The following is a 288,358-nucleotide window of genomic DNA, read 5'->3' as shown; positions in this document are numbered from 1 at the left end:
CACATTACACTGCACACTTTCCTCTCTTCTTTCTTCTGACCCATACCTGATGGGGACCTAAGCACCTGGCACTTGTCCTGCTCCTCTCTTAGAGGCTAAAAAGCTGGGGATGAGGAGGGAAAACTGTCACACCTAGCAATCTAAACCTAGGTTCCATGGCGATGAGACTGGGCTCTGGGGAATGACAGAGTCACTGAAGCGAGCCTGACCAGCAGATTTGGTCAGAGTTTCGGACCCTGTGGATGGCAACACTGTCTGTGTCTAGTAGCCAATAATCTGGAAGAAGCAGCAGGATTTGTGGAGGCGTTGATGGTTTCCCTGGTCCGGCCCTGACGCCCCAGGCAAGGCACTAGCACCTCTGAGTCTCGGTTTCTTCCTTACAAAACAGGGTGCTAATCCCTACCTCCCACAGAGCGGGTGCATGCTGTGCAGGTCCGATCCAGTGCCAAGCACCACGCCTGAGACATGGTCATGGCGGCTGTGACCACAATTGTCATTAATGTTTTGGAGGCAGGCCATTGAGGCTTCCCGCTTCTCTGAACTTGCTCACTTGTGTGGCTCCTTAAAGAATGGTCTGCAGTAGTTCCTTCCTCAAATGGGAACAGCACTGGGTCTATTAGCCTTCTGTCTCACCAAAATGCTGACTTTCCCAGTCCAGTATACCCTCAACTCTGGGCTGAGGGATGGGAGAGAGGGTGCAGCTAGAGTGGGCAGGGGCTCCCACCTGCCTGTGTTGCTACCCTGGGACCCCAGTGCCCATCTTTACATCTGTCACTTCTGTTCCTTCAGAGGCCCGAGCCCAGGTTTGACTGCTCCAGAAGGAGGCTTCACCCTCAGGTCAGAGAGAAAATCTGGATGATAACCAGCAAGATTTGCTCTTCAATAATGGAGCCAGTAGCCACAGGAGGCTGCTGAGCCTTAGAAATGTGGTTAGTCCTGATGGAGATGTGCTGAAAATGTAAAATCCACACTGGCTTTCAAAGACTTAGCCCCAAAGAAGAGTGTAAAATATCTCACTAGTCATTTTTATATCGCTCTCTGTTAAATGATAATATTTTAGATATATTAGATTAATACATTATATTATTAAAATTAATTTTACTTATTTCTTTTAACTTTTTAAAATGTGGCTACTAGAAAATTTGAAATGAGATGTGTAGCTTGCTTTTGTGGCTCACATTATGTTTTTATTGGATTGTGTCTCTGGACAGAGTATGGCCAATATGATATGGCTTGCTTGAGGGGAACTCCTAGGTGTGAGAGCCCTCCTTCCTCCTAGGTCCTCACCAGTTTAGCCTCCCCTATCTTGGTGCATAGACAGCAAAACCCAGAATCATGAAAGGTCTTCTTTGACCCACGCAGCTTTGGATTCCCACCATCCAGAACCATCTTCGCAGGTCCTCAAGCATAGATAGCACTTTTGTGTAACTTGGAAAAAAGCATCAATTACTCAAGATACTTTATTGTTATCCTCTAGAAAACTGGCACAAGAAACATTTCAATCTATGATATCTACCATGGGAATGGTTCTCCTTGGATAGATAGATCATGCTTGTGCTGTGTGCAACCTTCTTGGCTGTATGTGGCAATTCTGCCAATATCTGTCTGCTCCATATATATTAGCTGGGGGCATTTATGAAGAAAGAGAGAGTAGTGACCATCCCCACGCCTGTCACCTTGATATTTTCAGGTGAAGGTTCCATCTTTTCTGCAACAATTAGCACTGAAAGACTGGTCATATCTCAGAACTATGGGCTCAACCTCACTGTTCTCTGTATGAAAACCATGTCACTGTAGAGCCATGGCCCCAACATTTATCCAGGAATTTCACAGAGCCTTAGACAGAAGGTAAACTCCAATTGATGCTTCAAGACCCAGGTTCAGGGACTTCTCTGTGAAGAAAATCTCCCCTGTGAGCTCTTGATGTCATGAGGTCCCCCAGGTGAGCATAACCTGGAGTTGTTACCATCTTGGTTGTGGGACCGACCATTGTTTCGTTGAGGGATGGGTGCTGGTACAGACTGGTATAGGATTCTGGCATGCTTTTATCAAGGAATGTTGACACACATCTGCTTAAAATCATTTAAGTTTATCATCTCGACTGACTCATAGGGCAGCATACACAGAAAAGCGGGAGGATGAGGTAAGCAGGGAGGGTTAGGAGTATTGCCTCATGACTCTTCACGGTCATCTCTGTTTTCACCCCCAAATGTCCTATTTGCTCTCAGTAAGTTCTACTGGTTGGTTATATAAGCATGTAGATATTTATTTACCTGTGTCGAGGTTAGTTCTAATCCTACACTGCATAAGTTTCTCACAATTGTGAAGTACAGATTTTATTTATAATATATTTTGTTAACAACTAAACATTTATGATTTCTCCTCACTTTTACGCTTCTCTGTTACATGGAAATCTATCTGCGGTCCCCAGAAAAATGTAGAAGAATGTATTTCATTTGTTTGTTTATTCTTTTATTTTAAAAATATTTTATTTTTCCTCCAAATCTGAGTTTGATCGCTTGTGGGGAGCAATAGGAAGTGAGTTAGGGGCCAAACCAAAAGGGCAAAAACAATTAACAGCCCAGTTTTCAAGATCTCCTTGTGGTTCCTTTAACTAAATGGATGTTTTGTGGACAGTTAGGTTATTTTGTACAGTAAACAATTTCTTTTCTTTTGTTTTTAGCTATTTAATGTGGTATCATGAAAGGAAGATCAACTTCTTAATGAAAAAAAGCTGAAATGGGAGAGGGAGGCAAATACAAGAGGAGTACTTCCAGGCTTACATAAGTAACATTCCCACTGCATAAACATCTTGGCAAACCCAGAGACTAAATCCCCATCCCACACTGCTGGCCTGAACCAAACACTGTATAATATTAAAAAAAAAAATCCTGTTGATGGTAACATTTTTCTGTCCAGAAACTAGTCATTAGTTTGGACAAAGGAATCCAAATGCATCTGCCTCATTCCCCAAAGTTCTAGTGGAAAATATTATCTAGAGAAAAAGCAAGTGAGGAATAAGAGTGGAGGATTGTGATTTCTTGGGAGTGAAACTGAGAGAAATGGCACTTAAAATCTTTGAAGTTCCTCTCAACACAAAATTACAAACTGCAAACTAAATTAAACCACCCCAATTTGGCAAATGTCAACTAAGAGTCCAAAACAAGTCATTTTTAGTGAATTATTAATTATGTTGGAAATTTTAACCTAAATTTAACCTTTACATATTTATCTAACTTCTGCATTGACATGAAATTGAAATATGCAATTGGTGGTTTGGGGTCCCCAACTCTACTATGATAAAGACACACAAACATATTCATACAAATTTTTGTCCTAAGGAAAGCAGAAATGTCTTATAGAATGCTACTGGGTTCACAACACATCAGTGACATTCAAACTCCAAAAAGATTTAATGCAAGCTGTGAGGAAGAACTAATTTCTTTCTTCTAAGTGTTTAAATTATAAAAACAAAATCATATGCCAGTAAAACCAGTATCCATGGTCCCTGAGCTACAGAGAATATTTGCCTTTCTTTCTTCAATTCCTGGAGGTCGTAACACACTAGAAATGGCCCCTTTTCTTCTAAAAGTCTGAATAGACCAATTATCATAGAGGTAATAGAAAAAGTAGTTATAGCCTTCCCCCAGCACCTCAAAACAACATTAAGACAAAATCATTTCTCAGGGAAAGTCTAGCAAATCTTTAAAATTCAGTACTCCCAGTGCTACTTAAACTATAGCATAGAAAGAGAGGGAAAAGTTCTAATTATTGTTAAGAATATCATCAATTTGAAGATCTGATTAGATTTCATTTAAAAATTGGCTAAAATTAATAAGTCAGGAAATGACAGATGCCGGTGAGAATGTGGAGAAATCCACATACACTGTTGGTGGGAATGCAACTACTCTGGAAAACAGAGTGCAACTACTTTGGAAAACAGCATGGAGGTTCCTCAAAAAGTTGAAAATAGAGCTACCCTATGACCCATCAATTGCATTACTGGGTATTTACCCTAAAGATACAAACGTAGTGATTCGAAAGGGCACGTGCACCTGTATGTTTATAGCAGCAATGTCCACAATAGCCAAACTATGGAAAGAACCTAGATGTACATCAACAGATGAATGGATAAAGAAGATGTGGCATATACATACAATGGAATACTATGCAGCCATCAAAAGAAATGAAATATCGCTATTTGTGATGACATGGATGGAACTAGAGGGTATTATGCTTAGCGAAATAAGTCAATAAGAGAAAGACAACTATCACATGATCTCCCTGATATGAGAAAATGGAGATGCAACATGGGGGGTTTGGGGGTAGGAAGGGAGGGAGACAAACCATAAGAGACTCTTAATCTCATAAAACAAACTGAGGGTTGCAGGGGGTAGGGGGTAGGGAGAGGGTGGTGGGGTTATGGACATTGGGGAGGGTATGTGCTATGGTGAGTGCTGTGAAGTATGTAAACCTGGCCATTCACAGACCTGTACCCCTGGGGCTAATAATACATTATATGTTTATAAAAAAAATTTTAAAAAGAGAGACAACCCCCCAAAAAAGATTTTATAAAAAATTAAACCTACAGTCTCACTTACTAATATTCATATGAAAATGTTGAAAAATCTAAGCAAATAGAATACAACAGCACATTAAATGTGATACATTATGAGCAGATAGTGTTTATTCCAGGAATGTCATGGTGGTTCAACACAGGAAATCCAGGAATATAATTTATCACATTCATAGAGCTAAGGATAAAAATCATGTGATAGTCTCCAAAGGTGCAGAAAAGACATTTGAGAAATGCAACACTCATTCATACTAAAAATGCTTTCTCACTGAACTCAGAACCAAGACAAAGATATCCACAATCCCCAGTATTATATAAGCTTGTGTAGGAAATATTTGACAAACAATGAAATGAGGAAATAGAAACAAAAGAATTTGAAAGGAAACAATAACAACAAAAAAAGATATCTCTTTATAGATAATGTGATAATACATTGGGAAAGTCCAAAAGAAGCTATGGAAAAACTAACATAAACAATAACAAAATTCAAAAGTAGCAGGCTATAAAATCAATAAGCAAGAGTAATGGCCTACATATCTATTTTAAAAAAAAAGCCATTTGGAAGAAACAATGAAAGAGAAGATTTCATTCGTGATAGGGAGAAGAAAAAGACTGTGGGTATAAAGTTCATGAGAAATGTTCAAATTTACTAAAGAAAAAAAGGTAAAACTTTTGTGAAAGAAACAAAGAAATGGGGAGATAGACCATGTTCATAGATAGACAGGACATCAAAAGATATCAGTTCAGTTCACTCTAAAATAATTTAACACAATCCCAATTTTTTTTCTGGAGCTAGATAAGCTGACTCAAAAGTTCAAGCAGAAATAGCCAGGATAACCTTGAAAAAAATCAATGTGGAGAAATGAGCTTTACCAAATATTAAAACATATTAAAGTCTTTATCACTTATAAAAAAACAGAGTAGAATTAGTAAATGAATAGACAGAGTGATAGAATGGAATAAAAAATCCAATAGTAGCCTCAATTGCTTATAGAAATTTAGTATATACTAAAGGATGCATGTCAAAAGATAGACTTTTAGAATAAGCGGTGTTGAGATAGCTGCACAGCTGTAGGGAAAAAGAGAAAACTGAATCTGTCTCTCACTCTATGCCAAGATACATCTAATAGTTCAGAAATTAAATGGGATATTTAATATGGAATAACAATAGAATAAAACATATAAAAGATAGAAAAAATGGATGAATTCCTGAAAATTCAGAAAGTAGGGAAAAACAACTAAACTATGACTTGAAAACCAAAAGCAATAAGGTAAAGTCTAATAATCTGACAGCAGGTAAGTAAAATTTCTGTATGGAAAAAACAAATCAAATGAAACACCATAAATAACTGGAAAAGGGCAAATGACAAACTATGAAAATCAGATTCTAAAAAGAGAGTAAGAAAAAAAAAGTCCAATAGTCTCATTAAAAAACAGACAAGAGCTATAAACAGGTAGGTCAGAGAATAAATGCAAATTATCCTCATATACATATACAGTGCTCAACCTTCTTTATAATAAGACAAATGTAAATGAAAACTCTACCAACTATCACTTCTTACCTATTATGGGACAAAAATCTGGAAGTTTGATGATAAACTTATTGCTGGTGGGAGTAAAAAAAGTGCTACAACTCTATGGGAAGAAATTTGGAAAAGTTAGAAAAACTACATAAGCATTTGACACAGAAATCTCTTCTGTATAAATCTGTACTAAAAATATAATTCCAAAATATGAAAATATATATATACACACAAGGCTATTTATAGCAAAAGATAGGAAACAACCCAAATATTCATCAATGGAATTATATAAATTAAGTGTATAAACTATGGTACTTACATTCAATGGAGTACTACATAGGTGTTAAGAGAAATTAGGAATATTCTATACAGTGCTACAGGTAATCTCCAGAATATATTATGATATGAAGAAAAAAATATTGAAAAAATTTTACAACTAAAATATAACTAGACTTCTCTGAATGTGCCATTTCCAATATTTGACTTTGCAGCCATGTAAATTTTTTACATAAGCATAAAATTAAATGAAAATAATTTATGAAATAATTGGAACAAAGAAATTGGAAATTTTGGAAAAAATTAGAAAAAATTGGAACAAATAAATCTTTGTATTAAGCTGATGGCCTCTTCATACAAAGGGGGGTATAACTGCAAGTGGTTTTAAAACATAGTAACTTGATCAAACATTTCTTTTGTGATACACTCCAAGGAAAGAGTAACTACAAGGAAACCTTAACTGTTACTAATCATGGTATTATAAATAATTTTGGAACTGATATTCTGAAGCTAATATATATATTTAGGTGAAGTAAATAAGTAATTTTATGCTAATTTTGTTAGGAATCAAGATTTAATGTAAAATTTTTTAATCTTAAATTTGGATTTCAAAATAGAATAAACTAGGATTTTTTTAAAGTATTTCCTAGTTCTGTTCATTAGATGGCCTAGAAACAATGGCCAACTAAGGACAAATGAATACCACCAATGTCCACATTTTGGTCTCTAAATTCCATTTTCCACCAGAAGAAACCAGGCTTCTTGAAGAAATGGCTGAATTCTGGTCTGATACAAGAAATGTATGAGAAGAACTTAGAGCAGCTTATCAAGTTTGAGAACAAGGAAGTGACTGTGGACTACTAGGGTAGGGCTAAAAGGACTCTGGAGCCAATTTGAGAAGGCTCCCATTGGCAAAAGATAGTACAAATTGAACAACAAATAGAATAATGGTTACATACATCAGTGTTACATCAAACATGTTTAATCCATGAGTTCTCCTTGATAAGCCAACAAACAAAACTAGACAAAACTCCAAACTTATTTTACCTTTATAACCTGATAGAATACTGATTCATTATTCTGAAACTGGTAAACAAGAGAAAATAATCAAACAGTTATCCTCTATATTCTACATGAAATGTACATCAAAATAATCAAGTTGTTGATGAAAGGAAACTTCTCTTTGTAGATGTATAACAACTAATAAATGAAGAAGCAATGACAGAAGTAGAAGATCACCGTTTTGCCACCTCTGATGATCATCAATGTCTGATAAAACCACTAGGTGAAAAGCTGATGGGGAACTTTGTGATGGATGGATGGGGCTAACAATATCTGAAACCCCACTGATAAATTCCAATAGTATAGAAAGCGAGAACCAGACAGTATGTACACAGCACCAACCACAAAATATTCTTGCCCCCAAAAGCCAATATGTTTATAATCAAGTCATCAGATCGACGATGTCCCAAGGAAGATGGCAAATGGAAGAGAATGTTAAATGACATCATGTGGATGCAATCAGCAAAATCTAAAATATGACTCACTCTGTAGGGTGAACAATTTAGATATCTTCAACAGATAAATTAAGGGAGAGGAGAAGATATTGATTCAAAGAGGTTTAGGGACTCATCAACCAATACTACATGTGGACATTATTTGGATCCTGGCTCAAACAAACCAGAAGGAATTCTGCCTCTAGACTGCCTTTGGATTTGAGTTGCAACAAAGAATTGTAAGGTACTGGAGAAAATAAAACCACTGACGATAATAATTAGACATTATAGTTAATATTTTTAGGTTTGATAGAAATAGGATGGATATTTTTAAAGTTTTATCTTTTAGATATACATACTGAAGTATTTACAGATTCAAAGACCTGATGTCTGGAATTTGCCTCAAACAAATCCACTTACAGGAAGGAAGGAAGGAGAGATGAAACAAGACTGGTGATGAGCTAATGACTGCTGAGACTCAATGGTGGGGGTTCCTTATACTCCATATGTAAATTTGAGTACAATCGAAATTTTCTTAACAAAATAAAATTGTTCTTGACATCTCAGCAGTGTCCAGTTGGGTGGTGGGAAGCCACAGAATCTCCATCTGCTTATAGCACTTGTTATGGCCTACAGAAAGCACTCATCCATCTGGTCACCTGCCCTCTATCCTCCATGCCAGAACCTCATGGTCAGAACTACCAAAAATAGAAGAAGCATCTATATGGTTCACATGGAATTGAGTATGATAGAGCTGGGGAGGACTCAATTAGCCAAAGGTAGGTAATATGAGGGCTGAAATCTAATAGCATAATGGAAAGTAACAATAATAATACTTCCTTTGAATAATGGGAGGGAAATTTTTATGTAGCTTTCAATCTGAATGTCATTATTTTTCTATCAGAAGTCATAGTACCCATGCAGACCTAAATTCATTACCCTCATCCATAAAGTGCCATGCTGTATCCAAAAGTGAATCCAAAATCATCCACAAGTAGCTATGTCAATCATCATCAGCTTCTCAGACTAGCAACTTAGGTTAAAGCTAGCATTGAATAGATCTTTGCAGTGTTTTATGTACTAGAAGTTAGAGCTACAGAACTAAAATTGAAGGAGACAGAGGGTAAAAAATCCTGGTGCGTAGAGTGAACCCAAAAGGCATTAGATTGCATGTTAGAAGAACAACACTGATATCTACTTTACTCTGCTATACTTAGAGACAAAGACAATGCAAATTAGATGTAAGTCCCTAAAGTAGGCACTTAATGAATGGTAACCATGAAAGACTAGCTGTGGGACAAAAGAGAGAGAGACTCATGACCAAGGACCACTAACCAAAGAGAGGTGAATAGACTCTCGGATAACAGCCTCACTGAAGTCCTAATGAGGAAGAGTGGGAGCTGGATATGCCATTTAAATGTGGACTATGTGTTTCAGGGGTATAATACATTATATGTCAATTTAAAGAAAGAGAGAGAGAAAGTGGGAAAGAAGAAATAGAAGACCAGGAAGCATAGATTCTTTCAGAGAGTTTTGTTATGAAACTGGAGGTGAGATATGGGTGAGCTAGATGAAGGAATGGGTCTAGGTGGTTTTATTTTTATTATTTTTATTTATTTTTATTATTTTTAAACATGCTTGAAATGGGGGGAGCCTGGGTGGCTCAGTAGTTAAGTGTCTGCCTTTGGCTCAGGTCATGATCCCAGGGTAGTGGGATGGAGCCCTGCATCTTGCCCTGCTCAGTGGGGAGTTTCCTTCTTCCTCTCCTACTCCCCCTACTTGTGTTTCCTCTCTTCTTGTCTCTTTCTCTGTCAAATGAATAAATAAAATCTTTTAAAAATGTGGAATATATATTTTTTCATCCAGTTTATTCCATAGGGTGTGATCATTGAATCATTATCTTTATTAAATCCTAAGCAAGAAAGCACATCAAGAATCATTCCAAAGAAGGGCTTGAACTGGAGAACCAATGGAACCTGGAAATCAAAATTCTGGTGCTCAGAGTGACAGCTTGGATGAGTGGTACTGGTACAAAGTAATATCTGATTTACTACTGCTCCTTTTGGTATATATGTTGATATCATATTAAAAATAAAAAACATAATAAAACTGCTGATATTTGGCCATTCTGACTGGGAAAGCAGCAATATCACAAGATTCTAAGTACCTCTGTAACTTCAACATGCCTAGGGTTGGGGAAATAGGTCGAATCTAGGTTTCTCAAAGATGTTGGTTCTTAACACTACCAGATAAACACCTTCTTTTTCTAAAATTTAATTTAATTTTTTTCAGTGTTCCAAAATTCATTGTTTATGCACCACACCAAGTGCTCCATGAAATACGTGCCCTCCATAATGCTTTCTTTATAACTAGTGCTTTGCAATGTTTCCTTCATTTTCCTGAGAGTCAATAACATCACCCAGCCATATGCATTTTTAAAAAATCAATAATATCCTTCAACTTTAGTATAAGGGAGAAATTAGATGAAATTTCTTTCTAATAAGGTAATATTGTGATGATTAATTTTACGTATCAACTTGGCTAAGGCCATGGTATTCAGATATTTGGTTAAACACCAGTCTAGATGTGGCTGTAAAGATATTTTTTGATGAGATTAATATTTAAATCAATAGATTTGTGTAAAGATGACTGCCTTTCATAATGTAGATAGGTCTCAACTAATCAACTGAAGACTTTAAGAGACAGAGACTGAAATCCCTGAAGGAAGAAGGAATTCTGCCTTTGGATTTGAGTTGCAACATTAACTAGGTCTGCAGACTTCTTAGTCTGCCAACATCCTCAACTGTGATGATCACAATCACGTAAACCAATTCCATAAAATCTCTCTCTTTCTCCCTCTCTCTTTCCCTCCCCATCACACACCACACACACATACACACATGCACGTGTGCACAACTGTTCTATTTCTCTGAGAAACCTGACTAATACATTTAAAAAAATAAATTTGGGAGTCCTCTGCTTTTGGGCAGATGGAATACACAAATTTTCCCTACTCTTCGCACTAAGTGCAACTAAAAACTAGACATTATATATAAAACAAGCAAAAGAAAACTTTGAAGGGTTAAAAGAAGACTGGCTCAGTGCCTTGAGACCCAAGGAATGACAGCAAGGTGAGTTCCCTGGAGATTCTTCCTGTCCTCACATATACCAGGCTTGGAGGTGAGGAAGCTGGCAGCCTTGAAATACCAATGGTCATGAATAGAAAACATTAATAAAAAGCCTTCTCTCTCCAACCAAAGAACCAAAAAAGGGCAGCCAAGCAAGACCAAAACCTTTTGCACAGTAACTGCTCTATTCTACTGAAAAACCACAGGAAACATGACCCATGCCAGCAAAGACCTAATGGGGAGCCCAGACTTCTATATTTGTGAAGCTATAATGACATGTCCTGACACCCCCATAAGGGTAGTGTCAGAGAAATCCAAGCAGGAGCCTGGGACTTATATCCCCAGTGACTGGTAATGACACCTGACCCCTCCCACACACTTTGCCATGGTCAGAGTGGTGACCACATGGGAAGCTAAAACTCCCACCTGCATGAAGCAATATTGAGAGGCATCTCACCTCAGCTGTTTATAGAGACTGTGTGGAGATACTGGACTTCCATTTCAATTTGACAATAATGAGGCAACACCTCTTTCCTCCCCCTGCAGAATACTGTCAGAGAAAGCCAGCTGAAATAGGAAATTTAAATAATTTCTTGTTTCATGACATAATACAAAAATGTCCAGTATAAAATTGAAAAACACCCATCATATCAAAACCTGGAAGATTTCAATTTGAATTGGAAAAGACAATGTCATATTATTTCACTCATGTGCAATTTAAAGAACAAAACAAGTGAACAAACAAAGAAGAAAAGAGAAACACAAAAAACAGGTTCTTAAATATGGAGAACAAACTAGTGGTTGTCAGACGGGAGTGAGTGGCAAGTGGATGCAAGAGGACTCAGTATACCCTTATGATGAGCAGAGTAATATGTAAAATTGTTGAATCATTATATTGTACACCTGAAACTAATATGACACTATATGTTAATTAATTATACTTCAATAAAAATTTTTTAAAAAACAATCAATATATGCCAATGTGAAGGTGAAAGAGGTGTTGAAATTATGTGAAAAATATTTTAAAGAAGCCATGATAAAAATGCTTCAGGAAGCAATCATGGTCACATTTGAAACAATTGTGGAAAAAGTGAAAAACCTCAGCAAAGAAATAGAATATGTAAAGAAGAACCAAGTGGGAATTTTAAAAACTGAAAAATACAACAATTGAAGCAAACATCTTGGGGGATGGGTTCAGTGGCAGAATGAAAGATCCAAAGGAGGAATCAATTGAACGTGAAGGCAGACTTAGAAGAAAACAGAAAATATTCCTAATGTGGCAACAGATTCGGCCTATAGATTCTAGAAGCAGAGCAATTTGCAAGGATGATAAACTCAAAGAATTGCATGCCGAGACACAACAAAATAGAACTTCTGAATACTAAAGACATAAAAAAAAATCTTGAAAGCTGCCAGAGGAAACAACATTTGACCTATAGAAGAAAAACAATTTGAATGATAGCAGATTTCTCATGAGAAAGCATGGAGTCCACAAAACATGCACCAAGATAGACCACAATATCAGCCTTAAAAAGTGAAAAAATCAGCACATTGAAAAGAACCAGAGTCATACAGCTGCTCTCTGACCAGAGTAGAATTCAACTAGAGATCAATAGCATAAAAATAACAGGAAATTCTCCAGAAACTAAATAACACACTTGATAATCTAAGGGTCATATATGAAGTCTCAAGGAAATTTTTGAAAATATATTGAATAAAAATCAAAATACAACATATCTAAATTTGGGGGACACAACATGTAGTGATGAGAAGGAATGTTAAAACACTAAATGCCTACATTAGGAAAGAAGAGTCTCACATCATTGATCTAAGCTCCTATGTCAAGAACCTAGGAAAAGGAGAGCACAATAAATCCAAAGCTAGCAGAAGGAAGGAAATAATATAGATAAGAACAGACTTCACTAAAACTGAAAATGGAAAAGAACAATCAAGAAAACATCAACAGGACAAGGAACTAGTTCTTTAAAAAGATCAACAAAATTGAAAAATTTCTAGGAAGGCTGAAAAAAAAATAGAGGAGAATTGAATCACTAGTATCAGGAATGAAACAGAAATATCACTACAGACCCTATGGACATCAAAAGGATGACAAGGGAATATTATGAAGAACTCATATACAATACATTTTACAATTGAAATAACATTGACCACTATCTTAAAATATGTAAACTATCACAATTAACCCAATATGAAATAGATCATTTAACTCTTAAGGAAGCATAATTTATAATTTGAAAATTACAAGAAATTTCCAGGCCCAGATGATTTCACTGGAGAATTCCACCAGGATAAATTTTCTCTTCAGGAAGAATTAATACTAATTATAAAAAAACTATTACATAAAATAGAAGTGGTAAGAACTCTTCCAAACTCATTTTATGAGCCTAGTATTTTGCTGATACCAAACATAGATAAAGATGCCATGTGGGGTTCAGTATGCAAGGCATCCTCTGGAGAGGATGCAAAGAAATTGGATTACTCATGTATTGCTGATGGGAATGTAAAATGGTACAGTTACAATGGAAAACAGTTTGACAGTTTCTTTTAAATTTAAACATGCAAACAGCACTGTACTCCTGGACATTCACCCCAGACCAATGAAGTTTTATGTTCAGACAAAAACAAAAACAACTGTGCATGGATAGTTATAGTGGCTTTATTTGCAACAATGAAAAAACTGGAAGCAAGCCAGATATCCTTTAGTGGGTGAATAATGGAGTGAGCCATGGCACATCCATGCCAAGGAATACTACTGAGCAATAAAAAGGAACAAACTATTGGCACACCTGGGTAGCTCAGTCGGTTAAGCCTGTGACTCCTGATCTCAGCTCAGGTCATGATCTTAGGGTCCTGAGATCAAGCCCTGTATCATGTCCACACTCAGGGTGGAGTCTGCTTAGGATTCTCTCTCTTCCTCTCCCTCTGCCCCTCTTAAAAAGAACAAACTATTGACTTACACAACACCCCAGATGAATCTCCAAAGCATTATGTTGGTGCGAAAAGCAAATACCTAAAGGCTACAATACAGAACAAATCCATTTACATACTGCTTTTTAAATGACAAAATTATAAAAATGGAAAATTAAATGGAATTTTTAAAATTTCAGAAGCCACATAAACAATAGCAGATGAGGTTCTTTAATCTATGGGATAGTCAGGTTGACAGTAACAGACCCATATGCAGGCTGGTTCAGGAGTCTGTGCCAGTAACTCAAATACCACAAACAACATAGCCCTTAATAATGTGTTTGCCCAAAGGATTAACAACTCTTAGTAAAGTTCTGAAGAAAACAACATTCAATCTTCTCTCAATTGATGTAGTAGTTGCATTATTGGCAAATATTGAGTATATCAAAACTATGCAAACATTATTTTGTGTTTATATGTAAAAGGGAGTTAGATTCTCAGCTCAGTTAACAGCACCCTCCAACAATATGACAACCAAAAACATCTCCAAGGAACAGTCCATTTTCCTGACATTCATGCCCATTGCTCATTTTGAGTGGTTCTCAAAATATATCTATTGAGCCCCAGTAGCTCCCAGAGGCTGAGATCTTCCTTCTGTTCTTGGACATCCCATGGTAGCATGGGAAGTGCCCTGCAAAGAGCTCCCCATTCCTAGACCAGAGAGTCGAGGCCCAGCCTGGTCCAGAAACCTGCCCAAGGGAAGAGAAGGAACCAGGCCTTTTGTCTTAAGCACCTCTGTTTTTCCACCATACTTGGCTGTGCTTTCTCCAGCTGGCCATGGGATAGACCCAGAACTTAAAAAAACTGTGACTCCTGAGTTCTTGGATTCTTTCTCCCATAGGACTCCACCTGTGATGGGTAGAAATTTCTGGTGAAAGGGCTGAAAAACTCAGGTTCTTGCCTCTTTCTCAGGAGATAGCCCCTTCCAGGAAAGAAGTCAGCATTGGCCAATCTGGATAGAAAAGCTTCAGCTGGCTTCTACCATCTCTTACACATGGCACGCATGCCCTGGGCCATTGAGAGATTTCCAGGCGCTCCTAATTCAGTCTATAAGGACACCTTCCCACAAGACATAGTCAAAGGTCTTGCTCCTTTGTGTGAGGCAAGGATACACTAGGAGTCATCCCTCCTGCACCCAAATCACCCACCCACTGCTGACTCTGCAAGGTCCAACCCATAGGTAGGGCCAGTCAAACTTCACTGAGGTCCAGGAGTATTTGCCTGGTCAGAGGCTGGGCCACACTGTCTGGACCAGACAGAAGGTAGTTCTCACCATGGTTGTTTGTGAGCAAAGACTGTGACCTTTCCTGTACCCTCATTATACTTACCAAGGAAGTAACAAGCAGCTGTCACTGAAATGTCACTGCTGCCACCACCCAGAGTAGCTTCTCTGTAGGACCAAGCCCATGGGAAAAACGTGCTTTCATTCACCCATGGATCCTCATCAACAACCTAGAGTGGGTCCAAGCAACACTGTGCTAAGTTAAAGAAGACAAAGTATGTGATTTCAGAGGACCTCCGGGGGGTGGGGGGTTGGAAATCCTGGAGGGAGGTGGTGGAGGCCTGAAGCCAAACTGCCATTTTTACCCTCTTGTTACCTCTCCATGCTGGCATGGAGGAATTCCACTTAAGGTCTCTGTGCCCCATCAGTGATGGGCAGCCCAGGTTTCCATTGTGATCGGTGCCCCCTAGAACTGTCCTGCTCTTGACCTTCTCAGCCCCTTCTCAGAGACCCATGCCCAGATGTGAGACTCTTCTTCTCCCCACCCACTGTCCCCCCTCCAGCCCACAAGAGTTTTAACAGTTTGGACGGTGGGAAAAATTGGCCCTGACCCATTCATGTCCTTCACACTGGGCCTTAGCTGGGATGTCCAAAGGATTGACTTTGTTTCTGTTGTTCTCAGTGAGCCTCAGTACCTTCCCTAAGGTGATATAGGCCAAGGAAGGGTGTAAACAGGATCATCAGACAGAAAAAGCAATGAAGGGGAAACCCAAGTAAAACATTGGTTAATGCCACTCAGGAACAATGTGTCACTCAAGAAATTGGGTCCAGAGCACACCGAGTGGACTCAGGCCCAACCCAGGGTGTCAGCAACACAGAGGTCACCTGTGGGGTGGGCGTATGTCTTGAAATGGACAGGACAAGCACTCTGAGCATTTCCATGGCTGCTCTGGCAGGCTTCTAGTCAGCTCTAGGCCTTGGCCACCCTCTCACGGCAAACAGATCTGCTCCTCCCTGATTGTTTCTGCCTCAGAAGGAAGAACTTCACCAGGCCTCCAGGCCATGCAGAAAACCAAGGCCCATGGCCTGGTTTTCCCGGGAGGCCAGGTTATGCCTGCTTGTGTGTTGCCTAGACACTCATGATCAACAAGATGGCTCTGGTCATGGGGCAAAACATGCCACCAAACCTAGGTGTGAGATCTGGCATTACAATTCGAGGGACTGAAATGTCAAGGAATGAGGCCCCTCCCCCTCCTTAAGGACCTCCCAGAGTCTGGCAAGAATTTCCCCTGGCCCAGGACCCCACCTTCTTCACTTACCAGTCTCCTGGAGGGCCCACTCCCCAAGCCTCACCCAGTTCATACCTGTGATGGTAGATTCTACATGTCAACTCAACTAGGCCATGATACCCAGGGATTTGAACAAATATTCTAGATGTTTCTGTGAAGGTATTCTTTAGATGAGATTGACATTTTGATCAGTAGACTTTGAGTAAAAGAGATTTCCCTCTATAAGGTAGGTGGGTCACATCCAACCAGTTGAAGGCCTGGGAAGAAAAAAAATAACTGAGCTGCCCCAAGGAAGAGAAATTCTGCCTTCAGATGATTTTTGGACTCAAGCTGAATTATCATCTCTTCCCTGGGCCTCTAGCCTGCTGGCCCACCCTGCAGATTCCAGACTTTTCCTGCTTCCATGGCCATGCCGGCCAATTCCTAGAGAAACAGAGACAGTGAGAGAGATGCACATCCCGTTGGTCCTGTTCCTCTGGAGAACACTGACTAATTCATTATTCTCTGGTAATACCTGCAAAAATGTGTCCTTTGAAAGGGTCACTGTGACCGTTCTCCATTAGGTTAGCGTGCTGAGCGTGTGTTTTCACCAAGCCTCAAACTCTCTGACTTCAGGGCCATCTGAGAACCACACACCGGACAGGTGCTCTAGTTAAAATCTCAAATGTTGAGACCCCTGAGTGGCTCAGTTGGCTAAGCGTCTGTCTTCCGTTCAGGTCATGATCCCAGAGTCCTGGAATTGAGCCCCACATCAGGCTTCCTGCTCAACGGGGTGTCTGCTTCTCCCTTTTGTCTGCCCATCACTCTCCCTGCTCATGCTCACTTTCTCTCTCTCTGAAACAAATAAATAAAATCTTTTTAAAAGTAAGTAAAAAATCTGAAATGTTCACACAGCTTTGCCATGTTATTAAGGATATATTTGCCTCTAAGACCATCCTTTGTAGTATGAGGGTAAGACAATGTCTAGAATAAATCCATTGTCAATTTCTTGCATCCCTTCTGATGGTACTCGTCCGGGGAGCGCGGGGAGCTGATCTTCTGGACACAGAGCGACCGTGGTACAGGCATGCCACACCCCAACTACAGGCATGTTAACAAATGGAAGTTTCCTTCTGTTTCTTTACATTAATGCAAGCAATAGCAACCTTCCTCTTCAGGCCTAGAAACATTCTACGCTGGATCGACTATTAGGACCCTTCAAAATGAGCTAGAGAAGCACTTCATTCTGAAAATCAAATGAACTGAGGCTAAAAACAAAACAACAACAACAAAAACCCCTAGAATATGGGAGTGTTTTAATTCAGCAGTTTGTAAACTGGTTTAATGCTTGACTTCCGCACAGTCTATGTGCTGGATCTCGAGGTCTATCGAGGTCAAGCAGTACGCTGTCCTAGCCCCGCACTGGCTGGTTGTGTTTATGAAGGGGATGGGGAAGTAAACTATAAGTTGGCCCATTTTGTGTGTTTTCTTTCCTAAGTAATCATCACTCAACAGAAAGTACAGCTCGAAGACCCCCAAAGTCTCCATATGCTAGAGACGCCCAGAGCTATGAATAGTTTTGTCGCTGTTGCTGTTCTGTTGTAGGATAAGAGAAATAGGGAGGGGAATGCCTGAAAGAGGCCGAGCCTGGGCTCAGGAAGGCGCCTGCACAACTGGCCTGGGGCCTATCTTTTGAAGCCAGATGTGCTGTTGAAGGTGGCCTGGGGAGGGAGACACTTTTACTGTGACCCATACTCAGATCACGTTATGTCCTCAGAGCCTGAAAGCTGAGCTGACTGTCACTTTACTGGGGCTATTGTTACCGGAGAGGCCTGTCAGCCTCCCCATTAGCAGAGCACCCCTGACTTCTTGCTAAGCCCAGCCCCACCATGGAATGCCCCTGCCATCAATTATTTGTGGTCTGAGAAGTCTGGGCTAATCCTCTTAGGGTGGGTGGCCTTTCTGTTCAATCTCATGGCCATGGCTCATAAGACAATCCCAGCAGTCTTCGTTGTTCCGTAGGTAGCAGGGACAATGGCAACACAAAGGGCTCAAGGAGCCTTTCAGCTCCCAGCGAGCTCGTGGCGACAGTCAGGAACCAGTGCGCACAAATACCATCAGGAATTGAGGGGTCTCAGAGCACAGATGTGGCCAACACACCAACTGGAAAGCTGGAGATTATTTAATCTCCAGCAGCCCCACTTTTTAAAATAAATTAGTTACGCGTTGTTTTAAAACAGGAAATTTTACATTCAAATCTCACTTCTGGCTTCCTCAGAAAAAATCAGGAGACCGGACGGCATTGGGCTGTAATTCCCAAAGCAGGTGCAGACGGGCCCTGGGGAACCAGCGCCCCCTTCAGGTAGGGCCGTGATCGTCAGAGCGTGGGCCCCAACCGGCAGCCTGGGCTTTAGGCAGCCACTAGCCAGGAAATGGGCTTTTTCAAACCCAGACCTGCTGTGTCAGAAATGCGGGAAGGAGGCCTGGTAGTCTGCGTCCTGATAAGCCTCCAGGGGATTCTGATGCCTGCTAGAGTGAGGACCGCTGAGGTGGAGCCTGGGCTCTCCGCTTCCCACAGTCCCCACCACGCCCCGCTGCCCGTTCCCAGCCCACCTCCCTCTGTGACATTATGTGCTGATTCTGTTGGCTTCTGTGTCACCTCTAGCTTCATGCTGCTTTCATACGTGGCTTCTGGGCACTTCCCGGCAGACTGGCCGAGGGAACGGTTGGCCACAAGGCCAGACGTCCTGTTCTCCACACGCACAGGGGAGGGCATTGGGGAACAGCGAGGGCCTCCGGGCTAGCCTATAAAGCCAAGAGTCACAGAGCAGCCCCTAAGACTCCAAGAACGAAGACCCAAGAGGAGCCGAAGAGATTCATGTGAGGGGAGAGGATCCAGGATCAGTAATACCACCTGGATCTAGTGAACTTAACTTCCTGGGGCTCCTTGCTGTCCTGATGGATGTGGCTCGGCACAGCCGTAAGTGCTTATGTGTGTTTAGATGTTTCTGGAATCTGTTCTGGTTTATGTATTTTTCTGCGTGTTCATCCTGTCTCTGCTTCAGAAGACAGCTTCCCTCCCTACCGCCCAGGGCAGGGAGGGCTCCTTAGTTGCTCCAAGCCCAGGGAGCCTGGCACACTTGGGGTCACCAAGAAGAGAAGGTGGAGCAGTGGGAAAGTAGACAAAGACCATAAAGAACGGCTAATGGCTGTCATGTCCCCTGCCCAGTCCCCAACTGCCCAGAGCTCTGGAGTCCTGGCTGCCTTAGGGGTTCCAGCGGCCCCAGAACTCTTCCTGCTTAGAAGGTCAAGGGCATGTGGGATTTGTCTTAGTGCCCCAACCTGGCACCATGCATTTCACAGAGCGCCCACACACTGGTGTTCGCTAGAAAAAAAGAAATGAAACCATGCTGAGCAGAAGCTGGTTGCGGGGGGCAGGGGGTGGGTCCTCTTCTCACTTGGTCATTCAGTTCTTCATCCATTCATTCACTGTGTGTGGCACAGAGGTTGCAAGCCCCGCTTCAGGCACAGGTGGGGCAGGCGCTCAGTGATGGACCAGTCCAACAGAGGAAAGCAAGGCACGACTGTCAACACTGGCATGCCACAGCAGGGAGAAGGAAGGGCTGGGGGTGTCAAGTGTTCCCAACAAGCTGGCTGTTCCTGCCTCAGAATGGGGGTTCTCTCCTTGCCGACCCCCCTCCATCCCATATGATATGGGCCACCTCTGCCTTAGGAAAGAAAAAGGAAGACAGAGGTATATCTAGTCTGTGCCACTGTGATGCTAAGAGTCTTAGACCCTCACCACCCTCAGGGGAAGGTGTGGCTGTGCTGAAAAGAGGATCATAATTACAGCGGACACAGCAACTTATAATCAATATTATGATGCCAGGAGCAGCAGTAGGAACAGCTACTTCATTTCTCACAATCTCACTGAGACACTGGGTCTGGGTCTGGGTCATATTTTCTGCATTATGGCATTTACTAATCCCAGCCAATGGATGTAGCTAGTTTAGCCTGAATTTAGAGGTGAGGAACCCAACATTTAGGGAATGTAGGTGTCAGACACCTTTTCAAACTCAGTGAGAAACTTAAGAAGGTACCTCAGCAAAGGAGAGACAGCAATGGAAGAAAATGGAATTCGAGGCCAATGTCCTGAGTTTCATCTGGCTCTGTGAATGATTAGCTGTCTGGTCACGGCATACAGTTGCCCAGAGAGTGCACTGCACAACTCCAGGAAGTGCCACATTACAATGTGAATGGATGGTGTGAATACCCCAAGTTGTGCCATGTGGTGGCTCTGCTTAGTTCTGTGACCACCTAACCTCACATAGTTCTGTGAGGGCTCAAGCAGGTGTCTGCACAAAGACTTTGTGAACAGAGCAGGGAAGTGCGAGGCAGGTAACTGTGTCTCTAAGGGTTCCAACTGTGCCTTTCCTCAGGATGTCCGCTTGATGGAGAATCTTCCATGCATCAACGGGATTAGCCAAGACCTGGCTGGCAGAAACAAACACACTCAGAAGGGTAGTTTTCTACCCCTTTTTATATGATGGGACTCATCATTGACCTACAGAGAGCTCGTATGGATGCTGGGCTTGCTCCCCCATCCCCAGACTCTTCCAAGCAGGCTTGGAGGAGGCAAGCCTCTAAGTGTTCTGCATCAGGGTTGGACACGTGGGTAGACAATTTTAGGGGCACTCTGGAGATCCTAGTGCTGCTGTGCTGAGGACAAAGGCCCTGGGAGGGGTGGCTGACACAGCACACCGGGGCTGAGCTGGGACCCTCCTCAAAGCTGATTGGTCTGGGGGTGAAGACCTCCACGCTGGGCCTGGGGACTTGGGGGTGGGATTTGGAGATGTCTAATGATCTCTGTTGCTCACCTGAATTGAAGATAGGTCAGCAAGGCGGCTCAAGGTCAGCTGCCTTCTTCCGTGGGCCTGGCCACAAGTCTGCCCAAAAGGACACAAGCAGTGGGAGACAATGAGAGAAGAGAGCCTGGAAGGAAAGAGGGGGTTCTCTGTGGCTTTCCCATTCCTGGAAAATGGGAATTCCAGGTCTTCCTGAGCCCAGATATTTTGGGGGGATTCCTTGTGTCTTATAATAAATGGCACATTTATACATTTGTACAACTTCCTTCCATTTCTCCCTCATTTAAGTGGGTTTCTGCTAATAGTGACTGTTAGCCGTGACTGACAGAACTGTCATGTTGTCCCACCCCCAACTCCTCACACCTAGTGGTGCAGGAAAGATGTAGAAGCCACGATATTAGACAAAATTCCCCAACCTTACGATTAAAATATGGGGCACAGACATGGAAAATCACAGGACTGCCTAGTAACAGCCAGACATGCCTGCTCTCCATCTCAAGTAATTCTTACAATATCCCTTTGAGGCAGTTCTTGTTCCCAGTTTATAAGTAAAAACATTGAGGCTCAGAGAGGCTCAGCAACTTTCCTGCAGTCACACAGCGCCTGCGGGTTCTGTGCATGTATTCCTCATCCCACTCAATCCGTTCCCTGCTGCTAGAGACCACTGGTCAGAAGAGCTCACAGAATTCAAAACATTCGCCAGAGCAGGACTCTGAGGAGTTTACTGGTCCTATTAAGGCCCTGACACATGTTTTAAATTTCATTTTCCCAAGCCCTGGGGAAGACTTGCTAAAGCGGCCGAGTAGACAGCAGCTGCAGACAGAGATCACTTCCTAGGGGCCCCACTCAGTGACTCTCGTCATCCGCTCAATCCTCTGTGCTGCTATGGCCCTTGCCTGGGGAGGAGGAGACGGCTGTGCTTCTGAGAGCCCCCCTGCTCTGCCCCCCAGGCCCAGTACGGTCCTAGACCCCCAAGTCAGAACCCTCAGGGGCATTTACCGTATGTGCGGTTTTCCGAGATCCACCCCACCACCACCAACAACCCCGCACCGAGCTGCACTGAATCAATCAGTCCTAGGATCTGCATATTTAAAAGCAGATGCAGAGAGTCTTATGCACACTTGAGCCGCAGACTTGGGCACCATTTTTGGAGACATTGAGGACCCCATGTCCTCCGAGTGAGCCAAAGTCCTCCTCGTGGGACCTTCCCAAGTGTTTCGCTTACATTCCTTTCCTTCATTAGTGCTTTTGGTTTCCGTTGGAGCCACTGTCTGCCTCAGCCAGGGAGTGCTTGGGAAAGCAGATGCAGCTTTGCAGTCCCCCCATCCTCCAGGAATGTGGGGAGTCTGTCCCGGGCGGCTCTGGGAAGTTCGCCATCCCGCTGACCGCTGACTGAGAGAGCAAAGACCCCCGGAGGCAACTGGGTGATTTCCAGGGGTTCCAGAGGCCTGGGGCCCGAAAGCAGCTCTCCTGGCTGACTCGTCACTGCAGAGAAACAGAAGTCCCTGCAGAGCGCCCCCCACCCCAGGCAGGGAGCAAGGGGGGGTGCGATGTCCCTCTAGCATCTTCACCAAGGAGGGTCTGGGCAGCAGTCAAGTTGGGCAGGACAGAGGAACTGAGGGGCCGAGATGGTTTAGAACTTCATGCAAGTTGGAGAAAAGCCGAATCGTCCATCTCAGATGTGGGGGGCAGATGTGCAGACGAAGAGGGTCCCTGGTGGTCGGGGTCCAAGCCACCCCTCAGGCCCAACCTTTGTCTAACCCGTGGAGCCACATGAGAAGGCAACATGGGACTGAAAAGAACATCTGATCTTTCCACAGAAACTGGAAACCCCGATTATATGTGGCGTCTCCCAATTTTCAATAAAATGTTTGTGATGAACTTAATTTACAAACAGCTTTCTAGGCCAGGTGGACGAATACAGCTGCTGATGGGACACGGCCCTCGGGTTGGCATTCAGCTTTGTCTGGGAGGCAAGGACCCTGTCAGGGGCGAGAGGAGCTGGGTCAGACGCGTGCCCTCTGGTGGACAGCCTCCTGAGCCGAGGCTGGGGGCCGTTGGAGGCAGAACCGCCAGGGACACAAGCAGGGTTCTCAAGCCCTGGTGTGGGGTTGGAAGGGGGGGGGGTCTTTGGCCTCAGGTGGGCCCAAGCTGGCCTGGGGCGCATCCTTGGCCTTCGTTTATGCTTTCAACAAATATCTGGGGCCTCTTGGCCATGCTCCGTGGTAGTCTATTTACTTTCTGTGGCTGTCATAACAAATCACCACAACCTCGTGACTGAAAGCAGCAGCAATGTCTTCTCACAGTCCTGAAGACCAGAAGTCAGAAACCAGTATCACTCGGTGGGAAGCCAGGTGTGGCCTGGGTTTTGCTCCCTCCAGGGACTCCGAGGAAAGAGTCTGCTCCGTGCCTCTTTTAGGTTCTAGTGACTGCCAACATTCCAGTTTGTGGCCCTGTCCCTCCCCACCCTGACTCTGTGGTCACACAGCCCTTCCTCTCCTGCATGTATCCAAATCACCTTCTGCCTCTCTTGTAGAAGGACACTTGGGATTTGGTGTGGGACCCACCTGGATATTGCAGGATAATTTCCCCATCTCCAGATCTTGAATCATATCTGCAAAGACCCTTTTATCTTATGTCAAGGTCACACTGACAGTTTCCAGGGAATGAGACTTGATAGCATTAGGGGACCAAGATTGTTCCACCTGTCACAGGGGGCTCAAGGGGGAAAGAGTGAGTCTCTGCCCTTGTAGACCCAACTTTCTAGTGGGGAAGGCAGGAAAAAGCCAAGAAGCCAATAACTACATAAAATAATGCCACACTGTGCAAGTGGGAGAGAGAATGATCAAGCTCCTTGAGGTACCCTCAAACCTCAAGGGTGCTCCAGGAGACAGGAAGGGGGCCTTGATCCCCTCGGACCCGCCCTGGCCTCTCTCCAGCCAATCAGGCAGATGCAGCAGATCCCCAAGCTGCACTCCTATGTCTCTTAGCTCACACCTGTTGCAACTGTGTGTCGGGCCCTTGAGACTTGGTGAATGAGAATGTCATCTGGTAGGGACCGAGAGCACAAGAGGGATGGAACTTTCCAGATGTAGGACACAGTCGGCCTGCCTGTTGCCAGGCTCCTACAGGGCTTATCCTGATGGATAAGAAGGGACTTCCTGCAGCACACTTCCTTTCTGAGTTCCAAGCCCCACTGGGGAGACGTTCTGGGCTCCCAGGGGCACTCATCAGGGATTCCAAACCTGCCAATCAGTGGGAAGCTAGGAAGGGAGGCACAGTGGCAGTGCCTTCCACTGAGGGAGGACTCCTCGTGGGAGGGCCTAGCAGCCGCCATGCAAACCGCTCAGCGCCTTTGGGTCTCTGACCTGGTAGCACCATTTAACCGGTGGGCCCAGCCTGGGAAGCACATCTTGGAAGAGCCTGCCGAGAAAGGTCCAGAATGGGCAGAGTCTCTGCTACCTCAAGGTCACATGATACATTTCAACATGTGCTTTCTCCTGTCCCACTCGATCTCCCCTGCCAGGCACATGCCCTGTTTGGCCTCCGAATTTAAATGCAATTCATAGACAAAACCTCATACCACACCCTCTTCCCCTACCCCTACTGCCACCCTCTGTCACCCTGATATCTCCCCTCCCAGACATTGGGAAACTCTGGATGGGGACTAGGGTCTACATCTTCCAGAGCCATGGGACCTGAGCCCTGTTCCTCCTGCCCCCAGGAGCGTGGGCTGCTGGCCAGTCAGGTGCTTCATATCTACCTGGTGAAACAGTCTTCACCCTCTCTCAGAGGCGAGGAATGTTGGGGCAGGTCCAAATGTTCAGCAAGTTCGAAGCCAGGGAAAGCCCAAGATCCCAAGGCACCCTGGGGGACAGGGAATAGGGCTGGGAACATTTAAGACCTGGCCACAGTGCTGGGAAGCTGCTGGGCATGGTGGCTTCAGAAAGAGTGGGGATAGCAGGACCCTGCTGATTCACGTGACCTTGACCAAGGACCCTTGCGGGGACTCTAGAAAAATAAGAATAAGGCCACCTCTCTCACCTGGTTGTTACGAAAATGAGATCTGATTTCAGCATAGCCTCTAAGACATACTAGACACTCATCAAATGGGGGAATATTATTGTTATCGTTCATATGACATGACCTTGAGAAAGTCATTCCATCTCTCCGAACTGCTTTTCTCAGCTGTCAAGCGAGGCATTCCAAGGCTCTTTGGTTTTGTCATCTTTAAAACAGGACTGGTCATAGCTCATTCCCCATAGGTTGTTGTGGGGGTTATGCAAGTCAGTGGGGCAAGAGCCCAGCAGGGGCACGTGTCTAGAACCAGTGCTACTGTGCGTGCCAGGACATGCCATCCCTCCATGTCTTCCCAGGGACGGGAATGGAACCAGGGTTAGAGTCCAGGCAAAGGGGATGGTTTGCAGGAAGTCCAGCCCAGCCCAGCCTGCCTCAGCACCCAGCCTGAAGTCCAAGGTCACAAGGGCTGCAGAGCCTCCACCCCCGGCAGCCCACTCCTCCCCAGGCAGTCCTGCTGTTTGTTAGACTCGGTGTGGGCATAATCAGGTAGGATGCATACACAGTGGTGAGACAGACTGTCATTTCAAAGACAAGCAAACTGATAACTAGGGAGGTTCAAAAACGTGCCTGGGTCCCATAGTAAAGCAGGGATGAGTGGAAAACTGGAACCCTGGGGTCCTGAGACTCCTGTGTCCCACAGGATGGGAGTCCCAGCATCACCTAGGGAGAGGGCACTAGACCGTTACCACCCCTGGACCTGGAATGCTCAGGGAGCTGGTGGGTCTCTTCCCATCATGACCCAAGATGTGGTGGGCACTCAGAGGTCCAGAGGCCCAGGTGTGGGTCCTGGTGATGCACTGACCTGTGGACCATATGGGGTGGAGGGAGCACCCAGACCCCACTGATCCTGCCAGACTTCCCAGGGCTTCCAATATCCAGGAACCTGGAGAAGAGAACCCAGCCTGAGATAGAGTATCTGCAAGGAGCTGCTGTCCCCAAATTGTCACCAGGGATTCATGAAATTGAGCTGTTTCAAGAAATCCATGATCTCTCATCCATCCTGGCTTGGGGAGTTAAGTTCCACCCCCTCTTGAGGTCCATAGTCCCCAAAAAGCTCTGGTCTGAGGTCAACTCTGGTCCCTCCTGCTCTTCCCTTTTCTCTGAGCATCACCTGGAAAAGGCTGGTCAGAGAAATGCTCATTGATTCTATTGGAAGAGTTCACGAGGCACGGAGGCACCAGGGTAGTCTCTGCCCACGACTCCCCCCACCCATGGCCATGAATCACTCCCCCAAGTACTGCTCTGCTTAGCCTGGCCTCGGTGGTAGTGGCTCCCCCACGTGATGGAAGAGGATAGCACTGTGCAGAGCTCACTTCAGCAATGACCTTCTGTGTCCAGGCCCAGGGACAGGCTACAAGTCCCCGGCGTGCAGAGTGCCCAGGGCGGGGGATGAACTCACAGACTCAACTGTTCCAAAGTCTTCCCACAAGCGGACTGGTTTCCAGTCTTAAGCTTTTAAAGCAGTGCTGCAGCGTGGACGCATGCGTGAACTCAGTGTGTTATTTGACTCATGAACACGCGACTCTGTGGTCACCAAGCCCCTGTCCACTTCCCCCTAGCCCTGGAACACAGCTAGCCTGCTTCCCCATCTCTCTTGCCATTTGGAGCGTGCTGACTTGGGACCAGTAGAATGTGGAAAGAGGTAATGTGAGCACCTCCGGGCTGCCCAGGAAAAATGCCTGCAAATCCGCTCTGCCCTCTTTCTCCACCAGCGAGGGAGTAGAGAAGGCTCCAAGGTCTGGAGAGGGCGGAGCCCAGGATGGAAAGATCTCCCCATCCCGGAGAAGCCACTGGCGAAGAGCCGCCCAGCCAGGAACCCTGATGTTGGATCCCCGCCTCAGGGAGAGGAAACTTCCAGAGCTTCAGGCCAGGGCCAGCCAACTGCGGAGTGCAGGCCAAATCCAGCCCACTGCCTCCTTGTCTGTGGCCTGTGAGCACCACATAGTTTCGGCATTTGGCAAAATGGTTTAAAGAATAGAATTTGGTGACCCATGAAAATGACATGAAATTCACATTTCAGTGTCCATAAACGTTGACTAGAGCACAGGCACTCATCATTCACATACTGTCTGAGGCTTCTTCCACAAGGACTAGAGATAAGGAATTGCAGCAGAGGCTGTATGGCTTGCAAAGCCTCAAATATTTACTACCCAGTCTGTAGAGATGGTTATCCAAGCCCTGCTTCCTCTAACCAGGATCTGAGGGCTGTTTGTTGGGAAAGTTAGCTTACTTACCCTGGCTGACCCAGCTAGAGGACTTTTCTAATGAGATAGGATGAATCGTTTGAAGACTGAGGTAAAAGGCAAATTTGGCTTCTGGGGGATTGTGCTAGTCTGTAGTCCCACTCTGACAACCCTGGGTGTGTGTTATGCCCTTACCTGTGAAATCAGGTAGGAAATCCACCCTCCTAAGATTATGGTTGAGCTGATGGGAAATAGTCAATGCACATGACCTGTAATTGATAGAGTTGGTATCTACCTAGGGGTCCTTCTCAAGACTATTACAACACAGTGGATGCTTTTAGTGCCTAAGGCTAGCCCTTGGAGGAAGCGCTCCTTACCACATCAACTTTTACTGCCTGGAGAGTGTCTGAGGAAGATGCTTTCTCCTTCAGACATGTATGCTGTCATGCAGCCCTGTGACAAAGAACCAGAACTCCTGGGTTTTTCTCCATTTGCTAGGTTTGAAGACTCTGTTGTAAATAGAACACAATCAGATGGCATGATACTGGGACTTTCTGATGAGACATATGTATTTGGCCTTCCACCCTCTTTCTGACACAGAGCTCCTAGGACTCTTGAAGTGAGAGCAATAATGTTGTCTCCTCTTATGTTAACGAGGTGACTTTTAGACTCCATCTAAGGCTGGGGGCTGGTTGTCTGAAGAATCAGCCATGTGATTAGAGGGTTGGAATTTTCGGCCCCATTCCCCAGCCTCTGGAGAAGGAAAAGGAACGGGAAGTCCAGTTCACTGCCAATGACCAACAATTCAATCAATCATGGCTGTGAAATGAATCCTCCATCAAAGCCCAAAAGAACGGGATTCAGAGAGCTAGGTTGGTAAACATGTTGAGATTTGGAGAGACTGGAGAGGGCATGGAAGCTCACACCCTTTCCCTTTCCGCATAGCTTACCCTAAGCATTTCTTCCATCTGGCTGTTCCTGAGTTATATCTTTTTTTAAATCTGTCAGTGATTTAGTAAATAAAATGTTCCTCTGAGTTTTGTGAGCTACTCTCAAAAATTAATCAAACCCAAGGAGGGGGTCATGGGAACCTTTGACAGCTGATCAAAGCACTGGTGATAATCTGGGCTTATGACTGGCATCTGAAGTGTATGTGTGTCTGTGTCGGGGACAGTCTCATAGGACTGAACCCTTAACATGCGTGATCTGATGCTATCTCTAAGTAAATAGTGTCAGAATTGTGTTGAGTTTTAGGATACTCAGCTGGTGTCAGAATTACCTGATCATGTGGGACTCCCCACCCTCCAATACACACCCAAGTTGGAATTGGGTCCAGAATCATCAGGGTTTGTGGGGGGAGAGTTCTGAAATGGGGAACACTACGGGTGATAGTCCTCAACACTGGTAGAATGAGGACACCCAACTGCAAATTGACAGATCCCTAGAGAAAACCAAGAGCCATCTGTCTCTTTTGAAAATTCCTACTGACAAGAGGGCTAAGAAATATTCAAAAAGATGGGAGACAATGGTTAGACCACCTGAATTCTATCTAGCACATGAGCTGGTGAGGAACTCAAGGAAGGAAATTATTTTTGGAAACTGGTTAAATGTATTAGTCAGAGTCATAGATGGAAATTCTATCTGGCAACATCCACAGGTCTATCAGGAAAGTACCAAGAAGAAAGGAGAGAGAAGGTGGCAGAGATGGACTGCAGGCAGCTCCTACTATGCATGATGGCCAGTTATTAAATATTGAGGAACTTGGCGAGCCTGTTGATAAAATGTTGGCAACTTAAACTCAGCCATGGTGGAAGAATTATACCACAGAAATTGGCAGAAGCCACAGACCAAAGCTTTGTGATTATTTATCAGAGATCTAATGTACCAACACACCACTGGGTAGAGGGAGTAGAGAAAGGAAGAGTCTGGAATGAAGACAATGTCCCAGCAGGGAAAGAGCCTTCACCTGGAGGAGGAGAAGCAGCAGAAAAGGAATAATTTTAGGAGGTAGATATTTTTCCATTAGGGAAAATTTTCAGCTAAAGCACAATGGTTAAATTTGCCCATAGCTAATAAGTGCCAGAGCTGGAATCTAAAATCAAGTGTTTCTGGCTGTGATCATTTTTTTGTTTTTTTGCTTTTTCCACTCCACCAATAATAGATGAATGAATGGTTAAAATAGAATACCTGTTTTAAGGAGTCTTTGTAGAGCTGGTTCTAGAAGCTATCTAAAAAATTCACAATCTTGGGTGATGGACATTGGAGAGGATATGTGCTATGGTGAGTGCTGTGAAATGTGTAAGCCTGATGATTTATAGACCTGTACCCCTGGGGCAAATAATACATTATATGTTAATAAAAATAATTTTAAAAAATTCACAATCCATGAGTTAGAATCACAACTTGGTTATGGCTTGATTTTCTTTTTTTACTTTTTTTTTTAACATCTTAATTTAATTTTATTTTTTTCAGTGTTCCAAGGTTCACTGTTTATGCATCACGCCCAGCGCTCCATGAAATATGTGCCCTCCTTAATATCCTCCTCTGGGCTCAACCAACTCCCCACCCCTCTCCCCTCCAAAACCCTCAGTTTGTTTCTCAGAGTCCACAGTCTCTCATGGTTTGTTTCTCCCTCTGATTTACCTCAATTCACTTTTCCTTTCCTTCTCCTAATGTCCTCCATGTTATTCCTTATGCTCCACAAGTAAGTGAAACCATATGATAATTGACTCTCCCTGCTTGACTTATTTCACTCAGCATAATCTCCTCATTAATCCTCATGTTGATACAAAGTTGGGTATTTTTCCTTTCTGATGGCTGCATAATATTCCATTGCATATATGGACCATATCTTCTTTATCCATTCATCTGTTGAAGGGCATCTTGGCTTTTTACATAGTTTGGTAATTGTGGCCATTGCTGCTATGAACATTGGGGTACAGATGGCCCTTCTTTTCACTACATCCATATCTTTGGGGTAAATACCCTATAGTGTAATCGCAGGGTCATATTGTTGATGTTCAATGGCTTTATTTTCACAAACCAAATACAACCTCAGTGGATCCAAGTTTGCTATCATTAGAGGTTTTCTGTATGTCTTATTCTTCATGTATAGTCCTAGAAGCTAAGGCCAAGAATGTGCTTTGAGAATTCTTTGGTGTTGTCCTTGGAGTCATGTCTAACCTCTCAAGGAAGACAACTTTAGAGGCAAATGTCTGGATAAGGTCACCACATCCAGGAACAGGGTGGTAACTTTGAAGGGGATGACTGCCATCACACCCCTTGAGGAACTCTCCAATGGGCGCAGGGAGGTGGGGAAGTTGGAAGCTGAACTAGACTTCTGTTTGCATTGCTTTTGGCAGGGATAGCTACGTGTGTGAACAAGAATTATTAGGATGACTTACATGGATTTAACTAGTCAGGATAAATTAAAAATCTTCTTGACTTTCAGAAGTAATTTTGAATTTTATAGTAAAGTCTTGGGGTTTTGTCTGCAATCAGGATTCAAACACCAAAACCCAGTAGTTGGAAGTGATGATTCATTTAAACAGCACATTCATGGATTTTGAAATAGAACATAGATCTCTCTGCTTACATAATATTCATTTTCTTTTCCTTTCAGAAATCACAGTCATCAGGCAACTTAGGAATGAATGTCAGCTCATTCCGACCTGTGCTCAGGGTTTTGTTTATGTCATTGTGAGGAGTGGGACAACCCTTGACATTAGCACTGTTCCTCATTCTCTGCATGCATGGATGCTACAGTCGGCTTGACTCTTGACTGCAAATGGTTCTCCCCATTTAGGCAGGGCCTTTCTTCTGCAAGGTTTATTAGAGCCAATTAGCTCTTCAGAAGACTATTGCAAAAATACCCACAAAGTCGATTCAGGAGACACCTCCTTTTAAATGGACAATGTTTTACCAACAAGCTGTAACACAGCCAGAGCAGTGATGTTAAATTTTCAGTCTTTGGGACGTAGCCTGCAGCCCTCCTTCTTTTCCCTAGCTGCATTTGGAGGCATCCTTGCCACATACATATGCGACAGCCAGGCAAAAGAGCTACAAAGTAGTGGGGTACCATGCCCTATGTGAAGGAGATAACTGATCGGGAATTACCCACTTCTTGTGTCTAATCTAATCTGGACAGTTGTGAGGCTTTCCAGAATACTACTTATATATGGAGACACTCCCAATAATTTGTAGATATCATCTCTTCTGGAAGGCTCATGAGTAATTTGTCTCGGTATCTCTATGTAACTGAGACAGAAGACTTGGCTCTACCCATGAAAGGATTAGTCACCTATATAAATAAGGATAGAAACAGCTTGAGGAAATAGATTCTGTGAAACTCGAAACAAGATCACTGAGCACTGAAGCATACAACACTGAGGCACACACCATCTGTCATTGTATCCGCCCACCATCCCACCCCACCCTACCAGCAATATCAACAATGAACAATGGAGAAGAATGTGCACGGTGTAGTGCCAGCAACAAGGTATCATCGGTGTGCCCTCTTTCCAGCTAACCAGCAGGGCATCACTCATGAATTCATTTATTTGAGATTCATTCATTCCTTAATCTGACCTGATTTCCCATTTCTTCCCCACCCCAAACCCTTTACCGGGTTCTCTGGAAACTTCCATCTCCTCAACTTCTTCTCTAAACTTGTCCTTAATTCTTTGCCTTAACTGGAATGGGGCTTCCCACCCCAGCAGACTCTACTTGACCTGCTGTCCCTTAAGGAGTGGAAGAGGGATGGTGTAAGAGAAAGGCAAGGGCAGGTCAGAAGGCAAGGAGCTGCCACTGCTGCTTCCACACCACAGTCTTTCCCCTCCTGCTCTGCCGGCTTCCTTTCCTTGCTGCTGTCATTCATCAACACACCTGGCCAAACCTCCAACCTTAAATGGACTCAAGAGTTTGCCTCCTTCACACATTTGTCATTGCCACAGAAAATCTGCCAACCCAGTGGACAGATTCCACCTTAGTCCATGAAGACAAGCCTCAGACACACTTAACACTGCTCAGCGCCCAGAGTTCTTCCCTTGGGGTTGATATTTGGGCCATTTGAGATGATTTCTTGCTCTTTCCCACCCCACACTCCATTTTCAGTGGTACTCTTCTCTCAGATTTCCTGTGTGGAAAACTGAAGCCATTAGAGGGGCCACCCATCAACTTTCCCACTGCCCTATAAAGATGTGTACCTGCTTGGTTCCCATCTCCCTGTCCTCTCCCCAGTGCAATGGGCAATATATCCCATTCCCCTCCTTGCCGTTGCATGGTGTTCTGATTCCCCACCCTCTTCCTCACTGCCACCTTCCATCTCACCACTGGATTATTCCCTGCAGCATACAAAAATACCCTGGCACCCTCCGACATGAAAAACCACTGTCTCAGGATTCCAAGGCCCTCTGCGTCATCTCTCTGCCTTCCTCCACAGAAGAACATCTCTAAATGCTGCCTTTACTCTCTGTCTCCTTGTCCATACCCTTGCAATCTACACCTCTTATCTACAACTCTTCAACTCTCTCCAATATGACAGTTGTCCCCTAGCCTCAGGTCACCAATGTCTCCTTATGAAAAAATCTAATACACACTTCTTTCCATCATTGACATCACCCATATTTGGCCATTCCCTGCTAACTGAAACACACCCCTCTTTCAGCCTCTTAGGCCTCTTCCTAACATGGTTTCCTCCTGCTGCATTTCCCACCCATGCTCTCTCGCTCTTCCTTCACTGACCAATACTCAATATGACAGCAACCCAGGCTTGGCCCTGGCGCCTCTTTTTCTCCATCTTCACTCTCTTCCTACATGATCACATCTGGTCAAGGCTTTAAATGCCTTCTATATGCTGAAGACTCCAACAAGACTTCTCTGGCCTTGCCCCTGATTCTCATGTTCTCATATCCAGGAATTCCTAGGAGGCGTCTCAAATGGAATAATGATCTATATGGAGCTGCTAACCTCCTCTTCTCTCTGGGAAAACAAAGCAAAACAAATAAACACACTTATTTCTTCCCTTCTACAATTCCCCTCTCATGACTGAGTGTTCACAGGTGCCTTCAGCCAAGAGGACACCTCTGCATGCTTGGCCCAGCAGCCTAAGTCACACTGTTCTCAAGCCATTATGCCCTTTGATGGGAGGGTTGAGAGGAAAAGCACTGTGGCCCCCTATTGTGCCATGCTCAACTTTATTCTCATCCAAGACTTTAACCTCTCTCTGGTCTGGCCTCCAGCTACCGTCTACAGCCATGCAGAACTGATATCCTTTTCTGTCCTGCAACCGTCCACCTTTCACTGCAGTAGCACCCCCATATCCCCATGGGGAGCTCACTCTCTTCCAAACTGAGTGTGTCTGTCTCAGCTCAGGGTGACTCTACTCCCCAGCTCCCTGACAATGGGCAGGTGACTAAAGTATGGCCAACCAATTTTCCACTTCCTTGGAAATATGACCCAAGTCTGGGCACAAATTCCAGACCTTTGGAGTTATTGGAAAAGTAAAGCTGCCCAGCTAAGGGAATGTCGGTGACATTTGAACCCCTGGATGAAAATAGGTCCCAGGTTATTTCTAAGCCTGTCAGTTATGGAAGCCAATAAATGCTCCGGTTTTGTTTTTTTTATTTAAAAAAAAATAATAAATTAAGCCAATTTGAGTTGGGATGATTTTACTCACAACCCAAAGAGCTCTAATTAATGCATCAATTCCTTCATTTTCCCCCTTACTTACATACATAGTAAGCGCAATGTATTAACCCATCTGTTAGTGACTTGTCTAAATCATGTCACTGAAACCACACTTGCTCCCCTCTTCCTGCCTATGGGATCAAGCTCTGGTGTTTATAATCCATAATTGGGCCCCATCTGTTCTCATTTCTCAAGATTCTCCTTAAATGAGCCCACCACACCAAGGAGGCCTTATAATCCCCTTAAAAATCTGTATTTATTCCACTTCAAACCTTTTTTGGCATAGTCTATATGTAATCTATCTTCAAGACCCATCTCCCAGTCACGGCCCCTGGGAGGAGTTGCCCATATGACTGGGTCAGGCACTGTGAATCCTTCTGCAGTAGCTCCTGGGCCGTATCTCTTGCTGGAGTCTAGTTTCCCAGCCTGTGTGTCCTTTTTTTTTTTTTTTTAAGATTTTATTTATTTATTTGACAGAGAGAAACAGTGAGAGAGGGAACACAAGCAGGGAGAGTGGGAGAGGGAGAAACAGGCTTCCTGCCGAGCAGGGAGCCCTATGCAGGGCTCGATCCCAGGACCCTGGGATCATGACCTGAGCCAAAGGCAGGCATTTAACTGACTGAGCCACCCAGGCACCCCGCAGCCTGTGTGTCTTATTTCCTAAAGAGCAACATGAAGGCCGGTCTGGGTCTCTGTTCCTTTCTGATGCACCTGTTTATGTGTCCTTTTTCCAAGACCAAGCAGTGGTGAACCGAGAAAATGCAAGGCAGTTCATAAAATATCTAAAAGACTGTCAAAGTAGAGTCTGCCTTCTGGTGACTAAGAGGCCTGACACAGAGTACTGGGGAACTGACCAGGAAGCTATCGTGATTGCTCTGGAGGTGGAAAGGAACTTATACAAGCACCTACAAGAGCTGAAGAGCTTGGCTTCCAAGAATCATGAAATTGATCTCTTAGAATTCGTGAAAATGTTCTTGAATAAACAGAAAAAGAACATAAGATATCTGCAATACCAGCATAACTATCAGGAGGGATTAGAAAGGCTGTCTGGGAGGGAAAGCACACCTGAACGGTTTTTGGAAACATGGGGCCAAGAGGCTTCAACATCGGAAGGCCGCACAACAAGTCTTCCATAGCAGTAGCTCTTGAAGGTAGCTACTTAAGAATCTTGATCTGTTTGACAGAAGACTGCTTTCCTTTTAATCTAGCATCCCAATCTTCACTATTATGCATGGAAATAAATTTGGTTTTGCATTACCAAAAAAAAAAAAAATGGATGGTTCTTGAGAGCTCTCTTGAGAGCCTGAGACAGAACCAGATATGCTCACCAATGACAAACACTGACACATGTACAGGGTCTAGTATCTGCCAGACCCAGTTCTATGCTAATTCTGCTCCTGCTCCCAATAACCAACAGCTGAGAAACTGAGGTACTCCAGAGTTCACTTAGTGTTACACAGCCAACAGGTGATGGGGCCAGAATAAGAAGTTAGAACCATCCCAACACACACTGGGATTTCATGGGCAGGAGATTGACACCTCTTCAGTGAGGAGAGGCAGAGGACACTTGCAAGGCACGTGTATTTCTGAAGCTACCTTTTCCCATCCAGCCCTTCTCCCACCATCTATGGTGAAGGGCCAGCTTGAACCCATGTATGTCCTTGTGGTTCACAAAAAGATGAGTCCATGGGTTCTGTGTTTGGTCCTTGCAGCAATGTCAAATTGCTTTAAAAATTTCTTACTCTCTACATCTGTAGCCTCATAGCTTTGCAGAGAGGAACAAACAGCAGACCATGCATTGAGCAGCAAATTGAACCAACTACTTTCCCAGGGAACGTAGTGCCTTTCTCTCCAACGTGTCTTTCTCAACTCTTCTTATCCAATATTGGAGTCCACATGCCTGGAGAAATGAGCTGGGAAGCATGGAGCCAGCCCAGAGGAGACACCAGACTGACCAGAGCTTGGCAGGGGCCCTGCTGAGACAGCAATGGGAAAGCAACATCCCTACTGCTCAGTCTTTTGCTCCCAGAGCCAGTGGCTATTGGCCAGGTCAGCTCAGTCACTGACCAGCAAGAAAACATGGTCCCAGTGCCAAGGACCATTGGCTCTCTTCAGAAGGACTAATTAGACCCTTTGAAGACAGAGGTCAGGCCAATGGACTCGAACCAGGGGTTAATGACCTCTGTCCAGTAAATGCTCCAAGTTTGATTAATTCTTTCAACAAATGTTTATTGATTGCCAGGCCCTGTGCCAGCACTCAAGATAGAACCAGTCCATGTCTCACACGAGCTGGAGTCAGACGCCGGAACAGCAGCTAACAGGGGCTGTAGAGGGTGCGTGAAGAGGGAAGAAGAGGGGAAGCCAAGAGCCTGGTGGCCTCGCTTCCATGCTGTGCCATGAGAAGCTGTGGGAGAATTGCCTTTACCCCGTCTGGCCCAGCCCATTTCTTGGCATCAGGACAGCAGATCCTTCCAGATGCCCTTGTGTTAACAAGCAAAGGAAAGCCTGGGGGTCGAGCACCATGTCCAGCACCTAAGAAATTAGAACTGAACCAAGGGGCAGCACCAGCACATGAGCCCCATCCCCACTAAATCCTCATCCTCTTCCTGCCCCCTCTTCCCCTCCAACCCCCCGCCACTCTTTCTTGCAGCAGGAATCTTGATGCAGTGAGCCGAGACCTGTCACTTCCCCAGCAGACATCGGGAGGCCATTAGGAGAACGGAGTTCCTTCTCAAACCTGAAGAGGCAGCATGACAGGCTAGAGAAGGTGGTCTTTGACCTCAGCAAGATTTGGGTTCCAGTCCTGAGCTGGCCACTTCAGAAGGATGATGTCAAGTGGGTGAAAGCTTAGACTCTGAGCCAGACCACCTGAGGCCAAATACCAGTAATGCCAAGTCCTAACTGGGTCACGTTGTGTCACTTGCCATTTCTGTACCTCAGTTTCCTCCCTCATAAAGTGGGGATCACTGCCGCAGGGATGTCAGGAGAGCCGGATGAGTGAGTTCACATAAACAGAGCTTAACAGTGTTAAACACAAAGCTGAGCTAACTGTAAGCACTTAGTTATTCCTAGTTAGCTATATATTAGTTATTGCTAGCTACTCACAAGGAAACTTAAAAGAATTATATGGACTAATCACTGAAAAATGTTGAGTAGGTGCCTGACAAATACTAGTGTCTTTTCTTCCACATTTTTCTGATAAGATGAAGAACACAAGGGAGGCGGAATGTGCCGACCTCGCCATCTTAACAGGCACAGGCCTGCTAAAGAGGGGACTGTCCTGGGGACTGTTCCTGCTGTCCCTTGGATGAACACCGGGCCCCAGCTCCTCTAAAGGGGTTGTGACATTCTTGAGAAAAGATCCATTTAAGTTCATGTATATGTTTACAGAAAATTTTCTTGAATGAAAGAAGCAGGAAGGCAGAGAAGTAGAAGACTATGGCAGAATCCGGCCCGTCACAGGCCTGGAGGTATGCCAAGGAGGAGCCCCAGCACAGCCCTGCCTTTGCCCTCGGGGTAGATGCCAAAGGTCCCTCTCCCTAGAACAGAACCTTCACCTTTTGCAGGGAAGGAGGCCAAGTACTGCCGGAAAAGGCAAGGTTTAAGAATCTTTATTCCATTTGTGTGTCTTCTTTGGAGAAGTGTCTGTTCATGTCCTCTGTTGAAATGCTTTTTCCTCATAGAACTCAAGGTTTCTTACTGCCTTTTCCTCCTTACAGGGTGGGGTTTCCTCCTTCCAGAAGGAGGAAGACCGTCAAGGGTCCCAGAGCTGAAGTCTCAACGCTAGAGGTGACTGGAAGAATGTGAGAAGGGTAGGGGGAGGACCCCTAACCACTATCTTCCACCCCAGACTCTGACTAAGAGACTCAGAGGGGGGACAGGCTCTGCATGAATTCCCCAAAGCCCTTCTCCTCTCTGTGGCCATGGTGGTGCCCAGCCCCTGCCCATTACTGGGAGGAGGGGGGTCCCACTGAGGACCTTTCTCCACACAGCCCCGGAGACCCTAGAGTCATCCCCAAATGTGTTCCCCAGAGGACAGGGATGGACCTGGTTTTTAAACCCATGTTCCTGAACCCAGGGTGGTATCCACTTGTGCTGACTGGACCTTCCATCCAACTGGTTCATACCAGCCCTCCCCCACACTGCCCCGCCGTGACTTGGGGCTGCTGTTGCCATCCAAATGGTGACCCAGTCCCTGACTTGGGTCTCACAATGGAATTCGGTCTCTCCTCACCCTCTGTCTCTGACCCCCTGGCCTCTGTCTGTCTGCCTCTCTAGCTGGTGGAGTCTTGTCCCTCCTGAGCTGAGGGCACCCACAGGCACTTCTGGGCTGGGCTAGCTGAGGTGAGCCCAGGGGAGCCCAGGGCAGAAGCCAGCGGGCAAGGCAGGAAGCGCGTGATAAGGTCTCGCTGGGATAGCCATGTGGCAACTGAGTCACTCCTGAGGAATCCTCTAGCTTATAAATTGGTCTGGCTAGCAATGATGAGAAGAACAATGAGGGACCATTGTCCTTCCTGATAGGCTGTTATTAAACCATGAATAATCCCTTTGAGGAATTAGATTCTACAGACAGCTCCCGAGCCCCTTCCGTGCCAGACTCCAGGATTGCGAGGGCCCGAGGTGCCCGAGAGCGTGCTGGGTCTGTAAATACACGTCTGCACCAGGACATTCAATGAGTCAGCACACCAACCTGTGAAGGCAGTATGCTTATCCTGATTTAGAGATGGATCAACAGGTTGGAGGGGTTTCCTTCCCAGGCCCACGGCTGAGTCACTTTCCGAAGCTAGGTCTGTCTGCAGTGAGGCCTCTGCTCCTTCAGCCTGACCGTGGGGCTTCCCGGCATGACATAGGGTGGGAGGGCCCTGGGTTACCAAAAGGACCAAGTCCTGTGCTCTAACATAGTCCCATCAACCAGAGAATCCACTGAGACTCAAGTATAAGTCTGCGGGAAATACCCCACAAGGGGAGAAGTGGTTGGAAATCCACTTGAGCAGGAATGGATTTGTTAAAATTTTTCATCTTTATGTCACTTAAAAACATCAAGTCAAGGTGAGAGGCAGGAAAGTCTTCCAAAAGGGGCCAAGCAAAAGTCTGCTCTTAGCTACAAGGTCATCCGGAATCCATCTACCAATGAGGATCAGGTCTCTGTCCCTGTAAGAGTTCTGAAGACCATTCCAGTGCTCCCACCACTGATGCCCACACCACCGCATCCCCACCTGTTTCTCCCATGCCCCCTGGGAGGGATCGAGGCTGGCCTGGCTGGGTGGGCATCAGAGTCCTCAGGAGACCAGGATCAGATCCAGACTCCACCCACTGCCTTGGGCCTGAGGCCCAAGTGGCAGGATTGTGCACATTCCCAAGCTGCCTGGAACCTGGAAAGTGGGGACAAAGGTCACCAGAGCCTTTCTCCCAGCTGGCCATGGACTCCTGGGTCTGCTGGGGACAGAGGCTGGGAAAATTATACCTGCTCTCTCAGGCACGGCGGGAGCCAAGCCCTGTCTGCACCGGCAAGGTTAATAGGGTACATGTTAGCACTCCTAAGGCAAACTAGGAGGGAGGTTGGTTCATTTTTGTTTTTTGGTTTTTTGCCTTTTTTTTTTTTTTGGCGTAAACACCAAGCAACCGTCTTTCTTTCCCTTCCTGAAACCAGCCAGCCACCTCGTGAAACCTTTCAGTCAGGGGTACTTTTCAGGGAAGAGACCAAGTCCGTCTGCATGTCTTCATGTCTGCAGGTCTGGAAAAGAGATTTCTAAACAGGCTGTCTGGGAAGATCCTTCCTCCAGGAGATCCTGCATGGACCAGGCAGCTGCTTGAAAATACAAGCTTTCTCCATTAGACACCACCTGAAGACCTCGCCTTTTCCCCAATACCAGAAGATGACCTAAACCCTAAGCCTGGCCCCAGGGCTGCTTCCTCCACAGATTGTCAAGTCCAGTGGCTTCCTTGAACCCTGGACATTTTACACACAAATGAGAACCAAGGACAACTGCTTTAGGTTAAAACAGGCTTTGATCTCAACATGTAAAACTCAATGAAGTGACTTGATTTCAATGCATATTTCAATATATATTTCAATGAAATGTCTGTGTACTAGATGTCATCGGTGTATTTGTTTGTGCACCAGGGGGCTTGTTTCCTATGATGCCTCCCAGTACGAGCACCCAAACTCACAAGCCAAATGCAAATCCACAACAAAGATACCCCTTACCCCAAGACTTCCCTCCTGACATTGGCAGCCAGGGTTACAATGAAATGTGGGCTCACCTCCAGCTTTCAGCTCCACGAGATTTGTCAAGGCATTTGCTCAACAATCCAAGATGGCGGAGGCCACGGAAACCATGCTGAGGTCAGGGCAGTGTGAAGGGTTTGGAGGAAAGGAATCTATGTGATCTGAGCACACGCCCAGTTGGCATGCAAGCAAGACACCCATCAGCACAGCCACTGTTCACTCCTGTGCCAAGCCCAGTTCCCTTAATCTGCCAGCCAGAGTCTAGCCAAGGAATGGAGCAGTAGGGCTATCACTTCCAAATGGCACACAAATCCTTCCCCACCAATCGACTGCCTCTGAGTAACTGGACCCAAATCATAGACATAGTCCCTTAGGTCCATGACAAACAGGGCAGGGCATGACAGGCCATCCTGGTCCTGATGGAGCTGGGTTTGGCCCTCCTGCCTGTGAGAGTAGGACCTGCACTAAACCCTAGGTCTTATGCTCAGGTCTTTTCTGGTAGAAGTAGCAACCAATAGACATCACTGCCTATTCCCACTGGAGCTTATCTAGGAAAGCATGACCCAAGTCAGTCACCAACAAGTCCCCTTGTCTTCCCTTCTGCTTGCTTTTCCTATGGTTCCATCCACTTCTGCGACTGTTGACCCATATCCATACTTAGAGCCCTGAGTCTTGTCCTGAGTTCCAGCTGGTAAAGCAGCAGTTCCTTGGGAACACCCCGAGTCTGCTTTACAGATGCCTCAAACTCACAATGTCCGTGATGGGCTGACTTTATTCTGTCCCACTCCATCCTCACCCCAAACCTACCCTCCTTGTACATTCTCCATCTTGATAAAATTCACAAGGACATGTATTTCTGCCTCTCCTCACCATCCACTATTTCTACTATGACCATCACCACCACTTCCAGCTCTACCATCATCTCCACACCCACCTCTAACAAACCCCCACCTCCGTTGCGTGTGTGCACACACACACATGCTCACACACTTCCCTCATGGCTCATCCAGTTCCAGCAGTTCTTTCTCCTCAATTTCTTGGAATCTGCCCCTTCAGTGTATCCACCCAAATGCTGCTGAGCCGGGACAAGTTCATGTTAGTCTTGCTATAACCAGTTCTCTTGTTCCTCTCTTCCTCCTCCCATCTGCCTACACATAGCTGTGAAGGGAACCTTTCTAGTGTGCTCAGAGTCCTGCAATGGCTCCCCTGTTAACCTGCTCTCAGACTTCCCCAAATGTACCCTTACTGGGGATAAAAATATATGTTTATAAAAAAAAAATAAACCTTAATTAAAAACTGGAAAAAAAAAAAGAAAGAAAGAAAGAAAGCTTTGACCAAATATATGAAATGCTGGATTAGAGATTTTTTTTTAAAGATTTTATTTATTTATTTACTTGACAGAGAGAGAGAGAGAGTGAGAAAGAGATCACAAATAGGCAGAGAGGTAGGCAGACAGAGAGGGAGAAGCAGTCTCCCCGCTGAGCAGAAAGCCCGATGTGGGGCTCGATCCCAGCACCCCGAGACCATAACCTGAGCCAAAGGCAGAGGTTTAACCCACTGAGCCACCCAGGTGCCCCTGGATTAGAGTTTTAAGTGCATTTCTTAGTTGTGAGATTTGTCAGCAGCACCTTTGAGAAGAATAGCATGGAGACACTTCATGGGTAAGTAAGTAGGTGAAATTTTCTGAATTTCTTTAATCACATGAGTTTTGTTGAAGTTCTTCAAGGCAGGAGAAGCAAAACCAAGGCACCTGTTTTTGGCTCTGGCTCCTCCTTTTCACAAACCCCTCCCTGCTGCTCCGTCTGCACAAAGGTCCTTCCTCTGCTTCACAACCTCCAAAGTCATTGTAACACCACACCCCACACCCCCACCGCACACACACACACATACACACACTCCTATCTTATTCGATGTCTAATATTATGATTATTTTAATTTCTGATATCCTCCCTGTTCTAGAAGTTATGGGTAGGGAATAATGGAGACCTTGTTAGCCAACACAATGCCAGAAAAATGGTGGTGCCCAGGGTCTGCGGCAAACTGTGATATGTTCACTGGTCTGGGCAAGGAAAAGTTGAAGCCCACCAAGTAGTGTCTTGTGCAACTTGCCTTCCCTCTGCATCTCACTCCCTCTCTGTCTCTCACTCCTCAGCCTGCTGCCCCCTGGACTCTGCCTCAGCATCCCCACAGACATAGTTCTTCCTCATTTGTCAATGATGCAAATCCCTAAATTCACCCTGGTGTGTTGCAGTTTTCAATGGACTCAACCTCTGAGCAGGAATCTATACACATCTACCCTTCTATCTTTCCCAAAATCTCTCACACAAAGTCCCATCTGGTTCTCCTCCCAGTAGCTGCTCTGTCCTTGTCTCCTTTCTGGCTCCAGCCTTCTCCACCCTTCCAGTCAGGGCTGGTGTGGTTCCTCCTCTCCTGCACCGGCTCTTCCTCAGTGGGTTCCTTCTGACGCCGCTCCCATGACTTCGGCCACGCCACATCCCCTGCTAATTCCCTCCTTGTGCGCCTCCCTCAGTCCTCCCTTCTGAGCTTCCAGTCTGATTCCACCAAGTGCTCACTTGACAAATCCACTTTGACATCTCCCTGGGGCCTCAGATTCTGGAGAGCCAAAATATTAACTCTTGATCTGCAGACTCAAACCTCATCTGCCTCCAGGATTTTTCCCCATTCACAGATGGCCTCACCATCCACGGCCATCTGCCCACTCCCTCACCCCTCCCCCAGCTTGGCCAGCAGTTAGTCCCCATAAATATGTCTCTTTTTAAAGTCATTAATTTTTTTTTATTTTATTGTGGTAACATTTAACACGACATCCACCCTCTCAATAATTTTTAAGTGCCCAGGGTAGTATTGTTAACTCGAGGCACAATGTTATACGGAAAACTTCCAGAACTTCTTTATCTTGTGTAATTGAGACTTTTTGCCTTTTGAGTCCATTCCTCAGGTCCCCCTCCCTCTAGCCTCCCAGAGCCACCATTCTACTCTCTGTTTCTATGAATGTGACCATTTCAAATACCTTGTATAATGGAATCATATAGTATTTGCCCTCCTGTGACTGGACTGTTCTATTTAAGATAATGTCCTCAAGGTTCATCCATGTTTCCCAGGCTTTCCTTCTTTCTTAAGGCTGAATAATACTCCATTGTGTGCAGAGACCACAACCTCTTTATCCATTCAACCACTGCTGGACACTGAGGTTGTTTCCATAGCTTGGCTACTGCCAATAGTGCTGGAATAAACTTGGGGTGCTACTGTCTCTTTGAGATTCTGATATCAATCCTTTTGGGTGTATACCCAGAAGCAGGGTGGTAGGATCATATGGTACTTCTATTTCTAATTTTGCATGGAACTTCCATACCGTTTTCTAGAATACATCATTTTGCATTCCCCCCACCACTGCACAACAGTTTCCATTTCTTGACATCCTGGCCATCACTTTATTTCTTTTGTTTTTTTGATAATACTCATCCTGACAGTTATGAGGTGACATCTCACTGTGCTTTGGATTTGTATTTCTCTGATGATTTGTAACACTGGGATTTTTTTTTTTTAGTTCCCCCTTTTCTCTTGGTCCCCACTGCTGCCACCCAATCTAGATGCCATCTTCTCTTGCTTAGGTTCTTGCAGGAAACTCCAAACAGGCCTCTGCTTATCCATCTGCACCTCCAACCATGCTCTTCACAAGCAGAAATGTCCTTCCAAATACAAACGTCCTTCCCTCACTGAAACCCTCCAGTGAATTTCCTCCATGAACTCTTGGGATAAAATTAACACCCTAGTGTCGACCCTCCATTCATCAGTGTGTTCCCAGCTGCCTCTCTAGCTTCCCATAAGTTAGCCACACCAGCTTTTGTGGTTTGACTCTTCCCACCCTACCCCTTTTTTGTGTCACTTGGCCACATTCCTCCATCTAACTCCATCATTCCTTTGGAGGTCAGTTCAAATATCTCCTGATGATGGACACCTTCCTCTGACCCTTCCACATACATGTTCTTGTGATATCAGTGGTTCTTTATAAACTCATGGAAGTGATTAAATCCAAAACCGTATTTAAATTCTTGGGTTTCTGTTGCCAGAATGCAAACTGCCAAAGGGCAGGGAACCTATGCATCTTGCTCTCACTGGGTGCCCAGGGCCTAGAAGGAGTCTGGAACACAAGGAGATTCAGCCATACTTCTTGAATTTTAATGTCTGGTGATCTTGGTTTATTCAGAAAAAACTTCTCTAACTATGTTAATAGCAAAGGTTTCAAGAGGTGCATGGGTGACTCAGTTGGTTAAGCATCTAATGGTTTCAGCTCAGGTCATGGTTATGGGATCCTAGGAACAAGCCCCGTATCAGGTTCCACATTCAATGTGGAGTTGGCTTGAGACTCTCTCTCCCTCTACCCCTCCCCACTGTTTGCTTTCTCTCATTCTCAAATAAATAAACCAATAAGTATTCATAAATAAATAAATAAAAGCAGAGGCTTTAGAGTCCAACATGGCTCCCCCTCTCACTAGCTTTGGGACTTTGTGACTCAGTCTCCTCATTGATAAAAGAGGGATAACTGTGCATAGGGCCTGACATGGAGAATGAGCTCAGGCAAAGTCAGCAGACTTTGCTCTCAGCAGAAGAACAAAAATCTCTATTCTTGCCTTCCTGAAGTTTCAGTGCTCATAGACATCTCCTTCACATCACACAGAATGGAGACAGTATTGAGTCATTTCCTAGGGAGGCCATAACAAAGTATCACAGACTAGGGGGTTTGAGCCACAGGAACGTGTTCCTTCGCCATTCTGAAGGCCAGAAGTCTAGATCAGGGTGTTAGGAGGGGTCGGTTCCTCCTGAAGGCCATGAGGGAATATCTGCTCCAGGCAGCTTTCCTAGCTGCTAGTGGTCACAGGCATTCCTTGGATTACAGAAGCATGATCACAATCTCTGCCCTCAATTTCAGGATTCTCTGTGTGTGTGCTTGTGCACACGCACATCAAGATTTCCCCCTTTAAAAAAGATACCAGTTATATAGGATGAAGGGTCCCACCCTATTCCAGTATGATTTCATCTTAACTACTTACATCTGTAACCATCCCATGTCCAAATAAAGTCACATCTTAAGGTACTGGGGTGTTAGGACATCATCTTGAGTTTTGGAAAGATACGATTTAACCTGTAATGGAACCTGGCCATGGGGTCTGAAGAAAAGCCTTGGACAGGCTGACAGGGCTTAGGCAGGGGTCCCTCTGTGTTTGGTGGCATGTGGGCAGCCTAAGTGTCTAGTGTGATGAAGCCCTCAGACTCTGCCTGGCCCAGGAAACTTCTTTTTTTTCTTTTCTTTTCTTTTCTTTTCTTTTCTTTTCTTTTCTATTCCTTTAGAAAGAAAGAGCATGAGTGGGGAGAGGAAGAGGGAGAATCCTCAAGCAAATTTCCCGCTGAGTGTGGAGCTTGATGTGGGGCTCCATCTCAGGACCCTGAGATCATAACCTGACCCTAAATGAAGAGTCGGACCCTTAACCCACTTACTCATCCAGGCGCTCCCCCAGAAAATACTTCTGAAGGAAGGAATATCACTCACCTCCAGAGCAGGCCAGAAGTCCCACTACATCTCTGGTAATGGGGCTGAAAAGGGACCTCTCCAGGTCTTTCCTGAGAACCCTTGTCCCTGCTCCACAAGCCAGCCTAGCTGTGGGCACTTCACTTACCAGCAGGCTCCTGGCTGACCTGACTGGCCACCCACCCAAGGAAGGTCACAGATACCACAACTCACCTTATCTGCTGACAGAGAAAGGCACCCCCTCCTCCCCGCCCTTTCATGCCATTACTGAGAATTGAGATGAGCCAGAGCCTTCCCAGAACTTGCTAGACAAATGGGAGTAAGCAATATTTCTGTGACTTGGTTTGGTTCCTGTGGCTCTGTGGCCCAGTTCAGGGGTTGGGGTCCTCACTCAGGAAAGGCTTCTCCTGCCTCCAAGGAGTATACAAGACTCCACCTATGAAACCACACTGGGTTGTCTAGACTCCACAGACTGCATGACCCCCAGCAGCTAGAAGGCAAGGTTGGCCCTTCCCATAAGGCATTTTGTCTACATCAAACGTGGCAGAGGGATTCTGGCTGAGGCCATCCCTTGAGGTTAGCTTGTCACCATCATGATTCCATCTGTTGGATGGAATCCTGGATCATGTCCAGGATCCTCAGATTTAAACTAGTGCCTACAGCTTATTAGTGGCATGCCAGGCATGTAGCAAGTGCTTGATAAACGTGCTCCAGACTGGCATTTCCAGTTTCCAAATGGAATTATCTCCAGCTGACCTCTCTCTCTCTCCCCTTTGGTGTTCCCTGCCAGGAGTCCAGCTGTCCAGTCACCTTAGCTGGGATCCCTGACCTTTCTCCCAGTCTGTCTGCTGGAGATCTCTAGCATCTGTCTCCCCATTTCCCTCAAGCTCCCCTCACTTTTCCAGACTACACAACCTCCAACCAGGTCTTTACTTGTCTTGCCTCTAAGTTGATGACTCTCTTCATTCTCAATTCTACTCCAGTGGTCTCTTTCCATCCTAACCATCCAACCTCTGCCTCCAGACTCCCAGGATAGCCCAGGACCCCATGTCTGGTCATGCAATGTTTGGGTTTGGATGGACATTATCTGGCTTCCACCTGTCCAGTAATCTTTCCCTGACAGCTTTTCCCAAGTGCTTCGCCCTCTGCTTCAGCTATACCAACCCACTATCTCATCCCAGACCATGCCGTGTAGTTCATACCATGCCCTTCTCCATGCTGTTTCCTTGCTACATGGCCCTCTTTCCCCAGTTCTCCAGCTGGAAACACTCCTATTGATACTGTGAAACCCAATGCCAACTACCCTCTGTGATTACCCCATTCCTTCAATCTCTCCTTCCAGAATAGGTTGAACACATGTCCACTGTTGCATTTGTCACTCTGCATTGTCACATCTATCATTGTGATCGTCTGCCCATTAGTCACTCTCTCATAAGTGTCCCAGAGGCTGCCAAACTCCAGTGTGCACAAATCACCAGGCAGCATCATAAAAAGACAGGTTGCTTGCCTCCATGCCCAAGATTCTGATTTGGGGAACCAGGAATGTGCATCTTAACAAATATACTGGGGGGTCTTGTTGGAGGTGGTCTTTGGGGCCTACAGTGAGAACCACTGCTCCCGTGGGTTCCCAGCTGGGGCTTTTGTCTTATTCAGGGCTGTGTGTCCCCAGCTCCAGCTCAGCCTCATGTCATGTGGAATGGCATGAGAGCTGGAGTGGGGGCCCTTGGCTCATGTAGTGGCTACCCCGTCCACAGCCAAGGAACAAAGGCAAGTCCCTCAGCCCTCCTGAGGCTGGCCCCTAGCTCCATCTGAAAAAGGGAGACTTCCAAGCCTGGCTCACAGAGCTTTGGGGAGAATCACAGAGTAAAAACCTGAGGCTCAGCTTTCGAACCTGATACACTATCAGTGAGCACTGCCAAACCCATGCTTCTCACGACTTTCCAGGACTTCCAAGAGGTCTTCCAACCCATTCATGGGATATCTATTTGCAAACAGTCCTGGGAGGAAAAATACCTTCCCTTCTTTGGAATTGATAGAGTTTAAAACCAGTCCTGAGTTCCCCTAGTTCTCTTGCCAAGCATTAGGAGGGTGGATATTAATGCATAGAGATGAAGGCACCAACAATTCCCGAGAAAACAAAAGGTGGGAGGTGTTACCAGCACACTGTGTACCTCCCTGATGGGGATGGCCCCAGTGACAGGGAACAGCAATGGCCCTGGGCCTTTGAGCACACTGGCCAGCAGAAATGCAGCTAGCTAGCCAAGGGCCAGGGCTGCCCAGAATTCAGCACCCTTGTTTCTGTTTAACTCAACTCTAGTTGGATTTGGCCTTGCATCCACCTGTGGGCTCCATCTCACCCACACACTCTGTCATTCACTCGTTCATTGACACACAAATATCTATTGAGTGCCTGCTATGTGCAGTTGCTGTGCTAGCCCTGTGGATCCAGGGACAAGAGAAGGCACTACACATGAGAATTTACAACATTTGGGGGCTACTGACAAGCAAGCAGAATGAAGGAAGATGATAATTGATGGGATGAAAGCCAATGGAAAGTTCTGGAAGGACTTGAGAGAAAGACTACCAAGCTGGAGTCCTGCCTTTGCCTATGAATTGGGATGCGAGAAGCCAATGCCATGGGAAGCCCTCATTTCAGAGTCAAGGCCCATCTGGGTGCCCCATGTTGTCCCACCTCTCTTGGTGCAGTCCAAGGTGACTGCAATCTCATCCACCGGTCCCTGAGGCCCGGGATCTGCAAGCAGGGGGCTGGCCAGGAGGACTCAGCAGAGAGGGCAGAAGGAGCACAGAGATGCCAATGTGTCAAGAATTAGAGATGGACACCCTGCCAGCGCTGACACACAGACTTAAGGCAGCTACCCCAGCCCATAACTAATTTCCCGGACTAGTCCTTGTAGCGCCAGACTGGCTCAGGGTACCTCTTCTTGGATTCCTTGAGCCCTTTATAGTTTTATTTTAAGAAAGCATTTTACTCGAGCCAGATTTGTTCATTCATTTTTTTTCAGGCATCAGCTAGGTACCAGGCATAAATCTGTGTGCTTGGGATATAAAGACCCCATTTTCACAGAGCATGCATTCTAGAAGGAGGAGACAGACAATACGCAAGAAACTTAACAAATAGGTCAATGATACAGTATGGAGAGAGTTATTGGAACTAAAAGGCAGACAGTAGAATAAAGTGAGGACACTGGGGGACTAGAGTGTGGGAGTAAGTTGCATTATTAAATAGGGTGGTCGGTGCATGAAGGGAATGAAAACAACACTTTCTAAGGGAAGGTGCTTCTGGCAGAAGGCAAAACCGCACATGGCAGCACTTCTGGAATGTCTGACGCACAGCAAAGAGACCAGAGGGCTGGACCAGAGTGAGCAAAGGGCAGAGCTGTGGGGGAAGGAGGCAGGCCAGGAAGGGGACTTGTGGTCCGCAGCAGCACCTGGGGTCACGAGCAGAAGAATGTCACCAGCTAACATTCTGGCCACATTTCGAGACTAAGAGAGAAAGAGGAGACTAGCTGGGGGGGCGGTTGCCATATTCAGGTGGGTTACTGATGCCCAAAGAGGAGAGCAGAAGTAAGTAGGGAGCAGCAGTAATTCTGGATCTATCTATCTATATTGCAGAAAGACTAGTCGGGTTTCCCAATGTTGGACGTGGGACATCCAAGTGGGCTCCCTGAGCCTGACTTGCAACCTGTCCCAGGGCTTTTAAGACACTGCCTTAGAAACAACCCATTGCCCCACGAGGTATTAGGGATGATGACTCAGCCAAGGGATTGAGCACACTAGGCGTATTTATGCGCAGAAGCTAGAGTCAGAAAGAACAAAGGGTGTGGAGGAAAACTCCAGGAAGTAGACCGTGGGCCCAGGAGCTTGTCTGGGGTTCAGCAAACTTTCCCACACACGGTCAGCAGCTGCGAGGCCAGCCCTCTGTGGCTGAAACTTCTCAGTGAAGGTGCGAGAGCACACACATCAGTCCACTGTGACTTTTCTGGTGTCCTTGAGACAGCCAATGCTCACCTACCTACCCTCTATGAGCTTCCCAACATTTCCCAGCCTCTCTTGCTGTGAGGTCCGATCACATGATTAACTCTAGCTAATGATCCGTGAGCTCTAGGGAGGTCTTCCAGGACAAGCACTGCAAGGCAGCGACCAGAGACAAAGGCAGGGAGGTTGGATCCCTGAGTCTCCAGGTGGCAAGAGCTACCACCAGCTCTCAACGGATCATAGGAGCAAGACACAAACTTTTGTTTGTTACAGGGTTAATGTATTGTCACAGCATGGCATAGCCTTCTCTAATGACTGCAACTGGCCAAAGACGTTAAGATCCATTGAAACAATAACAGGAACAAGTTATCATCTCCTACTTCTCTACAGCCTAAAAGAGCTTTTGTGTACTCTCATTCGATCCTCATCTGCTCCATGACCCAGGTAGTTCTGTGTGAACATTTTCAGACAGACACCTTCTGACCTTAGCTGAGAAAAACAATTACAGAGACATCGGTAGCTTTTCTTTGCAGAAAACATAATAGAAAAGAAGAGTGCTTTATCACACTGTCAAAAATTACGGATGTATGGTGACAGGATATTAGTTAGACTTATTGTGGTGATCATGTCCCAAATAAACAAATGTTGAATCATATGGTGATGGGTGTTAAGTCAGCTTACTGTGGTGGTAATTTTTGCAATATATACAACGTAGAATCATGTGATACCCCTGAAACTAACATAATATTATTTGTCAATTATACCTCAATTAAAAAAAAAAAGGCCAGGAAAAAAAAAGGAACATGTAGCATCCACTTCATGTATGAGGTTTTTAAATTTTTCTAAAATCATAAACAAATGCATCCTAACAAAGATTCCTTTTTCCAAATGTCATTTTGTTTTAAATTCCAATGTAGTTAACATACAGTGTTATATTTCTTTCAGGTGTACAATATAGTGATTCAACACATCCATACCATGTTCTGGGCTCATCACAGACAAGTGCCCTCCTTAATCCCCATCACCTATTTAACCCATCTTCCCACTCCCATCCCTCTGGTAACCATCAATGGGTTCTCCATAGTTAAGAGCCTATTTCTTGGTTGGTCTCTCTCTCTCTCTCTCTCTGGTTTTTTTTTCCTTTGCTCATTTTGTTTCTTAAATTCCACATATGAGCAAGATCATATGATATTTGTCTTTCTCTGACTGAATTATATCACTCAACATTGTACTCTCTAGCTCCAACCACATCACTGTAAATGATAAGATTTCAGTCCTTTTTATGGCCGAGTAATAGTTCATTATATATATATATATATATAAAGAGAAATAAAATAAAATTTCAACAAACGGAGAAAGATGCTGAGTTCTTGACTGGAAGGATTTAACATTGTAAAGAGGATATCTCTTTCCAAGTTAATTTACAAGTGTAATGTATTTTCAATCAAACCTCAAGAAGATTTTCTGAATGATTAACAGCATTAATATAAAATGCTTCCTGAAGAAGGTGAAGCTAATAATAATGGAGAAATTTTGAAACTAAAAAAAAATGTTAATACATTGCCAGGTATGAAAACAAAGTCTCTCTTAAAGCAAGCATCATCAAGAAAGTACGGTATTGGTGGAGAAATTAACCTACCAATGAAATGGGATTAAAAAAAAAACTACCAAGAAAACCAAGTGCTTCGTTAATACAAAATAAAATTCAAAGGAGTTAATAAATTATAATAAAACAATAAAAGAACTTAAAGAATTATCAGTAGTACCCATGAAGCACCAGAGTTTGCCAAAAAAAAAAAAAGGTGATGAAGATGATGTCTAAATGCTTTCATAAAAGCAAATGAGGAAATAATGTTTATCAATTCCCTTCGTTTACTAGCACCTCACCCTCCCTACCGTATTGCCACACACAAAGACTTAGACTTCCCATACATCCACAATCACCATTTATAATTGTATTGGGGGAAGTATGCCATTCAAAACAGCAAGTGAACTATTTTAAAACTCCCATAGAAAAAAAAAAGAGTACAAATTCTAGATGAAAAAATATACACCATTTTAGTGAACAACATTTTTAAAAAGCCTGAGTAATCCATGACCCTCACTGGAAATAGTCAATTTTATAAATGGGTAGAGTCTGCCCCCAAATAATGCACAAATTGAATAAAATCCCAGCAAAATCCTAAAGGGTTCCTATGGAATGCACAAAATGGATTTTATTAAAAAATACATATTAGCCAGATGTGTTTGAAAAGTAAGAAAAATGACAGGTTTTTGATATATTCGATATCAAAATATTCTGTAAAGTATAGAGTAATTAAAGTATAGAGTAATTAAAACATTTTGGCATTGGCACACCAGAGTAGACAAATAGGTGGAGGGGAAAGGAGAAGTCTTGGAACAGGCTTGTGATTTTTCAGGAAAATTGGTAATGATAGAAGACCATCACCAACAGAAACTAGAATGTTCAATAATGAAAGTAGGATGACTAGCTACAATTAAAAAATAATATACTTAGTTTCCTAAAACACCATCTTATACAAAAATAAAATCCAACTACATTATAGAATCAAATTCAGAAAAATAAAATTTTAATAGTATTAGAAAAAATATATAGGAACATATCTTCATATTTGATATGTGGAAAGTCTTTTTGAGCAGAATGCCAAATCGAATGGCTATAACAAAAACACTTAGCAGATTTATCTATAATTTTTAAAACTTCTATATATTCATACATCATTTGCAAGGTTTAATGACTAGGGAGACTTAGAGAGAAACTGTTTGTAGTATGCATCCAAGATAAATGGTTGGTAAACCATGACATTCTGTGCACGAAAATGCAAATTCAAACAATGAGATGACATTTCAGAATATATCCGGTTGGCAGAAATTTAAAAAGATTGATCATATCCAGGTGAGTTAGAGTGTGGGAAAAAGGAACTCATCACACACTGTTGGTAGAGGTGTGGCATGGGGACCACGTTGGGCAGGGCATTGAGTGGTGCCCATCAATTGATCACACTCTGACTCAACAATCTCACAGTTAAAAACATAACTGACCCAAATCCTTGCACCATGCATGAGGCCACATGCTTAGGACCATTCCCTACAGCATTAATGGCAATAGCTAAAATTGGAGAAATTTAAATGTCTGTTGGGATCAGACTGTAAAAATAAACAAAAGTGTATTTCTACTGTGAACAGTCATGCAGTCCTTTACAAGAATGATGTGGTTCTCTATGTGCAGGAGAAAGGGACCAAAGATCTATTCTTAAATGCAAACAATATAGCCTCAAAACATTATTATGACCCATCTGTGCATATATACATACATATATGTGTTTTGCATATATATATATATATATATATATATATATATATATATGAACTAGAATCATCCTCACCATTCTATTCCTCTGAAAAGAGAAATGAAATTGGGGGTGAGATGGGGAGATAGGCTCTACAATGAAAAATTTTAATAATCTATGGTTCTGTTGGATTTGACTTTTTAAAAGATTATATTTGAAAAACTGAATTACAGTAAATCCAGGTTTATTCAATTTTAGCTGTTAAAAGGCAAATAACACCTAAACACATATACAGGAGTCCTCATTTTGCATGATAGTGTGGGACCATAAAAACGTGTGATCTGAAATCAGGCAAAGGAATCTTAAGATTCAATGGAGAAGACACACTCCAAACTTTCTCTGGGGACTACCACTGGGTCTTGAGGAAGGACTTAGACGTTTTTCTCAATATACTTCTGGGTTATTGAATACTTGAAAATGATCCTTGGAATTTTAAAAAGAAGAAAAACACATGCAGAAAAATAAAAAGCCATCTGACAAAAATACCATTGTTTTTCTAAAAAGATATGGAAAGTGCATATAAATAGAAAGATTTCATTAGATTGTTTTTAAATTGCCTTATTAGATTTTTTTTAAATTATGAAGTAATACATATCTTTAATAAGTGAAGCAAGCCAAAGACAATAAGGGAAATGTTAATATTTCTGGACTTTATTTTCTTTCATTTGTTTCTGATTTATGTAATTTTTATGCCAACTCTTAAAGCAGTTTTGAAGTAGATTATAATAATCTGGTGAGGCAAAACACTTGCCTCACACCGTTTTTTCTTTAAATAAAATGTGCTGAAGTATTCTTACACTTTATTCTGTCATGTTACTTGTAAAATGTATTTGTTCTATTCCAAGATATATCATTGAAATTCCATTTAGAACTGCATTTTATTTTTGTTCCTATACAATTTTGTGTTTATATCTAGAAGCATGGTGAGTATCTCCAATGTTGTAATACTTTTTAATTCTTTTAACAAAATCATAAAATTTTCTTCGATCAGCATTATATCATTTTTGCTAGATTTCTTCCTATGAACTGTTGAATTTTTCTTACTAACATGAATATGATTTTTCCATTTTAATTTCTAAGTTTATTACAGAGAAAGGCTATGGCTTTTTATAGATTTACTTTGTACCCAGGAAGCTCATTTGATATTCTTATCAATATTAATTTTTAATTAGTCTCTTGGGTTTTCAAAATAGCCAATCCATTACAACTGCCTATAAAGATAATTTTATCTTTATTTCTGATATTTATGTTTTAAAATCAATTTTTATTTTTTATCATAGTGATAAAAGCACATGATTTAAAAGTCAAATAATACCCTAGAAGACTTATAATTAAAAACAGCAGTTCCTTGCCATGCTCACTTTTGATTCTGAATTCTCAGATGCAATTGATTTTATTTCTTTTGGTTATTTCTTCTAACATTTTCATAATATTTATACTTCCAAATTCCATGCTTATATTAGTATCTTTTTATTTTTATTTTTTGGTTTAGATACTATCTATTGACTTCCTATAAAGGAAAATAAGAATTTAGCTGTCTTATACAACCTCTCACCACATTCTCCTAAAACAGTTTTATCACAATAAACTATTTTTTATGTTCATATAGCCATATTATCTATAGTACATATTATCTATAATATCCCTATCTAATAGTAAATATTAGAGCTGAGCTACACACATAGTGGCTGTGACCATCTTTCTTTTACTGTAAGGCTTTTCTTTTCCCTGAAGTTATTAATGGCTTTTGTTTTTATTTGTTTCTTTGTTTTGCATGTGTGTAAATGTGTGCTGTTATTAAATTGTTTTGTTTAGTTATTCACTAGCATTGCTCTGGATACATTCTGTCAATACATTTGAACACATCCAATCATCTATTGATTTTTTTCTTTTTAAGAGATCTCTTTTCTGTAGCCTTCTGCCCTCCTGCTTTGAATGAGACCAGCTGCTACACAGCTATAATTCCAGACTTCCGTTCACATTAGCCTTTCACAAGAGCCCTTTGCCTCTCCACTGTGTTTCCTGTGCTTCATTTATTTCAGGTTTTTCATTGTCTTTCTCTTTCCTGCTGTACTCCCTACAGTATTCCAGATAGAAGATAGATTTTGATAAAGAGGTCATTCCCACATGCTGGAGAAGTATTCCAGTGAAAAGAGAAACATGAACCATTAACCAAAAAAGGGAAGAAGAGAAGGAGTAACCTGAAAAAGAGAAAAATTGTGTCACCTGAGAGGACATAATATGTGAGAGGAAGTTCCCAGAGAGTACACGTGGGTGAGCTGAGTTGAGAGAGGGAAGTCTTCCCACAACCATCAGCAGGAAGAATCAAAAGATGAACACCGTTTCTGGGAATTTGGCAGACTACATTATTTGGGCCAACTCTCCTGCTGAGAAAAATTTAAAATGCTGGATAAAATAAAAGAAGCATTTTTTTAAGCACCAAAAGCCTGGCTAAATATTAGATTTATTATATTTGTTTTTTGATAGTCAAAAGAGGTCCGCTAATAATAATTTCATATGTTTCAAACCTAATAGTAAAGAATTAACTGGACAAAAATCTAAAGGAAAGAGGAAATCCCAGAGAGGTAAGAGCAATACTGGAGTTGCTTTCACTTTGAGAGCATTTGTTGATCCAGGCAAACTTGAACTCTGATTATTCTCTTGGCAGTAAGGAAGCAAACATCAAAAGTGAGCAGTATAATAGGAGAATCTCCTCACATTAAGCTATGAACCTGAAAAGCTAAACTTTCACAATACAGATGAAACCAGGAACTAAATGAGAGCTGCTAAGACACTGAGCAGAGTGTGGAGGGACTTCTCCAAGAAGTTGTAATCTTAGGTGGGCCATTGTGGAGATTTGCATCCCAGGTTCACATTTCTAGGGCAGTCTCGAAGTAATCTCAATTGTGAGTTTAGTTTGAAGTGGTCTTGTTCTCCTTCTCTGATTTCTTCCAGAGAGGGGGACAAGCCATGAGAGACTCTGGACACTGGGAAACAAACTGAAGTTTACTGAGGGGGAGGGGGTGAGGGGATGGGGTTACTGGGCAATGAGTTTTAAGGAGTGCACATGTTGTGATGAGCTCTGGGTGTTATATGCAAATAATGAATCATTGAACACTACATCAAAAACTAATGATGTATTATATGTTGGCTACTTGAACATAATAATTTTTAAAAAGGCTAAAAAATTTAAAAAGTAAATAAAGTGGCTTTGGCTGATAAATGACACCAGGCAACTTGCAAAACCAAATGCAAATCCTAAAGAAAAGTACTTTATCCCACAAATACCTTTTCAAGAACAATGAGCAGGATACAATTTAAAACAAAAAAAAAGCAAGTATATAAGGAAAAAGGCACACAAGTGAGATCCAGTAGAAACAATGGGTAGCAGAAGCAGACCAGGGGGGAAAAGGCAGATATTAGTTTACGAGACACAGGTTACAAAATAACGACACCTAAGATAGTAAAAGGTATTTAAAGCTTAAAACATATCTGCAGAGAATAGGAAACTATAAAAAGTGACTTTGAATATTTGAAATGGAACCCAAGAGAACCTATAAGAATAATTTAAAAGAAATAATCAACATTCAAAACACAAGATTTTTTTTACTTCTATTTTTTATTGTGGTAAAACTACATAACATAGTATTTAAAATTTTAACAAACTTTAAGTATATAATTCAGTGGCATTACTATACATTCATATTAATGTGTAACTGTCACCACCATTCATTTCCAGAACTTTTTCATCTTCCCAAACTAAAATTCTGTGCACTTTAAACATTAACTCCCCCTTCCCTCCTCCTCCAGCCCTGGCAGCTATCTTTCTATTCTTGGTCTCTAGAAACTTGGCAACTCTACCCACCTCATATGGAGGAAATCATACAGCATTTTTCATTTTGTGTATGGGTTATTTCACTTAGCATAATGCTTTCAAGTTTCATCCATGTTATGGTGGGTATCAGCATTTCTTTTCTTTTTTAAAAAAATTACTTTGGTAGATAACACATAGCATAATATTTACCATCTTAACAGTTTTTTAAGTGTTCAGTTTAGAGGTATTAAATAGATTCATGTTCTTGTGGAGCCATGACCCCTATCCATCCCAATATCTCTTTCTATATTGAAGAACTAAGGCTCTGTACCTATTAAACAACTCCCCATTCTCCTGTAACCCTGTCCCTTAGTAACCTCCGTCCTGCCTCTGTCTCCATCAATTTAACTAAGTACATCATACAAGTGGAATCATATGGTATTTGTTGTGACTGGCTTATTTCACTTCTAATACTATCCTCAAGATTCATCCATGTTGTGACATATTGCAAAATGTCCTCCTTTTCTAAGGCTGGATGGCATGTTTTTGGATGTATATACCACATTTTGCTTACTCATCTGTCTACAGACACCTGGATTGCTTCAACATTTTAGCTATTGTGAACAATGCTGGGAACATGGATGTACAAATAGCTCTTTGAGACCTGCTTTCAACTCTTACAGGTATGTACCCAGTCATGGAATTGCTGAATCATATGGTAGTGCCATTTTTATTTTTTAAGGAACTGCTATACTCTTTGCTACAGGAACTGTACCATTTTATGGTCCTACTAAGTGTGCACACGGGGTTCCAATTTCATCCCTTCACCAACACGTGTTTATTTCTGTTCTTTTACTAGTATCCATCCTAATGGGTGATATCTCATAATAGTTTCGATTTCGATGTCCCTAATGATTGGTGGTATTGAGCATATTTTCATATGCTTATTGGCCAGTTGTGTATTTGTTTAAATTTTTATTTAAATCCCGTTAGCATACAGTGTAATATTAATGTCAGATGTACAATATAGTATAATATAGTATAATTCCAACACTTCCGTACAATACCTGTAGCTCATCACAACTACACTCCTTAATTCCTATCCCCATTTTTAATTATTTATTTAAGTTTTCATTTAAATTCCAGTTAGTTAATATAACGTACAATATTAGTCATAAATGGCTAAAGAGGAAGTGATAAATACACACACACACACACACACACAATGGAATATTACCAGATCATAAAAAAGAACGAAATCTTGCCATTTGCGAAGACATGGTTGGAGCTAGCAAGTATTATGCTAAGTGAAATAAGTCAGTCAGAGAAGGACAAATATCATGTGATTTCACTCATATGTGGAACTTAAGAAACAAAAAATGAGCAAAGAGGGAAAGAGAGAGAGCGAGAGAGAGAGAGAGGCAAACCAAGAAACAGACTCTTTACTACAGAGAACATCCTCATGGTTACCAGAGGGGAGGTGGGGAGGGAATAGGTCAAATAGGTGAAGGGATTAAGGAGGGCCCTTGTTGTGATGATCACAGAGTGTTGTATGGAAATGTTGAATCACTATATTGTATATATCAGTGTCTTTGGTATCAGTGTATCCTGGATGAATTGCCCGTTTAACTCTTCTACCCATTTTAGAATCAGGTTGTTCTCTGTTTTGAGTTTTTAGAGTTCTATATATGGGTATCAATCACTAAATACACAGTTTGTATCATTTCTCCCAGTTGTATCACTTTCTCCCAGTTGGTGGGTTGCCTTTTTGCTGTTGTCAGGGTCTTTTGATGCACAAAATTTTAAAATTTTCTCCAAGTCCCATTTATCCCATTTTTGGGTTAACTATAACTTTATTGTTATATCCAAGAAGTCATTGACAAATACAATGCCATGAACCTTTTGTCCTATATTTTTTTCTAAGAGTTTTGTTGCTTTAGACCTTATGGTCAGGTCCTTCATCCATTTTGAGTTAATATTTGTATATGGTGTTATACCAAGGTATAGCTTCATTATTTTACATGTGGATATCCAGTTTTGCCACCCCCATTTGTTAAAAAGACTACCGTTTTACCATTGAATAAGCTTGACAACCTTGTCAAAAATCATATTATGCCTCTATCAGAAAGGATGAATACCCAACTTTTGTAACAACATGGACAGGACTGGAGGAGATTATGCTCAGTGAAATAAGTCAAGCAGCGAGAGTCAATTATCATATGGTTTCACTTACTTGCAGAGCATAAGGAATGACATGGAGGACATTAGGAAAAGGAAAGGATAAGTGAATTGGGGGAATTGGGGGAGGAGGCAAAGCATGAAAGATTGTGGACTCTGAGAAACTAACTGAGGGTTTTGGAGAGGAGGGGCATGGAGGGTTGGGTGAGCCTGGTGGTGGGTATTAAGGAGGACACGTATTGCATGGAGCACTGGGTGTGGTGCATAACCAATGAATCCTGGGACACTGAAAAAATAAAATAAAATCATTTGATCATATGTGCAAGGGTTTCTTTCTGGGTTATCTATTTCATTCTATCAGTCTATGTTTGTCTTTATATCAACACCACACTGCTTTGATTACTAGTGATTTATAGTAATTTCTTAAAATAGAAAATGTGAATCCTTTGGTTTTGTTCTTTTCAAAAGTTGTTTTGGCTATTCAGGGTCCCTTGAGAATCTACATGAATTTTAGGATGAAGGTTTCTGTTTTTGCAAAAAAATCATTGGGATTTTGATAAGGGTAACAGTGAATCTGTAGACTGTAGTATTGACATTTTAACAATATTATTTCTTCTCGTCCATGATGTGTTTCCATTCATTTATGTACTTTTGATTTCTTTCAGCAATGTTTTGTAGTTTTTATCATGCATGTTTTTCAACTTCTGGTAAGTTCCTGAGTATTTTATTCTCTTTGCACAATTGTAAATGGAATTGTTTTTATAATTTCCCTTTCAGATTGTTCACTGTTCATGTGTGGAAATGCAACTAATTTTGTGTATTATTTTGTATCCTTCTATTTTGTTGATTTCATTTGTTATTTCTAACAGTTTTTGTGTTGGTGACATCTTTAGTGTTTTCTACATATAAAATCACATGCAAACAGAGATAATTTTACTTTTACTTTTCCAATTTGGATGACTTTTTTTCTTTTTTCTTGCCTAATTGCTCCTTAAAACTTCCCATACAATGCTGAACTGAAATAGTGACAGCAGGCATCCTTGCTTTGTTTCTGATCTTGGAAAGAAAGTTTTCAGTCTTTCACCATTGAGTATGATGTTTGCTGTGGATTTTTCATAAATGGATTTTATAATGTAGAGGTAGTTTCCTTCTATTCCCAGTTTTGCTGAGTGGTCTTATAATGAAAGCATGGTGAATTCTATCAAATGTTTCCTCTACATCAATTGATATAATTATGTGGGTTTTCTCCTTCATTTTGTTGGTGTCACACATTATATTTATCAATTTTTGTATGTCTAAACATTCTTATATTCTAGGAATATATCCCACTTGGCCATGGTGTATAAGTCTTTTAATATGCTGCTGAATTCTGTTTACTAGTATTTTTTTAAGACTTTATTTATTTTTGACAGTGAGAGAGGGAACAGTGAGAGAGGGAACAAGCAGAGGGAGTGGGAAAGGGAGAAGAAGGCTTCCTGCTGAACAAGGAGTCCGATGCGGGGCTCGATCCCAAGACCCATGGATCATGCCCTGAACCTAAGGCAGATACTTAACAACTGAGTCTCCCAGGGTCCCTTTGTTTACTAGTGTTTTTGTTGTGGATTTTTGCATCATTGTTCATAAGGGAAGTTGGTCTGTAGTTTTCTTGTAATATCTTTGTCTGTCTTTGGTATAGGTAATGATGGCCTCATAGAACTATTATGGAAGTATTCTTTTCTCTTAAATTTTTTTGGAAAGGTTTGGGAGGGTTGATATTGATTTTCTTTGACTGTTCGCTGGAATCCACCAGTGAGGTCACCAGGTCCATGGATTTTCTTTGTTGGGAGACTTTTGATCACTGATTCAACATCCTTAATAGTTATAAATCTATTCAGATTTTCTAGTTCTTCCTGATTGAGTCTTGGAATGTTTTGTGTTTCTAGGAATGTGTCCATTGCATTTAGGTTATCCAATTTGTTGGCATACAGTTATTCTTAGTACTTTCTTGAAATCCTTTTTATTTCTGTGGAATCACTAGTAATGTCCCCATGTTCATTTCTGATTTTAGTAATTTGAGTCTTATCTCTTTTCTTTTTTTTTTAGATTTTTAAATTTATTTATTTGACAGACAGAGATCACAAATAGGCAGAGAGGCAAGCATAAAGAGGAGGGGAAAGCAGGCTCCCCACTGAGCAGAGAGCCCGACACAGGGCTTGATCCCAGGACCCCGGGACCACAACCCAAACTGAAGGCAGAGGCCCCAACCCACTGAGCCACCCAAGCGCTTCTTATCTCTTTTTTTAATTAGACCATCTAGCTAAAGCTTTGTCAGTTGGTTTTGTTGATCTCTTTTTTTTTTTAAAGGTTTTTATTATTTATTTGACAGAGAGAGATCACAAGTAGGCAGAGAGGCAGGCAGAGAGAGAGGAAGGGAAGCAGGCTCCCTCCTGAGTAGAGAGCCCGACGTGGGGCTCGATCCCAGGACCCTAAGATCATGACCTGAGCCGAAGGCAGAGGCCCCAACCCACTGAGCCACCCAGGTGCCCCTTGTTGATCTCTTTTTAAGAACCAACTTTTGGTTTCATTGATTTTTCTCTATTGTTCTATTCTCTGTTTCATTTATTTCTTCTCTAATTTTTATCATTTCCTTCCTTCCACTAGTTTTATCTTTAGTATGTTCTTTTTCTAGCTCCTTAAATTGTAAATGAAGTTGTTGACTTGAGATCGTTCTTGTGTTTAATGTGTTTATAGCTATAAACTTACCTCTTAGCACCATTTTTACATCATCCCATTGGTTTTGATGTGTTGGATTTTCCTTTTAATTTATCTTCAATCCAGTAGTTGCTTAATAGTGTGCTGTTAAATTTCCAAAACTTTGTGAGTTTTCCAGTTGTCATTTTGTTATTAATTTCACATTCTTAAAGAACATCTTTAAGATAGTTGTTTCATCTCATTGTGATCGAAGAAGATACATTGTATAGTTAAAATTAATCTTTAAAAATGTTATTGAGACTTAATTTTTGACCTAACATATGCTCTATCCTGGAAAATGTCCCCTGTACACTTGAGAAAAAGGTCTGTACTGCTGTTATTAGGTAGAGTGTTCTCTCTATATCTCTCTCTATATAGAGAGATACATATATCAGATATAGTTGGGTTAATGTGTTGTTTCAGTTCTCTATTTCTTTACTTATCTTCTGCCTAGGTTTTCTGGTTATTATTGTGAATGCTGTAGTGAGGTCTACAACTACTATGGTAGAACAATCTATTTCTCTCTTGTGTTCTGACAATTTTTGTTTTACCTATTTTGATGATCTGTTATTAGGTGCATTGAAGTTTATAGTTATTAGATCTACTTCTGTATTGAGCTTTTACTAGTGTCCTCCTTTGCATCTTATTAACTTTTTTATTTAAACTCTACTTTTCCTCTTAATGTAGTAAACCCTGCTCTTTTTTGTTTATTATTTGTATGGAATACCTTTTTCTATCTTTTACTTTCAACCTGCTTGTATCTTTGGATCTCAAGTGAGTCTCATAAATAAATAGAATATATTTGGATCATGTGTTCTTATCCATTTTGCAATTTCTGTCTTTTAAATGGAGAGTTTAATCCATCTACATTTAAAGTAATTTCAGATAAGGAGGAAATTACTTCCATCATTGTGTTATTTGGTTCCTGTATGTATTGTAGATTCTTATTTCTCATTTCCTGCTTTATTTTCTTTTTCTGTGTTTAGATTTTTTGTTTTGTTTTGTTTTGGGTTTTTGTTTTGTTTGTTTTTTGTAGTGAAATGTATAAATTCCTTTCTCATTTCCTTTTTTGTATAATCTATAGCTATTTTCTTTGTGGTTACCAAGGAGATTGCATTTAACATTCTAAAGTTATAACACTCCAGTTTTTTTAATATTTTATTTATTTATCTGACAGAGAAAGAGAGAGAGAGAGAGATCTCAAGTGGGCAGAGAGGCAGGCAGAGAGAGAGGAGGAATCAGACTCCTCGCTGAGCAGAGAGCCCGATGCAGAGCTCGATCCCAGGACCCTGAGATCATGACCTGAGCCGAAGGCAGAGGCTTAACCCAATGAGCCACCCAGGTGCCCCATTACACTCTAGTTTGAATTTATATCAGCTTAACTTCAATAACATAAAAGAAAAAAAAATGTCTGTTCCTTTACAGCTCTGTCTGCACTTCTTTTGGTTGTTGATGTCACAAAACTACAACTTTATACATGTGTGTCCTAAAACATAAACTAATAATTTTAAATGCATTAGTCTTTTAAATTATGTAGAAAGTAAGATTTGAAATTACAAACAAAGGTTACAATAGGTTACGGAGGTTACTAACTTTTACACTAATAATTTTTTTCTTTAAATACATTAGACTCTTCAATCATGTAGAAAACAAGTACAGTTACAAACCAATGTTACAATAATATTTGCTTTTATAATTCCCAATACATTTTCCTTTATTGAGATCTTTATTTCTCCATACTGCTTAAGTTACTATCTAGTGCCCTTCCATTTTACCTTGCAAGAATTCCTTGAGCATTTCTTGCAACTCAGCTCTAGTGATCACAAATGCACTTGGCTTTTGTGTATCCAGGAATGTCTTAATTTCTCCCTCACTTTTGAAAGACAGTTTTGCTGGATATAATATTCTTGGTTGACTTTTTTTTTTCTTTTGGCACTTTGAATGTATTAGCATGCTGTGTTCTGTCCTTCAGCATTTCTGATGAGGAATCTGCTGACAATATTATTGAGGATCCCTCATGTATGACAATTCACTTTCTCTCACTACTTCACTTTTAAGATTTTCTGTGTCTTTGACTTTTGAAATACTGATTATAATGTGTCTCTCAGTGTCGGCATTCATTTTATTTAGAGTTTATTAAGTTTCTTGGACGTTTATATTCATGGCTTTGATCAAATTTGGGGAGTTTTCAGTCATCGGTTTTAAAAATATTCTCACTCTTCTCCTTTGGGACTCCTACAATGTATATGTTAGTCCATCTTATAGTGTCCCACAGGTCCCTTAAGCTCTGTTAACCTTTCTTTTTTTAAGATTTTCTTTCTTTATTTTTTATATATAAAGAGAGATTGCGAGTGCACAAGTGGGGAAGAGAGGGAGAAACAGGGTCCCTGCATGAAGCTCAATCCCAGGACCCTGGGATCATGACCTAAACTGAAGGCAGATGCTTAACTGACTAAGCCACCCAGGCATCCCTGTTCATTTTTCTTCAATCTCTTTTCTTCCTATTCCTCAGATTCAATAATTTCCATTATTCTGTGGTCAAGTTTGCAGATTCTTTCTTCTGCCTATTTAAATTTGCCTGTGAATACCTCCAGTGAATTTTTCATTTCAGTTACTATACTTTTCAGCTCCAGAATTTCTTTTTGTTTTTGTTTTATTTTGGTTTTCTATTTCTTGAGCATTTGTATCTCCTTATTGATATTTCCATTTTGTTCACACATTCATTTCTTTTACTTTTCCCCCTACATCTTTCTTTAGCTCTCTCAGAATCATTAAGACATGTTTGTTCTAAAGCCTTTGTCTGGAAGCACGTGGCTGGCTCAATCAGTAGAGCACATGACTCTAGATCTCAGGGTTGTAAGTTCAAGCCCCATGCTGGGTGTAGAGATTACTTAAAAGTAAAATAATTTTTTTAAAGGTAAAAAAACCTTAAAAGAAATAAAGTCTTTGTCTAGTATATCTGTCTTTAAGCCTTTTTTCAGGGACAGAGTCCGTTGAATTACATTTTTCCTTTGAATGGGCCATATTTCTTGTTTCTTTGTATGTCTTGTAATTTTTTGTTGAACACTAGACATTTGAATCTAATAATATAGTACCTTTGGAAAGCAGATTCTCCTCCTTCTACAGGGTTTGCTGGATTGTTGGTGTTTTGTTTTGTTTGGTATTACTGTTTTTGTTTATTGTTTTATATTTTTGTTTTATTGCAGTCGGGTGTCACTGTGTAGAGGATCAGATTGAGTTATAAATTCAAGATCTTCTCCAATCATTTCTGAGTCTCTCCCTGGGCAAGTATGTTCATTTTCTAATTTTCTTCATATATGCAGTTGTTTTTGAATGTCTGGCTCCCAAAAGGGGAAAAAGCAAAAACTGATCGGGAGAAAAGAACAGCAGCTCTTTAAGTCCCTGGATGTCACTTTAGCCAAATGGGGAGGAGCTTCCAATAATGGGGAAAGGTATAACAACAATAGCTGCTTGCCTCTTTGATTTCATATCTGTGATCAGAAGCAACAGTCAGTGATCACATATGGAGAGCAGATTCCTGGTATTTGGAGGACAGGAGGACAAAGTCTTTTTTGCCCCACCTGGTTCCTATAAGCTGTGTGCAATCTGCTCTAGGAACACATGTACAGCTGCCTGCCACATGGCTAGGAATGGGATATGGGTAGTTGCTACTGTTCTAAGAGCTGAAATTGACCAAAATTAACCACATTTTATCATCCAAGTCTTCCCCTAGAAGTTATAAGCCTTCAATAGACTCCAAAGTTCCAAAATAGCTACATCAAACACAGCCAGTACAATGTTTGTTTAGGTAGGGAGACAGATTCTTGGTGCCTCCTACTCTGCCATCTTCCCAGGATCCTCCTCTAAACTTAGACCTTTCAATACACAGTTGGAAAAAAGCTAAAGAGAGAATACAGGGACTGGAAGTTAAGTTAGTAAAAATCATTTATAATGAAGCACGGAGATACATAAAAATGGGAAATATGAAAGAAAGGCTAAGAGACATGAAACAGTGTTAGAAGATAAACATGCATTTAATCAAACAGAGGAAATTGCAGGAAGAATGAGGCAGAGTCAACATTTGTAGAGATAATGGCCAAACACTTCCAGAACTGATGAAAGTTTGGAATGCATTTCTGGGTGGTGTTCCTTGATAAATACATAACAAAATTTGCTCTGCTGTCATATTATTGTGGGTGTTTGAAGGACTTGGAAAATTTTTAAATTTTATTAAACCAGGATCACATCACCCCACCTCCTGAGCTAAAATCCAGTTTCAGTGGGACAACGTACTGCAAAATCAACCTTCACTCTGAATGGGAATGATTTCCAGCCCCCCTAAAATGGAACAGAGGAAGTTCTTCATAACACTGATCTCAGGTTAGGATCCCTTTGAAACCCCTCCAAAGAACCATGACATTTCATTTTTAAAAATCAGTATTATTGGCGAAAAAGCATAACTTCCTCAGAGGAATGAAAAAGAAAATCCCACAAGGTTCTGCATCAACAACCTACGCTATGGCGCCAGAAAAAATTCACATGCCGTCTTGTCATGAATTACAATCATTGTTCTGGGAATTTTCTCAGGGCTTGGCGTTTTTCCTTATAAACAAAACTACATATCACTCTTGAAACTGTCTGATAACTGGAATGCAAGCAATTGCAGCATCTTTTTCAGGCCAAAAGAATGATACCCAGTGGCTCCCATAAACCAGAAGTTTATGTCTCATTCTTCGTTCCCCGACAGAGCTGCTCCCATTTGGGACACATGTAGAGAAAGGCACCCCCCAGATATCTTCAATCTGGCCCCAGGCATCTCACACATGGACCTCAGAGGTCCTTCCTCCTTTACTGAACAGAGCCCATGCTTTTCTCTGCCTGGAGATAAGGGTTAGGTTTTCCAAGGACCTATTCGTGTGGACCTGAGTTCTTTAAGATCTCTGGATCAAGTACTCATGATTGGCATGGCATGTCCCTTGTTTGTAAATTAATTCTGGGATAGAGTTTGATGACTTCTTGGATAAAGGGATGTAGGCTCAGAGAACGTTGAAATAAATCAGGGCAAAACAGAAAAGAAATCATCATTAGCAAGCCTCCTAGTCATCTTTTTTCTAGTTTCATTCACTTTTAATAGCAGGATAGTGTATCTCTTTATTATGTAGTTTTGATCCCTACATTCCCTGAACATAGAGCTCCCTGATTCTTCTGGGGCTGGATAAAGGAGCACCCTCTGCTTCTGTCTTGTTATCACCTCTCCCTGTTGTGATGCTGGACCCTTTCCCATGGGCACACTAGACTGACCACAGTAGAATAGGCAAAGGATGACTCACTGGGATGTTCTTCTCTCCTTTGAGTCTGGGATCTCCCCTTCCCCAACTTCTCCACTCCAGCTCACTTTACTTCCCCACATACTCTTTGCTCATAAACCTTCAGCGATTTCCCACTGTCTTAAGGATTAAGACCAAATTTGTTCCTTTGCTTTTCAAGGCCTTCCTCAGTCTGACCCCAAGTCCCACCCTGATCACCACCCTTGTTTGGTTCTCAATACAAGGTGCCCTGGAGGGTGTTTGGAAATGCATTGAAATATCAAGGTTGCCACAAGGATAGGGGTGGTGACTGGCATTTAGTAGGCAGAGTCCATGCATACAAACTGCCCTCTAATGGGACTCCAACAGTCCCACACAGCAAACAATTATCCCAACCTTATGTGAGTGGTGCCCCTGTTGAGAAATGCTGCTTGATTCTGGCCAAACTTGTTCATTCTTCATCCATCAAACCAGTTATGTGTGTCTGTCCCTGCTGTTTCATCCCACCTGGAATTTCCCTCCTTTCCTCTTGGCTTATCTGAGTTCTATCTGTTTGTAAGGACTGTCTTGCTTGGATACCCTCCTGAAGCCATCACACCTTCTGAACCCTCAAATTGACCACCAAATACCACTCAGAGGCTGACCGGGTCATGTGAGGGATGTAAACTTTGGAGTCACACAGACCTGAGTTTGGTCTCATTCTGCCACTCCACGCATGTGTCCTGGGGAGGGTCATTGGCCCTTGCCAAGTCTAGTTTCCTCATGTTCAGGTGATAACAGCATCTCCCTTAAAAGGTTTTATGGGGATGAGATGCTACATGATAGGGTTGCCCAATGCCACCTGGGATGCAGTAATAAATCCATTGATGCTACACAATTTTTAATTTTTTTCCAACACAATCTATGAATTTGATAAACACATGTGAAGTTGACATTTACCTCTAGGACTGTCTGGGAGTTAGAGCACTAGGTCCCATCATTCTAGACAGAGACTCTCTAGGCAGAGACTCATTTTTCATCAGCTACATAAAGTGACTTAGAACATGAGCCACTGAGAAGTGACAAAGGAAGAAGGACACCGAGGAGGCAGCACCCCCTAAATTCTGACTTTTCACCAATGCTGAGTACAGAGCCAAAACACAAGAAGCTGACTGCCTGAGGTATGTGCACAGCCCAAAGGAGACCTAAGAGTAGAAATAGGGGCCTGTGCATCTCTACGAGAGCAGTTCCTACTCATAAGTCATAGGCACCAGAAAGGGAGCAAGGTGCTCTCTTTCTGACATGGAAGGCAACTGCCGAGCCACTTCCCAGCTTCTCCTGACTCCTTCCTCCTTGCTCTAGGCACTATGAATACCCACAGTTACCTTGGAGTTTTTCCAGCCTGGCTTTACTCATGGCCTGAGAAATGTCATGTCACACCATGATAGACGTGGTGTCAGAGAACAGCTTCACCTGGTTATCCAATGACATGGGCATTGCAGATATCCAGGGGTGTGTGCGAGGATGGAAGTCAGGCTGGCCCAGGCTCTCTGGCCTGATTAGAAGCCCAAGTCCCCGCAAGAGGTGTACTGCCTCTTAGCAAGGGTTTGAGGGGTAGCTGATGAAAGCTGAGAGTATGACTCCCTCAATAACCCTTAAGAAATTTGATGGAATTCCTGGTAAGAGATGACCAAGACAGATAATATAAAGTTGACGGAATTCTTGAGAAGAGATGACCAAGACAGATATTATAAATCAGGGGCTCCTATCCCATTTCTCCTTATGATTTCCTCTTTTTAAAGTTAGCAACACCCCAAAAGTCTAAGAAGACCTATCAAGAGTATTCCAGAGAAATAGTTCAGGTACAAGGCACTGAATTTGCTGTGATTTGAAGACAAAGAAGGTCAATGGACTGATGGAGAATACTTCACTCATCTGTGTGGGGAAAGGAGTGAGGAGGACTGGAACCAAGGCCTGGCTTTGCCACCAAGTGGCCAGAAGGTTCTGGCTCCTCACACAGCTTCTCTGGGGGTCTGTCTCCAAATCTATTCCATCAGAACCTTGGCCTATGAAAATAACTTCTATGATGATGATGATTTAGTTAAACTGACCTTTTCCCCCAAGGGGATGGTAAGGAGTTGAAATGATCACGATGGTGTTGTTTATCTGGCTGCTGACTCTTCTCACAGACTTCCCACCCACCATCCATAAAGGCACCTTGAGGATTCATCTTGAGGGGTCACCCAGATGCACCCAAGGGGCCTCCGTTGGACCAGGTTATATGTTCCTGGCTTCAAGTCCTGACACCTGTCACCCATCATTTAACTCCCCAGGCTGCCCTTTCTTTGTGTGTTCACACTTCTGCCCCCAGGCCAGGGGCAGGGAAAGCTCCACTGGGGTTCCGGGCTGCAGGGGAGGGATCAGAGGGCACCTGGAATCCAAAGGCCAGACTCAAGAAGATGCAGTGACTTCCACTATCCACCAACCACCAGCAGTGGGTGGTGTTCAGCCAGAACACTTAGTTGAGAAGTGACAAGCACCAAATTGGGGTCTGAATCTCAGAGGGATGGTGCGATGAGCAAAGCTGGAACCATGATCATCCAACACATGCTGATAGACACCCTTTTCAAAATAGGGTCCCAGCAGAAGTTATGAATGGAGAACCATGATCATTTGCATTCCTGGGGAAGTCTTCCAAAAGGGCAAGGCTGAGGAGTCTTCCCTGGCCAAGGGCAAGTGCAGCCTCCCTCTCTGAGAGCTGGAGAAGCCTCAGCTTCAAAACCACCTCCAGCAAGCCCATGTCAGGGGCCTCATGCTTCATGGTCTTTAACTCATTTTTCTAGAGGACAAAAACCTTTAGGAACAAGAGCATCATCAGCACAGAATTCATCAGATAACTTTTGTAAGATTTTCCTATACCAGAAAGAGAAATCACACGGTAGAGAAAGAGCATGTCTCTGGGCTCTCTTCCTCTTCTTATGGGGACTGTAGTACTATCTTGAGGGCCTCACCGGGAAGACCTCATCTAAACCTATATGCCTCCCAAAGGCCTGCCTCCGAATGCCCTCACAACCGGGGGTTAGGGCTTTAACATCTGAATTTGGGGGTGAGGTCACAAGTGTTCAGACCATAGCATACAACCAGGTTCTATGACATGTGTTCCTGCTGTCCCAAATCTGCTCTGGCCACAGGATCGTCCCTTGGGCAAGAGCCAGGGAAACAAGCCATGTGTAAGCCCCTTTTCCCGTGGTTTCCTGAGAGGGGTCAGAAGGGTAGGGAGGCCATGAGGGGGTTGGTGAAGGGAGGCTAGACTTGGTTTTGAGATTTGGTGTTTTTGACATAGACCTTGAGCGTCCAACCCAACACTTTGATATGGCTGGGTGGGGAGGTGTGTGTGGTGAGGCCTCCGTCTTCATACTCTGGACCAAAGAATAAAGCAGAGACTATTCCTGGTACAGTGTCCCTGTAGGGACACGTAACATGGCAGCATTGGAGGCCTGTGGCAATGGCGGAGCTAGGGCCCTCAGTGGGAGTCACACTGAGAGGGGTTCGGGGCTGCGTGTCTGCCCAGGCATGGGGCTAGCTGGCTCTCCCTTCTACCTGGGTCAGGGCTTCGCTTGATTCATTCTTTGGGGGCCCTAATCCTCGCCCAACCAGGGACTCTTGTCTATTCCCCTGATAGTCTCTCTCCTGGGCTCCCTCCCTTGCTGTCACCTGACATGGGCCCCTGGGAACCTGGCTGACAGTATCCATCATTCCCGCCAACCCGGCTGGCCTGAGGGAGGAGCTGGAAGCTTCTGTCGGTAATAGGCTACTTCTTCCCTTGCAACAGCATTAAGAGGCTGCACAAGCCACTTTTCCTGTAATTTGCTTTTCTGCTCTTATAATCCTGGGCTGAGTGATGTAATGGGTGCCTCTCTGTCCACCAGTTCCTGTAATGATTTCTTTTACAGGCCACGTTGAAGCTGGAGGCCCACCAGAAGTTTCCACTCGGTTCGTTGCCTTTCTCCCTTTAGATCACCCTTACAGTCCATCCGGAGGCTTTCTGAATAAAGCCAGAGCAGCAAATTCTTGTTTTTGGCTCACACTTTTCTCCAGTTGAAAGCTCACTGTGTTTCCTTACAAACTGAGAAACTTCGTGTTGAGTATCTCTGAGAAAACTCTTACTCAGTTGATTACAACATTGCTGAACTTTTGGCAGAACATATGTTTATCCATTTAATTATCATTATTAAGTTTCTCTCCCACTCAAATTTTTGGCTTTACATATTATATCATTTTTGGCTGAGTGTCTGTGACTCGGGGGAGGGGGTCTATGAAAGGGTAAAAAGATACAATTACTTTTATCGACGATCACGTGGTGTACTCAAACCTTCATTTTATCCCAAGGATAAATAATTAAGAGTTATCCATGCCACGAAGCAAATATTCCTTTCTTTACACTGATTTTTCTTTTTGTTCCTGTTTCCCTTCTATTGTTTCTGCCCTCATCGAGGCTTACTCATGCCTCAATCACTTCCTACTTGGGTTAGAGATAGTTTTTGTTTCACTGCTGGTCTAAGATGATGTCTTTTGAATATTCCAGCAGCCAGCCAGACAGCGGAACGATTGATTCTGGGCTCTGGGAGATAAAATTTTAGTCATCTGCTTTACTCACTTATGAGACACCCCAAAGGACTGACATCCGAATCATTCATTCAGATTTCCAAAGTGTTCATTGTCCCAGTAATTACCATAATTCAAACTTCACCTGTTACGTATGCCTCCCTTTCTTTTTGGAGTATTTGTGGGCGACCATTTCCAAGTCACCAGCAGACAATGAAGGAACTGCAGATGACTCCCTTGTGGGAGCCCCAGGCCTGCCAGCTTTCCCACCCGGATTCAGGGCTCACTTGCCCACGAACCCACCTATTTCCAGGGTAGGATCTGTGCTGTGGTTGCAAGCACTCTGACCCCCTTGGGGTGCCCTGGCCTGAAAGGACCCCACATTTGGCTCTGTTCTAACTCTCATTCCCTAAGAACGAACTCTCTCTTTTGCTCACCGCCATTCCCCACCAAGGCTCCCTGCTCTAAGCCTGCTCCCTGCTCTAAGCCTGCTTCCTCTAAGACAGCTTCCTAGGCTGTCAGAAATAGTCCACATTTCTTGGCGGGGAGGGCAAGCTCTCCCTAAGCCTGGGCCTATAGCCATTGACACGTCTCCCCGGGACTGGGACCCTGAGAGTCTCTTCCCTCTTTCTCCTCCAGTAAGTGGTCCTCAGAGAGCAGCCTTTTCCCACCATTACTCATGTCATCCTGGACCTTGTCCCTGCTGGGGCAGATGTGACTATACACGCTCTAGACCCGGATGCCCCCTGCCCAAGTATGGGATGCTCACTAGGAGACAGGCCCACCAGGACTACAGACCCTACGTCCCTGGCATCCAGGCGAGGCCACGTGTCCAGTTCTTGCCAACAGAATGGAACCAGCCATTCAGTCACTTCTGGGTTGGGATCCTAAGAAACCCAACCTCTTCTCTCCACTTGCTGACTACAGAAACAGCAAGTCAGGGGACTGGAGACAAGGTGGGACGGTCCTACCTGGTGACCAAGAACATCTGCCTTGGACCATTACATGATCCAAGCGACATGAAGGTCTCTTATGCTGAACCACTGAGAAATGGGGAGCGTTTGTTATAGCTATTGGTGTAAACTTGTCTTCTCCCATGGCTGTCTTGGGTCCCTTCTCCTCTGGAGCTGCCACCCACTTTCCCCACAATAGCTGAGAGACCAGCACGCTGCGGTGTCAACCTTCCACCCTCTACCCCCCACCCCATTCCCCACAGAGGAGATTCAGACACAAAACTTCGTGTGGCTGAAAATCACCCAGAAAAGGGAAAACCCCCTAAGAATCCAAGATGGCCAAGCCAGATAGGGCAGGTCACTTCGGGCTGCACACTTCCCGCTGGGGAGTGAGCTCAGCACGCCTTGTAGCATTCCAGGGAAGTGAGCTGTCAGGGCCAGGGGTCCCAAAGGCCTGTGACTTGTTAGGAAGGCCATCCCAGGCCCATTGCAACAACTGTTCATCGAACACCGCCCCCCCCACCCTGCACCACACAGGAGGAGGGAGGCGGGAGGCTGCAGGTGCGCCGCGAGAGCCCACGGGACCCCTTGCCTTCCACCCAGCCCAGCCTCCTGCCAAGAAGGAAGCTATTCAGAGGTCTCTTTAAAACAGCCCCACCACGAAGAAGGAATCCTCATGTGCTGTTGCGGGGAACGCAGACTGGTGCGGCCCCTGCGGAAAACAGCAGGGAGATTTCGCAAAGGGTTAAAAATAGAACCGCCTTAGGATCCATCCAGCAATCCAGCCTCTGGCGCTGCTGTTGGAAACCCACCTCCGTGCTCTGCATCGGAAATGTGAAAGTCAGAAATGGAGTTTGGGGATAAAGAGGAAAGATAGTTTATTACTTTACCAGACAAAGGAGGCTACCGCAGGTTCCTGCCCCCCAGACGGCAAGCCCGCCCAGGATAAAAGGCAGAGGGGGGTTAGAGGAAAACATAGGATCTGGGCGGTTTCCCCAGGAATCTGCTATGTGCCTCTGTTAGGTCTTCAAGGTGGTCTTCTGACGAGAGCTGGGTTGGGATCTCAGTCTCGTCACTAAGTATCAACGATGATCCCCAGTTCCTGGAACAAAGGATTGTACAGACAAACAAGTGAAGGAAAGGCGGAGGCTTCAGGAATGAGGAAGAATTGTATTCCGTCTGAAGTCAAGACTTGCTGAAGGATTCGTGTGTCCATCTTAATTTCCTTCCATTTTACATTTCTCTAGCAATTTCAGGACTACTGGGTAATCGCCCCCAAAATACAAAAATACCATTCAAAGGGGTATCTGCATCTCGATGTTTCTAGCAACATTATCTACTATAGCCAAATTATGAAAGCAGCCCAAGTGTCCAACAGCAGATGAATGGATGGAGAAGAAGGGGCCTGTAATGGAATATTACTCACCCATAAAAAAGAATGGGATCTTGACATTTGCAACAACATGGATGGAGCGAGACGGTATCAGGCTAAGTGAGGTAAGTCAATCAGAAAAACACAAATACCACAGGATTTCACTCATACACAGGATGGCCATCACCCCTCCCTTCCTGGCAGGGGGGGCGGCCGGGGTCGAGGAGTGAGGGGAGATATAAGGCCCTCCATTCTTGCTCTGTGAGGATGCTTCATTTTCCCCAAAAGACTGGCTGGGACTCCCTCTGGGGCCAGGCCCTGAGAAATCCCTGAGGCCAGCTTCTAGAAGAAAAAGGGAGAGGCTAACTTCTTTCTGGAACGATGAGCCCAGATTCTCTTTCAGATCCTCATAGCAAAGTCACGAGTAGCTGTTATATATGGCTAGAGGAAATCCTTCCTGTTTCTTCTTCTCTAGAGGTAGGCACTGTCACTTGAGCCCTATTACCTCCAAAGTGGTCCATATCCTAGTCAGCCCCGCCCCCATTAAAGGGGTAGGTTGTATTTTAAGCAGGGGAAAGGGATAGGAGAGCACATGGGAATTCTACAGGATAAGCGTGGAGACAAAAGCGGCCCCCAGGAATGGAACCAGGAGGCCTGCTCCCCTGGGACCGCGTAGTAAAACAACAACTATAGCAGGGTGCACAGGAATCTGACCTAGCTTGCTCAGCTGGCCCCCCAAGTGAATTATACATTTGCGAAAGACTCTTATTGTATCCACAATAAAAGATTCTCCAAAGAAATAAGATTTGGGGTTTGAAGCTAGTGCCGTTCCTAGTCTGAAAATGTCAATTGCTTCTAAACCCAATCCTTCAATCCAATATCCTACCCCCGCCTGAAAATAAAATGCAAATGGAAAGCACTCTTGATTTGCCCATGCTGCAAAAGCCAACAGATTTCAGAGTTTTTTGACAAAGGCAAAATCCTCAGGTGGTCCCTAGCTAATTCAAGGACACCAATGGCTTCATTATCAAAAAGCAGTGAAAGAGAAAGGACTGAACTTGAGGGAGCAGCGGATTCATTGCTGGGGATTCCCCTAAGCCTCTGGGGCTGCTCCTCCCCCCCCAGGAGGTACATGTCCATCCTTGAAGGCAAGACCTTTGACTGGAAAATGCCTCCGGTTCTAGGTAGGAATTTACACCGAGGACAGCTCTCAGTGTCCCTGTGTGCAACGTCTGGCCTCGTTCCTCAACTTCCTCAGTTTGCAACCAATAGAGAGCTGACGTTAGGAGAGGAAAGGCTGGACATGCTGTGGGAAAGGCAGGGGAAGGATCCCGTGGGCATTCATGCTGTACGAAGCTCAGCAGTGGGAAGGGAAGTGGGCATGATCGTTTGCTCCCGTGACACCATCCTCACCCCGACTTCCTGCGCAGCATCTCTGTCCCCCCTCATGCCGGTAATCTGATGATGGTGTGCGAGGGCTTAAAGAGAATGGATCGCCTTGCTGCCAGCTGCCTTTGCAACATTTTAATCATAACGTACTCAACAAGTGTTGCAACACAATGGTCATTATTCATCCATTCTCTTAAGGACTGCTAGAAAAAGAAATCAACAAGCCCCAAATGGAGTCATTTGCCTCCTTATTACAACAGCAAACGAGACTTAATTACAATTTCGACTGATCCCAGGAATGCCACCTTTTAATAGTCAATCCACTAAGTTTCCTGATCAGCACTAGTGGGTCAAATGCATGATTAAAAAAAAAAAAACCAAAAAGAAACTCCTGCTGTTGCCTTCTCCCCCAGAAGAAGATGATCTGGCTTGAAACAATCCTTTCTTATCTGTTGCTAATAACTCCTTGCCTCTCATTTTGCACGACTCCTGGGAGCATCTCCTTGGTTGCTAGACGGGTTGCGGCTGGATTCACAAATTCCTTAATAAAGCCAATTAGATCTTCTGATTTACTTGGTCGAATTTCTTCTTCTTCTTCTTCTTCTTCTTCTTCTTCTTCTTCTTCTTCTTCTTCTTCTTCTTTTAACAGAACTTGGTGGTGAGCACCAGGTGCTAGCTCATTACCATGAAGTCCACAGTCTGCAGGTGGTAGTCCCGTGAGCAGGGGACAAAAAGGTCCCACCACATCTGTGGGTCAGAGGAGGCTTCAGGCGGGCTGGGAGGTCTTCTCGGAGGCCTGCAGAATGTCCAGCATTGGATGGGGGCAGAGAGTGTGAAGTGGGATGGGCACCCAGGCCACTCTGTGCTGTGGCCACATGGGGCGGGGGGCGGGCACAAGCCAACACAGAGTTGAACTTGATCCCGGGGACAACATCAGGACACAAAGCTGGCATGGGACTGCCAGGTACGTCAACTCTAGGCATCATGGACTCTCAGATGCTATCAATTTTAAACGACAAGCCATTTCAGAAATGTTAGAATATGGGGCACCTGGGTGGCTCAGTGGGTTCAGCATCTGCCTTTTGGCTCAGGTCATGATCCCGGGGTTTTGGGATTGAGCCCCTCGTCAGGTTCCTTGCTCAGTGGGCAGCCTGCTTCTCCCTCTGCCTCTTGCTTATGTGTGCTCCCTCTCCTCCCTCCCTTTGCTTGCGTGTGCTCTCTCACTCTCTCTGTCAAATAAATAAAAATCTTTTAAAAATATTAAATTATGAAAAAATGTACATATTAGAAATAGGAGGAAAGGAAGTTCGGTCCATTGCATGAAGAAAGAGTAATGTCAGTTCAAAGCAACGCAAGTACCTGGGGTGTGGATAGCCCTAGGAAGAGAGCCCGGGGCGGGGGCTGGGGAGAGAAAGGCACATGTAGCAACACTTGGGGGAGGCGACCTTGGCCCCTTCATTCCCTTTCCTCAACCTTTTGTTGAGGCCAAACCAGATCAAAGTAAACCCCGAGAGCAGATATAAAGTGGAAAAAAATAAAAAGAAAAAAAAAATCCAGAGAAGGTTCTCTGAGCGAGGTGTGGAAAAAAAGGGAAGTGTGTTTTCTCTAAGAGGGATATTTATGCCTACGAGGCTTCCGGACTCCCACCATAGAGGAACCTTTCTAACCCACAACTCAATAGTACCCCCAAACCATCCCTGCCCTGTACCCATCCCTCCTTGTCCTCACAGAAGACAGCAGCTGTCCTCAATCCCCTGGGACACTGTGCGTTCACACACCCTATTTCCCTGCTGGCATTTTCACCAAATGTTAATGTCTTCTGAAACCACGATGTCTCTTACAATGGATGTGTATATACATTGTAGGTGATGGTATTTCCCCCCCAGAAAAGTCATTAAACTCATGGGTGCATCTCATAATCCTTTACGATCTAGAACCTTGGACTCTAGACTGTCCAATGTTCCACAGGCCCACAGATCATGCCATAGCAACTGTGTGGTTTATTAAAATAAATAGACCACTTGTGCTTTTTGTTTTTAAATAACTGCTGTCTTCAACAGTCTCCCCCTTTTGCTGCCGTGCACAATGAACCGCTAATAAACAAGCTCCAACCTCTATTGGGTAATTCCTCTTAAGAAGAAAAACAAAATTGGGGCATTATCTGGATGGTTACGGGAATTAGAGACACAGATATTTTCGGGAGAGCCTTTGCACCCACACTTCATGGTGCGGTTTTTGCCGTGCGAGAACTGACCACACAAAGCAAAGTTGGCCATCTGGCTGGTTACGGTTTGCTCACCCGCCGGTGCCTTTGACACACAGCATCTTCATCGTCTTCGTGGTAGTCCTGTGACCGCCGTCCAGACGTGGAAACCAAGCCTTGGGGATGGAGGGGACTACCTGAGGCCACACAGCACGGAGGTGTGTGGTTGGGACTGGAACACAGCTGCCTCTACTTCCGAGTGGAGCCACAGAGACCACCCTCACCCTGCAAAGGGGGCACAGCACTGGGGGCTTTCCTCAGCCCCACCCCAGGAGACAATGGGATGCAAGTGTAGGGGATAAAGAGACTTCCCTCTTCCCTAAAGGATCCTTCCAGCTGGTTTGGGCCTAAATTGACATGAGACAGATCAGCAGGAGAAAAAAACCCAAAGTCTTATTATGGGCACATGGAGGTTCAATAATAAAATTGAGACCCAAAAGAGAGAACCAGTGCAGGTAGGTTTTATACATTTTAGTCAAAGACAATATGTTGGTGAGGAATTGATAGGATAAAGAAAACAGATGTTGGGAGCTTTAATTAGTAAAACAAAACAAAATAAAAACATTTTAAAAAAACATAAAAACCAACAACAAAAAAAAGAAGGTTTTTTTTTTTTTTTTTTTTTTTTTTTTTCTCCAGCTTTCTTGGTTTTGAAGTCCTTGTGTCTGGTTGTAAGGATGTCTTTTTACTTCTTAGTACAAGAAGGGTACTTTTTATATGGGGATTTCTTGCCTGCTTTCAGGGGGGCAGAGGAGGGTCTGAGTGTCCTCGGGCCGGCTGTTTTCCAAGTAGCTTTGATTCAAAAGAATCAATACACCATTGTGGCACAGTTGGGGGCAGTCAGCTCTGGGTCCCCTAGCATGATTCACTTCCCGGCTGCATAGCACTTCTGTGTTAAGAGGGTTCCCTGGGTGGGTGGGGGTCACATCATGAGACTTTTCTTTCTTTCCATCTCTGCCCCGAACCGTGTGCTGGGAATGGCCCTTTGGCCGTGCTCATTCCACTTTCTGGTGCCTTCTGGATGCTAAAAGGGTTGAGGGCCAAGCTGAAACATCAGCCTCCTGCCTGGCTTGCTTCAGTCCAGCCCAACTCATGCTCCTTCCCTTGGGGGTGGAGAGAGCAGGAGCCTTCTTTCCCTCACTCTGCCATCTGTGCCCCATCTCCAGCCCCAGAGGCTGGGACCGGCTGACGATGATCAGGGAAGAGTCAGGACCACACTCTGATTTTCTCTGCTTTTGTCCCATTCAAAGACCTGGAATGGGACAGGGATGGATGGGGTCCACAATCCTGCAAGTCCCCGTACAAATCTCAGGCAGGAACAGGTTCCCATATCTGGGTCAGGTGTTGCTCCATCTGCTTACCGTGCTGTGTGGGCTGGCGGTCAGTACAGCAAGCAGCCAGGTGATCAGACAGGTGCAGGCCCCCTCTCTCGAGCACCCTGGGCTCCAGGAGGAATACCCAATAGCCATCTCCCTTACTTGGCTGGGGTGGGAGAAAGCACAAATGCTAACCCTCCCCAAAGCTGCCAATACAACCGGGACCTTTCCCTCCTACCCTCCGGTCCAATCTTCTTACAGACGGTGTGGGGGAGGATGGTCGTAGTTCCAAGGAGCTGATGGCTCCCTGTGGTTCTGTTTTTAGGAAGATTTTAGGAAGCACTCAGGGGCCCCCCTTTCTGGTATCTTCCATTTGTGGGTGTGGCATTGAGCCAGAGCCCAGACAGAGCCTCTGGGGAAAGCCTTCCGACATGCTGCTAAAAAGGAGGGGATTTGGGGCCTCTGCGTGGCTCAATAAGTTAAGCAACTGCCTTTAGCTCAAGTCATGATGCCAGGGTCCTGGGATCGAGTCCCACATTGGGCTCCTTGCTCAGCGGGGAGTCTCTTTCTCCCTCTGCCTCTGATCCTTCTCCCCACTTGTGCTCTCTCTCTATCTCAGATACATTAAAAAAAAAAAAAATCTTAAAAAAAAAAAAAAGGAGGGAACTCAGTTGCTAGGAAACAGAGCTCTCTCTTCTTGTGCAATGGCTTACTCGTCCCAACCCCAAGCCATAGCTAAGGCCCACTGCCAGTATTTTCTCACAGCCTCCTCCTTTGATAAGCAAATTTTGGAAGGTGAGCCCTCACCTTTCCACCTAAACCCAGTGACCAGAGACATTGTGGAACTGGACCATACCAGGGAGGTCACAGACAGGTGAGGTTAATAGGGTCACTACAGTGGGCTGAACTGTGGCCCCTGATTCCTATGTTGAAGGACTAACCCCTAGGACCCCAGAACGTGATCTTATTTGGAAATAAGGCTTTTGCAGGTTTAACCAAGTCAAGATGAAGTCATCTGAGTGAGCCCTCTTCCAATATGACTGGAGTCCTTATAGGACAGGGAAATCTGGATGCACTAACACACAAACACACACACACACACACACACGGAGAACAGCATGGAAGATGAAGGCAGAGACCAGGGTGATATTTCACCAAGATAAGGAATGCCCAAGATTGCCAGCATACCACTAGAAGCTGGGAGAAAGGCCTGGAAAAATTCTCTCCCTTTTGGGCCCCAGGAGGAACCAACCCTGCTGACCCTTCAATCCCAGACATCCAGCCTCCAGAGCAGAGAGACAATATGCCAGCTGGTTTGTGGTACTTTGTTATGACAGCTCTAGCAAACTACTACAGTGATCAACAGCCCAGATTCTCCAGAAAAGTTACAATTCCAAACATTCTAAACCTCAGGGCTCAAAAGTTGTCAAAATGTGCCAGAAATCCAAATTTCAGTTAGAAAATATTCTTTCCCAAGCTGCTTCCCAGACTCCCACACAGCATAAATACCCATTAAGGGACCATAAGTCTTGATTTAAGGTTCAGAAAATATTTCACCACATGTGTAGTTCCATCCCTCTGAAGCCTGACTCATCAGGACTCACTTTTACTCCAGCAGGGAAGCCACCATGCTTTCTCTTGCTTTCCAAACTCACGTGATTGTATTGGGCCTGGGCGCAACCTGTGGGATGGCCAGGCAAATCCCCGTGGCACCCCGAGATTTGGCAATCTCTTCTGGGACAGAAAGTTTGAGGCCCTGCTGGAGTGAGCCAACATGCCCGTGTGATCCTCCTGGCTTGGGGGGACAATTCCCACTTTCAAACCTTGTCGTCCCCACCAGTGCCTAAGTGCCCACAGGAGGTCAGCCCTGTGGGAAGCTCTGGCCTTCACAGGCCTTCAGACCTGTGGATGGGTTCCTCCTTATCAAATGTCACCGCCTGTCTGTGCATGAACATGTCTCAGCCTTACCAGTTGCAATTTGACCCACCAGAGTGGCACCACTAGGAAGGTTCTAATAAAACCAACAACTAGTTTCCTTTGGGTTGGGGAACATGTTCAGAAAACTGAAATGCTGCTCTGAGGCACCATGAAGTTTCTCAAGGCAGAAGGCCATGGGCTTTTGGTTGGGTGGTGCTGTTTGGTTAAGGTGTGGAAACAGGGATCTCCCACCTGTGCCCGCCCTTCTCTGGACAGGCTGATGAGAAATCCAATATCCCCACGACGTCAACAATACCAAAGAGCACACCGGACGCTTTCGCGGCTCTGGTCTGAGGGGAGAGAATGACTCACAGTGAAATGTGCCAAGATGGCGTCCATCAAAACCAAACCCACAGTGGCCTGGCCTTGGAGGCACATCACCTGCGCTCTGGGTGAACTGTTTCGAAACACCACAGAAACTCCAGTCAAGGGCTTGGTTAGGTCAAACGCAGTGCTATTTGGCCCGGAGAGGAGACTCTGAGAGTGTCTAAGACACACAGACGTGGGCAACGATCCCACCTTCACCACTTCCTCACCGTGTGACTTCGGGCAAGTCACTTAGTCCCTCCATGCCTCAGTTTCTTCATCTTTACCCTGTGGTATTAGCGTACCCATCCAGGAGAGTCATGATGAAGGGCTAAATGAAATAAAAAATATACAGAGACACACATGCATGCACCTATGCACGCGCACGGCAAACAGCTTTTGAGAACCACAGCTTCCGGGCCATCGTCAGCCCCGGGGAGTCATCTAGTGCTGGGGAGGAGATGATAGTCTGAGGGGCAGACTGTACTTCCAGAGCTCAGGGCAAAGCAGTTGCCAGCACTCCGGCCGCCTCCCCCTTACCCAGGAAGCTCTGTGCCCTCAGAAGGAGCCAGGAACAGTATACACACCTTCACGCTTTCTCATCAGTAGACCCCAATCATTCCCAGTGTGAGGAAAGATGGTTTTCTTTAATACACGAGCTTCTTATTTTACAGGAAGGAAACGATTTAAAAATAGCATCTAGAAATGGCCACTTGGGTTAGGTGGGAGCAGAGGCACATAATGGTCCTCCAACTTCCACTTTCCCAGCCATATTTCTGAGAGAGAGTGTGGGTGGGTGCATGCGCGTGTGTGTAAACGCAAAAAAAAAGTCTGAGTCACAGGATTTAAAACCTAAGGAAGGGGGAATTTTCAGGAAAGCCTTCTTAGCTCCAACTCTGTGGGACCAGCCAACTTGGGCCATCTATTTACTTTGTTATTCAGCTCTTGGCCTGAGAGATGAAATATGGGATTAGAGGCAGAGAGGAAAAAAAAAAAAAAGAAAGGAAGAAAGGAAGAACCGCCATGTTGTCGACATAAAGAACAAAATCCTCCACGCAAAAGCCAACAAACAGGGCTGGCCAGAGGTGGCCTCACCTCACTTCGACTGACATAAACAGACAGGCAAAAAATTGTCACGTCGGTTAGAATGCCCTGCCTCACCAAGCATGGGCTAGTTCCTGGAAGGGACGCCAGCGTTTCCCAGCCTCTGCCGAGTGGCCAGATGTTTTCCTCATTAAGGCTTTCCTAGGGCAGAAAGGATTCTTGCCTGTTTAATGCTCAAGTAGATTAGCAGTCTTTCTGCAAGGCCTGGGAACTGTCTACTTTCAACTGCCTTTGCAGATGAAACTTTCTGAATGGATGTTAGTACACAGCATTGTCGATGCAACACATTTCCCAAGAATGTTTACCCTGGTTCCGGCCTCGTCAGGCTGGCTTTCAGCTTACAGGAAATTCCAAAAGTAGATGAACGAGAGAAATGACACCAGCAATAAACAGTCCCGCAAATCCAGATTATGGGATGTTCTCCCCGAAAATTCCTTTAGATTCTTTCATGTCACGAGATTAAAAATAAGTCAGTAAGAAGGTAGGGGGCATGGTTCTAGACCCAAAGAGACCACAGGGACACAACCAAAGACAACGCGTAAACCTCGATTAGATCCTGATTAAAAATAATACCGAAAAAGTTCTAACATTCTTCCGGCGATTGGGAAAATTTGAATACAGACTGGATATTACATTAGATTATGGAATTACCATCGGTTTCTGGGGAATGATACTGGCAGCATGTTTGTATGGAAGAATGTCTGTAATCTTGGATACAGGGTGAAGTATTTAGGGGTGAAATGTCATGATGTCTTCAACTTATTTTTAAACAGCATGAAAAGATATGCATGTGGGTATGTCCACAGAGAGACAAAGCAGTGATGTTCGAATCGTCACAAGTGTTGACTCTATATATATGACTCCTCCTCTATATGGAAGCTTTTCATTATATCATTTCTCACTCTTGTTTGAAAATTTTATATTTAAAGGACAGGGAAAGAAACAAAGTAAGCAAAAGAAACATAAAGAGAAAATGGAGAAAATAAAAATAAAGGAAAAGAGAACTATTTTAAAAACTAGAAAAAAAATTCTTTTTAAGGTCGGGGAAAAATTCATTGTCCTAAGAAGCCATGCATTCCACTGCTTGATCTTCCGAAAAGCACAGTGGAAGACCATTGTCGGCACATACGGATGCACAATACAACTCCCACCAGTGAAGCAAGGAAACGGGAGTGTCATAAAATCTCCCCGCAGGCTGGTGGCACCTGCTCTGAGGGATGGGGGAGCTCAGACGCCAGTGAACGTTCATGTCGCTATTCCAGATCCGAGCTGTGTGGAAGCTTGATGAGTAACATGCTATTAATAAATGAATCGGGAGCAGACCCTGTACAGACTGATGATGACAGCTCAGGCATCAAATGAAACAAAATACTGCCTATTGTATGGGAACAGTAAGAAAATGTTCCCGTGTGGAAAATGTTCCCACACACATATATGTATGTATGTGTGTGTGTGTGTATATAGATATACACATTCATACATATGTGTATGTGTGTGTGTATATATGTATATATATACCATATACCTGGATATATCAGCAAGTGAATGGAAATATGACTTAATGAGTATAATTATTTTGCTTCAGTGTTGGGAGGACCGGAGACTCCACCACGGGAACATTTTGTACGTACATATATATGTATGTGTGTGTGTGTGTGTGTGTGTGTGTGTATGGATAAATAAATATACATAGAGAGAAAAATATATGCATAAATATATATATCTGTATATAGAAATCTATGTGTGTGTACATGTATGCATTGTATATTGTGTGCGTATATAAACACACGATAAGACACATTGAGGATCTGCTATATTCCAGGAATATAGTATTCTGACCCCATGAGAGCGCTCACTCCATAAATGTGTGCATTTATGATATACAAAATATAAAAATATATTTTATGTATTTATAAATATAAAAGTATATATATTTATCATTTATATTATATATAAATATAGTACTGTATATTATATATTTATATATAATTTATTGAGGATTTATTATATTCTGGTATATACGATATGTGTGTATTTATGATATATAAAAATATTTTCATGTATTTATAAATATATGTCTATATATTTATTTATATATGTGTATAGATATTTGTCACATCTAATTTATATATAAACATAGTATTGCACATTATATATTTGTATATAATTTATTGAGGGTCTCCTATATTTTAAGTATATAGTGTAGTATGTACAGATATGATATACACAAATATATGATATATACTTACCACAGGTCTGCTAGCTCAAGGCATATATATGTAGGTCAAATGCTATGAAGTAAAACATAAGACATATAAAGGGATTTGGAGCAAAAAGCTTGACCTTTTTTGGCCAAAGGGCTGGGGGCGAACTCTCTGAGAAGGTCCTTTGGCCAGGACTAGAATGACTGAACTAGTTGCCCTGTGTTCTCAGAGGAGGAGTAATCCAGGCAGAGGAACAGTTAAGCGCAAAAGAAGGTTCTTGGGTGGGAGTATGCTCTGTGTGTCAGGGAACACAAGAAGTCAGAGCAGCTTCAGTGAAGTGATATGGGTCAGAGAAGGTTTGGAAGCCATGATACACTGGAAGCAATCAGTGGGTTTTGAGCAGGGAAGTGATCTCTCTGATATGTGTTTTTAAAGGTGAAAGATGAGTGATTCCCTTGAACAAGTGAACCAAAACAGTATCAAGTCCATGAAGTCAGGGGTGATACTCAAAACCCTGAGCCACTTGCAACTGTGCTGACCAATCAGAACAGACGCTGGTCCCGGCACAAAAGCCAAGTGTCTGAGAGCCCCTGCAGGCCAGGGGGCTAGTCTTGGAGCTCTGGATCTGGGTGAGGTCTCTGAGGTTGTGGAGGAGGGGATTGGAGGACTGAGAGAGTGCCTGTCTGTTCATCTGTATGGAAGTAGTCAATATTTTAACAGAAAAATGGGTAAATACACACTTTATAAAGTGTGTGTACCTTTATAAAGGTACAAAGAATAGCTAGGATTAAGCTGGAAGTTTAAGGAAACCCAATCAAGGTCATTAATGAGCAGATCTACTTCCCTTGATGTAAGGTAAATATAAGAATCATCCATCCATGCAACCATGCATGCATCCATCCATCCATCTATCCATGCATGCATGCATGCATCCATCCATCCATCTATCCATCCATCCACCCATGCATGCATGCATGCATGCATCCATCCATCCATCCATCCATCCGCCCATCCATCTGCCCATCCAGCTAGGCACAGAATCTGTAGTTTTTAAAGTCCTGGTTTATGTCAGATGCTGTTTTCATGCTGGGATCTATCAACGAATAAGACAGGCAATGCCAGCAATCTCATGAAGTCTATATTCTAATGTAGACAGACAATAAACAAATATATGTCAAGCAAATTTCAGCCTGAGAAAATAAAAGCTCTTAATGATGTAGCGGTTGGGAAGCAGGTGGGGTATTTTAGAGTCAAGAAAGAAGTGAATAAAAAGAGACAATGTAAAAGAATTAGCTCCTGCTATTTCCCCAATTCCTAGGGAAGTACTCCGTATGCAGAGGTTGCTTGATAATCATCAGTTGAAAGAAAAAAAAGGAATGTGGAATTTATTTAGCCATTAACAAGCATTAGGCATAACTACACATGGTAACATGAAAGGGTCTCTATTGTAGAGATGAGGAAGCTGCAAAGAGGTTACTTTGTAAAACTAAATGCACACATAGATGCAGAAAGATTTGGAAGAATCCACACAACACGATCCACATTGAGAGGGTAAGAGAAGGGACTTTCACTTTTTACTTAATATGTTGGTTTATTGTTTGCATTTTAAGAGTACTCATTTGGAAATAACAAAGGCTCTTCAAAGCATACACACAATGATTTTGCATATCAGAGAGGTAACCTGCAATGAGGCTTGGATACTGGTGAATACTTGATCCAACAATGAAACTTACATCAGACGTAGCCCCTTTGCAGGTGACGATCCTTCTAATGTGTGGGCAAAGCAGGTTCACTCACCTCTCGGTGCCATCAGCCAGACTCCCTGGTACTCCCCAAGGCCAAACTATGCCCAAGGAAATACAGCATAGACTATGTTACAGTTTCTAACGCACCTGTGTGCTACTGCAGAAACAAGAGGCAGAATGAGTAAGAGGAGAAAACAAAAAAGAAAAGGTTTTGCAAGTTTCAAAGGACAGCATCCTGGTGATTTTGCTGCAATGGACGTCAGGAGATTCCTGGCATTTAAGTGATCCAGACCTTCACCTCAGAGGAAGTTCAGCAATGCTGACCCCATGATTGCTCTCACTCCAGGTGGATTCTGTCGCTGGTTTACAATGAAAAGAAGAAGAGCGAAGTGGAGGCTGTCCTTGCTGCTCAGCCTGGAGATAACCTGCTGCATGTTGGGGATATCAAAACCTTAGAAACGGAGGCACCTCGTGCAGATTTTTGTGGAAGGATTAGAGGACAAACAAGCATGCCCTCCCTCAATTCTCCTGAGCAGCGCCAGCCAGAGAGCCCCACCGCGGACAGCTGCACACAAAACGTTGGGGGGGGCGGGATGCCGGCAGGAGAGCGTCCAGGGGTGAGGGCTCCCTGACCCTAGAGGCTGAGCAGGCAATTCACGTGGCTCCTAAAAGACCCTGTAATTTTCAGTTGACTAATGGGGGGGAGGGGGAGAATCAACATGTGAATCACCTTTCAAGTACTTAATTTAATTAGACAAGGAAAATGAGGCTTCTTTAAAATTCTTACTTGGCATTAACTTCTGTCACAAAGCAGCCTAGCATAATTGGTAAAAGTGAAAAAGTGATTACTGAGGCTTAAGCTTATTTATCACAGCTGCTGCACTTTCACAAAGTGAGTTTTATGGTGCTAAACCCCTCGGTCAGAGCGGTACAGACCCTGGAGCATGGATTCCAGTCTCTTTATAAAGCACCTCTAATAAGCCCCGGTAATAGGATGGGAGGGTGGGGAGGGGAGAATATTAAACAAACAACCCGGCTGGGGCTCACAGCTTGGTCTGCTGCCCTAGGTGCCCACTCTTTCCCCTCCTGTCTTCTCCGTCGCTTTAGAATCGTACACAATGGCAGGTGAGGGAGACCTTAGCTCATCTCCTCTCTTCCTTGGCAAATGACTTGCCCCGAGTCACACTGCCTGTTACCAGCAAAGCCAGATCCACCCAGGCCATGTGAGTCCCAAGGGATCTTTTTGCCTTTAGGAAGCTAATCAGAAAGAAGGGGGAGCTGGATCTCAGGAGAGCTCAAGTTAAGGGTGTTCTGCAGCAGCGGCATATCCGTTGTTCTTCTGGGTCCTTCCGATTTTCCATCGTGTCAGTAATTTCCGTGCACCATGTCTTCTCTCCAGGGGGCTAAACATTCTGGAAGGTAGGCTCCATTCCTCTTGGGTTTACTTACTGGAGGGCTGACTACAGGGCACCCTGTTTAGGAGGTGCTGGATGGAACTGTGGCAAAGAAAGAAACCTCTCCCTGTTTCTAACCACGCTAATGGACGGAGTACAGGAGTGTTTCCTCAACTCCGTGCACTAAATCACGAGTGGATGTTTGCCATGTGTCAAGGTCTTATGTCGGAATCCAAGATCTGAGGAAAAAATGGAGCCAGCCCACAAAGAACTGGCAAGCTGACAAGATGACAATTTTCTTTCTGTTTTTTCGGGGGAAATATTAACGTGAAGACTCAGAGAAAAATAGGATAAACACCCATACAGCTGCGACTCTAAATTTTGTGCTTCTAAATCTTGTTATATTCCGTTGGTCTTTCACCCAAACCAGACAAATAAAACTGCTAGAACAGCAGGCCAGGATTGTCTGTGTTCCTGGACCATAGGCTAGGGATTCAGCTGTACATTCCTTTAGAAAAATAGTTAGGCAAGCAGGAGATACAGGGGTTGGAGAATAGATTGCTGTAATTATTCGAAGACCCTGAATGTTTTATTAAGTATCTCCGGGGGCTTCCAGCCCCCACCCGTCTTACATTTACATGGGCTGCACCATTGGCAGGAGGAGAATATGTAGCTGATGGATGAGTCAGGTCACCTGCAGCCACTGTCCCAAGACCCACTACGGCCAGGCTTTGGGGCAAGGGGTGGGCTGAGGCTCCCTCAGGGAGCTCCCTCAGAACACCACTGTTGTCCTTGCTACCTGTGTCCCAGCCTAATCCCCCACCCCCAAGAACATCTGCCCCTCGAGACTGGTCCCTTGAGAGAGACATCCATTACTTGTCCCAAGTCCTGGGTTGTGGGTAGCAGCCTAATGTACTGTGAGGACCAACTTTGGACACTGCTTTTCCTTCAAGCTGTTTTTCCACTTTCCAATGGGAATCATCAAACATTACCTATGTGCAGCGTTTTGTATAACAATTACAAATTCAACTGAACTGTTCCAAAAACACGGTGGGAAGGGATAAGGAACAGCACAGATTCTTCACGTTAGCGGGTAGATGCCATACAAAGAGGACTATTTTCGTGGCCCTCAGAATGGCTCCTGGACCAGCAGCATCCTACACAGACCTACACTCATCTGAAGATTTTTCTTTTTTTTCTTTTTTTCTTTTTTTTTTGGTCTTAAAGCAGGTACCACCATTTTAGTCCCCAAGAAACCCACATTGCCTCCCAGGGCTAAGAAAGGATTTGCGGCTGTGGTTTCCTTGGGCTACCCCAGGGAGTGCAGTTGACACTGAGCCTCGATGTGGTGTCTGCCATCAGCTCTTAGGGCCACCCTGCCCATGCTTCTTTCTATCTTCAGGACATGACACTGGCCGGCCCCTTGTGGGTAGACATACCCCATGTGGGTAGTGCATGGTGGGTAGTGCCAACGTGCATGGTGGGTAGTGCCAAGGTGCATGGTGGGTAGTGCCAAGGTGCATGGTGGGTAATGTTAAGGTGCATGTGGGTAGCGCTATGGTGCATGACAGGTAGTGCCAAGGTGCATGGTGGGTAGTGCCAAAGTGCATGGTGGGTAGTGCCAAGGGGCATGCTGGCAGAAGCAGCAAGAATCACTGTCTCCCCCACCCCGGAGCAGGCTAGGACTGCCATTATCAGTGTTTGGCAGACATATTATTCACAGGCTGCTGAACTAAGTTGAATAGCAATAGGACCCCAGGAACTCCCGGCTACTGGTTTTGTCTGCACCCAACTTAAATTAAGTAGTTGCAAAAGATCATTGGAGACATAAAGGCCCAGACGCGGAGTCAGCTTGTAATGCCGTGGGGGTGGGGCGGGGTGGGGTGGAGGTGGGATTTGTATTCTTTGTTAGCACAACACCCAGAGAACTATTCAGGCTGGCCCATAAAATAAGGTGATTTGGTGTACGCGTGGTTTCTGAGAATCGCTACAAGTACATCATTCACAACTCATGGACAAATAGGTAGGTGGTTTCTGCAGCAGCTCATGGCGACTGTTGGAGTTTTCTCTCGTCTCTCTCTTGCCATGCAGAAAGCCTGAGTAGCCATCTGCAGGGGATCTCAGTGAGGTCTCTCGACCAGCAGCATCGGCATCTCCTGGGCTCTTGCTGGAAATGGAGATTCTGGGGCAGAAACTCTGGTACTGGGGCTTAGCGGTCTCTTTGTGAGCCCTCCAAGGGATTCTGAGTCTCACTCAAGTCTGAGACCCACTTTGGACAAAGGTATACAGTGGAGTTCCATAATTCCTCACTCTGGGAATGGTGTACCAAGCTAGAATATAAAATATGAAAGTGTTTGGCCTGGCAGAACCCTACCTGATTTCCACACAGTGTGGCCTCCCCACGCCAGCCCTGCTTCTTCCTCTGTACCCTGTTATCTCTCATCCATCACCTGGGCCCCAACACGGCTGGGTCCTGAACGCTTGCACAAGGCTGGCCCCCCTAGCCCAGGCCCTCCAAAAAATATGTACTGGATGAGCAAGTGGTCCTCAGTTGGATCATTTCAAAACTTTCCCAGGACTTTGTGAACAGGATCAGTAAAGACCACGGGGGCGGAGTCTGAACGCTGCAGAAGGGATCTCCCATGCAGAACTCGACTGGGTTCCACTCTTAGAAACACCAAGGAAGTGCTCCTTCCTTTTCAAGGAGGAGCTTTTTTGTATGGTTTCCAGGGGTACGGTCAGGCCACAGGAATATCTCAATTTAGGTATCGTGAGAAGATGAGCTTCTACTAAGCAGACATTTTATTATTATCCACTAAAACGCAAGGTGATTAAAGCACTTTTTAATTTTAAAAATTGTTAAATGGGGAAGGAAGTAAGAGTATCAGTTAATCTCAGGTCAGTTTCTTTCTTTCCTTTTTTTTTTTTTTTAAACCCTCTAATAAGTTCCTAAACATCAAGCATTTCCATGAAGCTAGCCGGTTACTTAATTACAGACTTGGTGAGTAAGTGCTTCTCCAGAATTCTCAAAGGGATTGCCAGGATCCTTGTATAATATAGGGTTTAGATGTTCCACACCAGAGCCTATATACTAGCCCTTTTATCTTAAGGCACAAAGGTGCCCAGGAGAGGCTGCAACTCGGGGTTACACACCTTGGAGAGTCAGCCTGGCTTAAGGGCAAGGCAAGCCACTGAAGGCTGTAAACCGAGGTACCAGCACGCCCGCCCTGCTCGCCACAGGCCACAGCAGGGCCCCTTCTGGCCCCATGGCCCTCCCGGGGCCTCGAAGGGCAGGGGACCCTCTTCAGGGCCATGACCGCATGACTCATTCAGGACAGTTAGTGGTGCTATTGTTTCCCTCCCAGCTCTGAGTTTCTCTCTGGGGTAACAGGAGCCTGCAGATGTCTGGTAGAGGAGGGAAGAACAGTAAGCGGCTGGCGTGAAGGGCCCAGCACCTGGCTGGCAGCATCACCGACTGGGAGGCCATGGGCAAGCCCTCCAGGCTCCTCTAGTGGGGGCGTCCTCTCCTCTCCCCAAATTGCAGTGCAGGGATCCCCCAGGTCCCTTCTCCCTCCAAAACTCCCTGCTCCCTAAGACAGAGGTTCAGGACCTCTGTGGCAATAGTTACGTGAGGAAATGAGAAGAAAGGTAGGGGAGGAAGGGGGATCGAGGCAGCCGGCTCAGACCCCAGCCCGGTAGGGGCCAGGTGGGGCCTCTGAGCCCAGGAGGCTGCTGGAGAAGGGCTCACCTGGCTCAGTGGGGGGGGGGGCACTCAGGACTCAGGAGGCCTGTACGTGGGTGCGGCCCTGGAGCTGCCCTTGGTACTGGGCTGGCAGCGAGACACATTGTTAGTGACCACAGACTCTGTCAGTGTGCTGCTTGACACAAGGGGATGACAGAGCCCTTGGATGATCTGACAGCACTCCAGACCTCTTCCCTGGCAAAGTCACATGTGCACCCATACAATATTTTGCATACCTAGAGGGATTTCATAGGTTCTGCATGAAGAACCTTCAGAACACACAAAGAACAAGATAGCGGGTGATATGTGTGATACGGAGGCATAAAGATGTCTGCGGGAGCCCAGGGAAGGGTAGGGAAGGCTCGTGCAGGGCTTGGTTAGCATCCCTGGTGAGGAGGCACTGAAAGGAAGCGTGGGCAGGTGGGCCAGGGCCAGGCAGAGCCTGACCGGCAAACTGGAAGATAGGGGAAAGACCCAACCTCAGCTTCGTTATCTGAAAATAATCAGAGTACTACCTTGCAGGCCACTGGTGAGAAGTGAATGACCATCAGTGGCAGCTTAGAACGGAGACATGCAACCCAATGGAACGTATTGGTTGCGTTCCCTTCCGGTTTTCTTACCTGGTACCAGAGCTTTTAAGAGGCTGTTACACCCATCCCCTCACTTACCAAACATCTACAAGGCCCGTACCTACAGGGCAGGCACTGTTGCAGCTGTCAGGCCACAAAGCCTGAGGCCAGATCCCTGCCTTCCAGTGGCTTCTCACGTGGTGGGTGGAGACAAAGCTACTGACCAGTTTCCCCCTCAAGAAGAGGGACGACAGGACGATCCCTCCAATGAGGCCTTCCCAAAGGACATGGACACAGCTGAGGGTTGGGAGTGGAGGGCAAGGGCAGCCTCATTCCTGGAACAGGAATGCCTTGGAGAAGCCATCCCAAGAGGCAGCCCCAACTACTGCCCCGGGTTTGGGCCTGGCGCCCGGCAGGTCACCTGTGCCCTGCTCCCTCCACCACCGGACTCCCAGCTACACTCACGCCTGAGCGCCAGCCCCTCCGCCACCTCCTTGCCTCAGTTTCTCATCCCCTTTCAGACCCGGGGAACCTGATCCTCTAAGTCCTCGAACCCCTTACACAAAAGCCCTGTTCACGACTCCCAATCACAGCTGATCTCCCCAAGGCCGCACAGGCCCGCCCTTCTGCCCAGGAGAGGACAGCGTTTCCTGGCCAACCCAGTCCTAAGAGCAAAGCCTCGTCCCTGTTCATCTAAGGTTTTAATACTAACACACACACAGGCATGCCTCACTTACACGTCACAGGACAGACACACCTGAGGGCAGACTGAATACGAATCAGGAGTAAAGTCAAGCGTGAGCGGGTGCGGCCAAGTTGCTGCCTCCCAGAGGCAGAGCCCTTGGCCCACGGCTTCTGCGGCCCTCGGGAGGCCCTCTTTCGCTCTTTAAGGGGCTCTGCCTCAGTTTGGGGCTCCCGGTGCACCTTGAAGCTTGTCATCAGACTGTGGCCGTATAGCCAGGCCCATCCCTCCCAGGGCCCGCTCTCCCCTTGAGGAGAGTCGTAAGGGGAGGGAGGACGTGCCTCTCTCCACCATCCATGTTATCCCAGCGCGCGGAGGCCTTAATGGCCCAGCACCTGAGGCCTTAGAAACATCTGCCAGCGGGTGGGGAGGTCGTGGGCGTGACTTTCAGATCTACCCTAAACTGGGATTGACAGGAAGCTGGAAGACAATGACCGCCTTATCGACATGTCCACTGTGGTTTTAACCGCGGGATCTCCAGATGGTCTATGGATAGTACCGGAGTCATCAGTACTTTCTGGAACGAAGCATCAGTCTCAAGGGTATGAATCTGGGTAAACTAACATGACACATTCCAAGTCAGCAGCGACGCCTGGCCCACCCCATCGAAATCTGCAAGCTTTATTTTTTAATTGCTAGAGGTGATGACCCAAAGCTCGAAAAAAAATTTATCAGCATCTTACATAAAAACATTTTTATTATTTTTTATTATATTTTTTATTTAAAAAAAATTAAAAGTGTACACAATGAGTTGCTATCTGATACAAGGACATTTATTTCAATTCAACCTCGATTCTAAGACAAAATATCCACGTTCCTCCCTCCGCTCCTCGGCAGGGCTCCTTAACTCTCAGTGGCAACGTAGAAGATGAACGTAAGGGATCATACCATGTGATGGAAGAATGGTGGCGCAGCGTTCTCTGAACTGCCTGTATGAAAAGCTCAAAGTGGGAGAAAGACCAGAGTGTGAAGGCCACGGGCATCTCCTTGCAGAGTCATATACCCAGTTATGGAGCCCGTCTTGTCAACCCGCAGTGCTAAACAAACAGGGTGGGCTCAGAATTCCCACTTGCCACCCCTACAAGGCTGGCAATGCACCTCTTCAGGATGTCCCCAGAACCTTCGCTGTTTCTCTTCGATTCAGAGCATCCAAAAGTCGTGGTGGAGGCCAAGACGGAGGTCTCAGAGAGAGCTCTCAGCTTTCAATCTAGGAAGTAGTTGTAGAAGAGCCCCGCCAACTTCTGCCAAAATGTCTCTCACCCCGTTACTGCTCTGGGTCAGTTTCTGTTCATGAGAAAGAGCTGGAGCCAGCGAGAGCAGGGCCAGCTGGGCCGGGGAGAGGCAGGGAATGTCGGGGCTGAACAGAGAAGCCGGGCTTCCGTGCCCTGCCCACCAGCCACTCCATGCGGGGCCACAGCCACCGAATTGCTTCCATTCTCACTGACCAGCTTTCCACCTGCAAAAGGGTCTGGACAAGATTAAGTCCTTGGAAAAATACTGGTGGTGTTGGACAAGGTGAGGCCTTATGCCAGGGAGGCGCTCAGAAGGGGTTAAAGAACGGGATGGGCCAACTATGCCGGTGCTTTCCCGCTACAGAGAAAGTGATTTGATTTGTGCTGTATGAGGAAAAGTGGAGAGCATGTGGGTGGGTGGGGGGGTGATGGGCCAGGGGCTCTGCCTTGGTCCCCATCTAGCTGCCCTGAGAACGGAGAAGAACTCTGTCCAGGAACAGCTCTAGCCCACGGAGACACACAGGGAGTCAGGGCTCCCTGTCCGCAGGCGTGCTCTGAACTGGACATGCATGGAGGGTCTGCTGCCCCAACAGGGACTGCAATCCTTTTGCTCCACGCCAGATCACAGGTAGGCAGTCTCCCGATAGGCAGAATTCCCTACAGAGTCTGGTGGTCTCTCTTTGGAAGCTTGCCATCATAAGGCCACGTATGGGGGATCGTGTGGGTCCACTGGCAGTGCTCATGGTGGAGAGGAGGGCCGGAGGGAGGAGGAGGAGAGGGTTAAGAGGAAGGAGCAGCAAAAGGCAATGGTCGCAGGAATCAAGACTGCACTTACCTGAGATTTGGTGCTGAGAAATGCTGATGCTCTCACCCACTTGGCCCTGGTTTCCTTAGAGGCCTCCGGGAACTATCTGAGATTCAGTAAGTTAAGACCTAAGGTTTGTCCTCCAGGACTTCACTGTACAGTGGACTTACAGCAAATGATTTTTTTTTTTAAGATTTTATTTATTTATTTGACAGACAGAGATCACAAGTAGGCAGAGAGAGAGGAGGAAGCAGGCTCCCCACTGAGCAGAGAGCCTGATGCGGGGCTCGATCCCAGAACCCTGAGATCATGACCTGAGCCGAAGGCAGAGGCTTAACCCACTGAGCCACCCAGGTGCCCCAGCAAATGATTTTTTAAAAAGATATTACTTATTTGTCAGAGAGAGAGAGAGATAACAAGTGGGAGAGCAGCAGGCACAGGGAGAAGCAGGCTCCCCGCTGAGCAAGAAGCCTGACTCGGGACTTGATCCCAGATTGTGACCTGAGCCAAAGGCAGATGCTTGACTAACTGAACCACCCAGGCGCCCCATAGCAAATGATTTCTTAAGAGCATCAGTAATAAACCAGGAGGAAATGCAACCTATTCCTTTCTGGTACTACCAAGATGGTAGATGGATATAGCTCTGACTAGTTTGGCTAGAACATTCTTCCTAAATGATATTCGGCTATCATTCTGCCCAGGTAAGGCAGGAAAAAACCAGCGCTCTGGGAGCTCTAAAAATCAGCACACAAAAGCAACTCAGTGAGGCCAAGGCTATACCCCGTGCACACGTATGTACCTCACTAAAGGGTTAAGTGGCCAGAACTAGGAGAGAAAACCCGGAAGGCCTCTAGAGGAATACAAAGCGGTCATGTACAGTAAGCCTGTGCCCTGCAAATGTTCTTCTTCTTTTTCTTTTTGCTGTTAAGAAAAAGAAAACTGAGCAATGACCTGACCCAAAACTATCAGAGGAAGAAAAGCAACATTAGCTCAAGCCTGAGCAGCAAGAAAAATATGACTCCGTTTGCCAGATAAAATAGGAACTATCTGCAGCTGGATTACCTCCACGTCAGTCACAAAGTGTCAGTCTACTCACCACGTGACCGAGTCTCTCCACTTCAACTAAGTCCCATTGTCCAAACGAAGCCAGCTCTTTTCTGATTCATAAAATGCCATTTCACAGAAAAGTGAATCACTTCATTACTACTTGGTGTAACGTACAAGAAGTTCCACTTAACTAACCTAAGAGCAATTTCCTCATTAAAAGAAAACATAAAGCAATGTACTAAGTGTGATTTTTAAAATGCTGGAACAACCCAAGATTCAGAATGTATTTATAATAACCACAAGCATGATGATACGAACTTTTCTTAAGGTCCTATCCACAGCTGAAGAGAATCACCCCCTTGGATCCGATCCTTTGCCCCTAATGGGTCTTCAGAATTGCTAAATCACTTCTTGTGGATACAAAATAGTAACTCAGCACAAGGCACCATGGGGATCAAGGAATCAATGAAACGAAAAGGGCACATCTCACTACTGAGTGTGGCATTCCTTCGGAAACAGGACAACACTGCAGCCAAAAGCACTAAGGGTTCCAGGCCCACATCGATGAGCTCTCATGGGGCCTTCTGCAAATCACCTCAGTCTTTTTCAATGGAATTCAGAACTTTAACTGTCACTCGGGCATCACGGCGTTCTTCTGGAACATAAAGAGGTAACTATAAAACGCATCATGATCTTCAAGAAATAGAGCACAGGAGTTTGACGCCTGCTCACCGGCAGCATACAAGAATAGTCATGAGATCCTGCTTGACGCTCCCTTTGGGTTCTCAAAGACTCGGGACACCTCACCAGTAATGACAATTCATGACAGCATAAAGACAAAAATGACTTCTCTAGCTTAGGAGTCTGCAGCAGCTCGGGCCTGCAGGCCAGTGTCTGGCAGTGGACATTTAAAATCTTTATTGGTACTGAAGCTCATATAAATTCTAACATCAAAATCTGTAAGACGTTAAGAGAACACAGTTGCATGATGTGACATAAATCCAGGCAGATGATATAAATCCATTTTTTTTCTTCCCTGAAACCCAGCTACAGAGGATGTGGAAATATATTTATTTATATATATATATATGTGTGTGTGTGTATGTATATATATTATATATATATGTATTTATATATGTATATGTACATATATATACACATATGTGTGTATATTATATGATTTTTTTATCAAGGAGATAATCTGTTTTATCTATAGCTAGAAAGCCATTTTTGTAAACTGTCAGCTGAAAAAACAATACACTACTTACATCATATTGGAAAAGGAATGACCTCAAGATTTCCAAGCAACACAGCTATTTTTCACATCTGAACTCTCCTGCTGATCGTTAAGAATCGTTTCAAATGTCCCATTCCTGGCCTTCAATTGTGCCAAACCCTGGAGGAGTCCGCAACAAAGCTGAACTGCAAAATACTGACTTTTTTGCCTGAGGTGCTCCACCTCTGTCGTCTGGCCTCCCTTTTCCTCAGAATACCGTCACTCGCCGTCGCCTGAAGTCTCTCCTGAACCAAGCTGTGTTGAGACTACATAAAGGGAAGGTGGAATCCGAGTTGTCTTGCTTCTATCTCCTGCAGGCTAATAAACCACCTCGGATTCGTTGTTCTCCTGTTCTGTGCTTAGGAACGCTGTGATCCTAACTGTGCTCAGTCGAGGTGTGGCAGGCATGAGGCAGAGTGGCCATCAGCCCCAAAAGGCTCAGGGCTCACTCAGCCCCACTGGAGGATGCCATGGGCTTCTGTTGTGGGTCCATGCAGAACGCAGTGGAAACTGCGATCTGGGGAGGGGGCACGAACTGTCTTCTTTGATCTAGGGCGGTGCTGTTTTCTCTCTCCTGCTCTCAACAATATTCCCGAGGATCTAAAACGCTGATGAAGGAAAAGAGCTCTCCGCTTCTTTTCACCGAACAGCCTGAAGTATTAAAGAGCTAAGGCAGACTAGAAATAAGACACAATTCCAATACCGTTTTTTTAAACCAGATTTAAGTTTTTTTTTTTTAATTCAAATTGACCCAAAGCAAAACTTACATTACAAAGAAAGAACAAAATACATTATGATATAACACACTAGGAGTTACATGAAAGCTAAATTTGTGGGCAAAGGGCCTCATCCCAATCACATTCTGGGCTAATGAGCAACTCTGCGGGAAAAGTTAGAATCTCCGTTTGCATCTGGTCCACTCTGGTAATGAAACTATACGTTCTTGTCTCTGAGGGTACGCATCTGACAAATCACTCTAGATTCCTCATGCTCCAGATGTGTACTCTTGCTACTGCCAGAACACTGAATTCTCTAGCGGAAATGCTGTTCCAAGCATGACGGATAATGAATTAAAAAAACAAAACAGTCAAGTCCTCCAAACTAACAAGCGTGGATTATTTTGTAGTAAATAGTTTAGAAATATGGGCATTAAATAATCTAAAAAACACTCTTAACTCTGCTGTACATTTATAAACACAAATATTTACACACACGAAAAAAAATCTTCTGTTTTCAAAAGATGAGGTTTGCAGTTCATTAATGATCATAATCGTTTATGAGTTGGTTTCTTTGGTGTACTTGCCAAATATATTTTTATACAGGTTTAGGAACAGGCTTAAACAATAAATTTCAAAAGGAACATGGAAGGGTCAGCGACAAATCTGATAATATTCGGAACATTTCAGTGAAGATTCTGGAAAAGCCAATCAGTCGGTTTTCTGAAAATAACTTGTTCTCCCTACTCATTACGTGACCACCCGATGCATCTCTGCCAATTAAACTGAAATGCGGACCTGCACGTTCATCCCTACGTTCTGCCGGTTACCACCTTCGAGACTAAAATTTTAGTTATGGTTAAACAGGATATGTGATTGGGATTTTACTAACAAAAATAAAACATTCTTTTTAAGTTTCCAGGTAAATCAAACCTCCAACAATAAATAATGGAATTATACACTTTCTCATTAAATAGAAATTTCAATTCCAAGGAAGAGCTCTCATAATTTTTTTTTTTCTTCCTGAAGTCGCAGCAGCAGTGCAGAACAAAGAATTTACCTTTATCTGATCTTTTCTACTTGGAATTCCCTGACTCAAACTCAGTGGCTATCTTAGTATGGAAACCTCTGAATGGCTGGGGGAGAGAAGGTCATTTTCATCTACCTGAATAAATGAATACACACGTTTGAGGAAACAAGCCCCGTGCAAAGGTAGTGCTCCTACCGCTGCTCAGAGCAGGGGTCCCGGGTGCCTGGCCTCCCCGCTCCTTGTCTCCCTGGGGTGGGGTCGGAGCAGGGAGAAACACTCAATTCATTTCTGGCCATGCGGTTTCTGACACTGCGAGTATGTCTCAGATCTGACTTGGGCACTGGTGGAAAGGATGAGCTCAGCTGCAGGAGGGACTCTCTTTCAGAAGAGGCCATTCTAGAGACAGGAGACCATCCAATTCTATCCGTCAGGCTCCCGTTAGTTTTGGAATGATTTACCAAATGGGCTGTACTCTGACTCGCTCCCTGCAAGAGAGTCTATGTACCCCATCAGCGATCCCCCCGAATCCTTCTTTGTCCGAAGCTGCCCGTTCTTTAGGAACCTGTGCTCTCTGCCTAGGCACAAGCAAATCACATACACCAATGTCAAAGCCACTCGGCATCCCAGGGAACAGACTCTGTGCTTGAGAGAGGCTCCCTAAAGAAAGGTGAAGCCTGGGAAGATGCTCCATTCTGCTTAGTGATGCTTTTCCCGGTGAAGTAGTTTTGGACTTTATGGCTCAAAACTAGAAATTCAGACAAGAGAAGCCCTTCATCTTGTAAACGTCTGATAACAAATTTATTACTAGTGTGTAAATATTTTGAAATTGCCCAAAGCACAGAGAACAATACTGGGATATCTGGAATGGTTCTTCTGAAACTAGTATGATGACAGATCAAGCACAGAACACATTTCCCAGGGCATCAGAGTAGATCCCTCACGTCTCTGGAACCTTTCCCACTGTTACTGACACTTTATCATAACCGTGTTTACACTGCAAACATATGCCCAATCAACCCAGAAAAGAAAATAACTGTCCCGAAGAGCTTCACTGTGCATAAACTTAAAAAATAGACAGGAAATGTTGAATTAGCGTATTAGGAATTAACCAGGCTTACAGATGTGCACCCATTAGAAACTGTACCCTTTAGAATTTTTTTTTTTTTAAACTGGGAAGAATAAAAAAAAGAAAGGGAAAAAAAAAAAAACACCATGAAACCACCCCTAAGTTATTTAACCGGTAAAGCCTAATGGCTTAAACAATATTTTGGCCTATTTTTAGGGAAGACTCTATCACCAGGCTAGGAAATTTTCTGCTTAAAGTGAAGTAAAAGACAACGCTTACAATGGAAATGGCAACTGATACCCTATGGTCCTACAATTGAAATTGAAGTGGTGGTTCCTGTTCTCACAGGCCTGTCAAAGCCGCTGTGGAATGAGAAACAGCGAGTGAAATAATGGATAAAATACACCAGGAAGAGTATTGCACGGGAGGCACTGTTTTAAAAACAGAATACACTGGCTTTATAAAGTTATTTTTGTGCCCATGAATTATTTTAAAAGCACGATTCGACGAGAGACGGAAGTTGAGATCCAGTGTCTCTGGGCAGGTAGTGTACTACAGTTGTTAAAAAAATAAGTTAAAAACAAGAGCACACCAACAGGAAAGCAGAGGTACTGGACTGATGTCATCCGAGAGCTACGTTAATTAGGAAAAGGAACAGTTTGAAATGGCCAATTTGTACTCATTAAAAATGAATGAGGTGACGGAGTTACTTTAAAAATTTCTTGAGGCATTTTCCAGTAGGACCCAGGACCCCCCTGGGTGAAACCATGCCTCCAACCGGTTAACAAGCACTCTACTGGTTGATAACGTCGTGCATGCCCAAGAAACCATACGTTTGAAAAGGGGAAAATTCTCCACTCCAATGCTACGTGTGTCATTTCGGAAAAACGATTTTCGTAAATGCAGTATCGTATAGAAAGCTTGGACCTCTTAAACTTGGACCAAGAAACCAAATTAAGACCTTCAAGCATGTGCTGTGTGTGTGTGTGTGTGTGTTCATATATATAAAAAAATCCCTCCCCTGACCATGAAAACCAAACAAACGAACAAACAAAATACCTAAAAGTGTATACCTGCTTTCTGACTTCACATCAAATCAGAAATTGCATAGGATATACTTTGTGCAAGGCAAAAAGCCTTTTAAGTATCTGGAATATAACTCCTAATCTTGCTCACAGTTCTGTGTACATCAGATATCATCAAATTTGTGTTTTAAGTAGTCTTTCATGACCTTGGCAATTGGTAGTTCATCAAGTAGCTTTAGGTTTTGAAGGCCTATACACTGTCGAATTTTAATTCGGCACAGGTCCTGCAAGTTTCTGGGCTGTCCTAAAAAGACAGAAAAAAGAAACTGTTACAAAGCTACACAGTACAATATGTAAGGTTTTTTCAGTTCTGAAAAGAACTGTTTGTTTCACCTGGACATGTCTCTCTACGGACTTCACCAAGACCAGTGCAAAGGACCAGATGGGTTCTTAGAGGATGTGCCCTGGGGGCCTTCTTGTGAGGTCTCATCTGATGCTTTTCACAACCCTGGGAGGATGGGTATTTCCACCTCCGTGAAATTATCCTTACAATTAAGGACTCAAGGGATTTGAGCAACTGCTCAATGTCAGATGACCAATTACAGCTTTTTGGACAGAGACTAAAACCAGTTTTTCTGCGTCTAAGGCTGGCATTCTTTTCATTACAAATGAGAATGCCGGTTTTCATCCTGGAATTCCTCTAATAGGCTCAGTGAACCCAGGGGGAGCAAATCATCCCCTCTGGGCTAAAGTTTCTCCATCTAAAGAGGTGGGGAAACCAAATGAGATGATGTCTAATGTGGCCCCTCCTTTCAGCTCCCCATCAAGGACACTGGAGCCTAGACACGAGCGTGATCTCCAGGGAGCTTTCCCAAGCAACATTCGCCCACCTGTTCACCATGAATCTAGACATAGCAGACCCCTGGCTGTGGGCACAAGGGCATAGACGGGGCAGGTACGAGGGCAGAGGGGGCAGGGAGCCAGGTGGAAAAGACACCCCCAGCTATTCTGAATCCACGTGTCTTCAAACCTCACACCCTCACCCTGTGCCGATAAAAACCACTGCTATAGCTCAACTCAGAAGTTACAAAATTCAATTCCGTTCACTTCTGAATATTGTATTTTACCAAAATGACCAGAAACCCAAGCAAGAATTCTAAGCAACCGTGCCTCAGTTGTATGTGGGGTCACATAAATTTTGCCTTCATGTAAATGGTAACAAATAGCAAAAGCTAACATGTTGGAGGCTTATTCTGTGCCATGTATCCTTATAAGCTCTCAACATACACTAACTCGTTTCATCCTTTTATGAGGGAAGCACTTTGATCATCATCCCTATCTTACAGACTCCCTGTGTCTCAGAGAGATTAAAAGTCAAGTAGAAAGCCATACCTCAGCAAATCTCAAACTTCTTGGTCTCAAAACCTCTTTGCATTTTTTAAATATATCAAAGACCTGAAAGAACTCCCATTTATGTGGGTTTCTATCTATCAGTAATGACCATATTAGAAGTTAAAGCAAATCTTAGAAATATTCAATTAAAAAAAAAAGAATAAACCCATTACATTTGGCCATAGACAACACTGGTACAAGAACAACCTTTTGAAAAAGAGTAAGAAGAATGACATTCTTTCACATTTTTACCAAGTTCTTAAGGGCTGGCTTAAGAGAGGACAGCTGAGTTCTCATACATGTTTCTACATTCAATCTGCTGTGATAAAATCATCTCGTCTCTAGACAAGTCCACTTATGCTCATGAAAGAAGGCACGTGAAAAGGGCAGATCATGTCTCAGACTTATGAAAATCGTTTTGACCTCAGGTAGGGGAAAGGGTCTTGTGGAGCTCCAGGAATCCTCAAGTCATTCATGCAGAACCACTGCTATAATTAGTACTTTACCCCTTACTTACACCATCCTTGTTTATAGTGACCGCCATTATTCAAAATTAAGTAATTCTTCACAAATTAAAAAAAGGCTCCTGAGACATCTCTGTCAGGGCCTGTGTGAACATGTGCTTTCCACGAGTTACTTAACTCAAGGTCTTCTCTGAAGAGAACTGCAGAAACTATTGCTTTCCTAGAAACGCCTGTAAACCTAGGGCACATGTACCTACAGATACCTGCACGTGGGTCGGTCTGAGGCTCGTGTCTCTGGCCAACCTATGTCTTCTCCATTTTCCAGATCTCTGCTCAAAAGCACTCCTTTAGGGTGACAAATCAGGTTCCCCATCAGATACTCTAGAGCTCCCTTCTGCTACAGCTCTTAATAAGGTTGTGATTTTATATTTATTTGGTGATTCTCTACTAATGCCCACCTTCTTTACCATCTGACATGTTCCATGACAGCAAGACCACTTCTGGCTGCCAATGGAGCCCAATGCCTGATATCATACTGTAGTAAAAATTAGTTGAATGAATGAATCCTTAACAGGCTCGTCCATAAGGGACAAACCAGTCAACTCATTGCAAAATCCGCCCATGTCAACAACAAATCATTTTCTAACCTGCGTTGAATTATTTTTCACCACCCTTCATGGGCTACCATTAGGAAGGGAATAAATTTATCATTTTGTTATTTTTCGCTAAGTGCTTACCGCATTTGATCTGCAAATGCAAACCACAATATGAATTTGATATGAACCTTCTTTTTTTTTTTTTCGGAAGAAAGAATCTGATTTTCCTGATAGATGGCAGGTTCTTTCCAAATGTAATATTAATGAAAAGAACAAGCACAATGTATTCAGGCTACAAACAGGTGAGGAAAAAGTTGACATGTAGAAGAATATAAGCACACTTAAATGGAAACATATCATCCAACAGAGTAGAAAACCTGTATGATTGGAATTTGCTTAGCTAAGGGGAAAATAAAAAGGACTGAGGCAAACGGTTACATAAGGGGGATCTTCTGAAAATCCTATTTCACGCCAAGCTGTGCTCTCCAAAAAGAACCACAACATCACCTATGCCTCATGCTATGTGACTGTGACAACTGAGTCATAGAGGGGGACATGCTTTCGCCTGGCTCTTGGGACATTAACTCTGCGAACACAGCCACCAGCACGCCATGAAGTCTGAGCAGTCTAGAAGAAGGAAGCGAGGTCCCTGCCCAGCAGTCCTGGCTGACCTCCCAAATGCCAGCACCCCACTACCACCCATCGGAGTGCGCCATCTTGAATGTGGAGAGACCCCAGTTGAGAAAGTCCAGATGACACCATGTGGAGCAGAGGAGCAAAATAATCCACTATTACTGTGTTAAGCCACTAAAAATTTCCAGCATTAGATAACTGAGATTCTGTGACCCTGAAGTAGGGTGTTACCATTAAAAAGAAGAAAAAAAAATCTAAAATATGTGGCTTTATCACTAGGACCAGCTGGTGGGGAAGGGCTCTGAGGAGTCTGTTAGGGCTTAAAAGAGAGTTCTGAAATGTTACTAGAAGCTGAAAAAAAAGTTACTAGAAGCTGCAGGAGTGGGGGGAGGGGTTTATTAGTGGCAGAAAGTTTGGCAACACCGTCCCCTGCTGTAACACAGAAAAGTAGTAAAAATACCCTAATGGTCTAGTTAAGAAGATTCTGTAGGCCAACTCTTACAGGGACCACTGGCTCTCCTCACTGTCTGTGATAAAATACAAGAAGGCAAAGACAAGCTAGCGCCTGGAAACCAAGGGACGTAGCTACAGAAATCCTATTGTCCTCAGAAGGTACTTCCACAGGGGCCTTTCCCAGGGAGAGATGAACTTTCTGTCTAAACATCAGAGTTTTACTCAATTTGCTATTGATTTTTCTCCTCAAGCGGTATGTTGTGGCAATCTTTTACCATTTGGGGAGAATCTGAGCTTTCAAAGAGTTCTTGACCATGTATAATCCCGGTCTGCAAAATGACCTTTAATGGGATCTTAGTGGTTAGAAGCATCAAGTCTGGAGCAAGACGGGCCGGGTTGGATTCCTCACCCCACCATTTACAATCCGTGTGGTCCTGGGCAAGCCCCTTGGCCTCCTGCCTCAGATTCCTCACGTATGAACCAAGGACACCACCACCTCCATCACAGGCTTTACAAGCATCAAAAAAGTTAATTTTGCTCAAGGGTTTATGGTATCGTCCCAGACACGTAGGACTATATGTAAGTATTTGGGGAATGAATGTTAAAATAGTGGTTTTTCAATACTTATAAGGGTAATATTTGCTTCTCCTTCCCAGAAAAGTAGAGGGTGCTTCTTGGAAATTGGGGTCTCCATCTTCCTGGTGTTAAGAGAGGAAGAAAACCAGGTGGCAGCTTAACAGTAAAGGATCTACTGGTAATCTTACGGGGCAACGGTCCAGGGCAAACCGCTGGGAATGACACTATGGAAATCACTGCATGATTTGGGGCAAGCAGAGATGTAAGAACCTTCACTCTACAAAAACCTGTGCGGTGATGAAGTGAGGGATGTCTTTAGGCTACGGTGCCACGCACAGAGATGTGGACTTATCTTGCCATGTAGGAATGAGGGCCGTACAGCAGGCTTAAACAGGAAGGAGTGATAAGGACTACTCATTGCCATCACTGCTATTTCTATGACTGACTGAGGAATTATTTTTATTTTCAGGAATGTCACTTTGGGAACAGAAAATTATGACTGAAAAAGATGTACTTACTTTCTAGTCAACGCATCACTCAAAAAGATTTACCGTGCGCCTCCTAGGTACCCCTAAAATAAACTATGCTGTGGATTGAAGGGGTGAGGGGAGAAGGGGTGGCAGAAGAAAAAAAGGCAGAGAAAGAGAATAAAGAGAATGAAACCAAAAGCACTCAACACACACGTGCGGTTTACTAGGTGTCGCAGAAAATTACTCCTACCCTGTTAAATAACAACCAGCTTGTCCAAGGGATTGTAACAGGAGAGACCGGGGGGGATATCTCACACAAGAGTATAATTTCAGGAATCATAAACACTTTGGGGGATGCAGGAACACTACAAGGTGTTCACACTAACAAACTACAATGGGATTGCATAACAGTTCAAAGGCCTATTAGCCTCTCCATTTGGTAAAGCAGCCCATCATTAGTAATAATTGGGCTGGTATAAAATAGGAAATCAGCTTTTGAAGGGTCTGGTCTAGGATAAATTACAAAACCAGGGCAGTGGCATAATTTAGAAAATTAAATATCCTAAACCACCTCCTTTGGATACCACCATCACCACATTTATGATAGGCTAAACCTATTTATTTGGGTAAAATGTTTGTAAAGGTAGAGAGAGAGGCAAAACATTTTTGTAGAGCCAGAGGAAAGAAGATGAAAGCAAAACAACGTTCTGGGTCTTCTTTGGGGAAGAGGGGAAAGAGACTGGAAGTAGAGAGGAAGATGTAAAGAAACGCAACAAATGATTTAGCCTCCTTTGCTGTCTACAATCTGAATTGTTCCTTTCAGCCACCTCTCCATCGTAGGTCAGCATCTGGAATCGTCTCCCAATACCTCTTTGTTTCATTTCAGCTTCCCAATTTAAAAATCCTACCATAAACACGTTTTATTCCTTTGCTCTTGTCCCTGACCGACACTTAGGATGAAATGTGTTCAACAAATCTTTATAGGACAATGGCAGTTTGTAGCTCACCTTAAAGTAAAAATAGTCATATTGTAAAATACCTTATCTCTTAGCTAGAATCCAGATATATGCAGTATCAACCTTGATGACATCTGTCCATTGCTTCCATTTGTTTCCACAAGCTAATAAGCTTTGACCTATATCCGTCATTTGCACTAAAACTAAACAAAACCATATACTGCTTCCTAACAAATAACAAATCTCTAGAAGCCTATATTGAAAACAGAAAGCAATATAAATATGAAAAAAGTACACAATAAGGCAATGCTTTCTAGATCAAAGGACCTTAAAGTGTAGTCTAATGTGACTTAGAACTATGTACTATTTATTTGTTTCTAAAAGTGGGATTTTAGTATTTGGGACCCAAAGGCCTAACAAGACTATAATGCAAATGTCTGGCAAATCCCTAATTTATTAGAAAAAAAAATCAATCAAAAAATCACCACAGGTAAAACATATTACACAAATTACTTCTCCAAAGAGTTACACTTGGTAACACTGTTTTGATATATAATTCTACCAAGCAACAACAACAACAACAAATCAAAAAAGTGATTAAAGAGCTTTTGAAAGAAATACAGAAATAAGGGCACCTAGGTACAGGCGTTGTTTTATGTGATCATCTGCTCACATGCTTGTCATTGTACTAGATTTAACTGAGAGCCACAAGCTAAAGTTTACCTTCTTAAAATTGAAAAAACAAAAACAAAAACAAAAAACAAACAAACAAAAAAAAAACAAACAAAAAAAGAAGTTGTGACTCGTATTCTTACTTTTTAGAGTTTAAAAGGTTTTTTTGAAGTTTAACTCCTGAAACCAAAACAGTGTGTTTGACTATTTTTAAATAAAAACACATTTCAGGTTACTGTGGTGTTTATAAAACAGTATTTTTAAACACCTGTCATGCTGTTCTAGAAAGCAACAAGCTTAAATACTTGACAGATTAAGTCTCCCCAGATAGTTTACCCAATTCAATTCCCATCTACCTAATGTTTTTTCCTTAGAAATAGGGGCCATTTAATTTCTTAGGCTATACAAATCGAAATACAACCCAGTCCGACCTTTTATACACCCCTGACGCAAACTGACTGGTTGATTCAAGTCTGTAAGCAGCATCTACGAGAAACACAGATCACAACCTGGCCTCCTTATGGATAGTAAACACAAACCCAAATTGCATATTCTCTGCCTTAAGAGTAATCTAGACCAGAGCTTGCCACAGGAATAAAAAATGCCTGTGAAAGTCAACTAGTTGTTTACTTAACAAAAATTAATGGTTAACTTACTCAAGGACTTCTTGGTACCTCGTATATACTATTCCCTGAAACTGAGATCTAGAATCCAGGGTAGCAGTCTTCCAAATTAATCTGAATAATGAACCTGTTTACCTTCAGAGCATCTCATAGAACCACAATTTTATAGACACACTTCAGGAATCACTGGTCTCTATAGATCCTAAGTTGTAAATATGTTGGCACAGGGGAGTAGTAATATAAAGCATTTCATTGTATCCAGACTGTAGCAACTGCAAATAGATATATAGCAGAAATTCACCAAATTTGAAAACTCTAGGCTAACAAGATGTCCTAAAAAAAATGTGCATGTAGAAGCTGTATGGACGGGCATTAGGGTCTCCATTTTTTAGTTTTATGACCTCTTTGCACTCTCAAAATTGGAGGACCTCAAAGAATTTTTGTTTATATGGGTTTTCTCTATCTGTATTTGCCATACTTAGAGATTAAGGTTGGGAAATTTAAAACATATTCATTGATTCATTTAAAAATAACAGTAATATGGGGTGTCTGGCTGGCTTAGTCAGTAGAACATGTGACTCTTAATCTTGGGGTTGTGAGTTCAAGCCCCATGTTGGGTGTAGAGACTACTAAAAAAAAAATAAAATCTTAAAAAAAAAAAGAGGCTGCTTTCTAAAAAAAAAATGGTTTCATAAGAAGAGCAGCTCTGTTCTCCATGTTTGCAGATTATCTCTTAAGGTCTGGCTTCCTTCCAAGACAGCTGGATTCACAGATCTGCTCCTGCATTCTGTTTGAATATGTTGTGATTAAAGTACTTCAAGAAAATCCAGCCTCCTTCACATAGTTGGAACGGGAAAGAATATTTTAATAGCCTTGTTAGATGATTATCATCTTCTCTGATACTTCACCAAAACTCGACAAGTGGTATTTTTTTAAAGGTTAGTTGCAACATGAAATCTGAAACCAAATCAATGAACCTCTTGTGCTCTTTCACATGCAAATCCATTGGTCTACTTTGCCCTTTGAATGGATCTTTTGTCCATGCATGTTTTTGTCAAATTATGCATTAGTCCTTTGGAAAATACTGGCTCCTTAGGTTATGGAGATCTTCCAAATGTTGACTGATTTCATTATGATAGTATCAAAAAATCACTTTTGTTAGTATCACTGCTCATCTCAAAAGAATCTGCATATTGGGAACCCATCAATGTCACAGTAGCAAATACAAGCTTTTCAAAATTCTAATTTTCACTTGAAAGCTCAAGGCTTATGACTTGTCATAAACACTGTCAACTGTTTTCCTTAACGTGACAACAAAGTCTGCCAGATATCCAAGACTAAACAGCTATCCTTTGGCTGTCTGTCACTCTTCCAGGTAAAAAAAAAGCTGCTGGCTCAGCTCAAACAAATCAAAGAAGTGCTTTTTGTCAATTCAGTCCCAGCACTTTGGTATGCAGTAAGAATACCTTCAATTTCCATCCACAGAATATCAAAAAAGCACGTACTCAGGAATGAGATTTAATGGGATTACTTTTGCTGCTCTCTCAAAGATCTCTCTAAATGGAACTGGAATCTTCTTTGGCGGGACTGCCTGGTAGTGAAGGACTCAAGGACGAGGGGCACCCTTTGGGGCCACTGCCTCGATTAACACTGAGGAGCCAGAAGTTTGAGCCACCATTGCTCCTACACCATAAGTCAAATGACAGTGCAGTGAAAAGAGGCGAGTCATACCTCAGCACTGCTACGAAGACCGTTCTGACCTCACGGGCCCCTCAGATGGTCTTGAGGGCCCTGTAAGAGGCCGCACTGTAAAAACCACTGTTCTACATAAATTGTAAAATAAAATCACAATGTTGCAGGAAATCATCCCTTTTAAGTGGTTACTGGCAAGAATTTTAAAAAGTGGGGGGAGTCCCTGGGGACTGTGGCCTCATTCCCCCATGTTTCAGAGGGGGGAACTGAGCAGCAGGGGGAGCCGGAGACTAACCAGCTTGCCCAAGGTTTTTAGGCAAGTCAGACATGGGGTCAAGAGCGCACTAGCTTGCTCTCTCCACCTCTGACACAGAGGCAGAGCTGAGAGGTCTTCAGGATCGTGTATGAGACCGATGTGCCCCTGAATTCCAGGGGGGTTGGGGTCGGAAAACTACTCAGCCCAAATGACGATGGATAGGCTGTGTTTCACTTTTCATGTAAAAACAATAAAACTAATGAACAGCTTTCCAGTTTTAGCTCGTGAACATGTAAGGAGCTTGGAAAGTCATCACTCCTGCTCTTGTAAGAACAAAAAGCTGAACAAACACAAAATCAGTGACCTCTCTTGGACTCACCCACCAGGGAACAGACGTCACAGCGCAAACCGCCGCAACGTCAGGGGAGAGAAAGATCCAGAGAGTCCTGGCGCACAGCTGCGTACCTGCACCAGAAGCTGCAGGTGCCATCAACTGGTAGGAGCACTTCCACGGTAATTGTGACGAGTTAACCTGAGGATGCATGTGGACTGGCCTGACAGTGCACGTCACCATCTCAGGGAGCCCCCTGCCCCGCCTGCCCCCCCCCCACATTCTCTCTATTTTACTTTCAGGAACCCCACCAGGCTGCCATGGTGAATAGCTAATAAAAACGCCCGCTCGTGGTTCTGGCAAGGGAGGAGGGTTGAGAACAACCATGTGACCTATACCCAGAACCTTCTCCCTAACAAAGGCCTGTTCTGGAAGGGTGGAGACTACCAGAGTTATGACCCCTGGAAAAAGAACAGTTCTCTGATTTGGATGCACAGAGTCTTCCTGGGTCACCGAGCTGTGTGAGCGGGGAGGCCACACGGGGAGGGTGGAGGAGCGGGCAAATGGCGAAACTTCCAAAGCACACAGCCCAAGGACGCAGGCCCCGAAAGACAGACTTGATTGGAAGATGCCAGACTGTTGGCCTCCCCCATCCCCTTAGCTGACAGTGACGGGGCTCCAGTGGGACAGCTGTGGTCTTGAGCTGAAAGAGCCACGAGACGCAGACACTTCAGAGGAGGAGTGCTGAGACAAGCCCAGAGTCAAGAGGGGGAGACAAAACCGAGGACGCAGGAGGGTCTGAAGCTCCCGGCTCCTACAGCTCCAGCAGACATGGCACGCGGCCCAGATCCTGGCCAGGTTCACACAGGGCCTGACATTTAAAGGCCTATTTGCCTCCGTTCCTATGACCTGATCCATCCTGTCTGGCTTCCATAAAAAATTATAAGACATGCTAAACGGCAAGAAGAAAACCACATTGGAAGAGACAAAGCAAGCATCGAAGAAGACTCAGCCATGACACAGATGCCGGGATTATCAGACAGGCAATTTAACTGATGATTGCTCTGTTAAAACTGACGAAGACAGTAGACGGTAACAGTAAAATCTTGCGTCTCTAATGCCTTGATGAAAGAGCAGCCCATCAGAGGTAGATTCCCAGTGAGTACAAACGTGCAGGTCCCTGGCAAAGGAAGGAGTGGGTGACACGCCGACCCCTCCAACAGCTTTTGACCCGGCTGTTTGCACAAATCTTGGATCCCACTTTGCCTTCTGAATGTTTCCGTCTCGTGCAGAAAAAAGGGTGATAAGCCTTACAACTGAAGGATTTCCGAGGCAGGCAGCACAACATGGCACCTGTTTCTGGAAACAGGCAGGCCAATCCGAAACGGAAACGGCCTCCTTCCCAGTGGCACTCTGCAGCAGGGAGCCATCTCGTTCTGCGCCCTCTTCACTCTGCCTGGACTGTGTTCTCCACCTCCTCTGATCTTCAGACGCTTGGACACAAGAAGTGCAATCAGCAAAGCTTCTCAGGCCCAAGGCCTTCTCCTGCAGAAGGGGTTGGCTGGGGGAGGTCCGTCCCTGCCACAGGCATAATTCGTGCCTGAGAATTCAGAAGCGGGCTTCCCCCCAACTGAAGTTCTTCGCTCCTTGTCTCTGGACAAAATTCCAGGCATGCAGGTCATTACAATCCCTTTTGTGCCCCCAGTAAGTTTAAAAGTTCCAGTTCTTCGGTGCCCGAGGTTCAGTTTTCTCATGGAATTTCTCTCTTCAAAGATTTTCCGTTCTCAGTAACTCCCTCATCCGTACGGTGAATAGGGGCGTTTGCATTATGGCACAGGGAAAGGATAAGGGGAACAGTCTACCAGCTGGAAAACAGGAAGCTGGGGGAGACTGAGAACCTTCAGGGTTCACTCGACTGGTAGCAAGCCGGGCCCTCCTGTTCATCCACTCTCATTTAATTATTTTATTTTAAAAAACACATGTAGCACTTAAAATGTGCCAGGTGCCGTTTTAAGCACATTATAAACATTAACTCATTGTATCTACACAACAGGCCTACAGGATAGTTATCATTACCCTAATGCTTCCTTGAGGACACTGGGGCCCAGAGCAGTTGGGTAAGCTGCCCAAGGTCACAGGTGACAGGTGGTGGAGCTGGGGCCTGAGCTTCGGCAGCCCAGCTCTAGTTGACGTCCTTAACTGCTGAGCAAAATACTTAACAAGAGGGGCAGTCCCATTAATTTAACCAGGAGTCTCTAGTGAGAGGTTGGAACAAAGACAATAGTAACAACAAAAAGATATTCAGAATGCAGAAAGAATAAGAGATGCTTCACAGGCTTTTTTCGCGACAGAATCCTAACCTCAAGTTCAAGAGTGATAGTCTCTCTCACAGCACCAACACCCCTCCCAGCCTATGGATGAAGACTGCTAGAAAATCTGCTGAGAGAACCAGCGCTTGGAATGTCACGGCAAACTTTTCGTTAGATGTGGCCTGGATCTGAAGAGTCAGAGTAAGCTGGCGAAGAAGCACCACACACGACATCTCCCATCTCAGTCTGTCATGTGCCTCAGAAACTTTCAAGGGATCACCTACCAGTTGGCTCCAAACACTGCTCGCAAGGCAAACAGATCTACGCTGTAGAACATGGGGGCCACCGGGCACTTGCAACCATCTAAATTCCAATTAATACAGTTAAATTAGGAATTCAGTTCTTCAGGCGCCTGGGTGCCTCAGTTGTTAAGCTACTGCCTTCGGCTTAGGTCATGATCCTGGAGTCCCGTGATCGAGTCCCTAATCGGGCTCCCAGATCCGCGGGGAGTCTGCTTCTCCCTCTGACCTTCTCCCCTCTCGTGCTCTCTCTCACTCTCTCTCTCACATAAATAAATAAATTTAAAGCAAAAAGAATTCAGTTCCTCAGTGGCATTAAACACGTAACATGTTTAAAACAGCCACACGGGGCTAGAACTCGTAGCTACCATACTGGATAGAGCTGACCATTTCCATTGCCACAGGCAGGCCAACTGGACAGCATATGTTAGATTCTTATGATCTAACATAGATCTAACTTAGAGTGTTATTTCTTTTTGGGCTTTGGTCTGCAGACACAAAGTGGTAACAATGTCATCTTTTCCTTTTCATAAACGCATAAAATCCAAATTACAATTCACCTGTTCATACGATTTCTACTCCCAAGTTCAGTTCCAAGCAGGAGAGCAGATCGTTTACAAGGTCAAGTGAACTCCTTAGTCGTACCTCAGGACAACTGTACCCACAGTGTCTCTGTTCCTCCATGATAATGACTCAAAGGGAAAGACCAGGTGAGGAAAAGGGAGTTTGTGAAAGAGTGCAGCAGAGGGCAAAATCAAACATTTTGTTGATCGACTTGAGCCTCAGGTTGGATGCTGAGCTCTGAGACACATACATGACTAGCCGTGGCAGAAGAGAGAGAGTGGCTATGTCCACACACAGACCAATATCCCTGCCAGAAAAACAAGGCAAACGTACACCACCACGCAAGGTGGGTCACATATTCCCAGGCTTTCCGAAGAAGTGCCCACACCAAAACTGGTCAGGAGTGGAAGCCATGTGGTCCCGGGACAGTGGCACCAAATCTCCCATTGATGACAAATCTTAAGAGCAACTTCTGGCATCCTCAGCCCTGCATTACTTGGATCCCTCAGTAACACTGCTGTTTGTCTCATGTTGGGTCACACCACAGGAAGCCAGAAAAGCAACACTAAAACATGGGGCAACAGCTTCACGATAAAGCACCAATTCTAGGACACTTCCACAGCTATGGGACCTAAAGGCCAATGCTGTCCTAATTCTTCAATCAGAAGTCCATGAAAGCCCGAATGACTATGTGAGTGACTAGTAGGAACTGCCTTGTTCTGACAGAGATCTTTGAATTTAACAATTTCTCCTCTCTCTGTACCTTCCTACATTTCCACTCTCAGCCTATCCACCCCTATTATTTTCAGTAACGGGCATGAAATCTTGTGATAAAGAGCTTTCTTTTTACTTCCGATGGATGAGGCATGAATCATGTTATTAATAACTTCGTAGTAAGCAGGGCTGACAGGAATTATTAGCATCTGCTCAGTAAGTTGTAAACCCATGAAACCCCCCCAAGAAGATGAAAATTTCTTAAAAATGCAGTGAGAGTAATAATTAAATTACATACTTGTGACTTCTTGTAAGAAATCCAAACACGGTCGACTACTTCCAGAAATACTTATTGAAACAGCCAGTGGGGTCTGTCCTTCATAGTTCCTTGTGTTTGTGTCCGCTCCATAGTTATATAACATCCGTGCACAGAGTACATCATCCCTAAGGGCAGACAAATGTAAAGGAGTCTGTCCATCTTCTAAGCGACCCAAGTTTGTATCTGCTCCTCTCTGAAGGAACATTCGGCAGTAAGAGTGATTGCTTTTGATCACCGCGTATCGCAACAAGAAACCGTTCTGGATGTCGATGTTGGCATTGTGGTCCAGGAGGATCTTCACGCAGCTGGACCTCTCTCGGATGATGGCGAGCTGAAGGGGAGTGGTGCCTTTATCGCTGAGCGGGTCAACCTCAGCCTTGAACTCCAGTAGGAGTCGGACAAATGAGTCCCTACCATAGTGAGCAGCCACATGGAGGGGAGTCCAGCCATCATTGCTTTTGGCATTAATAATGTCGCTCCTGTATTCAGATTCTAACATCAGGCGTGCAATCCGGGCCCGGCCGTGCATGGCTGCGTAGTGAAGAGCAGTGAAGCCTCCGATCAAGTCCTTAACTGTTGGATCGGCTAGGACGAAAACCAAAATGAAAACATTAGTGGACTCGAAGACAAAACAATAAACTCTACACCATGGCACAGAGCACTCAAGACCATTCCCAGGAAAAAAATGTGAAATGATTGAAGATTATAATGAATGTTAAGTACTTCTTTCTCAGTTTAATTGAAGCATAGTTTTCACAGAAAATAAATTTTGGTAGAAAGTCATCAAACCTGGGTTAACAGAATGAAAATGACCTACAGAGTATTTAAAAGATAGACAAAAAGAGAGAGTTCAGATTGCTACAACCCCTCTCTGTCCTAATTTAACCAACTGCTTTCGGCTACTCGGCTCTCTCATTTCTGTATTGTTTCATGTTTCTCTTCGGTTTTGAACTTTCTGCTTTATTTTCTCTTGTGCTTCTTGGTCTTAAAGAGAAGCATGTGTAGCAACATCTGCTGCTCTAAAGGACGGATGTACTGTGGTCTGGCAGGCTGTGTTGTTTTAGGGTATATTAGGTAAAAAAAAAAAAAAAAAAAAAATCTTCTGTGGTCTGCAGAAATTCCAAAGCATGTAAGATATATGTTAAGTGATCGTGATAAATCATTTTTTGTAAGATAAAAGGCTATTCTGTAGATTCTTAGTTTTATAAGAATTTTGGAATTTTTAAGAATTAAGCAGCACTTTTTTTGTGTGAAAAACTGGGAGAAACCTCAGCCCTGTAGGAATTTTTTTCTATAACAGTTCCAAAATGCTCTCCTAAACGGGCTGATTTCTGGAAAGAGAGAGAGAGAAAGAAAGAAAGAAAGGGAAGCCACAATTGACAATCTGCTGTGTGACTCGAGTAACAGACTTTTGTCACCTGCCCGGATCTTCCCTGAAGCCAAGGGTCAGTTTTGTGTAGCTCTCATTCCACTGGCCTTCTTGGGCAGTGGGGAAAAAAGGGATAAAAAGTGCTCCCTCCTATTAGGTAGGTCACATCCTAGGGACCAGTAATCTTAGGTGAAAATAAATTGGTCAGATCTATCCATCTAGTATTAAAATGCTCTCTTCTTAAAGTCACCCTTAATTTCTGGTTTGTTCAAGAGAAATTCGTGAGTGTTTTCCAAACACAAAAAGCCTCCACAGTTATAGGACTAAAACACTCCTGTGTTGTTTACTAAAATGTTACTTAGTTCTCAACTATATGATGACAGCTGGGTCCCTTAGAAAAATATATGAGGCAGAAAACTACATATATAATATTAATACTACTGAAAAGAATAAAAAATATCATTAAGAAGTAGTTGCTAACAAAACCTATAAAAAGTTAACGTTTTTAGGAAAGCTGCATCAGTTGAATTTCTAAAATCATTTAGTATAAACTGACACTACCCAGTGATCATTACCATTTAAAGAAAATAAGAGTATTTTATCTACCTTAAAATAAACAAGCAAGCAAGCAAGCATGTTTAAACAAAGCATTTTGCTGCCATCTACTGGTAAGGCACAAACTTGAGTAACAAATATTTTCATTTTGGCAGCTTATGCTGAGCCCTCAAGTCTTGGACACCTACCTCCCTTAAAATATGGAAACTAAGACAGGCATGAAATCTAAAAGACCCCTTCTATTCAAATGAAACCATGAATCTTGCCAAGACTTCCATTTCTAATCTATACCTGACCAATCAGGTGCTTCTTTCTTAATCTGTCAGATTGAAAAATACCTTCTTGCATTTCTCCCACATTTAGGGGTGTCTTTAAAGGTGCCAGCAGTCTTACGTGCATCCTATACTCGCTCCATTGGACAGTAAGATTGAAATTATGTTACATGAAATTGTACCAGCATCTTTGATTTTCCACTTTAGGTCTTGCATTTTGGTGCTATACTGAGCTAGGAAAAACAAAGATTAACAGATACAAGGATCTGCTTAGTCTCAGTAAAAACCATGAAAATGCATTACAGCACACGCGGAAAACACAGCTGAGAAGAAAGAGCTAGAAATTAACAATGCATAAAATCTGTATACTTACTGTCCTCAAGGCATTAATAGGAGACAGAAGACAAATGAAGATGCGAACAGAGATTAATTTAAGGATTATTACAGCTAATGCAACAGATAAGGAAAAGATCTCATTTGTAATTAAAAACAGGAATTGCACAATGCCTAGATAAAAATTGAGTAAGAGATGTGCAAGGCACATGTAAAGACACTTCTTTGATTGAACTGAATTCCCTTCATCTGTATCTGCTCAACTGTCCCTTCATCAGAAAAGCTTTCTCTAAACACTAACCGAAGCCCCAGCCACCTTATTACTTTGTCCCCTTAGTACGCTTCTGCCTTCTTGCAAGTGCAGAGATAAAATAAAATTTTATCACAGATGCAGAGATAAAATTTTTAAAAAAGTTTATTTTAAACAGGCTTTAGTAGTTTCAAGAAATCCATTTAAGTCTACTGAAAAATTTTTAAAGTGTATATGAATAAAAAATATCTCCCACCAATATGACTTTTTACCCCAACTACTGAGGTACAACTTTACTTAGGTACAATAAAATTCACCCACTTTGAGTGTAGAGGTTGATGAACTCTGTCAAACTGTAGACAGCCATGTGGCCATCACCACAAAATATTCCCATCATCTCAGAAAGTTCCTTCCTGGCTCTTTACAGTCAATTCCTTGCACAGACTGTGGGTCCCAGGCAACCACCATAGGCTTGCCCTTCTAGAATGGTGTATAAGTGAAATCATACAGCATGTAGACTTTTGTGTTTGACTGATTTCACTTAGCATGACGTTTCTGAAATACATGCACGTTGTTGGTGTGTATGTATCAAAAGCTTATCCTTTGTATTGCTGAAGAGTATTGTATAATATGGATATACATTTATTGAGGAATTTGCCAGCAGATGGGCAATTGCATTATTTCCAGTTTGAGGCTATAATGAATGAAGTTACTGTGAACATTCACACACCAGTCTGTTGTTTTTCATTTCCATTGGGTAAATACCTAGGAAAGAACTACTGGGCCACCTGTTAAATGTACATTTAACCTCCCAAGAAATTGCCACAATTTTTCTAAGTGTAATATTACACTGTGTAATATCACAATTCTCTCAGCAATACTGTATGAGAGTTATGGTTCTACATCTTCACTAATACTGGCATCATCAATAATTTTAATTTTACTCCTCCAGAGCGTATAAAATAGCAAACTGCTGAGATTTTAATTTATGTGACCTTGATGACTAGTGACACTGGGCTTATTCAGATATTTTCTTCTGTCAGCGTCTGTTGAAATTACTCATTTTTACTAAATTGTTTTTCTCATTTTTGAGTTTACAATTCCATTGCATATATATTCTGATACAAGTCTTTGTCAGCTATGGTTTGCAAATGTTGTCTCCTAGTATCCTGATTGCTTTTTCATTTTCCTTTTTTTTTGAAGAGCAAAATGTTTCAATGTTGAGGAAGTCAACTGATTTGTCTTTTACGGCTTGTGCTTTTTGCATCCCGTTTAAGAAACCACATTGAGATACCACCTTGCACTAGTTAGACTGGCCAAAATTAACAAGACAGTAAACAAGTGTTGGAGAGGATGTGGAGAAAGGGGGACCCTCTTACACTGTTGGTGGGAATGCAAGTTGGTGCAGCCACTTTGGAGAACAGCGTGGAGATTCCTTAAGAAATTAAAAATAGAGCTTCCCTATGACCCTGCAATTGCACTACTGGGTATTTACCCCAAAGATACAGATGCCGTGAAAAGAAGGTCCATCTGTACTCCAGTGTTCATAGCAGCAGTGGCCACAGTCGCCAAACTGTGGGAAGAACCGAGATGCCCTTCAACGGACAAATGGGTAAGGAAGATGTGGTCCATATACACTACGGAGTATTATGCCTCCATCAGAAAGGATGAATACCCAACTTTTGTAGCAACATGGACGGGACTGGAAGAGATTATGCTGAGTGAAGTAAGTCAAGAAGAGAGAGTCAATTATCATATGGTTTCACTTATTTGTGGAGCATAAGAAATAACACGGAGGACATGGGGAGATGGAGAGAAGGGAGTTGGGGGAAATTGGAGAGGGAGACGAACCATGAGAGACTGTGGACTCTGAGAAACAAACTGAGGGTTTTAGAGGGGAGGAGGCTTGGAGGGTTGGATGAGCCTGGTGGTGGGTATTAAGGAGGGCACATATTGCATGGAGCACTGGGTATGATGGATAAACAACGAATCTTAGAACACTGAAAAAAATAAAATAAAATAATCAAAAAAAAAATCTTTGCCCAACACAGTGTCACCTAGAATTTGTGTCTTCTCCTAAAAGTTTTGCATTTTTAACTCTTACATTTAGGATAATGACTTACTGATAGCTGACTTCTGTGTAAAGTGAGATCAGATCAAGGTTTATTATTCCATACAGATATTTAGTTGCCCAGGGCAATCCGTTATAAAGACCACTTTTTCCCCAGTGATTTATCTTTGTGCCACGGACAAAAACCAATTTACTATACAAAGGGTGGGTCTTTTCCTAAACTCTGTTCTGTTCTACTGACCAAAAAGTATATTCATACACCCATACTGGAGTATCCTGATTACTATAGTTAACAGAAGTTGCGATAGTAGCAGGTAGTACACATCCCCAAACCTTTTTAAAAACTGTTTTGCTCAATAAATATTTTTTATGCATTTTTTAAGGATTTTATTTTTTATTTATTTGACAGAGAGAGACACAGTGAGAGGGGGGAACACAAGCAGGAAGAGTGGGAGAGAGAGAAGTAGGCTTCCCTCCAAGCAGGGAGCCTCGATGTAGGGCTCAATCCCAGGACCCTGGGATCATGACCCGAGCCAAAGGCAGATGCTTAACTGACTGAGCCACCCAGGCACCCCTAGCCAATAAATTTTAGAATCAACTCATCAATTTCTTCAAACAAGCCTGTGAGATTTTGACTAGAACTCCACTGACTCAAAAAATGGAAACCATCCCCAAATACTCGAGGTAATATTGATTCTTCCAAACATGAAAAAAACAATATCTATTTATTTAGGTCTTCTTTAATTTCTCTCGACAATGTTTTGTACTTTTTAGTATATAGGTCTTGCACATCTTTCATTACGTTACTAAATACTTTAAGTTTGGTTGTTATAATAATGAATTTTTAAAAAATTTCATTTTCCAATTATTAACTGCTGATAGAGAGAAATTTGATTACATACTGAGCTGTGTAAATTCACTAGCTAAATTCACATTTTAGTAGATTTCTTATGCTAGTCTACATACCCAATTACGTTCTCTGCAAACAAAGACAGAGTCACTTCTCCCTTTCCAATCCATAGGATTCTTATTTAAACGAGTATTAAATACAAATGGTAAAAGCACACTCTTGTCTTGTTTCTGATCTCAGAGGGAAAGCATTCAGCAGTTCACCATATACTATGATGCACATTATAGTTTTTCCTAGGTGCTTTTCCTTAGGTTTTGGAAGTTATTTTCTGCTTCTGGATTGCTCAGTCTTTATGATGAATGGGTATTTTATAGGGTCATATGCCTTTTCTGCACCTATTGAAATGATCACTTGGTATCTGTACTTTTATTCCATTAATAATGTAAATTACCATGTTGAGTTTCAAATCTTAAACCCTGCATTCTTGGGGTAAACAGTACTTGGCCATGATATAATATTCTTTTTTTGTACACCGATGGCTTAGATTTGCTGGTGTTTTGTCAGGGATTTTTGTATCTATCATCACGAAGGATACTGGTATGTAGTTTTCATTTCTTTCAATGTCTATTTGGTCTTGTATTAGGGCACCACAGTTTGGAAGTATTTCCTCAAAGAGTCTGGGAAGTAATGTTATTGTTTAGTCTTTCAACATTTTAAAATAATGCGACAGAGAAAGCAGCTGGGCCTGAAGTTTTCTTAGTGAAAAGTTTTATTTATGAAGTAAGTTTCTTTGATATAGGACTGTTCAATTGTTTCATTCCTCCTTGGATCAGTTTTGGCAATTTATGTCTTTCCAGGAATTGTTCCATTTCTTCTAAATGGCAAAAAGGTGTTTGTTATATTCCTATCACCCTCTCAATGTCTGCAGGATCTATAAACAATTTTCCCATGCTTAGTTCTGATTATGTGTTTTCTCTCTTGCTTCTTCATCAGTCTGGCTGGAGATTTATCAATTTCGTTGATCTCTTCAAAGAGCCAATTTTTGCTTTTTTTGTTTCACCAATTTTCTCCATCATTTGTCCTTTATTTAAGATTTTATTTATTTATTTGACAGAAATCACAAGTAGGCAGAGAGGCAGGCAGAGAGAGAAGGAGAAGCAGGCTCCCTGCTGTGGGGCTCAATCCCAGGACCCCGAGACCATGACCCAAGCCAAAGGCAGAGGACTAACCCACTGAGCCACCCAGGTGCCCCCATCTGCTCATTTTTAATCCCACTGATTTCTCATCATTCACTCCTATTCTCTCCTATTCTTACTTTGGGTTTAATTCCAACAGGACATGGACGCTGTTCCAATACAGCCCTCTTTACTCTCCCCTTCTTTGTGCCACTGCTGTCATATATATTACATATTTATACAGATGGATTTTTTTTAAGACTTTATTTTATTTATTTATTTTTTAAGAGAGAAAAAAAGAGAGGGAGAGAGAGAGAAGTGAGGTGAGGGACAGAGAGAGAAGCAGACTCCCCGCTGAGCAGGGAGCCCGACATGGGGCTCAATCCCAGGACTCTGGGATCACCACCTCAGCTGAAAGCATGTGCTTAACCAACTGAGCCGCCCAGGTGCCCCCTAACAGCAGTCTAATGCTTGTTGTATGCTGTTGTCTTAAAGAGATGAAAATTGGGGCGTGATTCTAAGGTGGGCTCTCCCATAATCCCTGCCTCTTCAGGTCCATGCCTTTGTGTACCTCTCCCCTGGAGCTTTAAGCAGGACCTGTGACTTCCTTCTAACCCAACAGAATTTGGCAAAGGTAATGAACTGTCACTACTGTGATTGTGCTATGTTATATGAGGTTCCATCTTGCTGGCAGACTTGCTACAGTGACTCTCATTGCTGACTTGATAAAGTAAGGACTGCTAGTGGGAAAGCCCATGGGACAAGAAGCAGCAGGTAATCTCTAGAAAAAGGTCCACAAAAAGTTGTGGCCCCTAGTCCTACAAGCACAAGAAAACTAACCTGGTAATAACCTGAGTAAGCTTGGAAGCAAATTTTCCTCCAGCCTATAGTTGAGAACATTCTGGATAACACCTTAAAAGTACAGGGTAATAAATGTGTGTTGTATTAAGCCATATGTCAATGTAATTTGTTACACGGCAACAAAAACAAATACACTGTTTTTAGATATACCCAAGTAATTACTTTCACCAGTGATCTTTATTTTTTTCTATGAAACACAAAGGACAGTTTTGCTAGATACAAACTTCTGGATTGACAGGTTGTTTTTGACAGTCAGACTATGTCTTCCAGCGGCCTTCTGGCCACTGCTGTTTCTTATGTGAAATTAGCTGTTAATCTTATCAGGGAATTCTTACACATAATGAGTTACTTCTCTGGGTGCTTTCAAGATTTTCTCTTTGTTTTTGGCTTTCCATAGTTAGACTATTTTGTGTACAGTTAGACTATTTTGTGTACAGATGACTTTATCCTACTCAGAGTTCACTGAACTTTTCAGATGTACAGTTTAGCATTTATCATTAAATATCAAAGTTCTGGCCATGATTTCTTTAAATATTTTTTCTGCCTCTTTCTGTCCTCTCTTTTCTGGCTCTCTCATTAGGCTTCATGCATATGTCAGTATTCTTGATCCCACAGGACTATGGGCTCCAATTTTTTTTTTTAACTTTTTTCTATATGTTCTTCAGACCGAATATGTTTCTTAATCAATTTCCAAGGTCACCAATTTCTTCTGCCAGTTCAAATCTGCTGTTAATTGCTGTAATGAATTCTTGATTTTGGTTATTGTACTTTCAACTGGAGAATTTAAACTTAGGGACATGTACATTCAAAGATATGTAAATTCTATCTCTTTATTGCGAGGTTCTATGATAAATCACTGTCATTGTGTTTTCCTTTAATTCTCTGGACATGGTATCTATCCTTAGTTCTTTGAACACATAATGGCTGCTTTGAAATTCTGTTAACTAAGTAAAGCACGTGGCTTTGAAATTCTGTTAACTAAGTAAAGCACGTGGGCCCCTTCACAGACACCTTCTATTAGCCGGTCATATTTCCCGTGTCTGAGCTATCCACTCCTGTTTCTTAGGCATGTCTCACAATTTTTCTCAAAACTGAAGATTTTAGGTGATATTGCAGCAACCCTAGATTAATGAGGAACATCTTAAAAGTGAGGATGGGGTGGAATGCTGCTGCTGTTTGTTTTAATGAAATGCTCAGACTAATTATACAAAGTCTGTGTTCTCAAGTGTATGCAGCCACTTATGTCTCTGCTTAGTTGTTAATATTATTAAATTCTGGCTTCTAGGGGCCACTCCTAAGAATAATTTATGTTTGGTTAAGATAACTATTTCTGACCAATGACTGGTCAGAGGTTGTGCTTAAACATCTTTTAGAGCAAGGCCCCCGCACTTGGGCAACGTGGTTTGTGGACAGGCTGAGGTGGACATTCAGTCATCAGGGAATTTAGGAGTGTGCCCCTGCTCTCGTTCCCTGGTGTCAGGTTCAGCGAGGGAGGAGCAGATAACCGGGGTCCTCTCTGGCCTTTCTTAAGCATGCATGTGGGGGCGCCTGGGTGGCTCAGTGGTTAAAACCTCTGCCTTTGGCTCAGGTCATGATCTCAGGGTCCTGGGATTGAGCCCCACATCGGGCTCTCTGCTTGGCAGAAAGCCTGCCCCCACCCCCATCCCCCCGCCACTGGGCTGCCTCTCGGCTTGTGATCTCTGTCAAATAAATAAATAAAACCTTAAAAAAAAAAAAAAAAGCATGCATGTAGCCTTCCAAATTCCCAAGAAGCCCAAATGGCTATCTCCTTCTTCAGGTCACCTATTAAATGTGAGGGTCCTGAGTTGCTTGGCCCAACCAGTATCGCAGCCTCAGGGAGCTGTGTCATTGGCCCTTCCAGATTGTTTGTCACCTAAACTGACACCACTGTTATTTTCAACGATGCTCCAAGCACAGGGCATTTTCACTGAGTGCTGAAAGCAGGTCAGCCCACTGGCAGCAAGGAGAGTGCTGGCTCTCGTGATAACTGCTGCAGAGATTGTTGGGGGAAAGGAAGGGCAGATGGGAGCAGCCACTTTGGGTTCAATTTCTTCTTATTCAAGTTTCTTATGGTGAAATTTAGATAACTGATTTAAGATCATTCTTCTTTTCTACCAGAAGCATTTGAAGTTATCAATTTCTCTCTAAACGTCACTCTAATACATCCTATAAACTTTGATATATTGTATTTTCATTATCATGCAGTTCAAAACATTGCTTTTAATTGCCAAACATCTGAGGCTGTCCTAGATATTCTGATAAACTTCCACTGTAGTCAGAGAACATATTCCTATAATTCTTCTATTTCTTATAATTCTTACAGAATTCTTACAGTTTCATAAAATTTACTGAGACTTCAATGTGAGTGTATCATTTATCCTTGTGTTCTATCATTCTGGTATTCACACATGAAAAAAAATGTATATTCTGAAGGTGCTGGGTGATACCAATTAAGTCAATGAACTTGATTATTTTCAGATTTTCTCTAGTTATTGATTTATCTAGTTATTCTATTAATTGCTGAGAGATATAAAAATTTGCAACTACGACTGTCAAACTGTTCACTTTTTCCTTTAATTATCAAATTTTTGCCTCAAACTGGGCTCTTTTATGATGTACACATCTATGATCCACATACCTCCTGATGAATCTGTCCATTCACTCTGTCACTGTCTTTCTTTAGTTCTGGTTAACAGTTTATGTCTTAAAATAGATTTTATATGCTATTAACATAGCCACACTGGCCTTCACTTAATTACCATTTGCAAAGTATATCTTTACCCATTTATCTACTTTCAACCTATCTGTCTCGCTACAGTGAAAGCAAACCCCTCGTAGGCAGCATTTAAGAGAGTCTTGTCTACTCCTTTTAGACAATTTCTAGCTTTCAACTGGAGTGTTTTGTCCATTAATGTTTAATATAATTATTGCTATAGTTTAGGTTTACCATTTGTTTCCTCTATTGTTCCCCTTCTTTCCTTTACTGCCTTTTTTGTACTATTAGACCATTTTTTAACATTTCATTTTAATGTCTCTATTGACTTTTTGGTTATACATCTTTACCTTTTTTTTTTTTTTTAAACTGGTTGTTCTAAGGACTGGAATATATACCAACCTGATCAAAATCAGAACCAGGATTTATACAATGTACTATTATATGTATCCCATTTGCATTTAAAAGGAAAATCCTAAAATCAGGAAAATACACATATAACCATCATACCCTAGTTTACTATACCTGTGATTACCCTTGAAAAAGTTTTGGGAAGCACCAAATGCATTTAGCAAAGTTACATAGGAAAAGAATTGCTTGGAGGTCTACAACATAGTTATGCATCGTGTTGTAAGTATTAACACAGGAAAGAGAGGCAAAAGTGATGGAGGAAAGCAATGTAGATGATCATCTAAAACTCTGCTAATAATTCACCACAGAATAAAAAGTTGGAAGGTCAGATAGTATAATGTCTTCAAACAGGATTTCACCTAAAAACTATTTTTTCACTAATGAAAAAATGTTAATTTAGTAAAGCAGCAGTGGGAAAAATAAAACAAAACAAAACAAAGAAAAAAACCCCAGCATTCCATGATAACTACTCTCAACACTGATGTTAGACTTGCAGCTTTTCTTCTATACCTTTTAAAAAATTACATATAAGTGTAGTCATAGTCTAATAACCTGTTTCGTCATGAGAATTTTAAAAATTTTGTGAAATGAGGGGTGAAATTTTCAGACAGAAAAAAATCTCCTCACTTAGGATGGATTTCTTGAAATAAATTAATTAGAAGAAAATTTACTGGACAAAAAGATCTCTCAATTCTAAGGATCTAATATATACTCCTAAACTGCTTTCTCCAAGTACTTTCATCAATTCCTACCATTAACTTTTCTGTTTTATCACACTTGAGATGTCGTTTGCAAAATCTTTCATTTTTGAAAAGCTAGAAATAATTTCTTACCACACTGCTACGGATTTCTTTGATTTATCCCTTATCTCCCCAACTTATTTCATGTGTTTCACCATGAGGATTTTACCTACGATATCAAGAGGAGCCCGGAAATGCTTTCCTTAGGTTCCTATGGGGATCTGTTCTACAGATTTAACTTCTAGAGCTTCAACTGACTGTCCTTCAGGTCAGTGACATAAACACTGAATCTGAAGATATATAAACACACCTAAGATCAGGGTTTCTTAAGGTTATTTTCTTAAAATGTCCAACATGATCTTAGAATTTTTAGAAAGATTCTAAATGGGAAAACGAAGAGGAAAATAGTAATAATCGAGGGTTTCTTATAATTCCCACTATTATAATACAGACTCCTCGGCATAACAGCATACTGAACTGGTCAGAAAGATTATCGGGATCTGTACTGATATACTATATTATATGCGTTCAGAAACTCTGATATTTCTGGGCATCATAAAACCCTAAGTATTCATTTTGAAGCATGATATCTGAAAGCACAGGTACACCTTGTTTGACTATATTGTGCTTTATCACACTTTTTACAAAAGGAAGGAAACCTGCATCCTTGAGCAAGTCTTTGGGCACCATTTCACCAACAGTATTTGTTCACTTCATGCGTCTCTCTGTACCATATGTGGGTAACTCTCATGGTATTTCAAACCTTTTCATTATTGTTCTATTTGTTTTGGTGATCTGTTCCCAGTGATGTTTGATGTGACTATTGTAATGGTTTGGGAGCTCAATACACTGTAACTGCATAAGAAGTGAAACTTAAGCAATAATGATCAGCCATTATCCCACTCTCTCCGTCTTCTCAAGCCTCCCGATTCCTTGAACCTAACAATATTGATAGTAAGCAAATTAATAACCCTAAATGGCCTCTAAGTCTTTAAGTGAAAGCAAGAGTCATGTGTCTCTCACTTTAAATCAAAAGCTAGAAATGATTAAGCTTAGTGAGGAAGGTGAGTCAAAAGCCAAGATGGGCTAAAAACTAGGCCTCCGGTGCCAAACAGTTAGCCAAGCTGTGAATGCAAAGGAAACGATCTTGAAGGAAATGTAAAGTGCCACTCCAGTGAACCCACGAATGGTAAAAAGGCAAAACAGCCTTACTGCGGATATGGAGAGCATTTCAGAGGTCTGGACAGAGACCACAGCAGCCACAACATTCCCTTAAGCCAACGCCCAGTCCAGAGCCAGGCCCTAACTCACTCTCTTCAGTTCTGTGAAGGCTGAGGGACATGGGGAAGCTGCAGAAGGAAAGTCCAAAGCTAGCAGACGTGGGCTCGTGAGGTTTAAGGAAACAGGCCATGTCTTAACATCCAAGTACAAGGTGAAGTAGGAGGTGCTGATGGAGAAGCTGTGGCCAGTCATCCGGAAGACCCAGCTCAGAAAATTCATGAAGGGGAACACACTAAATGACAGATTGTCAACGTAAACAAAACTGCCTTCTATTGAAAGAAGGTGCCATCTAGGACTTACCATAGCTAGAGAGGAGAAGTCAACGCCTGGCTTCAAAGCTTGAAAAAGACAGGCCAACTCTTGCTAGGGGCTATGCAGCTGGTGACTTAAAGTTGAAGCCAATACTCACTCACCATTTCAAAAGTCCTAGGGCCCTTAAGAATCATGCTAAATCCACTCTGCCTGTGTTCAATAAAGAGAACAACAAAGCCTGGATGACAGCACAGCTGTTTACCACAGGGTTTACAGAGTATTTTAAGCCCGCTGTTGACAGTGACTGCTCAGGAAGAGAGATTCCTTTCAAAATTTTACTGCTTGTTGACAATGTAACTGGTCACCCAAGAGCTCTGATGGAGGTGGACAGTGAGGTTAATAGTGTTTTCATGCCTACTGTCACAACATCCATTCTCCAGCCGATGGATCAAGAAGTAATTAAGATTTTTAGGTCTTATTATTTAAGAAATATCTTTGTAAGGCTACAGCTGCCATACACAGTGATTCCTCTGATGGACATAAGCAAAGAAAACTAAAAACCTAGAAATGATTCAGTCTTCTAATTGCCACTCCGCATTGTGATTCAGAGGAAAAGTTTAAGTATCAACATGAACAGGAGTTTGGAACAAGTTGATTCCCACCCTCATGGATGACTGCCAGGAGTTCGAGACCTCAGCAGAGTCAGTAACTAGAGATGTGGTGGAAACAGCAAGAGAACGAGAATTAGAAGTGGAGCCTGAAGATGGGACGGAGCGGCTGCCATCTCATGACCAAACATGAATGAATGAAGAGTTGCTTCTTAGGGATGAGCAAAGAAAGTGGTTTCTGGAGATGGGATCTACTCCTGGGGAAGATGCTGTGAACACTGCTGAGATGACAACCAAGGACTTAGAATGTGACATAGATTTTGTTGATAAGGCAGCTGCAGGGTGAGAGAGGATTGACTCTAATTTCGAAAGAAGCTGTTGGTAAGATGCTATCAGACACAAACAGAGAAATGGTTTGTGTAAGGAAGAGGCAATCGATGTGGTGAACTTCACAGCTGTCTTATTTTCAGAAATCACCACAGTCACACCAGCCTTTACAGCCACAACCCTCATAAGTGGGCAGCCATCAACATAGAGGCAAGACCCTCCACCAGCAAAAGGACTAGGACTGGCTGAAAGCTCCAGTGATGGTTAGCATTGAGCGACGAAGTCTTTTCTAATTAAGGCACGCATGCGCACCTACACACACACATTTTAATATACATATATATATATATTTTTAGGGGCGCCTGGGTGGCTCAGTCAGTTAAGTGTCTGACTCTTGATTTTGGCTCAGGTCATGATCTCAGGGTCCTGAGATCGTGCTCTGCAGGGAGTCTGCTGGAGATTCTCTCTCTTCCCTCTGCCCCTCCCCTGCCGGCACGCATTCTCTCTCTAAAATAAGTAAATAAAAGAAAGGTTTGTATATACTTTTTAAACACAACGCTATTGCACCCTTCACAGTCTCCAGTACAGCGTAAACAGAATTCTTCTACACACTGGGAAACCAAAACTTCACTGACTTGCTTCGCTGTGATATTCACGTCATTGCCGCCGTCTAGAACGTAATGGCTACACCTCCTGGGCACACTGGCCAAGCCGCCAAATATAATTTACCTGCACAAACTTATGTTTCACCTCTGTGAGGTCTACCCTGGTAGCTGTTAACATGTAGCTACTGAGCTCTTGAAACATGGCCACTCGGACTGCAGCGCTGAATTTTTAAAATTCATGGAAACGTAAACGGGCCAAGTTTCAACAAGAAAGAAAGCCTCCCCAATTTTATTTTTTACCCGCTCTGAAATATAAACAGTATCAGCTAACCACGTCAAACTCACTCCTTTTCTCACTGAAACTGGGTTCCTCCCACAGTGGCCACCAGTGTGGCTTCACATGGCCGCTCCCTGACCAGGCTTCCCTGGTGGTCATGTCACGGGCACCACGGCTCGGTCACCCACTGCCTGTTATCTCTGAGTGTTGTTAGCACCCTGTGATCACTCATTGGTGGTTTTACTGTGCAGATTTAACAGTGGTGAGTGGTCTTCCTAAACCTCTATGTTCTGCTTTGTTGTTGGTGGTGGTGGTGGTTTTTTAATTGCATTTGGTTAACTTTCCCCTGCTCCCTCAACCAACAGCAACCTTTTTCCCCTTCAGTCCCCAAAAGTCTGTGATCTTGATCCCTTTTCCCTGCCTCGGCACGTCCAATCAATCTATCCGCAAAGACTGTTGCCTCCCCTTTCAAAACCTACCCAGAATCTGACCACTTCTCAACACAGGACTGCTACTGTCTACACTGAGCCGCTGGCAATTCTCGCCTGAATTATTCCAAAGCTTCCTGATGCGTCTTCCCGTTTATCCTTGGCTCCTCTACATGACAGCTTTCTCAAGCCAGATGAGCCCTTCAGGAACTTCTCCTCATTCTTCAGTTGAGAAGCCTGCGATGGTTTTCCATTCTCAGTCGCAACAAAGTCCAAAGTCTTTTGAGCCTTCAAGGACCTGCAGACCACATCAGCTGATCAGACGGTCTCTCTAACCCAGTCGGCCCTCTCTCCCATTGCTCTGCTCTGGCTGTCATCCTCCTGGCTTTTTCTTCAAAGTGCTAAGTATGTTCCCATCTCTGAGTGTGTGCAGTACTTGACTGTTTCCTTTACCTTTAACATTTTTCTCCCAGATATTCTCATGGTTGGGTCTTCCTTTCCTGCAGGGCTCAACTCCAAGGGCACATTGGGAGCCTTCCCTACATACCTCATTTAAAACTAAATCCTGTGCTTCTCCATCCCTTCTCTGCTTCCTCTTTAATCACAGTGCTCATCGCCACCTGACACTGTACACGTCACTGTCAATTTCCTCCACTTAGAAATGTGCCGTGGCAGCAGGGTCTTTAGGTGTCGCTGTGTCCCCAGCGCTCAGAACGGTGTCTGACACACGGCAGGTGCTCAATAAATATGTATTTAGGGTTGGTGTAGGCAAGTGAGACCACGGTCCCAGTCAGGGAGCAGGGACCCACCTGCTCTTGCCTGAGATCTCAGGCTCTTTCCCTAAGATCACATACCATCACCAGTGAGCTTGCTACAACACATATCTGTCTCCACCACTCCTGTCAAATGGCCCACCACGGTCCCTGGAAATCAATTTTGGATATGCTTTCATCATAATGAACTCTTCTCAGTTCCTAAAACCAAACGTGCTCCCCTTCTCCTTCTACCCTTCACACTCAGTGTCCTGTGGGTTTCAAATAATCCCACATCTCTGTCCTTCCGGTGCCCCATCCTTGCCTCGCCTTTCAAGCCCTCAAGTCCAACCATGCTTTCTCTAGGAACCTCCTTCCTGGCTGCCTCCACCTCTACTCCTGTAACAGCGGGGCCCCTTTTATAAGTGGCACCCAGGTGGCTCTGCTGGAATTGCACGGTCTCCCTATAGGAGACCATACACAATCATGGCTAAGACCATGGGTCTCAATCCTAGCTCCAGTACTTATGGGGTGAATGGCCTGGGGCAAATTACTTCCTAACATTTGGCTCAGTTTTCTCAATGGAAAGACAACTCCTGACCCTTATAGAATGGTTGTGAAGAAGCAGGCTAGTGCTAAGTGCAAAGTAGTAAATGCTGGCTCTAATCTACCCACCCAGCAGTCTATGAAGTGCCAGACGGCTAGCACACTGTTTGCTCACTCTGTATCTCAGTGCCTGGCCCGGAGCCTGGCATATGGTAGGTGCTCAAGAAATATTTGCTGAATCAATATGTGAACGTGTGATTTACAGTTTACCAACTGGCCACCTCATCTGTCTGTATGAATCCTCTCTCCACTCTCATGGGGGGAGTGGGTAAGGAGGGGAGAGGAAGTGAACCTCTGTTTCCTGTGGGTTATTCTGCTCACTTACCCTTTTGAATCTGACATCATTTCCCCTTGCTATCCATCATGAAAGAAGCTTATTAGGAGGAGGGGGCCAATCTGACTGGAGGTGTTCAAGCTCTTGAAGAAACTGTGGTTTCAGGAAAAGAGCAGGTGTGATGAAGTCAAGCCCTTTTCTGATCCCACCACAAGTCTGGCCCATGTTCAAGAAAGCATCAGTCTGGTCTCCATAAGGCTGGGGAGCAATCCTTTTCGATAGCTGACACTCGTCTCCTCGCTCTCTCACCGAGAATGAATTGGATATGGGCTCTACCCTCAGAAGTTCTAAACTAACAGGAGTTACACTGAATACCACAGGAATTAATCACTGGGCTTGTGACAGGAGCTGCAGTAAAAAGGTACAGAGATTAACATCCCATAACAAGTCTGGATGGCAAGAGATTCCCGAGGAAGGGGTGTGACAGAGAAGATGGAGTGAACGAGGGGAGTGTGGCAGCAGTGGGGTGAGCTGGGGGACTCAGCAGGTCCTGTGCAAAGGCCTCTGAGCTCAGTGAACGTGAATGAACACAGAGGGGCTACGGCTCGGAGATGAAGCTGAGACCTTGCCGGGCCATGTAGATCACAGGAAGGGCTTTGACTAGTACGCTAAGAGAAGTGGAAAACTTTCAGGGATAGATCTGAAAAAGGAAATATGTGCGTTTTCATTTTTTATCACAGATCACTCTGTTCGGAGACGGGCTGGGAGGGGGCCAAGACTGGAAGCAGAGATGGGGAAGAGCATCACGGTCCTGGTTCCCTTCCCCTGAGGTGGAGCAATGCCCCTGACGGCAAGAGAGAAGATCTGGCAACTGTTTAGGAGGAAGAAAGTCAAGGGTGATTTCTAAATTGCTGGCCTCACAGGCTGTGGTGTGAGCCATGAACGTACAAGAGGCTTACCTGGCAGCTGGACACACAGGTTGCGAGGTCAGAAGGCAGGCCTAGGCCAAACAGAGAGCACCCTGAAGCATTACACGTGGCCAAGGGGACAAGGGAGGAGGAAGTTCCTTCTTCTGTTAACGTTTCCAAGCTGATACATAACGTGCTAGGAAAAAAGTACACCCCAAACCTCCTAATTCTGCCACGGTAACAGGAGTGAGTAAAAAGACGGTACTCTTCGAGAACTAAAGAGAAGCTTCTTCAAAATATTTAGTTCTGTTGTTTTAAAATGTTATGTGAAAACATAAAGAGCTAAAACTGGCCAAGACATCCTTAAAGAACAAGGAGAGGAGACCTGACGCCCTCCCCCCACCTCCGTCCTCCAGAAATCAAATCTTATCACTGAGTGATATTAATTACGATAGCTATCATAGGGACTCAGGGTTCCACCAACAGACACTAGACTCAGTGGAACCACACGCACACGAAAACTTTATAACTGAGCTGGAATGACATAGCAATGGGGACAGAAGGGATGATTTAGGCTACCTTTACAGGGAAAAAATATGAAATTGTACCTGACCATCTCATACCATACACCAAAACCAATTCTATACATCCATCCAATTCATCTGTCCAATACGTCTACCTAATTCTGGACAAATTAAGGACCTAAACGCCACACAACTTTTGAGAAGAAAACATAGGCAAATAATGATCTTTGGGTATGACAAGATATAAAAAAGCACAAACCAGGGCACCTGGGTGGCTCAGTTGGTTAAGCAAATGCCTTCGGCTCAGGTCACAATCCTGGAGTCCAGGGATCGAGTCCCACATCGGGTTCCCTGCTCAGCAGCAAGTCTGCTTCTCCTTCTGACCCTCCCCCCACCTCATGCTCTTTCTCATAAATAAACTCTTTAAAAAAAAAAAAAAAGCACCAACTGTAAGGAGAAAGAAAAATAAAATTCACCTACGTTAAAATGAAGACTTCTGCCCAACAACATATAAACATGACCTCAGAAATGTGAAAAAGCTAAAGACTGAGAGAGAATTAGTGCAATGTAGATCTAACAAAGAGTATGTGAACAATTCCTACAAATCAGTAAGAAAAGTACCAGAAAAGGAGCCCAGTCTTGCAACGTTTTGTTCCTCAAATGTCATTCCTGGGGGTGAAAAAGAAAGAGAGAGGCCAGCAAATGACACAGAGAAAGGGCAAACCATCTGGTGACACATTCCTGACAAAGGCCAGGAACAGGCACTATCCCACCTGGTCAGTAAGGACGGAGCCATTCTAACCTTCTTCGGAGAACAATTCGTCAAAAATGAATGAAAAAAAATATACTTCACATCCCTTTGATTTGGCCATTGCAGTTCTGGAATTATCCAAGAGATAAACTCTTTCACATATGTTAAAAAAAGAAAAAAATGAGTCAAAGACATTCTCTGTAATAGATTCTAGTAGCAGAAAAATAAAAAATCAGAATGTTCAACAATGGAGGATAAGTTTAAAGAAAATTACATCCATGCAACGGAATCTGAACATGTTAATACAGGACAAGGAGCTATCACTTAGCTAAACTGCTCTGTGAAAAAAATCAAGATGCAGCACAGACTATTAACAAAAAAGGAACAGGCTAGAAGGTGGAGGATGGATAATTACGTACACCTGTGATCTCTGCAGGGCCGCCGCAGAAACCAGGAAGATGGACTGCCCCTGGGAAGGAGACTAAGGGACGGGCTCTAAAGGCATTTTTCCCTCACCGAACAGTCCAAAATACCTTTCATTCGGTTTTTAACCACATATATGGACATACCATGTTCTCAACAAATGAAATTCCCTGCCACTCTCAAAAAAAAGAGAATGGTTTAAATAAATGATAATATGCCCATACTAATAATACTAACAAAACATTGTATTTAGCAGCTAAAAAACAAACGAACAAAAAAACAACAACAACAACAACAACAAACCCCACAGAGTAAATCTACATGTATTACAAAACAGGCACAGGGTTTTTCGGGGGTAATGAAAATGTTATAAAATAACTTAAGATGATGGAGGGCCAACTCTATAAATATACTAAAAGCCACTGAACTGTATGCACATTTTAAATGGGTGAATTGTAAGGCATAGGAATTCTACCTCAATAAAAGCTACTCAAAAATATATACACACACACGTATGCACACCCCACCCCCAGCCACACAGAGGGGAGGGTGGGTGAGGAAACTCGGTTCAGTAAACTAAGGCCCCCAGGCCAAATTTGACCCACCAATGGGTTTTATAAAGTTTTATGGGGACACAGCTACACTCCTTCATTTCCAAGCTGTCTATGGCTGCTTTCATGTTATAAGGGCAGAGTTGAGTAATTATGACAGAAACAGCTGGGTTTGCAAAGCCTAAAATATTTACTATCTGGCCTTTTACAGAAAATGTTTGCCAACACCTGATATTAAAAACAAAGACCAAAACAAAACAAAACAAAAAAACCTAAGTTACATAGCTGAGTGAAAAACAACTGTAGGAAAACAGGGTCAGTATGATATCCTTTATGTTCTAAAATCACACGCAACATAACACGACATATTTTCAATGAGTACATGTAATAGTGTCAGGAAACGATCCCCAACTCATATCTATGGTTACTTCTGAAAGGGGACAGGCAGAAAGAATTGGGAGTTGGGGGAAGGGGTCTTTGGCTTTATTTGTAATTTATCTGAAAATTGTTTTATTTAAGGAGACAGTATCACCTGAGTAACTTTTTTTTTTTAAGTTAATTTTTTAAAAGCAAGGCTGGTAGCAGCAGAAAATAACAGGACTAGGTTGGATTAAGACAGCGAACTCTGATCTTGGTAAGCACTGCCAGAATTTTAAGTGTTCTGATCCTACACCTACCTTTCAGTTTTTTCCCAACCTTTCTCCTGTTCCCTTCCCTTTGGAAGTGAGCTTTCCGAGGTTCATGGTGCAACGAGGTAAGGGCAAGAGGAACAGGAGGGCGAGAGGGCAGTACAAAGGAGGTAGACTGTGAATGGCTGGGCCTTGCCCACAGTCCACTGTTCTAGGGATCTAGTCCCCAGCAGGGGCCCCTGGGATGTGTGAAGACTCAGTCTCGGGCCTAGCAGTGCCCTGTTAGGGCTCCCGCTCACAGCCCTCATATTCCCAGCTTGACATGATTCACAAGGCCCTCACCAGAGCCCTGGGGCTTCTAGAGATTTCTGTACTTCAAGGAGTTTCCAAGTTTGCCTAGTCTTGTAACACAGTACACCTTAAAAATGAAACTAACTGATTGTGTCAGGGGGCAATTCAGGCCCCAGAAGGGCACGTGTGGAACGTGAGTCCCAATAACACTGCTCATGCTATCATTACAAAGATCAAATGGGTACAAATGATAAAAGACATAGAAGTCCATCTCTGGAAAAGAAAGTAAGCAGAAATTCCACTGGGAAAAAAAGTCAACTAGTTTAGGGCAGTTACTACAGTTACTATTAATTATGGAAATTGTGAACTATGGGAATGGACAGTTTTTTGAAGCAAAAGCATAAAATGCCAGAGGTGGTTTCCAACTCTGTGTATTTAAACAAAATGAGACCTCAGCTAACCTGTCTTCTAACCTAGACTATGTACAATTCTGGAAAAGATAAGAGCTCTAAAACAGCAAAAAAAGAAAGCATCCAAAGGTTTTTTTAAAGGAAGTAAATTCAGAAGACAGGATACTACTAAGGCCATGATATTTAATTTAAAGGGACCTCTGGTAGGTCTCTGCACAAGCAATTACCAAATGGGAAACTTGTGTAACTCTCCAATCGTGGGTCCCACAGCCACTTCTGCTTCTGAAACAGCGTAACCAGATAACAACGAAGGGTTGCCGGGAAAACCTGACTGCATTTAAACTACAGGGATGGGGGGAAAAAGCACAATGACCAGGCTGCTCTCTCAAACAATCTGATTTTGAAAAGACTCCGCATAATTGCAACGAATCTTCACGAAGAAGAGGATAAGAAGTTGGGTGCTAATGAAAGAGAAGCAGTAAACGTTATTATATACACGGGCACGTATATTTTAAACTAAATAGAATTTAGGTTTCTCCTTGGCAAAAAAGGTTTGCTTCCGGTAAACTCACCTCCATGTTCTAGAAAGACTCGAACACATCTTTCCTTCCCTCGCGCTGCAGAGAAATGAAGCAGGGTCCAGCCATTAGCATCCCGGCCATTGGGAGAATAGCCTTGTTCTAGCATCTTCCGGACTGTGTGAACATCCCCAGCGGCCACTGCAGCCTGGATCTGCAATTCTTCCTGGAGCTCAGGGTTCCTTCGACAGTGGTGGTGTAACATCCTAGCTGAGTCCGCTTTTTACAAAGGATTCATTAGGTCACAGGGAACAGCCTTTGAGGGGAAGCAGAATTCATGAACGTTAGAATACGTGCTCCTCGTGCTGTGTCTGTTAAACAGCACAGGATTTTCCATTGTTAAATTACCTAAATCCTAGTAATGTCAGTCTACCCTACTACAACTAATTAACATGCACCTATTATGACCAAATTTCTGTAAGAATATAAAAGATTTCAAACAAAAAGCCAGGCATAAAGGTCTGGATTGCTGAAACAGGACAGGTCTTCTCTAGTCTTTTGAAAACTCAAAGTAAAGATCCCATGAGCACAGCAGCATTATTTCAGGTAGAATGGAAGATGATGTTGGTCAGCCAGAAAATGGGAGACAACAGAGGAACTGGATTTGTTTGATTTCCCTAAGGCACAGAGTTATAAACCACTCAAGGATTCTATCACAGATCCGTGAGTGAATATGGGGTGTCAAGGGGACAATTCATAGACTAGGACGACTACAGACCTTCAACTATGAGAAGCAGTTAAAAAAAAAAAAAAAAGTAAAAACTCTAGGTGGGTCCCCTAAAGTATTAACAATATTTTATTTTTAGCCCCAAAGGGTGAAAGGTTTGGGGAGGGAGGGGAAAAGGCAGTGGGTGGGGCAAATGAAAGTAAAATGCAGAGACAACATGTATTTTTTCCTTTTACTTCTTCTTCTCTTTCTGTCCTCCCTACTCCGTTATTTGATGCACGATTAACCATCCCTTTTTTCTGCCAGGTGTCTTTTCCACTTTTCTAATTGCAGGTTTCCAGAAGTTTGCCTCTATAAGAGTGCAGGGTACCAAGATTACACAAAATACTTAAACAGTGTAAGAACTGAAACAAGCTGTTGATTCACCAATGTGAAAAAAAAATCATTTTAAAGAAAAAGGAGTGTACTGAATTTCTGCACTCCCTAATAGGTCACAAAGGAGACTCAATATAAAATGAGATCTCCTTCCTGTGAAGAAGGAAAGTCCAAATTGAACTGGTGAAAAGTGGTATCTTACACATGTGTGTGCAAAAACTTTTGCAGTACACTTTTAAGCTTTACAGAAGCTTATGGAAGCTTTAACTAACTTGCTGCTAAGAAGCCATTCCATCTAGGCTAATTTTAAGGAATAGATTAGACTCATCTCCTAATTAGTAGGCTTTCATTTCTAAAAATAAAAAGTTATGTGATAAAGTCCTTTAAAGACATTTTGGTCTCCTATGTAGGTTAGACATCTTGGGATAATCTTGTTACCAATAATAATTTATCTTGTAAAATTCCTTGTTATAGATTGTACCAAGGTAAACTTAAGCCTGACCTAGGTCAAATCATCATAGCTTAAGAGTTAAATCAAATACCCTATGTTGTTTTATTCATTGAAAATGGTTATTTTAAACTCTTACATATTACTATTAAGTAACATAAAGGGAGAAATTTCCTGATAATTTGTTTTCTTAATAAACATGATTTCCCCCTTATCTCTTTACTTGATTACTTTTTCAATCAGCACTATAAAATTAAGTCTCTTAGAAATTTTAAAACTGAGAATCCTTTTGGAATAGGTTTCTGCTTATTTTTAGAGTTATAAGAGATGTCAAAGACCATTGGAAGAAATTAATTAAAATTACTACTACTGGGGTGCCTGGGTGGCTCAGTGGGTTAAAGCCTCTGCCTTCGGCTCAGGTCATGATCCCAGCATCCTGGGATCAAGCCCCCCATCGGGCTCTCTGCTCAGCAGGGAGCCTGCTTCCTCCTTTCTCTGCCTACTTGTGATCTCTGTCTGTCAAATAAATAAAACTCTATAAAAAAACTGTTTTTAAAACTACTACTACTATGTGCTCAAAACAAGCAGCTTCAGATTATTATTTTTTTAATGAGACAATTATCTTGGCACTTAAATGAGGTCTATTATGCAAGATCCAATCAGTATCAAAGCAAACCTGGGTTTTCTTTCAGCAAGTGTTGTGTTTATATGTTAGCTGATTTGAAGGAAAAGCAGGGACTGCACAGATGACCGATGACCCTCAGTCACTTACCTTATGGAAGAATGTCCCTTCTCCGGATACGTGGATTGCCTAATAACCATTGTGCACATACAGCATCGTGGGGAGGAGGCTCAGAGTGTGTCCAGCTTGCGGCGTGAATGAGCTTTCTTAACCTAAAGACAAATACCAATTATGGAAGATACCTAAAAATAATAAGAATCAGAGCTGCTGCACAATCTACCTTTGGATAAGCTTGAATTTTAGCATTTTATAACAAACTTTCAGAGCAGAGAAAGAACTCAGATAAGTTCTTAGAGAAAAATACCATGGTATCTATGTTAATCTCCAAATTGATGGAGAATATGGTTTATGTTCAGGAATTTTTTTTCCCCCTAAAAGGACAGTTTTTGAAAAAGAATAAAGATAAAAAAAAAAATCCCACATTTGGAATTTGGATACAGACGCAGGTTCTTTTTGTTGTTTGCTCTATTCACAATGTATTTTCAGACTTGCTTCATCTCAATTACTTTTTAACGGACACTGTAGGCGCTTGCTCTTTCTAAACAGGACAGAAAAGAAAGCCTGTGTTCATTCAATACAGTAGGTGGCCAGGCCCAAAATGGAATCTATGACAACTAAAAGGAGATTATGTCTTTCAATGCTAGTACTTCATACACCCAAAAAGCATTATGTTAACCATTTTGAAACTGTTATTCCTTTATGCATACATCAAACCAGGTAAAAGATCAACAGCATTTGTCAGCTTCCCCACATGAATTTTGAGAAAATTCTCTCTTAACCTGTAAGAAAAAGGCTCCTTCTCCACGTAAATTAAATCCTAGGTCTGTGAATACCACTAAGATTAAGAGCACATGCTAAGTGACTTCACACACTACACTAGAATCACCCTAGAAATTACTCACTGGGAAAATGGCCACCCCTTTCCCATCGGGTGGGTGTGCTAAGCCCTGTGTCACTTCAGCAGGAAAGGTCGGGCCACCTGGCAACCTGACATGCTTTTGGGAAGATTGGCAATCACAGTGCTGCTGGGTGCACACCAGAAATTTCAACCCATCCAAATCAGGATAGTCTACTTGGATCCTTTCCTTTCTCCCCACCCTTTTTTCCCTTGTCAAACTTCTTCAAGAAAGGCCAAAGAGTTGGCCAAGATGCACTTGGAAATAATACCTGACTTAAAACTGCGTATCATTTCTAAAAAAAAAAAAAAAAAAAAAAAAAAAAAAAAAAAAATGAATGAGACATGATCAGGACAACCCCTACAAGGCAAGCTGCAAAAAAAATGCAGAACTACCCTTGCAGAAATGCCCAATTCCTGGGGGGTAGGGGGAGCGGCACAAGAAAAGAAATACACAAGACAGGCCTGGAGCATCTCACTGTGCCAAAAAGAAATCGATCAAAGAAAAACGGCAGTAATGGGGGTGTGTCACAGGAACACAGGAACCAACAAATAGAGCTCTCGATAGCCAAGATGAACAATTTGAACGAGATAATTCAAATACTACTGGATTCTAACCCAAAGTGTAGAATATCGTTATGCCCATATTGCTATCACTGGTTGAATAAATAAAGGAGGGGACGAGAAACAAAATCTGTGCCTAATTCCAAAGACCTATGTAGATTCTCCCTGCTCAAGGTAGTGCATAACTCCCCTCCCCTTTAGCATGGGCCATGCAGAGCGACTTCCTTCCAATGAGGATAGCACAGAGAGAGAGGCAAAAAGCATTCTGATGGTGAGAAACCTGAAAAACACTGCTTCAGCGCAGTGATCGAGGTTAACAGCAGCAGTGCCAAGTCATGTTCTTAGCATGATATGATGAGAATGACCATTTACCTTGGTGGTCTTTCTCTCCAAAGCCCATAATCTCAGACTAATTGTGAGAAAAACACCAGACAAATTCCAATGGAAGGACATTCTACAAAATACATGACCAGTACTCCTCAAAATGTCAAGGCCATCAAAAGCAAGAAGTCTGAGAAACTTGTCATGGCCAGAAAGAGCTTAAGGAAACAAGATGTCTAAATGTAATGTGATGTCCTGGATGAGATCTTGGAAGAGAAAAAAGGTATTAGGTAAAAGCTAAGGAAATGTGAATATGCTATGGATTTTAATTAAAAATACTGCTCACTGTTGGTTCCTTAACTGTGACAAATGCAGCTATTAATATAAAATGTTAGCGGAAGGGGCGCCTGGGTGGCTCAGTCGTTAAGTGTCTGCCTTTGGCTCAGGTCGTGATCCCAGAATCCTGGGATGGAGCCCTGCATTGGGCTCCCTGCTTGGCGGGAAGCCTGCTTCTCCCTCTCCCACTTCCCCTGCTCGTGTTCTCTCACTGTGTCTCTCTCTGTCAAATAAATAAAATAAGATAAAATAAAAAGATGTTAGTGGAAACAGGGTGTGGAGGAGTTTATGGGAATTCTGTTTTATCTGTGCACGTTTCTCTAGATGTGCAAAACTATGCTAAAATAAAACATCTGTTTAAGATGTGCAAACTGAGGGTCTCCAATGACGAACTTCCAGCATTTTCTACAAATGAACAGGAGATTATTTTCTACATGAGCTATATCTGCATTTCAAAAATCAACACCACTGGATGCATTATTTCCAAGGGTGTTCTTGGTATCCCCTGCCTCCCAAGAGAAGTGGAGATGGCTCTCCATGGTTTCCAGCCTTTAAGAATCCTTGCTCTTACGGTTTCCCATCTATCCATGGCCACTTCCATGAAGGCAGGGGAGTATGTGTGGAGGAGGAGATGCAAGATAGGGGTGGAGAGAATACGAAATGGTATTAATTTATTAATAATATCAAGAAAAGGCTGTGCTAGAAGATGAAGTGACTATTTCTCTCAACAAGAAAGGTGCACATATCACAGTAACTTGTGATAATGCTGTACGGGCTCCTTTAGTCAGACAGGTGAAAGTTCACTGAGAGCCTGAGTTTGGCACACTGTTGGGCCTTGGCCACCGGTGTTACCTCTTGGTAGAACTTTAACAGAAAGTTATCGGGGCACCTGGGTGGCTCAGTTAGTTAAGCGTCTGCCTTCAGCTCAGGTCATGATCCCGGGGTCCTGGGATCGAGCCCCACGACAGGCTCCCTGCCCACTGGGGAGGCTGCATCACCCTCTCCCTCTGCCCCTCTTCCCATTTGTGCTCACTCTTTAGCTCTTGCTCTCAAATAAATAAAATCTTAAAAAAAAAAAAAAATTCTGCATCCTTAACATAAATCAAATATACCCAGAAATGTTAAGATCACTTTTCTCTTTTCTGACAATGCTAAGTGCTATAAATAATAACTGTAAGTTTAAACCAAAAAAGCACACTTCACATGCATCAGTCTTTCCTGGAAAAAAACAGACACACATACCATGCACACATAATTCCTGTCAGCTTCATCCCTTAAGTTATGAAGGGCAATGACTTATTACCAAATATCCATTATAACAGTCCAAGGCACCAGACAAGTAATAAATTTTATCATGGTGTTTTGCGAGTTTGCACTTAACAATTTAGCTATCCACATGTGAATAAATTTTTTTTAAAAGACTATAGAACTGAAAAAGGAAATACACAATCCAGTGCTAAAGGGGTCTATTAAAAATCACAGAAGAAGTCCAGAGGTGAGAAGATTGGAAAAAAGTCTATTTCCCCTCCAGGGGAAGTTCGAAAATCTGAGAACTCCTGGAAGTCACCTATAAAGCAAAACAATATGGCCATGGAGGCAACCTTCTCAAGAAATATATGTGAATGTGAGTTGTTTTAAAGTAAAGACTCAGAATGACTAAAATTTGGAAGGTGCAATCTTAGAAATTCCATTTCAGGCTTCAGCCCAAAAAGAGAAATAAACATACAAAGAAGGAAGACTTCAGAATTACATCCCCAAATGAGCCACTCCCCAGTGTATATTATTTTGGGGAAAGTGTGTTGGGATTGTTTGGGGAATGTGTGTTGATAACAGGATAGTGCGTTGAATAGCGTGTGTAAATTTCACAAATCCATCTATTTCAACTCTCCATGGTGTCAAAAGAAAATCACACAGGCCTCTGAGCTTTTACACTGTTGACCATACTTGAAACTATAAATTTGGGGATTAGAATGTTACCACTAAATTCCATAAAGATGCCAAGTGAACTGCATTAAGTTGAAACCAAATTTCTTGCTGCACATAATTCAAAGAAGTTTATATTCATAGAACAGAGCGAAGCATAAGATAACCATAAAACAAAATATATTTAAGACCTGTCTGAAACTGTAGACAACTTTCACCAGATCTGCCACATGTCCCCAGTTTCCTTTGGCATACACGATTAGTCACTAATAGCTTTTTGCATATTATTTTCACTAAAAGTCCACACATTTTTGGATTAAGTGATACAAATTAGAACTGTGCTTTCAGATTTCACACCAACTAGAAACAAGATAACAGCTTGCTACTCAAAAAAGGAAATAAGCATTTCTTTGTAGAGCAAACAGAGATACAGGCTGGTATGAAAATAAAATCAGCAACTCCAAGGATAGTGGTTCTGAGGGAAAAAACCCTCCATGGGCTCAGAGGTCCTGGATGGCTGCAGGAACACAAGGTCCAACGTGTGCAACACCACTGAGGTCCATGTTGACCAGAACTATTTGTATGATCAAGAGTCTGGACCCCAAAATAAAGGATAAGTGTTTTTTAGTATCACTCTGCATAGTTAGCATGGTATTTATGCTCTAGAACAAGTAAGGGCATTCCTATTTCCTCCAAGTTGCTGGGCCTCCGGGTGATGCAAGGATGTATTATAATGCATGACTTATCTACAATTCTCATATGACTGTGCCTGCTTCGGCAGCGCATATACAATTCTCCTATGATCCAGAGGAGAAACCAACCACTTTCACGGAATGTGGAAGAGGCAAGAGAGGAAACTGTATAACTCACTTAATCCAGCCTCAACTCAAAGCTTAAATCACTTAAGTATTGTAAAAGAGGAGGTCTTGTCAATATCATCTTAGTAACTCACAGTCTGGCACAATCATCTTAGCAGCCTCACAGTAGTACTGAAGAAGTTTGCAAGAAAGAAGACAATCATTCTCTACTGAGGGAGTGTCTTCAGTTGGGAATGAAATGAAAGGCTATAGGTCAGATATTAGGTATGCTTGTATAAACTTTATCTGACTGAAGACTTTCTAGGAATTGTATGAATTTCTATGTTATCCAAGCTAAATGTGAAGAAAATAGATATTATATGTAGCATAATTTTTTTTTAAAGATTTTATTTACTTGATGGACAGAGATCACAAGTAGAGAGGCAGGCAGAGAGGGGTCAGAGGGAAGCAGGCTCCCCGCCAAGCAGAGGGCCCGATCGATGTGGGGCTCGATCCCAGGACCCTGGGATCATGACCTGAGCTGAAGGTAGAGGCCTTAACCCAGGGAGCCACCCAGGAGCCCCATATATGTAGCATAATATCAAGCAACTGTGAATGGTATCACTTCAGGTATAAAGACAAAAAACTATGGCGCCACAGCAACCTCAAAAGGCATCACTGAAGATCTTTAGTTAAAATCAGTTTTTCTCTCTATGTGACTATAAATCTATATTTGGTTATCAAATAAATCAGGTTCTTTACCTTTGTTTTTTTCCCCTGTAAATACCCATGTTCCTGGCAAGAGAATTAACACAAAGTTAACTAGTGGGCTCAAAAATATAAACTATCTTAACTGTCCATGTTGGCAAATAATTACCCAAATAAAACATTTTAAATGTTCAGCATAACCTAGACCAAACACTTTCAGTCATGCTGGTATCTGGAACTAATGCCAACAGTTTATCTATCTATTATCTATCTATCTATTCCCTAATCCTAGAAAAACTGTTAAAAGCTGAGGCAGAATCAATGAAATATTATTTAAGCAATGAGAATGATCTGGCTGGCAACCAGGAGAAAGCAGTGTCCTTTCTGTACCTTGATGCTTGACTTGCCATAGACCTTTTCTCTTACCATCTCAGGTGATAACATCCCTTGCAAATGAAAACACACTAGAGTTATATCTAAAGTAGAAAAAATGTTTAAGTGAGAAGGCCTGAATAGAAAATATATAATTCACTTTTCCCTTAAAAACAAACTTCATATATGTTAGCAAAAAAATATTCCTAAAGTCATCACTAGGCATCTCTCTGGCAATTTGCATATTTAAATAAAGAAAATTGCCTTTCACTTTATAGACTCCTGTCTAGTTTCTACTGAAATGAAGTGGACTCTATTTCAGGCTGCCCTAAATGTTCATCATGGAAGTCACTGCCAGATACTGATTTTCAGTCTCATTCAGTAGCATACACTCTACCTTTGGTGTCCAGTTCCAGCTCTCAAGAAAACACAAACCCTCAAAGCACTTAAAAGTATCTTTAGCAATGTCTTCGCAAGTAAAGGAATCAGGAAAGGCATTAATTTATTTTTGTAGAAGGCAGAAAGTCCAGTGGAACAGAGTAAATCAAAAATTTCCTAATGTCTACTATTTTAAGTACTTCTTTGCACCTGAAATTCCCTAAACAATCTGAGATATTAAAATAACTCTGAGATTAATCAGTCACTTTATACCCCTGTTATTGGATGGCAGAGAAGTCATTCACTCCACTAATTTCTGAATTAACTCTTAGATAATTTCCCTGATCATATTCCCTCTTTAGGAATTACATGAATGTCCTAAACTTACCTTTAGTGCATTTTCAGAGGCAGCAACAAAATACAGCAGCAGAAATGAAACCACATGAATGAGATGATTAAATTTCAATCTAACAAATTATCTGTAAGGGTTTTGAAATGAAAAATCTTATCTATTAAGAGTGCAAAAATAAAGCCCTAGATCCTATACACACCAAAACATTCCTCTGTTTGCAAACTCTTGAGTGTCAAATGATTAACCTAATAGTGTATAAAGTTTTCTAAGTTCTAGAAAATCAAAGGTGTAACAAATATTATATTTAAAAGTTTCAAAATCCATCCATATCTGTCACACAGAAACACGAAAAAGCCACAAGAGTTAATTATATTCAAGTGCTTCAGAGGTAAATACTGCTTTCAAACTATCCACGCTATCCAAGAACACAGATTCACTTTTCACTAGAAAAGTCATATTATTTTCCAAAACTCATAAATTTCAAGCCATTACTGTATCTTCTACCAAACCCTTGTCAGTTAGTTAACTCAAATGATTTTTTGACAGAGGTAGAGGAAAGGTGATAGGAAGACATAAGGGGAAAACAGAAAATTGTGGTTTAATTAAAAAGCAGAGTCATTGAGAATTAACAAGCAATTAACAAGGAATTGAGAATTCCTATGAGAGTAAGATGTGAGGGGGGCTACAAAAAGGTCTCAAAGTCTCAGAGCAGGGTAAATGGTACAGTGTACCAAAAGATAATGCAGAAAACGGAAACAACATACAGAGAGAAAGGGGAAAATACATTTCTGAGATAAAGAAGTTATTAATTAAAATCTTAAGGATCAGGCACGGGCAGTGTTTTGTTTTTGTTGGGAAACTGAATGCCAGGAAAGAGTTACATTTCTAGGTAACTACGCTGAAAATAAAGCAATGCTTAATGAGGTAGGGGCCAGGAATAAACAATGGGGGAGGGGAGGTCTGGCTCATTACCTTTAAAGAGGATGCTGGTCAGAGGCTCTCTGCTGCTTCTCTGGTGGGTGGCTTGACCCCTTCCTGCTCTCTCGTCTCCTCTAGCCGGCTCAGACCTGGAAAGCAAAAACCAGTGAGTGGTGCAGTGACCCAGGGGCGAGAAGGAGGGGGCTTCTGAAGAAGGGGTAGTAGAGGAAGAGTGGTTAAGAGCAGACAGGAAGAAGCAGTGATTCTCCCTCTCAGCCAGCCCCCTTACCTTCGGGGGAGGTAACTGACTTTACCTGTCTCTTCAGCTGCTGCTTCTCTTCCTCCTTTCAGCCTTCTCCACACTCACCAACTTCTCCATTGAACAAACACTCCAGGCAGGGCCGGACACGGGTGTTCCTGATTCTTCTCGGTGCCTCACGGCCCCAACCCAGCGAGCATCCGGACGGTCGAGCAGAACTGGGGCGACGGTCCTGACCGCCGGGCAGCCTCGGAGCAGGGGTGCAGGGAGGAAGTCCCGGCTCGAGTCGGGGGGCAGCCCGGGTCTGAGAGCTCGGAGCAGGGGCTGCCACACTCGGGGCCGAAGGCTCCCAACTACGGGGGCACACGGGAGGTCTCGGGGCAGCGAGGTCCCGGGTCATACAGGGTCCTAAGTGCCAGCCGCGGGGGCTACAGGCAGGGGGCTTTCGGGATGCACTTTGCACTGGGCCACCCCCGCCCCCTCCCTCCAGCACTTTGGGGTCACTGGGATGGGACCAAGCCTTCAGCAGCCAATCAGCGGCCGCATCGGAGCCTGAGCTCGGAGCCGTAAACCAGGTCCGGGGTGGGTGGGGGTGGGGGGGTGGGGGCGACTTGGTTGGTTGGTTGCTTCCTTCTCTCCTCCTTACCCCCGGCAGCCCCCACCCCTTGCCTGCCGTAAAGCCGTCTGCGCATTCGCGACAGTTAGAGGAGGCGTGCCGATCGAGGTTGGGACTCGTCTCCGATTGGTTTCACTCACTTCCCCCTCGGCTTCCCCCCCCCCCGTGGCTCCCGATGCTCCGCCCCTGGCGGAGGGACTCGATGCGGTTGCTAAGAGACACTGCACGCCAAGCGGGATCTCTGCGCATGCGAAGGAAGAGATCGGCCTGTGCGTTCCCCGAACTACGGTGGCCCGGAGGGTGGTGCTGTTCGTTTAATGGCGGTGTGAAGGCAGGGTCTCCCAACCCAGATCTCCGACAGGTAACTGGGAGTGGCAGCGGAGCTCCGCGGAGGGGAAAGCGTGTGTGCGGCTGACTGAGAGCCTGATCCAGGGGTTTAAGGCTGGGGAGGCGGCAGTCCCCAGGAAGCGAGGAGAGGGACGCCTGGTGCCGCAGCACCCCCTCAGCGCTCTTCAAAGGAGGGTGCCGGGTCCGTGGCTCATCTTCCCGTCCCTGAGGCCCCATTAGCTACCAGGCTGAACTTCCCTCGCCTGAGGAAAAGAGGACTCTTTTTTGGAATGGCGGTGACGCTTCAAGAGCTTTTCTTCAGGGACAGCGACCCTCACGGATTTCTGACAATGAAGGGGAAAGGAGAATGGAAAATACGCGAGATGGACATGTTTATTGAGTGCCTGTATTCATTTAGCAAGTGTTTAGTGGCCGGGCACTCTTCTAGCGGTCAGGGAGACGACGGTGAACGGGGTAGATACAATCAATGGTCCTCGTGGAACTTTCGCTTTGACAGGGGAGATAGATAAAATAATTACATAGGGTTAGGTTATAGAAAGAAAGTCAAGGAGAATAAGAGGATCGAGTTTGACTAGGACATGTCGACTATTTTAGATAGGTGGTCAGGAAAGGTCTCTGAGGAAGTGACATTTGAGCGGCGATCTGAATGGGGAGGAACAACCGTGGCAAGATCTGGGGTATGGAGCTGGGCGGAGGGAAGAGTTTTGCAGGCAGGTAGAATCAACAGCGCAAAGCCTCTGATCCTGGAATAACCTTTGATGTTTAACAGAAACTGCAAGAAAGAAGACCAGCGTGCGTGATCAAGCAGAGTGGGTAAGAGGGAGAATGGTAATAAAAAATGGGGGATGTGGGACAGATGGCAGACCTTGCGGGACCGTGTAAGCCGTCGTAGAGAAGTTACAATATCGTATTTAGGTTTTGAAAAGATCACTGGCTGGCTGCTCAGTGGAGAAGACTAGCGGGAGCAGGGCTACTGCAAATGTGGAAGGCTATTAGAGTAATCCAGACAAGCGCTAATATTATTTTAAACCAAGTCATCCAATACACCAGACATTTGGCTACCACCAACGTCCAGATAGAATGGCCTCTTTAATTATATAAAGGAAGTAATTTAATGTATCAGTTGCTTTTAAGATTGTTGTGTGGCAGATGGTGGTCACTGCAGACCCTTTCAATTTGTCCCCTGATGTCTTCTTTTACACTATCATTCATTCAAGAATACATGTTTTGGTGCTTTCCTCATGAGCTACCTATTGGCCTATGTAAGCAAGGAGCTCAGTCCTGCCCAGGGAAGCTCATAGTCAAAGTGTGGGGAAACCAAACCAGAAAATAATTATAGACAATGCAGTGAGATAAATACTTTAGTATAGGCTGGAGGAGCTCTTGGCAGGGCCCCCTAATCCTGAGTTGGATATGTAAAAGGCTTCCCTGGGACTGCAGGGTTTCAAATTAAGGGTTGAGAGCTGGTGGGAGAAGGTTGAATGTGGCCTAGTCAGAAAGAATGTGCCAAGCAAAGCTTGGGAACCCTTAAAGTGCACAGTTTCCGAGAACTTCAGAGAAAGCCTGTGTCTTTGTGGGGCAGATTGGTGAGAGGACTCCCAAGAGGCAGATCTTGAAGGACTTGCTGTGTCCAGGAGTTTGGATTTTATCCTAAGGAGAATGGAGAAGTTTTTCAGAAGAAAGTGGGTGTAGGTTAGGCTAAGAAACAACCATTTAGCAAGAAATCGGTTCGTTGTCTGGGGTGTAAGCGGTGTACTACAGTAATGGCAGGGAGGGTGGAGAGAAGTGGGCTGAGGAGGGGTTCAGAAAAATGTCAGATTTCTACCTGGTATACCTAAGAGATATAGTCACCATAAACTGAGACGCTGAGGAAGACAAGTCTGAGAGGCCATAGAAGTTGAGTTGAATTTGTGCTGAAGGTGCCTGTGGGCCTTCCAAGTGGAACTCTCTGATGGCGTTTACTACTTGAGTGCAGAGCCCAGAAGATAGCTAGACCCTAACTGGATTCTAAAGTTGTCAGCATGGAGATAGTAATTGAAGACATTGACAGAGTCCGTGAAATTGCTGTAAGAAGGGAAAGGACATGGAGGACTGAACATTTAAAGATCCCAACTACCCCCCCCATTTTATTGAGAAATAATTGATAAACATTACTGTATCAGTTTAAGGCAAACAGCATGATGGTTTGATTTACGTATATTGTGAAATGATTGCCACAGTAGGTTTAGCTAATATTTGTCTTCTCCTTAGATACAATAAAAAGAAATAAAAGAAAAAAAGGGAATTTTTTTTTCTTGTGGTGAACACTCAGGATTTACTCTCTTAGCAGCCTTCCTGTGTCTTCTACAGCTGTGTCAACAATAGTCACCTTACATCCCTAGTATTGCTGTAACTTATACAGTTGGATGTTCGTACCTCTTGGCCACCTTCCTCCAATTCCCCTTCCATCCCCCCCTCTGCCTTTGATAACCACAAGTTTGATCTCTTTTGCTGTGAGTTTGAGTTTTGTTTTTTATTTGTTTACATTCCACATATAAGTGAGATCATACAGTATTTGTCTTGTTCTGACTAATTTAACTTAGCACAGTGCCTTCAAGGGCCATCCATGTTGTTACAAATGGAATGAGTTCCTCGTTTTTTTTATGGCTGAATAACATTCCATTGTAGATAATACCACAACCTTTTCATCCACTAGGGCACTTCCATTTCCATCATAAATAATGCTGTTAGGAACATGGGGGTGCAGATATGTTTTCAAGTTAGTGTTTTTAATTCTTTTGGGAATATGCTCAGAAGTGGAATTGTCATATCATAAGGTAGTTCTATTATTAATTTTTTAAGGGTCCTCCATACTGGTTTCTATAGTGGTTGCACGAATTTACATTGCCAGCAGCAGTGCACAAGGGTTTTCTATTCTCCACATCTTACTAGCATTTGTTATCTCTTTTTGATGATGGTAACTTAACAGGTGTGAGGTGATATCTCATTGTAGTTTTAATTTGCATTTCCCTAGTGAGTCGTGATGGTGAGCATCCTTTCATGTACCTTGTTGGCCTTTTATAGTTCTTTGGGAAAAGGTCTATTTAGTTCCTTTGCCAGTTCTTTAAATTGGATTATTTGGGTTTTTTGTTACTGAGTTGTATGAGATGAGTTCTTTATATATTTTGGGTATTAATTAATCCGTTATCAGATGTATGGTTTGTGAACATTTTTTTTCTATTCCGTAGGTTTTCTTCATTATTTTGTTGATGACTTATTTAGCTATGTATGCAGAAGCTTTTTAGTTGGGTATAGTACTACTTGCTTATTTATTTTGTTGCTTATGCTTTAGGTGTCATCCAAAAAAAAAAAAAAAACAAAACATTACCAACACCCATGTCAAGGGACTTTATTCTTGTTTTCTTCCTGGAGCTTTAGTTCTTACATCTAAGACTTTGATCTATTTTGAGTTAATTTTTTGAGTCTAAGATATGGGTTCAATTTCATTCTTTTACGTGTGAATATCCAATTATCTCAGCACCATTAATTGAAAAGACTGGCTTCTCCATTGAATATTCTTGACTCCCATGTTCCCATGTCAGATATTAGTTGGCTATATAAGTGGGGAATGACTTTTGGGCTCTCGGTTCTCGTCCATTGGTCTGTTTGTTTTTATGCCAATACCATACTATTTTGGTGACTACCTTTATAGTATAGCTTGAAATCAGGAACTGGGATACCTTCTGCTTTGTTTTTTCTCACGATTTTTTTGGGGGGAGGGTTATTTGTGGTCTTTTGTGTTTCCATATAAATATTTGGAATGTTTTTTCTGTTTCTGTAAAAAGTACCATTGGAATGTAAATAGGGATTACTTTGAATCAATAGATGGCTTTTGGTCGTCTTGACATTTTAACAATATTAATTATCCCAGTCCAAGAACACAGGTTACCTTTCATCTATTTGTGTCTTAGAATTCTTTCATCAGTGTCTTGTGGTTTTCAGAGATCTTTTACTTCCTTAGTTTCACTTACTTCTAAGTGTTTTATTATTTTTGATGCTATTATAAATAGAATCAATTTCTTTATTTCTTTTTCAGAAAATTTGTTTTTATTGTATAGAAATGCTACTGATTTTCATGTTTAATTTTGTGTCCTGAAACTTCAACTAAATTTATTGATTAGATCTAACATTTTTTAGTTGAGTCTTGAGGATTTTCTTTATATAAAATCATATCATCCACAAACAGAGACAGTTTTACTTCTTCCTTTCCAATTCTGATACCATTTTATTTTTCTTGCCTTATTGCTGTACTTGGGACTTCCAATACTGGAGCATCCTGAGGCATGGAGAAAGGGAGAGAGTGGGACTAGGAGGTCAAAGGGAAGATGCCCAGCATGTGACATGCTCTTGGAAGATATCCTTTCCCCCTCCATCTTTTATAGGAGGGGGAGGTCCTCTTGCAGTCATAGTGGACCAGCTTTAATGACTCTTGTACTAGACAGAGATATTGGGAGCCTCTGTCCTTTTGTCTTCCAGACCTTCTCAGTGCCTTAGCCACCCTCATTAGCCTCTCTAATTTTGGCACCACTCTCGAACTTTCTGTAGACTCTAAACATTCATTTATTTATTTGGACAAAATGATTGCTGTCTTAGTTGGGACAGGAACCAGAATCCTGAAAGATTCTGTTTGAGAACAAAGACTTTTATTTAGAGTGCCTCAATTTCTGCCTCTAGAATCACAGCATTTTCATGAACAGGGAAATATACAATAAGTGTCCAGTTGGGCTGTGATCAGATTTGAACCTATTGTTCATTAAGCCAAAGCCTAATTCTGAGTTTCCCACTTGATTGGTAAACTGTAGTAACCTTTCACATAAAGAGAAGCATTTTTTCATTGTAACATTGGCCATGAAAGTTATTATTTTTCTGAATTTAACTATATGGGTTGTTTAAAGAAAATCTCCTAAAGAAGATAGTAGCATCTTCTTTATTGTTGTTGCTTTCTGTATACAAAGAAGGATTAAATTACTAGCAACTTGGTTTGTTGGGTTTTCTTTTTTTGATTTTTGATTTTTTATAAACATATAATATATTTTTAACCCCTGGGGTACAGGTATGTGAATCTCCAGGTTTACACACTTCACAGCACTCACCATAGCACATACCTTCCCCAATGTCCATAACCCCACCCCCCTTCGCCCAAGCCCCCTCCCCCAGCAACCCTCAGTTTGTTTTGTGAGATTAAGAGTCACTTATGGTTTGTCTCCCTCCCAATCCTATCTTGTTTCATTTATTCTTCTCCTGCCCACTTAAGCCCCCATGTTGTATCTCCACTTCCTCATATCAGAGTGATCATGTGATAGTTGTCTTTCTCCGCTTGACTTATTTTGCTAAGCATGATACCCTCTAGTTCCATCCATGTTGTCGCAAATGGCAAGATTTCATTTCTTTTGATGGCTGCATAATATTCCATTGTGTATATACACCACATCTTCTTTATCCATTCATCTGTTGATGGACATCTAGGTTCTTTCCATAGTTTGGCTATTTTGGACATTGCTGCTATAAACATTCGGGTGCACGTGCCCCTTCGGATCACTACGTTTGTATCTTTAGGGTAAATACCCAGTAGTGCAATTACTGGATCATAGGGTAGTTCTATTTTCAACATTTTGAGGAACCTCCATGCTGTTTAGCAACTTGGTTTTTAATAATTTTGAAACTGGGTGATGGCAGAATGTCTTCTAATGAGTAGACTACGCACTTAAAATTTCCACCTAGTTTTTACTTAGGAATATTTTTTAGGAAAATATTTTAACATTTTAAAATATGATGCTGCTCAGTTTTCCATCTATGAATTTTTAAAATTCAAAGTTCTAATACATTTACATATATATTTATTTGATATTCATGAAATTCTATGCACATTAACACTTAGGATCAGAAGGCTAATGTCTGTAGCTGCAATTACTGTATATTTTTTAAAAGATTTTTTTTTTTTTAATTTTAGAGATAGAGGTTGGGAGAGGGACAAGCAGACTCCCTGCTGAACATGGAGCCCACTGCGCGGCTCGATCCCACAACTCAGATCATGATCTGAGCCGAAATCAAGAGTCAGATGCTTAATTGACTGAGCCACCCAGGCGCCCCTGAAACTACTATATTTTTAATTGAATTGTTAATTTTGAGAAATTGTAGATTCACATGCAGTTGTAAGAAATAATACAGAGAGATCTTGTGTACCCTTTGACTAGTTTCCTCCAATGGTAGTGTTTTTCACAACTATCACACAATATCACCACCAGGATATTAGCATTAGTATAATCCACTGATCCTGTTCAGATTTCCTGTCTTACCTCTGTTTATTTATCTGGGTGTATATTTAGTTCTGTGCAATTTTTATCACATCTGTAAGTTAGTGTTGCCTTCACTAGTTCCATGATCACAAGGATCCCTTGTGTTGGCCTTTATAACTCTGCCTACCAAGTGGGAAGGAACCCTAACCTCTGGCAATCACTAATTTCTTCATCTCAACTTTGTCATTTCAAGAATGGAAGCACTCAGTATGCAACCTTATGAGACTGGCTTTTTTCTCTTGGCGTAATTTCCTAAGAACTATCCAAATCATTACATGTATCAATAGTTCTTTTCTTATTTCGATGCAGTATTCCTGTATGGTGTGAACGTACCACGGTATAACCATTCATACACTGAAGAGACATCTGGGCTATCTTCAGTTTCTTGCTATTATAAATGAACCTGCTATGAACGCTAATGTACAGCTTTTTGTGTGAATCTAATTCTTCATTTTACTGGAGTAACTGCCCAGGTGTGTACTTACTAGGTCATACAGTAGTTGCATATTTAGTTTCTTATTTTGCTTTAAAGATTTTATTTTTTTTTAGAGCAGTTTTAGGTCATGGCAAAATTCATCAGAAAGTACAGAAATTTTCTGTATATATTTCTCCTGCCCCTTGCACATGCAAAGCCTTCCCCTGTGTTATCAACATGCCCCCTCCCCCCAGTGGTAACATTTGTTACAATTGATGAACCTAATAGTGACACATCATAATCGCTCTGAGTCCGTAGTTCACGCTGGGGTTCACTCTTGGCTGTACTGAATTTGGACAAACATAAAATGATACATATCCACTTCTATAGGGTCATACAGAATCCTTTCACTGCCCTAAAAATCTGTGCTTCACCTATCCACCCCTTTCCTGCACCCCAACCACTGGCAACCACTGATCTTTTTACTGTCTCTGTAGTTTTACCTTTTCCAGAATGTCATGTAGTTGGAATCATACAGTATATAGCCTTTTCAGATGGGCTTTTTTTTTAACTTAGTACTATGCATTTAAGGTTCCTTCATGTCTTTTCATGGCTCAATAGCTCTTCCTTTTTAGTACTGAATAATATTCCATTGTCTGAATATACCACAGTTTGTTACCCATAGAAGGACGTCGTCACTGCTTCCGAATTTTGGAAACTATGAATAAAGTTGCTCTGTGTATCTGTGTTCAGGTTTTTGTGTTGAAATAAGTTTTCAGCTCCTTCAAGTAAATACCAAGGAGTGCGATTGCTGGAACATATGGTTAAGAGTATGTTTAGTTTTTTAAAGAAACTACCAGACTGTTTTCCAGAGAGACTGTACCATTTTATAATCTCACCAGCAATATACAAGTAGTTTGGTTCTCCATATCCTCTTCAGAAGTTGGCATCACAAATTTTTATCTCATCTGTAGCGAAAGTGGTATTTCCTGTGATTTTATATGTTTACCAGTGGCTAATGTGGTTGAACATCTTTTTGTGCACTTTTTTGCCATCTGTATATCTTCTTCAGAGGAGGGTCTGTTTATGTCTCTTGCCCATTTTCTGATTATTACTATCTTTTGAAATACTGAGTTTTGAGAATCTTTTATATATTATAGATACTAGCCCTTTGATTATTTGAGTAGCAAATATATTCTTTCAGTCTATAACTTATCTTTTCCTGCCCTTAAAAGGGTCCTTCGCAGAGCAAAAGTTTTTAATTTTGTTGAGATCTAGTTTATCAGTTTTTACTTTTTAGAGACTTCTTTGGGGGCCAAGTTTAAGAACTTTTTGCCTAGCCTTGAATCCTAAAGATTTTTCTCCTGCTTTTTTCTTTTTTCCTAAAATCTTAAGTTTTAAGCCCTTGATGCATTTTGAGTTAATTTTTTGTAAAAATTTGAAATCATTTTAAGTGAAGTCAAGTCAAGGTTTTAGTCACTCATATTAAATTGCCTTTAAACTATTGATGGCTGATAATCAAAGTATAATCTGTGGATAGTTTGGCTTTTCATCCTGGGTTTGATGTAGCTTCTAAAAGTAATTTAATATAAAAATTCAATCAAATGGATGTCCTGATTAATGTTTTAACCTTTGGTTGCTGAGTATCTTTTGAAAAAATTGTACTTGGTTTGCATTAGAAAGTTATATAGTAATTGACCTTGAGTTTAGATATTGTGCAACATATGAAAATAATTCTAAGGATGAGTATTCTGATTTACAGTACTGTAGGAGAAAATCTAGAAAGTATTAAAAATTAGACTGTGTGAGTTACTGTTTTCACTTGGGAAAATTATTAGAAGCCCTCTATTCCTCTATATTCTTGAGACTTGGAGCATCAGAGCAAATTTGGGGCGGACGAGAGGCTTTGATATTAGACTGTGTAGGTTCAAATCCGGGCTCTGCCATTTAACTAGCTCTGTAACTTAATCTCTCCTTGCCTTAATTACCTTATTTGTAAAATAGGTATGATAATTATTCACCTCATAAAGCTGTTGTGAACTTTATACTCGCTTAAAACCGTGTTTGGAACATAGTAGGCACTCAATAAATTTTAGCAATTCTTTTTCTTTTTAAGGTTTTTTTTTAAGGATTTTTTTTAAAGATTTTTATGTATTTATTTTGACAGAGAGATAGAGAGATACCACAAGTAGGCAGAGAGGCAGGCAGAGGGAGAGAGAGAGAAGCAGGCTCTCTGTTGAGCAGGGAGCCGGATGCGGGGCTCGATCCCATGACCCCGGAACCATGACCAGAGCCAAAGGCAGCTTCTTAACCAACTGAGCCACCCAAGCACCCCATCTTTTTCTTTTTCTTTAGATTTTATTTATTTGAGAGAAAGTGTGTGTACCTAGCACACACAAGTTGGGGGAGGGGCAGAGGGAGAACCAGCCTCTTTGCTGAGCAGGGAGCCTAATTAGGGGCTTATCCCAGGACCCCAAAATTATGACCTGAGCTGAGGGCAGAGTCTTATGCAACTGAGCCACCTAGGCACCCCTAAACTTTAGCAGCTCTTATTCCTGAAGCATCAGATTTGTGTGAAGATGCGTGAGAATACAGTACTTTGATATTAAGACATGTGTGCTTCTATTAGGAATAGAATATACAATTCAAATCATTTATAGTACTAAAGCAGTAAAAGAGAGTCCTGAGGCAAATTTTATGCTTGCTTTGGGTACCCACTTTGGCCACCTGGTAGTCATTCTCTGCCAAGAGGAATTTTCCCAAAAAAAAACCTCTTTAAAAACGCTCCCCATTTCTTGCCCTAATTAGACCTCTCCTATATTTGTTTCCTTTTCAGGCTAGACAGATCTCTCCCATATATCCAGTACAACTAGTTTAAAAACTTGTCTGAGAGGTGTACCTTCCTCCAGACCATCATGGAAAAGAGCTTGAGATATACTACCCTTGTAACAGACACTTCAGGGAAAAGGTGTGGTTGGTCAAATACCCCAGTTCACTTTTTCAGTATTTGTCTTTTCATTTAATACCATAATTCCTAAAAAAAAAGGGGGGGGGCGGGCTACAGTTCTCAATAGACTACCCATAGACATTTGTTTCAGTGAAGATTTCTTTGACATTGTAATGAGGAAAGAGTGATGCTTAGGCATAGTTGAACCAGCCTAGCATCCATCCTCTTCATTCATTTGGTACCTGCGAAGGGAGGGAAAATTCTTTCTCTGTCCTTCACAGTCTTCCAGCTGAACTAAGACTCAAATTTAGATGAGACAGATTAACAGGGAAAAAAAAAAAGTTTTATTACATGTGCACAAAGGCCCAGTAATGACATTGACACCTAAAGAAATGACCAAGACAGGCAGTTTTTATACATTTTTAGACAAAGAGACAATAAATATGTGACAAATTGATGGGACAGAGAAAACCTAACTTTGGACACTTTAATTAGTAAATTCTTAAGAGAATTTGGGTTGTGCTAGTAAATTTAGTAAAAGGATTATTTATACAGCCTTCCTGGCTCTCAATTTCTTACCAGTGGCGATCAGGATGTCTCTAACTTCTGATACTGGGAGGTTACCTCTTGCATGGGAGATTTATTTCCTGTTTTCAGGGGGCAGGGGAGGGTCTGAGCGTCCTTCCTGCACAGGCTGTCCCTGAAGTAATTTTTACTTAAAATAATCAATGTGTCAGAGTGGCACATTTTGGGGCAGCCTGTCTTTGGCACCCCTATACCTACCTGGCGTTTGTGGGCCCCCCACTAATGCTTTTCAACTGATTACTCATAACTACTCTTAGCAAAGAACTTAGGTCCCACGATGATAGAAAATAGCCCGTTCTCCCCCTGAAATGCTTGCTTCCTCGCATGTCTATGTATCTATTGATTTACTGGTATTCACTTTAGTTTTGCGTGCTGAAATGTTTGAACCATTTGAAATGGCTCTTTTCAAAATGGTTGAATACCCACAATTTTATTTTCATTCGTTGTAAAATTTAAGGACTTAAGATTTATAGAAGTACTATTGAAAGTTTTTTTTTAAATATTTATTTATTTATTTATTTGACAAAGAGAGCACAGGGGAGGGAGAGGAGAGAATCCCAAGCAAACTCCATGCAAAGCTTGGAGCCCAGTGGGGACTCGATCCCACAGCCTTGAGGTCATGACCTGAGCAAATACCAAGAGTCGAATGCCTAACTGTTTGAGCCACCCAGGTGCCTCTTAATGGAAGTATTGTTATTACTATAGCATTGAAATAAAAAGAATTTCATTTGTGGCTAAAAACTACAATAGGTTTGGGGCACCTGGGTGGCTCAGTTGGTTAAAGCCTCTGCCTTCGGCTCAAGTTGTGATCCCAGGGTCCTGGGATCGAGTCCCGCATCGGGCTCTCTGCCCAGCAGGGAGCCTGCTTCCTCCTCTCTCTCTGCCTGCCTTTCTGCCTACTTGTGATCTCTGTCAAATAAATAAATAAAATCTTTTTAAAAAACTACAGTAGGTTTTCACATATGCTATTAGTTAAAACCTAAAATAGTCTGTTGTCACAGAATATTTGACATATGAAAATGTAATAGTTTATGGCAACTTCAATAAAAGATGTCAGTAGTTTTGTTGGGAAGAAATGTTACTGTCGTAACTAAAATATAAAGTGAAATAAGTACAATGGAGATGGACTCTGACGTAGAATGTGAAAGCTAGTTTCTGTTTGTGGCAGATAAAACTCACCAGACAATTAAGATAATTTTATTCAGGCCTTTACAACAGGGAGAATATTTGTTAATGGGACACCTCTCAAAGAAGAAGGAGGAAATGTGGAGGTTTAGGAAACAAGGGCAGTCAGTGTGAAAGCGTAAAGGTGAGGTCTGTCTGGAAATATGGTGAGCCCTTTCCTGGAACATTAATCATTCTTGTTTTCCTGAAGCACCGTGTTCAGATAACAGATAACAGATAACATTGAACGCTATCAGATGGAACAAGGTTCCCGATTATTAGTTATGTTTCCAAATCGTGTGGGATATTCACCACAGTTTCAAAAGAGGATGCAGAGAAACTTTACCAGGGGAAATTTCATTCATAACTTTAAGTTACCTTCTATAGGGCTCTTCATACCCATTTCTACACTATAGGACAAAAACGAGGCAGTTTTGTCCCGTCGGGGTGGTCCGGAATTGAAATTCCTTAGAAGCTAATAAGCAAGGGGGAAGAAACCAGTGGAGAGGGAAGTGTAAAGACCAGGGGCAGGCCAGTGGCCATACTGGAGAAGTGAGACCCACTGCAGCCCTCCTATGACTCCTCCAGGGAGGACCAAAGATAAAGATGGACTGGGCATTTATAAATGGGCCAGAGTAGCTGTAGGCAATCCTTGAACTTTATTAAAGGATAAATTGGAAGAGGACAAAGTCATGACCCATACAAAATGAACTTACTGTATCAGCGATTTTATTTAACTCATTAACTAATGAAAGAACTAGGCAGATGTCACAACCGTTTTAAAGGAAAAGTTAAAGAACCATGAATTTATATGGAGTAAAGGAATGTAGAGCTGAGTTTACACATAGGAGCAAAACTGGCTTTCCCCTGCTGAGAGGAAGGTTGCCCCTCCACTGGACAATTATGTGCATGTCTATAGACAGGAATTATTTGCATTGCCATCAGCAATCAACAAATCTACAAAGATATGAAATAGCTCAAAGGCAATGAAAGGACTAAGCCCCAAAGGATCATATTCCCAGAGGCTCAGCATTCCATTGGAAGGATATTCTGTAATCTCTAACTTTTGCCAAAGTCTTAAGTTTTCCCAGCTATGCTTGCTCTGTAGTAACTACATTAATAATCGTATTACCCATAACATATCCTCTAATACTCATCTGTCAGCGATCGTCCATGTTCCTTGCTTTATAAGCTGTTCCTGACCCTAAATGCCCTTTGCCTTCTCCTCACTCTTGCTGGTGTCTATCATGTCAGAGTCCAGGACAGCGGGAGTGTCTCAAGTTGTATCCAGCTGCAAGTACAGTGTGCTCACGTTTGGACGACTTTTGCTGAACATCTTGTCTTTTTCTTGGCATGGCATTTTTCATTTTTTTGTTTAAGGTTGAAAGTGCGGGCCAAGGATCTTCCTATTATTTAATTTTAAGTTGTGAATTAATCATCAGTCAACACATTTGACCACACCGCATTTGATCACACAGCAATCTAACTAGGTTTTTCATCTGTTAGTTGAAGGTGAAAGTTAATTAATTGGGGGTTTCCCTGGGGGTGTCAGCCTGCATTGTTATGCCCCCCAGCCCCCAAGGGAGGTACTACTGGCATCTAGTGGGTAGAGGCCAGGCTAGGAATGCTGCTAAACTTCCTCCAATGCACAGGCCAACTCCCCCCACAACACAATTATCCAGCCCCTAAAGTCAGTAGTGCCAAGATTAAGAGGCCCTCATGGCCCATTGAAAACTGTTAGAGAAAAGAAGTTTCTACTCTGATAAAATTAAAAATAATTTTATGGTCTTAGAGAGGAGAAGGGAGTTGAGGTAAATTGGAAGGGGAGGTGAATCATGAGAGACTATGGACTCTGAAAAACAATCTGAGGGGATTGAAGTGGCAGGGGTGTGGGAGGTTGGGGTACCAGGTGGTGGGTATTAGAGAAGGCACGGATTGCATGGAGCACTGGGTGTGGTGCAAAAATAATGAATACTGTTTTTCTGAAAATAAATAAATTGAAAAAATTTTTTAAAAAAATCATAGGAAACAAACTGAGGGTTGCTGAAGAGGAGGGAGGTCAAGGTATGGGGTAACTCGGTGATGGATATTAAGGAAGGCATGTGATGTAATGAGCACTGGATATTATATAAGACTGATGAATCCCAGACTTCTACCTCGGAAACCAGTAATACATTATATGTTAATTGAATTTCAATTTTTTAAAATGTTAAAAAAAATTAAAATAATCTTTAAAAAAACTGAAAATAATGGATCAAAAAGAAAAAAAATAATAATTTTATGGTCTTAAATCTGTATGGAAAGCATATATTTCATTTTTACAGTCTTAAAATAATGTTGGTATTACCAGTTTTCCGTTTTAGAAATTAAGCAATCGGTATTACCTTTTACTTGAGAGGCTAAATGATTAAAGGGGAACAGATGCCTTTCCCCTGTAATATGATATATTTGATGCTAATAATTTTACAATTATTGTTCCTATTTTAGGTTTTCCTGAAGAAACGTCTTAACAGATTTGTCGCATTTCTGAGACTGATAGTTACGGTTTGGAATTGTCAGCTTTCTCATGAGATACATTTTGGCAATCCCAATGAAAGCTTTCCTTGACATTTTAGAACAATTATACAAGAAGGTCCTTCTGGGAGTCACACTTGAAAATGAGAACCATGATTACATCTTTTATCTCGACCCAGCATCTTTGAATCAAGACTGCTCTACAATGACGTCTTTGGAATGCCCAAACCCCCATGGTGTCCAGGACAAGCATCAGCCATCCTCTGCCAATTTGGCTACCATTTCTGTATTGCCTATGTGTTTGGAGAAACACTCACCAATAGGCAGTGCCCGAGAAATAGTGCTCCTTCAGTTAACAGTAATCAAGGTGATGATAACCAGAATATTGTCTGTTGAAACTGACTTCCGTGCAAAGGAGAAATACAGAGATGTAATTAAAATTCTTTTGAAATCATCTGACATCGATTCTAAATTAGTAAGCCATTTTTTTCTGTGGGTTTTTGTTTTGTTTTGGGGGTTTTTCTTTAGATCTAGATGTTTAAAACAAAAGTTTTAAAAACATTCAGTAATAATGGGTAAGTTTATTTGTTTTCCCATAGACCTGTATGTTCCAAGACTCGGATAAATTGTTATCTCACATGGCTGCAAAGTGCCTTGCATTACTTCTGTATTTCCAGTTGAGAGAAAAGGTAAGATAAGTAATCAAATTATGCTCTTTTCTTTCATGTTTTCTTTAAAATTGTTCTTTGACATTCGATTTACCCTTCAAATGTTTGTATCAATAAAATGTTTGCTCTTTCAATAACACAGAAATCCATAAAAGTATAAGAATATAGTAATATAATAGTGACTTGTATCAAAGATTAGAGTCTTAAATATGTCATAAGTCATGATAAATCAGATTCTTCACCTGAAGGATGGGTTTCAAGTCAGTCTATAACTTCTTCAGTTTCTCAAAGGAGCAAGCAGGCCTGCTTCCTTTTCTTCAAAAAAAGATTTAGGAACCTCTGCTGGAGACCACAACCGTTTTTACAGGTTCAATATAAATAAATTCTAAGAATGGTCCTCAGCATGATGAAAAAAAACACAAATTGAGCATCAGATTTTTCTGTCTCTGAATTAGTTAATAAATGTAAGCATCTCCTGATTTATTTAAGCTATAATACTTGTTCCTTTCTCAAAGTAACATTTTTTTCCAAATACAAAACGTGGCATTTTACTAGTAGAAAATTTAGGAAATGAGAGAAATATGAAGAACAAAATAAAAATCGCACATCATTCCACCACCTAGAAATAATCATTGCTAATATTTTCATGTTCCCTGCTGAGCCTTTATTTCTATGGCACATTGAATTTTTTCACTTAGAGAATATTAGGATATTTGTATCTTTCTTGTTTTACCAAATACTAGACTCTTTTTTGGGGGGTGGGTCTATAAAACAATGTTTTATAGAGTTGTGTGTAATAGGTAATTTGCAATTGTAAAGAAAATTTTCTAATATAGCTTGCTATTTTTTGTTTTCTTACTTATAGATAACATTTAGCAATTCCTGGATTGCTTTTTGCCAAAAAAATCTTTCTGAATACCCTGAAAATGAGAAGGCAGGATACTGCCTCTGGACCCTGACTTTTATAATAAAAGAAATCTTTAAAGATACATGTTCACAGAAAACAGGTACAAATTCTGGATCCCCATAAATGTCATTCTTTTGCTCCCAAGGACGATTATGTTTATAATGAAGATTTAAACTTACTTTATAGCATCTGATCTGTCCTGAAGTATGAAAAACTAAAGAATCCTATTCCAGATTTTTTGACTGAAGATTCCTTTTTAAAATGAAACATTATATTGGGGTGCCTGGGTGGCTCAGTGGGTTAAGCCGCTGCCTTCGGCTCAGGTCATGATCTCAGGGTCCTGGGATCGAGTCCTGCATCGGGCTCTCTGCTCAGCAGGGAGCCTGCTTCCCTCTCTCTCTCTCTGCCTGCCTCTCCGACTACTTGTGATTTCTCTCTGCCAAATAAATAAATAAAATCTTTAAAAAATAAAAAAATTAAAAAATAAAAAATAAAATGAAACATTATAAGGAAAAAATTAAAGCTATTATTATATGTCCCTTTTGATATTGTAAAATGGATAATTAACTGTAGTTATTAGCTTTGTTCTTTTGTTTGTTTCAAGTTTTTATTTAAATTCTAGGTAACATTGGGCGCCTGGGTGGCTCAGTGGGTTAAATTCTAGGTAACATATAGTGTAATAGTGATTTCAGGAGTAGAAATTAGTGATTCATCACTTACAAACAACCCCCAGTGCTCATTACAAGTGTCCTTAATCCCCGTCACCCGTTTAACCCATCCTCCCCAACCACCTCCCCTCCAGCATGCTCACTTTGTTCTCTGTAGTGAAAAGTCTGTTTTCTGGGAGCATCTGGGTGGCTCAGTCAGTTTAGTGTCTGCCTTTGGTACAGGTCATGATCCCAGGATCCTGGGATCAGGCCACACATCTGGCTCTCTGCTCAGCAGGGGCCTGCCTCTTTCTCCATGTTCATCTGTTTTGTGTCCTAAATTCCACATATGAGTGAAATCATATGACATTTGTCTTTCTCTGACTGACTCATGTCACCTGAGCTCTGTCCACGTCATTGCAAATGGCAAGATTTCATTCTTTTTCATGGCTGAGTAATACTCTATTGTCGAATATATACCATGTCTTATTACCTGTTATTCTGTGTCTTTGTTCACATTAAACCATCCAAATCCATTTTTTCATCTTGTAAAGTGATGCTATTTATAAAAATTGAATTGTAAATTCTTTTACGAAGCCTTCACTTTTCCTCTTGTTTATAACTACTATTTTTCTCATTGCAGAAATTTTAAAGCAGTTCCTGTCTCCTTTTGACACTATTTTCGAAGTTTTTTACAGTTTGTTATTTTCTCATCATTTTGAAAGCTGCCAAGATACCTCTAAAATAATAAACAGCTTGATATGTTCCCTGGAATTACTTGAACTTCTTATAGCTTCCAGAATCCACCTGAAGCTACATTTCACTTGCCAGAGGATTTTATTTTTGAAACCTTCTTGTGTGCTGGACGTTATTACCTGGCCCGTTCAGGCTTTTGTCAAAAGGAAATTCATCATTTTCATCAAAAAGTGCCTTCTCTGGAAAGTGGGTGAAGACCTGTGTCAGGGAGCTAGCCCTGTCCTATTGCCGCCAGATCAGCATTTAGATGTAGATATCTTGGCTTTAGCGGATGCTATCTTGCGAGCTGTGGATTTGGGCTTATTGAGGACGTTGTCTGTCCATGGAAAGCCTCCCCGCTTTGGTGGAGAGGAAGTTCAGCCTACATGTGAACGTGCCCCTGGTCCAGATCATGTTATTCTCAGAGCAGCAAGCCTGCTTATCATTAAATCCTTAGAAATCAAGTTTCAAAGTTGTACTTCAGCAAACGAAATGAAAGGTAATTCTCTGAACTCCTTTTGTGTGCAAAGTAATGAGCAGTTGTTTACGGATACAAAGTAATTCATAATTTTCAAATCTCAGGACTGTAACTCCACTAATTAAATGTACATGTTATCATAATTATAATTTATTAAATTTTCTTTAAAAAATTAGAATTACACTAAGAACACGTCAACATTTTGTGGGCTACACTGAATTTGTACAGCATAATCTAAGTTTAAAAACAAAGAGATGCTATTGAATCACCTCAAAGCACGTGATAGAAGTCAGTTCAGATATTTGTAGTATTTCATTCCTATTTTCCTTCATAAAATTGAGTAACTGCTAATGTAGATTATCAATAAATAGAAAGTGAATTAAAACTAACATGTGGGAAGTTACATTGATTAAGAAATCGTTGCACATAATGTCCAGGATCTTAACTGTTTTAACTTAAGACAACTATTTAAAGTAGGATAATCAACTTAGGTGTGGGGGGCAGATATGTCTTCCATTTCACCTGCTAAAACAGAATAGTTGATGTCTCTAAACAAACAGCATATAGTTTTAGTGAAAGGTTTGAATTGTAAGTAGTGACTTCCCTGAATTGCTTTGAATGTCGTAATTAGAAGGTACTGTGTACTAGGTATCATTCTGTGTGGTTATAATTTACAACACTAGGTGGCATATGTTCTATAATTCAGAGTTTTAAATTACAGCTAAAACTCCCCAAAACCTTTTTTGGTTTTTGTGCATAATAGTAGTACTTTCTTTTAATACTTCAAACAAACAAAAAAAATGTCCTGCTATTTTAAAGGCAAAATGATTTTTGCTGGGTTGTTCTGTTGCCTCTAGTAACAGACAGCTGCAGCATCCCGTGAAGTGATGTCTTTCGTCTACTATTCATTTATTTATATGCTTTTAGCAAGAATTTGTGTAACTCTAGTTTCTCTGAAATAATTAGTTATCTGGTCCTTGCGGTGAGTAGATGATCTGGTTGTACATTTTAGTTGTAGCCTCTTGAGTGAGTCACTTTTTTTTCTCTGACATTCAGTTTCCTAATTTGCAAAGTGGAGATAATCCCTAACTGACAGGCTTTCTGAAAGTGGGAATCACGACAATCCACGTTGCAGTGCTTGAGATGCCTATATATAAAATTATTGTAAGATATTAATGCATCCAGAATCAGTCGACTGCTCTTTGAAATGTGCATCTGTTGAAGTTGATTTACAGAGTTTCATGTCTGAGTTACTGACCTTCTTAAAGCCCCACCTTCAGCCCTCTCTTCAGTCACACAATCCGTGTGAGTGGATCTCCAGGGTCTTCATAGAACAGGACGATGACATGTTGGAGGCTGCCAAGGCATCATTGGGCATCTACCTAAAGTTGACCAGGCCAGTATATTTTAAAGTAATTTTACTAACTGTGTGCCAGAAAAGCAGAAAACATTTTTAATAATGTGCTGGACATACTATTTACTTTCCATCATTAAGGGGAAAAGAAAAATCCCTAACAATCTTGTGGTTTCCTTATAAGTTCCAATTCCTTGCTTTAACCCTGCCCTACATGAAAATGAGATTACATCTGAGTTCTCATTATGAAAACTTGGCTGGGTAGGCAGATCTGGGGGAGTGGAACTAGACCGGGGGGCTGCAAAGCACGGGTTCTGGTTTCGCTTCATCTGTTTCACCTGTGCCGTCAGGAGTAAGCTCGTACCATTATCAGAACTTTCATTTAATAAATGTTTAAAAATGCTGTTCGCCCCCAACACTTAACTTTTCCATCATGAGCTTCAATGTGGTGCTTTTGGCCTTTTTAAAGGTAACCTTAGCCTTGGAACTAACCAAAGTTGCAGCTCAAAGTTTTCATTTTTATCGTACACCTGAATGGGGGCTGATAGCGACTTGAGGCAGGTCCCTGAGTTTGTGTCTGATGACACGGCATTGCTGAGCCTGTTCATGCTTTATTAAAGCGGCTGTCCATGGGGTCCTATCATCCTGTGGCAAAGATCTGTAATTGGCTATGAAGCTCGTAACCGATGACCTTTTACACTGTTCCTGCTTGGCTTTATTAAAACCCTGAAGTATTTGCTTGATTTCCATTTCTTTCTTGGCTTCAGAGAAAGAGCTTTCTTACTAATGCCCGATGGTTCAGTGCTGTCCTGCCAGTTTGTACTTGTGTTATGGCCGCGTTGGCAGCAGCTGCTTTCAGACTATGAGCGTTTGGGGCCAATTTTCAAAAGGTTCTAATCAAGAACACAAAATACCGGCATGTGATTTGAATTAGGCTCCCAAACGGTGCTGAAAAGGCACATGCCGATGAGCCCCTTAGACTAGATCTTAGTTGTATTCCCAGCTGACTCCTTCCTGCTCAGGGAAGAGGAAGCCTCTGTATGAAATCTCTAACTTTCTTCACCTCAGTGTGTCCAGAGAGGCATGTGCTCATGCTGTTTGTATTTTTTTTTTTCATGTAGCTTTTTTAGTTAAGATCGTTTGGTTATTAGTTGAGATTTTTGCTCAGACTAGTCTAAGCAAAAAAAAAAAAAAAAAGTGGGGGGTGGGTGGGGTATTTATTAGCTTACTATTAGAAATTCATCCCAAGGGGCTTGTTGGCAGCAGATATCACTGTATATAATAGGGATTCAATCATGTCGTTGGTCATTGCTCTTTGTCTGTATCTTGCAAACCTGAATTCATTCTCAGGAGGGGCTACCAGCAGTGCCTGGCTTTTGGTTACCATCTTTAATAGCTCCAGCATGAGTCCCAGGATGGGGGGGGTCTGGTTAGCCCTCTGGGGTCACAGATTCGTGTTGGATGCAATCATTGTAGCCAGGAGCGTGAGGTGCTCTGAGTGGTCAGTCTAGGTCCTGTGCCCACCCTTATCGAGAAGAGCGTGGAAGGAAAGGAAGGAGCTCATCCTCCAGCCCCGTATTACCCTCTGTAATCAGTTACCTGTAGGAATGAGGAACTCTGATATCAAGAGACAGGAAGACAGAGGACTTTTGTTCAGCAGACAAGAACTACCAAAGTCCATGAATTTTATTTATTGAGTTAGATTTATATGGAGTTTGTAGAGGAAGAGATTGTTTTGAATTGTTTTTCTCTTAAAACAATGCATAGATTAAAAAGTAATCTGATAGATGAATTTGTGGTATGTGAATTATGTCTGTTAAAACTGTTATTTTTGTAAAAAGTCATTAATCTGGGGTCTCCGTTACTTTGATTTTCAGACAACATAAAGCTACTGAAAGCTCGACCCAAGAAAAAGAAATGTGGAATCATCACACACATGAATATGGCTATAATCCACACTGTATTTTCTTATTCTTACTGAAAAATATAGGATTTGATTCTTCAGTTCTTCTTGACTTTCTCATTTCATCAGAAACTTGTTTCCTTGAATATTTTGTTAGATACTTAAAATTACTGCAAAAAGACTGGGCTATTTTTTTCACAATTTGTAAGGATTTTGACCTAACAGCATCTAAAGATAGTATAAATATTTGCGGTTGTAGCTCCTCACTTGTCCAGGACAGAAGCAGCAACCAAACAGAACTTAGCCCTTCAGCTGCTTTTGGTCGTCCCAGAAGTGTTCATGCTTCAGTGTCCTGGGCTTCTGATTTTTCTTCTGGATCTCTGAGCCAGCTCGTGATGTCCAAGGAGACCCACACCACACTCCAGGCTGATAGTCTGTCTCCCCGCCGAGCCTCCCACAGTCTCGTGGATTATGACAGCTCTGATGATTCTGAAGCAGAAGGCACAGACCAGCACTCAGCGAACAGTAAACAAATATCTTTACACCAAGAAGCAATGAAGAAATCTCAGGACATAGTTGGAACAGGTATGGATAAAAAACAGCTCAGCCTGGAGCATCAGTCCAGGCCTCTGGTTCCAAAACAGTCTAATATTACCTTCTCTGTCGATTGTGATAATGTCCCAAAGAACGTCTCTGAAGTGGGCGTATCCTACAGGACACTGAAGTGCTTTGAAGAGCTACAAAGTGCCATTTACCGTTTGCAGAAGAAAAATCTTTTCCCATATAATGCCATACCACTTTTGAAGTTGTTGAAACATATTGAGGCAATATATAACGAGAGTATGAACACTTTGTGAAACAGCAGCATTTTATTTCCAGGAACTGTTTTTCCCTGCTATAAATTGTGCCATAATGAGATCATCATAAAAATAAATAAATACCCTCAAAAGCGTTTTCTAAGTCAAATCTTTCCTTTTGCCCTTTCAGAGTAGCCTCATGACTAACAGATACCTCAAATGACAAGTCACCTGCTACGGTTTTATGTCACTTGAAATTTACACTGGTTCAAACTTCACACAAAACTTGGGATGGATATTGTATTAGTTTGCTAGGGCTGCTGTTAACAAATTTGCCACAAATTCGGCAGCTTAAAAGCAACAGAAATTTATTCTCTCGTTGTTCTGAAGACTAGAAGTCCGTAATCAAGGTGTCAGCCAGGCCACGCTCTCTCTCAAGGTGCCAGGGAAGAATCCTTCCCCGCCTCTTCATATCTTCTGGCGATTGCTGGCAATCCTTGGTGTTCTATAGCTTGGAGCTGTGTCAGGCCAGCCTCTTCCTCTGTTGTCACATGAGGTTTTCCCTATATAGGTCTGTTTCCCTATATATGTCCGATCTCCCCCTGTAGACACCAGTCATTAGATTAACAGCCACTCTTATCCAGTGTGACCTTACCCTAACTTGATTACATCAGCAGAGACCCTACCTCCAAATAAAATCACATTCATGGGTTTTGGGTAGATGTGAATTTTGGGACGGATACTCTTTAATCCAGTATACTTATTATTTCCCTCTGAGGTATTTATCTGTAATGGGATAGCTAAAAAACTTAAACTCTTAGCAGATTTTTGTTTTTTTCTTAGGAGAGATCAGCTCACTGTATATGTAGATGGATGATCTAGTCTATGAACATGAGTCTATACCTTAAAGCAAATTTTTAATCACTAGATAGTTTTTCCACTAAAAACTGTTGTGGGGGCGCCTGGGTGCCTCAGTCAGTTAAGTGTCTGACTTTTGATCTTAGCGCAGGTCTTGAGCTCAGTCATGAGTTCAAGCCTCACATTGGGCTCCACTGTGGAGCCTACTTAAAAAAAAAAAATAGTAAAAATAAATCGTTTTGAAATGGATAATTATATTCTGTATTCTGTGTTTTTGAGGGGAAGCAGTAAGGCTGTGGAATCAAAACCAGTCAGTACTCATTCAAGTAGAAATAGAAAGATCAGTGGAACTAAATAGAGAATTTCTAATTAAGATAGTGATAAGATGCTAACGTTAACCGAATAGAAATGCAGAGGTCAAAAAGTCTGGTAACAATTGGTATACATTGGGGCTTCTACATAATTTCAGAAACACATTAAAGAGGGTGTATACAGGGCGCCTGGGTGGCTCAGTTGGTTGGATGACTGCCTTCAGCTCAGGTCATGATCCTGGAGCTCGGGATCGAGTCCCGCATCGGGCTCCCAGCTCCATGGGGAGTCTGCTTCTCCCTCTGACCTTCTCCTCGCTCATGCTCTCTCTCACTGTCTCTCTCTCAAATAAATAAATAAAATCTTTAAAAAAAAATAAAGAGGGTATATACATTCAGGGGTATTTGATGTACGCTGTAAGAGCAGAAGACAAATACCTGGTTAAATGAGATACTATATATACTCAATAGAATACTATATACTTGTGGAAAGAATGAGCCGTATCCATGTTTACATCAGGAGTCAAGAACAAAAGTTAATATACGAGGCTCCCATTTTTCTTTTAAGAAAAGAAGGGGGCAGGTGTAATACACATTTATATATGCTTTCCTGTGTTTGTTAAATATTTATGTAAGAGTATATGAGAATCCTAACAGTGAAACAAATCTCAAGTAGAAGATTTGACTTTTCATTACATACCTTCTTTTACTTTTTTATTTATTTGTTTTTAACTGGGCACATAGATTTTTTTTCAAAAAAAAATTTTTTCATGTGAAAATAAGTTCTTTCAAGAAATGCAAAACAAAACAAACAAAAAAAAAATGAACAAACATGATTCTTTTTGCTCCTAAGGGAATATACACGTTGAATGCCTTAAAAGTTATGCTTGTACAGATGTGGTTTTGAGCTGTGTTTCTCTAGAAGGTTAATAAAAAGCCATCAGCCCCTGGTTGTACCTAAAATGAGGGGAGGGGCCATCTTCTGCAACGCTGAGGGCCAGTATTTTAGTCTCTGACCCTCACATATGAGTCAATTTGTCACACACTCGGGAAGCCCCAGGAGTGGTGAAGGTGACTGACATTGGCTAACCTGGGCCCGTTCAGAATATCCGAGAGCTCTTCTGAGTTAGTCCGGGAAGGAGCACCAAACCAATGATACTTGCCCAGCCTGTACCTCCACCTCTTCTTCGAGTGAATACACCAGTGTATCCAAGTGAGTGCAAAGGAACATGAATCTAATTTATCATTTTAACTAAAAGTCGATTTGGCAAAGAACACATGTAAGTATATGACTTGATGGATTTTCATCAACAACATACCTGTGAATTATGAGAGACTATGGACTCTGAAAAACAATCTGAGGGGTTTGAAGTGGCGGGGGGGTGGGAGGTCGGGGTACCAGGTGGTGAGTATTATATAGGGCACGGATTGTATGGAGCACTGGGTGTGGTGAAAAAATAATGATACTGTTAAGCTGAAAATAAATAAATGAAGAAATAATAAATAAATGAATAAATAAATAAATAAATAAATAAAACATACCTGTGGAACCAGCATGCACACCAAGAAACTACTGGCACCAGCCTGGGTCCTGCCTGGATCCACTTCTGGTCACTATCCGCTTGGAAAAGCAACTATCCCGAATTGGAACAATAATAGACTAATTTTGCCCAGTTTTGTCTTTATATAAATGGAATCATAGAGTATGTGTTCTTTTACATCTGACTTCTTGAACGTTTTGGAGAATGGTTTTGACTTTATTTTTTTAAATAACTGCCTTGTAGCTACTGTTAGTGACAAAATACATGTAACAGCCCCGAACTGTCTTTGGGACTCCCAGCCTGTGAGGATGCTGAAATTGACAAACTGGTTGAAACAAAATACAGACTCAAACAGGTTATGCAGGGTCTTGTGCAATTGGCCCCAACCTGCTTCTCCAGCCTGGCCTGTCATTCTCCCCACCCCCCCCACCCACTGTCTTAGCAGCACAACCTTTTGTCTTACAGATTTGTTCCTCAAGCCCCATCTTAAATGTTGGCTCTGTGAAGCCTTCCCCCACTGTTTCTGAACCATTGGATCTTACCTGCTTTCTGTTCTCCTCACTGTGCTCTTTCTGTATTATAGCATTTGTCACCTTCTATTTTAATCATTAGTCAGTCTTCCTGGGCCGAGCTCTTTTTACTTAGTCCCTAGTGGATAGCATCATGTCTGTCCCATTATAAGCATCCCACAGATGTTGACTCAATGGGATAGAGCCCTCTCCAAGGACTTGATAATCTCCTGGAGGAGACAGGTGTGCGGAGGCTTACCTTTAAGGCTCCCGTGGTACTTCCTGTGTGCCAGCTGCTCTAATAATCCTCACCATAATGTTGGAAGGCGGGTATAATCCCTGTTTTGCAGAGGAGATTAAGTAACGAGGCCAAGATCACCCAGCTGATAAAACGGCAGAGCCCAGAGAATGGATCCAGGCAGTCTGGTTCCAACGTCCTCTCAACCTCTTCTCCATGTAAGTCATGCCAGAAAGGGATAATGGGGTCAGCTCATCCAGGACCTTTGGGGCTTTGATAAGGAGTTTGCACTATTTTCTAGGTTAATCGAGAGCCAGTGAGGTTTTTGAGTAAATGACGGGTTTACTCTTTGGAAAAAAGTGACTTTGGTAGCAATATAGTGGTTAGATGGACAAGTAGCAAGATCGGGAAAAAATCCTACAGAAGCCCCACTGGAGTCAAGGGCAGTGGAAATGGAACAGAGGCAGCAAGGCCTGGCTGAGTACCACCTGCATCTCCCTCCCTCCCTGCAGAGACACACTAGGACAAGAGTAAAGGAGACAAAATCAGGAGCGATGAGACACAAGGACTGGCGCAGCAAACCTAAAAAATCAAAGCATTAGCTGCAATGGAGAAAGCTGAGAGGCGTCCTGCTTACCAGGTGAATCCCCCTGAAGACTTAGGGGTATCGAGTACTACACTGTGAACCAAGGAATGGCGGCTTGAAAACCTATTCGAGAATTACTTCTAGATCCTCTGCCTGATTTCCAGGTAGTTAAACCATTGTGCACTGTCTGACTCGGGTACATGAGAGGCTTATTTCCCAAAGAACATAAAACAGGGTCTCGGGAATGGGGAACACCAGGCATATCTGAGGACAGGCCTATCACACTGAAAATGGAATTAATTTTTAGACAGTGAATGTTGAGAACCACTGGTGTCCCCAGCCTTCTTCCCTGAGTGACTACATGTCACTTTTCTGAGGAATCTGACCAACCCAAAGAAAAGATCTAAAGATACATTGGAGGGTTCCCCAAAGAAATTTCTCCACCAAGTCACCCTACTCTGAAGCCCACAGTCACAAACCGCACCTATGTGCATAGACCTTCTGATGGGCATTTAAACGTCCAACTTTTTTAAGTATGAGTGAACAGTCAAGGATCATCAAGCATTTGGGGAAAGTCTCTAAACATGGAAGAGAAGCCAAAACAAACTAGACAGATTAAGTGGGGAGGAAGTTAATCTATGAATATCCTCAGAGATAAGTGATTATAAAAGACAATATAATAAACTTGTATAAATGAATAATACAGCAGAAATGAAAAACAACAGAAATGTAGTCTAAGTTGAGGAAATCTAGAAAGTACAGCAACACAACAAAGAAACTGGCAAACAGGAAAGTGAAATTATAAGAAAATTTGAGGACCGGTCCCCGAGTTTCAGTAACTGAACAATGGAAGTTCCAGAAAGGGGGGGGGGCATGGAAAGAAAACAGTACTAAAGAAATTCAAGAAAATTTTGCAGAACTAAAAGACTTTGCATCTTGAAACAAGTTATGCATGTATAACTGAAAAGAAAAAAAAAATCTAAATTTTCAAAACGGTAGAGAGGATCAACCCTAATGAGATAGGCATCATTTTTTCACTTGTGCGGCTGAAGCTGCTGCTGTTCACAGAAATAAGGAAGTAGAGAATCTTGTGAAGAAGGACATGAATTCGGTCCTCCTGAGTCATTTCAGGCTCCGTCACCAGCACATTGCTGATGTCCAGCAGACAGACAGAAGTCCTGTGTTGAAAGAAGGGCGGTCCTCGAGCAAACACAGGAGGCAGTTGCAGAGAGGTCTGAAGAGAATCACGGGAAAGGCATGATCACCCTGAGACTAGACAGAGGAGGGAGAAAAGGCCTGATAGAAGAAGGAGGAAAGTGAAAGGACAAGGACAGAAGAGCAAGAAATACTCTGAGGAAACGGAGGGATTAAGTAGGGCTTTGAGAAAGAAAATTCCTGTGGAGTTGAGTATCTCTGAGAAGAAGCCACCCACCGAGTGCTTTGACCACTAGGAAGCTAGTCGTTGGTGCAGTCTGAGAGACCAGCTCTGCATGGGAGAGGAGAGGGGAAACCACAGGGACAGTGGTTGTCAACATCTTTGTGTTCTCTATACCATCTGAATAGTGGGATTTTGGGGTGGCATCTTTGAAGTGATAGAAAGGCTAGAAAGCACACCATCCCGAGTCAACAGCCATGTGAACACCATCCTCAAAGGTACTATTCTTCTAGTCACCACGCACCTCCTCAGCCTCTGGTCTGACCTGCTGCTTGCTACTCCTACCACCTCTTCTCGGGCTGTATTCAGCAGACTTGGACAGCCCAGGTGTTGAGAAACTTGACCTAAATACTGAACTTAAATTGGTCTTGTCATTTAGGACAGTGTATAAAGTTGACTTGCTCTATTAAAATGCCTATTTGAAAACGGTGGTTGATAAAATGCCTTTCCTGACTCTATTATCATAGCCCAGATCAGCAAGCCAATTCTAAGTCGGTCTGATTATTCTAAGGATGAGGGAGCTGGAAAATGCCAATCAAAGCCTTTAGACGTGGATCTGCTCCTAATGACAAAACCCACCAGGTTATTTTTTAAGCTCTGGGGAAAAGAGCGATCCCTTTCGAAATTTCCCATTGACCTTGAGCTATATACCAAGTAGTCAGACCCAACTCTAGCACAGTTACCTGGCACTGAGTAAAATACATTATTTGTGTATGGACAGTTATTGCTTGCATCTTTCCTTTTTGGAACTTTTGTTTTGTTTTCTTTGCTATTAAGAAGAGCTAAGAAGTGGCATGTGAGCAGGGTATGATTTCCTTCCCAGGGAGAAAGGTTCAGGTATTTTTAGTCTGGTTTAAGACAAGAGTCTACCTAATCACTGAAAGCCACAGAGGTTCAGACACAAGTTTACAATAAAGATAGCTTCTAGTACGGGTGCTTCGGGTTGTCTGTGGCATCCTGACAACACTTGAGTTTTTTAAGTGCTTCTGGCCTACTGTTGGGCACATTTCTCCCTTGAGTCCCATAAAATGAACACACCGGCAGCACATTTAAGATTGCCTATGCCTTTGTTTTTTTTTAAGGTCTTCAATAAATTGTAATAAGGACTGGCAGGTTTCCCGGAAGCTAAACTATTTTTATTTGCTAACAAGAGAAAACTATATTTTCTATCGCTAAATTGCTGGGTGTTTTTGTTTGTTTCTTTCTGCAAATGAAACAAAAGATTATTACAGCTTTCTCATGTAAAATAGAATTGGAATTTTGACTGTCACTTTTCTTATAAATTGTCTTCCAGAATTCCTTCTAATTTTGTTCCTTTTTTGTACAATAAAGATATTTCCCTTACTCACTAGATGGTTGGCAAGTAAATCATTTTTGATGTCATGTGGAATCTTTTGCTTGAATATGGCATTTGCGCTTTTAATTGTGTGTCACTTTTGATACTAATAGGGAGATGATCTGATGATTACATGGAAGGAAAAGAAAGTGGTAACTGGAAAATAAAATTATTGGCAACAGCTTTTCTATCATATGCGCGAGTTTTATTACCAACTAGCAGAATCAAAGTCACACTTGAGAGTCATCACAAGTAGCCCAACTCTCTCAGAGGTCCGTATGGGCCAAAAAAAAAAAAAAAAAGACAGCACACCTTCAGACGGAGATTTGGAATTGGATCTTGAACAGTACTCTGCACTTCCTAGATTGCCATGGAGAGAGAAGAAGCCATTGTGATTCCATCAACAGCATTTCTTTTAATAGCATTGCACAAAGTAAGTTAATAGCACTGTTTATTTTGTTCTTGAATAGTCTTGTGGGGGGATGGCAAAGGCCCATCTCCAGGGAAGACGTGTCATTGCAATTGTTATAGGTCAGTGGTGACAAATCCACTGTGGAGGCCGGACTCACAAACACAGTGGCATGCCATATGGCATAGTGGTATGTGGGACAGATGATGCTCGAACTCTTGTGCAGTCTATCTTGTCTACCCTGACTCTGCGACTTGGGCTGTGAACCAAGCCAGTTAGAAAAATCCCTGTAGTGTCTAAAGAAAAGTGCGTTGGGACCATTCAAGACCAGGGTCTGAGGTTCCCACCACTCTTATGTGACTTCTAAAGTAAACTTTTTGGAATGATTTCTTTGGTCTGATCATGTACAGTTGACTCTTGAACAATACAGATTTTCAACTGTACAGGTCAAGTCTACTTATATTTGGACTTTTTTTATAAATACAATATAGTACTGTGACTGTATTTTCTCAGCTGTACAATTTTCTTAATAACCTTTTCCTTTCTCATTATTATAAGAATTATAAGAATTTATTATTATTATAAGAATATTTATTTATTATAAGAATTTATTATTATAAGAATACAGAGGATACATAGAACATACAAAATATGTGTTGGCTGTTTATTGTATCAGTAGGGCTTCTGGCCAACAGTGGGCTACTAGTAGTTAAGTTTTGGGGGTAGCTAAAAGTTATACATGGATTTTCCTAGGGCACAGATGTCAGTGCCACAAACACCCACATTTTTCAAGAGTCAAGTATATAAGCACCAGAAAATAAATAAATAGATTTTATAATATAAATGTAATTGAAAAGTTTTTCCTTTTTGATAATCAAAATTAGTTCCTTTGGTGGAAGTATAAAACACATAGCTTAAACCTTTCTGATGATTTTTCTTGTCATAAATTATATATTTGCCATTTTAGTTTATGCTTTCTTGATGTTTCCTTTGTTTTCTCTTGGGTTGCATATGGGTTGTTAGTAATCTGTATTTACATCTTGTAGTGATTTGGAAATCACACCTACTTTTTTATGCAAGTCATTGTCTTTTTAGACAATTTCTATTCTTTCCATATCTTTCTAGCAAATTCCTTTTTCTATTCATCAAAGCCAAGACCATAAGTATTGACTCGATCCTGTGCAACATTTCATTCACTTTTATCTCCCCACCCCCTCTGGCTCTCTGGCCATTGCTAATGTCATCTGAATCCATAACCCACATTGCTATTCCCAATAAATTAACATTATGTATCTTCTCCAGATTTTACCTTTGCTTTTACCATTCCATTTTATTGTCATTATTACATTTATCACTATTATTATATTGCTAACTTAGTCTTAACTCTTCTTTCCTCTTGATTCATAGTGTGTCCAATGAGCTAATCTTGATTTTGATTCCTCTCCAGTAAAGTTTCTAGGAAGGATGACTTGGGTATGCCTCTCAGCAAACTTCCTGGGAAGATGGGTGTATTTTCTGAGACCTTGTATGTCAGAATGTGTCTTTTGGTTGCCATTCCTTTTGTTGATCTAAATGACAACTTGTCTGGGAATAGTTTTTGTGTTGCAACTTTTCTTAAACTGTTACCATTTTGCTCTTTTTGTGTTGTTGTTTTTACTTTTAAAAAAAAATTTTGAGTTTCAAAGAATTTATTTTTTTCAATTTTTTATTTCAATTCAATTTACTTAATAAACATTTACTGTATTCTTAGTGTCAGGGGTAGAAATTAGTGGTCCATTGTTTTCTATTCTTGGTTGTTCTAAAGGAAAAAGGTGAGACCCTCCTCAATGGATTATTTTTAGGTTAACTGTGATTTTTCAAATGGTGCATCCCAAATAATTTCTTGTCCTTGAAATGCCAAAATCTCCTGATATTCTCTCTGGATCTGGTTCTCTTTTGAGTACTCTTACCTAGAAGACGAGTCTGACTTACCATCCCAGATGTTCTTTAAGTCATCACTTGTAGATGGAGTTTCTGCTTTTATCCCCACGCTTACCTTCTTCTCTTAGCACCTTGATCTTCATTCTTCTGTGTACTCTGGGAGAATGTCTGAACTCCTTACTACTTTATACCTGATTTGATTTTCTCCAATGTCAGTTCAACTCTTCATCACCTCCAAACTGTGTATTAAATCTGTGATTATTTTCCCACTTCCTTGAAATCTTTCATCCATCTCTGCCCATATCTCAAATCCTTGATTGCCATTTTATCTCATCCTGAGCTCTCCCTCATGCCTTTTTGTTTTCGTTTCATGGAAAATGTACTAAGACTTAATTAAGACTTGATAAAGCTAAATAATTAAAGTTCTCATTATTAAGAAAATATATCATCTAAAACATTTTGTGCACTTAAATAGCAAGAATAACTATCATTTTCTCAGTACTTATTTTTTTTTAAAGATTTTATTTATTTATTTGACAGACAGATCTCAAGTACATGGAGAGGCAGGCAGAGAGAGAGAGAGAGAGAGAGGAGGAAGTAGGCTTTCCGCTGAGCAGAGAGCCGGATGTGGGGCTCGATCCCAGGACCCTGGGACCATGACCTGAGCCAAAGGCAGAGGCTTTAACACACTGAGCAACCAAGGTGCCCCTCAGTACTTATTTTTACCAAATCTTATACTAATATTTTGTAGACTTTATATCATATAATCCTTAGGATACCCTGCAAGGAGGAATTATTATCCTCATTTTACTCATGAGGAAATTAACATTTTAAAAAGCTATAAATCACATTATAAAGCCCAAGGTCACATATCCCAAAGTTAGTAAATTGAAGAAGCAGAATTTGAACCTAGGGCTGTCTGGTTTCAAAGCCTGTCTTCCTTACACTATACTATCTCCTCTATAAATGATTTCCATAGATTTATATTTTAATCAAATATTCAAAGAAATAGTGCTCTTCCTCTTTTCCTGGAGATTTTTCATGGCTCCTTTTTACCTGTATTCTATTGATTGATCTACTGCTTTCATTCAACCTTGTAATAGGAGATCACTGCCTACCTGGGCTTAGGGAATTATTCTAGAACTGCTTCCAGCTGCCTATCCCAGCACCCGGAAGTTGTGAACAGTCTACAGACCAGTTACAATGTTATTTACCCTCTGGAGAGGTTGTGTAGGGCAGTAACAAGGGTAGCATATTTGGAATTAACAAAAAAACCCAGGTTGGAATCCGAGCAGCGCTATGTACTAGCTGGGCAGCTCCGGCAAGTTATCCAGCCCGTGTTACAGGTCTGTGTTACAAGGTCAGGTGCCCATTAAGAGAAGTGCAGTCCAGGTACAGTCCCTGCCATGGACCGGGCACCCACACACGATGCAGCTGTCATTCCCCTGCGGTATTCTGGTTGCCTGCTGGGGCTCCCCTTCCGCACTCACGCTCTAGCTCCCACCCCTGCCCCCCCACCCCTGCCCCCACCCTCACCACGCCCCCAGGCCTGGAGGAATCCTCCTCCCAGGATGCACCGCTGTGCTGACCCCTGGCCCAGGCTGGGCGCACCGGGAGTCTCCGCCTCCGAACAGAGGAGAAAGGTGCGGGGGAAGGATGAGGCTCCCAGGGCCCACTGGTCCGGGTGTATGCGGGTTGGGCAGACTTCGCGGGTGCCTGAGCCGGGGCTGCAGAGGCTGAGCCGGGAGCCTGTCCCTACACAGGCTGAGGCCGGACCCTGGCTCCCTGGCTCCGCCTAGGCCTTGTCCCAAGTCCATTTCCCCGCGCAGACTGAGCCCGTGTCCTGTCCCTGCACAGGCCAAGGCCGTGTCCCCATGCAGGCCGAGGCCGTGTACCGCATCCCTGTCCCCGTGTAGGCCGAGGCCCTGACCTTGACCCCACAAAAGCCGAGGCCGTTTCCTCGGGCCCTGTCTCTGCCCACGCCTTGTCCCAGGTCCATATCCCCAGCCAGACTGAAGCTGTGTCCCTGTCCCCACGCAGGCTGAGGCCGTGTCCTGGGCTGGGCTGCCTCCCCCTTTGCTGCAACTCCCAGGTACTGGGCCTTGCCAAGTCAGGCGTATCCCAGGGCTGGAGTACCAAGCTGTTACCCACCTTTGCCTTTGCCTTTGTGGGGTTTTGTGAATCGCTAAGTTAGCTTCATCTTTCTTGGGTATCAACCTCACCCAGATGAACAGAGATCTAACCCAGATGACTGCTGTCCTCCGGGGTAGGGGGGCTCAGCAGAGAGCCCTAGAGACTGACCAGAAATGGACTTGAGGGCCTAGACTTGATCCCACAAGCAGATATGGCCTTTGTACCTCTGGCCAGGATGCCTTTTGAATAGGCTTTGTTTTTGTCAGGTAAAAGTTATTATCCCTACTTTAAAAAAAATACTGAAAATATACCTTTACTTATTCTAAAATTCAAGAAAATTTATCAAAGCCCCCAGCATATGCTTAGATTCAGTAATTAGTTGGACCTCTATCTACATAGTCATAGTTTGGAGTCTGAAATCACCCTCTGAAATTTGATGCTCTCCCCAATTTTTCTTTTATTTCATCAGAAAATGTCTTTAAATTATCTGGAATTAGAAAAAAAGTCTAAGTACTATGTTGAATTATAGAAAGGGTAAAGCAATCCAATGAGGTAGTTTTGAGTCCTATGAATTATGCTCCAACAGTCCAGACTGGCATTTTTTATTTTTATTTTTAAGATTTTATTTATTTATTTGACAGACAGAGATCACAAGTAGGCAGAGAGGCAGGCAGAGAGAGAGAGAGGAGGAAGCAGGCTCCCTGCTGAGCAGAGAGTCCGATGCGGGGCTCCATCCCAGGACCCTGGGATTGTGACCTGAGCTAAAGGCAGAGGCTTTAACCCACTGAGACACCCAGGTGCCCCCAGACCAGCATTTTTTAGAGTCAAGATTAGACCAGAGTAGACAATAGAATACATCACAAGTAATATGGATAAGTATTGTTTTGTGAAACTTTGGTGTCAGTCATATATATTTGTAGGTATATTAGTATTAGGTCATGTTATAAAAGGTATGTATTGTGGATTACATTTTAAAAATTGAGCTACTGGTTTAGACAAGGATACATATGTTATGGATACAGAAAATACCCTTACAAGAGTAAAAATCTATCTTATTAACAGTGGTTGGAACTCTACAAGAGTCAAATGGTATTTCTGTCCTAATGGGGTCCGTGTTTTATATTTGTGTGATATTAGCATGACATGTATCCGGGTATCTGATCATCAGTATACATCATTGTGGATATGTAAGGAATGGAATGGCAGGATTGCTTCAATATATGGGATCAGTCCCTCTGGGGGTCACCAATTATGGGAGCCACAAGCCATCACTGTTACTATGAAATTATGATGATTTATATGTACTTCTGTTACATATATGAGAATCTTTGCTTTATGTTGTTCGTGCTGAAACCCAATAATGAAGTTTCATTGCCCAAGAGTTTTCTGTTTGGTTCTAGTTGCTATGTTACTGTCTCCCAAAACTTAGGACCTTGATACAGAGCATATCTGAGGCCAAAGTGGTATTGATTATTACTGACAATCAGACAGTCTTCTTTTCAGCTTTGAAAAAAATATTATTTTTTTAAATTTAACTAACACCTTAAGCCCTTAGTGCTTAGTAGAATAATTTATTTTCATATTTTGTATTTGCATTTGTTTGTTGAATGGGTGATTGGTTGTTTTTTATTTTTAAGAGTGTAAATAACAAAAAGTTTGGACCAGAGTTGTTGTGACTAATTTCCCTGCATACAATAATATCCTTTAAAGTTTAGCCCAGAAACTGAATTATAAATGGCTGGTATTCTGTTTTGCAAATGGGCCTTGCAGACAGTTTAATATGATCAAGCAAACTATTTTTATTGTAACCATACTTACTGGTGTCAAAACCGCTATGGTAGGAGCTCCATAAACGTGTGAATGAATGAAAATTACACATTATTCATGTAAACAATCGGTGACATGTATCATTCATTTTTAGTGAAACTTGACGTTCATACCCAGTTTCTTTGAAGAGAAACTAATATTTGACCGGTATAGCTCTATCATGAGACATCTGTTGTGTAAAGGAACGGAAATCATCCTATCTTATTGAACCCTTTCAGACAGCACCCAATAGTGAAACAACTTATGGGACATCTGAGTTTTGAATTCAAAACCAGCCCAATGTAAAAGTGGTTCAAAGGGGGGGGGGTATTTTTCTTGATGTGAGGTCTCAGGAGAAGGCATGAAGGACCCTTAATAATCAACGTGGTGTGTGGTACTTTGCTCATACTCCCTCTGGGGTTTTCCGAAGTGTTAGACCCCAGCACGCGCTATGTAGCCCAGCCGACCTGTGGACGAGTTCCCACAGAGGGAGAACAAGAGGCTGTTGACATTCAGGGAACATGCTTGCCTTTCCAGCGTTAGCCATGGCTTGAGACTTCAAGTAGCTAGAAAGCAGGGACCATCGCTGCCTTGTTCACTGTGATTTCCCTATTTTTAGGCACATAGGAGGTGCTCAATAAGTAATTGTTGAAGGAATGAAAATACCATGGAGGGAGGAAGAGCAGCAGAAGAAGGTACATACAGCTTAAAACACAGGGGGAAGGAGTGTTATCAGAGCTTTAACTAAGACTTATTGAGGGTCTCCTTGGAACCTGGTAGTATTTCTGGCCTCTCTGGGCTCATAGGGTGTTTACAGCCTGGTGGAGACAAGGCACATACCTGCCTTGTGTAAACACGTACACACACACTGATTGAGTTGTCTTATGGAAATATTTTGTGCTCTATGGGTAAGGATTGGGGCTGCCTTTAAAATGGGGCTAATGGTGTGTTTTGGAGAAGTATAAAGGCTTGAGGAAGAGAAAGAGCAATTCAAGTTGATTTGAGAGGCAGAATTTCCCAGAGGAAACGGTTGGGTCTTGGGTGAGGAGGGATCACGGGTGGGGCATGAGCAAAGGTCAAAATGAACATAGTGGGGGCTCAGCCCAGGGGCTCACCGTATTGGAATACAGTGAGGAGTACTCCAATACAGTACATTTTGGAGGGGAGGTTAGGAAATAGGCCATCCGAGAAGGTTAGGTTAGCGCAAAGAAGCCATCAGTTCTGGAGCCAGTATGTTATTTGACAAAGGCCGTGTTTTAAGATTACTTGGAAGCAACATGCAGGAGGACAGCTCTGCCTCGGGGACCAGAAAGGCAAAGGGAATCAGCCCCCCAGGATTGGGATCTCAAAACCATCTCTAGCTATCCTGGGATGTTCTCTGGCTACTGTAGGTGCTTCAGTGGCACAAAAACAACTGATGAGGGGAAATGTATTTGGTTTAGAACTCCACCAGAGGGAGTCTGGAAGTGACCAGAGAGGGACCTAGCCACTCTAGTAGGCACGATCCTGCAGGCACTAGACCCTCTTACCCTCAAGCCTGGGCTGTATTTCTAGTGCCCCGTATAATAACCAGTCTTTTCTGAAGAAGGCAGATGGGAGAGTGCCTTGTTCTTGGGAGGGAGTCTTAGCTGGCTGACTTCATGAAACTTAGTTTGGTTTTTCAAAAAAAAATCATACCCAGGAATTCACAAGCTGAAGAGAGGTGCCCATTCCTGGGTGTCTCGGGTTAGCCAAGCAGATCTTCTCCTGATTCCTTGTTGGCAGGTGGCAGGTAGGGTATGGCATAGGAGGGAGAACAGAGTAAGAGGCCAAGATAAATGACGATCTCCTTGCGGTCAAGCCCATTGTCTCTTGAATAGTACACGTATTGAATGAATGATGGCCAGATGGGTCAGGGGCATTTTCCCATTATCTCGTCACACATAACATGGGACTGACAGCCTGGGCATTTCCTGAGACATTCATCTCCCTGTTAATTCCCATTGCTTCCTACCTGTACAACTGTTGATGCAGCTCATTCAAGTCTCTTCAAAGCACACAGGATACTTTATTCTGATGCCCAACACAATGCCGGATAAATGGAGCCCCAATGTCCAAGCTACCACTTTCTACCTTCACTGACTGAGGACACTGATGGATGAGTTGTCCTGGGGATGAAAACTTTACCTGCCCACTGCTGTCTGCTTCCTGGTGCCATATTGTGCAGGCTTAGCTCCTCTTTTAAAATCTTTTGCCTGCATGCATGTAGGATATGAAATACCAAATGTCTGAGAGTCCGTCTCCTCTTGGTCCCAATTTGTACCTATGCAGAGCATATCTATATACCCACACCACACACACATAGTAGATTTTCCTCTGTCCCCTCCCTGTACAGTAGTTCTGAATGAGCGTGTGTCTGTATCAGTTGGGGCAATTGTGCTATATTTTTATTCTGGAGATCCTCAGCTCCTTCGAAAGATACGATGCATAGCATGAAAGGATACATAGCATGAACCCCATAAATTCTTTTTATTAATTAATTAATTTATTTATTTGATAGACAGAGATCACAAGTAGGCAGAGAGGCAGGCAGAGAGAGAGGAAGGGAAGCAGGCTCCCCGCTGAGCAGAGAGCCCGATGCGGGGTCATGGGATCATGATCTGAGCTGAAGGCAGAGGCTTTAACCCACTGACTCACCCAGGTGCCCCCCACTTGGAAGTTTTGGGAAAGCCCAACGAATTACCTTTGAAAAAAGTAACTCTGTTGTGGTAGATTGGAAGAGACACCATCATAAATGAACCCTCTCAGCCCCGAGCGTGGACTCTGTGCCAAGAACTGCTGACTCCTGAGGCTTCAGCAGTGAACAAGGCAGACAAAAATCCCAGCCCTCACGGTGCTAGCGTTCTAACTGGGGAGATAGGTCATAAACAAGTCAAATAAGTAAGAGGTCGAATGTGTCAGATGGTAATGAGTGGATCTCAAGTACCAATGTATGAGAACCATTAGTTCTGATGACCTGCTCTTCCCTTTTCTTGCTTTCTTTAAAATTATCTTCCAGGAAATTGTAACACTGGGCCAGGGAGAGTGTGGAACCTGGTGGGTGGGGGTAAGGGAGACTCCATTCAGGTCCCATGTGGGCATACCTGTATTTTACTCTTGATTTACTCTTGACTTTACTCGACTTTATTGTGTTTTGCGACAATGCCTTTTTTTTTTTTTTTTACAAATTGAAAATTTGTGGCAACCTTGCGTTGGGCCATCTAGCAAGTCTATGGGAGACATACAATTTCCTAACAGCATTTTGCTCACTTTGTGTCTCTGTCACATTTGGTAATTCTCACAATATTTCTAAACTTTTTTTTTTTTTTAAGATTTTACTTATTTGTCAGACAGAGAGAGAGAGAGAGTAGAAGCAGGAGAAGCATCAGACAGAGGGAGAAGTAGACTCCCCACTAAGCAAGGAGGACGATGCTGGACTTGCTCCCAGGACCCTTGGTTCATGACCTGAGTCGAAGGCAGATGCTTAGCTGACTGAACCACCCAGGTGTCACTCTCAGACTTCTTCATTCTAATTGTATCTGTTATGGTAACCTGTGATCGGTGATCTTTGATGTTACTATTGTAATCACAAGACCGTGAACTTGACCACTACATGTGCATGTTCTGAGTGCTCCCCAAACAGGCTCCCCCCCCATCTCTCTCCTTCCCACTAGGTCTTCCTGTTCCTTGGGACACAACGGTATTGAAATTAGGCCAATCAATAATTTACAATGGCCCCTAAGTGTTCAAGTGAAAGGAAGGGTCATGTGTGTCTGACTTTAAATCAAAAGCCAGAAATGATTAAGCTTAGTGAGGAAGGGGAGTCAAAAGCCAAGACGGGCTAAAAACTAGGCCACCGGTGCCAGTTAGCCAAGCTGTGAATACAAAGAAAAAGTTCTTGAAGGAAATGGAAAGTGCCACTCCAGTGAACCCACGAATGATAAGAAGGCAAAACAGCCTTACTGCGGATATGGAGAGCGTTTCAGAGGTCTGGACAGAGACCACAGCAGCCACAACATTCCCTTAAGCCAACGCCCAGTCCAGAGCCAGGCCCTAACTCACTCTCTTCAGTTCTGTGAAGGCTGAGGGACGTGGGGAAGCTGCAGAAGGAAAGTCCAAAGCTAGCAGACGTGGGCTCGTGAGGTTTAAGGAAACAGGCCATGTCTTAACATCCAAGTACAAGGTGAAGTAGCAGGTGCTGATGGAGAAGCTGTGGCCAGTCATCCGGAAGACCCAGCTCAGAGAATTCATGAAGGGGAACACACTAAATGACGGATTGTCAACGTAAACAAAACTGCCTTCTATTGAAAGAAGGTGCCATCTAGGACTTACCATAGCTAGAGAGGAGAAGTCAACGCCTGGCTTCAAAGCTTGAAAAAGACAGGCCAACTCTTGCTAGGGGCTATGCAGCTGGTGACTTAAAGTTGAAGCCAATACTCACTCACCATTTCAAAAGTCCTAGGGCCCTTAAAAATCATGCTAAATCCACTCTGCCTGTGTTCAATAAAGAGAACAACAAAGCCTGGATGACAGCACAGCTGTTTACCACAGGGTTTACGGAGTATTTTAAGCCCGCTGTTGACAGTGACTGCTCAGGAAGAGAGATTCCTTTCAAAATGTTACTGCTTGTTGACAATGTAACTGGTCACCCAAGAGCTCTGATGGAGGTAGACAGTGAAGTTAATGCTGTTTTCATGCCTGCTATCACAACATCCATTCTCCAGCCGATGGATCAAGGAGTGATTTCAACTTTCAAGTCTTATTACTTAAGAAACACTTAAGTAATTTCAACTTTCAAGTCTTATTACTTAAGAAACACGTTTCATAAGGTTCTCGCTGCCCCAGATAGGGATCCCTCTGCTGGATCTAGGCAAAGTAAACTGAAAACCTTGCAGAAAGGATTCATCATTCTACAGGACACAAAGAACACTTGTGACTCACAGGAAGGGGTCCAAGTATCAACGTGAACAGGAGTTTGGAACAAGTTGATTCCCACCCTCATGGATAACTGCCAGGAGTTCAAGACCTTAGCAGAGTCAGTAACTACAGATGTGGTGGAAACAGCAAGAGAACGAGAATTAGAAGTGGAGCCCGAAGATGGGACGGAGCGGCTGCCATCTCATGACCAACATGAATGAATGAAGAGTTGCTTCTTAGGGATGAGCAAAGAAAGTGGTTTCTGGAGATGGGATCTACTCCTGGGGAAGATGCTGTGAACGCTGCTGAGATGACAACCAGGGATTCATAATGTGACATAAACTTCGCTGATAAGGCAGCCGCAGGGTGAGAGAGGATTGACTCCAATTTCGAAAGAAGTTCTACCGCTACTGAACAGCATCACGTGCTACAGAGAAATCGTTTGTGAAAGGAAGAGGCCGTCCATGCGGCAGACTTCACGGCCGTCTTATTTCGGAGATCACCACCCTCATAAGCGGGCAGCCATCAGCATGGAAGCAAGACCCTCCACCAGCAAAAGGATTAGGACTTGCTGAAAGCTCCAATGATGGTTAACCTATTGTTCGCAATAAGGTATTTTAAAATTAAAATACACATTTTATTAGATATAATGCAATTGTACATTTAATGTACTACAGTATAGTGTAAAGATAACTTGTATATGCACTGAGAAGCCAAAAATTTCCTTGCCTAGCTTGATTGAGATGTTCATTTACAGTAGTCCGGAACCAAGCCCGCAGTATTTCTGAGCTATGTCTGCAATCTATCATCCATTGTGGGGATTCAGGCAAATCATCGGGGGAGACTTTTATGTCAAGAAGATGCAGTCTTCAGATTCCTGGCATGTGTGAAGTCATTGGTTTGTTTCGTTAGATCCCACAGGAGTTTCTCCACACACCTATTTAAGGAATAAGCAGTTTGGCAGTATTTTGACTTGACATTTCTGTCTATTGGAAAAGTCTGTGAAAATGATAAGATCAAGCACTATCAGAAAACAGAGCTTTTGTTCATAAAAGCCTCCCAAATCGGACTCATTAGGTTACGATCAATATGGCCCAAAGTGTATTCACTAAGTTTCTCGGAAGGGATTCGCTCCTTGGAGGTAAAAGCAAGTCAGTTCCATCAAACTTATATTTGCTTCTCTAGAATATTCGCCTGAGGTTTGCAACGTAACATGCCATTTAGAATATCAGAAGTCGTCCCACTTCCCTTTCCTTTGTGTCTACACCCCGGGCATCCTCTGTTCCTGGCTAACAGAGCTCTGGACATAGTTTCTAGTTCCGAGCTTCCTGCTGCGGCCCCAGGGCCATTTCCCCGTGTCCTGTTTACCCTGTTTTTCTCTTGTAAGTTCTTAAGTGGTCCTCCTGAATCTCGACTGGGTTTGCAAGTGTCCTCACTGCTCTTCTCTCCCTCTCCTGTTTTACTCTTGGAAAAAGACTCAGTAGATGTTTTCCAAACTCACCCACTTAAGTAACATTTAGTAACAAGCTTGCTCTTGTGTATAAAATCCCATGGTTTTTGTCATGCTGCCCCTTCTGCTCCCCATAAAACTTGTCCCCTAATATCAGGCTTAACTGCCTGAGGTGTGATGTTCACTTTTAAAGCCGCATTGAACCATTAATATTTAATAAACAACTTAACCTCTATTAATGAGAATCGAAAACATACAACAGATTTAATACCTTAACTCGCTTCTAAATCTTTCTCATAAAATGAGACAGTTAAGTATTACCTAGAAGAAGTGACGCCCACACAGGCCTCTTGCTCTGTCATGCTTCCCAGGGTGCTCTCCCCTCTGTTAGCAGTGACCTGATCAATTTATCATGAGGCACAAGTGAGAGAGAGGAAAGGGAAAAGGCATGACCATAGGAGTCTTCGAAAGAACCATACTTGTATTTATTTGTCCTCCGTAAAGGGGTCACAGGAAGGTACCCTGGACTGATGTGTAAGCAACACAGCTCCCCCAGGTCACAACTCACAGAGCATCAGAATTCCTCACTTCAAGCTCTCCAGCTACTGCACTCCGTTGCATAGATTGGGCAACAGGTTAATCTTTGCCTCTGTCCCTGAAGGAAGAAGGGACTACACCTTGACAGTGACTCAGTGCGGCCGATGATAATGGGATTCTTTTGAGCTAGGTAGATTGTAACCAGGAACCAGTCTCCCTTGCTAAGGAGTCTTATAAGGTAGAGCTTTATCAGCGGGGAAGACAGACACGATAAAGAAAAACAGTTTTAATTAGGAAGGTAAATCGGGTGGCAGCTGGGGGCGGATGGACCAAGAAAGGCACAGTGTGGGGTGAGGAAGACCAGGAAACTGTACATAGTCGCCTGGCAACAGGATCGGAAACACAGCCTGCCCCACTTAGGGACCACTCTGCTGGAAGTTCAGCCCTCCTGCCAGAGGGGCTTTAAAATTTCAGAACCCCTTCATGGCGAAAAGAAAGTCTGGGAAGAGAAAAACAGGCCAAGAGGAAAGTACCCAAGCATCCAGCGAATGGGCCTTGACCAATCCTGCTTCTTCGAACTGAATTCACTTACTGAAACTTGAGAACCTGTGGAGTCTGACACTGGCCTTTCCCCCTCTCTGCCTCTAGTCAATTTTTAATTTGCTGTCATCGATTAGCTGACAGGAGAAGGGAGACATCTCTCAGCAGCTGAGGTCGGCTGATGGGAAGGGCCTTGAATCAGGGCCTTCGGAGTGGGCGGCGCTGCTGAACCGCCCGGGAGGTGAGCTTTGGCTCCCAGGGGTACAAGAACCAACTTGCAGAAGCTTCCTTGCTTGTCAAGGCACCTTTAAATAACCCACACCCGGAGTGGTTTCATCTGCAGGCAAGAGAAAGTGGAAACAGCCCCCAAAGGTCTCCCGTCTCAAATAAACACTGTAGGCAACTTTGCCTTTGAAACTGAAGTGCTTGAGGCAGCGAGGCGGACAACTGTTGGTATCCTGCTACTAACAGGTTTGTCTTTCATTGTCTGTAACGACTGACTGTTCTCGGAGGCTGACAGAAACAAAAACAAAGAGAATTACCTCTGACTGTTCTGAAAGGAAAAGGGGGCCAGACTTTCAGTTTGAGGGCATGGTGTAGTTCGAAAGAAGAGAATTTATTCCCCGAGTTGCCAGGAGCCAGGCAGAGAGGTCGCCTTTCTGGGGCCTGATGCTCCTCAGTCGATGCGTTTTCAGGGCGTGCTGGTGGTGGTTGTGGTGGTGATTTCGTTAGCACAGAGCCCCGCCAGTACTCACAAGCTTCTACAGAGTGCCATGGCTGTCAGACCCGCTCGGGTGATAGTGTGGGCTTGTCAACACTGTTTCAGGTTTCTCTCCACCGCCTAAACCCCTTCCTTGGAGGACAAAGAGCAGAGACCATCTTGTTCGGTAGTTGGCTAATGGTGAGGCAACTCATGCATCTGTAATCCTGCGTCTGACTGAACTCCAGTTTTCTCCTCTCCCAAGTGGTGAAACAGGAAGCAACATCCCATCAGGAAGAACCAGAAGGTGCCATCCAGTAGCTTTGCCTCACGTCACCCATCGCCCTCAGTCAGAAATCTAGACGTGCAACTTTAGAGGGTGGGTCTCTCTGAAAGAATTTCAGAGCTTACACAGAGATGAGGTGTGTTGCTCTCTGACGAGAACGAGGCTGACTGGAACGCTGGAAATCTGGCTCTGACTGCTCTTCACAGGCAAGGGGCATCTTTTGTGGACTGAAGTTTCTGGAAGGTAGGCACTATTTCACTGATGTTGTTATCATTTGAGAATGCTCAGACCACGTTGGCCTTGACTGTGTGTGTGTGTGTGTGTGAGAGAGAGAGAGAGAGAGAGAGAGAGATGTTCAAAATGTTCATTTTTGGTCTGCTCTTCAGGGAGAGATACACGAAAGAGAGATTTGAAGCCCATCGCCTGATGAGTTTGACTTCAGAAGCATTCAGTCGTGGAGCAAATGCTGGGGCCAAACTTCTCCTCTGACCTGTAGCACTTGCTCTGTGGCGAGTTGAAACAGCTCCAGCATAGGACTAGGCAGGATTGTTCAGCCTGTGGAATCACAGGAGGCTGAGCCCTCCGTCGGCACAGCCCGGTTTATGAGGAAGGAGAAATGAAGAGAGTGACCGCAGATCTCCGGGTGGCATGGCCAAGGCATTTCAGACCACGTCAGAATGTCTTAAATGTGGAACAAGGCAGGACTTGCTCGCCTCACAGTGGCAGACTCTCCTAAACTGGCTCAATCTTGAGTGAGACAGTCTCCATGCTGTGTCCAGAAGACTTTAGCTGAGTAGTTCTACAGCTTAGAGAGAAACATAATCGTTTTTCTTTTTTTCTAACCAGCGTACATGTTTAGCCAGGATGTTCTTTCAGACAAGTTTATTTGCTAGAGAGCCTTACACACGGGGCAAGGGAAAGAAACTTGGGGGACTCACCAGAGGATGCATATTTATTGATTCATTAATCCGTACTATTCCAGTGCCTTCTATACCACGAGTGAGGGTTCTGACTTTAAAGAGCACCTTCATACCTCTTCCCCCACAAGCTTTTTTTTTTTTTTTTTTTTTTAAGGGGTTGCCACTTCAAATTTCATCAGTAGAATTTGCTGGACAAGGGGTAAAGTCTTTAAGGGGAAAATAGGTAATACTTGTATGGTCTTCCCTCTAAAAATATTTCTGCCGTTTCTAAAAACAATCAAATTAATTGGCATGAGTTTGAAGATAATTCTGGGTTGGTAATAATCTACATAATTCTGGGTTAGTGATAATCTCCATTTATGGAGTCCTTGCTATGCATAAATGCATTTCCCAGTTAGTTCCGTGAGAGAGAACTCATGTTATGCAGTTCTCGGATGAGGACTTTTGGGTTTGGGGAGAGGTACAGTGGCAGAGCAGGGAAGTGAGGAAACCCAAATTCTGTTGCCTTTTACACACAGAAATACATGATTGGAGCCCTCCCTATTCCTCTTCTGTTCTCTCAGCCCTTCAGAGTCCTTGTCATGTGGAGGGATTCCCGAACCCATAATATGTAAATACACTAACTCAGTATCTTAGAGCAAAACACTGTGGGTCAGTCTATAATTTGCTTCTCCTGGGCTGAAGGCATGGTGTGGTAGAAAGGAAGACAGATCTAAATTTGAATCCCTGCTTTCTGCTTACTGTTTGTGTGACCTCAGCAAGTCAGTGAAATTCTTCAAACCTCATTTCCTTACTTACAAGCTAATTATTCGAATACCCATCCCGCAGGGCCATTTGTTAGAAGCAGCAGGAAGAGACTTTTGCATGATTGACAAATGGTAGGCTTTTGATACATATAGTGTTCATTTCCCCAGTTATTTGCTGATGCCTCCGGTGAACTAGATCCTCTTCTGGACTCCAGGCATAACAGCAGTGATCGAGGGAGACAAGACTCTGCCCTCATGGGGGCTGACGGGTGCTGGTTTAGTCTCGCATAGTGTCACTGACTTCCTTTGGGAATCAGGTTGTGATTATTTAGGTCCTCTATGGTGGAGCCGATCTGGCTTTGACACACCCCCTGAACCAGAGCAGTGAGCGTCCTGTGTTAGGAATCCCCAGAGCCTAGTAAAATCAGGAAAAAGGCAAGGACGATGGATACCTCTTTCGCAAGGGTCGTTTACTGTACGAATCATTGCACAGTTATAGGAAAGATTTGTTTTTATGCGTTCTTTCACACACACACACACACACACACAGTTCACTGGAGTTTTCTTCGGCCCCTAAGGCACTACCGGCAGGCTGTGCATGGGGAGAGGGTCTGGCTCCAAGGTCTCATAAAACACAGAGTGTAGTGTGGCAACCATTCATTTACCCTGGGCTCCAGGCCATCTGTACAACAGCCTTGGGCTTTCCAAGGCCTCTCCAATGTGAACTTAGGGATGTAGTCCAAAGATTGAACTGGAGATAATATACCTTTATAAAAATGGATTTGGACAAGAGCAATTGGCTTATTTACTGGCCAAAGGCCTATTGTCAAGTTCATCAAATGGGCTAGTTGGCATTAAGAATGGTGTTCTGGCAATCTGTCCCTAACTTTGAATCCTGATGAGCTGTAGATCATGGCAGAGAGATGAAAGGAACACAAGGGAGCTCCCTTGGGAATCAAATGCAGGTCTCCCTTCTCTTAGAAACACCTGCACACCCAGAACACCAGCCTTATTGGTCCTACGTGGCCCAGGTTTGTTGTTTTATTTATTTGGTGGGCCCAGAATGATTGAAGACATCTTTGGGACACCCTACATGGACCAGGCATTAGCACTATGAAAGAAGTCTGTGTAAAGCAAAGAGACTTATCCCTCATATTACCTTAAAATTTCGTCTTGTGGAGGGTTTTTTTAAAATGACAAGAACATAAACCAAGCTAAAAACCTAATTAAAATAAACTAGGGCTTAGGTATAAAATCCTCAAATAGCAAGTGAATGGGGGATATTAAGAATCTTTGACCTTGTACAACACTTTAACAGCCAAAATTCTCCACAGGGCTTTCAGTGATGGTAGACAGATGTTTGATTGTAAATAAACTGTAGCAATCATTATGTTTTTTAAAAGAGTTATTCCCAAATTTCATTATTATTGTACCTTAAAGTCTGAGCACACTAATTTGGCTTGGGTGACCTTGAAACAAATGTCACCCTTCCTAAATATGAGAATTTAAAATTTCGTAAGCTGTGTGCCCAAATTCCCCTCAAATGTAAAGTTAAAGGGGTTTGGTTCACTTTAATAATCATTTCTTTATTTTTTATTTTATTTTATTAAAAAAAATTTTTTTTTTCCTACCTGGTCACTGGAAAGTCTGTGGGGAGGGATCATGCTTCATTCTTAAGGAGAGTAACTGAACAGACCAGAGGCCTAACATAGTTGGTGTTTGGTTTATGATGGCTCTGTCTCCTTCCATCTTGTAGCTGTGCCTTCTGAAACATGTGACTTTTGGTCATTAGGACTGGAGAAGGGAGAAATGAAAACAGGTCCCCGGCTTTTTAAATTTTTTAATTGAGGTATAATTGATGGAGGACATGATAGGAGTTTCAAGCACACAACATAATAATTCAATATTTGTATATATTGCAAAATGACCACCAAATACATCTCTCCTTTCCCTCTCAATGGGAAAACTATAAAAATCACAGCTAAGGCATGAATTTAGGTAGATTGGAGAGATAAAATATTACATTAAGGGGCTTTGAATCATTTTTATTTACTATATCCATGTACTAAGAGAAGGGAAAATCATATGCCACAATCCATTTTTCTCCATAGAGTTCTTGTATGCAAGAGCAAAGTCTATTTCTGTCATTTTGATTCCTTTGCCAGACATATTTTAGTGGAGAGTCAATAAATTTTTGTTGATTAGATTGACTTTGACGTAGGCTGAACAATTAAATAAGCATTTCAAGATTCAAGCAAATACTCTGAGAGCATTTTCTTCAATAACAAAGGTTACTTAACATCATTTAGTAACTAAAATGGCTTTAATTTCTTCCCCTCAAATTTTGTTTTCTTGTTTGACATCCAATTAAAACTTGAAAAACCTAAAATCTGCTGATGCTGAACAAATTTCAAATTGTGCAGATTAGCAATTTTCATTTGCAATGTTCTCATCACGAACTCATTATCATATTCCTCTTTGGGTCAAAGTCACAGGCTTTCTAATGAGCTCCTCCTGTTCCACCAGCCGTAACTGGCTTTCCCTGACTTGTTTCAAATGGAGATCTGCTTTGTGTGAAGGTCTGGTCTATCACCAGTTGTGTAAGAGTAAAACTTGAGAGCATTTCTAGATGATGACTATAAAATAATATGCAAGCTGATTTTCCCAAGTAATCACTCCACAGATGACACTACTGTCGTGGATTTTAAACTTTTTTTTTGACAATCATTGATGGTAAAAAATATTCCTTAGACCTCAATTTAGAAACACACACACACACACACACACACACTCTAATGGAAATAAAAGTTTCATGAAACAATACTGCACATATCGAATTTTTCTCTTCTATTTCATCCATTCCTGTCTATAAAATTTCTGGTTATAGCTACGGACAAATTTTGTGACCTGTTGGTCAGCCTCTCGGTTCTCAATACTGGCTGAATGTAAGAATTAACTAGGTTCTCAGTAATAATATTTATATTGATTTTATGTTGAAATGATAATATTCTAGATGTGTTGGGTTAAATAAAATACATTCCTAAGATGAATTTCACTTTTTTTCTTTTTGAAATGCAACTACAAGAAAACAAATTGGACTCTATTAAAACTAATAACTTCTTTCCATCAGATCTTACCATTAAGAGAGTAAAAGACCAGCTGCAGAAGGGAAGGAGACATTGCCATACATATAAACAAGAAGGAGTTATATCCAGAATAAAAAAAACAAGCGCGTTAGAAAAGATGGACCAACACAATAGAAAACTGGGCAAGACATTTACATAGGAGTTTCACAAAAGAATGTATCCAAATGGCCAAGAAGCATGAAACGTGCTCAACTTTATCAGTTGTTAGGGGAATGCACATCAAAACCACAGGAAAATATCACTACACACCCACCAGAGAGGCTAAAATGTGAAAAGTAGAGAGTAGTTGTGTTGGTGAGAATGCGAAATAGCTGAAACTCTCACACAGATGTGGGCATGTAAATCCACACAACAGCTCTAGAAGACTGGTCAAGAGGGTCTGTTAATTGTGTATACATACCCGTGACCTAGCAATTCCATTGCCCTGTAGAAATGTGGACATGTGTTTACCAAAGACACAGTGAAGAATGTTCACAGGGAGTAGCCTTATTTCAGAAAACCCCAATTTCCCTCAACTGGAGAATGGAAAAAGAGGTTGTGGTATAGTCGCACCATGGAACACCAACCCCCAGTGAAAATAAGTCAGCTCCGTCACACACGTGAGGCTGGGTATTGTCTCAGTCGCAACTGCTGACAGAAAGACGTGGAGGCAAAAGAATGCCGTCAGTGTGATTCTGATTGTGCAAAGTTCAAGAACAGGCAACCTGAGTCCACGGTGTTAGAGGTCAGGCGAAGATAGTTGGAGGAAGTGGGGTAGCGACTGGGAAGAGACGCAGTGGAGGCCCTGGGGTGCTGCTAGTGTCCCGCTTCTTGGTCTAGCTGCTGGTTCTAACTCAGGTGTGTTTACTTCTGGGATTTGCTGCTCTACCGTCGGCGTGCTGGGCTTTAATGAATACGTCTGTTAAGCAATGATAACAATGCTGATATCAGGATGGCGCCTTCAGAGGTCCTGACTTAGGTGTTCTGAATCAGGCGAGAGCATGGCTTAAAAATGTTTTCCAGCTAGTCCCCCTAGAGAGCCAGCAGGCAGAACCAGGGTACTAACGAGTCACAAGTGGCTCTTCCAAGCCCCGTGTGCTGATAGAACTGTAATCACTACTTGAGACTGTGTTCTTACTGTCTTTACTTAAGTTGCACTGACTTTAAGGACATAATTCCCACTGATGATTCTTAGAGGCGTAAGGAATTATAACGTTAATGCCTTAGAAGCCTGGGCAGGTAACTGAAATGAGCAGTGGGCTGGTTGATGAAGCCTACGCCTCAATTAAGGCCCGCACGTCCTGTGATTACTGCCAGATATTGCGGGATTTTTTGTTTTGTTTTGTTTTGTTGTTGTTGTTGTTTTCAAGTGAAGCTGTGAATCTGGATTTTTTGGTGAAAATTCCTGAATTTTAGATATCAGTGCAAATTATGTTAAAACACTCCCCAGATCAAACGAAACTGATTCATAGGGCCAGTTCCTCCTGCACCAAATTCTGCCACTGGTTTGTAACTGTGACTTTGAATTTTAGAGCCGGAAGGAAAGTTATGGGTATCATTGTATAGTCTATTAATTATGTTTCCTCTTCTGCTTCCGCAGGGATGTTGTGAAAGGAAAGGCAAAACTTTTACATATATCTCCACATACCTATACACAGAGTACTTGAATTTCTTCGCAGAAAGCTATCCTATATACTCAAGGTAATTACTGTTATTTACGTTTTATTTTATTTTATTTTATTTTATCTTATTTCACCTCTACTGTGTTGTCTTAAACTATATCTGTGCCCCAGAGCTTTATTATTATAATGATATTGTTTTCTGTGTTGTGGGAAGGAGCGGTGTTCTGGGCAAGGCAAGTTCCATGTTATTCCCTATGATATATATACTATAGATCTTTTCTTTTTGAGAGGAGGGATGTTGAGTGACAGTTTCCTCTGACAGCGCCAGGTGATGAAGATCTCCCAAGCTTAGCCGGTATTTGCCTTGTTTGTGCTCCCAGCTGGCCCCCCAACCTTGACCATCCCCTTTTCCCTGAGCCTCGCTTCTAATTAGAAGGAAGAGTTGGCTCCGTCTGTCCTGCAGGTTTCCGGCTTCCAGACTCTTCCTTGTGAGAAACAGGCTTTGAAAAGCACATGTCTTCAAAGTCATAAGAAGTGACAATCAGAAAGGATGAGTTGCATGACAGCACATGTTCACAAATATGGATGAAAGACAAAAATCAAGTCCTGTAAAGAGAAGGAGGATTTTTAGCCCAGCACCTAACTTTGGTCTGGCTGTGTCACCTGGGGCAGGTCCCTTGATCCCTCTCAACTTCTCTTTGCATGTGTGAATTGGGGGCATGAATAATTATTATTGTGGTGAGGATACAATGAGTGGATGCTGGTGAAAGAAACTGTGTTCATTGTATATTCATTGTATACGCATGCTGGTTACTAGTTACCATGTAATCGTTGCCTCCAGCTTCTGTAACAGTCTGTGAAGAGATGGTGCTGCTATTCCCAGTTTATAACTGTGAAAGCAGGTAGCACAGCCGCTGGGCCTCTGAATCACGGTTCTGACCCTTTCCCTGCGACAACAGGGCTCGCTGGCACGTGCCTTCACCCCACCGCCTACCTAACCAATCCGCAGTGGATCAGTGGAGAATGCAGAAGGGGTTCCTGGCCAAGGCCCAACCCCACCCCCACCTTTTAGCCTCTACTCTTCTACACCTTCTTACCAAACACAAACCGCATTGATCACAAATGTATTGCCCCTCCTGCTTTCTAGAGTGAAGTGGTAACCTGCTGGGGGTGGGGGTGGGGCTGGGGGCGGGGAAGCTTAGGGGAGCCAGGTGAATAAACCACTTTTTGCTAACAAAGAAGTTGCCTTCTCTGGGGAGGAGCGGTTCAGCTGGACCATCGGAAGTTACCTGAGGATTTCTGTCTGTCATGCTATCAGCCCTTCTGGTGGCTGCTCAGCCTGAATCCATCTTTGGCTTCCAGAATTCCTGGGGCCTCTAGAGTGGCCAGACCTATGCTGAGTCCCTGTGGACAGGCTTGTCCCTCAGGCCCAAGGCAAGAGGACATGGGGAGTTGTCTGGCTCTCAGCCTGACCCTATTCCGCTTCTCAGCCCCAGAATTGTCCTGCTTGGCTTGAGGCCCCAGTGCCCGTGTGTGCGGACACCTCTGTGTATGTGTCCAAGTGTGAGTCTTTTCATCTTCTCCCCAACAGTCTCCTGTTGGCCATTCGTAGGCCTAGGGGTATACTGTGCTGTCATTTTTCAGAGGACAGACCTGGGGAAGGGTCCATGCAGGCCTTAAAAGAGAATTTGGAGGTGTCGGGCAGGGAATTCTAGGGTCCCGGGTACCCCTAACAAGTCTAGAAAGGGGATATGGTGTGTGGGTGGGCTTGCAGCTTTGGGTCTATGGACTCCTCAGCCAGTGGGAGAGAGGTATGACCAGAGCAAGGCCAGACTGGGGTGTTTTTCAAACAAGGCCAGGGTGAAAGGGTAGGGCTGCTCCTGGGCCTGAAACTGCGTGCCCTTGGTACATAGTTGGTGCTTCATGTTATCACTGACTGATGCATGACAGAGCGACAGAGGCTGAGCATTCCAGAATTGCTGTGGAATACGTAAATGTGACTCCTGTCCTCCCACCACGCCCTGGAAACCTCCACCTAACAGCGTGGCAAAGTTGAAATGGCTCAGATTTCATAAGGCGGCAGCTGAGTAACATTCCCGACCTCGTAAACTACCAGGAAGACGGATTTACTGAGAAACAGCTTTACTGGGCAGGGAAGAGAAGCACACAGGGCTCTCCCTCCCCTGCTTGAACAGAAGGACTTCAATGAGGCTCCGCTAGGCATCTCTTGGTATATTTCAAGAGACTGCATGCAAGGTTAGAGTCGTCCATTCTCTGTATGTTTTGGACATTACTTGCTCCTGGGATGCTTGGTGTTGAATATCCTGTGACCCTTCCATTCACACTGGCTTGCTTTCAGAGCTTGCCTTTCTTTGACAAGGACCTTAAGAGACATCCATACTGAAATTTCGCTAACAGGAACCACAGGGAGGAGGAACTCTGAATCCCCTCCAACAGCACGTGGAGCCAGCACCTGTCCTGTGGGTTATCTCTGTGGATCACACGTGGTCCCGCTTCACCGATGCAGACCAGTTATTCCCAGGAGAACTTGTGGTAACTGTGTTTCTTGGCAGAAAAAAACTTTGAAAAAAGAGCCGATAAATCTTAGCCTAAGTAGAAAAGACTTAGAAGCACAAGACTTAGGAACCTGGAGACCCCCAAATCAGGATCAATAAAGGAGTAGCCAGAAAAATCACATTGGCACATGCCCGACCTATGTCCCCCAGGGAAAAAGGAACTGGCCCATGCGCAAGATGTGACCTTGCTGTAGGAAACTGTATATGTCAGCACAGTGTTTTCTCCCATTCACAACATTGATTAGCTCTGGTAGACGGAAATCAGAGAGACTGAAATGAGAATTATATAAAAATGTATTGGAGAGAGAGTTAAGAATACGCTTCCAGAAAGAATGTTTGAAATGTTTGGAAATCTAGGGGAATTTTTATTTATTTTTTTTAAGATGTTATTTATCAGGGGGGCGCAGCACAGAGGGACAAGAAGGGGGCCAAAGAAGTGGGAGAAGGACAAGCAGACACCCAGCCGAGCACAGAACCTGACCGAGGCTCAATCCCTGGACTCCGAGATCATGAGCCAAAGCCAGACACTTAAGGACCTGAGCCATCCAGGCACCCCCAAATTTTTACTTTTAAATATGTTACATTTTCATACAATATACCCAGGATGTTTTCCTTCCATTTCCGCAGGCAAAATAGCTCTACATTTGAAGCCGTGGGTTTAATCATTAATCAAAAACAGTAAAATGAAGGGCGCCTGGGTGGCTCAGTGGGTTAAAGCCTCTGCCTTCGGCTCAGGTCATGATCCCTGAGTCCCAGGGTCCTGGGATCGAGCCCGGCATCGGGCTCAGGAGGGAGCCTGCTTCCTCCTCTCTCTCTGCCTGCCTCTCTGCCTACTTGTGATCTCTATCAAATAAATAAATAAAATCTTTTAAAAAAACCAGTAAAATGAATACGTGAAATATGTTCCCTATGTTCTAGATAGACTTCACATATATCCTGCCTAAGTCTCTATCTCTGTGTCTTTTGATCTCTGTCTCTTCGTGTCTGTCTCTGTCTCTCCCCCATCTACGTAAAATCTGGGCATTATACATATGGGGTTGTCCCCACCCCCCTTTAAGGGGCTTCTTGCAGTAGATCAAGACTGGATAGGAATGACTCGTTCTGTTTAGTTTTGAGATTTTAGGGGCTATTTTCCTATGGTGAATAAATAGCAGGGACTAATGGCCACGGACAGAGGAAGCAGCTGTCCCAGCCAAGGAAGGGAGTTGACCCATCCCTATTTACTCAAAGGAGCAAACAGTGATTACCAGGTGCTACTCTCCCAGCCCCACACCAACAGTTCTTGCCATAAGGAAATCTTGCCTTTCTTTTAAAGATTTTATTTATTTGACAGACAGAGATCACAAGCAGGCAGAGAGGCAGGCAGAGAGAGAGGGAGGGGGAAGCAGGCTCCCTGCGAGCAGGGAGCCCAACACGGGGCTCCATCCCAGGACCCTGGGATCATGACCTGAGCCAAAGGCAGAGGCTTTAACCCACTGAGCCACCCAGGCGCCCCAGGAAATCTTGCCTTTTATCCTTCTAACTTCTTTTATGATTTCAGAGTCCGTGAAGAAAACTGTTGAGAAGCAGCAATTGCGAATTTTTTTCTTGCCCTCTACTGGAGGCTCCCCCGCCCACTGCACCTCACCCTCACCCGAAGATTACTAGAATCTTTGTCATCTTGTTCTTTTCCAAAGACTGCTTCATTCTGCGGGGGCAGCAGGCTGTGCAACTGGAAACCCTGCCTTTAACTATTACATAAGCATATATTTTTAAAACATTAAAATTTGGGGCTTGCTTCATCGGTGTGCCTTAGTAACCCCAAGTCCTTCCCTAAAAGGAACTTGGCCTCCTCCTCATCTGTGAGAGGGATGTTCGAAATTCCTTCTCGATCAAGATGTGGCCCCACACCCTTCTGTAGGTTTTCCTCTCTTTCGTAAAATGATTCCTTTGGTGATACTGCCCATGTTGGGTTCCAGTGACGAAAGAAATCCTGCTGTCACTGAAGAAATGAGTTGCCCTGTCAGGTGATTGCACTTGTCCCTCAGAAAAGCTGCGGCCTTTCCGACACTCAGTCCAGCTGACCTTACCACTGACTAGGGGACTGTAGGAAATCAGTGAATGAGGGCTGAGCGCTGGGCCACCTCAAAGTCCGTGGCGCCATTGATGAGGAAAGGTAAATAGTGACAATCCTAACACACTCACCATATGCCCCAAGTTACAGAGTGATTTGGACACATGACCTTACTTAGTCCCAATTGGGGCTGTACAGAAATAGAAAATATTATTCCTAGCTTATAGATGAGAAATTCAAGGCTGGGAAGAAAGTCACATGCTCTTCTAGCTCAGGTAGCTGGAAAGGGCTGAGGTTGGGCAGTCAGAGCCCCAAACCCCTTTTCCTTGAGAAGCCACTGGGCCTTGGGTTCCCACATGTCGTATCCTCGAAATTCTACTCCAGGGTGTTGTGGGGAGTGGCTGGGGTATCACCCCAGGTGAGTCTGATTGTCTGAAAGGTCTGAACTAGATGACATTGTGTAGTACTGTCTGTCCAAGACTGTTCCTAGGTTTTCTGTTTAGGTTCGCCTTGTCTGTGTCCTTTAGGTAGGCTTCCCTTACTGAAAGAAGGAAATGAAGCCAGTTATCTTTTCCCCACAGTGAGAGATGGGGAGATCGTGGGGAGAGTGCCTCTGTGAAGGGGCAGGGGTGTCCCGTTACTCTCCCTTGGGGAATCTTTTTAAACTGAGCATTTAATCTTACTATTTAAACCAGCCTGACATCGGGAGTCTTGCCCAGACCCAATAAGGTGATAACAAGATAACATGACTCTGTAACATAGATCCGGCCCCTTACTGCGTTCAGGTATTTCCACATAATGAATCACTCTCCTTCTGCAACAGGTCTTTGTGGAAGGTGGAATTAGCACTGTTGAGCAAGGGAGCTAGCAAAGAATTCAGAGAGACTGAGTTGCTCAAGTTCACTTAGTTATGTGGGTTTTATTTTTAAGATTTAAGATGTATTTATTTTAGAGAGAGGGAGGCGGGAGGGAGAGAGCAGGGGGAGGGGCAGAGGGAGAGGAAGAGAGAGCATCCGGAGTGGACTCCATGCTGAGCATGGAGCTGGACATGAGGCTTGATATCATGACCCTGAGATCATGACCTGAGCCAAAATCAAGAGTCTGACACCCAACCGACTGAGCCACCCAGGTGCCACCCCACCCCCCAAGTTCATCTAGTTTTAAGAGGCAAGGCTAGGACTCAGACTGGGGCTTTCTGACTCTGAAGCCATAGTTCTTCCTCAAATTTGGTGGTATGTGAAGGACTGCATTTTTTTTCCATTTTGGATTTTATTCATCAATTACAGGCTTGCTATGTGTGTGTGTATATATATATATATTCATCATATATATATATATATATGGCAGTCTTGCTGACTCTTCTTATCTGGGACTAACTGGTGGGAAGCCTTCTGCAGCACCCTTCAACGGTCCCCAGGAGGGCTCTACAGGGCTCTACAGACTCTAGGCCAGTCCTCTTGCCTCTCAGATGGGAGAACTGAGACAGAATCAGGGCCTCTCCTCAGGCTCCTCTGGGAGTGAGTCATGTCAGCAAGGTTCCCAGCCCCCTAGCTCTTGCCTACATCACTCACTTGTCCCTGAGACTAATAACAGGGTAATTTGTGGAGCAAGATGTGTGACTCACCAGTCCAGGGAGGAGAGCTTGTGAGGAAGGACTTGGTGGAGAGGAGCAAAATATTTAATAGCAACTGGAAAGGAGATGCTGACGTGATGCTAATTGGGTTAACATTTCTTTACATTGCAACAGCATTGCCTAGTTACCCAACTCTTAATTTACATTGTTGACTTCTAAATTTAACTAAAAAAACAAGAGGGGGGAGGGAATTCTGCCTTTAAAGGCAGAATTATGAACAGTGGGTCCTGTGTAAATTTCTTGTAGAGTCCCTCCCAATCAGCTTGGGTCCCTTCTCTTTAAACCCTAGGGTTTACATCCTTCTAAGACTTCTCTGTTCTGTAACTGTGCTTCATATCCTGCTGACTTCAGTTATACTTGTTTTTCTGCAAGTTTCTACCCATGTTGCCAGTATAAGTAAACTTTCTTGGTCACTTACCTCTTTCTTGGCCTTATCCTGGGCTTTGGCAATCTCTGTCAATTAGCAACTGGGGCAGAGATACAGCAGAGATGTGATAAAGTTAAAGGGGCATCTGGAAGAATGAAATTCTGGTGAATACCGCCTCCTTAAACTGCATTTTCTGTCTTATGTTTATTACCTTCGAAATCTGAAGTCAGTTTAAATCTGTTTTTTTTTTAGAGGGGGGAGGGGCAGAGAGTGGGAGAGAATCTCAAGCAGGCTCCCCCATTTCACTAAGTGTAGATCCTGACAACCCTGCTTGATTTCATGACCTTTAGATCATGACCTGAGCTGAAACCAAGAGTCACTCAACTGAGCTACCCAGGTACCCCTGAAGTCAGTTTATAGATGGACCTCAAGATCCTATCTTTCTAGTGACTATGGAAGCACATTTTATTTTCCTTGAAATTATTAGAATATAAAAGATTCTGGAGTTAGCTTTTGTATGTATAAGAAGAAGGCTGGGAGAAGTTTTGTGTAGGTAACAAACTTGCCTGCCTTCAAATCAGCTATTAGCTTTTGTATATGAAACCTTTACATGAAAAATTACTCTCTCAAAATGTTGATGCAGAATAAATTACCTTAGTAATACGTCTTAGTAAGACAAGGCACCTGTATTTCCCTGGGACTCTTTCTTCATATTGATAGGGCTGGACTGGATGAGAGTATGATTTTTAGAACAAAATGTACCTTTGTTGACTTGAGTCATTAATAAGAAATCAGTTATTAATTTTCTTTTTTTTTTTAAAGATTTTTTTTTTTTTTTATTTGTCAGAGAGAGCGAGCGAGAGCAAGCACAGGCAGACAGAGTGGAAGGCAGAGTCAGAGGGAGAAGCAGGCTCCCCGGAAGAGCAAGGAGCCCGATGTGGGACTCGATCCCAGGACGCTGGGATCATGACCTGAGCCGAAGGAAGCTGCATAACCAACTGAGCCACCCAGGCATCCCTCAGTTATTAATTTTCTTAATTTTGGATCAACAGTAACAAATTATCAGCGGTAAAAATAATTTAAAAATTTTCAACACTAAGGATTTTACCCTTTTTTCAGGTTTCCTTTGGTTTGCTTTTACGTACATGCACGCACGTGTGCACACACACACACATTCAGATGTATATGGATAAAGTAGCATAATAATGAAATCAGGGGTGCCTGGGTGGCTCAGTAATTAGGTGTCTGCCTTCAGCTTAGGTCATGATCCCAGGGTCCTGGGATCCAGCCCCACATCGGGCTCCCTGCTCCGTGGAAAGCCTGCTTCTTCCTCTGCCACTGTGTTCCCCTCTCTCGCTGTGTCTCTCTCTGTCAAATAAATAAATCTTTAAAAATAAATGAAATCATATACCATCATATAATTAAAGTGTAGATATAATTTTGAAATTTTTTACATGTCTAAACATTTTGCATGTTGGTAAATATAATTTTTAATATTAGTTGAATGTTATTGCGTAGAGTTAACATTTCAAAATGGACTTAAATATTCCAGATTTTTAAAACACCCATTATTATGAACACTGAAGTATTATTTATTAGCTATAGCCTAAACATTTTTTTGTCAAGTTTCATATATATTCCAAGGTAGGTTTGAATATTTTAGTGACTCCTAAAATTTGTTACCCTAAGCGGCAGTATCAGTTAGGCTTTTTTAAAATGTAAGTGTTTTAACTAAGTCACATTACTGTATATTATTTTTAAATGACTTCTTATAACAGGTGTCAGTTACAGAATTTGGGGACCTAAAAGTTCGTTTTGTTCTTCTCTCTTTTTTTTTTTTCAAATATAATGGGATTTTTAAAAATTTATTTTCAGCGTAACAGTATTCATTATTTTTTCACCACACCCAGTGCTCCATGCAATCTATGCCCTCTATAATACCCACCACCTGGTACCCCAACCAATGGTATTTAAGAGTTCGACTCCAATCAATTGTTTAACAGGCATGTGATAAAGTGATTTACAGATAGTTACTCACTTAACCCTTTTAACCACCTTATCAGAGAGGTGCAGTTATCACCTGTTTTGTAGATGAAGAAACTGACATTAAGTTAGCTGTCCGAGGGCACACAGTTCTTGGAGTGTCAAAATGAGGCCTTGAACCCAGGCAGTCTGGATTCCCAAATCCTTGGACTTGACCACTGTATTATATACTAACTTCCCTTAATATCTATTGAGCACTTAACTCTTTGTGCCCTTACAGTATGCCAACTTAGGGATGCTCTTGGGATGTCCTTCATCTTGAAGTCTGAGGAGCAGGCCAGATTTTAATCAAATCAATATGCAAACATATATTTACCAATTTGATACAGGTTATGAAGGAAAAGAACACAGAGCGATGACAGTCCTTGATTTGGATTTAAAACAGTGGGGGGTAGGGGTCATAAGAAGTCTTCAAGGAGAAGAGAGCTGGGTAAAGATGGGGAAAGGGTGTCTGGCAGAAAGAATAGTTAATGCACATGCCTGAAGGCAGGAGAGAACTTTTTTGTTCTCAAGGGTCAAAAACCAGACCTGGCTTGTGGGGTCTCAGAGTGAAGGGGAAGGGAGGCATAGCCTGGAAAAGCAGACAGGGGCCCAGTGGCCTGGGGGCTTGTTACAGCTTCTCATTTATAGGAGTCTCCCGAGATGGGGTAGGGCCCCGAGGAGCTGCCTTCAAAGGAGGCTGGGGCCGCTCCAGATAGTAAGCCTCTGGCAGAGCCATCCCCAAATGGGCTTTCTTCTGCACACAACAGCAAACAGCGACTTGTGATTTTCTAGGAATTGAACTTCATTGGCTCAATATTTAAGTTAGTTAGGAAGGGACGATTTCCATTAGGACCCTAGATCAAGGCATATTGTGAAATTTTATTACAGAGCCAAGAGAAACATGGCCTAAAGAGAATAACACTGGGGGGATAGCCCTGACTTCAAAGAGAACTTGACCCCATACAGATGCCAAGTGCCTAGTTGGCATTTTAGGGGTTTATTAGTTTTGCTGGGAAAATATCCCAATTATGTTTACTAACAGGGAGGAATTGTTGCCCTTGTAGAAAGTGATAGCCAGCTCATGGGACATTAACCTAACTAAGCTTTAAATGGAGCTAGGAGGAAAGGAGCATAAGCCCATCTTCCTGAAATCTCAATGCATCATTTAATCTATATGCAAACTCTACACAGTATTAGAAGGGAAAAATGAGAAGGCTCCCCCTTCTAATTTGAACTCCAGAGCCTTTTCTTTTCTTTTCTTTTTTTTAACTTTTCAGGATAACTTGAGCTTTTGCAAATTAGTATTAGATTAAGCACATAAGGTTAGATTTTTCCAGCAAGGCTGTCTGGGCCCAATCAAGATTGGAGACATGAGGCATTGGCCAGTAGGAAGAACTCTAAAGAATATAGGGATCACTGCTCCAGGAAACTTATAACCCTTGGAGCTGAACCAGAGCTTGCAAGGAAACACCACCCTTCCCAGACTCCCTTGAGGGGCAGACCAGTTGGGGAGGGAACAGAGGAGTTACTCCTGGTACTAGCAGAATAGACTGGAAAGCAGCTCTCTAGAACTTACCAGATATCTACCCTCTAGGATGTGGGGAGGGCTATTCACTGTAAAGTGTCTCCTTGGAAGCCCTCTGCTACAAAACTCCCAAGGGGGCTGCCAGGAGAATCTGCTGGCTGCCAGGGGCACCTGGAGCCTTTTACTGGGATGTACCAGAGTCAGGAAGTAAAACCCTTTCATCCTGCAATGTCTCTCCACCGTCCTCTACTGACAACTCCAGGGCTAGCTGGCAAAGGGAAAAGAGGAAAGGCACCAGATCATTTCACACAGTGGGTAAAAAAGAGTGAATTTGGGAGTTGAGAGGCAATAAATTGATAATTGGCACCAGCTCCATGCAAGAAGCCCCAAAGGCAGAGTAAATACTTAGGGTGCTCCCCAGTAGGCAGAATATTAATGGAAAAACATGCCCCCAAATGACTTAAGGAAGAAGTCTCCTGATTTTTTTTATTATTGAATTTCAGGAGCTCTTTCTATATTGTAGATACAAATATTTTCTATTTCAAATGTTGCAAATATTTTCTCCCAGTCTGTAGGTCTCCTTTTTATTCTCTAAACAGTAATTTGATGAGCAGATGTCTCCAGGTTTTATAATCTGCCTGGAAGCAATATAACACAATACAGCAATATAGTACTTATTTACTTCTCCTTTCAATTTTCCTTTATGTGTTTGAATTATGGTCTAAGCAGTTAAAACAAAAAGGACTCAAAATTCAATGACTTACAGAGAAGGTAAAAGTTCATTTCTCTTGTATGTAGCCAGGAAAATGGGCTCTTTGGCCTCAAAGCTTGCTCTTATATACTGCCATCCCTATTTTCAGGGAGAGAAGCCAGGACACAGAGCTTGGTATTTAAGGAGGTTACTCAAATCAATGCCACCACTGTGTCTTTGACCCAGACGTAGTCACACATGACCACATCTAGTTACAGGGGACGTTGGGAAATGCCTCACGTGGTAGGGCAGTCACATGCCCACATAAAACCTGGGGGCCGGGGTGTAGGGGGACTCTAAATAAAAGGCAGAATGATTGGAAACTCAGGACCTCCTGATGCCCCACAATGACATCTTCGTGGTGATACCTGGTTTTGTTTGCAAATACTCTGAATTGTTCTTTTTTAAATCTGTGGGTGTGTTTTGAATTTCTTCAAGTCTTTAAACTGATATCAAGGTAAAATTTAAAGTGAAAGAATCACTTATTATCTTGTTGCAAGTTAACTACTTCTCTACACAAAATGTAGGGTTTGTTGGTTTGTTTGTTCCTCTTACGATAAGCCCAGGCATTTGCAGGCTTTTAATGCACTAACTCATCGTAATAAATAGCCCTCAGAGGTAAGTTGCTCTGTCATTTGCCTTGTCTTATCCATTTGCAATGGCACAATTTAAAATTCTTTTTCTTTTAGAATTGGAATTTGCCATTTGCTCCGTCTTTACACTAGTGACAGGAAGCAAGTAGCTGCTGATGTTTTCCTTTGTGTTTTATCTTGAGGCATAACCAGTTTTTTTGGCTGAGTTGGTAGAGTTCATTCCAAAGAGAACACAAACAGATTAAATGTAGATAAACATGTTTACCTGATACCCTTGCACCAAATTTTAAAAACTGTTTTGCAACTGATAAAAATGAGATTGTTTGTAGATAGTGAAACCAAATATCATTTTTGGCTATAGCATCGCTCCTGGAGTGTTCAAAAGTCCATTCTAGCCTCGGTTACCTTTCTGTTGAATGCAACAAATACTTATTTAGTGTTTACTCTGTGACCAGCCTTGGATATACAACAGTAAACAAGCCAGGCAAGGTCCTTGTTCTGCTGGAGCTGACTTTGTGTCCCCAGAGAATCCTCATCCCACCATAATCTAGCTGGTCACCCAGTCTCCAAAGTTCTCACCAACTCTCACCTCCTCCAACAATAATGATGCTCCGAGATAGTGAGCGCTGATTCCAACGTGTCCTTGTTTCACTTTATCACTCAGGAATACACCTTTAATTCAATTAGCGTTGTCTGCCTAATTTCCCACTTCCGGTCACCAGCCTTTCTGGGAGAGATGTGTTCTGTTCCATAGAGACACTCTCTTGTCACCCTCCTCTATCCAAGAGATATGTTCTGTAAAGTTATCTTCTAAGTCACTGTGGTTATTTTACAGTAGATATTGCACAGATAATTACCAGAATTTCATAACTTGCCCAAAACTTCAGCCTGACTCAGAGTTCTTACCTCAGCAAGGGTCAGAGGGCCACATTTTTTTAGTACTTTGCAAAAACGTTGCTTCAAATAGTGATAAACTAGTGGCCCAGATGGTTTTATTTCTTCAGTCCTAAGGTCAAATTTAATGGTGTTCATCTGAGAAAGTGGCTCAACAGGCTTCCTTCACCCTGTTGGGTTCTGTATCCATGAGGTCAGAAAATAATGAGTCATAAAAACCTACATTAGGGAGATTGTCTTCCTGCAAACTACTGGCAGCTGGAGTAGAAATAGGGTTTAAAACTTCCACAGTATTGGCAGGTGGGAAAACACAGCTGGGCTATGATGCCACCTCCAATACCGATTCTTCTGCGAAGTATAAAGAAACAACCACAGGTGTTTTTCTTGCACATTTTTCTTACTTTTAGAAAGAGCTTCAGATATTTTTAATGTAAATAGTACAGTTCATTCAGATACTTTTATATAAATATGAGTTTCAGGACTGAGAGAATGGACATGGGATGGGAAAGGGGGACTTTTGTGTAACTGATGAGAAAAAAAAAAAAAGCACTGGGAGTAATCAAGGAGTAAATAAATACCTTTGCTTAAAAAGCACACCAAGCAGAGATGAAAGAGTCAACAGAGCTGACAATATTTCAGTTGCCATAAAGTCCTAGAGTTGAGCAAAATGAATCAAGATGAGAGGTGGGCTATAAATTGACTGTGGGAATCAGTGGGCTTCTCCAACTGTCCAAGAAGTGAAGGAGCCATGGGGAAAAGGGCCTTGAATGACAGATTTCATTGTTGCAAATGCTCAGGACTACTCTTAAGAGTCATCACCTATGGGCTCTGAAAAAATGCTGGTACTTCCCCACGTCAGGATGGCCTAATGCCCTTCCCCGCTGGTTATTATTGAAATACTGTGATATTTAGTTAACGTGGCGTAAAGGTGTTGCTCTACTTGCTGGGTAGGTAAATGTCTTGTCATCTACCAAGCACCTATTTAAGTCTGTGTCAAAGAAGCCAGCACCCTCTTTTACATTGAAAAATACCTCACGTGGTGACTAGTAATAATGTCACTGTCAGATTTGAAACTTGGGCAGAATAGAAGCAAAGATGGCGGGGAGAGAAGGGGATACATGAGTGCCCATTGTCAGCAAGATGAGATCAGAGGGAGGAACTGACAAATGCCCCCAGTTCCTCCTCCACTTAAAATCTCATAGACAACAGAATCCACCTCTTACTATCTTAAACAAAGGACTTCCTTGGAAGGGACTCACAGCCCTGAAGGAAGACTGGTGGACCAGACTTGGATGACGGTGGAAACCAAGAAACCAGGGCAATCAGGAAATCCAAAAAGCCAAGGGATGACAACTGTCTTTTCAGCAGCAGCAACCTAGGCAGGATGCCATCTGCTACTCCTGGTTATCGCTCTCTGCTCCAGACTCGAAGTCCTGAGGAAAGCATCCAACTGGCCATGCCAAGGCCATCCCAGCCAACTCTCAGCATGGTCTCCCTTGGCTCTCACAGTGGGAAAAGCAGTGCACCAACTCCCCCCACAGTGCTGATGTTCCCTGCTGCTCTGAGAGCTGGACACTGGGCTATATCCAAAATGGCACATCTGGTACACTAGAGTCAGGAAAAAGTGGCTATGAAGGAGGCTAGAGGTATTGGCACAGGCTTGTGGCCTTAGGAGCAGCTAGTGGGAGCCTGACAGACTGTGATTTGTTTCCTGCTAGTAAACCGAAGCAGCCCAGAGGATTGGAGACTGCTGGCCCCAGTTCTCTTCAGCTCATTTCTCTGTGTTTAGCCTCTGATCTCATCCTGAGAGAAATAACTGGATGGTAGAGAGGCTGGTGAGAGGCGTAGCCTGGGTTTTAAAGTCAATGGCTAGAGTTAAAATGTTGGCTTGTGGATGTCTACCAAGTACCCTTACCCCCAAAAAGGCTATCAGCTAGGGCAGTTACTTTGCCTTCAGGGCAGTTGGTCTGTTCTTGCTTTAAAGCCTGCTGTTTTCTTCCTCCAAGAAGTCATGAACTTTAAATCATGCTGAAATCTGAATCGAGGTTTATAGTCTTTCCTTCACTTAATGACTCTTCTGGGCTCATGGACACAGGTGAATTTTGGAGGTAACACTTAAGCTCCATAAATGAAATAATGGGGAGCTATAGCATGAAGTTCAGAATGAGCTCTGGGGTAAAAAGATTGAAACTGAGGAGGCTTCTTAACAGTTTTTCTTTTTTCCTTTTCGTGATATAATTCAGACTATCCAACTCACCCATCCAAAAGAGTGTACAAGTCAATATTTTTCAGCATGTTCACGGTCATACAACCCACACCGCATTTTAATCTTTGAACATTTTCAGCACCCCTAGAAGAAACCCTGTACCCCTCATTGGCCACTTTGTGTTTCTCCCCACACTCCCTTCATACACCCCGAGGAACTAGTAACCTTCTTTTTGTTTCTGTGGATTTACCTCTTCTGGACACTTCACATCAATGGAATCACACTGTGTGGCCTTTTGTGTCTGGCTTCTTTTACATAGCATGTTTTTAAGAACAATCTGTGTTGTAGCATGAATCATTTTAATGCCCTGGAATACTCTCTTGAATGCCTACACATAGAATTGCTGGGTTATATGGTAACTCCACGTTTAACCTTTCAAGGAGCTCCCAGACTATCTTTCACAGCAGCTGTACCATTTCACTTTTCCCACCTGCCATGTTCTCAACATCCTTGCCAACACTTGCTATCTTCATGATGATAGCCATCCTAGTGGGTCTGAGCGTGGAAGTGATTTGCACTTCCCTGATGCAAATGAGGTTGGGCATTTTTTTTTTTCATGAGCTTAGTGGCCATTTGTCTATTTTCTTTGGTGAAATATTCAAATTCAGATTCTTTGCCCATTTTTGAATTGGATTATTTGTCCTTTACTTACTGAGTTGCATGAGTTCTTATTTTATTCTAAGCCCAAATCCCTTATCAAATGTGTGACGTTCAGGTATTTCTCCCATCTTGTGGGTTGTCTTTTTACTGTCTTGATGGTGTCTCTTGGCACACAAAAAGTTTTCATTTTGAGGAAGTCCTATTTATCGATTCTTCTTAATTTTGTCATTTGTACTTCTGGTGTCATATGTAAAGAGGCTTTACCTAAACCCAAGGTCTTGAGTATTTACTCTTATCTAGTCTTTTAAGAATGTTATAGTTTTAGCTCTTTTATTTAGGTTTGTGCTTTGTTTAGAGTTAACTTTTGTATTATGAAGAAGGGAGTCTTACCTGTTTTTGCTTAACAGCAATAATTGATGGTTGGCGGCAGCACCTAAAGAAAGAATAAATAATGAGATTTTTTTTTAAAGATTTTATTTATTTATTTGACAGAGAGAGATCACAGTAGGAGAGAGGAAGGGAAGAGATCACAGAGAGAGAGGAAGGGAAGCAGGCCCCCTGCTGAGCAGAGAGCCCGATGCGGGACTCGATCCCAGGACCCTGAGATCATGACCTGAACCGAAGGCAGCAGCTTAACCCACTGAGCCACCCAGGCGCCCCTGAGATTTATTTTTTTTCTCCGTCTGAAACTACATTTTCCAGGGGCCCACCCTCAACTTCTGTATTCTTTCTATTTCACTTTAAATGTTTTAGGCTGTGGAATATTAGCATTACTATGGCTTTCAAGATCTTGACTCATTGCTTGTGTATGATACACAAGGACATTATTTAGCTATTTATTTAGTTATATTTCATTCTGGACAAAAGGATCTGTGCTGCCTGGAGTGGCATTTTAGGAGTGAGCAAACTATTTTTTTTTTTTTGTAACAAATACTATACCAATAGCAAGAGAAAAACTAACTCATCACCCTTGCTGTTTGTTCCCTGAGCCCTATACTATCAAATTTGGAGCGAATCAAGTAATGAACATGCTGAGGTGGAACTTTAAGGAGAAAATATCTTTGCCCTTGCAGGTGTAGCTCGTTCTGATGTAGTGAGGGTCAAGGCCAAGACTTGCCGATGACAGGGAGCCTCCCATGGCCAGAGTTGGTTTCTGAAATCTGTAGGAAGTTGAATAGGCTTTGGCCTCTATCTGGCTGTGCACTCAAAACAGATTTCCTCTCTTCATCTCTTCTTTCAGTCCGTTACATCAGGTGGCCCAGGCAACTGAACTTGAATCCCTAGTTCCCTTACCAACGTGTGTGATTCTCCCTTCCTGACAACTCTTTCACTTGCTCTCCTTGCCTCCTCTTGAGTTCAGATCCACATAAGTCCTGGCTCACTCGTAAGTTTCCTGAGTCCAGGATCACCCCCTTTCCTTTCTGTGGCCCCAAAGCCTGATAGGAAGTATTCAACAAGTCTTTCTTGATTATCTTCATTCCACCATATTTGCACAAATTTGCAACTGTCTTAATGGGACTCCCCCAGAGTAGAAATTATAATGAAATGAACAACACATGAAAAAGAAGGCAGCCCTTCTCTTTCTGCACACAAGCCTTGCAGGTGTGGGTATGACTGAGGTAGTGCTACTTTGGGCTGAGTCCATTTTTAATAGCGGATGGGGGCAAAGCAAAGCAAGGAGTTATCTTATCAGCTGTTGCTTGTGGTATAGATTTTTCTGAAGGGGACCAGGGTCCAAGCTCTGGTATTTGTTGTCATCTGGAGGTGGAAATCTGCAATGTCAGGACCCTACCCTCTGACCCTCATCCCTGATAGAGCCTTCCTGCTCTCTTGGTCCTTACCCCACTCCCACCACACCCATACTTCAACCTCCCTATTGTGAATCTGAGGACATTGTGATTCCTTTCTCTGATTGACTATTAAAAGATGACATCAAAACATCCTCAAGTTCAAAATGTCAAGACTAAAAATCATTCAGGCTTCAACAATGAGACTAGAACATCTAATCCTGTTTTCTTCTGTGTTTCTGGTTACTTGATTATAGCACTTTCCCTCCTTAGCACTTCTATTCTCTCCTCCCTGTGTTCCTGCCTTTGCCTGGTTTATCTCACTAACTCTTCAGGACATCAATGATCTACTGCTCCAGTGATCTTTCTCTGGCATTTCCCGGCTGGGTTCAGTGTCCATCATTTTGCTCCCACTGTACCCCATATCTATTTATTGTACCTAAGGTATGTCAAAATCATCTAGGTATTCAGGCTGGCCTTGACCACAGTCTGTAAGGTCCTTAGGGCAAGAATGCCATTTTCTTTGTGTTTTCAAGTGCTAGCACAGTGATTGATAAATAATAGAATCCCAGTAGGTATTTGTTGACATGGACGAATCTGGACTTACTATAATATGAAATTAAATATACTTGTTCTTTATTTCCTAGAGAAGTTCTTAGGATACTACTGTAGACTTATACATACTTGAAGCTTTCATGAGGTTGACTTTGGGCATGGTGAAGTTATAGAGATTATTGTTAAATGATTTTTCATACCAAAGAATGATAGAAGAGGAAGATACATACTCATAATATTAACATACATTGTGCCGAAAGTGGTATGTTAAACTTTGGTATGTTAAACTTTAGTTGGCCATGCCATAGCCAATATTGTTCTGAGAATATGAGCAGGGTAATTCTTCTTTAATGCAATAAAGTGTCTGAAAACCCACTGACAAATAGGATTCCTTTTTGCCTTGTTTTCAAATCTCGCAGGCTTGGGTATTTCAAGAAATAATACTCAATGTTATTTGAACTTTAAGTATTTGTTTCACACGTCTAACAGATTCTTTTTCCATCTCTCTAGAATGTTTCAGACGTTTAAAGAATGGTTTTGGTTGGAAAGATTCTGGCTTCCTCCAACAATCAAGTGGTCAGATCTTGAAGATCACGATGGACTCGTCTTTGTAAAACCCTCTCATTTGTACATGACAATCCCATATGCTTTTGGCTTGCTGATCATTAGACATTTCTTTGAAAAGTAAGTAGGACCTGCGTGTCCTTCCCTCCCATGCCTCTTCTTTGCCCCAACTCTGGAATCCTGGACTCTTGGTAAGAACTTTCAGTAATCTGTTGTTCAAAGGAGGGCACTAATGGGCTACATCTGGGGAAGTTCTACAAATTGTATGTACACCTAACATGATTTAGAAGTTGAACACATAAAAATTAGGAACACAGTCTTCTTAAGTGTGTTAGTTTCACAGTGGGGAAAACTGAGATCAAGGGAGGTTAAATAACACAGAGCTTGTTAGTGTCATTGATGGTGTGGGAACCCACATACCATGCTATCTGACAAAATATATACAGTACACTCCCAGAAAGGCAATGCTAGAAGATTCTGTGTCTAAGGGATACATTATCATTTTAGAATGCCTATAAAATAGCAAAAAATGTTTCATTAAAGACCTAACAATATTTGCTTTATAGCATAGTTTATTTTAAAGGTTTATTGAAAGTTTTAATAGCAGCCTTTCATTCCAAAGTATAAGGAAATCAAAGAGAAAAATACCAATTTGCTTTCTCAGAAAAAGTAAACTTCTTTTCTTTTTCTTAACTTAATTGAAAGAGATATTACTTCAGCCTTTTTTATTAAAACTATACTCGTGTTATGATAACAGAAGATAAATGTTCATCTATAATCTCTATAGTTGTCTCTATTTCAAAAAACTGTTATTAGCACATTAACTTTTTGGAGCAAAAAGAATATTTGAATGTCAGAGTTGGAAAAACTTAAGACAAAATTTGATAAAGATCATTTTGTCCAAGACTAACTGTAATGCAGATCATATGTTTATAACCATTTGCAGGGTCCTTATCTCAAGAGTTCGTTTGAGCAACTCTGTTTCATGGACTCTCCAAAAGGTTTTTGTGCAAATAGCAACTTCTCTTGAGCCAACAATGTGCTATTGTTATTGAGAGAAAGAAGAAGCCCCTGGATACCACTTAAACTCGAGTTGGGAACATTTGAAAATGCTCTACTTTTTTTTACCACGAATTCTGTTTTCTAGTTCCATGTTTAGATTTGTCAAAGAATGCATAAATAAAGTAGAATTTTGCCACTGCCCTTCTAAATTAGCAAGTCACTTTCTACTATCTTGAAATACTTGCTTCTCTTGCATGGTGTGTGGTGATCCTTGAATTTGGCTTCCGGGTCCTCTACCTATTTGCACTGCAGATTGCCTGCTTCTCAGTGGACAGCTCCATTTTTTTACATTGTGATCAAGACAGTGAACTAGAAAACTCTTTTGGTTCCCAAAGCAGCACAGCTGTGGAGGACCAACTTGTTCTGCCTTGGCCGAGGCTGCTCCAACAACCATCAGGAAGGAATCCAATTCTCTTGTAACTCCTAGGACCATTCTTGCTTCTTCCCAAGTGATTGAGGATACTCTATGTCATTTTTCTAGTCTTCTTATGTAGCTTTAACTCCCAATAACTCAGCCTTAGCTTTTTCCATTCTGTGACACTACAGAAAACCACGTGTCAGTCCACTAGCCTCATATCTCTTTGAATGCAATAGAAATAAGGAAAATTTAACTGGGGAGGAAGATTATGCCTTTTGAAGCATACATTTATATCTTTTTCAAGTGCATTAGATTAAACCACATACGTCATAAATAAAATATTATTCACACCTTGCATTTGAGTATATATGTATATAAAATCACAAGTGATATGATTTCAGTCAAGAAAATAAGAGGTAAGTGATCTATTCAAGGGATATATATGGTTCTTGAACCAACATGCCATGATATCAGGCTCAGGGGTGGTGGTTTTTTATTCTCTTGTTAAAACCGTACTTCTTGGACTTTCACAGTGAAATACTCCTGATGGCAGACGAGAGTTAACTAATGTCTCTTGGGAATATAGAAAACATAGCTTAAAGAAGTCTAGTAAATGTGTAATTTTCTGAACTACCTTAAAAATTCATGTAAAATTGACACTGGGTTTCAGCATATCCTGTGTTATATTTATACAAGAGAGCTTTCTTCTTTTGTCCTAGACTCTGTTTATATTATACCTTCTCATTCTATGAAGTGACCAGTAGTTGTAATTTGGGTGACTCATTTTATCCTTTAGTACTAGCCAGCAGCCATTTAAGATCAGGGAGTGATGTCCTTTCCTAGAAAAGCAAGAGCAGAGAGAGAATTGATGAAGAAGAAAGGAGATCATTTGAAAGTGACTGACATTTGCTTTGTATTTAGGATTACTTTTCCTTATAAGTTTTATGGCGTATATAAATATTTAGGTATATGTGTATGTATGTTGTTGTTGTTGGCCAGGGTGGGTAGGGGGGAGCCTAGAATAACACTTTCTAACTACTTATCTGGACTCTTCTATGCATTCTTCTATGTGTCTGAAGTATGATTGTATGAGATCTAAGCCACTCAGATTTAGATGTTTGTGTAATAAACACATTTACATCTCAGAGTAAATTATGGTCCCAGAATGGTTCAAGGCAGGGGTGAAGGTGGTACAATCAAAAGGTGATCTTTTTCCTTTTATTTAGTTGTGCACTGAGTACACTTAAGTTTTTCTACCATTTTCACTGAGCAGCATAAGCTCATGATGGAATAACATGTCCTCATTCTGCAAAGAACGGAGGGTGGGATGACCGATCTGTCACAATTTATGAGAGTTACTAAGTGTCCTAAATTGACATAATTTCAAAATATGCACATTAGACTTTAATGTTACCTGAGACTTACATTGCTTCAAATATTTTGTTCTTTCACATAAAATCCCCTGATTAAACTCTGTTCAGGGGCACCTGGTGGCTCAGTGGGTTAAGCCTCTGCCTTTGGCTCAGGTCATGATTTCAGGGTCCTGGGATCAAGTCCCACATAGTGCTCTCTGCTCATCGGGGAGCCTGCTTCCCTCCCCCTCTCAACCTGTCTCTCTGCTACTTGTGATCTCTGTCAAATAAATAAATAAAATCTTTTAAACTCTGTTCAAAGAGCCTTTGAATCTGTAGGACCTAGGAATCGATCTTATGGCAGTGGGCTATTATTTCTGTTTAGGAGAAGTGTTTAAACTTCACATGCTTAATATTTGCCTAGGGCTGCTTTCTTTTTATTCTATAAAAGAATATTGGAAAAAAATAGGGAGGTGGAGGTCTGGGATTGCAATAGGCTTTTGGCTCACAAGGAACTGATGAAGTGTTAGATGAAGAGGGGGCTGTCTGGGTGTCGGAATGGGGCCATCTGAAGGCTCAATTCTGCAATAGTAGCAAACCTAAGAGACTCGTTCTTTGGTAATTAACCTAACTGTGAACCATTTACATGGGAGCAGAAGTTCACGTTCTTTTTTCTTCCTCTTGGACATTTTTTTTTATATTCCATATCCATAAAATGAAAGTTCAGGCAAGTTAATCTCCTTCTAGAGTTAAGACCTGTCATTTCCCTTCTCTTTCAGTTCAGTTTATCAAGTATTTATTATACTCCTTTCTTTTTTCCTTTTTCAAAAGAGATTTTTAAATTATGTACCAGTTCATAATTATTTACAGTTACATTAGATAAAATGGTTGATTTTTCCAGATTTATTTGAAAAGGAAGGATAATCCTGAAATAGAAAACTATATTTATATATTTCCTGTTTTTCATAAAAAATGTTATTTCTGTCTTTGAGGCCTAAGCATCTTAACAAATAAGACCACAGTTCTCTTTTTTGTTTAAATTAATGATTTGAATATAGATGTGTTCCTGATTTCAGCAAGTATACTATGGACAACATGTATTTATCCATTCAGTATACTGAACCATATACGAATCTCCCACATGATCCTCTAAAAGGGAATGTTATACTTTCTTTGGCTTTGAGGTTGGTTGTATTCCCTTACTGCATAAATCTTTTTTTGGCTCAATTCCTCTTTGCTTTTTAAATTCTTCCTAAGTATTTCATTTCTGACATTTGAGAGACAAATGAGTGACTATGACTGAGAACACTACAATATTAAAGCATGCTGTATTTGTGTTATTCAATTGGTAAGAACAATGAGTGTTTCCCCACTAAAAATTTTCATAACTAGTAGGTTGAATAAATGAACCAATTCCATTATTTATCCAAAACTTTGTCAAATGTTTTTTTTGAGATTTTGTTAGTTTTAAGGACATCTTCATTTTTGTTTGATTTGGACATTTTATGCAAAGGGGAATTAATTAATCATAATCCTCAAATCATAGCATGCTCTCTGGTCTGCATAAGACCTCTTTTTGAGTGATTCGAATTAACTTTTTCATTAATTACCTTTTATCCCCTTTTCCTAGTTACATTCCTGCCTGCTGGGTTCTAATGTCGTTGATGGCTTTTTATTTGTATGACCCAGTAAAACATGTGTATAAACATAAAGCATACATATTGTTAGTTGACATAATGGTGTGGTGATAAGACCTTACTCTGTTTCTTCTTTTATTAAATGCAGCCCTATGTTTTATGATCTATCCACATTGCTCTATGTACATCTGGTGCATAGTTTGTTTTTATATGTCTCTGAAATGTATGGGCCATTTCCAGGAAAACTTAGTCCATCTGGAAGTTGGATTGGCTTTATTTTATCAAATTATTTTAGAAAAAATTTTATTCAACTCCCATGGTTATAAAAAAATGAATTGAAGGGATAAATGATCATTCATAACTGGAATTTGTGGCATTTAATTAAGCACAGAAACCTCTGAGTAAGTACTAAAATAGACTGACCTGGCAAGAGATAGAGCCTTTGTTACAACTGGAGAAAGAATAGAGTCATATCATTATTTTTTAAAATCAGCTTTAGGGGTACCTGGGTGGTGCAATAGGTTAAGCTTCCAACTCTTGGAATCTCAGGATCTTAAGATCTTATGATCTCAAAGTCATGAGGTCAAGCCCTGCGTTGGGCTCTGCACTCAGCATGGACTACACTTAGATTTCTCTCTCCCTCTTCCTTGGCCCATCCCCTGCCTCCATTAGCTCCCCCCCCTCTCTAAAATAAATAACTAAATCTTTTTAAACATCAGCTTTACTGAGGTATGCTTTACATACGATAAAGTTCATCCAAAATTTGGTGCATTTAGGCACAAGTATGCAGTGGAGTAACCATCACCACAATTATGATGTAGAAGATTTCCACCAGCTGAGAAACTCTCTTATACCCTGTCTGGTTCATCTTCTCCCTACCTACTAGCTCTTCACAATCACTGATATGCTTTCTGTCAGCCTAATTTGCCTTTTCAATTCTTACAAATGGAATCATGTAGATCACAGTCTTTTGTGCCCAGCTTCTCTCACTTAACGTAACTCATTGGAGATTGTTTTCATGTTGTTGTGTGTATCAGTGATACCTTGTCATTGCTGGGTAGTCTGTCAACATATTGACATACCACCATTTATTTATCCTTTAGTTGTTGGGAGTTTGAATTGTTTATAGTTTTTAGCTATTATGAATAAAGTTGCTATGAATATTTGAGTATAAGAGCTTGTACAGGCACATGCTTTTATTTCCCTTGGTAAATTGCTAAAAGTGTTTGCTCTTCAAAAGACATTGTTAATGTATGCATACCCATACAATGAATTACCATTCAATAATAAAAAGGAGCTCACTCCAAATATATCTCAAAACATGAATGGACCTCAAAAACATTAAGCTAATGAAAGAGCCAGCCGCAAGAAACCACATATTATTGTATGATTCCATTATATTAAATATCCTAAAAAGACAAAGCTATAAAGATGAAACAGATTAGCAATTGCCTGGGGAAAGGGGTGAGAGGGAAGAGAATTGACAATAAATATGCATGAGGGATTATATTGAGATGATGAAAATCTTCTAAAGCTGATTTGTGGTGATGATTCTATGACTTGGTAATTTTACTTAAAAAAAATCACTGAATAGTATACTTGGAAAAGGTGAATTATGCAATATGCAAAAATGCCTTAGGTTGTTTTAAAAAGTATAAATAAAATGAAAAGACAAGCCACAGACTGGGAGAAAAATATTTGCAAAACATGTCTCTGATGAGGGACTTAAATTCAGTATATATAAAGAAAACTTTAACTTAATGATAAACAAAGAAATAACTTAATTTTTTTAATGGACAAAATACTTGAGTAAATAATTCACCAAAGATATATAAATGGCAAGTAAACACATGAAAAGGTGTCCAACATCATTAGTCATTAGCAAAATGCAAATTAAAACCACTATACCCCAGAAATTAACAAAAATGTCAGAGTAAGGATCTCCAAATATTCTCTCTTCCTTAAAAGCAATCAGAAAACTAGCAAAAATGGTCAAAATCAACTTTTCAAAATTCACAATTAACCAAAGGTTAGCAGCAATCCAAGGATTGTTATTTAAGAAAAACAGCTGAGTCTTGGAAAGAACAATAAACTCTGTGACATTTTAACTTGCCCTATTCCTATCCTGCCCTGTCCACCTCTATGATAGCTTTAAAAACCCAATAGTCAGGGCGCCTGGGTGGCTCAGTGGGTTAAAGCCTCTACCTTCGGCTCAGGTCATGATCCTAGGGTCCTGGGATCAAGCCCAGCATAGGGCTCTCAGCTCAGCAGGGAGCCTGCTTCCTCCTCTCTCTCTGCCTGCCTCTCTGTCTACTTGTGATCTCTGTCTGTCAAATAAATAAATAAATAAAATATTTTTTTTAACCCCAACAGTCCTCAATTTCAGTGGAAACTGGTATCCTGGCAGCCATTGAAGGGAGCAAAACAGAGCATCATTACCAGAGAAATGTCATTATCTGACCTCTCTTGTGGTTCCAGAGAAGCCAGTACTTTATTTGACCTGAGTCTTTATTTGACCTGAGTCAGAAAAGCCTTTTCCCTGAAGATGCCTGTCTAAAACACATAGAGGCAATTGATTAACTTTGGAACTACCTGAGGTTGTCAGTAACAATTGGGTCAAATAATAGACTAACCAGAACACTTAAAAAGAAAAACTAGAAAATAAGATGTCCATAGCAGACTTTGATAAGCTCTGACATATTCTTGGAAATCAGAAGGACACTTGAATTTGTAAAACTTTGGGTATTCCCAGGGCTCTCCACATGCCCAGAAAAGATATGAGAAGGCCCTTAGCTCTCAATTCTGGATGATCTTGGGGCTCTGTGCAAAGAGGAAGTGAAGGCTAAGGCAAAGTTGGCAACTGCCTAGCTGAGTGTTGAAGGTTTGCCCCAAAATGTAGGCAGAGCTCTTTGGCAAAGACTGGGAGACTTATTGGTTCCTGGCATTTAAGGAAATCTCTGTCTAGTCATTAGGTGACACTTAAGCTACCCAATAGAGACTTCAGTGCCCAAACATGACAAAGAATACAGACTGAATAGATCATTTCAAACAAGGAATGAAACAAACAAATGGACAATGATAACAAACCACAAAACCAAGAAACTCTGAGAGGGATAATCTGATTTTCAGATTTGCCACATTATATTATTTAACATGTCCAATTTTCAACAAAAATTATAAGGCACGTAAAGAAACGAGAAGTGTGGTCCATTCAAGGAAAAAGTAGTCCCCTTTTTGTAAGGAAAATGTCCCTTACAAAACCAAGATGTTGGCCTTATTAGATAAGGACTTCATTATTTTTTAACTATTTTTTTTTTTTTTTGAGAGAGAGAGTATGTGTGAACAGGGGAGGGGAAAAAGGAGAGGGAGAAAGAGAATCCCAAGCAGATTCCATGCACAGCATTGAGCCCAATTCAGAGCTCAGTGTCAACCCTGAGATCATGACCCAAGCTGAAATCAAGAATTGTACACTTGGGGCGCCTGGGTGGCTCAGTGGGTTAAAGCCTCTGCCTTCGGCTCAGGTCATGGTCCCATGGTCCTGGGATCGAGCCCCGCATCGGGCTCTCTGCTCGGCGGGGAGTCTGCTTCCTCCTCTCTCTCTGCCTGCTTGTGATCTCTCTCTGTAAAATAAATAATAAAATATTAAAAAAAAAAAAAAAGAATCGTACACTTAACTGACTGTGTCACCCAGGTATCCTTAGATAAAGACTTTAAATCAGGCTGAAATTAGAGGACATGAGACAGTAACTTGAATCCATATGAAGAAATAAAAAGCACCACGAGTAAAGTCACCTATATAAGAAATAAAAAGAAGGTATACACACGGTTTTTGTTTGTAACACATTTCTCTTCTGTCTGATTTAAACCACAACTACATCAAAAAGTAATTATGAATCTGTGTTAATGAAAACACAATTTATAAATATATGATTTTTATCATTAATAGCACAGAACAAGGAGGTAATGGAGTTTTTTTATATTGCTGAAATTATTTTGGTATTAATCTGAACTAGGATGTTATGCATGAAGATGTTAATTATAATCCCTAGGTTAACCACTATGAAAATTATTTTAAAAGAATATTTTGGGGCACCTGGGTACCTCAGTCAGCTGAACATCCAACTCTTGATTTTGACTCAGGTCAAGATCTCATGAGATCAAATCCTTCATCAGGCTCCATGTTTAGCATGGAGTTGCTTGAGATTCTCTCACTTTCTCCCTCTCCCACTGCCCTTCCCCCTGCTTGTGCTCACTCTGTCTCTCTAAAATGAATAAATCTTTTTTAAAAAGTTGAAGAAAAATATTTTAAGGAAGAGAGAGAATTAAAAAGCTACACTAGACAATATTTAACACAAAAGAAAACTTACCAAATAGAGAAATAACAAAGACATAAGATACATAAAAAACAAATAACAAAATAGCAGACATAAAAATCCTGTTTTATCAGTAATTAAATGTAATTGGCATTAATGTAAATAGATTAAATATTGCAACTGAAAGGCATAAATAGGAGAGATGGATACAAATACATGATCTGGGGTTCTTGGGTGGCTCAGTTGGTTAAGTGTCTGACTTTTGATTTTGGTTCAGGTCAAGATCTCAGGTTGTGAGATCGAGCCCTACATCAGGCTCCATGCTTAGGACAGAGACTGCTTGTCCTTCTCCCTCTGCTCTTCCCCCTGCTCTCTCTCTCTCAAATAAATAAATAAAATCTTTTAAAAAATACACGATCCAACTGTATGCTTTCTGTAAGAAACACACTTGAGGTTCAAGGACATAAATAGGTTGACAGTAAAATTATGGGAAAAGATAATACCAAGCAAACAGTAACCAAAAGAGAGATGGAGTGTCTGTATACTAATATCAGGCAATTTAGGTTTTCATAGACTTTTAAACTGTTACTGGAAAAGAGAACATTTTATAACATAAAAGGATAAATCTATCAAGATGACATAATAATTATAAACATATATGTTCCTAACATCAAAGCTCCAAAATTCATGAAGCAAAACCTGACAGAATTGAAGGGAGAAATACACAACTCAAAAAATAGTTGTGGATGTGAATATCTCACTTTTAATAATGGATAATTGGGGGGGATAGATTAATACGGACATAGAAGACTCAATCAGCTCTATAAACCAAGTAGACCTAACATCATCTGTAGACCATGGCACCCAATGACAAGAGAAGACACATTCTTCTCATATGCACAAGGAACATTCTTTAGACCATGAGACAAGTCTCAATAAGCTTAAAGAAATGCAAATCTTACCAGGTGTGTTTTCCAGTCACAATGATATGAAATTAAAAGTCAGTAACACACAGAAATTGGGAAATGAGCAAATATGTGGCAATTGAACAGCATACTTCTAAATAACCAATGGGTCAAAGGAGGAATCACAGTAAACTTTAAGATGAATGACAAAGAAAACACAATGTCAAAACTTAGGAGATGTAACATGGTGCTTAGAAGGAAATTTATACCTGAAAATACCTATATTAAAAAAGAAGAAAGATCTCGAATCAATAAACTTCTACCTTCAGAAACTAGGGGGAAAAAAGAGCAAACTAAACATCTAGCAAGCAAAAGTTAGGAGATTATAAAGATTAGAGTAGAAAATCAGTGAAAACCAGAACACACCCGGTAAAATTGCTGAGATTAAAAGAACTTGTAATACCAAGTGTTGGCAGGGATACGGAGTAACTGGAACTCTGGCCCATTACTGGCAGGAATGCAAAGTGGTGCCACCTGCCCCCGAAAACAGTTTGCCAGTTTCTTATCAAGTTAAATGTATACTTGTCATATCCCACCAATCCCACTCCTTGATCTTTACCCAGGAGTCAGACCACTTTTTCATAAGTTAGAACTTCAAATAGGAACATAGTAATTCTCTAAGACAGTATCACCAAGTAAAACTTTCAATAACCAGATTATTACTCATTTTAATCTCTTGGAGCCTTAAAATGAAACTCTTAAGTGAAATGGCTTACCCCAATTTCAGGATCTCATATATAAATATATTTGCATTTACATAAGTGGATTTTTAACAGGCAAGTATTTTTTTTTTAAGTTATTGCTTGTGTAAATGGTCTCAACATTTTCTCTTCTTGAACTTCTTTGCAAGGCAGAGGTTGGCTGTAGGTCGCCCAAGGACAACATGACCCAATGGCTGATCCTTCATCTGGAATCAAAAGTTATGGCTTGAGTTTTCTGGTGTTCTTGTGGGTTCATTCTCAGATTTTGGACTTTCTTTCATATTTTGTAGGTTTATTGCTACGCCTCTAGCAAAATCATTTGGCATTAAAGAGGAAGTTCGAAAGAAGATTACACCAAATACTGTCTTAGAGAACTTTTTCAAACATTCCACAAGGCAACCATCTCAAGTAAGTACAAGTTCTTTGTTTTTAGATTAAAAAAAACAACAACAAAAAACTCCTTTCTTAATGTCTCAGTTACCTGTGGCTTACATCATCTGTGTAAGATACCTGTTCCTGTTGACCATCAAATGATTTGACTCATTTGGATTTATTTCCCCTCTATTGACAAGTTATACACTGTTCCAAGCATAGTATAAAATGACACAGAAATATTACAAAATAACCAATATTCATAGTTGAATTATTATTATTATTTTTTAAAGATTTTATTTATTTGACAGAGAGAGATCACAGAGAGAGAGAGGAGGAAGCAGGCCCCCTGCCCAGCAGAGAGCCCGATGCGGGACTCAATCCCAGGACCCTGAGATCACGACATGAGCTGAAGGCAGAGGCCTAACCCACTGAGCCACCCAGGCAGCCCCATAGTTGAATAATTATATTCAGCTACAGTGTTCAACACTAGTAATCAATGCCATAATTTTGGTATAAAGATGAAAATTAAATTTTGGGGGCACCTGGGTGGCTCAGTGGGTTAAGCCGCTGCCGTCGGCTCAGGTCATGATCTCAGGGTCCTGGGATCGAGTCCTGCATCGGGCTCTCTGCTCAGCAGGGAGCCTGCTTCCTCCTCTCTCTCTCTGCCTGCCTCTCTGCCTACTTGTGATCTCTGTCAAATAAATAAATAAATAAAATCTTTAAAAAAAAAAAAGAAAATTAAATTTTGGGGGGTGGGATACATACAAAGGATCCTTCCACAGGAGACCACTGACTGTTAAGGCAGAGTAGCCAGTACCTGACACTTCTTATGATTATGGTTCCATCGATATACATCACGCACATTAGGAAAGTGTTCACTGGGTGGCTGTCATGAGTCGCGCACATTATTTTATCCACACGGTTAGAATGTGCCGTGCTCCTGCCTACTCCCCAGGAAAGTCAGAGTTCTCTCCGCAATACCAGAGGCACTTCTTGAAATGGTGTAGCATGGGGAATCTTTACATAACACACACAAAAGCTTTTGTTTTGTTTTGTTTTTAATTTTATTTGCCAGTGAGAAAGAGAGAGAGCACAAGCAGGGGAAGTGGCAGGCAGAGGCAGAGGGAGAAGCAGGCTCCCTGCTGAGCAGGGAGCCCAATGTGGGACTCAATCCCAGGACCCTGGGATCATGACCTGGGCCGAAGGCAGATGCTTAACCATCTAAGCCACCCAGGTATCCCACAAAAAAAGGTTTTAATCAAATAGTTATAAAAAAAAATAATGCCCTGGCAGGCCTAGTTTCATTTTCATCATCGTTTAAATGAGAGATGAAATAAAAACTCTTCCCAATATGGCAGACACCCTCTATGATGAATACCGATAGTGACCACTGGTCATTATAAAAGTCAAGAGTATGCTCTAGCATGGTTTAGGATAGAGAGATTTTTAAGGGTGCCAAACTTTACTTGCTGAATTCTGTTGTGTCTACAATGACCATTTCTATCATGGATCTGGTGGGCTCACGTGGAGGTCAGATCATGTCACGTGAAGCATCGGGTCCAGAATTGCTCACAGCTTGCCAGCACTGTCTGTGACTTCTGCCCTCAGCTTTTGCACTGGACTTCCTTGTTTGTTCTTTTCCTAAAATGAGGAGATTCTGACAAGCCATTTCCACATGGTCTTTATTTCCATGTGCCCTAAAGGACAGCTCATGTTCATTTCAACGCTGCTCTTACCACTGGTGATAATAAATACCCAAGATCATTTCACATTTTTCAAAAGTGAAATTAGTTAGCCAGTTTATGAAAAATTCGGGGCCTTATTTTTCTCTCTTTCTGTTTGAAAATACTGTACCCGGGTAATACCGCATATAAACCATGAAGAACAGTGCTATGCTCTCAGTTACTTGACATGTTTCTATAGCAAAAGCTTCAGGTCAGCTTTCTAGGAAACCTAAAATTAGGAAATTTGGTCTCTATCAAGTTTCCCTGCTGTGAAGAGAAAAGAGCCATTTGACAGTTAAAGAAATACCAACATAACATCTTGCACGATTTTCTGTGCATTGTAGGTGTTCGATAAATGCTTGTTTTATGTGTTGATTAGAAATTACTTCCAGAGACTTTTGTTTCCAAGAGGTTTTCTATCCCAATAAGAGTATAGCGAATGAAGCCAGTATTGTCAAGACTGACATTCAACCAGACACATCTGCGCTCCGAAAGAGAAAATAAATTACTTCAAATCATGTTTGAGTGCTATTTCTAGATGCATTTATTAAGCAGATATCTATAGAAATGATGGGATCATAAAATGGAACTGCTTCCCATGAGGGAGTGTGATGAGCTGTGTGGGTTAGTGAATCCAGACCTCCAGGGTTGTGAGAACAAAGGCCTGGGACACAAGGGCAAAGTGAATGCAGTGTCCAACTCCAGACATACTCCTGCTCCTTCCATCGGTCCACACTGCTGGAGGGGGACTTTATCAGGGCCAACGCCCTGCCACCCCCAAGATAAATCCCAGACAAAGCACCCCTTGATGTGAGCCTAGCCATGACTTTCCTCCCCTCCTCTTCATAGGGCTCTACCCTGCCAGACTTCGTTCTGTTCCCCAGGTGTTCCCTGCACACCCCTGCGCTCACCTGCAGACGACCTCACGCGCTGGCCCCTCATCTAGGACGTGTCCCTTCTCTATCCTCTCCTTCTCTGAGGCATTTTTCAGGGTCCAGCCTATGTGGAACTTTTAGAAGGTCTCCACAGGCGTAGGTCCCATGGTGTCCTGCTCTTCCCCTATCTTAGCACTCGTGGGGTTTCATTAGAATTCTTTGTTTTATTTTCTCCCTTCCTGGCCCATGTCCGTGTTATGATTCATTTAGTTCCCCAGGGACTAGCACAATGCTTGCAAGAAGGAGGCAGCAATAAGTGGTTGACAATTCAGTCTTCTCAAAAGCACAGAAAACAAAAACAAAAACAAAACAACGACCAGACATCAGCCCGTGAACCCTCGGCCTGTAAGAGTAGGTATTCGGGAGGAAACAGACTATCATATGGGCGATATCCTGTTTTTGTTTTGTTCTGCTTTCCTTCTTGCTGGTTAAATAATAGGTAGCAATTTAGGAGGTACAGAGAACCTGCAATTAGGCCTTTGCCAGTCTTCAGTGTCAGATCTGCTTTATGAATTTTATCGACTGTTAACACTGTGGGCCTGAACAATTAGGGCAACTCTGCACAATAACACAGGGGAAACTGTGTGACTGGTCCCAGACCTTGGGGTGTACAACCACCAGGCAGGCCTTATTCGGCCCTTGCAATGTTGGTCCACGATTGGCTTAATCTACTTAGAGGCACCAGTCAAGATTTAGAACCCGTTAGCAATGTCCCATTAAGATTCTGGGTGTGCACTTTCCCTCTGGGAGCCACCGGCCAGAACTGGCTCACAGATGCCTTTCTGGAACAAGAAGGGGCTTTTCTGTTTGCTGCGTCCACAGCTCCTGCCTATCTTGTCCACACTGAAGCTGAGGGTCAGTTTGATGCCATTTTATTTTCCTACTAAAGAGGAGATGGAAATAGTTCTTGTACTTGTGTTGGAAAATCAAGGATCAAGGGTAAAGGTATTTCAAAAACTTACAGAACTTATTTCTTTGTGTCAACTGAAAACACTGTAGGTTTAGCCTCTAAAACCTGACTGTATTGAAGACTATAACTTAAGCTCCTGCCATGAAACAGACCTGATCCATCCAGCCATGTGCCTTTTTGGTCTGGCCCTAGGAGAAGAACTTCAAGTGTATGACCTTTGAGCTACTCCATCATCCATATTATGTCTAAATTTAAAAATGAGTTCTGCTTCCCAGAAGAGAAGCAATCATCTATAGTATATTCTACAATCTTTACTTTTTTTTATGATTGAAATTATTTTGGATTAGTTTGACACGGGCTCTACATCTGATTAAAGGTGACAGTGATAGTCAACACCTGTTTGAGTTTTTCTGTCTTATCTGGTGGAGCCATCACTAAGATTGTGTGAAAGACCAGGAAGTGCATTAGCCTCAGTTCTTACCCTCACTTTATTATTAATTTTAGGTCTTGGACAACTTACTAAAACTCTTGGTGTTTGAGTTACCTTGTAGGAAAGATGAGGAGATTGGATCTGATCTGAAACTCTACTACTCGATTTGATACCTAGGAAGCCTAGATAAAACTTTGCTGAATGAGTGAGCATACCTCTGCAGCTCGAATGTAGGGGTTGCTGCTAAATTACGGAGTATTGCTGTTTCTTGGTAACTCAGAGTGTTGGGATTTTTTCTTCTTCTTCTTCTTTTTTTTTTTTTTTTTTTTTTTTTGGTGTGTCAGCGTGTGTGATCCCATAAACCAAAGAGGTAAATTCAAATCACTGGCTTCAGATCTAACGAAGAATGTGTCTCCTCTCCAGCGCCCGAGCTCTGGTAACCCAATAGCGCTTGACCGCATTCCCATCTGACTGCTCTTTATCGCCTGTTCATTCATGTTATCCCTTTTCAGACTGATATTTACGGACTAGCAAAGAAGTGTAACTTGACAGAGCGCCAGGTGGAAAGATGGTTTAGGAGTCGGCGGAATCAAGAGAGGCCGTGCAGGATGAAGAAATTCCAGGAAGCTTGGTAAGATGGCCAGTCAAGATTTTTGCAAAGCTGCAGTTTTATAATAATGGAGCAGAATGGTCATCTCAGAAAGAACACTAACGTTGGAGCCAAAGAAGGTTTGGACCCAGCCCTGTCACTCACCCGTTGGGTGTTTTAAGCTAGTCGCTTCTCTGCTTCAGTTTCCTTCTCAATAAAATGGGGCAAAGCTGTGAACTCTCTAAGACGAGTAGGAGATGGAATGTACTTATCTTGAAGTCCAGAAAAAAAATACAAATGTCTAAATTGGTGTTTATTTTTTCTTAGGGTAGAGGTCAGCCCTGTGTCATAAGACTTTATCACCTGTTTCCAATCATATTTCGATTATTATATCACATTACAAGAGCAGAGAATGGGCAGTTGTTTCTTTTTCTGTCCCACTTGATTCATTCCCCCCTCTGATCCCCCACCCCATGCCCATGGACCGGAAGGCCCATTCCTCTGGATTTCCCACTTGGTTTTAGCGGGAAGGGGTGCAGAGGGGAGGGGTGGAGTGGAGACGTCAGCCTCAGTTGGGGTACCAAGTAGGATTTTTGCCAGAACTGGCTACTTTGAATATGCCTTGGGGGCTGTGAGGCTACATGGCACTTATTTTTTCTTTCATTTGAGTTCTATGGGTTTTTTCCCCGTCCTTTAGAATTTAGTTATACTTTGAGTCACTCCCTTGGTGGCGCATGGGTGGTTCAGTGGTAGAATTCTCGCCTGCCACTCCCTTGGTAGCAAAAACTAATACTTCTGTGAAAAAGGTGGACTAGGTCATTGCTCTCACTTTTTTCTTCTTCTTTACGTCCAGACAAATGCCCATTCACTGGGTTGTGTTGTGTTTTTTTTTTTTTTTTAAGATTTTATTTATTTATTTGACAGAGAGAAACACAGCAAGAGAGGGACACAAGCAGGAGGAGTGGGAGAGGGAGAAGCAGACTTCCCACGGAGCAGGGAGCCGGATGTGGGGCTCAATCCTAGGACCCTGGGACCATGACCCTAGTCGAAGGCAGATGCTTAATGACTGAGCCACCCAGGCGCCCGTGGATTGTGTTTGATGCCACATTCTACACACCAACAGTGTCCCTTCTTTCTGCCCATTTCTTATGGGCCTCACACTGCCTGGTGACTTTGACCAGACATTTTTTGTTTCGATGACAAAGTGATTAGAGAGCTGATGTCAGACGCTCACATAAATGGAGGCTGGGGCTAAGCTTTAACGGCTTCCTTTGTTTACCTGTACGTGCCTGGGGACTGTGATCCTGCTCTGATGCTGGTGAGGGTTAGGGGCATAAACTCAAGTCTTCAAGGTGTCTCGAAACAAGCAATCATTTCCCATCACAGGCTTCCACTGGAAGCTCAATGTGAATGGCCTGGTTTGTTTTCCAAATAGCTTCTCTGATTTTTAGCTCTTGAAAGTTTGGATAATGTTGTTACCACTGATGTCAGCTTGGCCAGTCTCTTTAAACCATCGCCACAAAGCACTACAAGGTGGCACTGGTCTCATATTACGTTTTCCTGTTCTCTTACTATTGTTCATGTATTTTTCCTAGCAAATGATTCTTATCTTAAATAAAGTCCCCAGGCAGGGACAAATTCTCTCCTCTGGAGCTGAATCAGACTGGAAAGACCCTGGTAATTTCTTGTACATGATAGTGCCTTACAGTTTATAAATAATGTTTGATCCTCCCTCCAATGCTATGAGGTAATCAAGGAGAGTGGAGCTAGCCCCGTGAAAGAAATGAAAAATGATTTGACCTTTCCAGGGCCGTATGTCAATCAAATCTCAATGAAATGGGAGGGAAAACAGAAATAAGAAACTACGGGTCTGGCTTCTTAAAGGACCTTGTTCAAGGTACCCTAGCTGTTGGCAGGGCTGTGGCACTCACGTCTTCAGACTCTTTTTGTGGTACTCTTTCTGCTCCGTGGTATTGCCTCTTGACCCATAATGCTTAGCTCTCAGCAACCAGAAACCGCCTAGGTCAATTAACCATTTGGGTCAACGAGGCCTAATGTTGGGAATCTGGTTGCTGATGAGTCTACTGAAAGTCAGCTTTGGAATTCAGGCCAGGGAAGGGAATTTCAGGCTGTCAGCTGTCAGTCAGCCAGGCAACGAAGACGGTTATGTCAACTCTCTTCTCTGTACGCGGCTCAGCCCTACACTGGGCGGAGTTCTAGGTTGTTTTGTTTTGTTCTTTCCCCCCATTTTCAAGTTGTTCATGTGGTATATTTGGAATTGGGAGAAAATTCAGGAATCCCTGTTAAGGAAAGGGGTTCATGGTGTAACTAGATAAACTAGCACCAGATGTGAAATTTGGTCAACAGCTTCTGTCTGATTCTTTCTTCTTACAACACCTTTCTTTCTTCCTTTGTTTTCCTTCCTTCCTTCCTTCCTTCTTTCCTTCCTTTTTCTTTCTTTCTCTTTCTCAGTGTTCAACGCTTCATTGGTTAAGTGTAACACCCAGTGCTCATCACAGCACGTGCCCTCCTCAATACCCATCACCCTGTTACTCCTTCCCTCCACCTCTCCACTCTCCTCCCCTCTGAAGCCCCCAGATTTTTCCCCAGGATCCACAGTCTGTCATGGTTCATCTCCCTGGTTTGATTTCTCCCCCTTCAGATTTTGCTCCCTTCCCCTATGGTCCTCCGTGCTATTCCTTATGTTCCACGTGAGTGAAACAGTACAATAATTGTCTTTCTCTGCTTGACTTACTTCACTTAACATAATCCCCTCTAGTTTCATCCATGTTGATCCAAATGTTGGGTATTCATCGTTTCTGAGGCTGAATAATATTCAAAGTTCTAGATTTTAAGAGGGAAGTGAAAGTAGAAGTCCTGGTCACTAGCCTTAAACAGCTAATCAGGGAGACCAGACTGTCCCTTGTGAAACCACAGGATCCATCCAGTTATTCTACCAATGGTGCATGAGCCTCTACCCCTGTAGTCCATGGTCATGTTTCAATGCGTGGTGGGCATTCAGAACAGATGGTGTCGGTAGAGCTGGTTACAGTAGAGGAAGGCTTTTTAGAGGTCAGACCTAGAGGAGGGAGTGGCAACATGGACCTTGAGGATTGAGCTGGGATTTCCATGAGAAAAGAATTCAGGATTTGAAGGGAGTTTGTTTCAAGGAAGGCAACGAGGCAGAGAAAGAATGTGAACAATGTATTTAGGATATAGAAGCGGGCCAACAGACCAAATGCAAGCTTTACCTTCTTCTTTACAGATACCACAAATTTCCTCAAAGTCAGAACACCATTGTAGACTTAATAAATCAAGCAAAATGCCAAGCCACTGAATCGTATGAGGATTGTGCTTTATTCCTCCAGCAACGTGATGTGCTGTGGGAATCATAGTAAGAGACACCTAGCCCCACGCATGTGGGAAATCTCAGAAAACTTATTTCCCAACACCGAGCTTTAACAATGACTCGCCCAAAAGCAGAAACTCCTCTATAATATCAGGAGATTTTAAGTTTACTGTTTTATTTCCTTGATGACTTCCTTTTTTTAAAATTGATATATAATTGACCTACAGAATTGGATTAGTTTCACATGGTGATTGGACATCTACATACATTCAGAAGTGATCACAACAATAAATCCAGCAGCTGTCTGCCACCATATAAAGTTGTTACAGTATTATTAACTGTATCCCCTGTGCCGTACTCTGCATCCCCAAGTTTTATATACTAAATAACTGGTAGCTTGCACCTTTGACTCTCCTTCCCTTGTTTCACCCCTACCCTCTCCCTCTGGCGACCACCAGATTGTTCTCTGTAGCTGTGAGTCTGTTTCTATTTTGTTTTATTTGTTCACTTGCTTTCTTTTTTAGACACTATGTGTAAGTGAAATCATATGGTATTTGTCTTTCTAGACTGTCTGATTTATTTCACTTAGCTTAATGCGCTCTAGCTCCATCCATGTTGCACAAATGGTAAGGTTTCATTTTTTTATAGCCAACTAGTATTCGTGTGTGTGTGTGTGTGTGTGTGTATCTCACATCTTCTTTATTCATTCATCTGTCGATGGGCACTAAGTCGCTTCCATATCTTGGCTATAGTAATTGGTTACATTTAAAAATGATGACCCCTAAACCCTGTTCTGCAGAATTCAGGATTTTAAACCACAGTGCATCCTTTATTTTTAAAGTAAACTCCATATTAGCTGTCTACTTTTCTTTTTAAATAAACATTTCCATCTAGCAGCAAAAAGTTTATTACAAAGATCCCAGGTAATTTCCAAGGAGCTGATGTAGATAGACAGGGAGCTCTCCTAACTCTGGAGGGAGGGCTCCCCTCTGGCTGGCTGGGCTGCCATCTTGCCTTTGCTGACCCAGGGACAGGTCCCTGCCTGCTCCACTGGGCCTTGCCCCCTCCTTAGCCCCATTGCTGGCCTTGCCAGCTTCTCTCTCCATTGCTCAAGATTGCATTTGCCATCTGGGCCTGACCAATCATTTTCTGGATTTTTCTTTTTTTCCAAGAAATTTTTTTACTTCTAATTTCGTTTTTCTTAGCCTTTCCTGGAAAAAAAAGGAGGGGAGGACAGTTTTACTACCTTTTTCATCTGAAACAGGTAAAACAACATCAACAAGTACTTTATCATTCATCTCACAATTAGGGAAGTGCAGCGGTTCTCAAACTTTTTGGTTTTAGAACCCTATTTGTCCTCTGAAAAACCCTGAAGGACCCCAAAGAGCACTTGTTTGTGTATGTTATGGCTACCAATACTAGAAATGAAGGTAGAGACATTTATAAAACATAAGAATACACAAACGATGGGGCACCTGGGTGGCTCAGAGGGTTAAAACCTCTGTCTTTGGCTCCGGTCATGGTCCCAGGGTACTGGGATCGAGCCCTGCATTGGGCTTCTCTGCTCAGTGAGGAGCCTGCTTCCTCTCTCTCTCTGCCTACCTCTCTGACTGCTTGTGATCTCTGTCAAATAAATAAATAAAATCTTAAAAAAAAAAAAGAATACACAAACGCACATCATATCAACTCTTAGAGTGATGCTGGTATCTCCTGTACTGAGCCTCTGGAAATCACTGTTCCTGTGAGGGGATGAGTGAAAATGGCAATAACATGGTAGTCATGTTATGGAAATATTTTGACGCCAGGAATCCCTGGCACACACTTTGAGAACCCCCGGGAGAGGGGGAGCATAATGGAGCATAATGGAGCATAATGGAGCCTACCAGGACCAGTTAAGGAAAGTGCGACGCTTGGGTTTGGCATTCACATCCAATGTCCCCTGCACAGCCTCGGGGATCATTACATGATCTCTCCCAACCTCTGTGTCCCTCTGTGGTCACCACCTTATCTACTGTTCCTAGTCCAGAAACCTGTTGTGAAGATAAACATGTGACAACACCCACGGGATGAGCACAGCACCTGGCACAGAGTAAAGAGATCAGCAAATATCGGAGAAAAGAACAATTCAAGATGTGCCACCTAGACTCACGGCTTCCTCTGGGGCCGGCAGGTCCGATCCTACTTTTTCTGTTCCTGTTTGGCCGCGATATGCTCTTTGAGTCTAGGGAGCCAAGGATATGCTCTTTGAGTCTAAGTGTGGGCCTTTGCCGGATGGGCTATGAACATAACAAGGATGGGCAGGTCTCAGCCGGCTCTACTTATCAAATGTTCTTTGGGTATTTTTATGGTTCAGATTTCTGAAGACTGGGATCCTACTTTTTTTCTATCAAAACAAGCCAGGAAGAAAGATGATCATCCGGCCTATAGGCAGGACAATGTTCAGGAAGAACCACTGGCTTCGGAGTCCAGAGACCTGCCCTCAGCCTCAGCTGTGTTACCTGCTTAGGTGTGGGAGCTGGGGAACTGGTTTTGCCTTTGATGAGCCTGACAGTCCATCTACAAAATGGGGTTGGGTGAGCCTGGTGGTGGGTATTAAGGAGGGCACGTATTGCATGGAGCACTGGGTGTGGTGCCTAAACAATGAATTTTCAAACACAGAAAAAAAAATTTTTTTTTAAAGGAAAAAAAGAAGAAAACAAAAAGAGAAAACATAGAATGGGAAAAAATGTCCCAATAGGTATATTTGACAAAGGACTTGTATCCAGAAAAAAGAATGATTATAACTCAACTACAAGAAGAAAAGCAACCTAATAGAAAATTCGACAAAACTACTTGAATTTTGACTTCACAATTAAGATACACAAACTTTCAATTTATATGTTAACTCTTTTTTTTTTTTTTTAAAAAGGGATCTATGTCTGCCTTCCTCTTTCTTACTTAGCTTTCAGGCATATTGAAGAAAATGCTCTAAAGCATTATGCAAGAATAAGGAACAAACATTATTATTATTATTATTATTATTATTATTATTTTAAGATTTTATTTGAGAGAGGGCACGAGCGGGGAGAGGGGCAAAGGGAGAGGGAGAAGCAGACTGAGCAGGGAGCTGGACTCCAGGCTTTATCCCAGGACCCTGGGATCGTGACCTGAGCCAAAGGCAGACACTTAACCCACTGAGACACCCACGCACCCCAACAAATATTATTTTTAATATTATTATTGGTTCAGCAATCATGAAATAAAATAGCCATACCTTTTTTTTTTGCAACTTTATTGTGCAAACTTATAAACATCCACAAAAGCAGAAAGACTGGTATAAGGAGCTCTGTGTGCTATGTACCCGTCATCGTGTTTAATTATCACCAGTTGATGGCAATCCTGTGTCATCTGTGTCCCCCCCTGTTTCTGTGGATAAATTTTTTTCTGCCACTTATATTGTGATAAAGTTGACATAGTCGCTGTGTAAGTTTAAGGTGTACAGCATGATGGTTCGACTTCTGTATATTGTGAAATGATCGCCACAGTGAATTTAGTTAGCGTACAAAAGGGAAAAAAGTGTTGTCTTCTCCTTGGGATGAGAACTTGAGGATCTATTCACTTAGCATCTTTTAAACATGCCATACAGCAGTTCAACTCTAGTCATCACTCTGTACATTACATCCCGGGACTTATTTACCCTGTAACCCAGAGTGTGTTCCTTTTGACCACCTTCATCGCAGTATTACCAAAAATTACTTTTGACACAGATATCAGCCATTGTATGATTTCACTGTAAATATTTTGGTATGTATCTCTAAGAAGTAAGGACTCTATTTTAAACAAAATTGAAATACCAATATGATACTCTAAAAAAAATCTTTAATAACTGGTGCCTGGGTGGCTCAGTTGGTTAAGTGGGCAGACTCTTGGTTTCAGCTCTGGTTGTGCTCTCAGGGCTGTGAGATGGAGCCTGATGTTGGGCTCCGTGCTTGTCCCTCTCTCTCTCTCTCTCAAATAAAAAAATCTTCTAAAAAAAACCTTTAATAATATTAAATATTCTTGATTAACTCACAGTTTTCTTTACAGTTCGTTTGTTTGAACCAGGATCTTTTATAGGTCTTTCTCCATACGTGAGAAAATTGCCTTTTTTTTTTTTTCTTTGAAGTCTGCTTTTCAGAGACAAGACTAAAGTCTGGCCACATGGAAACCTTTTCACTGGGACTTAAGTGGGGATAAAATAAAGGATTAGATTAATACTAATGTCAAAACGTTGTCCATTGTGTACCAGGAACTGGGTCTATTGTGTGTCAGGCATAATATAAACAGGAGTAATAGTTGTCCCCACTAGTTAATGCTTGCTTCATACCAGGCACTGTGATCAATACTTTCCACTAATTAGCCTCGATTCTTTTTACATTTTGAGGTAAGTTTTGTCATTCCCATTTTATATGTGAAGACGTGAAGACTTCCCAAGGTTAAGTGATTTCCCTATAGTTACAGCCGTCAGACAAGAGGCAGAGTCAGGATATCAGATTAGATTCGCCCGTGCATTCTTTCCAGACACCGTCGTTCCAAACGTATTTCTCCTCAAATGTCAATCACCTTTACCAGATCTTTCTTTCTTTTGGCAGCTGGAGATTTGCATTTTACTTAATGATTACTGTTGCTGGAATTGTCTTTCTTTACGATGTAAGTTGTCTCTCTGATATTCTTTGATGGGAATTTGTCTTTAATTATAAAAATCATTGCCTGTGAATTCCTCATGAAATAAGGTTCTCAATAAGTTAACCAGCTTTCATGCTTTTAAAATCATGTCAATGTCTAGAGAAGTCATAACCCCTCAGTCTGCCTTTCAAAGCCTTGTTAAGTATTGAATTTGCAAAGATAAGTCTGAAACCTAATCTCTCCCTATTTCCACTCACATGACCCCTGTGCCAATGACCCTGGCTCCTGACAATCCACTGAACATACCTGGTGTATCTCACTTTTGGATTTTAGCCCATTTTACCCCTCGGCCAGAAATGTCTTGTCCCTCCCACCTCTACCTCCACCTGCCGAATCCCATCCAGGCCCTTACAAAATACCACCTGTTCCGTCAAGACTCGGTACTCACTTATCAGAAATCTTCCCTTACCATATGACCTTTGCATTGTCTGTTTAAAGAGTTACTAAACGATTACCTCATTAAGTGATGTATAAACTGCATAGTAAGTTGAATATTTCCTTTTTAAAAAAAAAGATTTTTAAAAATATTTTGTTTATTTGAGAGAAAGAAAGTGAGAGAGAGAGAGAGAGAGAGAGAGAAGGAACCAGGGGAGGCAGAGGGAGAGGGAGAAGTCAGCTCCTCATTGATCAGGGAGTCCAATGTGCGGCTCGATCCCAGGACCCCAGGGCCATGACCTGAGCTGAAGGCAGATGCTCAACTGACTGAGCCACCCAGGAGCCCTGACTGAATAATTTCCCGTGCAAGACAGCACTGTGTGGTCCCAGATTCACTAGAAGTCGTGAGTATCCGAGGCATGTTATATGGGGACATGTATAAATACCGACAGGGAGAGGTGCAGCAGGAACAATAGTGACATCAGAAAGAGCTTATATTTTCTGCTGAAATCAGCCTTTGATGCTGACAAACTAATTTTTTTCTCGCTTCGTCCCTTGTTTTTTCAGAAACCTTGGGTATATGACCTGTGGGAGGTGTGGAATGGCTATCCCAGGCAGGTAAGTCCCTTCTGATACGTGTTGTAGCTTTATGAACTTTCAAACAAAACCCTTAACTTGATTTTGGAATTCTTGTCTACCCTTTCAGAAATAAAATGCCTTGAAATATTATCTTTGATTCCTTCTCAGAAGTTGAAATCTTTTTTAAACTTTGTTTATTTAAGTGAGGGAGAAAGAGAGAGACAGAGAGAGGGAGGGGCAGAAGGAGAGAGAAACCTAAACAGACTCTGTGCTGAGCCTGGACCCTGAGGAGGGGCTCCATTTCATGATCTTGACATCATCACCTGAGCTAAAACTAAGAATTGGACTCTTAACCGGCTGTGCCCCCCAGATGTCCCTCAGAAATCGAAATCTTAATGCATCACCATTTTGGGGAATTCTGTGGAACATAAATAGGTATAAACAAAAGTTTAATGCGTTAAAATGAGTCATTGATACAGTAATACTAAAGTAGTGAATGCTGTCATTGTCCTTAGCCCTTGCTGCCGTCCCAGTACTGGTACTACATTTTGGAGATGAGCTTTTATTGGTCTCTGATATTTAGCCTTGGCTCTGATGTTAAGAGGAAGGTAAGTATCTTTTATTGTTTGTTTTTAAGATTTTGTTTATTGCAGGGGGTGCTCAGGAGAGAGCAAGCAGGGTGGGGGGTGCTGCAGGGGGAGAGGGAAAGAGAATCCTAAGCAGACTGTGCTGAGCGCAGAGCCAGATATGGGGCTCGATCCCAGGACCCTGAGATCATGACCTGAGCTTAAACCAAGAGTCAGATGCTTAACCAACTGAGCCACCCAGGTGCCTCTAGGTAAATATATTATTTACAAAGCTGATTTATCTACTTTTTCAGAAATTGTCAACCCTCCCGTCCCCAATCCTAATCTTTACACTGTATTGTTAGGTGTATTTAGTTTCAATTCCTAGCCTTTTTGTATTTTATAGAATGGTGCAAATCTGCTCATGCTTTGGACCCTCAGTAAGTATTTGCAGTAAAGCATTCTAGACCCTTGGAAGCTCCACTCTTGTTCAGCAAAAAGAGAATTCTCCTTTATGTGGTCTGTTTTGTCCTTTGGGTTTAGACAATTGCTGTTCTGCAGTACAGGTGTTAGTAGTTTTAATTCTGCAGCCACATCCTTTACTTGATTACAAACCACCTTATGTAATTTTTTGATGTGTTCAAAGACTTCAAATACATGTTGTCCTTAATTCATCCAAGATTTTTGGGAGGAAACTTTGGGCATGCTTGGCTTTACTTTAAATGTAGAAAAATTGAGTCACAGGCATGCTAAAAAAAATGTATCCTCTGAGTTAACAAAATGAGGCATTTTAGGAACCGTTTGCTGCTACAGAAAATCCTTTATTAGATTCTCAATGCAATCACAAGATTTTATCATGTATGTTAGAAACTCAGATCAAATAATAAATACTCTTGGCATATACCTCCAAATGCTACACTCTATTTACAAAGTCAGTTTGTGGAAAAATTTGTGTGATAAAGTTAAGTTGAACTCAGTATTAAGGAGATAATCTCAGACCAAGTCAGCTTGGTTAAATGTTTGGGTGTGTGATGGTATGCCCCATCTATCACCTAAAGGGCTCAATTCACTGTAGTGAAGAGATCTTAAAATAAAGAATGTACGTATAAGAGGGGCACCTGGGTGGCTCAGTGGGTTAAGCCTCTGTCTTCGGCTCGGGTCATGATCCCAGCAAGCCCCACATTGGGCTCTCTGTTCAGCAGGGAGCCTGCTTCCCCATCTCTGCCTACTTGTGATCTCTGTCTGTCAAATAAATAAATAAAATCTTAAAAAAAGAAAGAATGTAAGTATAAGAATATAATATGTAAAAGTCTGATAAAAATAATCTCCTTTTCCATAAAACTTAATCATAGCTGTAGATGAACCGCCATTAATTTTAGCCTGGGCAAAGAATACATCAAAATTTAATTGTTTGAGTCATTTTTTTCAAGGGAGAGAATTAAAAATAATCCCCTTTTAAAAGGTCTTCAAAGATATACTAAGGTGGATCAATGTTATATTGATCCTGTCTTTCTCCCCCATCTGAGTTTACAGTAGTTGGTTTCTCTTTACTAACAAGGGCATTGGGTACCTTTTTAAAAATTAAATATAAATAGACGTCATATATTTTGTAAATACATATCTTCAGAGACAAAAATTTTTGGAAGGTGGGTAAAGCATGGACTCTGGAGTCAGAATGCCCAGGTTTGAAACTCTGGGTTCACCATTCACTAACATCTCAGGCTAGCTGACCAGACTCCCTAAACTTGATTTGTAAAATGATGGTGTAAAATGGAGCTAAAAATAGTTTCCATCTTCTCTAGTTATTGTGAAAATTAACCCATACAAAGCACTTCCTGGTGTACAGTAAGTGCTCAGGAAGTTAGACCATTATTAGTAGTATCATGTTTACTCTTTTACTTCAGCTACAAGGAAACTGAAATCTTTAAGTTTTTTTCTTAAACATCCTTCTAGAGGTCTCTGCACACTGTACAAGGCAGTCATTGATAGTGCGTAATTCATTGGTTTTGAGTATGTCCAGTTACAGCCACAGTCATTTTTAGAATATTTTTGTCACCCCCCCCAAAGATATCCTGTCCCTTTTTGCAGTCATTCCCCATTTCTCCTAACTTCTCTTGCTCTAGGCAACCCACTGACCTACTTTCCATCTCTATGGATTTGCCAATACTGTATATTTCATATAAATAAGCTGAATCATAATATATGGGTTTTTTGTGTCTGGTACTTTCAGTTAACATAATGTCTTCAAGGTTCATTCATGTGGAAGCATGTATCAGTCCTCATTCCCTTTATTTGCTAAATAACTGCCCATGGTATAGATAGATTGCATTTTATTTTACCTTTTTACTACTTGACGGCTATTTGGGATGTTTTCTTTGTTGTCTCTTGGGAATAATGGAATATGAACATTCATATTCAAGTTTTTGCATGGACATATTTTGCATGGACATTATTTTTATTTCTTCCAGTAGAATTGCTGGCTTATATGATAATTCTCTATTTAACCTTTTGTGAAACTGCCAAAAGTGCTGCACCATTTTACATTCCTCCCAGCACCATACAAGCATTCTAGTCTTTCCACGTCCTTGCCAATACTTGTTAGAGTTCATCATTTTTATTATAGCTATCGTGGTGGGGATGAAGCCGTATCTCATGGTGGTTTTGATTTACATTTTCCTGATGACTAATGAGGGTTGAGTGCCTTTGTGTACTTGCCCGCCGTTTGTATATGTTGTTTGCAGAAAATGTTTAGGTTTTTATCCTTGACTGTGGTAGCTTCTTTTAGCCCAGGGTTGGTAGTATTGTCCTTTCATTTGTTACGTGTTTCCTATGTGGTAACTCTTACTTTAATGGTTGTAAAATTTTAATATATTGTATATCTGTCTTTTTCCCTTTTTGGAATTAGAGAATAAAGGATAAATGTAAATATACACAGGAATGTGTGTGTATGTATATGGTGTGTGTATGCATGCATGTGTGTGTGTGTCTATGTATATCCATTGTGGGTCAGTGGAAAGAACAGCAGATGTTAGGACTTCGATGACAACTATTCAACACTGTCCCAAATGTAAGTGACTTCATCAGTGAGGATAACATGTGTTAGTCCCCTCACAAGGATTGTGTTTAAGAATCAAAGTGAAAGCATTTTACAAATTTCAAAACATTCAGATGTAAGTTGGTTACAAATCTTGCCATTTGCCACGACATGGTTGGAACTAGAGGGTATTATGCTCAGTGAAGTAAGTCAATCAGAGAAAGACAATTATCATATGATCTCTTTGATATGAGGAATTTGAGAGGCAGGGGAGGGGGTTGTGGGGGGAAGAGAGGGAAAAAATGAAACAAGATGGGACTGGGGAGGGAGACAAACCATAAGAGACCCTTAATCTCAGGAAACAAACTGACGGCTGCTTGGGGGTGGGGCAGTAGGGAGAGGGTGGCTGGGTGATGGACTTTGGGGATGGTATGTGCTATGGTGAGTGCTGTGAACTGTGTAAGACTGATGATTCACAGACCTGTACCCCTGAAGCAAATAATACATTATAGGTTAATTTTAAAAGTTGTTTTTTGAAAAATATTATTATTATTATTGTTATTGTTGTTAACACTTCCAGTGATTAGGAAATAACTGCATTTGCCTAATAGCTTCTATTTTCCTCTCCTTTTGTAGGATTTTCTAGCTCATGTCATCCACCACCTGGCTGCTCTTAGTTTGATGAGCTTCTCTTGGTGCGCTAATTATATTCGCAGTGGGACCCTCGTGATGATTGTGCATGATGTGGCGGACATTTGGCTGGAGGTAAACGTTTGCCATTAAAAAATTAATAACAGTACCATGTCTTGGGTTTCTGGAACTCCTCCCTGGGAGAATGGTCTGGGAGTGATTTAGCAAGCCTCCCTGTCCTGAAAACACCCAAAGTCTGAGGTTGTCTCTGGGTCCTCGGGTGCTTCAAGCTTAGAGAAATGAAAGCTTTTAGTGTTTAGTCCCCAGTCTTCTCCACGGTACTTGAGAGAGGTTAACCCATGGGGTTCCACCTGTACACGTTGCCTGCAGATACTAGCTCAGGAAGTAAGGTGAGATAACTTGAGGAAGGAATGAGCTCTAATCGTTTAAAAGGAAAATGTGGATTTGTGGCTTTATGGATTCTTAATGTTGGATAGTACCATATATTGACTTAAGCCAAAGCCAAATACCCATTGAAGGGTCACACTGGCCAGACAGGGATCCTCCTCCAGTTTTAAAGAACGAGGGCTGATGTTTCTTCAAGTGGCATTTATTTCCTAAGGGAGGAATGTTTTGGAGCAGGGGACATTAAAACAAGAGTCTCCCTCATCCCAAGCAACACACAACAGGAGTAACAAAGCAAATTAGGATTGTTTTCTCTACTTGTCTGGGTTATGTATTGGTTCCTGTTTGCCCCGAGGCAGTGATCCAGCAGCCCTCTTGCTCACCAGCTCTCCTGCTATACTTAGGGCCACATTTCCCAGAGCCATAAGTTTGTCCTCTAAATACCTTCACTTATAATGAAGCCAAGGAAAATAATGCTTGCCCATCTCGTGTGCAGGATTGCCTCTTGAAGGGTTAATAGCTGAATGTAAGTTGGTATGGGAGAAATTCAATTTGATAGCATCTTGTTCTTCTAGATCAGGGTTCACCAAACTTTCTGGTGAAGGGCCAGATAGTAAATCAATTCTGTGGGCACTGTAGAATCTCTTGCCATATCATCTTCTTTTCTGACTGTTTGCTTTTTCTTTTCTCATACCCCTTTAAAAATGTGAAACCCATCCTTATGGAGTGACTACCTTTAGCCCATTGGCTGGATGGAAGTTTGCTAAACCCTGTTATAGATGTAACCAGAAGTCATTTGAAGCCATTTCAAAGCCACTGGCTACTGTTAAAATATTAAATGTATACAGAATTTTGTTTCTTCTGTGTAATTGGCATTAGACACGTAAATCCCATTCCAAAGGCAAAGATTATTCAGGGCAGCAAATGGCTTAGCAGAAGAAGGATTGTGCCAGTTTTCCCATGTGTTGTGATCTCAATGTAGCCATATCTGTTATAATTACCTCTGCCTCTGATTGTATCTCGGTAACCCTGCCTGTAATTAAGACCACATTGGCCATGACTTAAGAACTTGATGCTACTCTGTTGATTTTAAGCACTCTAGCCTTTGGTGTGTATCCACTGTAAAAAAAAAAAAAAAAAAAAAAAAAAAAAAAAAAAAAAAAGCTTCATTGTGTTGTTAAAAAGGAGTTAGATGTGGAGACTGGGAATAAGCTCTGGGTTGTCCCTGCCCACTCTCCCCGACCCATCCCTGACATGCTATGACTCCCTAGGTGACTGGGGCAAATCACTTAATGCTTTGTTTTCTGTCCTCGGCGGTAATATGAGAAGTCATATCTGCTCCGTAGGGTATATCGTGAGATTTAGCTCATTACTGTTGGAAAATGTTCTGAGCTTCTTAGGTGAAAAAAAAAAAAAAAGCAAACAGAAGGAAAATGAAATTTCAAACTCAGAGGGCCCTTCGGAGATAAACTATGAGAACGGCCTCATGTTGTTAATGATCATGAATCATTCCTGATTCACAAACCACGATCTAACCTGAGATTCAATGAGCAAGGCCAGCACCTTCCACCATCTGGGAAGAGGCACCACGAAGTGGTGGCACGGGGGCCGATTTCTGATATCCTCCAAGGATGCCTGGTCCACAACTTCCTCGAGTAGTTGGCTTTTCTGGTTGTCTTCTCGGGCAAGTGCTCATTGAACCCAGACATTGAACAACTTTTGGCCCTGTTGAGACCCTCCTAAAGATGGTGACTATTAATCTTTCATATTCCTCAAGACAGTTGGTGTGAGTCATCTTTTAGCCTTTTCTTGGAAAGGAAAAACAGCCTTAACATCTAGAACTCTGACTTAGAAGGAACCTCTGTGTTCTTCATGCCTCCTCCTGATCCTCTTGTTTCCCCCATGTTCAAGTTTGTATGCAGGGCCCAATGCTTGAACAGTATCCTGACTCACGCTTAGCAAAGGACCAGAGTGACTGTCGATCTCCATCATTGCACAGCTGGGAATATTCTGTGTGTGTATTTACCCCAAGGAATGCTACTTTGCCTTCACAAGTGCTCTCCCTTCCTGCCTGTGCACATCTAGCTAGCCACCCTAGCCCAGCCTCTGACTCTTCAAACAACTCCCACACTCCATTCCAAGCACCCTGAACTTCTGGCCCAGATCCCCATACCCATCTCCCACCCACTTGGCAGACTAGCCTTCCGTCGCAGCATTTGAATCTGTTGCCTTCTGGGCCCCCTGCCTCTCCACAATCTGATCATATCCTTACCCCATGGTAAATATGGCAGAGTATGGAAAACGTCATGAAAACCCTTCCTGAAGTATAAGTATGCTGCCTCTCTTGGTTTAGAGTGGCTTTGAGCTACCAGACCAGTTTTAGTCCTGAAACCATGCAGACCTGAGCCACGCTTCTGGAGGGATGACCTACACTCAGCAACTCCTATCTACCTCCCACCACCCCCGAGTCCAGATACCTTCCCATGTAGCCTTGGGCTCCACTAGATAATGCCAGAGAGAATTCTCATCCATTAACCTGCTACTACCACATTAAACACTTTCTGTAATTCCTTTTACTCAATGCAGACCATATGAATAGTGTAGACTAGCATAAAATAAGTGGGGAAAAATCCAGTGCTTGCAACTTCGTTTCAACTAGGACACAGCCCCCAGGGTGGCCCCCTCACTCTGCCCCTTTTGTCAGCTGCCTTGATTGCAATGTGTGCAGCCCAGCCCAGCCCAGATCTTCACTCATATTTCAACCTTTCTCTAATCCAGCTCTCCAATCAGTTAAGTGGAGAAAATAAATCAGCGCCCCAATGAAATGCATGCTAACATTCACTGGGCTAACTTGTAGGGCTTGTGAAGGACAGGAGTAATATTACAGTCATTTAAACATATCTTTTTTTTTTTTTAACATTCTATTATGGAAAATTTCAAACAAGCAGCAAAGAGAAGAGCATAATGGACCCAGTGGGCCTTTCCTCCAGTGTTACCAGTGGTCAGTGTGGCCAGCCTTGTTTTGTCCGTTTCCCCATCCATCCCTCTCCCCTACCCCCCACACAGAGACCACTTTGAACCAAATCCTGGACATCGTATCTTTTATAAATATTTAATTTAAGAATTTTATTCTAACATCACTTTATCTGAATGCAATTGCTTTTTTTGTTTTCAGTCTGCTAAGATGTTTTCTTATGCCGGATGGAAGCAAACCTGTAACACCCTGTTTCTCATCTTCTCTACCATATTTTTCATCAGCCGCCTCATTATCTTTCCCTTCTGGTGAGTAGACAAGGGGCTGGGCCGTACCTTTGGTCACCATGCTGAGGTGGCCTTGGTACATTGTTGAAGTCTCTTTCCTACATTGATGCCGGGTTGTTTGTGCCAAGTTCAGTTGGAGAAAATAAAGGGAGGGGGGCATTTCTATGAATAATTAAAACAACACCTTCCAATGTGGAAAAGGCTTATGATAAAGGGAGGTCAAAAATGTGCAGCCCAATGGGTAAACAGCAATTCTTACTCTCTGTCTCGTTTCATGAATGTGGATCTTTCTTCGTGTTTAACAGCTTTTCCCTTTATTCACTGAACTGTCATTGGTCAATCACCAGCTCTTTGAAAGAGAGACATGTTCGATGTTAAACAAAATATAATAAATATAGCCACCATTAATTGAATGCCAGACACTGGATGAGGCCCTTTGTATATTTTGGCTCCGGTCTATACAACAAATCATAGAGATAAGGTCTTATCACTCCTGCTTCACAGATGAGAAAACCGATACTGATTTCATTTTCCATGATCACTGACTGGTCTTAACAATGGTCTGGATATCCTTTCCATATTAATTGGCTCTTGATCAGCCTTTTGATTTTGTTTAGCCAAGGGCTGGCAGTGAAGAACCGATATTGTGTCTCCTCTGACAGTCATCCCTTTAGCAAGCATAATTTTCCATATGTTGATTGACAGGAAATGAAGAAGTGTGAGGAAGTCTTTGATAGTTTGGAAGAAAGAATTTATAATGACCCATTATTTGGGGCTGGTCTAATAGTTTCATATCCTCTCAACAGAAAAGTGGGGTTGGTGTTGCTGACGATCCTGGGTCCTCTGGGACCCAGGGGAATGTAGATTCCAGACCTGATTCCTAGTGAGTGAACGGCACCCTTGACTAGCCTGCAGGGAAGTCTGGCCAGACTTCCCTATGGAAGCCAGCTACGTGCTTAAACCAAGACCAGTGTCTTACTTAGACATTTTCTAGAGAGGAGCAGCATAGTGTGGTAGTTAAGTTCATGGATGCTAGTCAGGCCTAGATTCAAATCCTGGCTCCACACTTATGACCTGTATAATCTTGGACATGTTAGGTCATTTCCCTGGGTCTCAGTTTCCTCATCTGTAAAATGGAAGTAATTGTTGTCACAGGCTTAAATGAAGTAATACATATGAAACAGTTCAGAATTGTGTCCAGAACATAGTAAGGATTAGCAAATGCTAGCTACGTTTATTAAAGTTATTAATAAGTCTCTAAGAATTTGAAATTTAATCTAGAATCAAATATGAGACACAACATTTATAATATTCTCCTTGGTTGATGAATCACATTGCCCTCACTTTTGCTTTGGTTGAGCGCATGTGTTTGTGAACTTGTAATATTGTGTGATAGCGGATACTGATAGTGTTGACTTTCAGGTAATAGTTGAATTATGGCTTTTCAGCGTGACTTTTATGATGCCATAAATCCAGCATTTGCCCACCAGTGGTCTCTTCTTATGTTCCAGAAGTACCATATTTTCTGGTTTATCTGTTACTACATAGTAAACTATCTAAAAATTTGATGGCTTAAGACAGTGTTGAACAAGGGGATTTTTTTTGTAAAAGGCCATAGAAGAGCTGTTTTCAGCTTTAAGGGCTGCATATGGTCGCTGTCACATACTATTGCTTGCTTTGTTTCATTTCATTTACAACCCTTTAAAAATGTACCAAACCCAGCTGAGCTCACAGGCCAGAGAAAAACTGGTCGCAGGCTTGATTTTATCACCAGGCCTTAGTTTGAAGACCTCTCTCTTAAAATAACAACATTTATTGATTATTACTATGGCTCATGGTTTGCGGAGTTGACTGGCTCCAGCGAGGTGGTGGTTTTCACTTAGGGTCTCTGTTGTGGTTACAGTCAGATGTGGCCAGAGTTGGGAATTTTCTGGAAGACTTCCTCACACCACATGGTTAAAGTAACACGTAAAAAGTCAACTGGTTGATGCTGATGGCTGGTTGAGACCTCAGCTGGGCCTGTCAGCTAGAATCCCATCACATGGCCTGATTAGCTCGTAGCATGGCAGCTGGATTTCAAGGGTGAGCAGTCCAGAAGAGAGCTAGGCAGGACGCTGTGTGTCCTTTCATAAGCCACCTGCAGAAGTCACATCATGCTACTTCCAACCTCATTTTCTTCACTGGATCCAGATGACTAAGGTGAGCTCATATTTGAGGGAAGGAAAATTAGACTCCATTTCTCCACGGGAATAATTTCAAAGAATTCGTGGGCATATTTTAAAAACATACACCATGGAAGCTTCCAGTCCCAGGGAACGGTCTGAGAAGCTTTGCAGTCTTGCCGCTGTGGTTGGCTTCTGATTCAGCAATGAAGGACGTTAACCTCAGACATTCCCATGATGTCTTAAATCAACAAGCAAGCTTCCTCTTGCCCAGAAAACAACCAAACATCATACGGGGGTTGAGTGATTGTGGAGGTGGTGTGTTACTTTCCCACACACCCTCGACTTTAAAAATCCTAGATTTAAGGAGCCGTTCTCTTGCCAGCATTTCTGGATTTCAAGAAGAATTAGTTGCATGCATTTGGCATTTTCTTGATCTTGATAGTTCACTGAATTCACCAGCCCACTGCAGAGGGCAGCCAATACCACTGTTTGCTGTCTTCAGGGAGTTGGATGGCAAATAAACCAGTATTAACAGACCCAACTGTAAAAAATTTTTTTGCTGGTAAAAATTTTTCCACACTGACATTGACGGGTCCTCCTTGTTTGGAAGGCTGAGGAAAGCCTCACCAAGCTATTGGAAGTTTGAGAGATTGATTCTCGATGGTTTTTGAAAGAATCCATTGTGGTGTGTTACCCTGGCTTACATAGCATTCCCATCCGCTTGAACGTGTTACACAATCATCTTGCGGTGCCAAAGAGGAAAAGTCAGTTCCTTGTTGTTAGCCTGGCTCCAACCATCTGTCTAAAATGTGTAAGCGTAGATTCATTTTTCAAGGATATTTTATTAGTTCAGTTTGGGGGGGGGATTTACTATGGCCCAAACGATGTGCAGATGATAGACCTATTTCATGGATCCAGACATTTCCGAGGCGCCACGGGAGGCCGGCAGCCCACCACTTGCTCTGTTCCTCACAACGGCTTTCGTTACACATTTTGTAGTAGACAAAGGGTCCAGTGGGGAGAACACTGACCCATCTTAAATTTATCTGGAAACTGTGGGAGAAAGAAACAGAGCCCGTACATTACACTTCCCTTTCCCTTGGTTTTCCCCAGTCTCAAACTGTTTGCTTTCCTCCGATGAGCTTCTTTTGTGTGGGTACAGCTCTGTCTCCTCTTCTCTCCTGATTTTTTTTTTTTTTTTACCCCCCAGGAATCTTATTTAGCCAGTTCTCACTCAATCAGTGTCAGCATGTGGTAATTACATGGTTTTTTATAACATGGTTCCTCTCAACATCAGGCAGGAATTCCAATCGGCCTGGGCCAAATTACTTTAATCTGATTGCTTAGTTACCTCATTTGTTTGTATTTTTATTCAAAAGCATTTAAATCTCAGGCTTATAATTTTTAAGGGTATTCCCAAGTGTTGTTTTGTTTTTTTCTAAGATTTATTAATTTATTTTTGCAAGAGGGGGGGAGAGAGAGGAGAGTGCATGAGCAGGGGGAGGGGCAGATTGAGAAGCAGATCCCCCCTGAGAAGGGAGCTTGATGTGGGACTTGATCCCAAGACCCCAGGATCACGACCTGAGCCAAAGGCAGACACTTGACCAACTGAGCCACCCAGGTGCCCGCAATTGTTGTTTAAAAATGATGGCTTCTCTGCTTTTGAATTATTGGATGTATCTGTCTATTTGAATATCATACAAATACTGCTGGGGAATCACTAGGCTAGAAAGACCTTCCTAAGTTCAGGTAAACAATTTCTCTGATTCTTGACACTTTCCTCCATAAACCACAAGGGCAGATAACAATTTAGTCCAGGCTAATCCACTGAAGGAAAGGAGCACTCCGTCTCAACGGAAGTTTACGGGGGGAGGTACTGGCTCGCTGGTTCGTTTCTTGAACTCATCACACGTAGAGGTTGTGGGGAATACACTGGATCAATGAGACACAGTTCCTACCTTGCGGGAGGAGTTCATAAGGGCAGCAGAAGAGATCCTTTTATCAACCACCCTACCTATATATTTGAAGATTATTAACATTGACCTGTGTTTCGGATGTTCAAAAAAATTTTCCAAAGGTGAATAATCTTCAGGTAAAGAACTGCAAGGGTACATATGCTTGTGGTAACTTTATGGAGTCCCCACCATTGGTTCGCTGGACTTCAGGCTTCAGCTTTCAAGGATCTGTCTCTCAATGGCAGAGGAAAACAGTCCCACGGAAAGCCTCAGGTGAAAAGGAATTCTGTGGGTCGTGTGGCCCTAGAAGTACTTGGAATGGCTATCAGAGAGAGGGCAGTTTCAAGAAAAGATAAGCCAAAGCTAGAAGAGTACAGCAGTGCTCTTAGTGGATGCTCAGCCGAGGGAAGACAAGAGTAAGGACCCGGGGGACCTTTCCCATCCTCATAAAGCCTGGAGCCTGGGTTCTGAATAAGTCAAGGGCAGAGCCTGGGTGTCATGGTGCCCTGGTGGGTTTCTAGGCCCTCCTGGGATGGTGCTGTGCCCGACTCACAGCCACCAGAGGAAAGGAAGGGCTCGTGCAATGTGAGAGTGGCCCTGTTGAAGCTGGGGCCCCTCCCTGGAGCCACTACCGCAGATGTGTATCTCTGAACTAGACTTTCCAGTTGCACACCTTGTGTAAGAGACAATGAACTTCACCACCTGGGTTTGTTCAATGTCTCCTTGACAGTGTGCCCTCACGGGAACTCCTTCCCCACACCCACGTGCTCGTTACTTCTGCAGCTCATAGATGTGTAAAGGACAGGTCCAACCATCACCCTTCTTCGTATTGTCATACTTTAGGATAACGGACGTTACCCAGAATTTAGCCAAACTCCTTTTTTCACTTATTTATTTAGAAATAATTTCAAATATATAGGATACTTTCAAGTATATTACCAAGAATTTTAATGTATTGTGTTTACCCAGATTTACTAGTTGGCATTGTGCCCTGTTTGCTTTCTCTTTTCTGTTCTCCTTCTCTCATCCTTCTCATTCTGTCTCAACACACACACACACACACACACACGCATGCGCACGCGCACGCGCACATGCGCACGAGCATATATGTATCTACATGTGTTTTCTGAATCATTTGCAAGTTGCAAGCATCATGTCCGCTTAGTCTTAAATTCTTCGCTGCGTCTTTCCTAAGAACAAGGAGATCCTTTTACGAATCACAGTATTGTCCATTGATCCAATATGTTTTTACCCCCTCCTACTGGATCTGGCCCAGGATCATATTTTGCCTTCAGTTCTCATTCACCTGGAACAGTTGCTTTCTCCTTCAGGTCATCACTGTTGTGGAAGCATGTAGACACCCCTACTTATATTCCAGGTAGGGAGTTAAGATATTTCCAGGATCACACAGCAACTTAGGAAAGACTAGAAACAGGGTATTTGAAACACAGAACAGATACATTCAAATTCAATTAGTAAATCGGACGACTTAAAGCAGACATAATTTGTCTTCCCTAAGTATTTATTAAATTTCCTTCACTACACAGTCACTTTGAAATGTAAGGCATCCCTGACATATACGGTAGGCAATTACTCACCAGTAGAACCAGTCTTTGTTATCCTGAGATGGCTGAATGCGCACCCCTGTAATTAGCGAGAGAAAAGGACCTTCACCTTCCAGTTTTCATTAGGAAAACACAACTTTTGGTGGCTGCCTTATCTAGCCCAGCAAATCCAACTACTGTTTAAACCAACCATGTGATTTTTTTTTTCCAAACCACGGAAACTCCAGTAATTGCTAGAGGGAAGGTGGGAAAGCAAACCAAAGAGGGAAAAGTCTGACGTTCACAATCCAGGGTCACGGGCGTAGTGCAACCTTTCGGACAGATTAAAGGCCAGTGGACAGAGCAGAGTGGTTTCAGGAATCCAGGAGCACGGAGTTTCTGAGCATCCTCTGTGGAAAGAGAAATTCCACATGACCAGGAAGGGAAACATGTGTTTGTGTGTTCATGCGTGTGCTTACACATGTGACACACATGTCTGGGACAAAATTGAGTAAGACAGAGGGGTTGGTTTTTCTCTCCTTCCCACTCTTCTTTTAGCAAAAGAAGAGAAGAGTTGAGATTGAGACTGGACCATCCTTTACTGAGGACATAGACTGATAGAAAAAGGTCCTGACCGAGTAACGACAGCCCCCAGACCCACTGACCCTGGGGCCACAGCGGCCACCCCCTTCAGAGCTCCTCTCCATTTGGTCCCCTCTGTCCTCCTGCACAGAATGTTCCAGCCAGCACAGCGTCCCCACTCCCTCTCCGGAGTGGCCTCCCCTTCCTTTCCCGAAGCAGAAACTCCAGCCCGTTCAGCTGCCCAGTCCCCTGGGTGTTGCTCTCCCTGTAGTGGGAATGCCAACTCTCCACAGTAGGAAGGGGTGGGTGGAAAAGGCGTCGTCAGAGCAGGAGTCACGGCCATGGCTAGAACTACCATTTTCCCAGTGCTTCCTGGATGTGAAGCTCTTCCCAGTTAACAAATCATTAAGCCCACACAACAGTTTGATGAGGGGAGTGGTGGTGTTTTCATTTCACAGAAGAAACGGATGCCCAGAGAGCTTATGTCACTTGCTGCCGACCGCAAGGGAGCCGGGATCCTCAGCTAGCCAGCCCCAGAGCCCATGCCTTTCCTCTCCCCTGGGGGCAGTAGCTGGCTCTCTCTGGAGGCATCTGTATTTTAATGGTGGTCTCTTCCATTTCTAGGATGCTACACTGTGCAAAGCTGGCTGTGTGTTTCCCTGGAGCCTCCCAGTCACGGGGCAGGGCGACTTCCACCTTGTCCAAGGTCCAGGAGGCTTAGTGACTTGGGTGTAGGTTATGAGGCAAGAAAAGTGGCCTCAGCCCCAGAAGGCTGCTCTGATGAGTCTGGGCCGGGTATATCACTCCCCTTTCTAAAACTAGCAAATCTTCCCAATGCCATATCTTGCAAAGCCAACAGGGGACGCGTCCATTCACCTCCGCACCTGCATCTTACACCACCCCTCCCTGCCACTCCTCTCCCTTCAGCTGCACTGGTCTCATCCTAGCCCTTGACTTTTCTACAATGCCTCCCACCTGAGGGCCTCATACATGTGGTCCCTTCCAACCAGGACCTTCTTTTCTGTGTCTTCCCTTGAACTTGAAGAAAAGAGAACTCTCAGGTCAACTATACCCCACCCTCTGTTTTTTTTTTTGTTTTGTTTTGTTTTGTTTTTTCTTTGTTTGGATCACAATGAGTAATTACATAGTTAAGACATTATTCACATTCTCTGGTAGAATATATAAAGGAGATGCTTTTGAATCATTTCCTTTGTTATTTTTTAAAAAAGATTTTATTTATTTATTTGACAGACAGAGATCACAAGTAGGCAGAGAGGTAGGCAGAGAGAGAGGGGCAAGCAGGCTCCCTGCCGAGCAAAGAGCCCGATGGGGGACTCCAGCCCAGGACCCTGAGATCATGACCTGAGCTGAAGGCAGGGGCTTAATCCACTCAGTCACCTGGGTGTCCCTCCTTTGTTATTTTTGACATCGACAAATTCCTAATGGGGATCCAGTAAGGAGGAAGGCCCAGGAAGAGGGGAAGGGAGGAGACAGAGAAGAGGATGTCATGGCCACTGCCTTCGGAAAGCGTGCCAGCAAGGGAAGAGTGATCTTGTACGAGCAACTGTGACCGCAGGGCAGGTTGAATCAGGCCACATTCTCTCAAGGACTTGGTAGTGGGGGAGCCTAGAGGAATTGGTACACATCGAGAGGTGATCAGAAGAGCACGGAGAGCTTTGTTGTAGAGGCGCCCATGCTTTGGTGGGTGAAGACAATCTCAGCTGAAACGGGGAAGGCCATTGTAGGCTGAGAGCGTACAGAGTAAGGCACAGCAATTGCTTACAGATCCAGCAACGAGAATGGCAAAGAGGCTTTACGATGCACATTATTTCCTGAAATCCCTGTGAATGCAGGCACTGGAATGTGAGCCTCACCGCTTCAGGGATTTGGGTCAGTTTTATTCATTGCCCTAGTCCTGTCTCCTATAAAGTGCCAGGTAGCACTTTGGTAGGTGCTCAGGGAACACTTGTTGAATGGATTGAATGGATACTCGTTGCTTCCATTTTACAGTTGAGAAAATGCATGGAGAATTGGATCAAGGCTACACAGAACCAGGATTTTAAGTGAAAGAGCCAGTATATTAAGAAAATGTGGAGAAATATATTTTGTGGTGATAGAGATAAGAAGGGCCCTTTAAAGCATACCATCAAGGCAAACAAGAAAGGCAAAAAAAAAAAAGATAAATTTGGTTACAAGAATATTTTAGAAGTTAGTTTCCCACAAAAATCATTAACAAGGTTGAAAGAAATAGACCATGTGGTGATATTTAATAGGATTTAAAAATAATGTTGTTGCCCTTGATATGTAGAAAGCACTCATGAATCAATGGAAAAAGTAAGTACCCTGATAGAAAAATGGGCAAATACCATGAAGAAGCAGTTCACAAAAGTATAAATCAAAATTACCAAAGAAAACACAAGTATATAAACACATATATTCACTTCACAATAAATAAAAATGTAAATATAAACAGCATGATGCTCTTTTAGATAGAGGCTGACAAAGTACAATGTTAGTCAAGATCGAAGGAAGCAGGTAATCTCATACACTAGTGTAAGACAGTAAATTGTTGTGGTCTTGCTGGAAAGCAGTCTAGCAATGTATTCTAAAATGTAAAATGAGTATACTTTTTAATTAAAGATTTTAGCTATTTTAAGAAAATAATCAAATAGTTCTATCAAAATGTCTTTACAAGTAATTCTTACAATATTCTCTATAACACTATGAAAATTTGGAAAACAATACCTACCCAAAAAGGGATTAGTTAAATAAATAATGATATCTGTAAGTATATTTCTGTGCAGGGGTAGTAGGGGTTGGCAAACTCCAGCTCACAGGCCAAATCCAGCCCTCTGTTTTTGTTAATAAAGTTTTATTGCCACATGGCCACACCCATTAATTGGTATAATTCTGTAACTGCTCTCACACTGTGGTGACAAGAGTATTTACAACAGAAACCAAATGACCCAGAGGCCTAAAATATTTACTATCTGCCCCTTTACAAAACTGTTTACTGATCCCTGATATGTTGGTATATCCATTAACCTGGAAAGCTCTATGTATCATATTTTTGAGTCATAAAAGCGGGGTACAAAATTACATGCCTAGCGTGTTTCTGTGGTATAAAATCGTGTGGTAATGGAAAAAAGGCGAAAAGGAAAAGGAACTTAAAAACTTAAAGAACGTATTTTTAGGAGAGATACAGATCTCTTTATGTATTATAATTCATACGACACCAAAAAGAGTCAGTTTTACCATATGTTCATGTAAAAAGTAAAATATGTATGGGAAAAACTGGAAGATAATACACAAAAGTTCCAATATAATTTGTTTAGACTGATGGTATTATGGGCAACTCTATTTGTTTTTCTTCTTTTTCCTATTTTTGTATGAATAGATTATTTTTATAGTTAGAATAATATACCTATAAGCAAACCAATCCAGCAAGTCTAAGACCATGGTAGTGTATGAGGTCTGGGAACGGAACAGGTAAACCCTTCCTACAGCAGTCGTAGCTGAAGCCACTGTGCGTTCTGGGTGATCAAGGGCAGCTCAGAATGATGTCCGTGAGTCTGTTCACGAAATACATAAAGCATGCAGTTCGCTTTAGAAACTGGAAGTAATAATAGAATTTTTGCTACTTTAAAAGCCTCTTTTATTGGAAAATTTACTTTGGCAAAATTCACCATTCACTTTGCTGCCCAATACACGAGTTTGTGTCATAAGGGCAATTATAACCCTACGTAAACATGCATTATCCTATTTATTCTATAAACCCCCGGGGAAGCCGAGTAGGGTCGTGTAGGCTCTTCTGCTTGCAGAGAGGAAACCCAGGTACAGAGACTAGAGTGCAGGCAGCCTGACCATAAAAATTCCATTTGCTTTAACTTTTCTCCCCAGAGGCAGACTGTATTTTTTTTATTTTTTGTAGCTTGCCAATAATGATATAAAAGGTAATATTATCATATTGTTTTCCCTTGAGAATTTCCTGGGCATGGTTAGAAATGAAATAAATGTTAAATGCCTTGGGAGGAAAAGTATTTGTTTTCTCACTGAAAAGTTGCTAGTACTGTGTAATGAAATCCTTTGGTCTAGTTTTTTTGTTTGTTTGTTTTTTTGTTTTTTAGGATTTTATACTGCACATTGATTCTGCCTCTGCACTACCTGGAGCCTTTCTTCTCATACATCTTCCTCAACCTCCAGCTCCTGGTCCTACAAGCCCTTCACCTGTACTGGTGCTACTTCATCCTAAAGATGCTCAGAAGATGTTTATTCATGAAGGTAAGGTCTGTCTGAGCCTCACTGCTCTCAGCAAGTGGACTTTGTTGCCAGATTGAAGGTGATGCCCTGACGACGGAATGCGTTAGTTATTTTGGAGTTAACCAGAATTCCTTTTCTTCCTCTTGATTTGATCATGATTGATAAAAACGTATCTAAAAGGTAGCTTTTTTTTTTTTTTAGGTGGGTCTCTACAGTGCTTTTAAGAAATTGCTTTTGTTAGAGGACCAGTCATTTTTATAAAGCTTTGGTCCAAAAAGTGTTGCTTTTTTAAAAAAATAGATTTTATTTATTTATTAGAGCGAGAGAGTGCATGAGAGAGAGCTGGGGCAGAGGGAGAGGGAGAAGCAGGCTTCCCACCGAGCAGGGAGCCAGATGCAGGGCTAGATCCCAGGACCCTGGTATCATGACCTGAACAGAAGGCAGAGGCTTAACTGACTGAGCCACCCAGGCATCCTGATTGTTGCTTTTTAAAGGATGTCCTAATGAGCCTAGATTTGCTCTGGTTTGGGACAAGCTTTATGGTGATTATAAGTGATTACTGAGTAATACTTCAGAGCCTTACATTTATCTTTACTGAGCATCCAGTTTGCACGTGATACTCACCCCAACCCTTCTCCTACCATCTGAAATATTGTCTGTCATTTGATTATGCCTTTTTTCCTGAAAGCATCTTCTTCTCTAAATAATAACAAACTAATAATACATTTCAGACAATAGGAGCTTTCTGTTTGTTTGTTTTTAATTCTGTCCTGGGTTTTAATTCCAGAACAAGGGTGGGGAGGGCTTCAGAAATGAGTAAGACATAATTCACTGCCTTTGGGGAAACGACCCGGCATCTGAGGGGATTATTCACCTACTAGCGACTTCCTATAGTGTGCTAAAGCGATATCCCATAAACTTGCTGTGGGAGACAGAAACCCGTTGACTCAAGGGCCGGCCAGGGAACATTATCAAATGGAAGGAATTTGACTTGAGCCTTGAAGGCAAGGAAAAGAAAATCATAGTTCCTTGTCAGAAAATCATACTTCCGAGGAAGTTTTTTTCAATTTATTTGACCGACAGAGATCACAAATAGGCAGAGAGGCAGGCAGAGAGAGAGGAAGGAAAGCAGGCTCTCTGCTGAGCGGAGAGCCCGATGCAGGGCTTGATCCCAGGACCCTGGGCTCATGACCTGAGCCGAAAGCAGAGGCTTCAACCCACTGAGCCACCCAGGCACCCCCTGAGGAAGTTTTAATTAAGCATCTTTCAAGGTGGAAGTTACAGTGGGCCTGTTTTCCAAGGTTACCATCCACGTATAACACAACACGGTATCATCAGAGGGAATGACTTGTAGGTAACAGGTACGGTGGTAATTTACCTGGGAAGTTCATGTTCTGATGAAATGGACATCGTGATAACTGACCTCTGGGTTTTCTACCATCTCCTAGCTTCTAGATCTATACAGAGGTACAGGGAGTTGGGCTACATCTGGATTAATCTCAAACCAAATTCAAAAAAGAGTGCCAAGAAGAAACGCTTTCATTGAATGGTTCTAGTTTATTAATATTCTGAATAGTTTTCTCATGACCTCTGCAAAAGTTATTTTACCTCCGAGTGACTGACAAAGTTGAAGGGAGTACGATAAGGTTAAAAAATGGAGCAGTTAGACCCTTTGCACATGGGGAGCTTGCCAGCCCTGGGTCGAGCTTCCTGGAGCGCGGGTCTCCCTAGCCGGAAACTATGCCCTTAATCACTGGTGAGTGACAATAATTACAGGCTGGAAGGGAGCCAGGCTGAACAAAACTCGGAGCCCAGAAGATACTCTTGTTTGGTTTCAGCACTGTGTTCATATTTCTAATCTCTAATGGGTCGTACCAGGCCTGATTAAAAACCCAGTGGGTTGGGGAGCCGTGAACAGGAATTCCCGATTTCTCATGCTGTACTTTGGAAAAGCTGTTTCCAATTGTGATTTGACAGTGGTGGTGGAGGCCCCCAAAGCCCTGATCCCTGCAGTTTGTATGACTTCAGCTGGCTTGCATGTGCACGCTGTTTTCCACAGCAGTGGCAAAACTGGCTGTGAACTTGGCTTCTTCCTCCAAAGCCGTAAAGCTGCCTTTTAAAGAATGCTATTTGAAGGCCCCGTAGCATGCGAAGGGGGGAGACAGATAAAGGCCAGAGTGGACATTCTTAGAGGAGCAAGGAACAAGTCGGTTTTCAGCTCTACTTAATAACTTGTTAGCGTTTCATGTACATCCCTCGGTCGTTTCGAAAGTGACAAATTCTTGGATATTTACAAAACAGAACTACCGAAGTTCTTAGGCCTCCTAAAATGTCTCTCAAATCTTCTAACGGAGAATGGGAATTTGTCTTTTTCAGTTCCTGATGCCTGATAGGCCCTTGATAAGTAGTGTTGAATATGCAAATGAATATGTAATTCAGGGAAACAAATTGGGGGCAGGGTGGGGGATGGTGGTGGAAAGTTACAAAATTGTTTATTAAACTTTTTTTCTGGTCTCCATGGATTTGCCTGGTAGACCGGAAAGACAAAAGTGACTACACATCTTAAAAATAGTGTTTGTTGAAATATCTACATCTTATTTCCCCTCAACAGTGGGGTCACCGCCTGCATATGGCGAACGAGGACCTTCTACTGTTTGCTTCTGCTGTCTAAGACCTTAAAATAACAATCTCACTATAATTTCAGGGCTCTGACGTACACAGACCATGGCCAGCAGGCACTGAAGCCAAGCTGGTTCCTTTCAAATGGGGGATCTTGTGAGGAACTCCCAGCCCACGCATCACTTCGGGAAGTATGATGGGCCAAGATATTTGTGTTGTCATTCTCTCTGCAAACATGAGACGTGCTTTCAGAGGAAGTGAGGAGGGTGGCATGCTCTCGTTTAAGATTACTTAAGAGAATGTGATCATCCCTACGCTTTTATTTTCTTCTTCCTAAATATCACACTGGGTGCCAGCCAACTCAAGCATGTCTCTTTGACATCTTGGGCTGGTGAGCTGCCAAGACACGGAGGGCGGGGCTGAGCGGGCCGCCATGACAGCCTAGAGCCAGGACCGAGCAAAGAGCCCCTGGCAACCGGCCCCAGCCATCTGCTCCCGACAGGCAGAGTCTCTTAAGTTCACAGATGACACTTGACACACGCTGGACCCGTTTCACTCAAGAATGGCCCCTTCTCGTAAATAGGAGAAATCTGTGGCCTCGACCAGATTCGCACAGTAAGTTTGTGGCCAAGCCAGGGCTCGAACTGGAGTCTCTTTGCTTGCAGTACTCCGCCTTTTCTAATTCCTGTTGATCTGCAATAATCAGAAAATTAACCGAAACAACTGGCATGGAGTAAGAAAGAGTCCATAAACAACTTGGGTAATCGAGATAGTAGAATGAAACAAGAACAGATTCTTTAGCTTGTTTTGGAACTTTCTGAAAACAGAAGAAAACATTTCAGAAATCTGTTTTTTTTTTCCCTTTTTTTTTTTTTCAAGATTGTATTTATTTATTTGTCAGAGAGAGAGAGAGAGCATGAGCAGGGAGAACAGCAGGCAGAGCCAGAACCAGGGTCCCTGCTAGGCAAGGAGCCCAATGTGGGACTCAATCTCAGAACCCTGGGATTATGACCTGAGCCAACGGCAGATGCTTACTTAACTGAGCCACCCAGGGGTCCCTGGAATTTTTTTTTAGTTTCAGGTCACTTCCTAATAAAGCAAGTCCAGAATAGCTAAGAGTACAGGCTTTCCTGTTTGTTTGCTTTGTGATCTGAGGCTTATTACTTCCATTTACTGCCTCACTTTCTCCACCTGTAAAATAGGGGTGATGGTGTTAACACCTGCCTTGTAGGATAAAACCCTCAAAACAGTGCCTGGCACAGAGCAAGAGCGTGAGGACATTGGCTGCCATTACCATTACCGTTATTCCTATTAACTCATGTTCTCTGTGGCAAGTCACAGCGAGGATGTGACTTCCAGGTTGCCTGGCAGTTTGCTGTCAGTCAAGCCTGCCCTCCGTCCCCCATGGATAATGCTGCAGCTGAGTCAGGTGTCCGTCCAGGGTGCCCCTGACCGTTTGCTAAACTTCTTCAGCCAGTTGACTTGTGTGACTCGCATTCTGATAATCCTTTTTGACACTTGCTCTCAGAGAGCAGCGTGTTGGTGAGGAAATATAAAATCAGAAACATCCAGTGAACCTCCAGGTCTCTTTTGCTAGTAGTTAATAGTGGATCTAGAAACTGCCCTTTACTGAACAAGAGATAAAAATATCATAAAGGCTGGCAGTTAGAATACTATAAAAATGCTATTGGGGGGCGCCTGGGTGGCTCAGTGGGTTAAAGCCTCTGCCTTTGGCTCAGGTCATGATCCCAGGGTCCTGGGATTGAGCCCCGCATCGGGTTCTCTGCTCAGCAGGGAGCCCCTGATCGCCCTACCCTTCTCTGCCTGCCTCTCTGCCTACTTGTGACCTCTGTCTGTCAAATAAATAAAATCTTTTTAAAAAAATACTATTGGTTTGGGGCACCCGGTGGCTAGTCAGTTACGTGTATGAATCTTGGTTTCAGCTCATGTCATGATCTCAGGGTCGTGAAAGGGAGCTCTGCGGAGGGCTTGCGCTCAGTGAGGAATCTGCTTCTCCTTCCTTCCCCTCTCCCTCCCTCAACTTGCTCTTGCGTGCGCACACACAATCTTTCAGATAAATAAATAAATAATTTAAAAAAATACTATCAGTTTACACTTCCATATTTCTGAATATTTATATAGATTAACTGCTTTAACAACCTATTAAAGAAACAACAGTGGAGTTTATAACTTGTAAAAAGTAACTGTGCAAAGTTGCTTGGTTTGAAGAATTCCAGATTTGAATATTCTTCTACCCTGTGCATTTAGCCGAGCCACAGAAGAGACTTTCAGAACTGGGGGAGCCCACTAAATATCCACCAGGACAGCATGGTCCCCCTCTCCTCAAGGCTCATTTGTGTTATAAAACTACGCTATTTCCAAGGCAGGGGGCAGTCAGTGAGGAAGTTACAGACTCACTTAAGGTCACACAGGGGTGGGCTTCAAGCTCGCAAAGCCCAAGACTTCACAGCCTATGTTGCTAATGCCGTGGTGGTCTTCTGCCTCCCCAGCAGCTCTGTGTCCTCCAAACATGAGTGATAGGTATTCAGTGTGTCTGTGTTTATCTGTGTCTGTCCGTGTGTGCGTTTAGTGTGTCGTAGGCTCAGCTCTCACACACTTCATCATCTTTTTTCCTGTTCAGGGAGTTTTAATAAATGTACAGAGCCTGCAACCATTCCTCTGTTAAAATATAGAACATTCCCCTGGCCCTATAAATTCTTAGTGCCTACTGCGGGTCCTCACCCCTTTCCACATTGGCAACAACTATTCTTATTTCCATCCCCAGTTTCAACTTTCTTTAAAAAAAAAAAAAAAGATTGATTGATTGATTGATTTTACTGAGAGAGAGAGCAGGGGGAGGGGGCATTTGGAGGGGGAGAGGGAGAGAGAGTCTCATGCAGACTCTACACTGATCATGGAGACAACTCGGGGCTCAATCTCGTGACCTTGAGAGCAGGACCTGAGCCAAACTCTTCATGGACTGCACCACCCAGGCACCCCTCGACTTTCTTTTTTTTTTTTTTTAAAGATTTTATTTATTTATTTGACAGAGAGAGATCACAAGTAGATGGAGAGGCAGGCGGGGCGGGGGGGAAGCAGTCTCCCCGCTGAGCAGAGAGCCCAATGTGGGACTCGATCCCAGGACCCTGAGATCATGACCTGAGCCGAAGGCAGCGGCTTAACCCACTGAGCCACCCAGGTGCCCCACCCCTCGACTTTCTTAAACCTTATATAATTGGAATCATGCAGCATGGGCTTCTCTATGTTCTTTCACTACAAACTTCATAATTTTATCATGACTCCGCCCATTCCCTTTGTAATCCCCTTGTCAGTAATCCCTGAAGTCCGGCTCAGCTCTTCGGAGAGGGCATTCTCTAGAAAATCTCCCTAGGCCTATCCCCATTAGGGGATTTTGTGGCTTAAGACAATCATAAATCCGAGTTTTTATGAACTTGAAGGTGTGGAGTTATTTAAAGAAATCAGAGTAGCAGCAGCAGCCATCTGCGTGACTCCAAGATAAAGAAGAAGGAAAACGTATCATGAGTGAAAGACCCGGGAGCAAACTGGCCTCTTCCCAGATCCCTGCCTCCAGCAGAATCCCTGTTTCTTTGCCCTGGATGCAGGGGCCTCATAACAGACCCGTAGGCACAACCAGGGCACCTAGATAAATGCGCAGGAGGAGACCCAACCTCACACTCACATCTCGAGATGGAAGCAACTCAGAACTGGAAAGAGGGGTTCATCTGCCCGGTGAGGAAGTAGAGGCTCAGCAGGACAGAGGGGCTTCCTCAGGAACCATGACAGGAACCCACACAGTGGGTCCTTTTCAGTGAAAGTTTTTCTACAGCAGAATATCATTATCCAGGGATTTCTTTAGATCCTGGGCTGTTTGATAGCTGTTCCCAAGCTCTCTGGAAATTCTTCTAGTATCTTCTTCCAAATTGTTCCTTCTTTCCGTTAGTCACAGTGGGTACCTGTGTCCAGGTGCTATGACCCTTCTTCCTGCTGCTGACGAAAACAGGCTGACTTCTCAGCTCTTCCTTCCAAGCACATGGGCCTCTGATGGAAAAAGACTGTATTAGTGTTCTTAAATCAGTCAAACGAGATTTTGTTTCAGTTTTCTTCAATCCATCCTCCATTCCTTTGGAAACAGGCATTAGCAGCGGCTAGACGCCAGCAGCCGAGTGAGGACTATTATCTGTAGCTTTCAGCTGCTCGGTGTTTTTTCAAAAGCAGCAAATCTCACTTCTCTGAAATCGCCTGTGAATTTTTAATTATGCACATGATTTTCTGTACTTACTTTATCCCTCATTAGCTCCCTTTGTGCGTACTCCTACATTTTTTGTCTTAGGTGTTTCCTAACAGTGGTTTCGAAAGATACCAGTCCTTTGGAGGTATGGGGACTGGTCTGGTCACTGGATGGGCAGGAGGTCAGCTGAAGCCTTTGTAAAAGGAAGGGACTTTTTCAAAGGAAACTTCTTCCAGGAAAGCATCTCTGAGGGTAGCAGCAGGCACTCAGGTCCTGCCCTTTCATTCCTCTGTCCCAAATGTTGACTCTGATGTTTCCTTGAGCCACACGGGTCATATCTTGCAGAAGTTGAAAAAGACATGAGGGATAGGAGAGGATCATCTCTTGTACTTGGCTTTAAAAATCATTTCACAAAATCCTTGGGGCACCTGGGTGACTCCATCGGTGACATGTCGGGCTCTCAATTTCGACTCAGGTCATGATGAGGGTCATGATTGAGCCCCACATTGGGATCCATGCTGGGCATGAAGCCTGATGAAGATTCTCTCTCTCTCCCGCTCCTGCTTCCCCTCCCTCTCCACTCATGCCCTCATGCTCTCTCTAAATAAATAAATAATAATAAATAAAAATCCTTCCATAAAAATGGAATTGAATTTTATATACTCCTAAAAGCAACAGACACTCTCCATTTTATTAGTAGTGAAATAGACACACGCACAGGCAAATTAACACATGTACACACGTAGATGTCTTATATGGGATTTGAGTTTCTGTTTCTGTATCAGCCTAGACGAGGGGACAAGCACAGTTCATGGCTTGTTACTAAATCTACACATTCACACCAGAGGGGTGAATTAGTGGGTGCTTGGGCCAGAGAGATTGGTCAAAGCACATGTAGGGGAGAGGTCTACTGTCTCTGTTAATATCTCATGAATTTCTGTGGCCACACGCTTCTGGTGATCCTCTCTCCTCCCACTCTACATAAGTCTCAGAAGACAGCTTTATGTAACAGAAAAGAAACCTTATTCCTGAAAACTCATTTGTGTATGCTTCACTGACTGAACCCCCTAGGCACCGCCTTACTGTGCTTCATTTTGATTAATTACTATTACTACGACTTCACAATCTTTTATTTATTTTTTTTCTTTTGTGGTATCTGATCAGCAGTTAATCCAATCTAGTGTGTTTTTAACTTCAGATATTCTATTTTCCATCTCTGTAAATTATATTTTGGCCTTTTTTTATATCTTCCATTTTTTCTTAATATGTTTGTGTTTTTCTCTACCTCCTTGAATATATGGAGCATATTTATAACGGCTATTATAACATCTTTGTTTGCTAATTCCATCATCTCTGATAATCTTGGGTCTGTTTCTATTCATTGAATTTTGTCCAGGTTACATGCCCTATTTCCCAACTTCTTTGCAAAGCTGCTAATTTTTTATTAGATGCTAGAAATTTTGAATTTTACATTGTTGGATGATGGATTTTGTTGTATTCCTTTTAAATAGTGGCTTTGGTTTGTTTGTTGTTTTAAATAGTGTTTTAGGGGGCGCCTGGGTGGCTCATGATCCCAGAGTCCTGGGATCGAGCCCCACATTGGGGTCTCTGCTCAGCGAGGAGCCTGTTTCTCTTTCACTCTCTGCCTGCTGCTCTGCCTACTTGTGATCTCTGTCTGTCAAATAAATAAAGAAACTGTTTTTTAAAAAGTGTTTTTGTATGTAGTATAATTAGTGTATTTTGTTTTTGTATAGCATAAGCCTTTCAAAGGCTTGTTTTTAAGCTTTGCTAGAGTGAGCCCAGAATAGCCTTCAGTCAATGGCTATTAAGTGAAGTGCATCTTAACATTCTCCTCGATGTGCATAAACTAAGAGTTTCTTTCACTCTGGCTGGTGAGAAGACAACAAGCTATGACCACAGTCTGAGCTCCCAGGGTTGTTTTGCCAATTTTTCCTGGTGAATCTCTGCCTGGCCTTTGGTAGTTTCCTGATTCACCTGCACAGGTCAGTGCTCGATCAAGGACTGAAGGGAATTCTACTGAGCATCTCAGGAGCTTTCTTTCTATGTGCCTCCCTTCTCTCCAGCATTCTGTCCCACGAACACCCGCTTCACTTTAGGGAACTCCGCATTCTCTTTCCTCAACTCAGTGGCACTTCTGGGCTCTGTCTGGGCTTCAGCTCAGAAGCAGTAAGATGGTGTGCAGGCACCAGTGCAGCGCTCTCCTCCTTCATTTTCTTTGTCTCAGGAACCATGATCCTGAGCTGCTTATTGTAAGTCTAAATGTCTAAAAACTATTGCTTTTTTTAAAGATATATTTTATCCAGCTTTCAGTTGTCTAACATGCTAGGATAATCTAATCTTGTTTTTTCTATCCTGGCCAGAAGCAGTTGTCACAGCATTTCATTTCCCAAATAATAACAGTATATAAGCTTCCTGAGACAGCCTATTTCATTTTCAAACAAGTATAACTGTTACGTAGATCTTTCTTTTTTCCTGATCTTTCCCTCTAAGCCAGTGCTGCCCAATAAAAACATAATGTGAGTCACACATATAATTTTAATTTATCTAGTAGTGCTTTTTAAAAACTCATAAGGAACAGGTGAAATTAAGTTTAGTAATATATTGAACATAATAGAAGCAAAATATTATCATTTCAGTCTTGCCTGCTATATATTTTGCCTGGTCAATATTTTAACCAGGGGAAGATTATAATCTTATGTAAGGTTAATATCACAATTCAGCAGTCAATACCAAAAATTATTAATGAGATTCTTTTGTTCTTTTTTTCCCATTAAGTCTTTGATATCCAGTGTGGATTTTATTTTACACTTACAGCACATCTCAATGTGGACTGACCACATTTCAAATGCTCAGAAGCCACGAGTGGTGAGTGGCTACCACACTGGTTGTTGTAGGTCTTGGCTCTAGGATAACAAAGGTAATTCTCTTCCCCTGCATATGGGACAGGTGGTGGGATCTGTTTTCCTGTGGGATCTGTTCTCATGGAGTCTCTGATGTTATACTCAATTATAATGGGCTGGCTAAACCCACTGCCCTTCCTTTCCTTTTTTGTTTTTTTTAAGATTTTATTTTTTTATTTGACAGACAGAGATCACAAGTAGGCAGAGAGAGAGGAGGAAGAAGGTTCCCTGCTGAGCAGGGAGCCCAATGTGGGACTCGACCCCAAAACCCTGGGATCATGAGTTGAGCCAAAGGCAGAGGCTTTAACTCACTGAGCCACTCAGGCGCCCCTACCCTTCCTTTTCCACTCTAGAAAGGTTTTCAGTTGGTGAGCAAGGGAGGATGATAGCTGGCCTATCGTCTTGTCTCTTGCTGTTCTGCAAGATCCTGACTTTTCTTCTGTGTTCTTCTTTCCCTTCATTGGTTATCTCCAAGTACCACGTCCTCTTTATTTACCTGATTCTTCCCAACAAGTTCCACTCCCCATCTGATACACGTTGGGGCTCTTTCTCCTTAGCAAGAGCTAGGAACTACGAGGCCCCAGCCTGTGCACATATGCTTTCCCTTGCTCTTTCTGGAAGTGACTTCTGTCTGTGCTTCTTCTAAGTCACTACACCCACCCCGCTCATTTTTCCATGCTTACCCTCTCCACTTTTCAGCCACAGGCTAGAGGGCTGTGGTGGCTCATTGGAATTTGGATGTATAGTTTCTTCTTATAGATAATCTGAACAGTGTTCTCTGTTTCCCAGGACGTCTTGCTGATGTCTCAGTATGGAAGCTACACACAGTAGCCCAGCTGCCCTTAGACAACAGCCCTATGCCTTCCCTCACCATGGCTCTGCTTCTGGAGGTTAAACACCTCCAACTCTTCCAACTGTCCCTCGTCCTAAGATACACTGTTGAGTTTTTTTCAACTAACTCACTTGTTTCATTTTTCCCATATTCTCCTTTAAATGAACAGTAGTTTCAAGACATGGTCTGACTGATACACAAGTAGGTCTCCTATCTCTTTTTGTGAAGACTCTACTTCCGTTAATGCAGCCTAGATTTGTTCTGAGTCACTGGGCAGTCACATTATGTTGCTAATTCATACCAAGTTTGAAATCTATTAAAACCCCTAGGACTTGGGGTGCCTGGGTGGCTCAGTGGGTTAAGCCTCTGTCTTCAGCTCAGGTCATCATCTCAGGGTCCTGGGATTGAGCCCTCAGCTCCTCATCAGGCTCTCTGCTCTGCAGGGAGCCTGCTTCCTCCCCTTTCTCTCTGCCTGCTTCTCTGCCTACTTGTGATCTCTGTCTCTCAAATAAATAAATAAATAAAATCTTTAAAAACAAAAACAAAAACAAAAAAACAACCCTACGTCTTCTTTACATGGGCCAAGCCACATTCCCTCCATTCAAGGGTTGTCTGGCAATGGTCATGATTTGTGTTGGAATTTACATTTCTTATTATTAAACTTCACTTCACTTATCCAGCTTATCCTTTGAACCTTTTGCTAACAAATAGGAAAACGTGAATTTGATGACAGATGCTTAAACTTTCCTGAGGTCCTTTTCTCTAAAAGCCCTATCAAAGATTTAGGAATATTCTATGTAAGTCTGTTCATGAAAAAAGTCATTATGCTTCTATCCGATACGTATTTCCATCAGGTGAGGATGGTGATCACATTTAAGGCAAATACAGGGTGAGGTGTACTGCTCACATCGACAAGAGCTCTCCCAGGATTCCCACTTTTTATTTCAGATCACCTGGTTACATATTAGCTATGTCAACTACACCTGACTAGCCTGGCCTGTGGAGCCTTTAAAGAAAGATATTCATGGCCAGGACCAAACTCAAATCAGTTAAATCAGAATTTATGGAGACAAGACCCAGACATCAGACTTTTTAACAGACTACTTCTCCTGAATAAGTGATTCTGATCTGCCTTTCAGGTTGAGAGCCACTAGAAAGTAGAGAAGACCACGTGTGTGTGTGTATGTGTGCATGTATGTGTGTCTTCTCCATTACTGGGCAAGCGTCCATGGATGGCTCTCTATTTCTTGGGTCTGCTTTCTAAAAAGCAGAGTGATCTGCCTTCTTTCCCACATGTGTGGAGTTTTTGGACATGACCTCCACAAATACTCCCATCATGCAAATTTTAATCCGAGCAGGAGATTTTCATGTTACATAGGTGTTAATGCTAAAAAATCCTTATAAAAGAAAATTCTGACTATTGAAACAAACACTTGGGATTGTTTCCATCGTAGAAACCCAGAATTCTTTAAATAGTACATTTCTCTAGAGAAATAAAGGCATGACTCATTTTATAAGATGATTTACTAATTATTTTTAAACAACCATCTGTTACAGGAAGTGAGACATGCTGCTAATTTTCTACTGCCTCTCTGGACTAAAAGGACTCATGACATAAAGATATTAATAAAATAAAAATGAGTTGGGATCATGGAATTTTTAAACTGGAAAGACCCATAGAGGATCCTCTGCTTTAACTTCTGTTTACAGAGAGTGGCAATCTAGGGAGGGGCTATAGGCCTAAGAAACAGCCTGCCAACCACAATGTCAGCCCAGACATTGCCTAGAGCTAGTTAGAAATGCAGCACCTCTGGGCCCACCAGAGACCTTGCGAATGAAAGTCTATATTTTCATCAACTCTAGGTGATTTTTATGCATATTAAAGTTTAAGAAGCATTGGTCTAGAAAATTCAGACCCAGGTAACTAACAGGAAATGTCCGGGTATAGCTAGGTTTGATAGTTTCCAATTTAAATTTAATGCAACTTCTTTGAGAAAAAAAAAAATGGAGGAAAAATGCAATCTTTTTTTTTTTTTTTTCCTGTGACCTTGTCATCTTGGATAATAAGAAGCAGTATAACAAAAAGGAATGCATTTTGGTAGGAGTTCAGAAAATTGCACTCCTTGAGTGAATATACTTCTTTTTCTTTTCAGACAGGGAAAGCTACAACTTTGCTTTCAAAACAGCATAAAATGCTTATTCTATTGTCCTTTGTTTCATTGCCAGCTGTGGATTTAGACGTGGAGCCATTCAAAAGGCAGTGGGATGTGATGAGTCATTCATGACCTCCGGGGCTTTTGACATGACTGGAGAACCACAGATTCCCAAGCCCAGAGTTTCCTGAAGGCCTTTCAGAAACACAGCTCTGCAATTTATTGAAACCCTAGGTGCAGATGTCTTTCCCAGAGATGTACAGGAGTGCTGTGGCAGAGTTGACTCCTTTACTCAAAACGAGCATTTTCTCTTGTTAGCATCACCATTATTTTCCCCTCGTTGTCAGCATTTACTTTGTTTGGTAATCCTTGCAATCTGTTCTTAGGAGTCCAGACCAGGGCCGGATGTATCTACCTTCACTAACAGGCAAATCATGATTGATTGATAAAGATCTATAGATTCTAGACTCTTAAAATGAAGGAAAAATTACACAAAAAAAATAAAGCCAAGCATACAGATATGAGGGTCTGACTACATTCACTGTATGTGCCCCGCCCCCTCTTTTTGGTGGAGTTGTCGTGTCTGAACTGAGTGGTGTTGGTTGTGATACACACAGAGTACAATGCAGGCTGATGGGTATGGATGGAAGAATGTTCTCTGAGATCCACTGCATCAAGAAGGGTTCTGATGTTCTATCATATGAGATCAGTGGAAGGAAATGGGAATGTTTAGTGGGAAGAGGATTTAACTGTCTTTAAATGTCTGAAAAACTGACCAGTGTTTGAAGGAAGTTTGAAGGAAGTACCCAGACTCCTCTCGGACAATTACTCGGTCATATTCTGGAGATGTATAGGCAGGAGTATGTATGTTTTTTGCTTGGGTTATCCAAAAAGGCATATCAGCATCAGTAGAAACAGGATTCGATGAGCTTAAAAGTCCTTTCCAAATGCAGAGGGCTTTGGGCACTCTTCTCTCTCATGCTTTAACCCATCTGCTCCTCCAACCTATGCCACTGCCACTTCTCCCCTGCACCACGCCCGCAGCCACCAGAAGTCTGCCTGTGGCCATTCTGAATTCCCTCTGCCACTTACAGCAATAGGGTCTGCTGTTATATATCAACCAGCATCTCCCTTAGAGCAGAAGTTTTCTGAGTATAGACACCTTGTCTTTTTGAATCACTGGTCTGCTCCCCATATCTCAAAAAGTGCGGCACAATGGCCTCTCTTTGGATTTACAAGTAAATAGAACTTCTGTGACCTGTGAAACTGATCATATGGTCCATGCTTCCTCTCTGACTTCATCTCAGGACAGGCTCCATCTTTCTTATTATGTTTTAGCTGTGTTGGCCTTTCTGATCCCTAAGCACCCTAAGCACATCAGACTTTCCCCCACCCAAGGCCCTTTACCCGACTCTTCCCTGACCAGTCCTACTTAACCTTCAGGTAACAACCTTTGCCTTCCATTTCCTTCCTGATGTTGCCCCATCTAAGTGAGAGCCCCAATTTACACATCAGGGTATCTCTACTTCATAACACTTGTTTACTATTATGTGTTTGAGCTCTTGGGGTTTGGTTCTTTCTGTAGACAGTAAGCTATCTAAAGACAGAGATATCAAGTCCCTGATATTTTGCACAATGCAAGCACTGGGGCTCCAGAAATAATTTTTTGAACCAGTGGTTCTTAACTGGGGTGATGTCCAGGGACATTTGGAAATCTCTGGAGACATTTCTGATGGTCACTACTGTATCTAGTGGACAGAGATTAAGGATATATACTGTTAACTAGCTAATGGGTAGAACAGTCCCCACACAAAGATTTGTGTGCCCCATGATGTCAAGAGTGCCCAGGCTGAGATTCATGGAATTATTAGATGAACTTATTTCTCTTTTGGCTGAGTTGCTTTGTGGTTGGAGGTGTTCCCAAATTATTTCTTGCTTCCTCACCTGCCTGTGTCATTCTATACAGAGGGAAGGTAGGTTATTCTGGAACAGCCACACATACTATTTCTTGAGAAGCCAAGCTCTGCATTATTAGCTGGGTAGCATTTCTTCAGATGTAAATATTGGCAGTTAAAAATTACTCAAGTGATGACAGTTGCCAGCCATTTCCTTTTGAAATCAGACAACTGCATTTGGAAAGTTCTGATGAATTGAGAGAATGAAATTGTAGCTTATTGTTCAGTTGGAACTGGAAGAGGATGATCATGTTTAGAACACTCTGACTTCCCATTCCTTCATGGTCATGTACAGTTTGAGTTGGGAAGGGCATAGAGGGTGAGGTAGGGTTGACCATGCCAGTAAGAATGAATGGCTCATTCTCATTCCCTTAAGGACCCTTCCTCTCGGTCATTTTTCACCCCTAACCCTTGTTGAGTGTTGGATCTAAGCAACAGAACCATTCATGTCCTGGGGTCAGCCGGTTCTTACCTCCTGCCCTCACACACACCTTCCCTTCCCCTGGAAATCAGAGAATCCAAGTTTCAGCCACACAACTTTCCATCTCTAGCTCAAGGCACCGCACCCAGGAGGAAATCTTCCCAGGCTGTGACATATTGAAACGTTTCTTACAGCTCCATTCAGCGCTTCTACACCTTCCTCCCCTCAGAGCATGGAGACACGCTGCTTGGACAGTGCACTTGGGAAAACCGATGCAACTGTCCAAAGAAGGAGGAGACAATGGCTCTGGTAGCTGCTCCAAGGGCTGAAAGAATCAATGTCTCTGCATATTTTAACCATTCCCTGGCACACCAGTTGGGAAACTCTGGCATAGATTAGCCTCCACTATGCTCTAGCTGCCCAGCTATGGGCCATGATAATGTTCTGTATTCCTTTTTAGATGTAGGCTGGTGGTTTGCAGTTGTCTAAGAACAAACCATATTTTGTCTACCACTACAGAAGAGAAGGTGAGATACTTTGTGAATTTTCCTCATTTAGTAATCTCATCAGCCGTGGCCATGTGGCTCCTCTGAGTGGAGGAAACACCACTGTCCCACAAGAACTATGTGAAGTGGCTGTCAAGAGTCTAGCTGCAGAGTGCTCTAAGTCAGCAGGGGACCCTGGAGACCCAAACCTGTGCACTGTGTCTCAGAAGGCCAGCCGGCGTGGTAGAGCCTGGCTGACTGATTTGCTCCAGTATTCTGATGTCATAGATGGTGGTCAGCCCATGGGCTAAGCCAGCACAGAAGCTAGATCCTGGTCATGGAGACATGATGCAGTTTGGAGGTGGCTAAAGACAAGAGCAGAGGTTTGTATCAAAGACCCTCATTGAGTGTGATGGGCTGGGAAGCAAGGTGTCCCATGCAGGGCAGGACTGAGGATGATCTGGAAGTTTTTGCCTGGAGCAACTGAGTGAATGGAAGTGCCATTTGCTGAAATATTGAAGACTGGGAAAAGTGTTGAACAGGGAGACCAGCATTTGATGGGCCAGCTAGGCAACTGAGAGAAGATTGTCTAGCTGTGATCATTGGAAGCCAGGGAGAGAGATCCACACTGGGGTATAAATTTGAGAGTCACGGGCCACCTGGGTAGCTCAGTGAGTTGAATGTCCAACTCTTATTTTCAGCTCAGGTTGTGATCTCAGGGTTGTAAGATAAAGTCCTGTGTCGGGCTCTGCACTCAGCATGGAGTCTGCTTTAGGATTCTCTCTCTCTCTCTCCCTCTGCCCCTCCCTCTGCTCTCCTCTCTCTTTCTCTTTCTCTCTCTCATGCTCTCTCTCTCTCTCTCTCTCAAATAAATAAATCTTTAAAAGAAATTGGAGAGTCACTTGAATTTAGGTGGGATTTAATACTGAGAAGTTAGAGTCACTCATTCACTCTCTCATCAAATAGATACAAGCACCTACCGTGTGCTAGATGAAATCACCTAAGAGAAACTAGGAAGGCAGATGGTATATTCTGGCATATCCCATCCCAACCCATTCCCCTCTCTCCCTCTCTCACTCTGTCAAGAGAACCACTGAAGCTGCATCTTTCCACCACACTTTTATGTACTTACTATGCTTGGGTATAGTCACAAACATTATAGAGTATTGCTTCCATATTTGTCAACTTTGTATGAATGCTGTGACCTAGTGATCTAATTAATTAATACAATTAATTAATTAGTAATCTAATGAACTAATACAATTAATTAATTAGTAATCTAATGAACTTGATCTGTGATCTAATATGATTGTGCAGCTTACTTTCTTCATTCTTCACATTCACAATAAATAAATGTAACTCCGTAGATCAATTCATTTAACTCCTCTATGGTATGCCGTGAATCAGACATTCCATACTCTGTTTATCCTCCTGTTTACAGCCAATTCTGTATTGTATATACATTCTCATATCTGTTTCATTGGGAACATATCTGAGTTTCTGGGTAGGATTCCCAAGTCAAGTTTACCGGATCCTACCAAATGATTCTTCAAACCAAGTGTATGAGAGTTGCTCTTTTCCCACATCCTCACCAACTTTTTTTTTTTTTTTTTTTTTTTTTTTTTTAAATGAGCTCCCGGATAAAAAAGAAATAACAGAGCTGAAAGACTGTCCATTGCTTTCAGGGTATTCCAGTGCTCAGATGCTTGAGTCTCTGAATGTGAGTCAGTTCACCTCTGTGCTCCCATTCCTGGAACCTGCCCTTCAAAGGGGTATTTTGAGGTCAGCATGACTTCAACTAAAGAAGGCTGTTTTGGTCCTAATGTCCCCATTTCTTCTAGTGTATGGGACACCTTCAGACTGACTGCCAATCTCCCTTCATGGTGACTGTGATTTCAACCCATCCTCTGACCACACATCTCTTCTGGCCTCTTGGAGTGCCAGGTAGATGATCTTTGCCAATATTCATGCCTTTTAGTGGTGTGAGGGCTCCAAAGCCCTGTTTCAACTAGTAACAGGGTCTCTCCTACATGAATAACTTCTTCATTATTTTCACCATCATTTTGTGTAACCAAAGGTGGAATTGTACAGTAAATTGTGGAATGAATAATGTTGTTAATAATTTGTTCTAGAGGGCCCAGGTCATCTCTGGAAAAACTTCAGTTACATGCTAGATATCTTTCCTAATTCTAGAGGAAGGTTATCTACAATTATCAAATACTAATGTGCTCTCTGTAATGCTGAAACCCTCACCGAGGGGAAGCCCAGTTGGGCAGATCATGGTAAGCAGGTGAGTTGCCCTATGCTTGGACAAGTGTGAGGACTGAACCAAGGAGCTATAGCCCTTCAGCTGCTGAAGCCCAGATCCAACTCACTCTTCAAAGAAGGTTCTGGATCCTTCTTTACGCCTGCATTTTCTTAGGCCTTTAATGATTTGTAGGAGGCTTCTGGGTCAACATTTGCATGAGACAAGTTCTCCTAGCCCAGTGACAACTAAAAGTGGGGGAAGGAGCGGGGCCGGTGGGCAGAGAACAGTGAAAGGGAAGGGCAATGCAGGGAAAGAAAGTCGCTGATTTCAAGAAGGGTACTCACTGCTGCTGTGTAAGCAAAGTCTTGGCACTCCATCAAAGCACACAGGTAGTGTTTCAGAAAACAAGGTGGCTTGACCTTTAGCAAGTGTTTAATTCCTTGTTCCGTTAGAGCAAGCTCAACTTGGTTTTCATTTCTGTGAAGTGTTGTCATTACCGAGAAAGACTTGTAGTTGTGAAAAGGTGCTTTGCAGAACATGGATTACAGTTCCTATCTTAAACTTGTCTGACTTCAGCAATGTGGGAAAGCTTCATTTTCCCAGCATACCCAAAGACAGCCATTTTCAAACTGTGGGTAGCAGATCAGTAATACATCCGGAATTAGTTTCCAGAGCCTTGACCATCAGGTAACTGACACAGAACAGACTAAAACATGGTGTGTTTGTCTCACGTAGTAAAAATAATTAATTGGGGATGCTTTTCATTATTTCAAATTTTATGCTTCAGAGTCAGGTACCAAGGGCAGAGTCAAAACAGCGTGAAGAGATGTGACAAGAGCTGGTGCTCTGCTCAGTCAGAGGGGAGAGGGAGCTTTCTCATACGAACAACTGACCACAAACAGAACCCAGCATCTGCCTCCTGGGTCCCCTGTCTCAAGTGTTTGTGCAAATGACTCCACCAGGGGTCTGTAGAGAACTGTAGTTCAGTTTCTAAGCTTCGAGTAGGGTTCTCATCCTGTCTGTCTTAGCTGTGCAGCCTTGCAAGGCTGAGTCCTGAGTCTTGCTTTCTCTCTTTTAAAATAGAGAGAGCAGCTCCAGTGTCCTTGGGTTATTGTGAGGAGGGAATGTTATCGTTCATACTAACTCCTTAACCCAATGCCCAGTACGTGGACATCAATAGCATGAGTGTCTACAGCAGCTTTATCCACAATTGCCAAGAACTGGAAACAGCCAAAGATGTCTCCCAAGTAGGTGAATGTACCCATAAACTGTGTTACCGCCAGACAATGGAATATTCTTTAGCAATAAAAAGAAATGAGCTCATAAGTCATGAAAAGACATGGAGGAAACTTAATGCATGTAACTAAGTGAAAGAAGCCAATCTTGAAAGATTACCTACTGAATGATTCCACCTAGGTGACATTCTGGAGAAGACAGAGCTATGAGACAGTGAAAACATCAGTGGTCACCAGGGGTTGAGAGAGAGGGAGGGGTGAATAGGTAGAGCACAGAGGATTTTTAGAGCAGTGGCAAAAAAAAAAAAAAAATCCCTTTAAGGTTTTCATTGCTGTTACGTTTTATACAAGACAAAATTGAATATGAAGTTTTATCAGTAGTTGAATACCACGCAATTTCCAATTTACATTATTTAAGCTTGCATAATGTGTAACCACATGTATATCCATTGAACAAATTCTTACTGTCTAAAAATCCTTTCGGAGTTGGATTCATCATCCAGGGCCATGGTTCTCAATTCTGTTGGACCCATACCCCCTTCACTAGCCTGAAATTAATTCCTGGGTAATAAAACTCACCTGTAGTCATAATTTCAAAAAGCAATAGAACAGGGGCACCTGGGTGGCTCAGTCGGTGAAGCGCCTGTCTTTGGCTCAGGTCATGATTCCAGGGTCCTGGGATTGGGTCCTCCCTGCTCAGCGGGGAGTCTGCTTCTCCCTCTCCCTCTACTGCTTCTCCCTGCTCATGCTCTGTCTCTCTCAGATAAATAAATAAATAAATCTTTAAAAAATAGCAATAGAATGCCACAACTGCAGTAGAAAAGAAATAGAAAGAAAGGCATTTCAGATAAAATCAGCACTTCGCATGTAATATGTGTGCTAGACAATACTCAAGAGCATCCCAAGGTCAACAGGTGCTGTGCTTGCTCACTGCGGAGACTCAGCATGACTGGGCCAGCTGTACACACGCGGGCATGCGGTATTGGGGACTCCGCGCTGGATGACTCAACACTGGGGACTCAGCACTGCCCCTCTAGTGTTGTCTGCCCTTGGTGACAAGTTTTCTGAAATTGAGAAGCTCTGAACAAAACAAAGTATAGCCTTCCTTTAAATTGCACACAGCTGCTTTCCTGGAAAATTGAGACTCTACTAAAACCAAGCAAAAATTCCTGTGCTTGAATGTAAGATGGCTTTAGGTGCTAAGTGGGGATCCATGTACACTGAGGTCTGGCAGGACACTTGGATGTCATGAGCATTGTAGGATAGTGGGTATCCCTAGCCACTGCTTACTAAAAGTCAGTAATGCTCCCAACCCTTGGGACCATTAGATGCGTTTAATTACCAGAAGGCTCATAAGGTGCAGGATCCCTTCCTGGAGGTGAGGGTGCTGGAGATGAGGCTTGGGGTGATGGGGAACATCCTCGAGGACCAATTTATATCTCAGGGGGAGCAGCTCCTTAAGTCCTGGAGAAACAGGCCAGTAGATGCTAGTCTGTTTTTCTGGAGAGAAATTCATTTCTTTGTTCCAACTCAAATGTTCCCTTGTTCCCTACAAACATCTTTAGAAGATGAAAAAGGAGACCCAAGGGGCACAACCCATGAAAGCAACCGTCAACCAAGCATTGCTGCTCCCCAAAAAACCCCATCTGCCTTTCTCCATTGCATCTTAACTGGGGAGACACCAAGTTTGTCCCTCAATGTTTACCATGATTTTTGTTTATTTGGAGATCCTTGCTGTTTTGTTGTGGAAAAGAGCAGATCGTACAGAGAAGAGCCCAGGATATTACATTTCTGTAATTAAGGCAGCAGCACACATGTACGCTGGGTTTTTACAAAAGCCGTGTTTGCCTGAAGATTGTACACAGAGGAGGTATTTGGGTATATATACCTGGAAGTTGTCAGGTGTAGTATGTAGGGCACAAAAGGGAAAAGTAATTCATAAGGCTCTGGTTGGCAACTTGAAAGATGGGGTGTCAGAAACCGGTCTCCATCTTCCATGGTCTTTTTCTTTTCCAGTCTGGGCTTAATAGGCCTTTGAAGGAGTCCCTGCATAAAGAAAATACAAAACATCCCAATTACCAACAGTAAAGGTAGCTTGACAACCAAAAGTCCTACATGAGGAAGACTTGTCATAGCAAATGTTTGTCAGGAAAACCATACTATTTGCAGGAATACTTTTAAGTTTGGTTTTTAAAAATCATCAGCAAATAGACTTTTTCCCATTGGTGTAAAGTTCTATGAGGTTTTTTCTATTAAAGATTTTATTTATTTATTTGACAGAGATAGAGAGAGATCACAAGTAGGCAGACAGGCAGGCAGAGGGAGAGGGGGAAGCAGGCTCCCTGCTGAGCACAAAGCCAGATGCTGGACTCGATCCCAGGACCCTGAGATCATGACCTGAGCCGAGGGCAGAGGCTTTAACCCCCTGAGCCACCCAGGCACCCCTTACAGTTATATCTCATTGTGGCTTTAATTTGCGTTTTCCTAATGGCTGGTGATGTTGAACATCTTTTCATATATATCCTTCTTTGACCTCCTATATCCTCTTTGAGAAAATGCTTATTTTTATATATTTGCCCATATTTTGATTTTTTTTCTTATTATTGAGTTTTGACAATTCTTTATGATGCATACCTGTCAACTATAGGGTTGGTGAATATTATTCCTGAGTTTGCAGCTTGTCTTTTTATTCTCTGAATAGTGTCTTTTATAGTACAAAAGTTACATTTTGGTGAAATCCAGTTGATTAGTTTTTTTCTCTTAATGGAGTTTATTTTTTGTGCCACATCTAGGAACTCCTCACCCAACCCAAAGTTATGGGTTTTCTTCGAAAAGTTTTAGTCTTATATTTTACATTTAGATCTATGATCCATTTGAGTCGGTTTTGTACAAGGTGTGATGTTTAGGTCAAAGTTTACTCTTTTGCCTCAGGATTTCTAAAGTTCTAACAGCATTTCTTGGAAACACTATTTTTTTTCCTCCATTGAATTGCTTTTGCACCTTTGTCAAAACTTAATTGGCCATATTTATAAGTGGGTCTATTTCTACATTCCCTATTCTGTTCTATTAATCTGTGTGCCTGTCCCTTTCTAATACCACCCAGTTTTGATTACTGTTAACTCTACAGAAAGTTTTAAATTTGGGGAGTTGGAGTCCTCCAATTTTATTTTTCTTTTTCAGAATTGATTTAGTTTTTCTAGTTTGTTTTTTCATATAAATTTTAGAATCAGATTGTCTCTGTGTACAACAAGTCTTACTGAGATTTTCACTGATATTGTGTGGAATCAGTCTGGGGATAATTAACATTTTTATTATGTTTAACCTTCCAATCCATGAACATAGTATATGTCCCCAATTATTTAAATATTTCATCAGAGTTTTGTAGGTTTTACATGCAGACCCTATATGTCCTTTTTAGATTTATACCCAAATATTTTATTTTGGAAATTATTGTAAATATTACAGTTAAATTAAATTTAAATTTTGCTTTTAGTCAGACATTGCTAGTCATGTTAGTTTCCCGTGGCTGCTATAACAAAATACCACAAACTTGGTGGCTTAAAAAAACAAATTTATTCTCTCATAGTTCTGGAGGCTAGAAGTCTATAATCAGATTTGAGCTGAACTCAAGATGTCATAGGGTTGTGTTCTGTCCAAAGGCTGTAGGCGGATTCTATTCTTTACTTCTTCCAACTTCTGGTGCCTGCTGGCATTCCGTACTCATAATCACATTACTCCAGTCTCTACCTCCATCTTCACATGCCTCTTATCTGTGTTGAATCTCCCATTGCATATTTTATAAAAGACACTTGGGGTGACCTTAGGGTATACCTGGATTATACAGGCTAATCTTCTCAATATCCTTAACTTAATCATACCTGCAAAAACTTTACCATATCAAGTAACATTCGTAAGTTTTAGGGATTAGAACCTACTATCTTTGAGGACACTTTTTCAGCCTACTGTATTAGTGTTTAGAAATCAAGGTGTGTGTGGGTGTGGGTGTGTGTGTGTGCGCGCGCGCATGCACGCACATGCTTTTGTATATTGACCTTGTATCCTGCAACTTTGTGCTAACCTCACTTATGCATTCTAGCAGTTTTCAGTAGATTCTTTGGGATTTTCTACATAGATAATCATGTCTTCTTCAAATAGGGATACTTTCGTTTCTTTCTTTCCAATCTGTATGGCTTCTATTTCTTTTTCTTACCTTATTATGTTGACTAGGACTTCCAATACAATGTTGTATAGGAATGGTGAAAGTGGATATTCTTGCTTTTTTCCTAATTTTAGGGGGAAAAACATTCAGTCATTCATCAGTAGGTATGATGTTACCTTCTCTTTCTTTGGTGCATTTTTTAAAAAAATGAGTGGATATAAAATTTTGTCGTATGATTTTTTTGGCATCAACTGATGTAATTATGTATTTTTTTCCTTCTTTACATTATTGGTAGGATTGATTACACTCATTGATTTCTAAATCTTAAACCAGCCTTGCATTTCTAGGACTAATCCCACTTCACTGTGATGTATTATTATTTTTATACATTACTGGGTTTGATTTGGGCTGTTTTTTTTTTTCCTTTCAGTGTAACAGAATTCATTGTTTATGCACCACACCCAGTGCTCCATGCAATACAGGCCCTCCATAATACCCACCACCTGGTACCCCCAACCTCCCACCCCCCGCCCCTTCAGAACCCTCAGATTGTCTTTCAGAGTCCATAGTCTCTCATGGTTCATCTCCCCTTCTAATTTCCCTCAACTCCCTTCTCCTCTCCATCTCCTTATGTCCTCCATGTTATTTTTTATGCTCCACAAATAAGTGAAACCATATGATAATTTACTCTCTCTGCTTGACTTATTTCACTCAGCATAATCTCTTCCAGTCCTATCCATGTTGCTATAAAAGTTGGGTATTGATTCTTTCTGATGGAGGCATAATACTCCATAGTGTATATGGACCACATCTTCCTTATCCATTCATCCGTTGAAGGGTATCTTGGTTCTTTCCACAGTTTGGCGACTGTGGCCATTGCTGCTATAAACATTGGGGTACAGATGGACCTTCTTTTCACTACATCTATATCTTTGGGGTAAATACCCAGTAGTGCAATTGCAGGGTCATAGGGAAGCTCTATTTTTAATTTCTTGAGGAATCCCCACACCATTCTCCAATGTGGCTGCAACAGCTTGCATTTCTACCAACAATGTAAGAGGGTTCCCCTTTCTTCACATTCTCTCCAACACATGTTGTTTCCTGTCTTGCTAATTTTGGCCATTCTAACTGGTGCAAGGTGGTATCTCAATGTGGTTTTAATTTGAATCTCGCTGATGGCTAGTGATGATGAACATTTTTTCATGTGTCTGATAGCCATTTGTATGTTTTTATTGGAGAAGTGTCTGTTCATGTCTTCTGCCCATTTTTTGACATGATTATCTGTTTTGTGTGTGTTGAGTTTGAGAAGTTCTTTATAGATCCTGGATATCAACCTTTTGTCTGTACTGTCATTTGCAAATATCTTCTCCCATTCCATGGGTTGCCTCTTTGTTTTCTTGACTGTTTCCTTTGCTGTGCAGAAGCTTTTGATCTTGATTAAGTCCCAAAAGTTCATTTTCACTTTTGTGTCCTTTGCCTTTGGAGACATATCTTGAAAAAAGTTGCTGTGGCTGATATCGAAGAGGTTACTGCCTATGTTCTCCTCTAGGATTCTGATGGATTCTTGTCTCACGTTGATGTCTTTAATCCATTTCAAGTTTATCTTTGTGTATGGTGTAAGAGAATGGTCGAGTTTTATTCTTCTACATATAGCTGTCCAATTTTCCCAGCACCATTTACTGAAGAGACTGTCTTTTTTCCACAGTATATTTTCATTGAGGCTTTTTTTTTTTTTAATATATGTACTCTTATTAGAGATATTGGTCTGTAGTTGTTCTTTCTTATATTGTCTTTTTCTGACCTTGATATCAGGGTAATTCTGGCCTCATAAAATAAACTGGGAAGTATTCCCTCCTCTATCAAATGGAAGAGATTGGTGGAAATTTGGTGTTATTTCTTCTTTATATGTTTCATAGAATTTTCCAGTGAAAACTGCTGGGCCTGATGATTTTCTTTCCCAGATTTTTAGCTGATTTAATTTCTTTCACAGTTATATGACTATTTAGGTTATCTGTGCCATCTTGTGTGAATTTTGGTAGTCTGTGGTTTTTGAGGAGTTGGTCCATTTCATCTAAATTGTCAAATATATATGCCTAAAACTGTTCATAATATCTATAGTATCCATAGTCAAATTTCCTTTTTATTTTCTGGCAAGTTGTACCTTCTCTTTCTTTTTCTTTGTCAATTTTGCTAGTGATTAATCAATTTTATATAACTTTCCAAAGAACCAGCTTTTGGTTTTATTGCTTTTCTTTATTATTTTTTCTGTTTAAATTTCACTGATTTCTTTATTTATTTTTCTCCTTCCTTTTGCTTGCTTTGGGTTTATTTTACTTTTTTTCTGGTTTCTTAAGATGGAAGTTCAAATTATTTGAGAATTTTCTTCTTTTCTAATATAAACATTTAGTGCTATAAATTTCCTTAAAAGCACTAGTTTAGCTACATTTGACAAATTTTAATACACTGTATTTTCAATTTAGTACAAAATATTTTCTAAAAGCCCTTGTGACTTGCTCTTTGATCCATTGTCAAAGGTGTATTGTTTCATTTCCAACTGTTTTGAGATTTTCCTTTTTTTAATATTCATTTCAACATTAATTCCATTATGCTCTAAAACATGCTTTGCATGATTTCAATTCTTTTTTGTTAAGATTGATTTTGTGACCCAGGATATATTCTACCTTGGTGAACTTTTGGTTTTTGAATATTGTGTTTTCTTTCTGAGTTTGGAATTTGAGTTTTCTTATTCACTCAAGCCACTTTCTGGAGGGTTAGCACTCACAGCCCATTCTTTTCTTTCTCTAGAACATCCAGGATGTGAGGAGTGAAGATGAGGATGAGGATGAGGATGAAGAAGAAGAGGAAGAGGAGGAGGAGAAGGAAGAAATCACCAAAGGCAAAGAGAGAGACTGTTTGAAGAATGGCCTCGGGGCCAACAGGGACCTTATTCCCAACGGTCAACATGGCCATTAGCTTGAAGCCCACGTGGCTCCTGGGGCACAGTGTGCTCTGAGGGCTGCTGGAAGCCAGAGTTGCTTCCCCCTCCATCCCTGTGGCCTACAGGAGCTACAGGGACCCCCAATTCTGCCCTCCCATCTTTTTAACCACCATGTTCCCCCCTTCCAAGATGTATTTAAACAAAATGTTGTTCACTTGTGTTGAAACGTTAAATATAGCATCCCTATGGATTTTACTGCAGTTAGGACTCAGACTGGTCAAAGATTTCAAAGATTTCTCCAGAGAACCATTTTAGTTCAGTTGTGTTCATTCATGTATGTGAGCTTACTTGGTTGCAGGCCATTCCCCTTGCCACCTTGTTCACCCTCAGGATGGCCTGAGAAGTGCTAAGGTAACCCACTTTTTCATGTGTGTTCAGCCACAGAAAGCAGCTCATTTCTTCCCCAAAACAATGAGTTTGAGGAGGCAACACGGAAGTGGCAGAAGTGAGTGGACCAGGCTTCCAGGGCTCACTGGCCCACTTTCTGCCATGGGCAGTTCTTTAAACCCTCCAAGCCTTGATGCTTCATCCTCTCCAGTAGGAATACATGATATTTGTCTTGCCTACCTCCCAGGGTTGGAGTAAGGATAGAATGAGATAATGGAAGTGAAAGTGTACTGTCCACTCTGAAGTGACAGGGACCTGACCCTCATTTCACTACAATTCCAGCTCTGTTTGAGAGAGAAAAACCTTGTTAAACTTGGCACTGAATGGGCCTGAACAAAAAGCACAATCTTAAAAAATTCTTTTTAAGTGGGTCTGGAGATATCCAGAAATGGAAATATTCAGAAGGCTGTTTCCATTTTATCTGGTAACTGTATGTTCGTTAGATCCCCAAGGGTGAGTCTCAAATTCCCCCCAGTTCTCTGCCCCAAGTCTCCTCCCCACCCTCGCCCTGCCTCTGGCCAAGGAGAGGGAGCCTGGGCCCCTTTCCTTCCTGTCTTTTGCTGGGCTCTCCCTTGCTTCCTTTCTAAGAGGCGAACTTGGCTACCACTGCCCTGAGCCCCTCATTCAGGCCGACAGAACTGCCCAGTCAGCAGTGCAGTCCATCTGGGGCCAGTCCAGGGGAGTCAGACCTAGGGCAGGCTGCTCACCGAGTCATTATTTTGCAGAAAGGCTGAACCTTTGGAGCAAGACGTGCATGCGAGCTCCTGACCAAAGGGAAATCTTGAAAACAGAAAGAGGTTGCAGCCTTTTTCCATCTCTGCTGTCCAACCAATCAGACTTCATGAGAGTAAAACAGAACAAAGCAGAAGACTAGAAAATACCCCTGAGAAATGTCCAAGGACAGGTGTTGGTCAATGATAGCTCCCAGGGTTTCCAACCCCTCTGGGAAGACAGATTCAGCTATGAGCCTTGTGGGTCAGTAGGGGGCTGGCGGGTCAGTAGCCCACTAGCTGGCAGCCCTCACAGGGGGTACATCTGACCTCAGAGACTTCAGGGTCCTGCTGACTGAGGAGAGCAGAGCCTTGTCAGGGAAAAGCCTGAGCAGAATATGCAAACATCCCCCTCCCCAAACTCACAGATTCTTGGGCCACATTTCCCACCTTTATCCTGTCTTGCTCAGGGACCCATATTATAAAGCCCCAGGGGACCCAGGGCTGTGGGAACTAGTAAAGACATCCATGTGGGCCCCACTGGATGTGGCCTACAGCTTCTAGAATGGGAAGGGCGCTGCGCCGCAAAGATGTCTGCGTTTTGGTTTTTCTTTTTTTTTGTTTCAAGAAAAGGATATTTTTAAAACCTTCATGGGTAAACCAAAACAAAAACCCAAAACTCTTCAGAATTATTTCCTCATCCAAAATCTCTTTTTGAGGAATCACTAGAACAACAGAAAAACATATATCGAGTTTTCTCTGCATGTTATTTGCTTTGATGAGCACAGTAACATATGTATTATATGTACAATGTTATATTATAAATTGAAAATGCCTCTACTCACTTTAGGACATAGCTGTTATTATTAATATTATATTATTATTATTTTTTTTGGTGGAAGAAAAGCCCATTGAGACATTATTTTTTATGTTTCCGGTTAACAGGCTATTTTTCCCTTGATTTATTTTTGTCTTGTCTCTGTACCAAATATCTTCTCACTTAAGGTTAAAAAAAAAAGTGTATCAGATGCTCTATCCTCCAGTTCTCTTTTTCTTATTTAAATGTGGAGGGTAACATTAATATGCCAACTTCAAGGGTCTGTGATACAGTCAGAAGCATGAAATACCTCGGGAGAGGTAGATGCACATTTTTGTAACATCCTTAAAGGCTTCTGTGATCAATTTCAAAGGTAAACCTCTCTTCCTGCCAGGAAAAGGGGCTCATACTATACCAGACGACTTTATGAAAATACAGTCCACTGTGCCACCCATGTTACTGTGATGGTAATGAAATGACTTCCAGTAAAACAAAGACAGAATCCAACATGGATGTTGGTGGAGTGGACTCAACGGACACATTGCCTGGCTTCTTAGACCTCATGACTGGTCTCACCTGGAAGTGGAAGAAAAGATTTGCCAGGCCTCTAGGAAGGCCCTGGTCAAGACAGGACATTAGGGCTGCAGTTCCGGCCTGGCTGGTGGTGAGCCTCTTGGCTGTGTACAGTGAGGACAGACAGACCGCTGTGGGCTAGAGTCTAACCTGGGTCATGGCATCTGAGCCCTGTGGCACAAGGCAGTGTTGAAATGCTAAGAGAGGGGACTGATCCTAAAGGTACTTTCTTCACCACGCTTTCACTGTGACTATAGATCAAGTAGACATTCAAAAAGTAAGAGAATATTATGAGCCACTTTATATCAATAAACTTGAAGGTATGAATATATATAAGTTCCTAGAAGAACACAACTCATCAAAATGGGCACAAAAAGAAGTAGATGTTTAAATATATATGTACTTATATAAATAAATAATATATAAATATATAATAACATTATTTTAATTACATATAATACATGTTATAAATAATAATAAAAATAAATGATATAAAATGTATTTCTATATAAAAGACTATATAAAATCTTAAATTTCAAAATGCACTCCTCCATCCCACGAAAAAACGAATCTCTGGGCCCAGATGGCTCATTCAGTGAATTCTTCCAATATTTAAGGAAGAATTAACGCAAGTATGGTACAAACTTTTGTAGAGGCAAAAGGAACGCTCCCACACTTGTTTTTGAAGGCCTGTATAATCTCAGTACTAAAATCTGGCAAGAATATTAAGAGGCAAAAACCCAACAGTTATTGGCTGAGTCACTTGTGAACATAGGCGTGAAATTCCTCAACACGAGCAAACTGAATTCAGCAATACGTAGTAAAGAGGAGAGTGTAGGACAAACAAGTTAGGTTTATTTCAGGAACTTGTGGTTGATTTACTGTTTGAAAATCAATGTTATTCACCATTTTAAAAGAACAAAGGAAAATGCCATGTCTTCAAAAGTTTAGATAAAGTTCAACATCTATTCATCAAAAAAACAAAACAAAACAGCAACACACACACAAAACAAAACAAAAGCACAGAAAAATAGGAAGGAACTTCCTTAATCTGGTAAATAGCATCTTCAGAAAGCATGAAGCCAGTATCCTATAATGTGATAATGGCCAAATGCTAAAAGGTTTTCCCACAGGAATTATCACTGAGATGGGGATGTCCACTATTTTTAATGAAGCCCATCATCCTGAATATATTCAACGCTGTAATTTTCACCCTGCCCAATGTAATATTTCAAGAAATAAAAATTACAAGGCTTGAAAAAATGAAATAAAAGCTCTTATCACAAACGTAAATGCAATAATCCCCACACATTGTGTGTGTGTGTGTGTGTGTGTGTGTGTGTGTGTGTGTGTGTGTGTGTATGAATTTATACATAAATATCAAGGAACAAGACTGGCTGAGACAATCTTGAAAAAAACAAAGCGGGAGAACTCATTTTACTAAATGCAGGACTTATTACAAAAAGAGAGTAAAGCAGTGTGAAATTGGTACAAAGACAGGCA

At 42.4% G+C, this 288,358-nt stretch overlaps 3 protein-coding genes across 7 annotated transcripts; 2 read left to right on the top strand and 1 right to left on the bottom strand.

The window, feature by feature from the left end:
- Positions 1–100,174: 100,174 nt before the first annotated feature.
- ASB7 (ankyrin repeat and SOCS box containing 7) lies at positions 100,175–147,410 on the bottom strand. The gene is made up of 6 exons (XM_004759839.3): positions 146,847–147,410; positions 146,587–146,681; positions 138,999–139,120; positions 136,731–136,992; positions 114,620–115,225; positions 100,175–101,625 (listed from the first exon to the last, which is right to left on the bottom strand). Exons 4-6 carry the CDS (start codon positions 136,939–136,941, stop codon positions 101,486–101,488), a joined length of 957 nt encoding a protein of 318 aa, XP_004759896.1. The 5' UTR covers positions 136,942–136,992; positions 138,999–139,120; positions 146,587–146,681; positions 146,847–147,410; the 3' UTR covers positions 100,175–101,485.
- A 220-nt stretch (positions 147,411–147,630) lies between these two features.
- Positions 147,631–169,356, top strand: LINS1 (lines homolog 1). 4 transcript variants are annotated; one of them, XM_004759836.3, is made up of 8 exons: positions 147,631–147,768; positions 148,525–148,564; positions 161,689–162,190; positions 162,315–162,404; positions 163,249–163,390; positions 164,581–165,171; positions 166,375–166,546; positions 168,382–169,356. In XM_004759836.3, the coding sequence occupies exons 3-8, from the start codon at positions 161,768–161,770 to the stop codon at positions 169,262–169,264; spliced, it is 2,301 nt and encodes a 766-aa protein (XP_004759893.1). In that variant the 5' UTR covers positions 147,631–147,768; positions 148,525–148,564; positions 161,689–161,767; the 3' UTR covers positions 169,265–169,356. The 4 variants fall into 4 exon arrangements, with proteins under 4 accessions (XP_004759893.1, XP_044926437.1, XP_004759892.1 ...); XM_045070502.1 differs by having other exon boundaries at positions 148,525–148,568; positions 161,689–162,082; XM_004759835.3 differs by having other exon boundaries at positions 148,525–148,568.
- Positions 169,357–179,904: 10,548 nt separating this feature from the next.
- CERS3 (ceramide synthase 3) lies at positions 179,905–286,789 on the top strand. 2 transcript variants are annotated; one of them, XM_004759830.1, is made up of 12 exons: positions 179,905–179,987; positions 197,123–197,223; positions 215,280–215,453; positions 226,012–226,129; positions 230,608–230,726; positions 238,644–238,701; positions 239,680–239,730; positions 240,207–240,299; positions 243,928–244,056; positions 247,502–247,608; positions 257,961–258,114; positions 284,176–286,789. In XM_004759830.1, the coding sequence occupies exons 1-12, from the start codon at positions 179,916–179,918 to the stop codon at positions 284,341–284,343; spliced, it is 1,344 nt and encodes a 447-aa protein (XP_004759887.1). In that variant the 5' UTR covers positions 179,905–179,915; the 3' UTR covers positions 284,344–286,789. The 2 variants fall into 2 exon arrangements, with proteins under 2 accessions (XP_004759887.1, XP_044926639.1); XM_045070704.1 differs by lacking the exon at positions 179,905–179,987 and adding an exon at positions 189,937–190,974.
- Positions 286,790–288,358: the final 1,569 nt, after the last annotated feature.

The sequence above is a fragment of the Mustela putorius genome, unplaced genomic scaffold (assembly GCF_011764305.1).
Source record: "Mustela putorius furo isolate JIRA1106 unplaced genomic scaffold, ASM1176430v1.1 tig00003972_pilon_pilon_pilon, whole genome shotgun sequence".
NCBI lineage: Eukaryota > Metazoa > Chordata > Mammalia > Carnivora > Mustelidae > Mustela > Mustela putorius.
The sequence above is the reverse complement of the archived record's forward strand: the minus strand, read 5'-3'. Positions and strand labels throughout refer to the sequence as shown.

Bases quoted from the DNA above. Each gene is read 5' to 3' on its own strand.
- CERS3 (XM_004759830.1), top strand. From the start codon at position 179,916: ATGCACCGCTGTGCTGACCCCTGGCCCAGGCTGGGCGCACCGGGAGTC. The intron at 240,300-243,927 runs GTAAGTATCTTT...CTCCTTTTGTAG, and splicing joins GCTCTGATGTTAAGAGGAAG to GATTTTCTAGCTCATGTCAT. The intron at 247,609-257,960 runs GTGAGTAGACAA...TTTGTTTTTTAG, and splicing joins CTCATTATCTTTCCCTTCTG to GATTTTATACTGCACATTGA.
- LINS1 (XM_004759837.3), top strand. From the start codon at position 161,768: ATGAGATACATTTTGGCAATCCCAATGAAAGCTTTCCTTGACATTTTA. The intron at 162,191-162,314 runs GTAAGCCATTTT...GTTTTCCCATAG, and splicing joins CTGACATCGATTCTAAATTA to ACCTGTATGTTCCAAGACTC. The intron at 166,547-168,381 runs GCCAGTATATTT...TTTGATTTTCAG, and splicing joins ATCTACCTAAAGTTGACCAG to ACAACATAAAGCTACTGAAA.
- ASB7 (XM_004759839.3), bottom strand. From the start codon at position 136,941: ATGTTACACCACCACTGTCGAAGGAACCCTGAGCTCCAGGAAGAATTG. The intron at 115,226-136,730 runs GTGAGTTTACCG...TTTTCGTCCTAG, and splicing joins AGTCTTTCTAGAACATGGAG to CCGATCCAACAGTTAAGGAC. The intron at 101,626-114,619 runs GTATGTAATTTA...CTGTCTTTTTAG, and splicing joins TTTCTTACAAGAAGTCACAA to GACAGCCCAGAAACTTGCAG.